The following is a 203,317-nucleotide window of genomic DNA, read 5'->3' on the forward strand; positions in this document are numbered from 1 at the left end:
CCAATGAGGACCCTCCCAACACATTTTGGCCCAGCAGCGGAATTATCCTCATGTCAAAGGTCAACCTTGGCTCCCCACCCTTTAGTACTGCTCCTCACCCCAGGCTGCTTGTCTCCAGCACCTGGCGTTGCAGACGGAACATGCCAGAACACCACCCCAACTGTCAGCAACCCCAGCTGCCATACCAAGGCTCACAACGCTTCTCATATCGGTTCTGACAACGTTGCTCGCTTGTTACTGTGGCCAAGTTGCTGTGGCACGTGATGTCAGTGATAGGTTGATTTTTCCTTGTTTGTTTCAGGTTTGAGTATGAGTGTGTGTGGTGTGGTGTGTGTGTGTGTGTGTGTGTGTGTGTGTGTGTGTGAGTGAGTGAGTGTGTGTGTGTGTGTCCTCATGCCGCTCACCTCCCAGTATCACAGCAGGAGGGGTATTCAGTTACAAACAGTCTTAGAGGGGGTCACACACACGCTCACACACAAAAACACACACTATCACACACACTGTTACCTAATTCTCTTGTGATGCCTTGTCGCGCTAATAATCAGTTGTAATCTACGTAGAATAGAGCATAGTAGAATTGAATCAATAATTAAATCTGGCTGAACTGATATGTGATTCAGAGTAGAGATATGATCTGATTAGAGCAGAGATCACGGGGGTTACGGCAGGGTCAGAGGGCAAAAGTTATCCATGTGACCCCCCCCCCCGTCCTGGGACAATGGAGGTGTTGAAATACATACCCTCAATCTGACCTGCATGCTGGAGCCCTTCCCTACACACACACACAAACACACACACTGCCCTGCCTCAGCCTCAGTCTGGCCTTAGGTCCCCACCTCATCTCCTCCCAAAAGGAAGTGGGTGGTTGAGGGACTTCCTCTTCGGGGAGGGGGAGGGAGGGGGACAGGAACAGGGTAGCTGGTCCTCTGGGGGAGGGAGGGGAGGGATGACGATGAGGGGTCCAGGCAGAGGAGACACAGACCTCTCATTCAGCTCCAGTTTTCCCTCTCCCTGCAGCCCCCTCCGTCCCTCTCTCTCTCTCTCTCTCTCTCTCTCTCTGTCTCTCTCTCTCTCCCCCTCTCTCTCCTCCCTCTCTCTCTCAGCTGCAACAACCCCTTGTTTACACTGGTGGTGGGGAGGGTAGAGAGAGAGAGAGGGGAACGAGAGGGGAGAGAGGGTGGGGGCTGTCGTTGGGGGCGGGGAGAGGGGGGGGGGGGCACACAATGCCGCCTTTGAAAGCGCCGTGGGACCCCGCGGACGGAGAGAGAGGAGGAAGTCTCCACAGGGGGCCAGGCCCAACACCCCTCAGCAAGACTTCACAGCCCCCCCTCCCCCCCCCCCCCCCCCCCCCCCCCCCTCCACACACACACCTTGGTTGGTCAGCTAGGGAGAGGGGGCACTGGATTCCCTCTCTGTGAACTAAAATGTACACACACAGTGCGTTTCATAAGGGTAGTCTGAGGTGAGTCCCTCTACACACTCACTCCAGGCAAGATCCATTTACGCGACTGATTCATTTACTGTAGGATTGATTCAGCGTAGGACTGATTCGGTTCAGCGGGTGACTGATCCATTTACTGTAGGACTGATTCAGTTAGGGACTGATTCGACTCACTGACCTGACAGGTGAGTGAGTGGAGGAGACCCTCTCCACAGGGCTCGACGACGGCATCCACCTGCAGCCACCAGCCCTGGGCCACGCTGGGATCGATGACAGGGAGAGAATCTGCTGCTCTCCATCCACCAGCTAAAACCCTGCTAGTTGCACAGAGAAGCACAGAGAATCCTGCTCCCTTAGGGACAAAACAGATGGAGGGGGGGTGGGGCAGGAAGATAAGGGGGGGGATGATGGGCAGCGTCGGAGAGACGGATAGGAGAGAGGAGGAAAAGAGAGATGGATGGGATGCGAGCGTGTTCCACACGTTGCTCCCTAAATGCGACTCCTTTCTTGTATCACTTGTACATACGCTTCGTAAATACAGACGTAGGGGTGTGGATCCAGGAAGACCTCACCGTTACCGTGACCGAACACATACTGTAAATCAGGGTTATTGGAGGACACTCCATTAGGTAACAGAAAGCCAGCAATCATTAACTCAAAGTCTTATCCATTCTATCCAGTGACTCCACTCTGCACCTGGTCGTTGCAGAGTGCTAGATCAGATCTTTCCAAGGGACGCCTGCTGAACACTGAGCCAATAGGAGGGGCGGGGAGGAGTGGTTATGTGCCATGGAGGTAGATGATAGGACTGTGGACTGTAGGGGACTGTGGACTGTAGGGGGAGGGGAGGGGGGGTGGCACCGTCCTTGGAAAGGATAGGTTGTAGAGTTCACCTGTGTGACCTTGTGTCTGCACGACTCTGGTTAGAGAGAGAGAGAGAGAGAGAGAGAGAGAGAGAGAGAGAGACATTGTTAGAGGTTTACACGCCTAAAGGTGAACTATTCAGGAGTTTTGGAGAGGAGCGTGGATCACTTGGACATTTGCGGTGTCTGTGCGTTTTGGCCCAAGCCGATCCCTAACATAAAACTGCTGTGTACTTGCTGTCAGTGCCTTTCCCCGTGTGTGTGTGTGTGCGTGCATGTGCTAACCCCATATCTCAGGCATATCAGGGCCTCCTTTGGAGCGTTGGGTAGGTGGGAGGATGAACTTGATGACCCCCCCTCTCCCCCCACCTCCCCAAGCCACACAGACACAGTCCCCCCTCATGTGGCCCCCAGCCAACAGCTCTCAAAGACCCCCATTCAGTACTGCCATGGCCCTGTGTGTGTGTGTGTGTGTGGGTGTGTGAACATGTATGTATGTGTGTGTTTGAGAGAGAGCTGAGAAGACAAGACAGAGAAAGAGAGGGGGGGGAGTTTGTGGAAATTAGAGTAATTAATTGTGTGTGTGTCTGTGTGTGTGTGTGTGTGTGTGTACGGCGCGTGCTGTAGTGAACAGTCACTATGTATTTGTGAGTGTTGTGGGGCAGAATATAGGTCTTGCGGAAAGAGAGATTGAGAGAGGGGGAGATAAAGAGAGATTGAAAGAGAGAGATTGAGAGAGAGAGAGAGAGAGAGAGAGAGAGAGAGAGAGAGAGAGAGAGAGGAGAGAGAGAGGGAGAGAGAGAGGGAGAGAGAGAGGGAGAGAGAGGGGAGAGGGAGAGGGAGAGGGAGAGGGAGAGGGAGAGGGAGAGGGAGAGAGAGAGAGAGAGAGAGAGAGAGAGAGAGGAGAGAGAGAGAGAGGGAGGGAGGGAGGGAGGGAGGGAGGGAGGGAGGGAGGGAGGGAGGGAGAGAGGGAGAGAGGGAGAGAGGAGAGAGGGAGAGAGGGAGAGAGGGGAGGGGGAGAGAGGGAGAGAGGGAGGGAGGGAGAGAGGGAGGGAGGGAGGGGGAGGGAGAGGGAGAGGGAGAGGGAGAGGGAGAGGGAGAGGGAGAGGGAGAGGGAGAGGGAGAGGGAGAGGAGGGAGAGGGAGAGGGGGAGGGGGAGGGGGAGGGGGATGGAGCTTTGAAAACCCGTGTCCCCAGTGAACTCGGTGAGAGGCAGTCACAGGGGGTCAGGCGAGTGTTGAGTGGAGAACTGGCTGTAAATCTCTTCTTCTGCACTAGCATACGAGGTCCTTGTGTGTTTGTATGCATATAAGAGTGTGTGTGTATGTGTGTGAGTGAGTGTGTATGTGTGTGTTTTTTATATTTGTGTGGGTGTGCGAGCACTCCCAACTTCTTTTCGTGTGCACATCTTCCGAGTGATGTGTGTGTGTGTGTGTGTGTGTGATGTGTGTGTACGTGTGTGTGTGTAAGTGTGTGTATGTACGTGTGTGTGTGTACGTGTGTGTGATGTGTGTGTAAGTGTGTGTGTACGTGTGTGATGTGTGTGTACGTGTGTGTGGTAGTTGTAACTAAAAGACCACCATGCAACATCATGTGTCCCACGGAAGAACAGAAAGCAAGTCAGGAAGACAGTAAAATAATAACCTCCCTCCGGGTGGTTTGGAGTTTGCAGTGTAGGTCATTAGAAAACGAGTTAGACTTTTATGAGAGAAGTACACCTCTTTCTGTCAGGAAGGGCCTGGTCAGGAGAGTGTTCCCACGGCGACCAGAAGACATTCTGCTGTCTGGACAGACTGAGACTGTGGAGGTGAAAGACTGTTGAAAAGAAGATTTCTGGTTCACTCCGAGGACGGTGTGTGTGTGTGTACTGTAGGTGTGTGTGTGTGTGTGTGTACTGTAGGTGTGTGTGTGTATCCAGGAGTGGTGCTAACCTGTGCAGCTGGGGCCAGTAGTGTTTAGTGTGTCCAGAGCCCCAGAGCTGTAGGGGTCAGGGGGTCAGTGTGTTTAGAGGACGTCAGAGGGCTAGGAGGGGGGCAGCTAGGCTGGGGGGGGGGGCAGGCAGTGGGGCGGTGGGGTCCGGAGGGTTGGAAGGTGCTGACTGGAGGAATGGGGGGGGGAGGGGGGGGGTGTGGGCGGGCTACGGAGGCCAGTGGCCACAGGGGATGGGGTTGGGGGGTAGGGGGGGCGTGGTGAGGGGGGGTCAGGGTGACCATCTGGATTGGATTGTAAACATTCCTCTGGTAGAGTGTGTGAGCAAAGGTCAGCTGTGGGAGAGGAGGAGGGGTGTGTGTGTGTGTGTGTGTTTGTCCGAGATAGTGTGTGTGCGCTTCGGTGTGTGTTTATTTTGCCGCAGTATTTGGGACCAAGACGATGGTGTGTTTGCCAGTTTTGTTGCTGGTTGAGTTAGTGGTGTGCATATGTACAAAGACAGTGGACTACTGGAATGTTCCTGTGACATCCCAGTGCAACATTCATGTGGTTTTGGGAAAAAGGAAACTGCAGGCTGAAGAACTCGCTACGCTCCCTGTCAGTTTCAGTTTTTCACTACATCTATCCTTTATGTATTCTTTCTCTCTCCTTCTTATGGTTAGATTTCATTATTTCTTTGTTCTCCTTGAGGTGTCAGGTTGGTTTAGGTGCAGGTCTATGGGCCTGTGTGAAGCCCTCTGTGATGTTGCTTGTATACAAACACATTTGATTTGATTATTTATAATAATCAGGTAAGGGAATGGACCAGCCCACTAAAGCGGACCATTGGCTGAAAGTCTAACTCCGCCCCTCTTCTGATTGGCCGGTGCAGGTGAGGTCCGTGGGCCGCAGCGATGCTGTCCCTGGACGAGCCGCTGGACCTCAAGCTCCCTCGGAGGGGGAGCGTGCGGGACAGGGGGGCGCGGACCCCGCCCCTCTCCCCGCTGCACGCCAAGCGAGCGCGGCAGCTGCGCATGGCGGAGGACGGCACCGCCGTCATCGTGCCCGCCTCCCCGGCCTCCCCACACACAGGTGGGTACGGTTGCTAGGAAACACACACACACACTGACAAACACATGCTGTGTGCATTTCTGGACCCCCCCCCAAAGGGTAGTTAAACAAGCCCATTTGCATCTTGATCATCTCCATAAATAATCCACAAGATGTTCTTCCCCATCCCCCTCTCGGCATCTGCATCCATGCCTCTCCATGACCCCCCTCACTCAATGTGCCGGTAACTGCCTGGAACTAACCTGTATGGACCAGCCTCCACTGATACACACACACACACACACAACAAAGACACACACATACACACACACATGATACCCTACCAGAGGCACCCTCCACAGGTGCAAGGTGTCTCTGGATATCAGATCCCACCGAGGTCAGAGGTCACCTGACCAGGTGTGTGTGTGTGTGTGTGTGCCTCCCCCTCCGACAGGTGTGGCGGTGGTCCCCCAGGAGAGAACAGAGACCCCCACTCCTCCCGCCGTCGACCTCAGCATGTCCCCCTCCTCCCGCCACGCCCCCAGCTCCCCTGAGATGACCAACGGCAACGGGGTCTCCCACATCTTCTCAGGGGTGAGTGGGTTCATACACACACACGCGCTCGCTAACTCGTTTAGCAGTCAGACAGTGGTTCTCAGTTTGCATTCTGGGTTCAGTTTGGTCTGTAAGCGCACACATGCCTCATAGCCTCCGAGCATCCCAGCTTCCTAGCATCTCTCCTTAACAGGCCTGTGACAGCCCTGTGAGGGCAGATTGGGAACATTAGGTGGGTTTGAAACACATTATAGGGACACATTAAGGACACAGGGCCTCTGTTCAGAATGCTGTTACTTTATGCAGAGAGGAATGGGGGCCGTGCAGGAGTGGGGGGGGGCATGCTATACTCTTATCAAACACCTCTTGTGTCCCACACAACAAGTGCCTCTCTCTGTCAAGCTTGTGTGTGTGTGTCGTGTGTAATCGGATTTACAGCGAGGTACAGCCACGCAGACCTCACGCCGCCTAATTCAATTCCCTCCCAATTGAATTGAGCCCCCCCTGGCTGTGACTATTCAGTCTGCAGGCCCTCCTCAGACGCCCAGACAGGCCCTCCACAGACGCCCAGACAGGCACCCCACAGACAGCCAAATCCCTCACACACACACGCACACACACACACTCACTCGCTCTCACACACATGTACACACCCACACACGTACACACACGCGTACACACACACTCACACACGTACACACACACTCGCAGTGACTCACAAAGCTGCTCACACACACACATTTTGATGAATACAACAGCACAGCTGACGACTGGGAATTGGTCTCATTTTATGAGATTGGTCACACACATTTCGGACATAGCTGGAGTGTGTTAGACAGCCACAGGATTGTGGTGCATTTGCAGTCACCACCCCTCCTGCCCCCCCCCCCCCCCCACACACTCCCTCCTTCTCAGAGGAGAACAGTGTCCTGAAGAGATCGGCGGTGATAGCAGCCTCTGTCCACCCTCCCTCTCCTCAAGAACTCTTAAGTGTCTCTCTGAGCACGGAAATAGCGCAGGGCTCCCTCTACGTCCGTGTGTGTGTGTGTGTGTGTGGCCACATCAATGTCTGCTGCGTTCCTAACTCATTGGTATCGTGCCTTCTCGCCTTTTCTTGTTAGCACTAATGGGCCACTGTGTGGAGCGTGTGTGTGTGTGTGTGGAGCGTGTGTGTGTGTGGAGCGTGTGTGTGTGTGGAGCGTGTGTGTGTGTGGAGCGTGTGTGTGTGTGTGTGTGTGTGTGTGTGGAGCGTGTGTGTGTGGAGCGTGTGTGTGTGTGGAGCGTGTGTGTGTGTGGAGCGTGTGTGTGGAGCGTGTGTGTGTGGAGCGTGTGTGTGTGGAGCGTGTGTGTGTGTGTGGAGCGTGTGTGTGTGTGTGTGGAGCGTGTGTGTGTGTGTGTGTGGAGGGTGTGTGTGGGTGTGTGTGTGTGTGGAGCGTGTGTGTGTGGAGCGTGTGTGTGTGTGTGTGTGGAGCGTGTGTGTGTGTGTGTGGAGCGTGTGTGTGTGTGTGTGTGTGTGTGTGGAGCGTGTGTGTGTGTGTGGAGCGTGTGTGTGTGTGTGTGTGTGTGTGGAGCGTGTGTGTGTGTGTGGAGCGTGTGTGTGTGTGTGTGGAGCGTGTGTGTGTGTGTGTGTGTGTGGAGCGTGTGTGTAATATATGCTACATGAGACTCCCTGTACTACAGAGGGCCAGCTGGGAACCTTAGAGAGTCCCGCCAGGGGGTCGGGAGAAGAGGTTTTGTGTCGCACAGCAGGTGCAGACAGCATAAAGACTGTGTACAAATATCAAGAGTCCTCCAGTCCAGTTGAGGAAAACCTCGTATTTAGACAATGATATCTTCATTGTTATCACACTGTATGAACAACCACCCCGCTAGCAGTCAAGATACAAGACGTGTTTGGTTGTGTTTGTGCTTTGCTGGATCCAACCTTCATCTCTCTGTCTTCGTCCGGCCTTTCCTCTTCCAGGAGTCTCACATCCGCTACGTTGAGGGCGGGGCCTCCTCGCAGGCCTTTCAGTTCTTCGTTCCGATTGGTGGCGGGGCGGGGCTCCACCTGCCGTCCTCCATGTTCATTGGCCAGCCCAGTGACAAGCGGGCCTCTCCCGATCTCTCAGCGGACGAACAGCTGGCCTGTCACTGGAAGAAGGTGAGAGACAGGAAGTGATGCGAAGCGAGAGGAAATGGGTCATTGCCTTGGTTTTCATCCATGTCTTGTCAAATGGACAACATAGATGCTAACCCTTTCCTTCACCCCACCCCCTCTCTCTCACACTCTCTCTGTAACTTTCTATCTCTCTCTCTCCCTCACTCTCTCTATGTCTCTCTCTCGCTCTCTGTAACTTTCTATCTCTGACTCTCTCTCTATCTCTCACTCTCTCTCTGTCTTTCCCTCCTTCCCTCTCTCTATCTCTCACTCTCTCTCTATGTCTCTCCCTCACTCTCTCTGTTTCTCTCTCTCCCAGTGCCATCTCCTCTTTGACTCGTTGCAGGACCTGGTGGACCACGTTAACGACTTCCACGTCAAGCCTGAAAAGGATTCTGGGTACTGTTGCCACTGGCAGGGCTGCGCTCGTAAGGGGAGGGGCTTCAACGCCAGGTGAGACCAGTCCAGGTACTTGGGATTATGTGTGTGTGCGCGTGAGGAATAGGGAGAGAAAGAGGTATTTCAATCTGTGTGTGTGTGTGTGTGTATGCATGAGATATTGCGAGAGAGAGGTAGTTAACTCTATGTGTGTGTGTGTCTGAGAGAAATGTAGCAAGAGAGAGAGAGGTAGCTAATGGTGTGTGTGTTCCCCCGTAGGTACAAGATGCTGATCCACATCCGCACACACACCAATGAGAAGCCCCACCGATGCCCCATCTGCAACAAGAGCTTCTCACGCCTGGAAAACCTCAAGATACACAACCGCTCACACACAGGTCAGCAGGGCGGTCTGCCTGTCTGTCTGTCTGTCTGTCTGTCCGTCTGCCTGTCTGCCTGTCTGCCTGTCCGTCCGTCCGTCTGCCTGTCTGCCTGTCTGTCTGTCCGTCCGTCCGTCCGTCCGTCCGTCCGTCCATACATCCATCCACCCATCCATCCATCCATCCATCCATCCATCAATCAATCTGTGCATTAATTCGCACACATATACATACACACATACATACATTCATACACACACACACATTATCTACAAGGGGTCAGATGGCTGAGCGGTTAGGGAGTCGGGCTATTAATCAGAAGGTTGCCGGTTCGATTCCGGCCGTGCGATTGACGTTGTGTCCTTGGGCAAGGCACTTCACCCTACTTGCCTTGGGGGGAATGTCCCTGTACTTACTGTAAGTCGCTCTGGATAAGAGCGTCTGCTAAATGACTAAATGTAAATGTACATACGTGAACACTGTAAATAATGGAGGTGTTTACACATATGCATTCACAAACACATTCGTTTGACATTTCACCTCCTTCTTCCCGTGTCTCTGCTCTCCAGGGGAGAAGCCCTACGTCTGTCCGTACGAGGGCTGCAGCAAGCGTTACTCCAACTCCAGCGACCGCTTCAAGCACACGCGCACGCACTACGTGGACAAGCCCTACTACTGCAAGATGTCTGGCTGCCTGAAGCGCTACACGGACCCCAGCTCCCTCCGCAAGCACATCAAGGCCCACGGCCACTTTGTGGCCCAGGAGCAGGGCTCCCCGGGCGGGGTGGGCTCCCTGCTCAAGGGGGGTCCCATGGGGGCTCTGCTCGGGGGCGGGAAGGAGTCAGAGCTGTCCTACGTGAGCGGGGCTCACATCATCATCCCGGGGGCGGCCGCCGCCCTCCTGGGGGGCCACGGGCTGCAGGGCCTGGGTGGGGGCTCCCTCGGGGGCTCCCTGTCCCCCCTCAGCCCCAGGCCCCTGGACCTCAGCACACTGGGCTGCCCCAGCTCTCCTCCGGCCGGCCTGGGAGGCTCCACCTCCGTCCTCTCCTTCGGCGGCTCCTCCCTGGGCCTGGCCAAGTCCTCCCTGCTCTCCCCTGCCTTCCCCTCTGCCGCCCTGGGCCTGCCCATGGTGCCCCTGCTGGGGTCCCAGAGCGAGCGGCACCGCCACCACCACCACCACCACCACGCCAAGGGGAAGGGGGGGCGAGGCGGGGGCGAGGACGAGCTGCCCCGGGGGATTTTGAACCTCTCTGCCACAGGGGCCCCCCATGACCCTCTGTCCTGGGTGGTCATCCCCCCTGGCACGGTGGTGCTGAAGCCAGCTGTGGTCAACTGACACACACACACACATTCCAGAGGAGCTCAGGGGTGGGGGGTGGGTCGCCAACGGGGGAGGGCAGGGGTCGAAGGTGAGGGGTCAGCCAGATCGATTATAAACAGGCCACGCATTTCTGAGAGGAGCTGAGGAAAAAAGGTAGAACATTGGAAAAGAAAAATTGACTAATCAGCCAATCAAACTAAAGTGGCTCGTATAATTTCGTAAGAAACACAAACTTAAGGCAAGCTCGAAGAAACCCTTTTATGTAGAACATTTGTGGACCAACAGCTCCTTTTAGAAATATATTCCGGTTGTTTATAAAATGCACCAATGACCCTCTCAGCCTATCTTCTACGTTTTTACCTTTATTTGACTTCCTCATTCCAACTGTCTATGTGGACAGTGTCCACAAGCTAAAACACCTCGAGGCTCTGAGCTCTTGCTAAAGCCCTTTTTCGCAATTGTGTATTTATAAAAGACGGTGTCTTCGTTCTAACACCGTGCTCTGTAGCCTAGCAGTGGGATAGACACACCAAGGAACTAGCTGACGACGCACCCACGGCTAGGCTAACACCAGCACGCGCTAACTTCCTCGCTACTTATGCTGTCAGCCTGTTTACTGACAGCGCGCTGTGAACGATTTTCGGACGAACTCGCTCCGTCGGAGCGAGTGAAGTCACTTGGCTTAGTCTGGCCGCACCTCGCCACTCGTGACAATAGGGCGGCGCTGTTGAGCAACTTATGCCGGGCAGTGTGCCATTCGGAACGACCTCCTCTTCATGGGGGACATTAGCAAACAGCACTGTTAGTGTACCTGGAACTTCACAACTGCTGCTAACCTCCCTGCTCCTCCAGCCAAACTAAGGCACTTTGATATTTTTGACAATCTATCCCACCCTGGGGAGGCAACTATGTACTAGACCAGTGTACTAGTTAGTGTTTTAGGCTTGTAGACCAAGGGGCTTCAGTTAAGGGCTCAGCGGTCTTAGGGACAACCGACAAAGGTGTTAAGTACACACCTAGCAATGACCAACTCTCACTTATTTTCTTATGTTGACCGTTATTAGCACGGGTGTGTCTGGCCCCCTGGTGGTAGCACGCGACACTACGTCATGTCTGCTTCTAACTAGCATAGCTCCGTGCAGGCCACCCCTCGCCTTATCCAACCCTGTGAGGCCGCCACCAGTCAACAAGGACCAACGTTACACTAGTTTCTTGACCATTCCACAAAAACAACAGTGACCAAAAGGTGGCGAGCTGTCCAGCCAACACTCTGAACTCTGAACGTTCTGGACAGCGTTCCTTGGCATAAACTCCACAGTAGTTCTGTCCTAGTTTCAACAGCTCTAGCTTTGTGCTAAAAATATCCAGCCTTGGGAGGGCAGGAGACTAGCGTACAGGGCAGGAGGGAGTTGGGCAGGGGGGGGCGGGGGTCAGAGTAACTCACTGTTGTAAAGCTAGTTAGATCAGGAAAGGTTTCAACACTTAACAAACTGCCTCACAGGCCTCGAAGCACAGGGGTCACCAAAACACTGACCTGGTGTAACTTCTGGAACATCCTCATCGTTTCGTTATTCCGTCAACAGGCACTTACCCGTACCCTCAAACGTCTTATTTTATGTTTCGCAAAAACAAGTAACTGCCAATATGAGGCTTTTTTGGGGGGGAAGTGCTTTCTCTCTTTTTTGTTTTGTTTTGTTGTTATTTTCTTACTCCCTTGTTTCTGTACGCAATTCCACTCAGGCCTGTAAGAGCCACCTATCCTGTGTGGGTCCTCACAGGCCTGCGTCTCCCAGACATGATGTGTGTAGAAGATGACTGGGCAGAGAAGAGGTGGAGCACCACAACACAAGGAACATTCCCTCAAGAGACTGACATCCCCACCTCTCTTACAACTCTGCTCTCCCCCGTCACACTTTGAGGGTCTGAACTTCTAACCTGTGACGGTATGTCCATTTCCCTCCCTCCCCCTTGAGAATAATCACAATTATTGCTGTTTGGTTAGTCCTACTTCATTCATGTTGTCATTGCTGTTTGTTGAGACGAGACATTTCCCAATGTTGAAGTTGCTTTTGTTTCCTTGTTGTCTGCGATGGCTGCTTTGTACTCAGCATTCTCCTGCCCAGCGCCACAGGGGAGGGGACAGGGGAGGGGACAGGGGAGGGGACAGGGGAGGGGACAGGGAGGGGACAGGGAGGGGACAGGGAGGAGACAGGGGAGGGGACAAGGGAGGGTATGGGGACATTTGCTCCTTGCTTATGGGGCGGAATGGGAACCGAAGGTACTCGTAATTTAAAACACAAACCGATGTCCCTCGATGACAATCACACAGCTATTAGACGAGGGTTATTAACGTCGCTCAGCCGCACCCATGCACATGGACCTGCGTAATAGCAGCCCTGCAGCACGACCGGGAGCATTCATCAGTGGTCGCATACGCAGACCGGCCGAACGGAAGCCCCGGCCATAAACAGATGAACCGCACACCAGTATTTACATCCTTGCGCGAATGCGTCGACCTCACTGTCGTGATTCAAAGATGGCGCACCGCCCGGAGAGAGAACGGGAGAGGGAGAGACAGGGAGGGGAAGAGAAAGACTCACACACACACACACAGTGAAAGGAGTGATTGATTGGCAAATGAATGAACAGGAGAGATAGAGGGGAGCGAGGGAGAGACAGAGGGAGAGGGCATTCCGCCAGGGGTAGAGGCGGACGCTCAGTATGGAGTGCCCCTCCATCTGCCCACCCTCCCACCAAACGGGCCTCCCGTCTCTGAAGTCAACGCCCGCTCCGTGCCCGCGATGGTGGCGGCGGACCGCATGCGTGCCAGCCCTCGGAAACTAGGCCACTGAACTCCTTCTGCCCCCTGGGTTTATTTGAGCTTAAATCCGAAAAAAAAAGGCTGAACTCCCTCACTCCCTCACCACAAAGCTTTTTTTTACCATAGCTGAGGAAACACACACAGACAGCAAACAAACACAAATATAATCCTCTCGGCCTAAAGAGGTTTGGGGATTTTGTAGGCGTGGGGTTCGAGTGATTTGTCGTGCCGTAACGTGCCGGCTGCAGACGGGTGTAGGGAGGATTTGGGGATGTGCCGCATAGTTGTGTTGCTGCCTCGTCGGGTCTTAATCAGTGCTCTTACACTCAGGACATACAAAGGCTCTCTCGGTCTCGTCACACACACAACTACCACACACACGTCCTCTGGCTCCCCTCGTGCACATACAGCATCGACACGCATTCTCTTTATCTCCCTCTCGCGCACACACACACACACAGACGTTATTCCTCTGGTCACTATGTGAGCTGTCCTTGGGCTGGCTCGAGAAGAGAATCCCTCCATGTGAGTGGACAATCGTGGCTCGTGACGTCATCCACAACAGGTGTTAAGCAGGCTAGGTTACCCCGGCAACAGTGAATAACCCACAGACATGGCTCTTTCCTTCCCAGCACCAAGCCCTCTCCCTCCCTCCCTTTCTCTCCTCCCTCCCTCCCCCTCTCCCTCCCTCCCTCCCTCCCACCATCCTCCTTCAATCTCTCCCCTCCCACGATCCTCCTTCACTTTCTCCACTCCCACCATCCTCTTTCACTCTCTCCCCTCCTCCCTGGTGAATCTTTCCAGTGCTTGTCGTGGGAGGGCAGAGCTGCTGGGTGGGTCTGGCCGGCCAGATGGAGAAAACTGACAATGACACGGATCTCTGCAGGGTCCACATCTTTTGATAAGAAATAAGCTGTTTGATCCATTAACCCTTTGGGCACGTTCTGTCACGCTCTGAGCTTCGGTCCCCCTGAGTGAAGGCACAGGAGTCTCCAGGATTGAAACGTGTAAAACCATCCCTCTTTCAGACAGCCCATGGAAAAAGAATAATTGTTTCGTTTTTTCCAATGTCTTCGTTTTTGACTGGTCAATTGCAAAGGTCCGTTTTCCCCCTTGTTGTTCCTAAGAACCACCCTAAAATTATCAACACGGTACATTTTTTGTAAAAGGGTTAAACAAGTAACATTGACTATGTTGGATGCTTGAGCAACACCTAGAGGTCATTATCTGTGTACGTTGCACACGTCAGCAATCAGCGGGCCATAAATTGAGTTAGCCAGCCAGGTGTGACCACTGGAAGAGACCACGTTTGATCATAGTGCCACAGCGCTGCGTAAAGGGTTAATACAAGACGTAAGGCTTCACGAGGCCTGTTCCAAGTTATGTTTTTGCACATTTGTGAGATATCTTAATGTCAGTATTTTTTTTTTCCAAGTGCCTTTTATTATAGGTGAAATATAGAAGATATACAGTATATGACAAAGGATTATATGAATTTATATATTTTTTTTCCTGGTGTGGCGTTCGAATGTCACACATGCCGAATTTTAGAGGTGTAAAAGTCTCCAATTGGTACAACATAGCTGTGTTCTCCTGTTTTAGAGGAATTTTATTACGATATTGATAATGATGTCAATGAAACACACACAAAAAAAGAAACAATGTTTAATAAAGTTGCATTTGATACAAATCCAAGAACTCATTTCTTTATAACTCATCCACAACGCAGGTCTTCGAATCTGCTCACCCAGGTGTGCATGTACATGTGCCTGCGCCTATCCTAATCCCATCTCTTCCGTATACAGCAGGATGTTCAGTCACTTATATTTAACTACACCAGGACAACCAGTTTTCTGAGACTGAAATCACATTCCAGAACATTCTTTGCCTCCAAAGTTCATTGTGTCAGATGTCATCTACTAACAACTAGCACCTTAGACCTTCAGGGGGGTATTCCAGAAAGCAGGTTATGCAACATAACCGGGTTAGTTAACCCACCAGCTGATTCACAATGTTGCAGCAACCTACTGGCAATGTTGCTACAACGCTGGGTGTCAGCTGAGGCGTTAACTTACCCGGGTATGTCACATGACCTGCTTTCTGTAATTCCCCCAGGACATCCCTTAAGAGAAAACATCATTGCTGAATATGCACTTCCTCATGGCATTCTCTCATACTGGCAGCACTTAGACTTATTAAGACAACCCCAAACCTTTAAAGCACAAACTACCAGTCCTGACCTTCTTTACGGTCTTCCATGACAATGACAACTTCACTCACAAACAGCTGCTTATGTTTTAAGCACAGTAAACACAAGAGGTCAGATTCAAGCATTTTGAAGTCTTAAATGTCATGTGATGTACCTGGCTGACACACTAGAATACCTGTATGATGTACCTGGATATGGCTGACACACTAGAATACCTGTCTTCGAAAGGGCCCTGCATCATCATACACAGAGGCATGTACACACACACAGTCATGTACGAACACAGTCATGGATAGATCAAACACTAGGGCTTTTATTGGGGTGTAATTTACAGTGGGTTGGGTGCGGGAGGGGGGGAGACAGACCCTAGTTCATGTTTCTGAACTCTGTTGTTTTTGCTGCTGTGGTTTTTCCTGGGACTGGATAGAAAGCTCCTCTTCTAAACGCTCCTTGGCTCGTACCACCTGGACGGACACACACACAGACAGTTAGTTACCTGACAGGGCTAGATACCTGACCATAGCGTTTCTTTAACACTAAGTGAAATTGCAACGTTAAGAACAGAGCGGTTTGATCCAGTCAATTACAAATCTGAAGATTGAACCTTCCTTCATTGGACAGACACTGATCGGATCATTGATCACAGCAACAAAAAAGATGCACCGATCCACTCGCATCCCATTGGTGGTGATCTCACGGAAGACCAGAACCAATTTAGAAAGAGACCTTACAGTCCAATACCACGCCATGTTCTCTTTATACCCACCTTTGATTGGATGTAAAAGGATCCACCTACTGCCTTGTCATTGACTTTGAAGAGGTGCTCATAGTTCTACAGAGGGAACAGAGAGGGGGTTAGTCCATCCACAGGTACTGTATATCCGCTACAGACTGACAGACTTCCACTGGAACGACAAGCCAGCAATACTCTAAGTCACATGAGATCAACTACTAATCTATCGGTGACTAGGTGGTGTGTGTGTGAGAGAGAGAGATATAAGGATATATAGAGAAAAGGATATAAGGAAGGGAGAGAGGGGGGCCAGAAAGGGAGTGAGAGAGAGAGAGAGAGGGAAAAGGAGGAGGAAATGGTGAGAGAGAAAAAGGGAAAGAGAGAGAGACAGGCAGAGACAGACAGAGAGAGACAGGGAAAAAGGAATAAGAGAAAGAGACAGAGAGACAAAGAGAGACAGACAGACAGACAGAAAGCAGGAACCTTCTGGATGTCCTCAGGTGTGAGTGTGGTGATGTTGAGGATCTGTTGGGCCTCCTGTAGGTTCATGCCTGTGATGCTGGAGGTAGCTGCTGACTGCTGTCCTGCCCGACCTCGAGCCTCCGCTGCGGCCTGACTGGCTGTGCACACACGCAGTAACGGTCACCGTTAGTAGGTCACAAGGGGCAGACAGTTATCGATGTAAAAAAAAAAAATCCTACAGGGGAAACCTTTTTTTTTTGTTATATCGTCAATACCTGCAAATTCTTGCCGTAAGGCACGCGCAAACGCCCGTCCAACCACCTGCGTGCCCATCAAAATGATCTGGGCAAGATATTTCGCCTGCGAGATAGGAGACAGTGAGGTATAAAACTACAATGATGGCACCAATGCTTTTGAGACATACATTAGACTAAGTCACAGAACACAGCGTTCCTCATGTCACCCGAGGGATATCATAATGTTGCTGAAGCTAATGAACATAGCTATAGCAATAGTACTATGCTACAATCCTCACAGAGGACGCAACTTAGCTTGATAGTTAGCAATATAGCCATCTAGCTATGAAGGAATGATGGAGACGTGTGGGGGTAGGGTAGCTAGCTATACCCGATAGGCAGACAGATGGTTGTCAGGGAGAGAAAATACAGTTTAATGGACAGTAGACCTTTTGTCCTCTTAGGTTATATGTAGAGCTAGCAGCCTGTCATTTGAAGGAGACATTGTGCATGGAAGTTACACAATCAAGTCAGGTCTCTCAACCCTTGTTAAAAGAGCAATCTAAAGAACAGCATGGTTTGGTTTGAATGACAATAACATCTTCAGCGATCTATATTATACTAAAAATGTAACAAGAAAAATACAAGAGCGCAAAATGATTGAACATCTTACCATTATTAGTCCGAATGTCCCCTCAAAGGTACAGGAGATATAGATTACAGCAATGTTCACATGTAGTCTGCCAAGGTCAAAGTTCAAGGCTCATTCGGCCAAAGACGTTCTACAATATTGACTCCACCTGGCAAAAACACTTCCCCCTAGCGGGTGGATGTATAAACTACAAATAAAAATGCCACCGCCCCGAAAAATGATCCATACACGTGACAAGTACACATCTTTTTCAGTCCAACACACACAGACGTATGGAGGATTAAAGGGGCCAAAACTAAATAAATAAATACTTGGATAAATAAATATATAACACAAAGCTTAAATAAATGACTAATTATATAATGTATAATACTGTATATAAGTATATAAGACTGTATATGTTTAGTGTTTTGCACCTCCCTGCCACAGTAAATTCCGTATTTGTATAACATACATGGCTAATAAACCTAATTCTGATTCTCTCTGGTTGAGTCTCTCTCTGTAGTCTCTCTGGTCGAGTCTCTCTGTAGTCTCTCTGGTTGAGTCTCTCTGTAGTCTCTCTGGTTGAGTCTCTCTGTAGTCTCTCTGGAGCCTTCAGGTGTCTCCTCTGTCTAGTTAAATAGTATCACAATATGGGAGGATACGAGATGATTAGCATAGCCTTCGCAAGCACAGAAAAAAGGACACTGCATGCTAGATAGCTTTTGTTTAGGTCTATAGATAGGGCTCCTAGAAATGGCCTTGACGTTCCTTACATTTTCCTTATTCAAAGTTGCATGGCATTATACACTTTGGTAATATTGTGACCTCTGACCAACACTAGTGTCACAGGCCTTTCCTAGTCACACCTTACAAATAACTAACTTATGGCGATGCAGGCATAAGAAAACAGCATAATGTCAGTTTATCAATGATACAAAAAAGATCATTAATAGATAGGCATATTTTTCTCCTGGACATGACCAAGGGTTATAGGCTCATGAGCTTAGGTAATATAGCAAGGTATAGATCAAACATTGTTTATTACAGTTTTTTACAATTGCTATTACAATTTGTTGACATACAGTGTGAAAGCATTGGTAAATTGGGCAGTAAAAATCGATTGTTTTGGTTTTGTTTGAGCTTGTGTGTAAAAGAAGTTCAAGCATTTTAAATTTGTGTTTACTCTGTATTTTGTGTCAAAGCAACAATAAATGTGTTAATTGTATAGCCAACACAGACGGAGGTTGTGCTAACTGTATAAAAGAGTTTAGGAAACTTGTTTAAAGTAGCCTATTGAAAAAATTGTCATAGCAATTGTAAAATACTCTAATTTTCAATTCTAATTAAATTATTCAATGAAATCATACTGTACCTTAACCAAATGTCTTTAAAAATGCATTGATTTGTTATGGCTCTCCTCCGAGTTTTGACTTCTCGTCTGTATGGAGGATTATAGGGGCCAAAACTAAATAAATAAATACTTGGATAAATAAATAATTATATAACACAAAGCTTAAATAAATGACTAATTATATAATGAAATGCGTAATTGACATACAAAATATATAAATTACAAATTAAATGAGACACTAAATATATAAATGTTACATGTATTTGTGTGTATTTATATATATATATATATATATATTTACGTTTTAATGTGTTCACATTTATTTATTTATACTTACATTTATTTATTTATCCTTACATTTATTTATTTATCCTTACATTTATTTATCCTTACATATCCACGGTGTAACTTGCTGCAGCAAAATAAATCCGTTGTCTACGTCACCAAGTCAGGGGGCGGGTTTAAGCCTCTGATTGGTGAATGAACAGTATTACACACCAGGCAGGCTCAACCAGTCGATCAAGCTCTCTTTGATCTAGAGGGATCCTCTATCGCCTCACTCTGCAGCTGCTAGGTGTGTGTGATACTGCAAAATGTGGTATTGATCCGATACCAAGGAGTAAATACAGGGCCATACGGCGCCCCTGCCAATACCAATATTGCTGATTTGCAATATTACTTTTTACTTAGAAAAGCAGCTTATCTACCTTCTTGTCGAGGGCGCAATGCCTCATAATTTATGAAGTGAATGCAACATCAATATGAAAATTTGAATTAAAATTTAAAAATAGAATTTTCATGATAATTTAATGATTTTTCCTTTAATTACTTGTTCGTGATTATGGTAATAATGAAACACAGGACAAAGAGTTTTGTCAAAAATACTGTTAGTGTGTGCCACTGAGTCGTGTTACTGCACCTACAGGCTAGTAACAACTCACAGCCTAGCAGGGGAGGGGCAAAGTGAGCTTGGGCGAAGTTAGACGGTGTTTGCACAAGTTACAACCACTATGATGTAAAGGGAATTGTGTACTGGATGTAGAGAACAGAAATTGAAACTTAAGTATCGATCTTATCACGCCAGTATCAATCAATAGGCTACTGATACCAACGTTGGTATCGATACTATCGGTCTTGAGATCGATTCGCCCACCCCCTATGCTGTACCATCTCGCCGAGGATCGTGAACACATTTTCATTGATGTCTGTGTCAGTCAGGGCCGATATCATTGCTAAAATTTCAGCGAATCTCTCAATATGATGTAAAAAAGTGAATTGGCAGTTGCCTCCATCTCTACAGCTACCGACAACATTTCGACCACTGTAGCACGCAATATTTTATTCATTGAATCCGCACTAGGTGCTGCCATCTTGAATGAGTCAAAAGTAGTCGATTCAAGTAGAACCACCAATCAGAGGCTTTAACCCGCCCCCTGACTTGGTGACGGCGGACGACGGATTTATTTTGCTGCAGCAAGTTACACCATGGATAAATGTAAGGATAAATAAATAAATGTAAGTATAAATAAATAAATGTGAACACATTAAAACGTAAATATATATATAAATACACACAAATACATGTAACATTTATATATTTAGTGTCTCATTTAATTTGTAATTTATATATTTTGTATGTCAATTAGGCATTTCATTATATAATTAGTCATTTATTTAAGCTTTGTGTTATATTATTATTTATACAAGTATTTATTTATTTAGTTTTGGCCCCTATAATCCTCCATACAGACGAGAAGTCAAAACTCGGAGGAGAGCCATAACAAATCAATGCATTTTTAAAGACATTTGGTTAAGGTACAGTATGATTTCATTGAATAATTTAATTAGAATAGAAAATTAGAGTATTTTACAATCACTATGACAAGTTTTTCAATAGGCTACTTTAAACAAGTTTCCTAAACTCTTGACACAGTTAGCACAACCTCCGTCTGTGTTGGCTATACAATTAACACAATCTATTAATTATCTTTTTTGTATCATTGATAAACTGACATTATGCTGTTTTCTTATGCCTGCATCGCCATAAGTTAGTTATTTGTAAGGTGTGACTAGGAAAGGCCTGTGACACTAGTGTTGGTCAGAGGTCACAATATTACCAAAGTGTATAATGCCATGCAACTTTGAATAAGGAAAATGTAAGGAACGTCAAGGCCATTTCTAGGAGCCCTATCTATAGACCTAAACAAAAGCTATCTAGCATGCAGTGTCCTTTTTTCTGTGCTTGCGAAGGCTATGCTAATCATCTCGTATCCTCCCATATTGTGATACTATTTAACTAGACAGAGGAGACACCTTAAGGCTCCAGAGAGACTACAGAGAGACTCAACCAGAGAGACTACAGAGACTCAACCAGAGAGACTACAGAGAGACTCAACCAGAGAGACTACAGAGAGACTCGACCAGAGAGACTACAGAGAGACTCGACCAGAGAGACTACAGAGAGAGACTCAACCAGAGAGAATCTGAATTCGGTTTATTAGCCATGTATGTTATACAAACATGGAATTTACTGTGGCAGGGAGGTGTAGCAGAGCCAACAGACAAACCACGTACCATCACACCTTTCCCCTACCCCCGACAAGGAGAAAGGGGGTTTCCCCCCTTGTCCTTATCTCCAGAGCAGGAGCTTCAAAGCTTCTGGCCCAGCATGGGGTCAGAAGGTAGACCAAAATGGCCTTACAGTATGGAGACAAAGGATTTGAAGGAAGAACTAACTTTTCTGGATTTACAAACATAGTCTCAAGGACTACATGGCTCAGGGACACTATTTCAATGACAGTAGTTGATGTGTTATAATGTATGCTTTCCCTTTAATGCTGAGTTGATATAATTTGATGTTTTAATGTAACTTCCCTTCCTGTTATGATAAATCAGTCAATCTTGATATCAAAATGATTCGAATCTACAAACTAAACCATTTATGAATGTTGTATTGTTATATTTTCAAGTATAAGCAATACATGGACATTTGAAATAGCTGAACTCTGAAAAGTTATCAACCACTTCACACCCATACGTCAATCTCAGGATGGACGCCCAGGTGGGAGTAACTGACCAATCAAAGAGTTCACCTCCAAAAGGATACCCCCTTTCGCAAGTATTATAAAACCTGGACTCACAAGCAATCCTGGCTTTTTCGCAAGGATTCACCGGAAGTGTTCGCGACACATCTGACCTATCCTTCTCAATCAGCAACTCACTGGACCACTAGGAACTTGAACGAAAGATTCCTTTGCTCTAACCGTTTGACAACGACGAACGGAACTTTGACTCTTCTTCTTCAAACTGACAACAGTAACTGCGATATTGCTACATTTCTTACTTGTGAACATTGGCATATTGTGATTGAATTTGTTACGTTTGATTTTAGTTTGCAAATGATCTAACCTAACTTTCGTTAGGATTAGTTAACATACTCTCCCATTGTTCTCCAGAAGCCTATCTCTCTCTCTCTTCCCCCTCCCCACGCGCTCTCAACCTACCATCTTGTACCAACCCTCATCATAGTTTAGGACCTACTGTATACAGTTCAACTCAACTCACTTTCAACTAACCTATAACTTCTCTGGTATTTGTTCATTATAATTACATTTCCTTAAATAAATCATTGTTTATAATACTCGCGTTATCCCTCACGTTATCTGATCTGCTCTACTTTCATAGAATTCACTACTTCAGATTATACTGATTATTACGAAGGCTATTATTTCAATATTATTCAATAAGGTTTCCTCTATCCCTTTAACAATAAGAGGTGGTGCCCCAAGAACTACATACTTTATCATAAATTAAGTATTGCTAATCTTAAACGAGCAAACCCCGCTACATATTGGAGCCCCGTACGAGGCTTTGAAACAGATTGAAATGAGCGATCTATAACTGAGATACATTCTCCGTCTGAAACCCACCCTCCCACCCTTTTGGTTAAATTAACGCTCCGTTGCATTTAACTATTCCCCCAGATAGCTACGGTTTTAAACACTGTTTGAATACTGTGCTGTGTACTCATTGAATTGGCTTTGTCGTGACAACTGGAGGATTGTATGGTAGCTATCTAGCTTCTGAAGCTACATTTGAGCGGAGGTACGCGCGTGCGCAGCGACACTGCGACGCGTCTCATTGGGTGTGCTCAAGCCTTCGGCGAGAGCACAACCTTTGTTCTCTCACATATATATTATTATATATGTGAGTGGAAAATCTGTGGTGTGTGATGGTATCCATAAAAATGCACAAATTAGACCCCTGGTTCCTAAATTAGTTCTAATTGGATTGGAAAAGTTATATTTTAGCAAAATTAAGTGAATAGACGGTAAACGCCAACCATCTGTGTTGTTTAAAAGAGAGAGAGAAAAAAAAAAGTTGAGAGTTTTCGCTTTGTTCCAGAGCGCGCTGATAGACATGGTTTATTTGAGTTGATTCATTGAGTACTAACAAAGAGTAATTGAGATGGCTGGTAAATATAGTTATATTCAAAGGTGTATACATGACATGCTTTGATAAAACTTTTGAGAAGTTAAAGAATAAGGTTTTGTTTTACGGGTTTATGTTAAATTGTGAATTTAAAGGTTTAAAAAGAAAAAGGGAGAGTTTATATTTTCTTTTGTCTTAAGGGCATTGTTTGATTGATGTGATTGCGAGTCGTAGCGTAATTCTAGCATGAATTACTTAAGAGCAGTTTTAAGTGTGCGAACATGGATTTAATGAAACAAGAGAACGTTTTGTGGATGTGAAGAGATGATTGGTTTAAACACTTTGATTTTCTGAAAAGGGAACTATGCATATGCTTTGAAGAGGTATATGGGCAAACGTTTTAAATCAAAATAGTAAAATCTAGAGGTTTTTAAGAGTTTTGATAAAGGTATTAGATGCAATGTGGTTATGAAATGAGAAGGAGAAAATAATTGCAATATACTTTTGTTTGGAGTTTGACTGTAATTTGATTTTAAGTTTTCTTTGAGAGTTTTATCAGGGCATGGTACAATGTTTTGGGATAAACGGTTAGGCTGTGATGAGGTTGTTTTATTTGCTCTTGGTTCATAAAGAGGGTTATTATAACTTGGTTTTGAAATAATTTGGGAAGACTCATTAAGTCTGATAAATTGTGGTTATGATGGTTTGTGCTAAGTAGCTTGTTCTGGACTGCAGCCAAAGCAAGTTATGAAGTTCTACCTATCTAACCTATATAGAAATATAGATGGGGTATAAGTTTGGCTAATGGTTACATTAAGAACATTTTATGGTCTATGTTTCATTTTGGAATCATACAGACTAAATTCTGGTTTAGGGTAGTGATGCTAGTTTTCTACATGTCTTGGAAAAAGAGAGATTTGATTTGGTGAATTTAAATACAGAATAAAAAATTAAAAGGGAATCTGAAATATAAAGGTATTCATTTGAACTGTTCCTAAAGGTTTTTTTGAAGAAAAGATAATAAGAGACTAAAAGTTGAGGTTATTCGTAATTTGGTTGTTTTCTAAAATAGTTTTTTTTATACAAATTGGTTCAAAAGTTGGTTGCTTCAGTGTAAGCTTGTTAATTCATAAAAGGGAAAAGAGTTAAAATATTTACTGATAGTAAAATACATCATTGGTGTTACATATGATTTTGGGAAAGGTATGGAAACAGGAAGTTTCTTATTTTCACTTATAGAACAACTTGCTGTGTGCAAATGTGGAATTCACTCTAACAATTATTCCACAGGGAAAATGCTAGTGCTGATACTAGCTGGAGCAGTTTCTAGATTGCCTGCATGCATTGATAAACTAACTAGAATATGTTTTTGATGTTGATATGTTTACAGGAAGTGATGAGATGATGTTGCTATGTCCGGATGAGCCTAACTTGACAAATTTGGGCTTACAGGAGTCTTTTGAGGAAAATTGTTGTGTGACCTTGATACAACATTTGTTACAGATTCTTTAAGGGAAGCGCAGACTTCTTAGAGAGGAAGAGGTGACGTTTAGGAATTTATGACTGACTGATGACTGACTGATCCAAACAGAGTGACTATGGGGGTTTTATGGTTTTATGTCTTTAGCTTCAGTAGTTTGGATTTGTGATAGGACTGTGAGGGTTTGATATGATATTGCTGAGTTGAAAGTATTGGACTGTATTTAACCCAGAGTGAGAATTTTGTTTGAGTGTATTTGATAAGAATTACAGAATACAGCGGACAGATGGAGAAAGGAATGGTGGAATGGAGATTCGAACTTGGACTAATCCACAAGAAAATGCATTTTGGAAAAAGGAAGGATATGAGAATAAAAATGGAGGTTGTATGGTCTGCATAAAACATTTATCTTGAGATTTTGCTCAGTTAACACATGGAAAGAATGCCTCTACAGTTTGTGTGATATCAAGAATTCATTATTTTAGCATACAAGAGGATTTGTAATGGATGCATAGTCATTTTGTTAGTTCTTCATATGTGGGACAAGTAATATGCGAAAAGGAGTTTAAACACGATAAGCTTCACAGTTAAGGTTAGAGAAACCATTTGAGTATTGATAGATGGATTTTGTAGAGTTCAATTTTTGGAGAAGTGATACTGTTTTAATGATTGTTGATGGTTGTTGGATGGGAAGAAGTTTTAGACTTCTCAGGGGTTCAGTGGTCAAGTTTTGTTAATTGGGTGTGCTCAAGCCTTCGGCGAGAGCACAACCTTTGTTCTCTCACATATATATTATTATTATTATTGTTTTTTTTTTTTTTTGCCCCCCTAAAACTCAGTAAATACTTGGCCTACATAGACAACGTAGGTGTCAAAAGTTTCGTCTTGGTAGCGATTGAGTTGCTTCTATTGGAATTTACGTTCCGTTGCATGGTTTAAGCTTAAATTAAGTTTTTGTGGCGAAAAGTGAAGCTAACGGTGGCTAATTTGCTAGCCACAGTCACTGACGTTACTAACGTCACTGCGTCACTAACGTCACGAAAACACGCGTGACTACCTTTTCCAGAACATTCGTTTAGCATCTGTTAACTTGGGGGATAGCTAGGCTAACTATAGCTTTACTGCAAGGCAGCTGCAGAAACGCCACAAGAAAAGAGGCCAGGGTGATAACTATTTACTCATTTTACTTTGTGATATGACACACAATTGTGATGTGTAATGTACAATATAAGCTGATATTATTAAGGAAGTACATCTACTTTCGGAAACAGTAGTCTACTATTTCACTGAAGTATTAGCATCATGACATTAGCCTGTGTTTCCCGGGCAACACATACTACAGTGGTCTATGATGTAGCGTTATCTGTTTTCAATCGTTAAAATAAACATTCCTCACATATACATTTTCGTTGTAGGATTTATTCTGACATTAGAAAACGATTTGTTGGTGAAATTACCATTACCTGTGGTTTCAAACCAGTGTAGCGCAATGCAACGCTGTAGCTTACGCGAGACACACTACAAAAACATCTAGCTACAGTACACAGCTGTTTAGGAAGTCAAACGGCGACAGAAAATGTTCGGCACTCCCCTTACTTAAATCAAAAGTCTATCTAACTACTAACCTGAACTTCATTGCCACAGCCTAAACGTTGTCAATCTGTTCATGAAAATAATTAATTTCAGCCTAAACCGTACAACGGAACGTTAAATCCAATTCAACCAACGCAATCGCTACCAAGACGAACACAGCAGTAGCCTAGTACTGTACTGTAGTAGTACAATTTACCGGGGCAGCTTCTCAACACAGGGCTATATCGCATTTTGCGTTGTTACTGACAATGATCGCTACCAGTGAGCTTTTTATGAATGAGCAATTTTCCACTAAATAAATGTCAAGCTTATTTACGTTTTGGGGGGCATATTTTCAGTTAGCAGATGGTACCGTTTGAATTGCGATTCCATCTTCTACTGCCGGGTAACGTCGTAGAATAATCTTCAAAGGGGTTGTTTATTCATGAATGAATGCAATATGAGTAGGCTAAATGCCTGAAAATATCATGAGAAGAGAAAAACTTAAAATGACGTTTAAATCATAGAGATTAGGTCAATTTTTACACCGGTCTGCAATAATGTCACGAAAACACGCGTGACTACCTTTGGCAGAACATTCGTTTGGCATCTGTTAACTTGGGGGATAGCTAGGCTAACTATAGCTTTACTGCAAGGCAGCTGCAGAAACGCCACAAACAAAGAGGCCAGGGTGATAAATATTTACTCATTTTACTTTGTGATATGACACACAATTGTGATGTGTAATGTACAATATAAGCTGATATTATTAAGGAAGTACATCTACTTTCGGAAACAGTAGTCTACTATTTCACTGACATATTAGCATCATGACATTAGCCTGTGTTGCCCGGGCAACACATACTACAGTGGTCTATGATGTATCTGTTTTCAATCGTTAAAATAAACATTCCTCACATATACATTTTCGTTGTAGGATTTATTCTGACATTAGTAAACGATTTGTTGGTGAAATTACCATTACCTGTGGTTTCAAACCAGTGTAGCTCACTGCAACGCTGTAGCCTACTGTACCCGAGACACTAGTGTGAGTAGCTAACAACAACTCCTCAGTTGTTTAAGTCAAACGGCAACAGAACATGTTCGGCACTCCCCTTACTCAAAAGTCTTTCAGTAGGGAAACTATCTGACTACTAACCTGAACTTCATTGCCACAGCCTAAACTTTGTCAATCTGTTCATGAAAATAATTAATTTCAGCCTAAACCGTACAACGGAACGTTTAATCGAATTCAACCAACGCAATCGCTATCAAGACGAACACAGCAGTAGTCTAGTACTGTACTGTAGTAGTAGAATTTACCGGGGCAGCTTCTCCACACAGGGCTATATCGCATTTTGAGTTGTTACTGACAATGATCGCTACCAGTGAGCTTTTTATGAATGAGCTATTTTCCACTAAATAAATGTCAAGCTTATTTACGTTTTGGGGGGCATATTTTCAGTTAGCAGATGGTACTGTTTGAATCGCGATTCTATCTTCTGCCGGTAAAGTCGTAGAATAATCTTCAAAGGGGGTTCTTTATTAATGAATGAATGCAATATGAGTAGGCTAAATGCCTGAAAATATCACGAGAAGGGACAACTTAAAAGGACGTTTAAGTCATAGAGATTAGGTCCATTTGTACACCGGTCTGCCAAATGTATTCGTTTTGATTCAGCCTGTCAGCTGCCTCTTGCAGGGGAAATGAGAAGACATCATATTTCATTCTACACTTCACTCGTATTTTGAGTTGTAAATGAGCAGCAAAATAAAGATGCTTTTAAATCTATGTAATCTTTATAAATAATAAGTAGGCCCGATGCATTTTTATATAAAATATACAGACCCCTGTGCAACCGACGCAAGCAAGCACACCCTACAATTTCCCCAGAAATTGTATCCTCTCTAGTTTAATTTTGTAAAATCTACAAGGCAGCGCTTCCAAGAGAAGGCATAAGAACCTTTTAACGAGTCATAACCACTACTTATATTGGTACCATACACGCTTCGAAAAGGTGTATTATAGTAGTGTTGGCCATTTGGGTTGAGTAAATCAACCAAGCAACTGATTAGTTGCCATTGTCTAGTTAGAGGAAGATAACAGACATTGATCAGTCCAAAAGGACTTTGATTTTGAAGGAGACTACGCAGTTCTCTACATTAAGCTATATGCTTCTACCTTGTTAAACAATTGGTAAATTGATTAACCTAGCTTTTCGGAAAAAGCTTCATATTGTTTAGCATAATTCAACATTAATGTAAACACTCAACTTTCTAGAATCAGTAAAGTAACAGTAAAATAATTATTGAGACAGGAGAAGCTGCTTATTTAAGGACTTTTATTGTCGCTTAACCGGAAATAGTTACCTTTCGTCAACAAAGACCTGTAATTTGATTTTCATTCCGCGCACTTAAAAGTGGAAGTTGTCAGAATATCGGCGCTGTTTACCATACTGAACTGTAATTCTATTTACCCCTCATCAATATCCAACTTTAACAACAATCGCTAAATAATAATTAAACGTAAAGTGTATTATTTTTAGTTTGCCCACTCTATCTGCGATCAGTCCAAAAGGACTTTTGTTTGGAAGTAGCCGAACAACGCAGCCTGTACTGCCACAATATTGTTAAACAATTCCTAAATTGATAAACTAGCTTTTCGAAAAGAAGTTTCACTGTTTTGCATTCAATTCGAGGTGAATGTAAAACCCTTGCCAATTTAAAGCTACATTGCAGCAACAATTTAGTTCATTATCTGTTTGGTTCTACAAGCTAAACCGGCTAACTTAATGTGCTATAGTATTTAAATACATTGTACTTTCTCAGTCCAGTTTAGACTAAAACAAATCAACAGCTACTCAATCTAAATTCTCTAATCATTTATAGATAATTTAACAAGATTACTGAAATTAAGATTTAATATAGGCCTAAAAGAATAAATAATGTATTTGAATCCTTGATCCTGGATGGTGACTTTAATATGGATTTTAATTTCTGAATATTAATCTCAGTTTTTGATTGTTAATCTTTGAATATTAACTTCTGATTTTTATTAATATTAATTTGGTAAACAACAACAAAAAAAAGGAAAAATATATTTTTACCAAAAAGAAAACCACTACAAAACTAAAGTGCCTATCAACATTATCACAATAGCATTGTGTTAATAACTTCCAGTAGCCGAACCAAACATGTCTCACCTCATGGAAGCTGAGAAACTGATTGTCCACCTATCCAAGAAAGAAAACCCTAGATATGTGGAAACGCTGACAGATCTAAATTTTGATATGATCACCAGGAAAACTCAAGAAGTGGTCATAGAAAATGTAGGCCAAATATTGAGCAAATCCCAAATTGTCAAATGCCTATCCAGCCTCGGTCTCAACTATGCTGCACTACTCAGGTTATCAATAACAAAAGTCAACACACAATGGACACAGGCTCTCCAGGATCGAGAGGATGCTCTCAAGGCGGCACAAAGAGAACAAGAGCACAGGAAACGATTGGAACAGGAAACCAGCGACCTGGCTGTTGAACTGGATAGAGCTAAAGCACAGCTAACGGAACAGGAAACACGGCTAATACAACAGGAAATAACCCTCAAAGATGCCCTTGAAGCGAAAGAAAGAGAACGGGAACGACTGGAACAGGAAGCCAGCGGCCTAGCGGAAGAACTGGAAAGAGCTAAGACACAGCTAACGCAACAAGAAAGTACCCTCAGGGATGCCCTCATGGCTAAGGAAAAGGAACAAGAATTACGGGAGACACTGCAACAGGAAGCCAGCGGCCTAGCTGAGGAACTGGAAGAACTGAAAGAAGAAATGCAGGGGGTTCAGAAAAGCAACAAGGACTCAGCATCACTACTGAAAAACACAGAGAAGGTATTGGATGAAACTAATGGAAAAATAGCAGACTACGACCACTTAAAAGAAGAATGCCCCGCTCTCCACACAAAAATCCAACTCCTGTACCAAGATCTCGCGCACGCCACAGCTGATCGGGAGATGATGAGGGACGAGTTACTTGAAGCAAGAACTGAACAACTATCTACCCTTCAAAAGCTGTACAAAGCGACCGCCACAATCCAGCCCATAGATGATCCAAACACTGACGGAAGAAGGAGACCAGAAAATGCGGAACAGCTGAGCAGGAAACGGGACCAGAAAATGGAACTACAATCCCAACCTGAACGACACGCTCCAAACAGATGGGATAACGATGATTAACCCTCACGTTCAGCCTATCCAGCCTATCCACAAAATGCATGGGAAATGCATGACCTGCCATCAGCAGTGTCACTAAATCTGCTATTGAAAATGAGCAGGAACATAGAAAAGTTTGATCCAGACAATCCCACTTAGAGCATTGTGATGTATCTGGAACAACTGAACTTTAATCTCGATCGCCTACCTAAAGCTACAGACGCAGACAAGCTGTACCTGTTGAAGAGCACCTCTTCCAGCTCAATCAGAGCCCTGCTTGACAGGCAACCTGCTGGAGAACGCCACAGCTATGACATGGCTTGCCGGACCCTCAAGGCTTGGCACTCAGAAAGTAAAAGCTCCTGCTGCTCTACCGCCCTGCACACAAAACAAAAGGCCAACGAAAACCCAAAGACATTCTATGAGAGGTTCCGGAAAACCTATTTTGCAACAGAAAACCAACCCGGAGGAGAAGAAACTCCCATGTTCAAGTCAGTGTTCATCAACAACCTCTCCCAATCCATAAAACCCTTCATGACGACCTTCGCGAACCAGGAAACCATGACGGCTCTGCAGCTGAGAGACATGGCATATAAATCATGGGCGAACAACAATCGATCTCAAGACTCAAATGTCCATGTGGTGGAATCAGACTCACACCTACAACTAGAAGGAAGAGAACTCCCGAGACCCTACGAACCCAGACCCGCCTACAAGCAACCCTCCTATAATGCACGAGACCACTCAACAAGACCCGAACAATATCAAAACAATTACAACAGACAACCCGACAACAACTATGGATACAAACAACACTCCTATCATGCAAGAAACCACTCAACAAGACCCACACCGTACCAAAACAAACACAACAACCCTGGACGACACCAGGACAACTATAACAAAACAAACAAACTCCAAGAGTATCAACAAAAAGAAAAACGTGAAGAGAACATAGAAATCATGAAGAAAAACATTAGTGACATACTAAGAAAATTGGATGAAGCAAACAAAAAGGATCCGTCAGACCCAGCATGACTAGAAGGCCCCAACACGGAAAACACACCTCAAATGCTCCCCATTGGATGGAAGAAAGGGAAGAGGACCCAAAAACACCACAAACCCACAAGAAGACAACCTCCAGAAACAACAACACACAAACAAGCCCCACAGTTACACACATTTCTGGGTGTGATTTCCAGAAAAGGAAGAGCTAACCGAAGCTATGTCCCAATCACACTTGAAGATGAAGTGCCCTGCGAAGGATTGCTGGACACGGGTGCAGAAATCTGCCTGATTGCACCCACCTTGGCCGCTCAGCTAAAAGAAATAGCCAGATCAAACAGAAGATGGATTAAAAGTGAAGATAGTGAATTCAACATCACAAGCTTCACCCAAAACAAAGCTCCAGTCACAGAGACACTGTACTTGAAGCTAACATTTGGGGAAATGTCCCTAATCCACCCCATCCATGTCTCACCGCTTGAGACCGAAAAACTGCTGATTGGACACGATCTACTCAACAGACTGGAACCCCTCATTGACTTCAAACGAAACAAGATGTGGACCCACGTCAAGAAGCCCTATCCACTGCCTCACCCTGAAGTCCAGAACACAGTCTTCACAGTGGAAGGGGGGGAACATCCCATGTCTGATCCACATCTCTCAGAAGAGGACCCGATCCATGGGTTAGATGGCCGTTCCAGACCGCCCCAGAGCTACGCCACTCACCCATCGAGACACAAGGTTCAAAGAGAATCAGCACAACGCCATGACCGTCGGCTGCCATCAGAAACCCACCTGCGACGAGAAGCATCACAAGTCCAAAAGAAGTCACATGATGCCAACTGGATGAGAGTGCAGAAAGTAGGAAAACCTACCATGGCCAACAAGCATCCCAGAAGAAGCACGCCAACTGTGACAAGGTGGCACAACCCCCGGAAGAAAACACAGCTACTCGCGGACAACAGGCCAGGCCTTATACCAGCAACCTGACCCTGTCAAACTGCTGATGAAACAGGTGCACAACAGGTGCCTTGACCAAAGTGTCTCAAAGTCACAAAAACAAACCCTCCTTTAAACCAAAATAATAGGCAAACACCGTCACAAGACGAATATGGCTCCACCAATCTACCAATATTTTTATTTCTTAAATCTGTTACCAGAAACCCAACATGATTTACTTTGAGGTACTGTCAAAAGGAATGCCTTAGAGCTACCGCCGCATAAGCCACCTTCCCTGGCCCCTGACAAATAAGACCATGACTCCAGGAAGTCAAGGCACCCACTTCCACTTCTATCTCTTTTCTTTCCTTTCATTCTAAGAAACTTAGTAATAAGACCCAAGTTAGCGCCCATTGATTCCTACATTGTTTAGTGTCCACTAATGCCAATGTTTACAGTTGAAATGCTGTCGTAGTGTCGTGTTTGTCTTTTCTCTGCTCTTCTTACGTGCCAACAGCCCAACGACGTCGAGTCATCGGACGTTGCCAGCAGGGGGATATGTAGCAGAGCCAACAGACAAACCACGTACCATCACACCTTTCCCCTACCCCCGACAAGGAGAAAGGGGGTTTTCCCCCTTTGTCCTTATCTCCAGAGCAGGAGCTTCAAAGCTTCTGGCCCAGCATGGGGTCAAAAGGTAGACCAAAATGGCCTTACAGTATGGAGACAAAGGATTTTAAGGAAGAACTAACTTTTCTGGATTTACAAACATATTCTCAAGGACTACATGGCTCAGGGACACTATTTCAATGACAGTAGTTGATGTGTTATAATGTATGCTTTCCCTTTAATGCTGTGTTGATATAATTTGATGTTTTAATGTAACTTCCTTTCCTGTTATGATAAATCAGTCAATCTTGATATCAAAATGATTCGAATCTACAAACTAAACCATTTATGAATGTTGTATTGTTATATTTTGAAGTATAAGCAATACATGGACATTTGAAATAGCTGAACTCTGAAAAGTTATCAACCACTTCACACCCATACGTCAATCTCAGGATGGACGCCCAGGTGGGAGTAACTGACCAATCAAAGAGTTCACCTCCAAAAGGATACCCCTCTTTCGCAAGGATTATAAAACCTCGACGCACAAGCAATCCTCGCTTTTTCGCAAGGATTCACCGGAAGTGTTCGCGACACATCTGACCTATCCTTCTCAATCAGCAACTCACTGGACCACTAGGAACTTGAACGAAAGATTCCTTTGCTCTAACCTTTGACAACGACAAACGGAACTTTGACTCTTCTTCTTCAAACTGACAACAGTAACTGCGATATTGCTACATTTCTTACTTGTGAACATTGGCATATTGTGATTTAATTTGTTACGTTTGATTCCAGAAGCCTATCTCTCTCTCTCTCTCTTCCCCCTCCCCACGCGCTCGCAACCTACCATCTTGTACCAACCCTCATCATAGTTTAGGACCTACTGTATACAGTTCAATTCAACTCACTTTCAACTAACCTATAACTTCTCTGGTATTTGTTCATTATAATTACATTTCCTTAAATAAATCATTGTTTATAATACTCGCGTTATCCCTCACGTTATCTGATCTGCTCTACTTTCATAGAATTCACTACTTAAGATTAGACTGATTATTACAAAGGCTATTATTTCAATATTATTCAATAAGGTTTCCTCTATCCCTTTAACAATAAGAGGTGGTGCCCCAAGAACTACATACTTTATTATAAATTAAGTATTGATAATCTTAAACGAGCAAACCCCGCTACACAGTTCACCGCAGAATTCACACTGGAGAGAAGCCCTACAGCTGTGACCTCTGTGGTAAAACCTTTAGACAGACTGGGGATTTGACAGCTCACCGCAGAATCCACACTGGAGAGAAGCCCTACAGCTGTGACCTCTGTGGTAAAACCTTTAGCCGTGCTAGCAGTTTCACAGATCACCGCAGAATCCACACTGGAGAGAAGCCCTACAGCTGTGACATCTGTGGTAAAACCTTTAGACAGACTGGGGATTTGACAGCTCACCGCAGAATCCACACTGGAGAGAAGCCCTACAGCTGTGACCTCTGTGGTAAAACCTTTAGCAAGCATAGCAGTTTCACAGTTCACCGCAGAATCCACACAGGAGAGAAGCCATACAACTGTGACCTCTGTGATAAAACCTTTAGACAGACTGGGAAATTGACAGCTCACCGCAGAATCCACACTGGAGAGAAGCCCTACAGCTGTGACCTCTGTGATAAAACCTTTCAACAGAATTGGGAATTGACAGCTCACCGTAGAATTCACACTGGAGAGAAGCCCTACAGCTGTGACCTCTGTGGTAAAACCTTTAGCAGGTATAGCAATTTCACAGTTCACCGCAGAATTCACACTGGAGAGAAGCCTACAGCTGTGACCTCTGTGGTAAAACCTTTAGACAGACTGGGGATTTGACAGCTCACCGCAGAATCCACACTGGAGAGAAGCCCTACAGCTGTGACCTCTGTGGTAAAACCTTTAGCCGTGCTAGCAGTTTCACAGATCACCGCAGAATCCACACTGGAGAGAAGCCCTACAGCTCTGACCTCTGTGGTAAAACCTTTAGCAAGCATAGCAGTTTCACAGTTCACTGCAGAATCCACACAGGAGAGAAGCCATACAACTGTGACCTCTGTGATAAAACCTTTAGACAGACTGGGAAATTGACAGCTCACCGCAGAATCCACACTGGAGAGAAGCCCTACAGCTGTGACCTCTGTGATAAAACCTTTAGCTAGACTGGCAGTCTCAGACATCACTGCAGGACCCACACAGAAGAGAAGATCTTTTTTATTATTGTTGTTTACTTTATTATAGTGTTTATAGTTTCATGATCATGTTTTTTTGATTATCTAATTAAAGTCTTCATTTTTGACATCATGCCTTCAGGGTCAAGTTCCTCTAGGGATACAATGTAATATTATTTTTTATTACGTTTTGCAACTGAAGTGTTGAGATACACAACTCATTAATAATTCTCTTTTTACATTACATTTACATTTATGCATTTAGCAGACGCTTTTATCCAAAGCAACTTCCAAAAGAGAGCTTTACAAAAGTGCATAGGTCACTGATCATAACAACGAGATAGCCCCAAACATTGTGGGTAGCCAAAACATGAAGCATACATTGTGAAAACTAAATAAATAAGTCCCAAAGGGAAGAACCATAAGAGCATGTAGTTGAACAAGTTACAATTAAACAATTTAACCACATGAATCTAAAAAAGTGCAAGGTTGTACCTTTGAAAAAAAGCAAGCAACAAAAATATATTACACAGCAAGTACAATAGTTTTAAGTCAGTTACAACTAACCAACAAGAGCAACAAGTCTCTCAATAAGAGTCATTGTGATCCTGGAGGAAACTAACATCAGGTCCAGCCAATCATTCCTAATTACCATTGTACTCCCGGAACAAGTGCGTCTTGAGCCTTTTCTTGAAGGTGGAGAGACAGTCAGTGTCAGAGGGCGGTTTCTTTGGAGTGGCCAGTCTTGAAGACCGATTGGTTGGGGTCGAGCAGGTTGTTCTAAGAGAGAAAGTTTGACAGTTGGTCAGATACAGCGCGTTCAATTGTTTTTGAAAAGAAGCGTAGCAGTGACACTGGTCTGTAGTTCTGGAGGATGGCTGGGTTAAGGGAGGGTTTTTTGAGTAGAGGGCTACCTCTGGCCTGTTTGAAGGCAGAGGGGAAAGTGCCGGAAGTAAGACAAGAGTTAAGGACATGGAGAAGAAAGGTTATGATGGAGGGTAGATGGTTTGAAAGAGAGGGGAGGGAACTGGATCAAGGGGACAGGAGGTGGGGCGATGAGAGAGAATGAGGTCAGAGATCTCTGCCTCGGACAGGGGAGAGAAAGAGATTAGACATTTAGTTGGGTCAGTCATGGAGGGTGAGTGGGTAGGAAAGGTGGGTTCAGGGAACAGACTGCTAATGTCAGCAACTTTTTTCTCAAAGAAGGAGGAGAAGTCGTCTGCTGTCAGGGTGGAGGGAGGGGGTGGGGGAGGTAGGTTAAGAAGGGTGGAGAAGGTAGAAAATTTTTTTGTGGGAGTTTGAAGCAGAGTTAATTTTGTTCAGGAAGTAGTGGGTTTTAGCATCAGTTATGCGGGCAGAGAAGGATTTGAGGAGGGAGTGATATTTATCAAGGTCCAGACCGTCTTAGGACTTGCGTCATCTCCTCTCAGCTGCCCGAAGGATGGACCGTTCTTCACGAATAACATCCGTGAGCCACGGACAGGAGGGAGAAGATCGTACAGGCCTGGTTGACAGGGGACAGAGAGTGTCGAGTGATGCAGTTAATGTGGTTAACAGGGTGTTGGTGGCATAGGAATTGGGGGGGGGGGGGGTGTGTCCCCCTCAATATTGGAAAATGCTGCATGTGTATCACCCAAAAAATAGCCTACATACCATAGGGACAAAAACTGTAAATTTGGAACTTTTATTTTGAAAGTGTGACAAGGAAGATGTCGGGTCAATATGTCCCCCCAATGTCAAAGTAAACCCTACGCCCTTGTAGAGAACCATGTGTCCCAGCTGTGAATGATTTTATGAGGCAAGACTTGCCCCCAACAAACGTACCCATAAAGTTTGTTCAGCGTCAATGCACCCCTTCAGCCCCGTTATGCTGGTGTCGTGAGTGCTCGAGCCAAAGACACTGGACATCAGGTAATAAGCAATCGGTGGGTTCTGCCGCCTCCTCATAAAAGGCTCACTGGCTCATATTTTGTGAGTCAGGTCCTGCCAGAAAAATTAGCTATCGAGGATCGGTATTGTTTTTGACCCTTTAACTCAAAAGTCAGATTTACATAACGGGCTGGCGGCTGGCGCACACCTGGAGCCTGGAGGATCACAATGTAGACTTTCAATATACATTGGTTTGTTAGTGTTGCCTATGAATATAATTCACAGCACAGAATAGATTCTTAATGAGTTGTCAGTGAGTAGGCCTACATGAGCATCTGTTGCATAATCACACATTAAGTCGCTGACTGATCACGATAGGCCTTCATTTACTACCGAGTGGTGCAGCACAGGCTACCACTGCTATCCCGTGGTAGACTGTGGTAATGCACGTAACCACACTGTACTCCAATATGACGAGTGGAATACATCGTTTTCACAAAGTGCAGTGATACATGTCCCGTCGCAGCAATTTAAAATGTTCTAGAAGAAGGGTTTTGTGTTGGCCTCAGAGGCATGTATACCAGAACATGACATCGAGACATGTTAGCATTCTTCATGCTGAATTTACATTCACACATAGAAGCCTGATTCACTTTCTGAAGGGTAAGACTTTACCTTCGTTCATCCAGCTTCATAAACAGAACCCAGTGACGTGGCTTTAGTTTCTTTATTGAGTACAAATCTGAGGATGGGCAGTATTTTTGTGAGTCAATGTTCGTAATAGTTGGTAAATGCGAAAGGAGGCCATCCTGTGTGTGTTGGGCGTCTGGTCTTTAAAGACAGGTCCTCTCTTACTGGATGATAAATGTAGGAACCTTAAGGTTCCTTTTATAAATATTATTTCGCAAACCTGGACTTTGTGTTCACAAAACATTTTCACCTTTTTTGGAACATTTCATATGAATCATCTTAGACCAACAGATCAGTGATCAGTAAATTTGCAGGATGAAAAAGATAAATTAAGATAATCAAATAAATGGAATATAAACGCAGACCGATATGTCTCTGTGGTTTTATTTCTCCTGTAAAACGAACATGTGTCTCTTTTTTACCATGTCTAATCATATACCTATAATTTTGAAGAAATCCAAATTACTATAAAGAGGAGTTGTATGCCAAATAAGTTCTGTCACAGTGTTTTGTGTTTCTCCAGTAAAAATGAACCTGAGAAACATACACCTCTCACCGAATGATCAACATTACATATGCAAAGTGGCCCATTATGACAGACAAAAGATGTCATTCATATGTGAAAGCCGCAGATCTCCTACTGGCCAATTATACTCAATCATGGGCGGAGACTAGACAGAGAAAACTCCTTAACACTTGTGTTATCTTCGGGTCATTCTGACCCATCAGTCATTGTGACCCACCGTCGTATTGCGAAAGATTTACAGCATACAAAGACAAAGTGAAGCATTTTCTTTTAACAGCTAGGCTGTCTCAGACCCCCCACATTGCAAAGGTTAAAAGAAAATTATTTTAATTTGTTTTTGTATTGGATAAAATTGGGTAAACACAACGATGGTTCGTTATGAACCTTTGGGTCATGTGACCCGAAGGCAGCACGAGGGTTAAGGCTCCAGAGAGAATACAGACACTCAACCAGAGAGGCTACAGAGAGAGACTCAACCAGAGAGACTCAACCAGAAACAGCAGTAACCAGACAGAGGATCAACCAGAGAGAGACAAGCTTCCAGAGACTAGATACAGGATCCAGAGAAACCAGACAGAAAACAAAGAGAGAGCTGAGTTATGGAGACACATCACTGTGACACATGTGGGAAGAGCCATTCCTCATCTAGTAACCTCAAGAAGCACATGATGATCCACACAGGAGAGAAGCCCTACAGCTGTGACCTTTATGGTAAAACCTTTAGACAAACTGGGGGATTGACTACTCACCGCAGAATCCACACTGGAGAGAAGCCCTACAGCTGTGACCTCTGTGGTAAAACCTTTAGCCGGGCTGACAATTTCAGATTTCATAGCAGGATCCACACTGGAGAGAAGCCCTACAGCTGTGACCTCTGTGGTCAAACCTTTAGCCAGGCTGGCAATCTCGGAGCTCATAGCAGGATCCACACTGGAGAGAAGCCCTACAGCTGTGACCTCTGTGGTAAAACCTTTAGCTGGGCTGACAATTTCAGATTTCATAGCAGGATCCACACTGGAGAGAAGCCCTACAGCTGTGACCTCTGTGGTACATTTACATTTACATTTAGTCATTTAGCAGACGCTCTTATCCAGAGCGACTTACAGTAAGTACAGGGACATTCCCCCGAGGCAAGTAGGGTGAAGTGCCTTGCCCAAGGACACAACGTCAGTTGGCATGACCGGGAACCGAACTGGCAACCTTCGGATTACTAGCCCGACTCCCTCACCGCTCAGCCACCTGACTCCCAGGTGGTAAAACCTTTAGACAAGTTGGGAAATTAACAGTTCACCGCAGAATCCACACAGGAGAAAAGCCCTACAGCTGTGACCTCTGTGGTAAAACCTTTAGCCATGCTAGCAGTTACACAGTTCACCGCCGAATCCACACTGGAGAGAAGCCCTACAGCTGTGACTTCTGTGATAAAACTTTTAGACAGGCTGGCCATTTCAGAGCTCACTGCAGGACCCACACAGAAGAGAATATCTAAGCAGCACACACATTTTTAATCTTTGCTTATTTTATTATAGTTTCATGATCATGTTTTTTTGATTATCTAAATGAAGTCTTATTTACATTTACATTTATTCATTTAGCAGACGCTTTTATCCAAAGCGACTTCCAAGAGAGAGCTTTACAAAGTGCATAGGCCACTGATCATAACAACAAGATAGCCAAAAAACATCGCGAGTAGCCAAAACATGAAGCACACATTGTGAACAACCAAAGTAAGTGCCAAAGGGAAGAACCATAAGAGCATGTAGTTAAACAAGTCACAACCAAACAACATGAACAGCTATAAGTGCAAGTGTACCTGTGGAAAAAAGCAAGCAACAGTAATAAAACAATATATCACAGCGAGAACCAAAAATTTAAATTAGTTACCACTAACCACAAGAGCAACAAGTCTCTAAGCAAGAGTCATTGTGATCCTTGAGGAAACTAACATCGGGTCAAGCGAACCGTTCCTAAGTACCGTTGTACTCCCGGAACAAGTGCGTCTTGAGCCTTTTCTTGAAGGTGGAGAGACAGTCAGTGTCTCTGATGGAGGTGGGGAGTTGATTCCACCACTGGGGGGCCAGACAGGAGAAGAGCTTGTGTTGGGACCGGGCGGTCTTGAGCGGTGGGACCACCAGGCGGTTGTCTGAAGAAGACCGTAGGTGGCGGGTGGGGGTGTAAGGCTGCAGGAGAGACTTGATGTAGACGGGTGCAGTCCCGTTCACTGCTCGGAAGGTCAATACCAGGGTCTTGAATCTGATACGGGCCATGATAGGTAGCCAGTGGAGAGACATGAGGAGCGGGGTAACATGGGAGCGTCTGGGTAGATTGTAGACCAGGCGGGCCGCCGCGTTCTGAATCCTCTGAAGAGGGCGGGTTGCACATGCTGGGAGATTTAGAGTCATTTTGACACCATACTTTCAGAGTCAAGTTCCTCTATGGATACAATGTTGTACAATGTAATATCATTTTTTGTTAAGTTGGGAAACTGAATTTTGAGATACACAACTCATTAATGATTTTCTCTTTTAGAGAGAATCATTGAGTGTCCCAGCTGTGAATGATTTTATGAGGCAAGACTTGCCCCCAACAAACGTACCCATGAAGTTCGTTCAGCGTCAATGCTCCCCTTCAGCCCCGTTATGCTGGTGTAGTGAGTGCCTGAGCCAAGGACACTGGACATCAGGTAATAAGCAATAGCAATAGATTCATCATAAAAGGAATACATATTTTGAATTGTAATTTTAATCTACGATGACATTGCAAGGTTCATTTATGTATAGGCAAAATACATTGAATGATGGAGAATAAAACATTGTGGTATTTGGTCAAATTGAAAATAAAGTAAAATCACCTGTGGCAGTTGTTTGTCGTTTGAATTCTGTAATTTTTGCCCTTGCCTGAGACTGCAAACAATACAGGTGTTGTACCGAAATCGGTGACCTATCGAAAACAGATTAGCAAAACTGTCAAGGAACAACAAAGAATTACAATTGGTTTAGCACATTTGTTCGTACTGAAATCACAAAACTCTTAACACACACTTAACACAAGTCTGTGAATTAAACTGTGGATACTTTTTTCATTGCTTTCACACAGAATGCCTTGAATGACTGCAATATTTGTGTTAAATCATTATAGTTACATTTCGTGAGACAGCGTAGTCCTGCCAGGAAAATTAGCTATCAATGAGCCATATTGTTGTTGACCCTTTACATCAAAAGTCAGAGTTACATAACGGTCTGGCGGCTGGCGCACACCTGCGAAGATCACAATGTAGTTTTACAACTTGGAGAGTCAGATGGCTGAGCGGTTAGGGAATCGGGCTAGTAATCTGAAGGTTGCCAGTTCAATTCCCGTGCCAAATGATGTTGTGTCCTTGGGCAAGGCACTTCACCCTACTTGCCTCGGGGGAATGTCCCTGTACTTACTGTAAGTCGCTCTGGATAAGAGCGTCTGCAAAATGACTAAATGTAATGTAAATGTACAACTTAAATTGGTGTGTGAGTGTTGCCTATGAATATAATTCACAGAATAGATTCTCAATGAGTTGTCAGTGAGTAGGCCTACATGAGCATCTGTTGCATAATCACACATTAAGTCGCGGACCCATCACGATAGGACTGATGAGTGGATCATCAGACCAAAAACAAAATAGTATGTGGCTGTCTTGATTTACTACCGAGTGGTGCAGCACAGGCTACCGCTGCCATCTAGTGGTAGACTGTGGTAATGCACGCAACCACACTGTACTCCGATATAACTAGTGGAATAAATCGTTTTCATAAAGTGCAGTGATACACGTCCCGTCCCAGCAATTTAAAATGTTCTAGAAGAGGGGTTTTGTGTTGGCCTCAGAGGCATGTATACCAGAACATGACATCGAGAAATGTTATCATTCTTCATGTTGAATTTACATTCACACAGAGAAGCCTGACTCACCTTCTGAAGGGTACTTGACTTTACCTTCGTTCATCCAGCTTCCTAAACAGAACACAGTGACATGGCTTTTGTTTTTTTTTATTGAGTAAAAATCTGAGGATGGGCTGTATTTTTGTGAGTCAATCTTCATAACTTGCAAAAAAGATTTGTGTCTGTAGAAAACGATTCGTGTACTTGCAAAAAAAAGCTGTGTCTCCGTAGAAGAAGGCAAGATTTGTGTACTTGCAAAAAAGATTTGTGTACTTGTAAAAAAAAGTTTTGTGTCTCCGTAGAAGAAAAAGATTTGTATACTTGTAAAAAAAGGTTTTGTGTCTCCGTAGAAGAACGCGGGAACACTGCTCCCAAAACCATCTAAGCCAATCAAATATAGCCATTTATGTGTCTAGTATCATCGGACATTTTCGTCTGTCTATCACAAAGAACGTCAGCGAATAAGAACAAAACTAGAATGCTGATGATTTCAATGGCGAGTCATTTGGTAAGTAGTTCAAAATATACATGGGCATGTATCTTTAATGCAACATTTAAAGATTATTCGGTTAGCACACTCTTAACAGTATAAATTAATGGATAAGAGTCGTAGTAAGTTGAATAGATTTTTTTATGTAAATATGTATTCGGATATTTAATTAGACGACCAGTCATTAAACCTAGCATTAGTTGGACAATGTGCAGCTAAATGGCAGGGAACTGCCGCGAAATCACTCAATATACTTAGTAGTTTTCATTCGAAATGAAAGCTGGCAGTAAATAATACACTCTAGAGTGAAAGATCCATATATTTTTTATTTATTCGCTTAACTTTCCCAGCCAACATTTGAGATCTATCCAGTGTGTCCAGCTCATGTTTAGTTTAGCACCAACATTAAAAAACATGTAAAGTTGTGAACGCTTAGTATGATGCTTACTGGCTTCAATTTAGCTGCACATTGTCCAACTAATGCTAGGTTTAATGACTGGTCGTCTAATTAAATATCCGTATACATATTTACATAAAAAAATATATTCAATTTACTACAGATTAACATTCAGTGACTTGGTAACAGCATCCTATCATGATAGCGCGACTTCTATGCGACTATCCGTGCTGCACATCCCTAATCAATACTCCTGTCCTAACCTTGGTTAAAAGATTACAGAAGCTAGGTTTAGCTGTAACAATATCCGGGGTAACATACAGGGGCGTCGTTAGACCCTTTTTTACTGAATCTGCTGTGCCCCAGTAAAATCTAAAGTTTGAGTGTTAACAATTTATTTTATTAGTTAGTGCATTCATTTAGATTGATAATCCTGGAAAAATAAACGCAGTATCCCAATCGACGCTTGTAAAATCAAAGCTGAATCAAAGTCAAAGTTTAACCGAAAACACAAACCGATGCCCACAGAATTCCATGTCAGTGCGCTCTTCTGAGCTTGCCAAATAGCCACTGCAGCACGCACACAGAAGTCCAGGTGTCGGACTCGGCAAACAAGTCAGAATTGAGGTAGGCTACTGTGACATTACGAAACTGAAATGATAGGCCTACCGATCATCTTATTTTGACTAAAACATAAAAACAATATAACATGAAGCTCAAAAAACAGTATTTGTGCTCAACACTCGCATTAACTATTGATGTCCCTCCCAAAGTTGATATCAAAATTGCGTTATTGAACTGTTGTATAGTGGGTTAAGCAAGGCGAGTTTCTATAACCTAGTAGTGTGCGCAGCAAGCCTGTAAGAAACAAAAGGGATATGAATAAGGGCCTGTGCACCAGTAGGGCTTTATGTCTTACAACACCCCTGGTAACATATACTATCACCAGTTAATACTATTTTCCACAGTAGAATCTGCATTTGGAAGCTTGGTCACTACCACTGCTAGTTTGTTTGTGTCACTAGTTATTTTGCCTGACTTACACTCTGCTTTATGAAAAAGTCTCCTTTCTTCTTCTTGGGTGGCATAGCTACAAAGCACAAAAAGGGGCAAACATGTACATGCAAAGGGAATATTTAAAGGTTTTACTCTGGCCTGTTATTGGGTAGACTATATATTGGCAGACAGCCCTGGTAAGTTACCGTTGTATTCGACACACCCGCTCACTTGTCTGCCAGTGCAAGCAAGAAAAGTAGCCTGTGCTTGCTTTGACACTCTCCCGTGCGTGTAGCGTGACAGCGTTTCTTGTCACACAATGTTTTATTCTCCATCATTCAATGTATTTTGCCTCTACATAAATGAACCTTGCAATGTCATCGTAGATTAAAATTAGAATTCGAAATATTTATTCCTTTTATGATGAATCTATTGTTATTGCTTATTACCTGATGTCCAGTGTCCTTGGCTCAGGCACTCACTACACCAGCATAACAGGGCTGAAGGGGAAAATTGACGCTGAATGAACTTCATGGGTACATTTGTTGGGGGCAAGACTTGCCTCATAAAATGTGCAACCCGCCCTCTTCAGAGGATTCAGAACGCAGCGGCCCGCCTGGTCTACCCAGACGCTCCCATGTTACCCCGCTCCTCATGTCTCTCCACTGGCTACCTATCATGGCCCGTATCAGATTCAAGACCCTGGTATTGACCTTCCGAGCAGTGAACGGGACTGCACCCGTCTACATCAAGTCTCTCCTGCAGCCTTACACCCCCACCCGCCACCTACGGTCTTCTTCAGACAACCGCCTGGTGGTCCCACCGCTCAAGACTGCCCGGTCCCAACACAAGCTCTTCTCCTGTCTGGCCCCCCAGTGGTGGAATCAACTCCCCACCTCCATCAGAGATACTGACTGTCTCTCCACCTTCAAGAAAAGGCTCAAGACGCACTTGTTCCGGGAGTACAACGGTACTTAGGAATGGTTCGCTTGACCCGATGTCAGTTTCCTCAAGGATCACAATGACTCTTGCTTAGAGACTTGTTGCTCTTGTGGTTAGTGGTAACTGTTTTAAATTTTTGTTCTCGCTGTGATATATAATTGTTATTACTGTTGCTTGCTTTTTTCCACAGGTACACTTGCACTTATAGCGGTTCATGTTGTTTAATTGTAACTTGTTTAACTACATGCTCCTATGGTTCTTCCCTTTGGCACTTACTTTGGTTGTTCACAATGTGTGCTTCATGTTTTGGGTACTCGCGATGTTTCTTGGAAGTCGCTTTGGATAAAAGCATCTGCTAAATGAATAAATGTAAATGTAAATAAAATCCTTCACATGGGACACTCAGTGATTCTCTCTAAAAAGAAAATCATTAATGAGTTGTGTATCTCAACACTTCAGTTGCCAAACTTAACAAAAAATGATATTACATTGTACAACATTGTATCCATAGAGGAACTTGACTCTGAAAGTATGGTGTCAAAATGACTCTAAATAAGACTTCATTTAGATAATCAAAAAAACATGATCATGAAACTATAATAAAGTAAACAAAAATTAAAAATGTGTGTGCTGCTTAGATATTCTCTTCTGTGTGGGTCCTGCAGTGAGCTCTGAAATGGCCAGCCTGTCTAAAAGTTTTATCACAGAAGTCACAGCTGTAGGGCTTCTCTCCAGTGTGGATCCTGCTGTGAACTGTGTAACTGCTAGCATGGCTAAAGGTTTTACTACAGAGGTCACAGCTGTAGGGCTTCTCTCCAGTGTGGATTCGGCGGTGAACTGTGTAACTGCTAGCATGGCTAAAGGTTTTACCGCAGAGGTCACAGCTGTAGGGCTTTTCTCCTGTGTGGATTCTGCGGTGAACTGTTAATTTTCCAACTTGTCTAAAGGTTTTACCACAGAGGTCACAGCTGTAGGGCTTCTCTCCAGTGTGGATCCTGCTATGAAATCTGAAATTGTCAGCCCGGCTAAAGGTTTTACCACAGAGGTCACAGCTGTAGGGCTTCTCTCCTGTGTGGATCCTGCTATGAGCCCTGAAAGTGTCAGTCTGGCTAAAGGTTTTACCACAAAGGTCACAGCTGTAGGGCTTCTCTCCAGTGTGGATCATCATGTGCTTCTTGAGGTTACTAGATGAGGAATGGCTCTTCCCACATGTGTCACAGTGATGTGTCTCCATAACTCAGCACTCTCTTTGTTTTCTGTCTGGTTTTTCTGGATCCTGTATCTAGTCTCTGGAAGTTTGTTTCTCTCTGGTTGATCCTCTGTCTGGTTACTGCTGTTTCTGGTTGAGTCTCTCTCTGGTTGAGTCTCTCTGGTTGAGTCTCTCTCTGTAGTCTCTCTGGAGCCTAAATGTGTCTCCCCTGTCTAGTCTTCGCCCATGATCAAGTATGATTGGCCAGTAGGACATCTGCAGCTTTCACATATAAATGAAATATTTTGTCTATCATAATGGGCCACTTTACATCATGTTGATCATTTGGTGAGAGGTGTTTGTTTCTCAGGTTTCTTTTTTACTGGAGAAACACAAAACACTTTGACAAAAACTGATTTGAAATACAACTCCTCTTTATAGTAATTTGGTTTTCTTAAAAATTATAGGCTATATGATTAAACATGGTAAAAAAGAGACACATGTTTGTTTGGTCTAAGTTCGTTTGGATTCAATGCATTCTGTGTGAAAGCAATGAAAAAAGTATCCACAGATTTTTGTTAAGTGTATGCTAAGAGTTTTGTGATTTCAGTAGAACAAATGTGCTAAACCCATTGTAACTTTTGTTGTTTCTTGCCACACTGTTTTGCTCATCTGTTCTATGGATCACTGATTTCGGTAAGAAAACACTTGTATTGTTTGCCGTCAGGCAAGGACAGAGATAGCAGAATTCAAGCGACAAACAACTGCCACAGGTGATTTAACTTTATTTTAAATTTGACCAAAGACCATAATGTTTCATTCTCCATCATTCAATGTATTTTGCCTATACATAAATGAAAGTCGCTATGTCATCGCAGATTAAAATTACCATTCAAAATATTTATTCCTTTTATGAGGAGGCGGCAGAACCCATCGATTGCTTATTACCTGATGTCCAGTGTCTTTGGCTCGAGCACTCACTACACCAGCATAACGGGGCTGAAGGGGTGCATTGACGCTGAACGAACTTGATGGGTACGTTTTTGGAGGGCAAGTCTTGCCTCATAAAATCATTCACAGCTGGGACACTCAATGATTCTCTCTAAAAGAGAAAATCATTAATGAGTTGTGTATCTCAACTCTTCAGTTGCCAAACTTAACAAAAAATGATATTACATTGTACAACATTGTATCCATAGAGGAACTTGACTCTGAAAGTATGGTGTCAAAATGACTCTAAATATGACTTTATTTAAATAATCAAAATAAACATGATCATGAAACTTTAATGAAGTAAACAAAAAATATGTGTGCTGCTTAGATATTCTCTTCTGTGTGGGTCCTGCAGTGAGCTCTGAAATGGCCAGTCTGGCTAAAGGTTTTACCACAGAGGTCACAGCTGTAGGGCTTCTCTCCAGTGTGGATCCTGGGGTGGTCAGTGTAACTGCTAGCACGGCTAAAGGTTTTACCACAGAGGTCACAGCTGTAGGGCTTTTCTCCTGTGTGGATTCTGCGGTGAACTGTTAATTTCCCAACTTGTCTAAAGGTTTTACCACAGAGGACACAGCTGTAGGGCTTCTCTCCAGTGTGGATCCTGCTATGAACTCTGAAATTGCCAGCCCGGCTAAAGGTTTTACCACAGAGGTCACAGCTGTAGGGCTTCTCTCCAGTGTGGATTCTGCGGTGAACTGTTAATTTCCCAACTTGTCTAAAGGTTTTACCACAGAGGACACAGCTGTAGGGCTTCTCTCCAGTGTGGATCCTGCTATGAACTCTGAGATTGCCAGCCTGGCTAAAGGTTTTAACACAGAGGTCCCAGCTGTAGGGCTTTGTTATGGCAGTTTTTGACATAGTTACAATATCTATGTTTCTTTAAGCGGTAAAAAGTTAGTTCCTTTGTTATAGACAGTCGAATGTAAGAAACTGAGGCTCTGTAGTGTGGTTTACTCTGTAGAATGAATGTAGCGGTTGGTTAAAGGTATTTATGGTGTTGTTTTATGATACCTAACTAAGAGCAAGAGGGTCTTAGTTGGGTGTGGAGGTTGGGGGATTCTTGAGTTCCCGTGGCCTAAAGGGAGAAGTGTAGATGAACTGATTAAGCTGCTCTGACCCTTCCTGTTGCATGGGTGGTGTTAATGAAATACTTGTTTGAAGATGTGTAATGGCAGAATTGTAGTGGCACTGTGTAGATTTGAATAGTCAAGAGATGGCGGTTTCAATAAATTTATTTTGCTTGTACAAATCAAGAATTAACAAAGTACTTTGTGATCAGTCATAACGAAGGAGGTGCTAGCCACAGGTCGTTCGCAAGAGTGATGAAGAACAACCCTTAAACCCCGCCTTATATAGATAAAATGGTTCTTCTGATGGTCAATCCATCAATGTAGCAAACTCTGTGATTGGTCAGCACTGCTCAGTGACAGTTTGACTCCATACCAAGTGTCCCACAGTTCTTTAATGTGGCATCTCTCCCCAAATCAGTAGATACTAAAGCCACAGAAGTTCACCAGTCAAATGGTCAACTGTCCTTTGAGTGGGCATCTTCAAACAAGTATTTAATTAACATCACCCATGCAACAGGAAGGGTCAGAGCAGCTTGATCAGTTCATCTATCTTAAACTGCTCCCTCAGATCACAATAACAATACAATTGAATCCACATTGTCTCCAGACCAGCTGTCTCATCCTCCCCAGGTGTCATAAACTGCAAATGGCATCTCTACCAAATGGAGTTGTTTCAACATTCATTGTATCAAGCTTCTTAACCAACTTTAGACTTCCATTAAAACACATTCCTCATATATAAAACACACACATTATAACTGTATTCCAAATTTCCACCACAATTCCACTCTTTTTTATTTTATTTTTTACAATACCATAAACCCAAACAGTTAATCAAGAAAAATAAAATTCAAACATTAACATAAGAAATGCCATTCCCAAGACAAAACCCAGTGTACCCCGTACACCACAAAGTCCAGGTTGTCGGAACGGATGCCATGGTCGTGCATCCGTAGTGACCATCTTCAGTTGGCTGTAGGCGAACTTCTGTCAGGCGGTGTAGTCTAGTCGAACCGATTGCAAACAACGAAATTTCCTTGGTACTACGCAGAACGCGTATCCTCTGTTTCCGTCTCCAGACAAGGTGCACGCTTACAATGGTTAGCGTGTATCCACGTTGCTCTTCCCTCCGATCTTAACCGCCGGATTAGTCGTCAGGAGAATCTGGTATGGCCCCGTCCACCTTGGGTTTTACCAGGCGTTTCAGGTCCTTCACCACGATCCAGTCATCTGGTATCAAATCATGCAGCGGTCCAGTCATAGGAATAGCCTCCTTCACCTGCCTGTGAATCTCACACAAAGTAGACTCCAAAAGGTTGCACAGTGATAAACAAGCACATTCTCACAGAGGTCAGTTAAAGGTAACTGACTTCTTGTCGTCTGACTTAGTCTTCAAAGTTCTGTTCTCTCATTCAACTGAAGTGATTAACACAATGCTGAATCCTATCAACACCAAAATAACTTCCATAAACAAGTGTGACCCATTATCATTACATATCCTCAAAGAAAAATCCCATTGAAGAATAATCTAAACTAGAGAGGGTACAATTTCTGGGGAAATTGTAGGGTGTGCTTGCTTGCGTCGGTTGCACAGGGGTCCGTTTTTGAATGACATTTTTACAACTGATTTCTGTATATTTTATATGAAAATGCATACTTATTATTTATAAAGATTAAATAGATTTAAAAGCATTTTTTTTTTGCTGCTCATTTACAACTGAAAATACGAGTGAAGTGTAGAATGAAATAGATGTCTTCTCATTTCCCCTGCAAGAGGCAACCTCATCGTTGAATCAAAACGAATACATTTGGCAGACCGGTGTAAAAATTGACCTAATCTCTATGACTTAAACGTCCTTTTAAGTTTTTCCCTTCTCGTAATATTTTCGGGAACGTAGCCTACTCATTGCATTCATTCATTAATAAAGAACCCCCTTTGAAGATTATTCTACAACGTTACCCGGCAGTAGAAGATGGAATCGCGATTCAAACAGTACCATCTGCTAACTGAAAATATGCCCCCCAAAACGTAAATAAGCTTGACATTTATTTAGTGGAAAATCGCTCATTCATAAAAAGCTCACTGGTAGCGATCATTGTCAGTAACAACGCAAAATGCGATATAGCCCCGTGTGGAGAAGCTGCCCCGGTAAATTGTACTACTACGGTACAGTACTAGACTACTGCTGTGTTCGTCTTGGTAGCGATTGCGTTGGTTGAATTGGATTTAACGTTCCGTTGTATGGTTTAGGCTGAAATTAATTATTTTCATAAACAGATTGACAACGTTTAGGCTGTGGCAATGAAGTTCAGGTTAGTAGTTAGATAGACTTTTGATTTAAGTAAGGAGAGTGCCGAACATGTTCTGTCGCTGTTTGACTTCCTAAACAGCTGTGTAGTGTAGATGTTTTTGTAGTGTGTCTCGCGTAAGCTACAGCGTTGCAGTGAGCTACACTGGTTTGAAACGACAGGTAATGGTAATTTCACCAACAAATCGTTTACTAATGTCAGAATAAATCCTACAACGAAAATGTATATGTGAGGAATGTTTATTTTAACGATTGAAAACAGATAACGCTACATCATAGACCACTGTAGTATGTGTTGCCCGGGCAACACAGGCTAATGTCATGATGCTAATACTTGAAATAGTAGACTACTGTTTCCGAAAGTAGATGTAGTTCCTTAATAATATCAGCTTATATTGTACATTACACATCACAATTGTGTGTCATATCACAAAGTAAAATGAGTAAATAGTTATCACCCTGGCCTCTTTTCTTGTGGCGTTTCTGCAGCTGCCTTGCAGTAAAGCTATAGTTAGCCTAGCTATCCCCCAAGTTAACAGATGCGAAACGAATGTTCTGCCAAAGGTAGTCACGCGTGTTTTCGTGACGTTAGTGACGTAGTGACGTTAGTAACGTCAGTGACTGTGGCTAGCAAATTAGCCACCGTTAGCTTCACTTTTCGCCACAAAAACTTAACTTCAGCCTAAACCATGCAACGGAACGTAAATTCCAATAGAAGCAACTCAATCGCTACCAAGACGAAACTTTTGACACCTACTTTGTCTATGTAGGCCAAATATTGACTGAGTTTTAGGGGGGCAAAAAGAATAATAATAATAATAATATATATGTGAGAGAACAAAGGTTGTGCCCTTGCCGAAGGCAAAGCACACCCAACTAGAGAGGGTACAATTTCTGGGGAAATTGTAGGGTGTGCTTGCTTGCGTCGGTTGCACAGGGGTCTGTATATTTTATATAAAAATGCATCGGGCCTACTTATTATTTATAAAGATTACATAGATTTAAAAGCATCTTTTTTTTGCTGCTCATTTACAACTCAAAATACGAGTGAAGTGTAGAATGAAATATGATGTCTTCTCATTTCCCCTGCAAGAGGCAGCTGACAGGCTGAATCAAAACGAATACATTTGGCAGACCGGTGTACAAATGGACCTAATCTCTATGACTTAAACGTCCTTTTAAGTTGTCCCTTCTCGTGATATTTTCAGGCATTTAGCCTACTCATATTGCATTCATTCATTAATAAAGAACCCCCTTTGAAGATTATTCTACGACTTTACCGGCTGAAGATAGAATCGCGATTCAAACAGTACCATCTGCTAACTGAAAATATGCCCCCAAAAACGTAAATAAGCTTGACATTTATTTAGTGGAAAATAGCTCATTCATAAAAAGCTCACTGGTAGCGATCATTGTCAGTAACAACTCAAAATGCGATATAGCCCTGTGTGGAGAAGCTGCCCCGGTAAATTCTACTACTACAGTACAGTACTAGACTACTGCTGTGTTCGTCTTGATAGCGATTGCGTTGGTTGAATTCGATTAAACGTTCCGTTGTACGGTTTAGGCTGAAATTAATTATTTTAATGAACAGATTGACAAAGTTTAGGCTGTGGCAATGAAGTTCAGGTTAGTAGTCAGATAGTTTCCCTACTGAAAGACTTTTGAGTAAGGGGAGTGCCGAACATGTTCTGTTGCCGTTTGACTTAAACAGCTGAGGAGTTGTTGTTAGCTACTCACACTAGTGTCTCGGGTACAGTAGGCTACAGCGTTGCAGTGAGCTACACTGGTTTGAAACCACAGGTAATGGTAATTTCACCAACAAATCGTTTACTAATGTCAGAATAAATCCTACAACGAAAATGTATATGTGAGGAATGTTTATTTTAACGATTGAAAACAGATACATCATAGACCACTGTAGTATGTGTTGCCCGGGCAACACAGGCTAATGTCATGATGCTAATATGTCAGTGAAATAGTAGACTACTGTTTCCGAAAGTAGATGTACTTCCTTAATAATATCAGCTTATATTGTACATTACACATCACAATTGTGTGTCATATCACAAAGTAAAATGAGTAAATATTTATCACCCTGGCCTCTTTGTTTGTGGCGTTTCTGCAGCTGCCTTGCAGTAAAGCTATAGTTAGCCTAGCTATCCCCCAAGTTAACAGATGCCAAACGAATGTTCTGCCAAAGGTAGTCACGCGTGTTTTCGTGACATTATTGCAGACCGGTGTAAAAATTGACCTAATCTCTATGATTTAAACGTCATTTTAAGTTTTTCTCTTCTCATGATATTTTCAGGCATTTAGCCTACTCATATTGCATTCATTCATGAATAAACAACCCCTTTGAAGATTATTCTACGACGTTACCCGGCAGTAGAAGATGGAATCGCAATTCAAACGGTACCATCTGCTAACTGAAAATATGCCCCCCAAAACGTAAATAAGCTTGACATTTATTTAGTGGAAAATAGCTCATTCATAAAAAGCTCACTGGTAGCGATCATTGTCAGTAACAACTCAAAATGCGATATAGCCCTGTGTGGAGAAGCTGCCCCGGTAAATTCTACTACTACAGTACAGTACTAGACTACTGCTGTGTTCGTCTTGATAGCGATTGCATTGGTTGAATTCGATTAAACGTTCCGTTGTACGGTTTAGGCTGAAATTAATTATTTTCATGAACAGATTGACAACGTTTAGGCTGTGGCAATGAAGTTCAGGTTAGTAGTTAGATAGACTTTTGATTTAAGTAAGGGGAGTGCCGAACATTTTCTGTCGCCGTTTGACTTCCTAAACAGCTGTGTACTGTAGCTAGATGTTTTTGTAGTGTGTCTCGCGTAAGCTACAGCGTTGCAGTGAGCTACACTGGTTTGAAACCACAGGTAATGGTAATTTCACCAACAAATTGTTTTCTAATGTCAGAATAAATCCTACAACGAAAATGTATATGTGAGGAATGTTTATTTTAACGATTGAAAACAGATAACGCTACATCATAGACCACTGTAGTATGTGTTGCCCGGGAAACACAGGCTAATGTCATGATGCTAATACTTCAGTGAAATAGTAGACTACTGTTTCCGAAAGTAGATGTACTTCCTTAATAATATCAGCTTATATTGTACATTACACATCACAATTGTGTGTCATATCACAAAGTAAAATGAGTAAATAGTTATCACCCTGGCCTCTTTTCTTGTGGCGTTTCTGCAGCTGCCTTGCAGTAAAGCTATAGTTAGCCTAGCTATCCCCCAAGTTAACAGATGCTAAACGAATGTTCTGGCAAAGGTAGTCACGCGTGTTTTCGTGACGTTAGTGACGCAGTGACGTTAGTAACGTCAGTGACTGTGGCTAGCAAATTAGCCACCGTTAGCTTCACTTTTCGCCACAAAAACTTAATTTAAGCTTAAACCATGCAACGGAACGTAAATTCCAATAGAAGCAACTCAATCGCTACCAAGACGAAACTTTTGACACCTACGTTGTCTATGTAGGCCAAGTATTTACTGAGTTTTAGGGGGGCAAAAAAAAAAAAAAACAATAATAATAATAATATATATGTGAGAGAACAAAGGTTGTGCTCTCGCCGAAGGCTTGAGCACACCCAATTAACAAAACTTGACCACTGAACCCCTGAGAAGTCTAAAACTTCTTCCCATCCAACAACCATCAACAATCATTAAAACAGTATCACTTCTCCAAAAATTGAACTCTACAAAATCCATCTATCAATACTCAAATGGTTTCTCTAACCTTAACTGTGAAGCTTATCGTGTTTAAACTCCTTTTCGCATATTACTTGTCCCACATATGAAGAACTAACAAAATGACTATGCATCCATTACAAATCCTCTTGTATGCTAAAATAATGAATTCTTGATATCACACAAACTGTAGAGGCATTCTTTCCATGTGTTAACTGAGCAAAATCTCAAGATAAATGTTTTATGCAGACCATACAACCTCCATTTTTATTCTCATATCCTTCCTTTTTCCAAAATGCATTTTCTTGTGGATTAGTCCAAGTTCGAATCTCCATTCCACCATTCCTTTCTCCATCTGTCCGCTGTATTCTGTAATTCTTATCAAATACACTCAAACAAAATTCTCACTCTGGGTTAAATACAGTCCAATACTTTCAACTCAGCAATATCATATCAAACCCTCACAGTCCTATCACAAATCCAAACTACTGAAGCTAAAGACATAAAACCATAAAACCCCCATAGTCACTCTGTTTGGATCAGTCAGTCATCAGTCAGTCATAAATTCCTAAACGTCACCTCTTCCTCTCTAAGAAGTCTGCGCTTCCCTTAAAGAATCTGTAACAAATGTTGTATCAAGGTCACACAACAATTTTCCTCAAAAGACTCCTGTAAGCCCAAATTTGTCAAGTTAGGCTCATCCGGACATAGCAACATCATCTCATCACTTCCTGTAAACATATCAACATCAAAAACATATTCTAGTTAGTTTATCAATGCATGCAGGCAATCTAGAAACTGCTCCAGCTAGTATCAGCACTAGCATTTTCCCTGTGGAATAATTGTTAGAGTGAATTCCACATTTGCACACAGCAAGTTGTTCTATAAGTGAAAATAAGAAACTTCCTGTTTCCATACCTTTCCCAAAATCATATGTAACACCAATGATGTATTTTACTATCAGTAAATATTTTAACTCTTTTCCCTTTTATGAATTAACAAGCTTACACTGAAGCAACCAACTTTTGAACCAATTTGTATAAAAAAAACTATTTTAGAAAACAACCAAATTACGAATAACCTCAACTTTTAGTCTCTTATTATCTTTTCTTCAAAAAAACCTTTAGGAACAGTTCAAATGAATACCTTTATATTTCAGATTCCCTTTTAATTTTTTATTCTGTATTTAAATTCACCAAATCAAATCTCTCTTTTTCCAAGACATGTAGAAAACTAGCATCACTACCCTAAACCAGAATTTAGTCTGTATGATTCCAAAATGAAACATAGACCATAAAATGTTCTTAATGTAACCATTAGCCAAACTTATACCCCATCTATATTTCTATATAGGTTAGATAGGTAGAACTTCATAACTTGCTTTGGCTGCAGTCCAGAACAAGCTACTTAGCACAAACCATCATAACCACAATTTATCAGACTTAATGAGTCTTCCCAAATTATTTCAAAACCAAGTTATAATAACCCTCTTTATGAACCAAGAGCAAATAAAACAACCTCATCACAGCCTAACCGTTTATCCCAAAACATTGTACCATGCCCTGATAAAACTCTCAAAGAAAACTTAAAATCAAATTACAGTCAAACTCCAAACAAAAGTATATTGCAATTATTTTCTCCTTCTCATTTCATAACCACATTGCATCTAATACCTTTATCAAAACTCTTAAAAACCTCTAGATTTTACTATTTTGATTTAAAACGTTTGCCCATATACCTCTTCAAAGCATATGCATAGTTCCCTTTTCAGAAAATCAAAGTGTTTAAACCAATCATCTCTTCACATCCACAAAACGTTCTCTTGTTTCATTAAATCCATGTTCGCACACTTAAAACTGCTCTTAAGTAATTCATGCTAGAATTACGCTACGACTCGCAATCACATCAATCAAACAATGCCCTTAAGACAAAAGAAAATATAAACTCTCCCTTTTTCTTTTTAAACCTTTAAATTCACAATTTAACATAAACCCGTAAAACAAAACCTTATTCTTTAACTTCTCAAAAGTTTTATCAAAGCATGTCATGTATACACCTTTGAATATAACTATATTTACCAGCCATCTCAATTACTCTTTGTTAGTACTCAATGAATCAACTCAAATAAACCATGTCTATCAGCGCGCTCTGGAACAAAGCGAAAACTCTCAACTTTTTTTTTTCTCTCTCTCTTTTAAACAACACAGATGGTTGGCGTTTACCGTCTATTCACTTAATTTTGCTAAAATATAACTTTTCCAATCCAATTAGAACTAATTTAGGAACCAGGGGTCTAATTTGTGCATTTTTATGGATACCATCACACACCACAGATTTTCCACTCGTAAATACAAGTTCTGGTCTGAAAGGCTTCTACCTCCCTGTTTGGCTAGGAATTAGAACAAATGTTAATCATACATTCGTAAACCACCAAACTTCGAATTCATCTAAACGGACACATCTTTCACCATTAATACTCACATAATTATGCAGAATTACACCCTCTGGGATCAGCTTTGTAAAACTCAACGTAACGGGACTCTTTTTTTTAGCCCCCACCTTTCCTCGGAATTTCTGAAACTCATTTAAAATGTCCTCAAACAAACAAAAACCTTGTTAGCAAATGTCTCAAAATACCCATCACCCAACATATTTCAAAAATAACCAAATTAATATGTAAAATTAGCTCCAAATTTATCTATTTCTCTAAATTTGCGTCTTAGTCAATTTCTCAATTTCCATCTGCGCATGCGTCATGCGGTTACTCATCCTGGATCTCAAATATCAAGCTGCAATTCCTTTACTAGCCTGTTACCCGCCTGTCGGTCTGTTAGTTTGTTAGCTAATGTCGTTGCCATAGTTGCAAATTCAACTTCCTGGACTCTCCTTTGTCTCAGGACAGAGCAAAATGCACTTCCTCCACGTTTTCACCATTAGCCATTAGCCAACAAAGTCACAGCCTGGATTTTCTTTACAATTACAACCTTTACAATTCTATCAACCATTAGTACTATTTTAATTTCAACATAAAAATTAGGCTCCGAAATCTACATATTTACCTAATATCACTCGCCAGAGAATGACAGTTTACCCATGTATTAGCATTCTGGTTGGACAAAGCTTCAACTTCAAGTCCATTTAAATAGGTAAATATGAATACCACCAAACCCAACACATTTCAACAAATCATCTCAGCAGCAATAAACACACATATGTAGCACCTTTGCCCATAACAACAATCGCAATTGAGTCTCTCGAACTAGTTCCCCTTGTATACACTTCAATCCCTCGGACTGGCTCAATCTTTCTAATCACTTCTTCATAACCCTTTACATATTTCTTTAAACAACAGTAACATCTGTGAACTCCCACAAAATACAAAATAAAAACCATAGAACATTTCCAGATAAATTCAATACATAAACAAAAATATTCCTTAAACAACATAACATTTCCGTTTGAACACATAACTTTCTATAAAAGTTTCAATAACCCCGGGATTGTAATTCTTAAAATGAATACCGCTTTTGTTACCAAAACTGGCCTTCTACCAATTATCCTACCCAAAAAACTAAATTTCCGGCACATTATTCACTATCGAATCAAGCTCATAATATAGAAAATCAGTCTGTACATAATTTCCAAATCAAGAGTATGGCAACTCACAATATTTTCTTACTATTAGTTTGACAAAGAAACAGAAACACACATCTTTTTTCCAACCAATATATTTCTCAATTCAACGTCAAATTCTCTCTAAAATTAGTGTTTTTTTTTTGTTTCGCACTCATGACGGGTGTGGGCCACTGCACGCAGAATGAGCTTCACTGAAAGAATCAACTTCCGCTAGGCTCAAGCGCATGCGCCTCTTTTCAAGTGGAGAATTCAGTCAAAGAATTAACATTAGCATTTTCAAAACAGAATGTCTCCGTCTTCAAAAACAAATGCCTTCTGGCGGTAATCAGACCGATGTAAAGTCTAACATCAAATATATAACGGTTAATACAAAGTTGTAAAACAATATAACAAGTCAATCGTCTCTCCTCTACCAACAGTGTCATAACCGATAAACATTGTACGTCACCAGTTCGGAACTCAGCTTCCGGTCACGAACCCCTCTGATTTGCGAGAGTTCGTCCCCCATTTCCAGAAAACTTTCAACAGTGATATCACATCTCCGGACATTCACGTACATTTTGCTCAAATTCCCACAATTAAAGCACGCATTTTGGATTGACCATACCTAGCAATTCGCGTTGGCCTACATGTTTTTCAACAGCATGTCAACACGCTCTGCATTAGCTTTGACCAACATAGCCCACAACATATGGGCCACCTCCAGCTGAACCTCGCCAAAACAGAACTTCTCATCATCCCGGCTAAACCCTCCATCTCCCACGATCTCTCAATCACCCTGGGATCTGCGACGGTGACCCCTTCATCCTCTGCCAGGAACCTTGGGGTTACCATGGACGACGAGCTCTCCCTCACGGCCCACATTGCTGCGGTCTCCCGGTCGTGTAGATTCACCCTCTACAACATCCGGAAGATCAGGAGATACCTGTCTGAGCACTCCACCCAGCTGCTAGTCCAAGCACTCGTCCTCTCCAAGTTGGACTATTGCAACTCTCTGCTCGCTGGTCTCCCAGCATGTGCAACCCGCCCTCTTCAGAGGATTCAGAACGCGGCGGCCCGCCTGGTCTACAATCTACCCAGACGCTCCCATGTTACCCCGCTCCTCATCTCTCTCCACTGGCTACCTATCATGGCCCGTATCAGATTCAAGACCCTGGTATTGACCTTCCGAGCAGTGAACGGGACTGCACCCGTCTACATCAAGTCTCTCCTGCAGCCTTACACCCCCACCCGCCACCTACGGTCTTCTTCAGACAACCGCCTGGTGGTCCCACCGCTCAAGACCGCCCGGTCCCAACACAAGCTCTTCTCCTGTCTGGCCCCCCAGTGGTGGAATCAACTCCCCACCTCCATCAGAGACACTGACTGTCTCTCCACCTTCAAGAAAAGGCTCAAGACGCACTTGTTCCGGGAGTACAACGGTACTTAGGAACGGTTCGCTTGACCCGATGTTAGTTTCCTCAAGGATCACAATGACTCTTGCTTAGAGACTTGTTGCTCTTGTGGTTAGTGGTAACTGATTTAAATTTTTGGTTCTCGCTGTGATATATTGTTTTATTACTGTTGCTTGCTTTTTCCCACAGGTACACTTGCACTTATAGCTGTTCATGTTGTTTGGTTGTGACTTGTTTAACTACATGCTCTTATGGTTCTTCCCTTTGGCACTTACTTTGGTTGTTCACAATGTGTGCTTCATGTTTTGGCTACTCGCGATGTTTTTTGGCTATCTTGTTGTTATGATCAGTGACCTATGCACTTTGTAAAGCTCTCTCTTGGAAGTCGCTTTGGATAAAAGCGTCTGCTAAATGAATAAATGTAAATGTAAATGTAAACATATAGGCAATTGCAAGTCAAAGCACAAGCCGCAATCTTTGCGGGAATCCAAAGCAAATCTATAAACAGATTCCAGGATCCTACTTTCTTGACTTTTCCTAGATATAGGAAAGATGGCAGATGTCAGAAGACATCTGACCTATCTCCGTCCAATCAGAAAAAGCTCTCCAATCAGGCTAAAATCTATTCTTTTCTCCACTTAAAAAAATTGTGTATCTATTTCTCTCCACAAACCTATTTCGCAATTCAATAAGGTCCTTAAAACAAAACGACCCCACACTCGAAAATCCACATTTATCAATCCATATTTGCATTTGCAAAAAACTATTGTTACCATACTTTTGTTTCATGTAATCGATGTTTGGACAGGTCAATTCTGCCTCCAGACCATTCATTTTTAGAATTACAATCCAACCAACAATAACCAACTACGGAAAATAAAGACACAATTACTACCCCTTTTCTTTTCTAAAAACAATTAAATTCCGACTTCACAACTTTCAATGAAAATATACCCCAACTGCACACAAATTACAAATATTCAAACCGAAAAATAATTAAAATTTTGATTTCTGTAATTTGTATATAGCTTGAATAGTAGACATTTACATTTAGCAGACACTCTTATCCAGAGCGACTTACAGTAAGTACAGGGACATTCCCCCCCGAGGCAAGTAGGGTGAAGTGCCTTGCCCAAGGACACAACGTCAGTTGGCATGACCAGGAATCGAACTGGCAACCTTCGGAATACTAGCCCGACTCCCTCACCGCTCAGCCATCTGACTCCATAACTTGCAATTAAAACAAAAAATGAACATGCGCGTTGCAAACTTAAAACCTCTACTTTGAAATTTCACAGGCCTATACTTCCTAACCTTTATTTATTTATTGAAACCGCCATCTCTTGGCTATTCAAATCTACACAGTGCCACTAGAATTTTTCCACAGCAGCTTCTCTCCAGCGTGGATCCTCATGTGCTTCTTGAGGTTACTGGATAAGGAAAGGCTCTTCCCACATGTGTCACAGTGATGTGTGTCCATAACTCGGCTCTCTCTTGTTTCTCTGTCTGGTCTTTCTGGATCCTGTACCTGGTCTCTGGAAGCTTGTTTCTCGCTCGTTACTGCTGTTTCTGGTTGAGTCTCTCTATGGTTGAGTCTCTCTCTGTAGTCTCTCTGGTTGAGTCTCTCTCTGTAGTCTCTCTGGTTGAGTCTCTGTAGTCTCTCTGGAGCCTTAAGTTGTTTCCTCTGTCTAGACTCCGCCCATATTCAAGTGTGATTGGCCAGTAGGAGATCTGCAGCTTTCACATATGAATTACATCTTTTGTCTGTCATAATGGGGCCTTTGCATACGTAATGTTGATCTTTTGGTGAGAGGTGTATGTTTCTCAGGTTTATTTTTACTGGAGAAACACAAAACACTGTGACAAAACTTCTTTGGCAAACAACTCTTCTTTATAGTAATTTGGTTTTCTTCAAAATTATAGGCTATATGATTAGCCTACACAATACGTACTATAATGTAATATGTTGTTCAGATAACTTTCCAATCAGATGCACTGACTAATTCTTTAATTCAGTTCAATAAAACGGAGAGTGCTTGAAAACCACAGTGTAAATGTCATGTATTCATGTAAGATACTGTATTTTGTTGTGGGCTTTTCATAGATGGCAAAGTCTCCAACCCCTGTGCTGCTCGTGAGTGGGAACCCCTTAAGTGCTGAAAGTGAAATTTGTCTACACAGGGGTGGAAAGGACATTGCAAAGGTAGAGGACATCTCAATGGGAGTTGGTGCCCTACTGGGGATCTTTTTCATCTTTGGAGTTAAATACGCAGAGAATGTAAAGAACACTCTAATTTGTATGTAGTGCATGGTTGGTATCAAGTGAAATGATAAAGTACCAATAGGGGTAATTAAAATGGCAAATGTCTGGCTCTAAATGTATAATGTAATATTCTGTATTCATTTAGATTTCTATTTATTTATTTTTGCTAATTAGAAATGATCAACCCGGAATCATTATTGTTGTGTACTTTTCAAAAGTCTGATATGTAAATAAAAAAGTTAAACTTTATATTAAATGATATTAAAACATTGTATCCTTCAAGAAAAGGCTCAAGACGCACTTGTTCCGGGAGTACAACGACACTTAGGAATGCTTGGCTGGACCTGATGTTAGTTTCTCTTTTGTTGGTTAGTTGTTACGGTTTCACATTATTGTACTCGCTGTGAAATATTTTACTGTTGATTGTTTTGTTTTTGTTTTTCTACAGGTACACTCTTGCACTCTTGTGGGGAGTTTCATGTTGTTCAATTGTAACTTGTTTGTCTTTTGTAAAGCTCTCTCTTGGAAGTCGCTTTGGACAAAAGTGTCTGCTACATTTACATTTACATTTACATTTATTCATTTAGCAGACGCTTTTATCCAAAGCGACTTCCAAGAGAGAGCTTTACAAAGTGCATAGGTCACTGATCATAACAACAAGATAGCCAAAAAACATCGCGAGTAGCCAAAACATGAAGCACACATTGTGAACAACCAAAGTAACTGCTAAATGCATAAATGTAAATGTATCCATAGAGGAACTTGACTCTGAAATATGGTGTCAAAATGAAGACTTTAATTAGATAATCAAAAAAAAACATGATCATGAAACTATGAACACTAATAAAGTAAAAAAAAAAGTGTAATTCTTGTCTGTCTTGCTTGTTCTAGTTCTTGATCTTCTGCTGTACTTTCTATGCGCACAATATGGTGTATTTAGCATGACGTACAGTGAATGAAATATGTTGTAATGTCCTCAGACAGGTCTTTCCGAAGCATAGGGGTGCTAATGCTAAAATCCTTAACAATCCTTCAGTATTGACACAATTATTGGTGTTCATCAGAACTACAAAGTATTGTTTTCCTTAAAGTACAGAGACAGTTTTAAAAACAACCTGCATGACCCTCAACAGGTCTTGTAAATAAAACAATAACAAACCAACCAATCTTACTCAACAAATGGGTGAAACACACAGACACTCTAAAGGGCTGCAGAGATAAACAGAGGTCAACCAGAAATTAATATTGAGCACCTTGATGGGTTTCTTAAGAAATTACAAATATGTGCTTCAAAAAGGTCTCAGCCAGTGTTTACCAAGATTCTACCCAGTCTGACACAGCTTCCCCTCCATTGTTACAGGGGTAGAGTATCTTCCCTGTGTCCTGTCATGTTGGACTGTAGATCTGGTGTTGCTGCATGTGCTGTCCCAGTAGGTGCAGACCAGTAGTTCTTCCAGCTGTGGGTCATTCCCTCAGGTGGTGACTGCTGGGACAACTTCATCCCCTTGTTTTTTTTAAATCATAGATGTGCTAGAAACTCTTCAATAGGTCATTTGTTTGACATAAATAGTCAGTGTGGGCTGCTTAAATCTTCTCTCCTATGTGGGTCCTGCGGTGAACTCTTAAGTTACAAGTCCGTCTAAAGGTTTTACCACAGAGGTCACAGCTGTAGGGCTTCTCTCCAGTGTGGATTATGCGGTGAGATGTTAATTCTCGAGTCTGTCTAAAGGTTTTATCACAGAGGTCACAGCTGTAGGGCTTCCCTCCAGTGTGGATCCTGCTATGAACTCTGAAATGGTCAGCCCGTCGAAAGGTTTTACCACAGAGGTCACAGCTGTAGGGCTTCTCTCCAGTGTGGGTCCTGCGGTGAACTGTTAATTCCCCCGTCTGTCTAAATGTTTTACCACAGAGGTCACAGCTGTAGGGCTTCTCTCCTTTTTGGAATCTGCGGTGAACTGTTAATTCCCCCGTCTGGCTAAAGGTTTTACCACAGAGGTCACAGCTGTAGGGCTTCTCTCCAGTGTGGATCCTGCTATGAGTTCTGAAATTGCAAACCTGGCTAAAGGTTTTACCACAGAGGTCACAGCTGTAGGGCTTCTCTCCAGTGTGGATCCTGCAGTGAGATGTCAAACCACTAGCCTGCCTAAAGGTTTTACCACAGAGGTCACAGCTGTAGGGCTTCTCTCCAGTGTGGATCCTGCAGTGAGATGTCAAACCACTAGCCTGCCTAAAGGTTTTATCACAGAGGTCACAGCTGTAAGGCTTCTCTCCAGTGTGGATTCTTTGGTGAACTGTCAACTCCCCAGTTAAACTGTTAAAAAAGGTTTTACCACAGAGGTCACAGCTGTAGGGCTTCTCTCTAGTGTGGATCCTCATGTGCTTCTTGAGGCTACTGGATGAGGAAAGGTCCTTCATTAAACTGTGAATCCAGGGGTCTCCCTTTTATTTATTTAAATTGTGTAGGCTACACTCACAAATACATGACATAAACAGAATATAGAAACGAAAAATGTCTCTGATCCACTGTTTATTGAGGCTGCAAGATTCTAACTTAAGGTAGACTGATTAACATTCACTGACTTTGTAACGTAGCATTCTATCATGATAGCGCAAATTCTATGCGACTATCCGTGCTGCACACCCCTAATCACTCCTGTCCTAACCTTGGTTAAAAGATTACAGAAGCTAAGTTTAGCTGTAACAATATCCTGGGTAACATACAGGGGCGTCGTTAGACCCTTTTTTACTGAATCTGCTGTGCCTCAGCTAGCAAACAAACCGATAGAGAAAACATTAGCTAGCACTATTCCATTTGGCGTCGTCAAAAGATGGAAACTTTGCTATCGTCAATTTAATCCAAGATCAACACGGATATTGTAGTTCTTCTAAATCCATTTGCCATGCTTAGCGATACTGAACAGAACTATACTATATTCTACCATTGTCATAATTATCTTAAATGGTCTTGTTGCAAAAGCTAAATCGTCTCTAGGGACTTTGAAGCATCTGTGTGCCAATCTGGAGTAAACTGGCTATAACAAAGATGATGGAAAATACCACACAAACGGAATTGGGGCTCGCTAGCTGCATATTCAGCTATTCTGGGAAGCCAGCCAAATATAAAACCAAAACATGAATTATATTAAAATGACAAAAGGTTGCAGTTTGCGTTGTGTAAAGGGTGAACTCATACAGCTGTCAATCCAGCTGTCAATGCAATCCGTTTCACCTTTCCTAACTGACTGTCTAGCTACCTGGTAGATCGAAGCCTATTCTAGAAGAATGGTAATAAATGATAAAAGCCCATCTCCTACTGTAAATAACCTGTACATTGTGTGTGCGGCCAGCATGGTAGAAAAATTGCAGAAAAAAGAAAGACGGACATCAGAGCATTTCAGGACACCAAAACTCAAAGAAAGAACCCTAGTGGCCTAATTTCAAAGACTAGTTGATAAAATGCTAAAATAAGTTTGTTGAGTCTCTTGTTTGGCATCATGACGGGTTCTCTTCTTTAGACTTGTAAAATAGGGACATAATTGGACAATGCCATGGATACCCCCACTCTCTACTTAAACTGGTAACTGAACCAAGGCAATGGTATTGTTGTTGTGATTAATTGTGTAGTATTGGGTACTGGTAGTTAGGAGGATGGCAAACATCTTATTTCTTTTCTAGGAGACAGACTGTGAGTCAGTGAGGGTGGTGAAAGGGAAAGAGCCAGGGAGAGACTTCAGATGATAGTGTCATAGCCATGGCAGGACCGGGGGTCAACCTTTTTGCCAGCAGCACCAGTATAGGAGACAGTGGCACAGCACTGTCTAGTCACCTCAGTGGTGGCACAGAACCATATCAGCCACACCCACAATTTATAGAACCGCAGACTCTTGCCAACAAAGTGTTGACATTTCAAGAGAAATGGTTTTGCGATTTCCCCCGACTTTATGATGGTTCAATTGAGATTATTTTAGATGAGACTGCACCATGCCCATTGTAATTACATAAACTGCACCCATACAGTGTACAGTACATACTGGCCTTTCTTGGTATTGCTGGTTGTAAATACTGCACACCTGCATTCATACTTGACTGATAAGAAACACTACTACACTACTAACACTACTACTACTACAGTATCCCAATCGACGCTTGTAAAATCCAAGCTGAATCAGTCAAAGTTTAACCGAAAACACAAACCGATGCCCACAGAATTCCATGTCAGTGCGCTCTTCTGAGCTTGCCAAATAGCCACTGCAGCAAGCACACAGAAGTCCAGGTGTCGAACAAGTCAGAATTGAGGTAAGCTAAGAAAACATTACAAAACTAAAGAAAGTTTCTAAATGATAGTCCTACCGATCATCTTATTTTGACTAAAACATAAAAACAATATAACATGAAGCTCAAAAAACAGTATTTGCGCTCAAATGAATGTGAAGAAAATGTGCACACTCGCATTAACTATTGATGTCCCTGCCAAAGCTGTTATCAAAATTGCGTTATTGAACTGTTGTATGGGTTAAGCAAGGCGAGTTTATATAGCCAAGTAGTGCATTGTGCTCAGCAAGCTTGGAAGAAAAAAAAGGGATATGAATTAGGGCCTGTGCCCCAGTAGGGCTTTATGTCTAACAACACCCCTGGTAACATATACTATCACCAGTTAATACTAGGGGTGGAACGGTACACTGAAGTCACGGTTCGGTTCATACCGCGGTTCAGACATCACGGTTCGGTACGAGTTTGGTACAACGGAGGGAAAAGCAAAACAAACCAGGTTCCTCTACGAGTGAATACGGCGCATTGAAGATGACATGTAAATTCCGATTGCGTCAGTAATTTATTTGGCCCTATTTGTATGTGTATCTAATGGCTGGTTAAGCACTGTAGGGAGTGGAAAATGTTTTGTCTCGTTCCAGTGATTGGCACACCTGGGTGATGGCGTTGGATATTTTTAGTCATTTAGCACACGCCAGATGCGTTATATGCGTTAGCATGTTAGATGTATTTCCAGTCACATACCCCACAACCAGTGACATGCGTGATGAGTAAGAGGCTAGGCACTTAAATGGGAAAATGTGTCCAAACTTTTGACCAGTAGCCTACTGTAGGCTACATGTTGAAGAATACAGGATCAAAGTGCGCAAGTGAGTTTTTCGCTTGTCGTCCGCAGTGAACGGACAGTAAAAGCACTGCTTATAAAAAAAAATTGTATTTGATTATGCGTAACTGCTACATTCACCATCGTAACGTCTAAACAACTGCAATAACACACATATTGTATATATAAATCACAAGAATAAACAGTAAAAATACAAGTTTATTAAATAAAATGATTTAATAAAAATGTTTACGTTTGAATTTTGGCAGGGTAGGCAGTACCTACCTTGCCTACCCAGACTACACGTCATTGCCAACAACTGCTGAACCACGCAGACACACAGTGCTCGTCTTATCCACCACTCTCTCGCCTCTACTACTGTAACTGAATGGGAAACCAAAGTTTTCCCAAACTTGCAATCTTAAAACGGCCGGCGGGTCCTCTATCTCTCGTGGGTCGCCACCATTCGCCATACTCATCCTTAGTGCTGCTAGCTAGCCTATCTCTGACTCATTGGCGGCGCCAATCAGAGCTTCAGAGCTACAGATTAGATGTCCCGAAAGAACACAAGTATCTAACAGTAGTTCCGCATTATATTAATTAATTTGCACGCAAGTTTTATTTATTTTTATACCGTGTATTCTCCGTGTAATTTCATGCACCGAACCGTGACGCCCGTACCGTACGGTACGAATACAGTGTACCGTTCCACCCCTAGTTAATACTATTTTCCACAGTAGAATCTGCATTTGGAAGCCTGATCCACTGCTAGTTTGTTACTTTTGCCTGACTTACACTCTGCTTTATGGAAAAGTCCCCTTTCTTCTACTTGGGTGGCATAGCTACAAAGCACAAAAAGGGGCAAACATGTACATGCTGAAGGGCAAAGGGAATATTTAAAGGTTTTACTTTGGCCTGTTATGGGGTAGGCTATGTATTGGCAGACAGCCCTGGTAAGTTACCGTTGTATTCGACACACCTGCTCACTTGTCTGCCAGTGCAAGCAAGCAAAGAAGCCTGTGCTTGCTTTAACACTCTCCCGTGCGTGTAGCGTGTCAGATAACCCTCCCCGCTTCGGGTTTTCAGCCAATGAAATGACAGCGTTTCTTGTCCTGGCTGTCGGAATCGCAAAGGAGTTCGCTAAAATATTGGTGGGGACAATTTTGTCACCTTAAAATATTGGTGGGTACTACCGAGCGTCCCCCCCTAAACCAACGCCCATGCGTGAGTGGGAACCCCTTCTGTGCTGAATGTGAAATTTGACTACATATGGATGGAAAGGACATTGCAAAGGTAGAGGACATCTCAGTGGGAGTTGGTGCCCAACTGGGGATCTATTTCATCTGTAGCATAGAGTCAAACCTTCAACACGGCCGTTTCTGATCAAGAACCTCTGATTGCATTATATGATGCCTCTTACAACTCCACTATCTTTCTGGATAAGCCTCAAAGGGCTGATACCAGACCTGGCGTCTCCTCTCCCCGGGGGAGGGAGAAGGACCAGCCAAATGGCCCACCTTTCTCAACCTCTCCCTACTCTTACATTTATCCTCCAGTAAGAGAGGGCCTCTCTCCAAAACCAGACGCCCAACACACACAGGCTGGGCTCTTTTTCCATTTACCAACTATTACAAACATCGACTCACAAAAATACTGCCCATCCTCAGATTTGTACTCAATAAAAATAAAAAAAACCATGTCACTGGGTTCTCTCTATGAAGCTGGATGAACGAAGGTAAAGTCATAGCTTTCAGAAGGTGAGTCAGGCTTCTCTGTGTGAGTGTAAAGTCAACATGAAGAATGATAACATGTCTCGCGGTCATGTTCTGGTATACATGCCTCTGAGGCCAACACAAAACCCCTCTTCTATAACATTTTAAATTGCTGTGACGGGACGTGTATCACTGCACTTTGTGAAAACGATTTATTCCACTGGTTATATGGGAGTAGTGTGGTTGGGTGCATTACCACAGTCTACCACTAGATGACAGCAGTAGCCTGTGCTGCACCACTCGGTAGTAAATCAAGACAGCCACAGGCTATTTTGTTTTTGGTGTTATACATTTACATTTAGTCATTTATCAGACGCTCTTATCCAGAGCGACTTACAGTAAGTACAGGGACATACCCCCCGAGGCAAGTAGGGTGAAGTGCCTTGCCCAAGGACACAACATCATTTGACACGGCCTGGAATCGAACCAGCGACCTTCTGATTACTAGCCCAATTCTCTAACCGCTCAGCCACCTGACTCCCTGATGCTCCACTCATCAGTCCTATCGTGATGGGTCCGCGACTTAATGTGTGATTATGCACCAGATGCCCATGTAGGCCTACTCACTGACAACTCATTGAGAATCTATTCTGTGCTGTGAATTATATTCATAGGCAACACTCACACACCAATTTACATTGTAAGTCTACATTGTGATCCTCGCAGGTGTGCGCCAGCCACCAGACCGTTATGTAAATCTGACTTTTGAGGTAAAGGGTCAACAACAATATGGCTCATCAATAGCTAATTTTCCTGGCAGGACTACGCTGTCTCACGAAATGTAACTATAATGATTTTAACAAAAATATTGCAGTCATTCAAGGCATTCTGTGTGAAAGCAATCAAAAAAGTATCCAGTTTAATTCACAGACTTGTGTTAAGTGTGTGCTAAGAGTTTTGTGATTTGAGTACTAACAAATGTGCTAAACCAATTGTAATTCTTTGTTGTTGCTTGCCAGTTTTCCTAATCTGTTTTCGATAGGTCACCGATTTCGTTACAACACCTGTATTGTTTGCAGTCTCAGGCAAGGGCAAAAAAGACAGAATTCAAACGACAAACAACTGCCACAGATGATTTTACTTAATTTTCAATTTGACCAAAGACCATAATGTTTTATTCTCCATCATTCGATATAGGGCTGAAGGGGTGCATTGTCACTGAACGAACTTCATGGGTAGGTTTGTTGGAGGCAAGTCTTGCCTCATAAAATCATTCACAGCTGGGACACTCAATGGTTCTCTCTAAAAGAGAAAATCATTAATGAGTTGTGTATCTCAACACTTCAGTTGCCAAACTTAACAAAAAATGATATTACATTGTACAACATTGTATCTATAGAGGGACTTGACTCTGAAAGTATGGTGTCAAAATGACTCTAAATAAGACTTTATTTAGATAATCAAAAAAACATGATCATGAAACTATAATAAAGTAAACAAAAATAAAAAATGTGTGTGCTGGTTACATATTCTCTTCTGTGTGGTTCCTGCAGTGAGCTCTGAAATGGCCAGCCTGTCTAAAAGTTTTATCACAGAAGTCACAGCTGTAGGGCTTCTCTCCTCTGTGGATCCTGCTATGAACTCTGAAATGGCCAGCCCGGCTAAAGGTTTTACCACAGAGGTCACAGCTGTAGGGCTTCTCTCCAGTGTGGATTCTGCGGTGAACTGTTAAATCCCCAGACTGAATAAAGGTTTTACCACAGAAGTCACAGCTGTAGGGCTTCTCTCCTGTGTGGATCCTGCTATGAACTCTGAAATGGTCAGCCCGGCTAAAGGTTTTACCACAGAGGTCACAGCTGTAGGGCTTCTCTCCAGTGTGGATTCTGCGGTGAACTGTTAAATCCCCAGTCTGACTAAAGGTTTTACCACAGAAGTCACAGCTGTAGGGCTTCTCTCCTGTGTGGATCCTGCTATGAACTCTGAAATGGTGAGCCCGGCTAAAGGTTTTACCACAGAGGTCACAGCTGTATGGCTTCTCTCCAGTGTGGGTTCTGCGGTGAGATGTTAAATCCCCAGCCTGTAAAAAGGTTTTACCACAGAAGTCACAGCTGTAGGGCTTCTCTCCAGTGTGGATCCTGCGGTGAACTGCATAACTGCTAGCACGGCTAAAGGTTTTAACACAGAGGTCACAGCTGTAGGGCTTCTCTCCAGTGTGGATCCTGCTATGATCTCTGAAAGTGTCAGTCCGGCTAAAGGTTTTATCACAGAAGTCACAGCTGTAGGGCTTCTCTCCAGTGTGGATCCTGCGGTGAACTGCATAACTGCTAGCACGGCTAAAGGTTTTAACACAGAGGTCACAGCTGTAGGGCTTCTCTCCAGTGTGGATCCTGCTATGATCTCTGAAAGTGTCAGTCCGGCTAAAGGTTTTATCACAGAAGTCACAGCTGTAGGGCTTCTCTCCAGTGTGGATCCTCATGTGCTGCTTGAGGCTACTGGATGAGGAAAGGCTCTTCCCACAAGTATCACAGTGATGTGTCTCCATAACTCAGCTCTCTCTTTGTTCTCTGTTTGGTTTCTCTGGATCCTATCTAGTCTCTGGAAGCTTGTTTCTCTTTTGTTGATTCTCTGTCTGGTTACTGCTGTTTCTAGTTGAGTCTCTCTCTGTAGTCTCTCTGGTTGAGTCTCTGTAGTCTCTCTGGAGCCTTAAGGAGTTTTCTCTGTCTAGTCTCCGCCCACGATCGAGTATGATTGGCCAGTAGGAGATCTGCAACTTTCACATATAAATGACATATTTTGTCTGTCATAATGGGCCACTTTGCATATGTAATGTTGATCATTCGGTGAGAGGTGTATGTTTCTCAGGTTTATTTTTTACTGGAGAAACACAAAACACTGTGACAAAACTTCTTTGGCATACAACTCCTTTTTATAGTAATTTGTTTTTCTTAAAATTATAGGCTATATGATTAGACACGTGTTCATTTTACAGGGCAAATAAAACCACAGAGACATATCTGTCTGTGTTTGTATTCTATTTATTCCATTATCTTCATTTATCTTTTTAATCCTGCATATTTAATTCAATTCAATTCAACTTTATTTTGCCATGTATACAGATACTAGGATTTGATTTGGTATTCTCCATGCACTCCTGCACGAGATCTCCATGGCCGCTACACAAGCGCCGCTACCGTTTACAAGTAACAAAGGGGTATAAATTTCAGCATAACATGCGGAGAGGGGAGGAGAGAAAAAAAGGCAACCCCTAGACTATGCTCCTAGAGGAGTACAGTGTGGGAACAGGAAAAAAAAAACTCAGCACATAAGCACATACATTTTACAACATTACAGAAACTCATGACTTGCAACGGGTAGGGGGGGTTGGGGGATGGAGGTAAGCCAGCGCAACAAGCAGCCATCTGGTCCTGCAGCCATGATAGGCGCTGGTCACAGACCCGCCTGTCACACTGGGGGAACGAAGCAGCCGAAGGCGTTGGATGGGGGTCGGTGGGCGTGATGGCATATCTGTAGTAGTTGAAAGTAGGCCTGGGTTGTCGCCTTCGCCTCGGCCACAATCAGTCAGATTCTCAGTTCGCAGATTGTATTGCCATGGAGACAGCCTTGCTCATGCCCCAGACAGAGACAACAATCCAAAGGTGTCTGTTTGAAGGGGGGAGGAGGAAGGACTGCAAGAGAGTCTCGCAGCAGCACTCTCCAGGGGAGTTGTTGTCCCAGCAACGGCCTTGGCCAAGGCCTGTGCAGGGTATCGGGCCGAAAGCAGATAAGATTGGGGTTGTTTGGGCGAGTAGCCGCATTACATTTTCACGTCTACTCATTTTCTTTGTCCAACAGGTCTCCGAGTCGGTCCAACTTCCTTTGCAGAGCCGCGAGCTTCTCCGTGTTGTTATCCAAAGTGCGGTTAAAAGCCACAGTCTGAGCTGCAACAGCTCTGGGCAGCGCATCAATCATGTCGGGCAGCCTTAGGGGGCTTTTGACAGCTGTTTACCGTTTCATAAGTTTTCCGTTAAGCAAGGGCAGCGCCCAATCCAATCAGCAGAAAGCCTGTAATCACGGTTCCGAATAGGAAATCATTGATCTGTTGGTCTAAGATGATTCATATGAAATGTTCCAATAAAGGAAAACATTTTTTTGTGAACACAAAGTCCAGGTTTGCGAAATAATATTTATATAAGGAACCATAAGCTTCTTACATTTATCCTCCAGTAAGAGAGGGCCTCTCTCCAAAACCAGACGCCCAACACACACAGGCTGGGCTCTTTTTGCATTTACCAACTATTACGAACATTGACTCACAAAAATACTGCCCATCCTCAGATTTGTACTCAATAAAAAATTAATAAACCATGTCATTGGGTTCTGTCTATGGATACCCTTCAGAAGGTGAGTCAGGCTTCTCTGTGTGAATGTAAATTCAACATGAAGAATGATAACATATTATGAGGCTCTGTGGAAGCTTGATAACGACCCATTCATTAGAATCAGGTGTGCCGGAGCAGGGAAACATCTAGAACATGCAGGACAGCGGACCCTGAGGACCAGGGTCCTGCAGCCCTGAAGGCCTGGGGAAGGGAGGGGAGGAGTGGGGAAAGAGGAGAGAGGGGAGGGGGAGAGAAGGGAAGGGATGGAGGAGAGAGGGGAGGGGGAGAGAAGGGAAGGGGAGAGAAGGGAAGGGATGGAGGAGGGAGGGGAGGGGGAGAGAAGGGAAGGGATGGAGGAGAGAGGGGAGGGGGAGAGAAGGGAAGGGGAGAGAAGGGAAGGGATGGAGGAGGGAGGGGAGGGGGAGAGAAGGGAAGGGATGGAGGAGAGAGGGGAGGGGGAGAGAAGGGAAGGGATGGAGGAGAGAGGGGAGGGGGAGAGAAGGGAAGGGATGGAGGAGAGAGGGGAGGGGGAGAGAAGGGAAGGGAAAGAGGAGAGAGGGGAGGGGGAGAGAAGGGAAGGGATGGAGGAGAGAGGGGAGGGGGAGAGAAGGGAAGGGATGGAGGAGGGAGGGGAGGAGTGGGGAAAGAGGAGAGAGGGGAGGGGGAGAGAAGGGAAGGGATGGAGGAGAGAGGGGAGGGGGAGAGAAGGGAAGGGATGGAGGAGGGAGGGGAGGGGGAGAGAAGGGAAGGGATGGAGGAGAGAGGGGAGGGGGAGAGAAGGGAAGGGATGGAGGAGAGAGGGGAGGGGGAGAGAAGGGAAGGGAAAGAGGAGAGAGGGGAGGGGGAGAGAAGGGAAGGGATGGAGGAGAGAGGGGAGGGGGAGAGAAGGGAAGGGATGGAGGAGAGAGGGGAGGGGGAGAGAAGGGAAGGGATGGAGGAGAGAGGGGAGGGGGAGAGAAGGGAAGGGATGGAGGAGAGAGGGGAGGGGGAGAGAAGGGAAGGGAAAGAGGAGAGAGGGGAGGGGGAGAGAAGGGAAGGGATGGAGGAGAGAGGGGAGGGGGAGAGAAGGGAAGGGATGGAGGAGGGAGGGGAGGAGTGGGGAAAGAGGAGAGAGGGGAGGGGGAGAGAAGGGAAGGGATGGAGGAGAGAGGGGAGGGGGGAGAGAAGGGAAGGGATGGAGGAGGGAGGGGAGGAGTGGGGAAAGAGGAGAGAGGGGAGGGGGAGAGAAGGGAAGGGATGGAGGAGAGAGGGGAGGGGGAGAGAAGGGAAGGGGAGAGAAGGGAAGGGATGGAGGAGGGAGGGGAGGGGGAGAGAAGGGAAGGGATGGAGGAGAGAGGGGAGGGGGAGAGAAGGGAAGGGGAGAGAAGGGAAGGGATGGAGGAGGGAGGGGAGGGGGAGAGAAGGGAAGGGATGGAGGAGAGAGGGGAGGGGGAGAGAAGGGAAGGGATGGAGGAGAGAGGGGAGGGGGAGAGAAGGGAAGGGATGGAGGAGAGAGGGGAGGGGGAGAGAAGGGAAGGGAAAGAGGAGAGAGGGGAGGGGGAGAGAAGGGAAGGGATGGAGGAGAGAGGGGAGGGGGAGAGAAGGGAAGGGATGGAGGAGGGAGGGGAGGAGTGGGGAAAGAGGAGAGAGGGGAGGGGGAGAGAAGGGAAGGGATGGAGGAGAGAGGGGAGGGGGAGAGAAGGGAAGGGATGGAGGAGGGAGGGGAGGGGGAGAGAAGGGAAGGGATGGAGGAGAGAGGGGAGGGGGAGAGAAGGGAAGGGATGGAGGAGAGAGGGGAGGGGGAGAGAAGGGAAGGGAAAGAGGAGAGAGGGGAGGGGGAGAGAAGGGAAGGGATGGAGGAGAGAGGGGAGGGGGAGAGAAGGGAAGGGATGGAGGAGAGAGGGGAGGGGGAGAGAAGGGAAGGGATGGAGGAGAGAGGGGAGGGGGAGAGAAGGGAAGGGATGGAGGAGAGAGGGGAGGGGGAGAGAAGGGAAGGGAAAGAGGAGAGAGGGGAGGGGGAGAGAAGGGAAGGGATGGAGGAGAGAGGGGAGGGGGAGAGAAGGGAAGGGATGGAGGAGGGAGGGGAGGAGTGGGGAAAGAGGAGAGAGGGGAGGGGGGAGTGAAGGGAAGGGATGGAGGAGAGAGGGGAGGGGGAGAGAAGGGAAGGGATGGAGGAGGGAGGGGAGGGGGAGAGAAGGGAAGGGATGGTGGAGAGAGGGGTGGGGGGAGTGAGGGGTGGGTGGGAGGAGGGTGGGGAGGGGGTGAGTGGGAAGGGTGGTGGAGGGAGGGAGGAGTGGGGGAAGAGGAGAGAGGGGTGGGGGGAGAGAAGGGAAGGGATGGAGGTGAGAGGGGTGGGGGAGAGAAGGGAGGGATGGAGGAGGGAGGGGTGGGGGGAGAGAAGGGAAGGGTGGAGGAGGGAGGGGAGGTGTGGGGAAGAGGAGAGAGGGGAGGGGGAGAGAGGGAAGGGATGGAGGAGTGAGGGGAGGGGGAGAGAAGGGAAGGGATGGAGGGAGGAGGGGGAGGGGGGGGGGAGAGAGGGAAGGGATGGAGGGGGGAGGGGAGGAGTGGGGAAAGAGGAGAGAGGGGAGGGGGAGAGAAGGGAAGGGATGGAGGAGAGAGGGGAGGGGGAGAGAAGGGAAGGGATGGAGGAGAGAGGGGAGGGGGAGAGAAGGGAAGGGATGGAGGAGGGAGGGGAGGAGTGGGGAAAGAGGAGAGAGGGGAGGGGGAGAGAAGGGAAGGGATGGAGGAGAGAGGGGAGGGGGAGAGAAGGGAAGGGATGGAGGAGGGAGGGGAGGGGGAGAGAAGGGAAGGGATGGAGGAGGGAGGGGAGGAGTGGGGAAAGAGGAGAGAGGGGAGGGGGAGAGAAGGGAAGGGATGGAGGAGGGAGGGGAGGGGGAGAGAAGGGAAGGGATGGAGGAGAGAGGGGAGGGGGAGAGAAGGGAAGGGATGGGGAGAGAGGGGAGGGGGAGAGAAGGGAAGGGATGGAGGAGGGAGGGGAGGGGGAGAGAAGGGAAGGGATGGAGGAGAGAGGGGAGGGGGAGAGAAGGGAAGGGATGGAGGAGGGAGGGGAGGAGTGGGGAAGAGGAGAGAGGGGAGGGGGAGAGAAGGGAAGGGATGGAGGAGAGAGGGGAGGGGGAGAGAAGGGAAGGGATGGAGGAGAGAGGGGAGGGGGAGAGAAGGGAAGGGATGGAGGAGGGAGGGGAGGAGTGGGGAAAGAGGAGAGAGGGGAGGGGGAGAGAAGGGAAGGGATGGAGGAGAGAGGGGAGGGGGAGAGAAGGGAAGGGATGGAGGAGAGAGGGGAGGGGGAGAGAAGGGAAGGGATGGAGGAGGAGGGAGGGAGGAGTGGGGAAAGAGGAGAGAGGGGAGGGGGAGAGAAGGGAAGGGATGGAGGAGAGAGGGGAGGGGGAGAGAAGGGAAGGGATGGAGGAGAGAGGGGAGGGGGAGAGAAGGGAAGGGATGGAGGAGGGAGGGGAGGAGTGGGGAAAGAGGAGAGAGGGGAGGGGGAGAGAAGGGAAGGGATGGAGGAGAGAGGGGAGGGGGAGAGAAGGGAAGGGATGGAGGAGGGAGGGGAGGGGGAGAGAAGGGAAGGGATGGAGGAGGGAGGGGAGGAGTGGGGAAGAGGAGAGAGGGGAGGGGGAGAGAAGGGAAGGGATGGAGGAGGGAGGGGAGGAGTGGGGAAAGAGGAGAGAGGGGAGGGGGAGAGAAGGGAAGGGATGGAGGAGGGAGGGGGGTACTTATCAATGATGGAAACTTCTTTTGTGAAACTTTTTTTCAAACCGTTTTTTTTTTTAACATTACATTGCATTTGAAATTACATTTCAAAATGTAATTGTTTTACACACGACACAAAACAGTTACAGGTTTTTTCAAAAGTTTTTTCACACAGTGAAAGGAGAGAGGAGAGAGAGGGTAAAGAGAGAGAGAGAGAGAGAGAGAGAGAGAGAGAGAGAGAGAGAGAGAGAGAGAGAGAGAGAGGAGAGAGAGAGAGAGAGAGAGAGGAGGAACAGAGAGGCCTAAAACTGATTTAGGCAGAGCACAATACAGTACAGTAGAGTCCTCATAAAAAAATGTATGTACGAAAAATCTTTTCAAACTTTCGAGAACAAAAAAATCTAAACTTTATTGTATTCTTTTTAAGTAAAAATACTCTAGAGTACAGTATAGTATGGCAGAGTCCTCATCAAGTACTCATTAATGATGCAAACCTTTTTAGTTCCTTTTTTTCTAAAATATTTTTTCAATCTGTAGAACCTTTTTTTTCACCTGTAGAAATGTTTGGGGAAACTTTCTTTTCCAACCTATAGAAATGTTTTGTTCACACACATTGAAAGGAGAGAAGAGGAGAGGGAAGAGGAGAACAGAGAATCCTAAAACAGTAGATTACAGCAGAGTACAAGAGTACAGCTCCATGGTAGCTTCATAGACTAGCTTACGTTTGTTGTGCGTGAAATGAAACAGACGTGTAACACCTGCTGTTGCTGTGCGACAGCGAGCGCAGGCTGCGCCGTGCCACGGCGGCAAACGGACGCACCGATACGTTCCCGGCAATCTGGAGGTCGCACAGGGTCAGCGGCGTCTCTGGGTACGACACGTCGTCCAGGACAGCCTCCGCCAGCGTCTGGTTGGTCAGGAAGGGCTCCCGCAGGCTGAGGGTGGCCGCGCCCAGGGGCCAGGGCCGGGACAGGGAACCCGGGTCGTAGTGGCGGAGGTGGTTGGCGTGCAGCTCCAGGAGGTCCAGCCGGCCCACCCCTGCCAGGTCGTGGCTCCGGAGCTCCTCCAGGGAGGGGCCCCCCAGGCGGAGGGTCCGTAGGGACAGCAGGCCCTGGAACAGGGGGCGGGGGGCCCAGGGACCTGGGCGGGGCAGGGGTGAGATCAATATAGGGCACACTCCCTCCTTCAAACTCTCTCTCTCACACACACACTCCTTCTCTCACACACACACTCCTTCCTCACATACACACTCCTTCCCTCACACACACACTCCTTACCTCACACACTCCTTCCCTCACATACACACTCCTTCCCTCACACACACACACACCTACCTGTAGGGGTTGTCCAGAAGATTGAGGTGAGTGAGAGACAGCAGCCCTGTGAACCAATCAGCGTTCAGGCTGGCCAGCTGATTGGCCGACAGGTCCAGACGCTCCAGTCTCCCTTGCGACCGGGAACGCCCTCCCCGCCACGCTCCAAAGGCGGTTGCCATGGAGACGCAGGGTGGTGAGGCGAGCGTAGGCGGCGAGGTCGGCGTTGGTCACCGCGGCGGTTGAGGGAGAGGTCGAGGGCGACGACGTGGAGAGGGACCTTGGGGATAAGGGTCAGGTTCCTGGAGGAGCAGTCACACACCTGACGCGCGTCACAGCCGCACGCCGTCCCCCCCTCAGACCTCACCCCCGGATCTGACCTCTGACCCCGGAGAGGAGGAGGAGGAAGAAGAGTGGCAAAGGCATGGCTGGAGAGAGAGAGAGGGAGGGGTTAGTCAAGCATGTTAGGGAGTCAGGTGGCTGAGGTTAGGGAATCGGGCTAGTAATCAGAAGGTTGCTAGTTCGATTCCCGGCTGTGTAGTCCTTGGGCAAGGAACTTCACCCTACTTGCCTTGGGGGAATGTCCCTGTACTTACTGTAAGTCGCTCTGGATAAGAGTGTCTGCTAAATGACTAAATGTAAATGTAATGTAAATGTTCTGTAAACTGCAGAAAAAGAGCGAGGGATGGAAGACTGTACCTTTTTGAAGTTCTTCTGTGTGGTTCTCCTTCTGTGTGTGAGAGAGAGTGTGTGAGAGAGAGTGTGTGAGAGAGAGTGTGTGAGCGTGTTTGCGTCTGGACTGACAGAGGTACAGAGGGAGGAAGTCCTACTCTCTTCGGAATGAGAGGACTGTCTCATCATGTGTGTGTGTGTGTGTTCTGCCTGTTCAGTGTAAAAACTTAAAAAGAGGATATGAGCATTTTGTTCTTCCCATGACAATGATCTCCCCTAAGGCCCAGGGTGAAACAAACACACACACACAGGTCTTCTGATACAAACACTTTCAAAATAACCTGCAAACACAGAGGAATTCTATATGGGTTTTTATTTCAGTGCAGTGAGTAAAACTAGGAGATTATTATATGAAACTGTCACAGAGTCCAACACAGAGAGAGAGAGACAGAGAGAGACAGTGAGAGACAAAGAGAGACAGATAAAGTAGAAGGTTATTCACATGATCTAAAAAGAGGAACCCTAAAATAACCGTAACAACATCTGTGTTAAATACATGTTCAAACTCCAGCCGTGTCTAAGGGAGGGTGTGTGAGGGTGACATTCTGAAGCTTCAGCACACACACGTACACACACGTACACGCACACATATACACGTATATACACACACACATGTATACACACACGTATACACACACACGTATACACACACGGTGTCCAGTGGTCTCTGCCACCAGCCTTGTCAGTAGAGAGTCACACACACATCCTGTCAGTGTTGGAAGCACAACACTGTAACATCCAATTAGCCATCAGTCTGGGGGTCACATGACCAAAACACTGTAACATCCAATCAGCCATCAGTCTGGGGCTCACATGACCACAACACTGCAACATCCAATCAGCCATCAATCAGTCATTATATCTTTTTCATCCTGCATATTTACTGATCATTGATCTGTTGGTCTAAGATGATTCATATGAAATGTTCCAATAAAGGTGAAAAATGTTTGTGAACACAAAGTCCAGGTTTGCGAAATACTATTTATATAAGGAACCTTAAGGTTCTTACATTTATCATCCAGTAAGAGAGGGCCTCTCTCCAAAACCAGACACCCAACACACACAGGCTGGGCTATTTTCGCATTTACCAAATATTAAGATTAACTCACAAAAATACTGCCCATCCTAAGATTTGTACTTCTACTTTTGTTCTAAAAATAAACATGTCACTTGGTTCTGTCTATGAAGCTGGATGAACGAAGGTAAAGTCATAGCCTTCAGAAGGCGTCAGGCTTCTCTGTGTGAATGTAAATTCAACATGAAGAATGATAACATGTCTCGATGTCATGTTCTGGTATACATGCCTCTGAGGCCAACACAAAAACCCTCTTCTAGAACATTTTAAATTGCTGCAACGGGACGTGTATCACTGCACTTTGTGAAAACGATGTATTCCACTCGTAACATGGGAGTGTGGTTGCGTGCATTACCACAGTCTACCACTAGATGGCAGCGGTAGCCTGTGCTGCACCACTCGGTAGTAAATCAAGGCAGCCACAGACCAGATCAGGGCTCTTCAATTAGTTTGGAGCTGGGGCCGGTTCTTGAAACTGAGGCAAAGTCAGGGGCCGGAGGATATGAGTAATCACGGTAACAAATAAAGAAATTACAACAACATACTGCAGGAGTTAATATATTATATTTTGTAAGTGCATATAACAACATATGCCCAAGAGGCCGCATAGGCCCAAGGATTCAAAAATCAAACCAGGTGAGCAATAACCAAGCCATATTAACAGACAATTGGAGAAAATGCAATTAACTAACAACAATGGAAGACTAAGGGCGGTGGGGGCCCCTGGGCTTGGGTCATTTTCGGGCCCTACCAACTATACATGACTTTAAATAGAACAAAATGATACATACACAAGCTACTATATGTATTTAGAGATCACGATTCTGAACAAACAACTAAACAAAATAACATTATTTATGTGAATTGCTGAAGTCTATTTAAAATGTTTAACTAATCTGAATTATTAAAAAAAAACTTGGTTTGAATGCATGATTCAACTACTCAAATACTTCACTTGTTTCATGGATGAATCAGCATTTTTGAACGAATCTCCTGAATTAACGATTCAATGACTAAATGTTCCCCAATGACAAAACATTTTAACACAAGTTATTAGGCGCGTTCGACATGGACTGACTTCATGCAGCACCGCAGCCGGCTGCCTTGAATCTGAGAATGCCATTGGCTGCTTCAAGTCAGCCGGGCTGCAGGCGGCTGCAGACGACGCCGGCGCTGCATGAAGTCGAACGCATCTAAAATACCATGGTCTGGGTGAATACTCGATTCTGATTGGCTGCAGCCAATCAGCCAAGTAGTTCCAGCTAAACTTTTCACCGTTCTAAATTATTGAGCTGGCTACGTTGTATGAGCAAAGAACATCTTTCCCTGGTATGAGCCTGTACAAAGTGTCTGAAATAAGTAACAATAACATCAGGGACGCAGTCACGCAGTCAAAACCTCCGTTTACAATTTTGAGAAACTTTACCAAGCTAACATGTAATTACAACAATGAGTGACTTCAATATTTCTTTTAACCTATTTGGAAAATGTTCCTTTTCTGAATTTACTGTGTCAGTCAGTGTCACGTAACCGCTCATCTCACATCCCATTCGATTCACCTCGCTAGTCAACCTAGCTCTACTTCAGACATGCTGCGGCCAACACATAAAAATCTTGATTTCATTTGGGGACAATGACATGGCTAGATTGCTGGCTAGTCTTTTTGTTAAACATACTGTCAAATTATAATTACTGTTTGGAGAATATGTCAACTTTGATGCGATCATCTCAGAATCAGAATGGGATTTATTCGCCATGAAAGTTTGCACAGACAAGGAATCTGCTTTGGCAGGAAGGTGCATACAATAAACATATAGGGACCAAAAATTTTAATATGTGGACTATCTATACTAAGGGTACATAAACTAGCAGTACTAAGTGGGATTAGAATATAATTAAATATACAATAAAATAAAATATAAGTTGCCGTAAATTACAATATAAAAATACAAATATTACAAAAAATACAAATGTACAAGATACAATTTTGTAATGCAGTGCAAAAAGCAGTGTGTTTTAAGCAAGAAGTCATTAGAGTCAGTGTGGTCCCTTGGCCTTGTTGAAGAGGCCAACAGCGGAAGGGAAGAAACTGTTTTTGTGGCGTGAGGTATTGGTCCGCAGCCTTCTGCCGGAGGGGAGTGACTGAAACAGGAAGTGTCCAGGGTGGGAGGAGTTGTCCACAATCTTCCTCGCTCGCCTCAGGGTCCTCGAGGTGTGCAGGTCCTCGAGGGTAGGCAGATTGCAGCAAATCACCTTCTCAGCAGTGCAGATGATACGCTGCAGTCTGCTCTTGTCCTTGGCAGTGGCAGCAGTGTACCAGACGGTGATGGAGGAGGTGAGGATGGACTCAATGATGGCTGAGTAGAAGTGCACCATCATTGTCTTTGGCAGGTTGACCTTCTTCAGCTGCCGAAGGAAGTACATTCTCTGTTGTGCTTTCTTGATGAGGGAGCTGATGTTCAGTTCCCACTTGAGGTCCTGGGAGAGGATAGTGCCCAGGAAGCGGAAGGACTCCACAGTGTTGACTGGGGAGTCACACAGGGTGATGGGGGTGAGTGGGGCTGTGTTCCTCCTGAAGTCCACAACCATCTCCACTGTCTTAAGAGCATTGAGCTCTAAGTTTTTCTGGCTGCACCAGGTCACCAGGTTGGCCGCTTCCCACCTATAATCAAACCCGTCTCCACCAGAGATGAGCCCAATAAGGGTGGTGTCGTCCGCAAACTTCAGGAGTTTGACGGACGGATGACTGGAGGTGCAACTGTTGGTGTACAGGGAGAAGAGCAGAGTAGAAAGGACGCAGCCCTGAGGTGATCCGGTGCTGATGGACCGGGAGTCAGAGACTTGTGTTCCCAGCTTAACGCACTGCTTCCTGTCAGACAGGAAGTCTGTGATCCACCTGCAGGTAGAATCAGGCACGTTCAGCTGGGAGAGCTTGTCCTGAAGCAGGGCGGGGATGATGGTATTGAAGGCAGTGCTGAAGTCCACAAACAGGATCCTGGCATAGGATGCTGGGGAGTCCAGGTGCTGTAGGGTGAAGTGGAGGGCCATGTTAACTGCATCGTCTACAGACCTGTTGGCTCTGTAGGCAAACTGCAGGGGGTCCAGTAGAGGGTCAGTGATGGATTTAAGGTGTGCCAGCACCAGGCGCTCGAAAGACTTCATTACCACAGAGGTCAGGGCGACGGGTCTGTAGTCATTATGTCCTGTTGGCCTTGGCTTTTTGGGCACAGGGATGATGGTGGAGGACTTGAGACAGGCTGGCACATGGCATGTCTCAAGGGAGGTGTTAAAGATGTAGGTAAACACCGGAAACAGCTGGTCAGCGCAGTGCTTGAAGGTAGCTGGAGAGACAGAGTCCGGCCCAGCTGCTTTGCGGGGATTCTGCCTCTTGAAAAGTCTGTTAACTTCACCCTCCTGAATGGAGAGAGTCGTCACTGTAGAGGGGGGGAGGTGGGAGGCCTCCTGGGTGGGAAGGGGTAGTTCAGGACTGTCCAATTGTCTTTCAAATCTGCAGTAGAACTCATTCAGGTCGTTGGCCAGGCTGGAGTCGTTAGTGGAGTGGGGGGCTCTGGGCTTGTAGTTGGTAATCTGCCTGAGCCCTCTCCAGACAGAAGCAGAGTCGTTTGCAGAGAATTGGTGTTTTAGTCTCTCTGAGTACAGTCCCTCACCGCCTTGCTAAACCTGTTCTTCGACTCCTTGAAACTGTCTTTGTCCCCACTCCTAAACGCGGCCTCTTTCTCTGACCTCAACCTTCTGAGTTTAGCTGTAAACCAGGGTTTGTCGTTGTTGTAGCTTACCCTGGTGCGTGTTGGTATACAGCAGTCCTCACAGAAGCTGATGTATGATGTCACAGCCTCTGTGAGCTCATCCAGACTATTGGTAGCAATCGTGAACATGTCCCAGTCAGTGCAGTCCAAGCACGCCCGCAGATCCTCCATAGCTTCACTGGTCCACTGTTTTGATGTCCTCACAGCAGGCTTACAGCGCTTTAGCTTCTGCCTGTATGCAGGAATCAGGTGGACCATGGCGTGGTCAGAGTGACCCAGTGCTGCTCGGGGGACCGCATGGTATGCTTTGCTGATTGTAGAGTAGCAGTGATCCAAGGTGTTTCCTTCTCTGGTAGGGCATTTGATGAATTGTCTATATTTTGGGAGTTCTTGAGTGAGATTGCGACTGAGATCATCCATTTGCTATTCAACCCGCTACACATGCTGCGGCCGTACTGTAGCCTAGTACTAGTATATGGCCAATACCTTGTTTGTTAAAACCTTGATATTGATTTGGGGACAATGACATGGCTTGTTAGCTAGCTAGTCTTCTTGTCAAACATATTGTCAAATTATATTTACGGTTTGTCAACCGTACACAATGTTCTTGTCTATGAATCTTGCTAGCGTAACTTAGCTTTCTGGCTAATAGCTCAGTCCTCCGCTGCACGTAAACGGGCAGGGCCCCCTGCAGGACGGGGCCCATGGGCTGGAGCCCAATCAAGCCCAATGGTAAGTCCGGCCCTGGTCACGAGTGTTTTTTTTGTTGTCATAGTCACAAACTGAATGAGGTTACCGGACCACACTCCGGGGGCCCGCGGGCCGCCTATTGAAGAGCCCTGGACTAGATGCTACACTCATCAGTCCTATCGTGATCAGTCCGTGACTTAATGTGTGATTATGCAACAGATGCTCATGTAGGCCTACTCACTGACAACTCATTGAGAATATTCTGTGCTGTGAATTATATTCATAGGCAACACTCACACACCAATTTACATTGCAAGTCTACATTGTGATCCTCGCAGGTGTGCGCCAGCCGCCAGATCGTTATGTAAATCTGACTTTTGAGGTAAAGGGTCAAAAACAATACAGATCCTCGATAGCGAATTTTTCTGGCAGGACTACGCTGGCTCTCAAAATGTTACTATAATGATTTAACCCAAAAAATTGCAGTCATTCAATGCATTCTGTGTGAAAGTAATGGAAAAAGTATCCACAGACTTGTGTTAAGTGTGTGCTAAGCAGTGGCGGTTCTACACTAATTTTACTGGGGGGGGGGGGGGGGGGGGGGGGGGGGGGGGGGGGGGGGGCAATGTTTAATCAGAGGAGCACATAAAAAAATTGAAACAAATTAAACGGAAACAAACTTTGCATATGTAATGTTGATCATTTGGTGAGAGGTGTGTGTTTCTCAGGTTTATATTTACTGGAGAAACACAACACTGTGACAAACTTATTTGGCATACAACTCTTCTTTATAGTAATATGATTTTCTTCAAAATTATAGGCTATATGATTAGCCTACACATTACGTACTATACTGTAATATAATTGATGTTCAGATAACTTTCCAATCAGATGCACTGACTAATTCTTTAATTCAGTTCAATAAAACGGAGAGTGCTTGAAAACCACAGTGTAAATGTCATGTATTCATGTAAGATACTGTATTTGTTGTGGGCTTTTCATAGATGGCAAAGTCTCCAACCCCAGTGCTGCTGGTGAGTGGGAACCCCTTAAGTGCTGAAAGTGAAATTTTTCTTCACATGGATGGAAAGGACATTGCAAAGGTAGAGGACATCTCAGTGGGAGTTGGTGCCCAACTGGGGATCTATTTCATCTTTGGAGTTAAATACGCTGAGAATGTAAAGAGCACTCTAATTTGTATGTAGTGCATGGTTGGTATGAAGTGAAATGATAAAGTACCAATAGGGGTAATTAAAATGGCAAATGTCTTCCTCTAAATGTATAATGTAATATTTTGTATTCATTGAGATTCATATTTATTTATTTTTGCTAATTAGAAGTGATCAACCTGGAATCATTATTTCATTATTGTATACTTTTCAAAAGACTGATATGTAAATAAAAAAGGTTAAAATTAACAAAATATTATATTAAAACATTGTATCCATAGAGGAACTTGACTCTGAAAGTATGGTGTCAAAATGAAGACTTTAATTAGATAATCAAAAAAACATGATAATGAAACTATAAACACTAATACAGTAAACAACAATAAAAAAAAGTATAATTCTTGCCCATCTTGCTTGTTCTGGTTATTGATCTTCTGCATGTGCTGTCCCAGTCAGTGGAGGCCAGTAGTTCTTCCAGCTGTTGGTCATACAGAAGTTCTCTCAAGTGGTGACTGATGGGACAACTTCACCCCCTTGGTTTTTATATCATAGAAGTGCATAGTGAATATCAGCAGGTGACTCTTCAATAGGTCATTTGTTCGACATAAATAGTCAGTGTGGGTTGCTTAAATCTTCTCTCCTGTGTGGATTCTGTCTAAAGGTTTTACCACAGAGGTCACAGCTGTAGGGCTTCTCTCCAGTGTGGATTCTGCGGTGAACTGTTAAATCCCCAGTCTGTCTAAAAGTTTTACCACAGAGGTCACAGCTGTAGGGCTTCTCTCTAGTGTGGATCCTGCTATGAGCTCTGAAATTGAGGCATTTTTGTGCATTCATTTAGATTGATAATCCTGGAAAAATAAACACAGTATCCCAATCGACGCTTGTAAAATCAAAGCTGAATTAAAGTCAAAGTTTAACCGAAAACACAAACCGATGCCCACAGAATTCCATGTCAGTGAGCTCTTCTGAGCTTGCCAAATAGCCACTGCAGCACACACACAGAAGTCCAGGTGTCGGACTCTGCAAACAAGTCAGAATTGAGGTAGGCTAAGAAAACATTACAAAACTAAAGAAAGTTTCTAAATGATAGGCCTACCAATCATCTTATTTTGACTAAAACATAACAACAATATAATAAGCAAGGCGAGTTTCTATAGCCTAGTAGTGCATTGTGCGCAGCAAGCTTTGAAGAAAAAAAAGGGATATGAATAAGGGCCTGTGCCCCAGTAGGGCTTCATGTGTAACAACACCCCTGGTAACATATACTATCACCAGTTAATACTATTTTCCATGGTAGAATCTGCATTTGGAAGCCTGGTCACTACCACTGCTAGTTTGTTTGTGTGACTAGTTATTTTGCTAGACTTACACTGCTTTATGAAAAAGTCCCCTTTCTTCTTCTTGGGTGGCATAACTACAAAGCACAAAAAGGGGCAAACATGTACATGCTGAAGGGCAAAAGGGAATATTTAAAGGTTTTACTCTGGCCTGGTATGGGGTAGGCTATGTTGGCAGACAGCCCTGGTCAGTTACCGTTGTATTCGATAGGTCATTTGTTTGACATAAATAGTCAGTGTGGACTGCTTAGGGCTTCTCTCCGGTGTGGGACATGCGTCTGAGATTGCTAGCGTTGCTAAAGGTTTTACCACAGAGGTCACAGCTGTAGGGCTTCTCTCCAGTGTGGATTCTGCGGTGAACTGTTAAATCCCCAGTCTGTCTAAAAGTTTTACTACAGAGGTCACAGCTGTAGGGCTTTTCTCCTGTGTGGAGTCAAACCTTCAACACGGCTATTTCTAATCAAGAACCTCTGATTGCATTATATGATGCCTCATACAACTCCACTATCTTTCTGGGTGAGCCTCAAAGGGCTGATACCAGACCTGGCGTCTCCTCTCCCCGGGGGAGGGAGAAGGACCAGCCAAATGGCCCACCTTTCTCAACCTCTCCCTACTCTTACATTTATCCTCCAGTAAGAGAGGGCCTCTCTCCAAAACCAGACGCCCAACACACACAGGCTGGGCTCTTTTTGCATTTACCAACTATTACATTTACATTTAGTCATTTTAGCAGACGCTCTTATCCAGAGCGACTTACAGTAAGTACAGGGACATACCCCCCGAGGCAAGTAGGGTGAAGTGCCTTGCCCAAAGACACAACGTCATTTGGCATGGCCGGGAATCGAACTGGCAACCTTCTGATTACTAGCCCGCTTACCTAACCGCTCAGCCACCTGACTCCCTGTGTCATTTCAAGAGAAATGGTTTCGTGATTTCCCCCGACTTTATGATGGTTCAATTGAGATTATTTTAGATGAGACTGCACCATGCCCATTGTAATTACATAACCTGCACCCATACAGTGTACAATACATACTGGCCTTTCTTGGTATTGCTGGTTGTAAATACTGCACACCTGCATTCATACTTGACTGGCCGCTCCCTGCGTCAGTAATTTCCTAAAATGACTAAATGTAAATGTAAGTTACAAATCGTTTTTACAGAGCTCGCTCTCCTGGCACTAATTTCACGCCATAAACATCGGCTATGTCAACGAAATGACGTTGTGTCCTTGGGCAAGGCACTTCATCCTACTTGCCTCGGGGGAATGTCCCTGTACTTACTGTAAGTCGCTCTGGATAAGAGCTTCTGCTAAATGACTAAATGTAAATGTATTAATAACTCAGTTTCAGACCCGGTTCATAACCCTGCCCGCTCCAGACTCGTCACTCCAGCATTCCCCCCCGGATTCTCCGCTACTGCAGCCCTGCCTTTTCTCCGACGTAGTTTAAATAAATCTTTAAGTTAATTCCTGGGTCTGAGTCTTGCATTTGGGTCTACCTGCCAGCCAGCCAGCGTGACACTGTATGTTACCCAGGATATTGTTACAGCTAAACCTAGCTTCTGTAAGCTTTTAACCAAGGTTAGGACAGGAGTATTGATTATGGGTATGCAGCACGGATAGTCGCATAGGAGTCGCGCTATCATGATAGAATGCTACGTTACCAAGTCCCTGAATGTTAATCAGTCTACCTTAAGTTAGAATCTTGCACAGTCTCAATAAACAGTGGATCAGAGACATTTTTTGTTTTTGTTGAGGCTATTGTCTAAACTAAGTGCAAAAAGAATCACTATCTTGTCAGTAAAAGTTCTCTTCTCAGCCTTGGGGTGGTGGGGGGGGTGTCCCTATCAAATCTGAGACCAGACCTACACCCTTGCACTCACCAGCAGCACAGGGGTAGGAGCCTTTTCCATCTATGAAAAGCCCACAACAAATACAGTATCTTCCATGAATACATGACATTTACACTGTGGTTTTCAAGCACTCTCCGTTTTATTGAACTGAATTAAAGCATCAGTCAGTGCATCTGATTGGAAAGTTATCTGAATATTAATTATATTACACTATAGTACGTATTGTGTAGGCTAATCATATAGCCTATAATTTTGAAGAAAACCACATTACTATAAAGAGGAGTTGTATGCCAAAGAAATTTTGTCACAGTGTTTTGTGTTTCTCCAGTAAAAAATAAACCTGAGAAGCATACACCTCTCACCAAATGATCAACATTACATTTAGTCATTTATTTAGCAGACGCTCTTATCCAGAGCGACATTACATATGCAAAGTGGACCATTATGGTAGACAAAATATGTCATTTATATGTGAAAGCTGCAGATCCCCTACTGGCCAATCATACTCGATCATGGGCGGAGACTAGACAGAGAAAACTCCTTAAGGCTCCAGAGAGACTACAGAGACTCAACCAGAGTGACTACAGAGAGAGACTCAACCAGAAACAGCAGTAACCAGACAGAGGATCAAGACAAGCTTCCAGAGACCAGATACAGGATCCAGAGAGACCAAACAGAGAACAAAGAGAAAGCTGAGTTATGGAGACACATCACTGTGACACATGTGGGAAGATCCTTTCCTCATCCAGTAATCTCAAGAAGCACATGAGGATCCACACTGGAGAGAAGCCCTACAGCTGTGACCTCTGTGGTAAAACCTTGGGCCTTTCAGAGTTCATAGCAGGATCCACACTGGAGAGAAGCCCTACAGCTGTGACCTTTGTGGTAAAACCTTAGTCAGGCTGGGCATTTCAGAGCTCATAGCAGGATCCACACTGGAGAGAAGCCGTACAGCTGTGACCTCTGTGGTAAGACCTTTAGCCAGGCTTGCAATTTCAGAACTCATAGCAGGATCCACACTGGAGAGAAGCCCTACAGCTGTGACCTTTGTGGTAAAACCTTTAGTCAGGCTGGGCATTTCAGAGCTCATAGCAGGATCCACACTGGAGAGAAGCCCTACAGCTGTGACCTCTGTGGTAAGACCTTTAGCCAGGCTTGCAATTTCAGAACTCATAGCAGGATCCACACTGGAGAGAAGCCCTACAGCTGTGACCTTTGTGGTAAAACCTTTAGACAGGCTGGAGATTTAACAGTTCACTGCAGGATCCACACCGGAGAGAAGCCTTATAGCTGTGACCTCTGTGGTAAAACCTTTAGACAGACTTGGGAATTAACAGTTCACCACAGAATCCACACTGGAGAGAAGCCCTACAGCTGTGACCTCTGTGGTAAAACCTTTAGACAGGCCGGCCATTTCAGAGCTCACTGCAGGACCCACACAGAAGAGAAGATCTAAGCAGCACACACTGACTGTTTATGTCCAACAAATGACATATTGAAGACTTTCTTGCCTATGCTTTGGAAAGACCTGTCTAAGGACTTTACATTATATTTCATTCACTGTACGTCACGCTAAATACACCAGATAGTGCACATAGAAAATACAACAGAAGATCAAGAACCAGAACAAACAAGAGAGGCAAGAATTACACCTTATTTTTTATCGTTGTTACTTTATTATAGTGTTCATAGTTTCATGATCATGTTTTCATTGATTATCTAATTAAAGTCTTAATTTTGATACCATACTTTCAGAGTCAAGTTCCTCTATGGATACATGTTGTACAATGTAATATCATTTTTTGTTAAGTTTGGCAACTGAAGTGTTGAGATACACAACTCATTAATGATTCTCTCTTTTAGAGTTCTGTCTTTTTAGAGAACCATAGGCGTAGGAACCGGGGGGACGTGTCTCTCTCAAAATTGGAAAATGCTTCATGTGTCCCACCCAAAAATTAGCCTAGATACCACAGGGACAAAAACTGTACATTTGGAACTTTTATTTTGAAAGCGCAACAAAGAAGATATCGGGTCAATATGTCCTCCAATGTCAAAGTCAATCCTACGCCCTTGTAGAGAACCATTGAGTGTCCCAGCTGTTAATGATTTTATGACGCAAGACTTGCCCTTAACAAACGTACCCATCAAGTTCGTTCAGCGTCAATGCACCCCTTCAGCCTTGTTATGCTGGTGTCGTGAGTGCTCGAGCCATAGACACTGGACATCAGGTAATAAGCGACCTCATAAAAGGAATAAATATTTCGAATGGTCATTTTAATCTGGGATGATAATCTGGTTCATTTATGTATAGGCAAAATACATTGAATGATGGAGAATAAAACACTGTGCTCTTTGGTCAAATTGAAAATAAAGTTAAATCACCTGCGGTGATTTACATAATGGTCTGGCGGCTGGCGCACAAATGCGAGGATCACAATTTAGATTTGCAATGTAAATTGGTGTGTGAGTGTTGCCTATGAATATAATTCACAGCATATAATAGATTCTCAATGAGTTGTCAGTGAGTAGGCCTAAATGAGCATCTGTTGCATAATCACACATTAAGTCACGGACTGATCACGATAGGACTGATGAGTGTAGCATCTAGTCTGTGGCTGCCTTGATTTACTACCGAGTGGTGCAGCACAGGCTACCGCTGCTATCTAGTGGTAGATTGTGGTAATGCACGCAACCACACTAACGAGTGGAATAAGTCCTTCTCACAAAGTGCAGTGATACACGTCCCGTTGCAGCAATTTAAAATGTTCTAGAAGAGGGGTTTTGTGTTGGCCTCAGAGGCATGTATACCAGAACATGACATCGAGACATGTTATCATTCTTCATGTTGAATTTACACTCACACAGAGAAGCCTAAACATAAAGAAGGCTAAACATGACAATAATTGCAGTATTAGTAGTGGTGTTTTGTTTCAGTGGGTCTAATATTTAAGTTGAGTGCTCAAAAGCTTCATGAATTTATTTTCTATTTTGTAATTTTCCGTTTTGAAATAAAACTTGAGACACACGCAATAGAGACAGAGTATATTATTATCATTGGATTTAAAATGTGCAATTCCAATCCAAAGTCATTTGATAGTTAATTTGCCTGTAATGCATATTGTGTAGGCTAATCATATATCCTATAATTTTGAAGAAAACCAAATTACTACTGTAAGAGCCAAATTAATTATTTCATGTGTTATAATAATTTAGTTTAAAAAGATTTAAAAAGGTAACTGAAGATAAATAAATTCATTATGATTTGAAAGAATGTTTAGGTTAAACTATATCATTTAGTATTGGATTTTCAATACTGTGTCTCTTTTTTACCATGTCTAATAATATAGTCTATCATTTTGAAGAAAACCAAATTACTTGTATGCCAAAGAAGTTTTGTCAAAGTGTTTTGTGTTTCTCCAGTAAAAATAAACCTGAGAAACATACACCTCTCACCGGAAGATCAACATTATATATGCAAAGTGGCCCATTATGACAGAAAATAGATGTCATTTATATGTGAAAGCTGCAGATCTCCTACTGGCCAATCATACTTGATCATGGGCGGAGACTAGACAGAAAAGACTCTTTAAGGCTCCAGAGAGACTACAGAGACTCAACCAGAGTGACTACAGAGAGAGACTCAACCAGAAACAGCAGTAACCAGACAGAGGATCAAGACAAGCTTCCAGAGACCAGATACGGGATCCAGAGAGACCAAACAGAGAACAAAGAGAAAGCTGAGTTATGGAGACACATCAATGTGACACATGTGGGAAGATCCTTTCCTCATCCAGTAATCTCAAGAAGCACATGAGGATCCACACTGGAGAGAAGCCCTACAGCTGTGACCTTTGTGGTAAAACCTTTAGTCAGGCTGGGCATTTCAGAGCTCATAGCAGGATCCACACTGGAGAGAAGCCCTACAGCTGTGACCTCTGTGGTAATACCTTTAGCCAGGCTTGCAATTTCAGAACTCATAGCAGGATCCACACTGGAGAGAAGCCCTACAGCTGTGACCTTTGTGGTAAAACCTTTAGCCGGACTGACACTTTCAGAGCTCATAGCAGGATCCACACTGGAGAGAAGCCCTACAGCTGTGACCTCTGTGGTAAAACCTTTAGTCAGGTTGGGCATTTCAGAGCTCATAGCAGGATCCACACTGGAGAGAAGCCCTACAGCTGTGACCTCTGTGGTAAAACCTTTAGGCATGCTAGTGGTTTGACAGCTCACTGCAGGATCCACACGGGAGAGAAGCCTTATAGCTGTGACCTCTGTGGTAAAACCTTTAGACAGACTTGGGAATTAACAGTTCACCACAGAATCCACACTGGAGAGAAGCCCTACAGCTGTGACCTCTGTGATAAAACCTTTAGCCAGGCTTGCAATTTCAGAGTCCACAGTAGGATCCACACTGGAGAGAAGCCCTACAGCTGTGACATCTGTGATAAAACCTTTAGACAGACTAGAGAATTAACATCTCACCGCATAATCCACATTGGAGAGAAGCCCTACAACTGTGACCTCTGTGGTAAAACCTTTAGCAACGCTAGCAATCTCAGACGTCACCGCATGTCCCACACCGAAGAGAAGCCCTAAGCAGCCCACACTGACTATTTATGTCAAACAAATGACCTATTGAAGAGTTTCTTGCACATCTATGATAGAAAAGCCTAGGGGGTGAAGTTTTCCCAAGAGTCACCATCCGAGAGAACTTCTTTATGACCCACAGCTGGAAGAACTACTGGCCTGCACCTACTAGGACAGCACATGCAGAAGATCAATAACCAGAACAAGCAAGACAGTCAAGAATCATACCGTATTTTGTATTGTTGTTTACTTTATTATAGTGTTCATAGTTTCATGCTCATGTTGTTATTGATTATCTAATTAAAGTCTTCATTTTGACACCATACTTTCAGAGTCAAGTTCCTCTATGGATACAATGTACAGGGTTAGTGTTAGGGTTAGCTGTGACCTCTGTGGTAAAGCCTTTATCCAGGCTCGTGGTTTCACAGCTCACTGCAGGATCCACACTGGAGAGAAGCCCTACAGCTGTGACCTCTGTGGTAAAACCTTTAGACAGGCCGGCCATTTCAGAGCTCACTGCAGGACCCACACAGAAGAGAAGATCTAAGCAGCACACACTGACTGTTTATTTCCAACAAATGACATATTGAAGACGTTCTTGCCTATGCTTTGGAAAGACCTGTCTAAGGACTTTACATTATATTTCATTCACTGTACGTCACGCTAAATACACCAGATAGTGCACATAGAAAATACAGCAGAAGATCAAGAACCAGAATAAACAAGAGAGGCAAGAATTACACCTTATTTTTTATCGTTGTTACTTTATTATAGTGTTCATAGTTTCATGACCATGTTTTCATTGATTATCTAATTAAAGTCTTAATTTTGATACCATACTTTCAGAGTCAAGTTCCTCTATGGATACATGTTGTACAATGTAATATCATTTTTTGTTAAGTTTGGCAACTGAAGTGTTGAGATACACAACTCATTAATGATTTTCTCTTTTAGAGAGAACCATTGTGTCCCAGCTGTGAATAATTTTATGAGGCAAGACTTGCCCCCAACAAACCTACCCATGAAGTTCGTTCAGACTCAATGCAGCCCTGTATTGAATGATGGAGAATAAAACATTATGGTCTTTGGTCAAATTGAAAATTAAGTAAAATCATCTGTGGCAGTTGTTTGTCATTTGAATTCTGTCATTTTTGCCCTTGCCTAAGACTGCAAACAATACAGGTGTTGTAACGAAATCGGTGACCTATCGAAAAAAAACTAGCAAAACTGGCAAGCAACAACAAAGAATTACAATTGGTTTAGCACATTTGTTCGTACTCAAATCACAAAACTCTTAGCACACACTTAACACAAGTCTGTGATTAAACTGGATACTTTTTTGATTGCTTTCACACAGAATGCCTTGAATGACTGCAATATTTTTTTTTAAATCATTATAGTTACATTTCGTGAGACAGCGTAGTTCTGCCAGGAAAATTAGCTATCGATGAGCCATATTGTTGTTGACCCTTTATCTCAAAAGTCAGATTTAAATAACGGTCTGGCGGCTGGCGCACACCTGCGAGGATCACAATGTAGACTTACAATGTAAATTGGTGTGTGAGTGTTGCCTATGAATATAATTCACAGCACAGAATAGAATCTCAATGAGTTGTCAGTGAGTCGCGGACCCATCACGACAGGACTGATGAGTGGAGCATCAGGGAGTCAGGTGGCTGAGCGGTTAGAGAATCGGGCTAGTAATAAGAAGGCCGCTGGTTCGATTCCAGGCCGTGTCAAATGACGTTGTGTCCTTGGGCAAGGCACTTCACCCTACTTGCCTCGGTGGGAATGTCCCTGTACTTACTGTAAGTAGCTCCGGATAAGAGCGTCTGATAAATTACCAAATGTAAATGCATAACAACAAAAACAAAATAGCCTGTGGCTGTCTTGATTTACTACCGAGTGGTGCAGCCCAGGCTACTGCTGTCATCTAGTGGTAGACTGTGGTAATGCACCCAACCACAATACTCCCATATAACCAGTGGAATAAATCGTTTTCACAAAGTGCAGTGATACACGTCCCGTCACAGCAATTTAAAATGTTCTAGAAGAGGGGTTTTGTGTTGGCCTCAGAGGCATGTATACCAGAACATGACATCGAGACATGTTATCATTCTTCATGTTGAATTTACACTCACACAGAGAAGCCTAAACATAAAGAAGGCTAAACATGACAATAATTGCAGTATTAGTAGTGGTGTTTTGTTTCAGTGGGTCTAATATTTAAGTTGAGTGCTCAAAAGCTTCATGAATTTATTTTCTATTTTGTAATTCTCCGTTTTGAAATAAAACTTGAGACACACGCAATAGAGACAGAGTATATTATTATCATTGGATTTAAAATGAGCAATTCCAATCCAAAGTCATTTGATAGTTAATTTTCCTGTAATGCATATTGTGTAGGCTAATCATATATCCTATAATTTTGAAGAAAACCAAATTACTACTGTAAGAGCCAAATTAATTATTTCATGTGTTATAATAATTTAGTTTAAAAAGATTTAAAAAGGTAACTGAAGATAAATAAATTCATTATGATTTGAAAGAATGTTTAGGTTAAACTATATCATTTAGTATTGGATTTTCAATACTGTGTCTCTTTTTTACCATGTCAATAATATAGTCTATCATTTTGAAGAAAACCAAATTACTTGTATGCCAAAGAAGTTTTGTCAAAGTGTTTTGTGTTTCTCCAGTAAAAATAAACCTGAGAAACATACACCTCTCACCGGAAGATCAACATTATATATGCAAAGTGGCCCATTATGACAGAAAATAGATGTCATTTATATGTGAAAGCTGCAGATCTCCTACTGGCCAATCATACTTGATCATGGGCGGAGACTAGACAGAAAAGACTCCTTAAGGCTCCAGAGAGACTCAACCATAGAGACTACAGAGACTCAACGAGAAACAGCAGTAACCAGACAGAGGATCAACCATAGAGAAACAAGCTTCCAGAGACTAGATACAGGATCCAGAGAGACCAGACAGAGAACAAAGAGAGAGCTGAGTTATGGAGACACATCACTGTGACACATGTGGGAAGAGCCTTTCTTCATCCAATAGCCTCAAGATACACATGAGGATCCACACTGGAGAGAAGCCCTACAGCTGTGACCTCTGTGGTAAAACCTTTAGGCAAGCTGAACATTTCAGATCTCACTGCAGGATCCACACTGGAGAGAAGCCCTACAGCTGTGACCTCTGTGGTAAAAGCTTTAGCCGGGCTGACACTTTCAGAGCTCATAGCAGGATCCACACTGGAGAGAAGCCCTACAGCTGTGACCTCTGTGGTAAAACCTTTAGACAAGTTGGGAAATTAACAGTTCACCGCATAATCCACACTGGAGAGAAGCCCTACAACTGTGACCTCTGTGGTAAAACCTTTAGACAGACTGGGGATTTAACAGTTCACCGCAGAATCCACACTGGAGAGAAGCCCTACAGCTGTGACCTCTGTGGTAAAACCTTTAGCCAGGCTAGCAATTTCACAGCTCACTGCAGGATCCACACTGGAGAGAAGCCCTACAGCTGTGACCTCTGTGGTAAAACCTTTAGCCATGCTAGCAATTACACAGCTCACCGCAGAATCCACACTGGAGAAAAGCCCTACAGCTGTGAACTCTGTGGTAAAACCTTTGGCAATGCTAGCAGTTTCACAGTTCACCGCAGGATCCACACAGGAAAGAAGCCCTACAGCTGTGACCTCTGTGGTAAAACCTTTAGACGGACTTGTAACTTAAAAGTTCACCGCAGGACCCACATAGGAGAGAAGATTTAAGCAGCCCACACTGACTATTTATGTCAAACAAATGACCTATTGAAGAGTTTCTAGCACATCTATGATAAAAAAATAAATAAGGGGGTGAAGTTGTCCCAGCAGTCACCACCTGAGGGAATGACCCACAGCCGGAATAACTACTGGCTTACACCTACTGGGACAGCACATGCAGCAACACCAGATCTACAGTCCAACATGACAGGACACAGAGAAGATACTCTACCCCTGTAACAATGGAGGGGAAGATGGAGGGTCAGACTGGGTAGAATCTTGGTAAACACACAACATTTCTGGTTGACCTCTGTTTATCTCTGCAGCCCTTCAGAGTGTCTGTGTGTTTCACCCATTTGTTGAGTACGATTGGTTGGTTTGTTATTGTAGACAGACAATAATTCCTTTTTTTGTTTTTGACAATATTAGTGTTTATAGTTTCATGATCATGTTTTTTTGATTATCTTATTAAAGTCTTCATTTTGACACCATATTTCAAAGTCAAGTTCCTCTATGGATACATTTATGCATTTAGCAGACACTTTTATCCAAAGCAACTTCCATGAGAGAGCTTTACAAAAGAGCATAGGTCACTCATCATATCAACGAGATAGCTCCAAACATTGCGAGCAGCCAAAACATGAAGCATACATTGTGGAAAACCAAATAAGTGCCAAAGGGAAGAACCATAAGAGCATGCAGTTAAACAAGTTACAATTGAACAACATGAAACTCCCCACAATACTGCAAGAGTGTAGCCTACCTGTAGAAAAACAAAAACAAAACAATCAAGGGGTAGGAGCCTTTGCCATCTATGAAAAGCCCACAACAAATAAGTATCTTACATGAATACATGACATTTACACTGTGGTTTTCAAGCACTCTCTGTTTTATTGAACTGAATTAAAGAATTAGTCAGTGCATCTGATTGGAAAGTTATCTGAACATCAATTATATTACACTATAGTACGTATTGTGTAGGCTAATCATATAGCCTATAATTTAGAAGAAAACCAAATTACTATAAAGAAGAGTTTTTTGCCAAAGAAGTTTTGTCACAGTGTTTTGTGTTTCTCCAGTAAAAAATAAACCTGAGAAACATACACCTCTCACCAAATGATCAACAGTACGTATGCAAAGTGGCCCATTATGACAGACAAAAGATTGAATTCATATGTGAAAGCTGCAGATCTCCTACTGGCCAATCACACTTGAATATGGGCGGAGTAGACAGAGGAAACAACTTAAGGCTCCAGGGAGACTACAGAGACTCAACCAGAGAGACTACAGAGAGAGACTCAGCCATAGAGACTACAGAGACTCAACCAGAGAGACTACAGAGAGAGACTCAACCATAGAGAGACTCATCCAGAAACAGCAGTAACGAGAGAGAAACAAGCTTCCAGAGACTAGGAACAGGATCCAGAAAGACCAAGAGAGAGCTGAGTTATGGACACACATCACTGTGACACATGTGGGAAGAGCCTCATCCAGTAACCTCAAGAAGCACATGAGGATCCACGCTGGAGAGAAGCCCTACAGCTGTGACCTCTGTGGTAAAACCTTTAGACAAGTTGGGAAATTAACAGTTCACCGCAGAATCCACACAGGAGAAAAGCCCTACAGCTGTGACCTCTGTGGTAAAACCTTTAGCCGTGCTAGCAGTTACACTGATCACCGCAGGATCCACACAGGAGAAAAGCCCTACAGCTGTGACCTCTGTGGTAAAACCTTTAGCCGTGCTAGCAGTTACACAGTTCACCGCAGAATCCACACTGGAGAGAAGCCCTACAGCTGTGACTTCTGTGATGAAACCTTTAGACAGACTGGCCATTTCAGAGCTCACTGCAGGACCCACACAGGAGAGAATATCTAAGCAGCACACACATTTTTTGTTTACTTCATTATAGTTTCATGATCATGTTTTTTTGATTATCTAAATAAAGTTGACTTTCAGAGTCAAGTTCCTCTATGGATACAATGTTGTACAATGTAATATCATTTTTGTTAAGTTTGGCAACTGAAGTGTTGAGATACACAACTCATTAATGATTTTCTCTTTTAGAGAGAATCACTGTGTCCCATGTGAATGATTTTATGAGGCAAGACTTGCCCCCAACAAACGTACCCATGAAGTTCGTTCAGCATCAATGCACCCTTTCAGCCCTGTTATGCTGGTGTAGTGAGTGCCTGAGTCAAGGACACTGGACATCAGGTAATAAGCAATAGCAATAGATTCATCATAAAAGGAATACATATTTAGAATTGTAATTTTAATCTACGATGACATTGCCAGGTTCATTTATGTAGAGGCAAAATACATTGAATGATGGAGAATAAAACATTGTGGTCAAATAGAACATAAAGTAAAATCATCTGTGGCAGTTGTTTGTCGTTTGAATACTGTAATATTTGCCCTTGTCTGAGACTGCAAACAATACAGGTGTTGTACCGAAATCGGTGAACTATCGAAAACTGGCAAGCAACAACAAAGAATTACAATTGGTTTAGCACATTTGTTTGTACTGAAATCACAAAACTTTCCATGAGCGTGGCTCTTCACAAAATCTATCCACCTTTCATATTCAATAGGGAACTTAAATGGCGTTGCAGCGCAGCTGGAGTTCTTGCATCCAGGGAAGATGCAGTTGCGGGTGGTGGGAGACATCCAGAAGCTAGCTAGCTAGCTGATGTAGGCTACAATAACAGTACAGCAGGAGGAGCCATTCAGTGATCTGACGTAGATAGGGCATTTTTTGGCTCCGCCTATTAAAACCTGATCTGAAAACGGAAGAGAAACTGTTCTTCGGTTTAACTCCACATTTCAGTGTGACAAAGCGTTAGCGCTTTGCACATGCTTTCAGGAACTCATTTCACACCTATACTCTTACTCTCTTCCTGGATGATAAATGTAAGAACCTTAAGGTTCCTTTTATAAATGGACTTTGTGTTCACAAAAAATTTTCACCTTTATTGAAACATTTCATATGAATCATCTTAGACCAACAGATCAATGATCAGTAAATATGCAGGATGAAAAAGATAAATGAAAATAATGGAATAAATGGAATACAAACACAGCCTGATATGTCTCTGTGGTTTTATTTGCCCTGTAAAACGAACATGTGTCTTTTTTTACCATGTCTAACCTAATATAGCCTATAATTTTGAAGAAACCCAAATTACTATAAAGAGGAGTTGTATTTCAATTCAGTTTTTGTCAAAGTGTTTTGTGTTTCTCCAGTAAAAAAGAAACCTGAGAAACAAACACCTCTCACCAAATGATCAACATTACGCAAAGTGGCCCATTATGACAGACAAAAGATTTCATTTATATGTGAAAGCTGCAGATCTCCTACTGGCCAATCATACTTGAATATGGGCGGAGACTAGACAGAGGAGACACCTTAAGGCTCCAGAGAGACTCAACCAGAGAGACTGCAGAGAGAGACTCAACCAGAGAGACTACAGAGAGAGCCTCAACCAGAGAGAGACTCAATCAGAAACAGCAGTAACCAGACAGAGAATCAACCAGAGAGAAACAAGCTTCCAGACACTACATGATCCAGAGAAACCAGACAGAGAACAAAGAGAGAGCTGAGTTATGGAGACACATCACTATGACACATGTGGGAAGAGCCTTTCCTCATCCAGTAACCTCAAGAAGCACATGAGGATCCACACTGGAGAGAAGCCCTACAGCTGTGACCTCTGTGGTAAAACCTTTAGCCGGGCTGGGGATTTAACAGTTCACAGCAGGATCCACACTGGAGAGAAGCCCTACAGCTGTGACCTTTGTGGTAAAACCTTTAGGCATGCTAGTGGTTTGACAGCTCACTGCAGGATCCACACAGGAGAGAAGCCCTACAGCTGTGACCTCTGTGGTAAAACCTTTAGCCAGGCTGACAATTTCAGATTTCATAGCAGGATCCACACTGGAGAGAAGCCCTACAGCTGTGACTTTTGTGGTAAAACCTTTAGACATGCTAGCAGTTACACAGTTCACCGCAGAATCCACACTGGAGAGAAGCCCTACAGCTGTGCCCTCTGTGATAAAACCTTTAGCCATGCTAGCAATTACACAGTTCACCGCAAAATCCACACTGGAGAGAAGCCCTACAGCTGTGACTTCTGTGGTAAAACCTTTAGACGGGCTGGGAATTTAACAGTTCACAGCAGGATCCACACTCGAGAGAAGCCCTACAGCTGTGACTTCTGTGATAAAACTTTTAGACAGGCTGGCCATTTCAGAGCTCACTATAGGACCCACACAGGAGAGAATATCTAAGCAGCACACACATTTTAAATTTTGGTTTACTTTATTATAGTTTCATGATCATGTTTTTTTTTGATTATCTAAATAAAGTCTTATTTAGAATCATTTTGACACCATACTTTCAGAGTCAAGTTCCTCTATGGATACAATGTTGTACAATGTAATATAATTTTTTGTTAAGTTTGACAACTGAAGGGTTGAGATACACAACTCATTAAGGATTTTCTCTTTTAGAGAGAATCATTGAGTGTCCCAGCTGTGAATGATTTTATGAGGCAAGACTTGCCCCCAACAAACGTACCCATGAAGTTCGTTCAGCGTCAATGCACCCCTTCAGCCCTGTTATGCTGGTGTAGTGAGTGCCTGAACCAAGGATACTGGACATCAGGTAATAAGCAATAGATGGGTTCTGCCGCCTTCTCATAAAATGAATAAATATTTCGAATGGTAATTTTAATCTGCAATGACATCGCAAGCTTCATTTATGTAGAGGCAAAATACATTGACTGATGGAGAATAAAACATTGTGGTCTTTGGTCAAATTGAAAATAAAGTTATATTAGGCCTACCTGTGGCAGTTGTCCCTTAAATTCTGCAATCTCTGCCCTGGCCTGAGAATGCAGACAATATAGGTGTTGTACAGAAATCGGTGACCTATCGAAAACAGATTAGCAAAACTGGCAAGCAACAACAAAGAATTACAATTGGTTTAGCACATTTGTTTGTACCACAATCACAAAACTCTTAGCACACACTTAACACAAGTCTGTGGACTAAACTGTGGATACTTCTTTCCTTGCTTTCACACAGAATGCATTGAATGACACTGCATTTTTTTTGTTAAAATCATTATAGCTCTAGTTACATTTTGTGATTTTTTTACAGTAGTCCTGCCAGCAAAATTAGCTATCGAGGATCTGTATTGTTTTTGACCCTTCACCTCAAAAGTCAGATTTACACAACGGTTTGGCGGCTGGCGCACACCTGCGAGGATCACAAAGTAGACTTACAATATAAATTGGTGTGTGAATTTTGTCTAGGAATATAATTCACAGCACAGAAGAGATTATCAATGAGTGGACCTCTGTACAGGTAATGCACGCAACGCAACCAGACCGTGTACTATGTCATGTGTGAAATAAATTGTTTATGAACTGAGTGACACTAAGTGCAGTGAGTATTGTTTGCAGAGGACGATGAGAAAGAAATCAAAGCTGAATGAATGAGGCCAGGACAAGAGCCCTCCAGGAGCCCTTCAGGCCAGGACAGGAGCCCTCCAGGAGCCCTGCAGGCCAGGACAGGAGCTCCCAGGAGCCCTGCAGGCCAGGACAGGAGTCCTCCAGGCCAGGACAGGAGCTCCCAGGAGCCCTGCAGGCCAGGACAAGAGCCCTCCAGGCCAGGACAGGAGCCCTCCAGGAGCCCTGCAGGCCAGGACAGGAGTCCTCCAGGCCAGGACAGGAGCCCTCCAGGAGCCCTGCAGGCCAGGACAAGAGCCCTCCAGGCCAGGACAGGAGCCCTCCAGGAGGCCGCAGAGCTGAGATCCTCTGGGCCTCGTCATCCCCCTGGTCGGAGTGAGAGAAGCCCCAGGAGGAGTCATCGTCAGGGTCCGGCCTCCTCTCCCGGCCCGTGTCAGCGGCGGTGCCGTCCGTGCCCTGAGTGGCCACTGCAGCCGTGGTGCTTGCTCTTGTGAGCGCACTCCCTCTCTCTCTCCTGCTCTTACTGCCGGGAACTCTCCCTCCGCTCGCCCCCGCAGTGGTGGTTGTGGTGGCCTCCGCCCCTCTCGTTGCTTTTCGTCATTTTGTTGACTACATTTTATTGACGTAAGGCTGTTTAGCCTGTGTTACGAACATTGTCTCGGGGGAAATGCCGTAACGCTAGACAAACACACAAGACAGAACACACATGCAAACAGGGCAAGGGACGTAACAGCCTGTGTTCTGCACCTCTCTTTCACCAACTGTCTTTGGAGGAGGGGAGCACTGAACTCCCAAGGTTTCTTCAATTTTTCTTCAATTTTTTTCTTCAATTTTCCTTGTCTTCCTTGAGGGTTTTGGTTGGTTGAAGGGCAGTTCTACGGGCGTATGTCAAGCCCTCTGTGACATTGCTTGTAAAAAGGGCTATACAAATAAATGTGATTTGAATTTGATGATCAGTCGTCCAATGCACACTGATCTTAATCCAATGTTGAAGACTCCGGACGCACTTCTCTGTATTTACATTTGCAAGTAAAGAGACTGGATGGTTCTGAAACAAAAGGGTTTATTGTCCTATTTGCCAGATGATAGCCCGATAACAGGGCAGTTTACACCCTTCTCTCCTACCTCACTGGAAGATGAAGACTGGAACAGAGATGTGTTAAACATAGGGCTGGGCGGTAGGCCTATGTCCTCAAATTTACGTCATTGCGGTATAAATCTGTAGCACGGATGGTACCGGTAGGCTATATATCACGATATATACGTTTTTCTTAAAAATTTTTGTCCATTTGTTTCAATAGACTGCAATCCGCACCGGCCATAATCTGCCACACTTGCATTCATCCCTCTGGGCCCACACTCCCCCTTCACACCTGGGTCCCCCTGAAATATAAGCATCACATGAAAGCATGAAGGAAACATTTGGCACAAAGCAAATAGGAACGTCATATTATATTCAGCTGGTTTCCTTTGATTTAGAAATCTTCTGGAAAAAATTATCTCCAATACTTTTGTTTATCTAGTGTATATCATTTTAAATTTATTTTGGGCACTGTCAGGACACAGTAGGATATGTGAATACAAACGGGGTATTTCTAGAATCACACAAGCACAATTCATCTTGGGAATTACATGTATTTATTTACCCATAAAACAGTCCACATATAATGTATTTAATAATACTGTTTGATTAGGAATATGTTTGTTAGTGAAAGGGTTATCCTATAAGGATTGAAGAATGCTGACAGAACTGTAATCAATGGTTCAGAGATGAGTGTCTTGGGGGGCATCAGTCTGTGTATATTTGTCAGTTAAATGAGAGCAGGACGTTTGCTGAACTTTTGGTACAACTCTAAGTTTGGGGAAAGGGAAGTGTGCTGTGAACCATGTAACATAAAATACACTCAGGATTCTGCTTTGTGAAGAGGAGGGTGTATTTATGTCAGTCATGTTGAGAGATCAGCTGAGTGAGTGCACCAAGTACAAACTACATTACAGTCACACTAGAATGCGCTAATCCAGCTGTTACTCTGCTGCTCTGAGGAAAAGCCCCAAGAAAGAGGATTAGGGTTAGATAACCCTTCACAGGCAATTGTGGTTATTATGTCCACCCGTAATCTCTAATAGTCTTTCACAAATTATGTGAATGTTTTCATTTTCCTCATCCACAGCCTAAAGTCAATTCAAACATCATCAGTCACCCAACATTATACTTGATTTCTCTTGTTGAGAAATAACATGCGTTCACCACAATAATTCCTACCTAAATAAATACTTTTGACATTTACAGTAAAATATAAAGCAATCCTGTCCTTTCAACAGTTCAAACATATTTACATACAACAGAAAATAATAATAAAACCTACATGAAAATATTTAAAGACTGCAATTTCAGTCTTACTCCATGTTATGTAGCATATTACGAAGTGTACTGAATTATGTGTGTATGTGATTACATATGTTGTGTATCATAGATCTGAAGACTCAGACATGTATGAAACAGTATGGGGAGTTTAATAAGGATGATATTTTTTTTTAAGATGGGTGAACAACTGAAAAAAGCTTAATTAATCGGTGAGATGACTGAAAGATAAATAACTTACTGACCATAGCCCTCTGGGTAACAGTTCTTACAATCTAAAATGAAAACAGAATGGCAACTAATACATAAATCTCTTCATAATTATGAATTGACGATACTGAGTTAAGTACTATACACACATTAAGATAGTAAAAGAAAAGAAAGCATTTGGTGGATACAACATGTTCATAGTAAAACTATAAAATATCTCCTGTAGATTTTCTGTAGATGCTCAAAAAGGAAACCCTTTTTATGCAGAGACAGCAACTGTTCAGCGTTAAAGTAACTTTAGATGATTGATTAATACATGTTGATAGTTAGTTGAGAATCTGCTGTATATAACATCTGCAGATGGAATATTATCAAATAATTGTGACATTGTACAAGAGTGTTTGTTTGTGTGTGTGTGTGCGTGAGTGGGTGGGTGCGTGTATTTGTGAGAGGAATATTCTTTTTCAATTTTTTCAATTGAAAATTAGCAATTTCCAATCCAAAGTCCTTTTATTAGAAAACCAAATTAGTTTGGTTGCATGCCAAATACGTTTATGTCACAGTGTTTTGTGTTTCTCCAGTAAAAATAAACCTGAGGAACATACACCTCTCACCAAATAATCAACATTACATATGCAAAGTGGTCCATTATGACAGACAAAAGATTTAATTCATATGTGAAAGCTGCAGATCTCCTACTGGCCAATCATACTTGATCATGGGCGGAGACTAGACAGAGAAGACTCCTTAAGGCTCCAGAGAGAGATTCAACCAGAAACAGCAGTAACCAGACAGATGATCAACCAGAGAGAAACAAGCTTCCAGAGACTAGATACAGGATTCAGAGAGACCAGACAGAGAACAAAGAGAGAGCTGAGTTATGGAGACACATCACTGTGACACATGTGGGAAGAGCCTTTCTTCATCCAATAGCCTCAAGCAGCACATGAGGATCCACACTGGAGAGAAGCCCTACAGCTGTGACCTCTGTGGTAAAACCTTTAGAAAGGCTGGGGAATTAACAGTTCACCGCAGAATCCACACTGGAGAGAAGCCCTACAGCTGTGACCATTGTGGAAAAACCTTTAGACAGGCTGGCAATTTAAGAGCTCATAGCTGGATCCACACTGGAGAGAAGCCCTACAGCTGTGACCTCTGTGGTAAAACCTTTAGCCGGGCTGACCATTTCAGAGTTCATAGCAGGATCCACACTGGAGAGAAGCCCTACAGCTGTGACCTCTGTGGTAAAACCTTTAGCCGGGCTGACAATTTCAGAGTTCATAGCAGGATCCACACTGGAGAGAAGCCCTACAGCTGTGACCTATGTGGTCAAACATTTAGCCGTGCTAACCATTACACTGATCACCGCAGGATCCACACAGGAGAAAAGCCCTACAGCTGTGACCTCTGTGTTAAAACCTTTAGCCGTGCTAGCAGTTATGCAGTTCACCGCAGGATCCACACTGGAGAGAAGCCCTACAGCTGTGACTTCTGTGGTAAAACCTTTAGTCAGACTGGGGATTTAACAATTCACCGCAGAATCCACACTGGAGAGAAGCCCTACAGCTGTGACCTCTGTGGTAAAACCTTTAGCCGGGCTGACCATTTCAGAGTTCATAGCAGGATCCACACAGGAGAGAAGCCCTACAGCTGTGACTTCTGTGGTAAAACCTTTAATCAGACTGGGGATTTAACAGTTCACCGCAGAATCCACACTGGAGAGAAGCCCTACAGCTGTGACCTCTGTGGTAAAACCTTTAGCCGGGCTGACCATTTCAGAGCTCACTGCAGGACCCACACAGAAGAGAATATATAACCAGCACACACATTTTGTTTTTTTGTTTACTTTATTATAGTTTCATGATCATGTTTTTTTGATTATCTAAATAAAGTCTTATTTAGAGTCATTTTGACACCATACTTTCAGAGTCAAGTGCCTCTATAGATACAATGTTGTACAATGTAATAACATTTTTTGTTTGGCAACTGAAGTGTTGAGATACACAACTCATTAATGATTTTCTCTTTTAGAGAGAACCATTGAGTGTCCCAGCTGTGAATGATTTTATGAGGCAAGACTTGCCCCCAACAAACCTACCCATGAAGTTCGTTCAGCGTCAATGCACCCCTTCAGCCCTGAAAATTAAGTAAAATCATCTGTGGCAGTTGTTTGTCGTTTGAATTCTGTCATTTTTGCCCTTGCCTAAGACTGCAAACAATACAGGTGTTGTAACGAAATCGGTGACCTATCGAAAAAAAACTAGCAAAACTGGCAAGCAACAACAAAGAATTACAATTGGTTTAGCACATTTGTTCCTACTGAAATCACAAAACTCTTAGCACACACTTAACACAAGTCTGTGAATTAAACTGTGGATACTTTTTTCATTGCTTTCACAAAGAATGCCTTGAATGACTGCAATATTTTTGTTAAAATCATTATAGTTACATTTCGTGAGACAGCGTAGTCCTGCCAGGAAAATTAGCTATTGATGAGCCATATTGTTGTTGACCCTTTACCTCAAAAGTCCGATTTACATAACGGTCTGGCGGCTGGCGCACACCTGCGAGGATCACAATGTAGACTTACAATGTAAATTGGTGTGTGAGTGTTGCCTATGAATATAATTCACAGCACAGATTAGATTCTCAATGAGTTGTCAGTGAGTAGGCCTACATGAGCATCTGGTGCATAATCACACATTAAGTCGCGGACCCATCACGATAGGACTGATGAGTGGAGCATCAGACCAAAAACAAAATAGCCTGTGGCTCTCTTGATTTACTACCGAGTGGTGCAGCACAGGCTACCGCTGCCATCTAGTGGTAGACTGTGGTAATGCACCCAACCACACCACTCCCATATAACCAGTGGAATAAATCGTTTTCATAAAGTGCAATGATACACGTCCCGTCGCAGCAATTTAAAATGTTCTAGAAGAGGGGTTTTGTGTTGGCTTCAGGGGCCAGTATACCAGAACATGACATCGAGACATGTTATCATTCTTCATGCTGAATTTACATTCACACATAGAAGCCTGATTCACTTTCTGAAGGGTATGACTTTACCTTCGTTCATCCAGCTTCATAAACAGAACCCAGTGACGTGGCTTTAGTGAGTAAAAATCTGAGGATGGGCAGTATTTTTGTGAGTCAATGTTCGTAATAGTTGGTAAATGCAAAAAGAGCCCAGCCTGTGTGTGTTGGGCGTCTGGTTTTGGAGAGGGGCCCTCTCTTACTGAATGATAAGTGTAAGAACCTTAAGGTTCCTGTACTGTCCTCCAGGTGTGTTTCTTAACATGTCGACAGCCAGCCTGACTCCTTTCATATAGACGCGAAGTCAGGATGTAGCTTCCAAGCTCCAGGTTTTTTAATGAAACAGAGTAAATGAGACCAAACAGAGAACAAAGAGAGAGCTGAGTTATGGAGACACATCACTGTGACACATGTGGGAAGAGCCTTTCGTCATCCAGTAACCTCAAGAAGCACATGAGGATCCACACTGAAGAGAAGCCCTACAGCTGTGACCTCTGTGGTCAAACCTTTAGGCATGCTAGTGGTTTGACAGCTCACTGCAGGATCCACACAGGAGAGAAGCCCTACAGCTGTGACCTCTGTGGTCAAACCTTTAGACATGCTAATGGTTTGACAGCTCACTGCAGGATCCACACAGGAGAGAAGCCCTACAGCTGTGACCTCTGTTGTAAAACCTTTAGACAAGTTGGGAAATTGACAGTTCACCGCAGAATCCACACTGTAGAGAAGCCCTACAGCTGTGACCTCTGTGGTAAAACCTTTGTACAGGCTGGGCATTTAACATCTCACCGCAGAACCCACACTGGAGAGAAGCCATACAGCTGTGACCTCTGTGGTAAAACCTTTCGACGGGCTGACAATTTCAGAGCTCATAGCAGGATCCACACATGAGAGAAGCCCTACAGCTGTGACCTCTGTGGTAAAACCTTTAGACAGACCTGGGAATTAACAGTTCACCGCAGAATCCACACTGGAGAGAAGCCCTACAGCTGTGACCTCTGTGGTAAAACCTTTAGACAAGTTGGGAAATTAACAGTTCACCGCAGAATCCACACAGGAGAAAAGCCCTACAGCTGTGACCTCTGTGGTAAAACCTTTAGCCGTGCTAGCAGTTACACAGTTCACCGCAGAATCCGACAGGCTTGGAATTTAACAGTTCACCGCAGGATCCACACTGGAGAGAAGCCCTACAGCTGTGACTTCTGTGATAAAACTTTTAGACAGGCTGGCCATTTCAGAGCTCACTGCAGGACCCACACAGAAGAGAATATCTAAGCAGCACACACATTTTTAATTTTTGTTTACTTCATTATAGTTTCATGATCATGTTTTTTGATTATCTAAATAAAGTCTTATTTAGAGTCATTTTGACATCATACTTTCAGAGTCAAGTTCCTCTATAGATACAATGTTGTACAATGTAATATCATTTTTTATTAAGTTTGGCAACTGAAGTGTTGAGATACCTCATTAATGATTTTCTCTTTTAGAGAGAATCATTGAGTGTCCCAGCTGTGAATGATTTTATGAGGCAAGACTTGCCCCCAACAAACGTACCCATGAAGTTTGTTCAGCGTCAATGCACCCCTTCAGCCTTGTTATGCTGGTGTAGTGAGTGCCTGAGCCAAGGACACTGGACATCAGGTAATAAGCAATAGCAATAGATTCATCATAAAATGAAAAAATATTTCGAATTGTAATTTTAATCTACAATGACATTGCGAGGTTCATTTATGTATAGGCAAAATACATTGAATGATGGAGCCCAATCAAGCCCAATGGTAAGTCCGGCCCTGGTCACGAGTGATTTTTTTTTTTTTTTTTGTCATAGTCACGAACTGAATTAGGTCCAGTCCAAAGCTGCTCGAGGGGCGGATTCGGCCCGCGGGCCGCCTATTGAAGATTAAATCAAGGCAGCCACAGACTAGATGCTACACTCATCAGTCCTATCGTGATCAGTCCGTGACTTAATGTGTGATTATGCAACAGATGCTCATTTAGGCCTACTCACTGACAACTCATTGAGAATCTATTCTGTGCTGTGAATTATATTCATAGGCAACACTCACACACCAATTTAAGTTGTAAGTCTACATTGTGATCCTCGCAGGTGTGCGCCAGCCGCCAGACCATTATGTAAATCTAAGTTTTGAGGTAAAGGGTCCAAAACAATATAGATCCTTGATAGCGAATTTTTTCTGGCAGGACTACGCTGGCTCACAAAATGTTACTATAATGATTTTAACAAAAACAATTAAAGTCAATCAATGCATTCTGTGCGAAAGCAATGAAAAAAAGTATCCACAGACTTGTGTTAAATGTGTGCTAGGAGTTTTGTGATTTCAGTACGGACAAATGTGCTAAACCCATTGTAATCTTTTGTTGTTGCTTGCCACACAGTTTTGCTAATCTGTTTTCGATAGGTCACCGATTTCGGTACAACACCTGTATTGCTTGCAGTCTCAGGCAAGGGCAGAGATTGCAGAATTCAAGCGACAAACAACTGCCACAGATGATTTAACTTTATTTTCAACTTGACCAAAGACCACAATGTTTTATTCTCCATCATTCAATATATTTTGCCTATACAGAAATGAACCAGATTATCGTTGCAGATTAAAATGATAATTCTAAATATTTATTCCTTTCATGAGGAGGCTGCAGAACCCATTTATGGCTTATTACCTGATGTCCAGTGTCTTTGGCTCGAGCACTCACGACACCAGCATAACAGGGCTGAAGGGGTACATTGACGCTGAACGAACTTGATGGGCACGTTTTGGCTTGCCTCATAAAATCATTCACAGGACACTCAATGATTCTCCCTAAAAGAGAAAATCAATAATGATTTGTGTATCTCAATACTTCAGTTACCAAACTAAACATAAAATTATATTACTGTTGTGTTTAATAAGGACGCTGGACGAGAGGTTTTAGCACGCAGCTCACTTTACTTTTGGACCAACAGAACTGACAATTTTCAAACTTCAACAGCTGCATACTACGCATGCGCCTAAGGGTTAACAAAAGAACACAGAGTAATTCGTCCTGACAGACATAACATTTTCCCCTCTCTGGGGGGTTCAAACATGACTGGTAAACATAAAGTCCTTTCAGGTAGTCAGGCCGTGCCCTCGTGCGCACTGGCCGTGGAGAAAACACAGCTGCAGGTGCGGAAAACAGTGGTGCAGCGGCTGGGGGCCGGGGCAGTGGCGATGGGGGCACTGGGTGTGACGACGAGGGGGTATCGTCAGGCTGTGCGGCTGAATGAGGTACAGAGTCCTCCTGTTCCACTCTGGGTGGCATTATGTCCCCGCTGCTCTGAGCTGACGTTGCAGGAGGTACCGGCACCTTCTGAAGGCAGCTGGCGTGCCAGCGGTGCCATCATGGGAGTCAGGTGGCTGAGCGGTTAGGGAGTCGGGCTAGTAATCTGAAGGTTACCGGTTCGATTCCTGGCTGTGCCAAATGACGTTGTGTCCTTGGGCAAGGCACTTCACCCTGCTTGCCTCAGGGGGAATGTCCCTGTACTTACTGTAAGTCGCTCTGGATAAGAGCGTCTGCTAAATGTCTAAATGTAAATGTAAATGTAAATCATCTAGGAGGTACGTGGCTGGTCCCAGTCGGCGGGCCACTTGCTGTGGAGTGGACAAAAATGACGCCATCTTGTTCTCCCTGTGCGGTCGGCGAGCTCTCACCAAGTCTGCCACAGTGATATCTGGTATCCTGATCCTCTTTTTCTTGTCAAACCACTTTTTCATCCGCTGCTGACGGCGAGTGACTGAGGCTTCGACTGGTGGGAGTGTGTTCTGGACTGTGGTGGGGCGGAGCCTGTTCTGGACTGCGGTGGGGCGGAGCCTGTCCAGTGGTAGATGTAACTCCCAACCCAGCATAAGTAAGGCTGGAGAAACCTCCGTGGTTGAATGCTGGGTAGCGCGATAGTGTAGCAGTGTTCGACGTATAGCCTGGTGTGCTGTGATGCCATTCTTCAGGGATTGATGGAAACGTTCCACCCCGCCGTTTGCCTGAGGGTGATACAGGGCTGTGTGGACATGTCGAATCCCCCTGTTCTCCAGGTATGAAGTAAACTCCACAGAAATAAACTGTGGACCATTGTCGGTGGTAATGGTCTGTGGGAGGCCCCAGCGGGAGAAGAGGGACTCCAGAAAGTCCACAATGACCTGGGAGGTGACGGAGCCGGTAGTGGTCAGCTCAGGCCATTTGGAGTGTAAATCGTACACTACGACCAAGAACCGCTGATAGTGGGGGGCCCCATGGATCTCGCCACATATGTCCAACTGCAGATGCTCCCATGGCTTTGAGGGCCAGGCCAGAGGTTGCAAGGGTGGTGGGGGTCGGCGGCCGGTTTTCCCACTCACAAGGCATGCCGGACATTCTTTAACGAGGGCCTCAATGTCTTTGTCTATGCCTGGCCACCACACCAGGTCACGGCATCTCTGTTTAAGCTTCACTATGCCCAGGTGGCCCTCATGTGCCATGGCCAGCACACGGGCGCGAAGGGCCCCTGGAATCACAGTGCAGAGCCCACACGCCACACACATGTCATTCCAACAAGAGAGCTCCTGCTTGACCCGGGAAAAGGCTAACAGCTCTTCTGATAATTCCCTTGGCCATCCCTGACGAATGTAGGTGCAGAGCTGGGAGATGACTGGATCCTGTTCTGAGGCTGCCTTCAGTTCCTGTAGAGTGATCGTGGACTGGAGCGGAGTGTGTATCGTGAATGATCTCGTTTTTGATGTGGTTGACGTCGTTGGGTGGGGCCTGGGCAGGAACTGACCGAGAGAGAAGGTCCGCAACGACATTATCCCGGCCTGGGGTGAACTGTAGAGTGTAGTTGTATTGGCGAAGGCGGTCATACCACCGATGCAGTCTCAGCGGCTGGTGACCGGTGCCAGTAGAGGAGAGCAGAGCTGTCAAGGCCTGGTGTTCTGTTCTCAGCATAAACTGGCGGCCATAAAGGTAGAGGTGCCATCTTTCGCAAGCCCACATGCAAGCGAGTGTTTCCCGCTCCCCAACTGAGTATCTTTGCTCGGTTTGGTTCAGAGCCCGGGAGGCGAATGCAACAGGTCTCTCCACGCCGTCCTGTACTTGTGATAGTACAGCCCCTATCGCCATAGCCGAGGCGTCACAGGTGACCAGGGTGTGACTGGATATGTCAAAGTGCGCCAGCACTGGAGGTGAGGTAAGTTGAGCTTTGAGAGTTTGCACTGCCTCGGTGCACTCTAGAGACCAGACCCACGGTTCATCCCTCCGAAGCAGCTGGCGCAGTGGGGCTGTTATGGCCGAATACTGAGGCATGAACTTCATGTAGTAGCCCGTCATGCCCAGGAATGAAGCAAGCTGGGCAGCCGAGGTTGGTTCGGGAACGGAGAGGATGGCCTCTACATTAAACTGAAGGGGAGAGATTCCCTCAGTGGAAAGCCGGAAGCCAACATAGTCAATGGCCGGCACAGCAAAAACACATTTGCTGACATTGAGGTTCAGATTGTGCTTGGCGAGGGCTTCAAACACACTTTGCAGGCGACTGTCATGGATAGCGATAGTAACACCATGTACCACCACATCATCAAGGTAGATCACAACACCTGGAACACCTGCCAGCACTGAGGTCATGACCTTTTAGAAGCAGGAGGGGGCGGAGCTAAGGCCAAACGGCATCCTTGTGTAGCGGAAAACACCAAGGTGTGAAACGAAGGCCGTCAGGTTTCTGCTTTCAGGGTGGAGGGGCACCTGGAGATAGCCCTCTCTGAGATCCAGTTTTGAAAAGACGGTGGAGCCGTGGAATTGTGCCGTGAGCTCCTCAGACGTGGGCATCTGTACGGGATGACTGCTTTGTTGACAGCGCGGAGGTCCACACAGACGCGCAGAGCCCTTGTTTTTTTTTTTTTACCACAACCAAGTTCTAAATCCATGGTGAAGCATCAACCGGCTCAATGATACCAGCATCCAGCAACCGCTGCAGCTCAATGGACACTCCATCCCTCAGGGCCAGTGGAATACGGCGCAGTGGCTGGACGACTGGAGTCACTGAGGAGTCGAGGAGGGAAAGTTAACCGGAGACATCTGACTTACGTACCTCACCAGACGCAGTACAAAAGCAAAATCAAAGTCAAAATAAATCTGATTCGTCTAAATGGGCAAATCATAATTAAATAAGGCAATATGGAACACCAACGTCGTTGGTTTATTTTCCAATGTGGGTGGGACCATATATATATATCTATGGGTGGGACAGCTTTTTAGAATCTATATAATAGTGGTTACCGCTGTTAAATATATTATTCTTGATACAAAATGTGTGGTGGGGGATATACATTTTTAATTTTTAAAACGTGATTTAAAACAGTTCATGTACAATTAAATGTACGCCCCTTTTTAACACTGGATAACAGACCGTGCACAGCCTGGACTCTTAACAGACCGCGTGTAAAGAGCATATATATATATATATCTATGGTAAAGAGCGCCATCTGCTGTTTGATGACGTTTACTGTATTATGACGTAATTCATCAAATAAACTATAAAAGGCCGTTCTGATCACTGCTCTCATTTCTTATTGAACATTTTCTTGGACAAGGATTTGGATCTCTGCGACGCTTTCACCTTGACAAATTCGTATTGGAACACAGCAATATTATAATGTAAGTAAACGTTCAGATTGTTTTGCACCTAGGAGATATCCGGGACTTTTTAAAGTTGTAAGGTTTCAGTTTAAAAGAGGATGTTCTCGGGTAGATATGAAGGTAGTTTATACATTAATCTGAAAAATGTATTGTAGGTTATTGGGTGTGCTCAAGCCTTCGGCGAGAGCACAACCTTTGTTCTCTCACATAAATATTTATTGGGTGTGCTCAAGCTCAAGCCTTCGTTTCGCATCTGTTAACCTGGGGGATAGCTAGGCTAACTATAGCTTTACTGCAAGGCAGCTGCAGAAACGCCACAAGCAAAGAGGCCAGGGTGATAACTATTTACTCATTTTACTTTGTGATATGACACACAATTGTCATGTGTAATGTACAGTATAAGCTGATATTATTAAGGAAGTACATCTACTTTCGGAAACAGTAGTCTACTATTTCACTGAAGTATTAGCATCATGACATTAGCCTGTGTTGCCCGGGCAACACATACTACAGTGGTCTATGATGTAGTGTTATCTGTTTTCAATCGTTAAAATAAACATTCCTCACATATACATTTTCGTTGTAGGATTTATTCTGACATTAGTAAACGATTTGTTGGTGAAATTACCATTACCTGTGGTTTCAAACCAGTGTAGCTCACTGCAACGCTGTAGCTTACGCGAGACACTACAAAAACATCTACACTACACAGCTGTTTAGGAAGTCAAACGGTGACAGAACATGTTCGGCACTCCCCATACTTAAATCAAAAGTCTATCTAACGACTAACCTGAACTTCATTGCCACAGCCTAAACGTTGTCAATCTGTTCATGAAAATAATTAATTTCAGTTTAAACCGTACAACGGAACGTTAAATCCAATTCAACCAACGCAATCGCTACCAAGACGAACACAGCAGTAGTCTAGTACTGTACTGTAGTAGTACAATTTACCGGGGCAGCTTCTCCACACAGGGCTATATCGCATTTTGCGTTGTTACTGACAATGATCGCTACCAGTGAGCTTTTTATGAATGTCAAGCTTATTTACGTTTTGGGGGGCATATTTTCAGTTAGCAGATGGGACTGTCTGAATCGCGATTCCATCTTCTACTGCCGGGTAACGTCGTAGAATAATCTTTAAAAAAAGGGGGTTCTTTATTAATGAATGAATGCAATGAGTAGGCTACATGCCTGAAAATATCACGAGAAGGGAAAAACTTAAAATGACGTTTAAGTCATAGAGATTAGGTCCATTTTTACACCGGTCTGCCAAATTTATTCGTTTTGATTCAACGATGAGGCTGCCTCTTGCAGGGGAAATGAGAAGACATCTATTTCATTCTACACTTCACTCGTATTTTCAGTTGTAAATGAGCAGCAAAAAAAATGCTTTTAAATCTATTTAATCTTTATAAATAATAAGTATGCATTTTCATATAAAATATACAGAAATCAGTTGTAAAAATGTCATTCAAAAACGGACCCCTGTGCAACCGACGCAAGCAAGCACACCCTACAATTTCCCCAGAAATTGTACCCTCTCTAGTTCTTTGTGTTCTTTGGAAAAGTAAATTGCGCTATCTTCAAATTGTGCTGTCTGCTGTTTGATGACGTTTGCTGTATTATGACATAATTCATCAAATAAACTATAAAAGGCCGTTCTGATCATTGTGCTCAGTTTTTCCTTGAACATTTTCTTGGACAAGGATTTGGATCTCTGCAACGCTTTCACCTTGACAAATTCGTATTGGAACACAGAAATATTTTTGTAAGTAAATGTTCTGATTGTTTTGCACCTTACAAGTTGTAACAACTTTTTCAGTAAGGTTTAAATTTCCAAGACAATGTTCTCATGTAGATATGTAGGTAGATATTAGATTATTATGAAAAAGTAATTATATTCTCTGTGTTCTTTGAAAAAGTCTGTCTTTTCAGTGGTCAGGTGTGAAAGCCTCTCTCTCAAATCGGACTGCAACAGCAAGTGTGACCTGAGGCAGTCTCTGAGGATAGACATTTAGAGACATGGAGAAAGATAAGAAAGACTCATCTCAGCCCGGGGTGAACGAGGGAAGAGAGGGGAGTCTGTCTGGAGACAAGGTGACCTTCATCAGGGTGTTGACCATGAGGCCTCCAAGTCTGGAGGACATGGACCCGGTCGAGCCCTCGGATCTGCCCCCTCCTTCAGTACCCACCACTGGGTCAAAAGACCAGCTGGAAGCCCAGGAGGTTGTGTCCACTTCCCAGGGCGTCAGTGGAGTGGAGAGAATGCCCCCCAGCACAGCCAGCAGCAGCACGTCTGCCAGCCAGAGGGCGATGAAGACAGCCTGCTCCTCAGCCCTGTCAAGCCACACCAAGCTTCCCCTCTCTGTGATCAGAGCGGTGTTGCAGCTGATCAACAACGACAGGCTGCCAGACCTGCTGCTTGACTTGGACGCCAGCCGAGATGTTCCAGGCGCCCAGACCTGTAGCACATCAGCTGCCGGGCTGCTAGCCCAGGAGATGCTGACCAAAGTGTCCGCCATGCTGCAGGCTGACGCAGAAAGCCAGGTGGCGCTCAGCAGACACAGTGGAACCCCCTCTCCGGATCTGCAGATGAAGGCCAAGGCCAATCTGAGCTCTGTGGCAGCTGAGGTGATCGTGTCGGTCATCAGCAACGTCCTAGCAGCCAGGGCCGCAATTCAAGAAGAAGCTCAAGGGCCTGTTACCTTTTCCTCTGTGAGCTACTTCCTCTCTGCTGTCTGTGCCGACGTGCAGACTCTACCGCTGCTGAGGAGGTCAGGGAGCAGCAGTCTGTCTTCTGGAAGGTCCCTCGGAGAGCTCCTGACCACCATGTCGAGGACCAACGTTGTCCAGGCTGTGGAGCAGAAGCTGGAGGAGCAGTTTGGGCCGTGTAGGAAGGAGTGCTCGTCCACATCACCATCCAGCCAATCAAGAACTGAGGATTTGGTCATGATCCCTTATCTGGGGAGCGGTCGCTCTGGACATTACCTGGCCAGTGACCTGGTTGATGGGATCATTGAATCTGTGAAAAGTGCTGTTGAGTTGCTGGACAGCCAGTCTTCATCATCCAGTGCAGGGAACAGCTCCTCCCTCACAGGATGGGACGCATTGGATGTTTCCTCTGTAGCCAAGAAGATGGTCTGCAAGGCAGCGGCCAAACTGACCCCCCTGGTGAGCTCTTCCAGGATGGGAGATGTGACGGCGGACAAGAGCGTCTCTTTGATGAACGAGACGTCTCTGGAAAGTTTGCCCCGTCTCTCATCAGGCTTCTGTTGATCCGGTCTGTAGACACAGTGACAGCAGCCTGCAGAGCCATAAGTAGTGAGTTCTGCTATCGGGAGAGCGTGAAGAACGAAGGCTTGACCAAACTCCAGCAGCTGGCCAACGAACAGATGTTGGCCTGTCTAAACAAGGGCGTAGAGGAAGTGGAAATCGACGAGCTCGTCGAAGGCATCTCAGCCATCCTGGATCATTCGCTGATCCTAAGGCGTCCGGAGATGTCCTTTTCCCACATCTACCGCTCCTTGTTTGTTGACTCCCTCCTACCAGGGAGTGGACACAGAACCACCGAGGTCCTGGAGACCTTGATTTTTTTACGTCCTCAGGGCCCACCCACAGCTTGGCAGAGCCTGGCTCATGACACGCGAGTGGGAACCATCATATCAGAGTACGCCACTAAAGGGAAAGATGTGTTCCAACAGGCCTTGAGGAGAACAACTCAGAAGCTCTCTTGCCAGCCAGCGACACCTCGTGGCTCACCTCATGCGGCCAATCCAGAGAGCTCAGAGCGTCCAACTCTGCTGGTCTTCTCTGAGAACTGTGAGAACCTGCTTGGTGCGATCCTAGACGATCTCCATGAGGTGGTTGAGCAGCACAAGGCCTCGGCAAAGACGAGATCTGGTGGCATGAAGTTCTGGGAGCAGGTCCACTCCTCCAGCCAGCAGCTTTATGAAAGCACACTGAGGACCCTGCAGAAAGCTGCAGACAAGCTGTCGGCTCTTGAAGATCGTGCATTTAAGATCATCCCTCCGAAGGCATCCATCTCTTGGACCAAGAGGACCCTTGGGGTGATTCTCAGTGCCATGAGAGCAGAAGTAGTAGCTTCAGAGTGCTCTACTGCTGAACTAAAGAGGAGTGAGGACGGCCTCCTGACCTGTGCCCTCTTGGACTCCATACTGGAGAATCTCAGCCAGTTATGTGAGGACGAAGAGGGTCCAACAGTCTCCAACGCCGCCGTAGGACTGGACTCCGCCGGATTGGACTCGCTCCAGATCAAGACCGCCTCAGAGAGTCTGCTCGCCAACGTCCGTCGGCTCCGCCGGCAGACAGCCACCACCGGCCTGCATCTTCAGAGCCCCGTGAGCTCCACCAGATGCACGTCAGAGCTGCCAAAAAGCCCCCCGATGCCCTCCAGACAGGAGCTCATCCACAGCTTTGCTGAGAGCTCGGTTAAGAGTCAGCTGCAGAAGAGCCTTGAGTTGAACCTTCCCTTGACCTCCAGCCTGGCCTGCCAGGACACCCTGGACCACACGGTCAGGATCCTGACGGAGAGAGTGATGGACACTCTGTGTGAGTCTGCTGCTGCAGCTCCGTGTCCTGGGGAAGATCTCGGTGAGCTCAGCCCTGCAGCAGTCATCATGGATGCTGGGACAGCGTCGACCTCTGCAGGAGAGACGAAAAAGCCTAAGAAGGGCTTGAAGTGGTGGAGCCTGCCAAAGAAAGCCAAGCTCTTCAAGAACAAGGTGGGTTATTTATGTAATAGAGCTTATAGAGCAGAGCTTATAGTCTATAGTATGAGTACAGAATGAATGACCATGGGTTGGTTATTCATGTAATGGAGCAAGTATAGAATGAAGAGGCAGTGTTGGGACTGAGTGGCTATTGTTGTTCTTAATCCTGATGCTTTGGAGGACTGAGAGGTGTTGTCATATAGTTTCCATAGATTCCAGCATGTTCTGTGTTTTCCCCTGCAGTTTTTGAAGAGAAAGACGGAGCCCACGAAGCCCTCAGCCCAGGAGGAGCTTCCCCCCAGCTCTCATGTCACACCTGGTGAGCGACCACCACTGCTTGTCATTCTAAATGAATCACAAAGTGATCCTGTAGATTTGGCTAATTACTCTGACAAAGCTTAACTTCAAATTCACCAATTTAAATGTTGTCTTGTCACAGGGGCTAAGTGTGGTTCGCCTGCCAATCTGGAGCTGTCGAAGGACCACAAGACCAACCAGGAGCCCCCTAGACGTCATCTACACGTACGAATGTTCCGTGCGCTTCGAAAGTCCATCGCCAAGACATTCAAGATGTCTGGGAGCCAGTAGGACGGCCTACTGATACGTTTAAGTAGAGTGAGAGTGAGAATGGGTGCTCCTCGGGGTCAAATTACTGGGACAAGACTGACTGAGTCCAGTCTTAGTCTCAAACCTGGAGGTCTGGTGTGTCTGTGCCTCAGTACAAACCTGGAAGTCTGGTGTGTCTGTGCCACAGTACAAACCTGGAGGTCTGGTGTGTCTGTGCCTCAGTACAAACCTGGAGGTCTGGTGTGTCTGTGCCACAGTACAAACCTGGAGGTCTGGTGTGTCTGTGCCTCAGTACAAACCTGGAGGTCTGGTGTGTCTGTGCCACAGTACAAACCTGGAGGTCTGGTGTGTCTGTGCCTCAGTACAAACCTGGAGGTCTGGTGTGTCTGTGCCTCAGTACAAACCTGGAGGTCTGGTTTGTCTGTGCCTCAGTACAAACCTGGAGGTCTGGTGTGTCTGTGCCTCAGTACAAACCTGGAGGTCTGGTGTGTCTGTGCCACAGTACAAACCTGGAGGTCTGGTGTGTCTGTGCCTCAGTACAAACCTGGAGGTCTGGTGTGTCTGTGCCACAGTACAAACCTGGAGGTCTGGTGTGTCTGTGCCTCAGTACAAACCTGGAGGTCTGGTGTGTCTGTGCCTCAGTACAAACCTGGAGGTCTGGTGTGTCTGTGCCACAGTACAAACCTGGAGGTCTGGTGTGTTTGTGCCTCAGAGACTGGGAGGCTGGCTCCAGCTCTGACCCCCACACCACATTCTCTGGCCTACCTGTTTTGGTGAGGTCCATCAGCAGAGCCACTACAGAGGAAAACAAAGAGTTGAACCTTTGATGAAAGCCTGTGTAGCGAGCCTGCATAACTAGCCTGTGTTGATGAAAGCCTGTGTAGCGAGCCTGCATAGCTAGCCTGGGTTGATGAAAGCCTGTGTAGCGAGCCTGCATAGCTAGCCAGGGTGGATGAAAGCCTGTGTAGCTGCCAAACCGGCAAAACTTTGTACCATCGGACTTGGTTGTGGGCAGGCACGTGCACAGACATTTTGGGGGTCAGGAAAAAATTGGGCTCCAGCAGAAGGGGCACTTTTCTCATCCAGGGCAAAAGGGCAGGTGCTTGAGCACCACTTGGGGTCTATCTGTGCATGTGCCTGCCTGGAGGATTTGGGGATAGAACTCTCTCTCTACCCTCTGAGCCACAGCCACCCGTCCCAGCAACCAAAGTGCTTTACATTATGCCTCTCATTCACCCATTCACATGCAACTTGGAGTCCAGTGTCTTGCTCAAGGACATTTGGACACATGGCCTGGAGGAGTTGGGAATCAAACTCTCTCTCTACCCTCTGAGCCACAGTCGCCCGTCCCGGCACCCACAGCACTTTACATTATGCCTCTCATTTACCCATTCATACACACCCACAGCGACAGAGCTGCCATGCAAGGCTAGCCTGTTCATCGGGAGCAGCTTGGGGTCCAGTGTCTTGCTCAAGGACACTTGGACACACGGCCTGGAGGATCTCCAGGAGGCTGATGTGGGATGTTTGTTCTGGTTTCTGCCTCTCGGTTCTTCTACCCTGCAGGTCTCCTGGCCCACTTTCTCCCGGACAACGTAAGGACCGTTGCCAAGGAGCCAGAAATGTACTTTCAGCAGTAAGGGTGAGGACTCTGAGTTTCTCACCTGGCTGGAACTCGCTGGGCTGAGTGGATATCAGGAGAAGACCATCACAGAGACTCACTACCGTCCGGGACATTCTACTGTATCTGATCCTTGTCAATAAACTAGTTATATAGCAGTTGACGTGTAACGGTCCTGTTTGTTTTCCTAACAAAGCTATAGCACAGGGAGGTGCGCGTTGACGAAAGGTTCTAAGATTCTGATGTACTTATGTGTGTGTTGTGTTGTGGTTGGACACAATGCTATAGCATTAACAGGTACATCAAAAGACAGATATGCACATTCACCATAAGGAGAGAGAGACACCAGGGTCATCAGCAGCATCTTTATTTCTTCATCATAACGAATCTTGTGATACAGTACACACGTACTCTGAGAGCACCTTTACCTGACCGAAGGTACTCTGAGTGTCTGTCCAAAGAACAACTCACAGAAACAAGAAATCTCCTTTCGATTCCAAACAACTAGATATTCAGTGAGCCTGTGTTTGGCTACGTATACATTTCCTCACTTGTCCTCACGTGCAGGGAGATCCTTTCATCAAGAATAGGCCTGTCATAGCATGGGCAAATGACTACACCGCATTTTTTTTCAACTGCTTACACACATATTCCTAACTTGTCACACAATTTCTGAAACCTGACACTCAAACACCAGAACCACACACCAAATCTGAAAAACCATACGCTAATTTACATTTAGTAGACGCTCTTATCCAGAGCGACTTATAGTAAGTACAGGGACATTCCCGCGAGGCAAGTAGGGAGAAGTGCCTTGCCCAAGGACACAACGTCATTTTGGCACGGCTGGGAATCAAACTGGCAAACCTTCAGATTACTAGCCCGATTCCCTAACCGCTCAGCCACCTGTGTGGATCCTGCTATGAGCTCTGAAATGTCCAGCATGACTAAAGGTTTGACCACAGAGGTCACAGCTGTAGGGCTTCTCTCCTGTGTGGATCCTGCTGTGAACTGTTAAATCCCCAGCCTGTCTAATGGTTTGACCAAAGAGGTCACAGCTGTCGGGCATCTCTCCATTGTGGATCCTGCAGTGAGATGTCAAACCATTAGCCCGGCTAAAGGTTTTACCACAGAGGTCAAAGCTGTAGGGCTTCTCTCCAGTGTGGATCCTGCAGTGAGATGTCAAACCACTAGCCTGCCTAAAGGTTTTACCACAGAGGTCACAGCTGTAGGGCTTCTCTCCGGTGTGGATCCTGCTATGAGCTCTGAAATGCCCAGCCTGACTAACTGTTTTACCACAGAGGTCACAGCGAACTTCATGGGTACGTTTGTTGGGGGCAAGTCTTACCTCGTAAAATCATTCACAGCTGGGACACTCAATGATTCTCTCTAAAAGAGAAAATCATTAATGAGTTTGTGTATCTCAACACTACAGTTGCAAAACTTAACAAAAAATTCTATTACATTATACAACATTGTATCCATAGAGGAACTTGACTCTGAAAGTATGGTATCAAAATGACTAAGTAAGACTTTATTTAGATAATCAAAAAACATGATCATGAAACTATAATAAAGTAAACAAAAAAATGTGGGTGCTGCTTAGATATTCTCTTCTGTGTGGGTCCTGCTATGAGCTCTGAAATTTTCAGCCGGCTAAAGGTTTTACCACAGAAGTCACAGCTGTAGGGCTTCTCTCCAGTGTGGATCCTGCTGTGAACTGTGAAACTGCTAGCCTGGCTAAAGGTTTTACCACAGAGGTCACAGCTGTAGGACTTCTCTCCAGTGTGGATCCTGCTGTGAACTGTTAAATCCCCAGCCTGTCTAAAGGTTTGACCAAAGAGGTCACAGCTGTAGGGCTTCTCTCCATTGTGGATCCTGCAGTGAGATGTCAAACCACTACCCCGGCTAAAGGTTTTACCACAAAGGTCACAGCTGTAGGGCTTCTCTCCTGTGTGGAACCTCATGTGCTTCTTGAGGCTACTGGATGAGGAAAGGCTCTTCCCACATGTATCACAGTGATGTGTCACCATAACTCAGCTCTCTCTTGCTTCTCTGTCTGGTCTTTCTGGATCCTGCATCTAGTCTAGGGAAGCTTGTTTCTCTCTGGTTACTGCTGTTTCTGGTTGAGTCTCTCTCTGGTTGAGACTCTGTAGTCTCTCTGGTCGAGTCTCTCTCTGCAGTCTCTCTGGTTGAGTCTCTCTGTATTCTCTCTGGAGCCTTAAGGTGTCTCCTCTGTCTAGTCTCCGCCCATATTCAAATATGATTGGCCAGTAGGGGATCTGCAGCTTTCACATATAAATGACATCTAATGTCTGTCATAATGGGCCATTTTGCATATGTAATGTTGATCATTTGGTGAGAGGTGTATGTTTCTCAGGTTTATTTTTACTGGAGAAACACAAAACACTGTGACAAAACTTATTTGGCATACAACTCCTCTCTATAGTAATTTGGTTTTCTTCAAAATGATAGACTATATGATTAGCCTACACAATACGTATTATAGTGTAATATCATTGATGTTCAGATGACCTTCCAATCGGGGGCACTGACTAATTCTTTAATTCAGTTCAATAAAAAGAGTGCTAGAAAACCACATTGTAAATGTCATGTATTCATGTAAGATACTGTATTTGTTTTGGGCTTTTCATAGATGGCAAATGCTCCTACCCCTGTGCTGCTTGTGAGTGCAAGGGCGTAGGTCTGATCTCAGATTTGGTGGGGACACCCGCCCACCACCCCAAGGCTGAGAAGTGAACTTTTAGTGACAAGATAGTGATTCTTTTTGCGTTTTGTTTAGACAACAGGCTCTTGTGTTTATAGTACTCTAAAGTTAAACTAGTTAAACCTAACAGCATCTTTACTGGGTTACTCCTATAAATAATAAAGTACATTTACATTTAGTAAACGCTCTTATCCAGAGCGACTTACAATAAGTACAGGGACATTCCCCCCGAGGCAAGTAGGGTGAAGTGCCTTGCCCAAGGACACAATGTCATTTTGCACAGCCGGGAATTAAACCGGTAACCTTCAGATTACTAGCCCGACTCCCTAACCACCATACAGCCACCTGACTCCCTAAAATAGTCCATGCTTGAATAAATATGATTATTGGTTGAGCAATCTAAAACAAAAAAGCAATGCTGATAACTCCAAATGAATTGACAATTTGACATAGGCTAATTAAAACCTCACCTGAAGACGTGATGCTGTTTCATTAGCCTGCTCTACATCTGTAGTGGTTTGATGCTGTCTTTCCTGCATACAAAATGGTTCATTCATTTTGTAGCGTATCCTATGGCTAGCAAGTTTAACCCTCCTAGCATATTGTATACAGTGTTATTTTGATATTATTAATCAAATAATGATTAATTATATCAACCCTTCCCGCTACGGGTTCAATCAAATGACAACGTTTCTTGTCCTGGTCGTTGGAATCGATCCAAATAGCAGCACAAAGTAATTCGCTAAAATATTGGTGGGGACAATTTTGTCACCTTAAAATATTGGTGGGTACTACCGAGCGTCCCCCCCTAAACCAACGCCCATGCGTGAGTGGGAACCCCTTCTGTGCTGAATGTGAAATTTGACTACATATGGATGGAAAGGACATTGCAAAGGTAGAGGACATCTCAGTGGGAGTTGATGCCCAACTGGGGATCTATTTCATCTGTAGCATAGAGTCAAACCTTCAACACAGCTATTTCTGATCAAGAACCTCTGATTGCATTATATGATGCCTCATACAACACCACTATCTTTCTGGAAAAAAAACAAAAGCCATGTCACTGTGTTCTGTTTAGGAAGCTGGATGAACGAAGGTAAAGTCAAGTCATACCCTTCAGAAGGTGAGTCAGGCTTCTCTGTGTGAATGTAAATTCAACATGAAGAATGATAACATGTCTCGATGTCATGTTCTGGTATACATGCCTCTGAGGCCAACACAAAACCCTTCTTCTAGAACATTTTAAATTGCTGCGACGGGACGTGTATCACTGCACTTCGTGAACGGTTTATTCCACTAGTTATATGGGAGTAGTGTGGTTGCGTGCATTACCACAGTGTACCATTAGATGGAAGCCGTAGCCTGTTCTGCACCACTCGGTAATAAATCAAGACAGCCACAGACTATTTTGTTTTTGGTCTGATGCTACACTCATCAGTCCTATCGTGATGGGTCCGCGACTTAATGTGTGATTATGCAACAGATGCTCATGTAGGCCTACTCACTGACAACTCATTGTGAATCTATTCTGTGCTGTGAATTATATTCATAGGCAACACTCACACACCAATTTAAGTTGTAAGTCTACATTGTGATCCTCGCAGGTGTGCGCCAGCCGCCAGACCGTTATGTAAATCTGACTTTTGAGGTAAAGGGTCAACAACAATGGCTCATCGATAGCTAATTTTCCTGGCAGGACTATGCTGTCTCACGAAATGTAACTATAATGATTTTAACAAAAATATTGCAGTCATTAAAGGCATTCTGTGTGAAAGCAATGAAAAAAGTATCCACAGTTTAATTCACAGACTAAGTGTGTGCTAAGACTTTTGTGATTTCAGTACAAACAAATGTGCTAAACCAATTGTAATTCTTTGTTGTTGTTTGCCAGTTTTGCTAATCTGTTTTCGATAGGTCACCGATTTCGGTACAACACCTGTATTGTTTGCAGTCTCAGACAAGGGCAAAAATTACAGAATTCAAACGACAAACAACTGCCACAGATGATTTTACTTTATTTTCAATTTGACCAAAGACCACAATGTTTTATTTTCCATTATTCAATGTATTTTGCCTATACATAAATGAACCTCGCAATGTCATCGTAGATTAAAATTAGAATTTGAAATATGTATTCCTTTTATGGTGAATCTATTGCTATTGCTTATTACCTGATGTGCAGTGTCCTTGGCTCAGGCACTCACTACACCAGCATAACAGGGCTGAAAGGGTGCATTGATGCTGAACGAACTTCATGGGTACGTTTGTTGGGGGCAAGTCTTGCCTCATAAAATCATAGGATTAGCTGTAACAATATCCTGGATAACATACAGGGGTGTCTTTAGACCCTTTTTTACTGAATCTGCTGTGCCCCAGTAAAATCTAAAGTTTGAGTGTTAACAATTTACTTTATTAGTTAGTGCATTCATTTAGATTGATAATCCTGGAAAAATAAACGCAGTATCCCAATCGACGCTTGTAAAATCAAAGCTGAATCAAAGTCAAAGTTTAACCGAAAACACAAACCGATGCCCACAGAATTCCATGTCAGTGCGCTCTTCTGAGCTTGCCAAATAGCCACTGCAGCACGCACACAGAAGTCCAGGTGTCGGACTCGGCAAACAAGTCAGAATTGAGGTAGGCTAAGAAAACATTACAAAACTAAAGAAAGTTTCTAAATGATTGACAGTATTTGCGCTCAAATGAATGTGAAAAAGGTGTGCACACTCGCATTAACTATTGATGTCCCTGCCGAAGCTTGCGTTATTTAACTGTTGTATAGTGGGTTAAGCAAGGCGAGTTTCTATAGCCTAGTAGTGCATTGTGCACAGCAAGCTTTGAAGAAAAAAAAGGGATATGAATAAGGGCCTGTGCCCCAGTAGGGCTTTATGTGTAACAACACCCCTGGTAACATATACTATCACCAGTTAATACTATTTTCCACGGTAGAATCTGCATTTGGAAGCCTGGTCACTACCACTGCTAGTTTGTTTGTGTGACTAGTTATTTTGCTAGACTTACACTGCTTTATAAAAAGTCCCCTTTCTTCTTCTTGGGTGGCATAACTACAAAGCACAAAAAGGGGCAAACATGTACATGCTGAAGGGCAAAGGGACTATTTAAAGGTTTTACTCTGGCCTGTTATGGGGTAGGCTATGTTGGCAGACAGCCCTGGTAAGTTACCGTTGTATTCGATAGGTCATTTGTTTGACATAAATAGTCAGTGTGGACTGCTTAGGGCTTCTCTCCGGTGTGGGACATGCAGTGACGTCTGAGATTGCTAGCGTTGCTAAAGGTTTTACCACAGAGGTCACAGCTGTAGGGCTTCTCTCCAGTGTGGATCCTGTGGTGAACTGTTAAACGGCTTGCCTGGCTAAAGGTTTTACCACAGAGGTCACAGCTGTAGGGCTTCTCTCCAGTGTGGATTCTGCGGTGAACTGTTAATTCCCCCGTCTGTATAAAGGTTTTACCACATAGGTCACAGCTGTAGGGCTTCTCTCCAGTGTGGATCCTGCTATGAAATCTGAAATTGTCAGCCCGGCTAAAGGTTTTACCACGGAGGTCACAGCTGTAGGGCTTCTCTACAGTGTGGATTCTGTGGTGAACTGTTAAATCCCCAGTCTGTCTAAAAGTTTTACCACAGAGGTCACAGCTGTAGGGCTTCTCTCCAGTGTGGAGTCTGCGGTGAACTGTTAAATCCCCAGTCTGTCTAAAAGTTTTACTACAGAGGTCACAGCTGTAGGGCTTTTCTCCTGTGTGGATTCTGCGGTGAACTGTTAATTTCCCAACTTGTCTAAAGGTTTTACCACAGAGGTCACAGCTGTAGGGCTTCTCTCCAGTGTGGATCCTGCTGTGATCAGTGTAATTGTTAGCACGGCTAAAGGTTTTACCACAGAGGTCACAGCTGTAGGGCTTCTCTCCAGTGTGGATTCTGCGGTGAACTGTTAAATCCCCAGTCTGTCTAAAGGTTTTACCACAGAGGTCACAGCTGTAGGGCTTCTCTCCTGTGTGGATCCTGCAGTGAGCTGTCAAAGCACTAGCATGCCTGAAGGTTTGACCACAGTGGTCACAGCTGTAGGGTTTCTCTCCAGTGTGGATCCTGCTATGAGTTCTGAAATGCCCAGCCTGACTAAAGGTTTTACCACAAAGGTCACAGCTGTAGGGCTTCTCTCCTGTGTGGAACCTCATGTGCTTCTTGAGGCTACTGGATGAGGAAAGGCTCTTCCCACATGTATCACAGTGATGTGTCACCACAACTCAGCTCTCTCTTGCTTCTCTGTCTGGTCTTTCTGGATCCTGCATCTAGTCTAGGGAAGCTTGTTTCTCTCTGGTTACTGCTGTTTCTGGTTGAGTCTGTCTCTGTAGTCTCTCTGGTCGAGTCTCTCTCTGCAGTCTCTCTGGTTGAGTCTCTCTGTATTCTCTCTGGAGCCTTAAGGTGTCTCCTCTGTCTAGTCTCCGCCCATATTCAAATATGATTGGCCAGTAGGGGATCTGCAGCTTTCACATATAAATGACATCTAATGTCTGTCATAATGGGCCATTTTGCATATGTAATGTTGATCATTTGGTGAGAGGTGTATGTTTCTCAGGTTTATTTTTACTGGAGAAACACAACACTGTGACAAAACTTATTGGGTGTGCTCAAGCCTTCGGCGAGAGCACAACCTTTGTTTTCTCACATATATATTTATTATTATTATTTATTTTTGCCCCCCTAAATCTTTGTCAATATTTGGCCTACATAGACAACCTAGGTGTCAAAAGTTTCGTCTTGGTAGCGATTGAGTTGCTTGTATTTTTATTTACGTTCCGTTGCATGGTTTAGGCTGAAGTTAAGTTTTTGTGGCGAAAAGTGAAGCTAACGGTGGCTAATTTGCTAGCCACAGTCACTGACGTTACTAACGTCACTACCGTCACGAAAACACGCGTGACTACCTGTAGCAGAACATTCGTTTCGCATCTGTTAACTTGGGGGATAGCTAGGCTAACTATAGCTTTACTGCAAGGCAGCTGCAGAAACGCCACAAGCAAAGAGGCCAGGGCGATAACTATTTACTCATTTTACTTTGTGATGTGAAACACAATTGTGAAATGTACAATATTAGCTGATATTATTAAGGAAGTAGGCCCACATCTACTTTCGGAAACGGTAGTCTACTATTTCACTGAAGCATTAGCATGACATTAGCCTCTGTTGCCCGGGCAACACATAGCTACTACAGTGGTCTATGATGCATCTGTTTTCAATCGTTAAAATAAACATTCCTCACAAATACATTTTCGTTGTAGGATTTATTATGACATTACATTACAAGTAAACGATTTGTTGGTGAAATTATCATTACCTGTGGTTTCAAACCAGTGTTGCTCACTGTAACGCTGTAGCCTACGCGAGACACACTACAAAAATATCTACACAGCTGTTTAGGAAGTCAAACGGCGACAGAACATGTTCGGCACTCCCCTTACTTAAATCAAAAGTCTTTCAATAGGTGAAACTATCTGACTACTAACCTGAACTTCATTGCCACAGCCTAAAATTTGTCTTGTAAAATCTGTTCATGAAAATAATTAATTTCAGCCTAAACCTTACAACGGAACGTTCAATCGAATTCAACCAACGCAATCGCTACCAAGACGAACACAGCAGTAGTCTAGTACTGTACCGTAGTAGAATTTACCGGGGCAGCTTCTCCACACAGGGCTATATCGCATTTTGCGTTGTTACTGACAATGATCGCTACCAGTGAGCTTTTTATGAATGAGTGATTTTCCACTAAATAAATGTCAAGCTTATTTACGTTTTGGGGGGCATAGAGAGGGTACCCTCTCTAGTTTGGCATACAACTCTTCTTTATAGCTAAGAAGTGAACTTTTACTGACAAGATAGTGATTATTTTTGCGTTTAGTTTAGACAATAGCCTCTTGCGTTTGACTCCAAATTAATTGACAATTTGACTTAGGCTAATTAGAACCTCACCTGATGCTGTTTCCTTAGCCTGCTCTACATCTGTAGTGGTTTGATGCTGTCTTTCCTGCATACAAAATGGTTCATTCAGCGTATCCTATGGCTAGCAAGTTTAACCCTCCTAGCATATTGTATACAGTAAGTAAGTAAGTAAGACTTTATTTATATAGCACTTTTCATACAAGAATTGCAGCTCAAAGTGCTTTACATAAAATCAACAAAAACAATAATACAAGTGTTGATCTAAAACGTTTAACAAACCAAATTAGCCGCACTCTATCTGCGGTCTCTCGAATCCATCTTAGATCCGAGCTGCCACTTGCAGTTTCTAATACACAAACATGACAAGGGGGTAGACAGGACGAGCATAACATGAGGAGAGAGGAGGAGAGAAAAAGGCAACACCCTGACTTGCAACGGGGAGTGGGGGGGGTAGACAAGCAGCATCTAGACCTGCAGCCATGGTAGGCGCTGGACACAGACCCGCCAGCCACCCTGGGGAAACAAGCAGGCGAAGGCGTTGGATGGGGGTGGGGGGGTGGTGATATCTGTAGTAGGTGAAAGTTAATGTGTGAGTAGGTCTGGGTTGGTGCCCTCGACCTAGGCCACAGTGTTATTTTGAGTGTTATTTTGATATTATTAATCAAATAATGATTCATTATATTTGAATAACCAACAGTGTTAAGTTATTCACATTGCCAACACGTTTTTCCAGCAAGTGTTTAGCAATGCAATGGCGGTCCTTCATTAAACTGTGAATCCAGTGGTCTCCCTTTTATTTATCTAAATTGTGTAGGCTACACTCACAAATACATTACATAAACAGAATATAGAAACGAAAAATGTCTCTGATCCACTGTTTATTGAGACTGCAAGATTCTAACTTACGGTAGACTGATTAACATTCAGTGACTTGGTAACGTAGCATTCTATCATGATAGCGCGACTTCTATGAGACTATCTGTGCTGCACAACCCTAATCAATACTCCTGTCCTAACTTTGGTTAAAAGATTACAGAAGCTAGGTTTAGCTGTAACAATATCCTGGGTAACATACAGGGGCGTCGTTAGACCCTTTTTTACTGAATCTGCTGTGCCCCAGTAAAATCTAAAGTTTGAGTTTTAACAATTTACTTTATTAGTTAGTGCATTCATTTAGATTGATAATCCTGGAAAAATAAACGCAGTATCCCAATCGACGCTTGTAAAATCAAAGCTGAATCAAAGTCAAAGTTTAACCGAAAACACAAACCGATGCACAAAGAATTCCATGTCAGTGAGCTCTTCTGAGCTTGCCAAATAGCCACTGCAGCACGCACACAGAAGTCCAGGTGTCGGACTCGACAAAAAAGTCAGAATTGAGGTAGGCTAAGAAAACATTACAAAACTAAAGAAAGTTTCTAAATGATAGGCCTACCAATCATCTTATTTTGACTAAAACATAACAACAATATAATAAGCAAGGCGAGTTTCTATACCCTAGTAGTGCATTGTGCGCAGCAAGCTTTGAAGATAAAAAAGGGGATATGAATAAGGGCCTGTGCCCCAGTAGGGCTTTATGTGTAACAACACCCCTGGTAACATATACTATCACCAGTTAATACTATTTTCCACAGTAGAATCTGCATTTGGAAGCCTGGTCACTACCACTGCTAGTTTGTTTGTGTGACTAAATTGTCAGCCCGACTAAAGGTTTTACCACAGAGGTCACAGCTGTAGGGCTTCTCTCCAGTGTGGATTCTGTGGTGAACTGTTAAATCCCCAGTCTGTCTAAAAGTTTTACTACAGAGGTCACAGCTGTAGGGCTTTTCTCCTGTGTGGAGTCAAACCTTCAACACGGCTATTTCTGATCAAGAACCCCTGATTGCATTATATGATGCCTCATACAACTCCACTATCTTTCTGGGTGAGCCTCAAAGGGCTGATACCAGACCTGGCGTCTCCTCTCCCCGGGGGAGGGAGAAGGACCAGCCAAATGGCCCACCTTTCTCAACCTCTCCCTACTCTTACATTTATCCTCCAGTAAGAGAGGGCCTCTCTCCAAAACCAGACACCCAACACACACAGGCTGGGCTCTTTTTGCATTTACCAACTATCACATTTACATTTAGTCATTTTAGCAGACGCTCCTATCCAGAGCGACTTACAGTAAGTACAGGGACATACCCCCCGAGGCAAGTAGGGTGAAGTGCCTTGCCCAAAGACACAACGTCATTTGGCATGGCCGGGAATCGAACTGGCAACCTTCTGATTACTAGCCCGCTTACCTAACCGCTCAGCCACCTGACTCCCTGTGTCATTTCAAGAGAAATGGTTTCGCGATTTCCCCCGACTTTATGATGGTTCAATTGAGATTATTTTAGATGAGACTGCACCATGCCCATTGTAATTACATAACCTGCACCCATACAGTGTACAGTACATACTGGCCTTTCTTGGTATTGCTGGTTGCCAGGTGGTATTGCTGGGAGCCAGGTGGCTGAGCGGTGAGGGAGTCGGACTAGTAATCCGAAGGTTGCCAGTTCGATTCCCGGTCATGCCAACTGACGTTGTGTCCTTGGGCAAGGCACTTCACCCTACTTGCCCCGGGGGAATGTCCCTGTACCTACTGTAAGTCGCTCTGGATAAGAGCGTCTGCTAAATGACTAAATGTAAATGTAATACCTTTAGCATCGCAAGCAATCTCAGACGTCACTGCATGTCCCACACCAGAGAGAAGCCCTAAGCAGTCCACACTGACTATTTATGTCAAACAAATGACCTATCGAATACAACGGTAACTTACCAGGGCTGTCTGCCAACATAGCCTACCCCATAACAGGCCAGAGTAAAACCTTCAAATATTCCCTTTGCCCTTCAGCATGTACATGTTTGCCCCTTTTTGTGCTTTGTAGCTATGCCACCCAAGAAGAAGAAAGGGGACTTTTTCATAAAGCAGTGTAAGTCTAGCAAAATAACTAGTCACACAAACAAACTAGCAGCGGTAGTGACCAGGCTTCCAAATGCAGATTCTACCGTGGAAAATAGTATTAACTGGTGATAGTATATGTTACCAGGGGTGTTGTTACACATAAAGCCCTACTGGGGCACAGGCCCTTATTCATATCACTTTTTCTTCTTCAAAGCTTGCTGCGCACAATGCACTACTAGGCTATAGAAACTCGCCTTGCTTAACCCACTATACAACAGTTCAATAACGCAAGCTTCGGCAGGGACATCAATAGTTAATGCGAGTGTGCACATTTTTTTCACATTCATTTGAGCGCAAATACTGTTTTTTGAGCTTCATGTTATATTGTTGTTATATTTTAGTCAAAATAAGATGATTGGTAGGCCTATCATTTAGAAACTTTCTTTAGTTTTGTAATGTTTTCTTAGCCTACCTCAATTCTGACTTGTTTGCCGAGTCCGACACCTGGACTTCTGTGTGCGTGCTGCAGTGGCTATTTGGCAAGCTCAGAAGAGCGCACTGACATGGAATTCTGTGGGCATCGGTTTGTGTTTTCAGCTAAGGACAGTAAATTACAAGTATAACGTATTACGTTTCACTGCATGAAGAATCACGCTAAGAACAAAGTGCTGTGTTTACAATCAACTGTGTATAGAACAACACTTAACAACAAAGGTGAATTATGTCTGTCACATTCACTACAATAGTTACATTTCGTGAGACAGCGTAGTCCTGCCAGGAAAATTAGCAATTGATGAACCATATTGTTGTTGACCCCCAACGGTCTGGCGGCTGGCGCACACCTGCGAGGATCACAATGTAGACTTGCAATGTAAATTTGTGTGTGAGTGTTGCCTATGAATATAAATCCAGCTTCATAGACAGAACCCAGTGACATGGTTTTTGTTTTTTTTATTGAGTAAAAATCTGAGGATGGGCAGTATTTTTGTGAGCCAGTCTTCATAATAGTCTTACTGGATGATAAATGTAAGAACCTTAAGGTTCCTTATATAAATTTCGCAAACCTGGATATCACAAAAAATGTTCACCTTTATTGGAACATGTAATATGAATCATCTTAGACCAAAAGATCAATGATCAGTAAATATGCAGGATGAAAAAGATAAATTAAGACTAGAGAGGGTACAATTTCTGGGGAAATTGTAGGGTGTGGTTGCTTGCGTCGGTTGCACAGGGGTCCGTTTTTGAATGACATTTTTACAACTGATATCTCTGTATATTTTATATAAAAATGCATACTTATTATTTATAAAGATTACATAGATTTAAAAGCATTTTTTTTTTGCTGCTCATTTACAACTGAAAATACGAGTGAAGTATAGAATGAAATAGATGTCTTCTCATTTCCCCTGCAAGAGGCAGCCTCAACGTTGAATCAAAACGAATACATTTGGCAGACCGGTGTAAAAATTGACCTAATCTCTATGACTTAAACGTCATTTTAAGTTTTTCCCTTCTCATGATATTTTCAGGCATTTAGCCTACTCATTGCATTCATTCATTCATTAATAAAGAACCCCCTTTGAAGATTATTCTACGACGTTACCCGGTAGTAGAAGATGGAATCGCGATTCAAACAGTACCATATGCTAACTGAAAATATGCCCCCCAAAACATAAATAAGCTTGACATTTATTTAGTGGAAAATCGCTCATTCATAAAAAGCTCACTGGTAGCGATCATTGTCAGTAACAACGCAAAATGCGATATAGCCCTGTGTGGAGAATCTGCCCAGGTAAATTGTACTACTACTGTACAGTACTAGACTACTGCTGTGTTCGTCTTGGTAGCGATTGCGTTGGTTGAATTGGATTTAACGTTCCGTTGTACGGTTTAAGCTGAAATTAATTATTTTCATGAACAGATTGACAACGTTTAGGCTGTGGCAATGAAGTTCAGGTTAGTAGTTAGATAGACTTTTGATTTAAGTAAGGGGAGTGCCGAACATGTTCTGTCGCCGTTTGACTTCCTAAACAGCTGTGTAGTGTAGATGTTTTTGTAGTGTGTCTCGCGTAAGCTACAGCGTTGCAGTGAGCTACACTGGTTTGAAACCACAGGTAATGGTAATTTCACCAACAAATCGTTTTCTAATGTCAGAATAAATCCTACAACGAAAATGTATATGTGAGGAATGTTTATTTTAACGATTGAAAACAGATAACGCTACATCATAGACCACTGTAGTATGTGTTGCCCGGGCAACACAGGCTAATGTCATGATGCTAATACTTCAGTGAAATAGTAGACTACTGTTTCCGAAAGTAGATACTTCCTTAATAATATCAGCTTATATTGTACATTACACATCACAATTGTGTGTCATATCACAAAGTAAAATGAGTAAATAGTTATCACCCTGGCCTCTTTTCTTGTGGCGTTTCTGTAGCTGCCTTGCAGTAAAGCTATAGTTAGCCTAGCTATCCCCCAAGTTAACAGATGCGAAACGAATGTTCTGCCAAAGGTAGTCACGCGTGTTTTCGTGACGTTAGTGACGCAGTGACGTTAGTAACGTCAGTGACTGTGGCTAGCAAATTAGCCACCGTTAGCTTCACTTTTCGCCACAAAAACTTAACTTAAGCCTAAACCATGCAACGGAACGTAAATTCCAATAGAAGCAACTCAATCGCTACCAAGACGAAACTTTTGACACCTACGTTGTCTATGTAGGCCAAATATTGACTGAGTTTTAGGGGGGCAAAAAGAAATAAAAAAAATAAAAATAACTAGAACAGGTTTTCAGCATTCTCACTGCTGTTTAGCAGTGAGAATGCTGAAAACCTGAATGGGGATAGCTGACCATGCTAAAAAAGCTGAAAATTGTGAAAATTTAGTAGAAAGTTATAAGCTGAAGCTTCAAAGCGCCCGAAAGGTATTTTTGAAAGGGGCAGGAGCTGGACGAAGGCATAAAACTACAGAAAAGAGAAGAACAATGCAAAAAGAGAAATAATTCAGAAGAATTTGAATATTTAGTAGAAAGTCGTTTGCTCAGGTTTCAAAAGGTCTGAAATGTATTTTAGAGATGACCTGGAGCTAACTGATTAAAATGCTGCAGCAAAAAAAGTTGAACTATTGTGGGTAGTAAATAAGATCATGCTACATCTAACCAGCGGATCATCTTGCAAGTGTGTCAAAGTGGTATTTTTACAGACTGTATTAACACCATAGGCGTGAATAATGCATGCATCGTGATTGTCGTCCATCTGTAGCCGAAGCTAAGCTAGAGAGAGGATGCAATGGAAAATTTCCTACATAAACTACATCTACTGCTTCAAATTGAAAACGGAGACCATCTTTTAATTAAAGACAAGTTCCTTAACCTCTGTTGTCAATATCGCCAATACAAAGTAAATACTGTTCAGTTACGAAGCATTTGTTTGTAGCTAGGTAACGAATATTATGTCTGGAAAAACGTAGCTAGCTGTGACCTGGTTTCGCCATATCATGACAGTCGTAGCGTCACTAGAATGGAGGCTAGATTATGTACACTTTAAACTCAATGTAGCTACATACCTTGTTTGGCCAATTTGGTCGATTGTGGAAAAAAAGTCAACCCGTTTTTAGTTATGGAGAGCCATCGCGCTAGCTTGATTATAAGAGAGAATAACAGAAATGTAGCTAGAATCCATACCTCAAACAAGTTAACCTAGACGCAAAACTGTACGTCCAATACAAAAAATAATGATATTTTCCGTGACCCAAGACTGCCGAAACCAGTAATATCCTTTATATGTCTGCGCGGTCAGAAATACAACTCTTGGCAGTTTCGAAAACGTGTACCCAACTCTGCTTTCATGTTGCGTGTCTGTTTGGTTGCCACGGTGATGGCGCAGCTGTGATAGCTAACGAGCTAGGCAGAGAGAAAAACGAACATTTACCTAGCATCCACACCTCAAACAAGTTGACCTAGACGCAAAACTATACGTCCAATCCAAAATATAAGGATATTTTCCGAGACCCAAGACTCTGCCGAAACCAGAGATGTCCTTTATATGTCTGTGCGGTCAGAAATACGACTCTATCGGCAGTTTCAAAATCTTGTTCCTTCTTGCGTTCTCTGACTGATTTTACTCACCTCTCCATTGAAGTTAGTGAGAGAATTTGAAAGGCTGCTCTCGCTTCAAGGCTCATAGCTGAACATCTGTAAATGTGAGCTCTTTAGTAGTTACATTGTCTGAAAGAGGACAATTTTTCCTACATTTTAAGGTATAACTTGTTTCTGTACGTTAAACTATATGAACGTTAGAGGAATTTGTTTGACAAATTAGTTGAATATCAGAAAAAGAGCAGCCAGCAGAGTGTGCCACTCTGCTTGCTGCTCATTCATAAAAAACAAGAAGGAGCAAACATTTTAATGTATTTCAAACTGTCATAATTCAAAATTGGCTGAATATTTGAAAAAGCTGAATCATTTGGGAATAGCTGAATGTCTTGTGAACATTTTAAAGGTTGAATGGGGTCTCTAGCTGAAAGTATGCTGAAGTAGTTACGTTTGAAAGAGGAGGAAGCTTTTTAATGATTTGAAAGGATTTACCATTACTTTTAATGGGAGAATAATTTGCACAAAAACCTTAATGTCTTAAAAGGTATAAAAGTGAGAAATACCAAAAGTCATAGCCAACATCTCCTGAAGGAGCTGAACGTTTTGATACATAAATTGTAGGAATCGGTGAAAGTATGCAGAACTAGTTAAAGGCCAAAAAACGGCGGAAGAACTGAGAAGTTGATATAATAATAATAATAATAAAGAGAAACAGGAAAACAATAGTGAGAATGCTTAACAGCATTCTCACAATAATAATAATTAGAAACGGCTGTTCCTGCGAAACAGCAGTGAGAATGCTGAAAACCTGAATGGGGATAGCTGACCATGCTAAAAAAGCTGAAAAGTGAAAATTTAGTAGGAAGTTATAAGCTGAAGCTTCAAAGCAACCGAAAGGTATTTTTGAAAGGGGCTGGAGCAGCATTCCAACAATGATTTGAAATGATTTACCATTACTTTTAAAGGGAGAAAATTTGCACAAAAACCTTAATATTTTTAAACGTATAAAAGTGATAAATGAGAAAATACCCGCAAGCTGAAAACTGAAATTAATTTAGAAAATGTGTGAGTCACACAAAAGAGGCAGTGTGGAATCTGAACTGCATCATCTAACAACGCTAACAGCTAAAATAGCCTACAATGCGGGAGAAGCTGAAAGCTGAACTGTTAAACAGAAGAAGTAGGCTAGCTAGTCAAACAAGAATATTATCGTTTTAACAGCTGAAATTATAGTTGGGATAGTAATAGCAGTAGCAGATGTAGCCTACCATTGAGTGTGTTTACTCGGCTTTCTTAGTAGGATTCAATGTGTTGATGGAATGAAACATACAGCAGTAGAGCCGATACAGGTAGACACGGCGACACTTTGTTGCAGAAGGATGATCAGAATCAGAATCAGAAAGGGATTTATTCGCCATGAAAGTTTGCACAGACAAGGAATTTGCTTTGGCAGGAAGGTGCATACAATAAACATATACCTAAAATTTAAATATGTGGACTAACTATACTAAGGGTACATAAACTAGCAGTACTAAGTGGGATAAATATAAGTTGCCGTAAATTACAATATAAAAATACAAAAATACAAATATTACAAAAAATACAAATGTACAAGATACCATGTTGTGGTGCAGTGCAAAAGCAGTGTGTTTTAAGCAATAAGTCATTTGAGTCAGTGTGGTCCCTTGGCCTTGTTGAAGAGGCCAACAGCGGAAGGGAAGAAACTGTTTTTGTGGCGTGAGGTATTGGTCCTGATAGACCGCAGCCTTCTGCCGGAGGGGAGTGACTGAAACAGGGAGTGTCCAGGGTGGGAGGAGTCGGCCACAATCTTCCTCGCTCGCCTCAGGGTCCTCGAGGTGTGCAGGTCCTCGAGGGTAGGCAGATTGCAGCCAATCACCTTCTCAGCAGTACGGATGATACGCTGCAGTCTGCTCTTGTCCTTGGCAGTGGCAGCAGCGTACCAGACGGTGATGGAGGAGGTGAGGATGGACTCAATGATGGCTGAGTAGAAGTGCACCATCATTGTCTTTGGCAGGTTGAACTTCTTCAGCTGCCGAAGGAAGTACATCCTCTGTTGTGCTTTCTTGATGAGGGAGCTGATGTTCAGTTCCCACTTGAGGTCCCTTTGATGGTGCAAGTTTTGGCCGTGGAACATACAACGATTAATAAAAAAGAATCATGTAGACGCGTTTATTGAGTAATCGCATAACTAATTACACATGTAAACAAAAAAATGATCATAGTTTCATGATCATGTTTTTTTGATTATCTAAATAAAGTCTGATTTAGAGTCATTTTGACACCATACTTTCAGAGTCAAGTTCCTCTATGGATACAATGTTGTACAATGTAATATCATTTTTTGTTAAGTGTGGCAACTGAAGTGTTGAGATACACAACTCATTAATGATTTTCTCTTTTAGAGAGAATCATTGTGTCCCAGCTGTGAATGATCTTATGAGGCAAGACTTGCCCCCAAAAAACGTACCCATGAAGTTCGTTCAGCGTCAATGCACCCCTTCAGCCCTGTTATGCTGGTGTAGTGAGTGCCTGAGCCAAGGACACTGCACATCAGGTAATAAGCAATAGCAATAGATTCATCATAAAAGGAATACATATTTCAAATTCTAATTTTAATCTACGATGACATTGCGAGGTTCATTTATGTATAGGCAAAATACATTGAATGATGGAGAATAAAACATTGTGGTCTTTGGTCAAATTGAAAATAAAGTAAAATCATCAGTGGCAATTGTTTTGTCGTTTGAATTCTGTAATATTTGCCCTTGCCTGAGACTGCAAACAATACATGTGTTGTACCGAAATCGGTGACCTATCGAAAACAGATTAGCAAAACTGTCAAGGAACAACGAAGAATTACAATTGGTTTAGCACATTTGTTCATACTGAAATCACAAACCTCTTAGCACTTAACACAAGTCTGTGAATTAAACTGTGGATACTTTTTTCATTGCTTTCACACAGAATGCCTTGAATGACTGCAATATTTTTGTTAAAATCATTATAGTTACATTTCGTGAGACAGCGTAGTCCTGCCAGGAAAATTTGCTATTGATGAGCCATATTGTTGTTGACCCTTTACCTCAGAAGTCAGATTTACATAACGGTCTGGCGGCTGGCGCACACCTGCGAGGATCACAATGTACACTTACAATGTAAATGGGTGTGTGAGTGTTGCCTATGAATATAATTCACAGCACAGAATAAGTTCTCAATGAGTTGTCAGTGAGTAGGCCTACACGAGCATCTGTTGCATAATCACACATTAAGTGCGGACCCATCACAATAGGTCTGATGAGTGGATCATCAGACCAAAAACAAAATAGTATGTGGCTGTCTTGATTTACTACCGAGTGGTGCAGCACAGGCTACCGCTGCCATCTAGTGGTAGACTGTGGTAATGCATGCAACCACACTCCCATGTTACGAGTGGAATACATCGTTTTCACAAAGTGCAGTGATACACGTCCCGTCGCAGCAATTTAACATGTTCCAGAAGAGGGGTTTTGTGTTGGCCTCAGAGGCATGTATACCAGAACATGACATCAAGACATGTTATCATTCTTCATGTTGAATTTACATTCACACAGAGAAGCCTGACGCCTTCTGAAGGGTATGACTTTACCTTCGTTCATCCAGCTTCATAGACAGAACCAACTGACATGTTTATTTTTAGTACAAAAGTAGAAGTACAAATCTTAGGATGGGCAGTATTTTTGTGAGTTAATCTTAATATTTGGTAAATGCGAAAATAGCCCAGCCTGTGTGTGTTGGGCGTCTGGTTTTGGAGAGAGGCCCTCTCTTACTGGATGATAAATGTAAGAACCTTAAGGTTCCTTATATAAATAGTATTTCGCAAACCTGGACTTTGTGTTCACAAAAATTTTTCACCTTTATTGGAACATTTCATATGAATCATCTTAGACCAACAGATCAATGATCAGTAAATATGCAGGATGAAAAAGATATAATGACTGATTGATGGCTGATTGGATGTTGCAGTGTTGTGGTCATGTGAGCCCCAGATTGATGGCTGATTGGATGTTACAGTGTTGTGGTCATGTGACCCCCAGACTGATGGCTAATTGGATGTTACAGTGTTGTGCTTCCAACACTGACAGGATGTGTGTGTGACTCTCTACTGACAAGGCTGGTGGCAGAGACCACTGGACACGTGTGTGTGTGTGTATACGTGTGTACGCGTGTGTGTGCTGAAGCTTCAGAATGTCACCCTCACACACCCTCCCTTAGACACGGCTGGAGTTTGAACATGTATTTAACACAGATGTTGTTATGGTTATTTTAGGGTTCCTCTTTTTAGATCATGTGAATAACCTTCTACTTTATCTGTCTCTCTTTGTCTCTCACTGTCTCTCTCTGTCTCTCTCTCTCTGTGTTGGTCTCTGTGACAGTTTCATATAATAATCTCCTAGTTTTACTCGCTGCACTGAAATAAAAACCCATATAGAATTCCTCTGTGTTTGCAGGTTATTTGAAAGTGTTTGTATCAGAAGACCTGTGTGTGTGTGTGTTTGTTTTCACCCTGGGCCTTAGGGGAGATCATTGTCATGGTAACCGCAGTGGAGTGTCTGTAACCGGGAAGAACAAAATGCTCATATCCTCTTTTTACGTTTTTACACTGAACAGGCAGAACACACACACACACATGATGAGACAGTCCTTCTCTCATTCCGAAGAGAGTAGGACTTCCTCCCTCTGTACCTCTGTCAGTCCAGACGCAAACACGCTCACACACTCTCTCTCTCTCACACACTCTCTCTCACACACAGAAGGAGAACCACACAGAAGAACTTCAAAAAGGTACAGTCTTCCATCCCTCGCTCTTTTTCTGCAGTTTACAGAACATTTACATTTAGTCATTTAGCAGACACTCTTATCCAGAGCGACTTACAGTAAGTACAGGGACATTCCCCCAAGGCAAGTAGGGTGAAGTGCCTTGCCCAAGGACTACACAGCCGGGAATCGAACTAGCAACCTTCTGATTACTAGCCCGATTCCCTAACCTCAGCCACCTGACTCCCTAACATGCTTGACTAACCCCTCCCTCTCTCTCTCTCTAGCCATGCCTTTGCCACTCTTCTTCCTCCTCCTCCTCTCCGGGGGTCAGAGGTCAGATCCGGGGGTGAGGTCTGAGGGGGGGACTGCGTGCGGCTGTGACGCGCGTCAGGTGTGTGACTGCTCCTCCAGGAACCTGACCCTCATCCCCAAGGTCCCTCTCCACGTCGTCGCCCTCGACCTCTCCCTCAACCGCATCGCCGCGGTGACCAACGCCGACCTCGCCGCCTACGCTCGCCTCACCACCCTTCGTCTCCATGGCAACCGCCTTTGGAGGGTGGCGGGGAGGGCGTTCCGGTCGCAAGGGAGACTGGAGCGTCTGGACCTGTCGGCCAATCAGCTGGCCAGCCTGAACGCTGATTGGTTCACAGGGCTGCTGTCTCTCACTCACCTCAATCTTCTGGACAACCCCTACAGGTAGGTGTGTGTGTGTGTGTGTGAGGGAAGGAGTGTGTATGTGAGGGAAGGAGTGTGTGTGTGAGGTAAGGAGTGTGTGTGTGAGGGAAGGAGTGTGTATGTGAGGGAAGGAGTGTGTGTGTGAGAGAAGGAGTGTGTGTGTGAGAGAGAGAGTTTGAAGGAGGGAGTGTGCCCTATATTGATCTCACCCCTGCCCCGCCCAGGTCCCTGGGCCCCCGTCCCCTGTTCCAGGGCCTGCTGTCCCTACGGACCCTCCGCCTGGGGGGCCCCTCCCTGGAGGAGCTCCGGAGCCACGACCTGGCAGGGGTGGGCCGGCTGGACCTCCTGGAGCTGCACGCCAACCACCTCCGCCACTACGACCCGGGTTCCCTGTCCCGGCCCTGGCCCCTGGGCGCGGCCACCCTCAGCCTGCGGGAGCCCTTCCTGACCAACCAGACGCTGGCGGAGGCTGTCCTGGATGACGTGTCGTACCCAGAGACGCCGCTGACCCTGTGCGACCTCCAGATGGCCGGAAACGTGTCGGTGCGTCCGTTTGCCGCCGTGGCACGGCGCCGCGTGCGCTCGCTGTCGCTAAGCAACACCTCGCTGTCGGATGAAACATTGGTCGACTTCCTGGAGGTGACGGACGGGACGCCGCTCAGCTTCCTGTCGCTGCAGGATGTGAGGTTGGTGGGGACGGGGCACCTGGAGCAAGCGCGGAAGACACAGCATGAGGGGTTTGACACGTTCTACCTGAGGAACGTGGAGATCGTCAACCTGTACCATTTCAGCTCCATGCAGGAGCTGGGGTTCCTGCTGCAGTACCCCCGACAGGTGTCTGTCATCAGGGCCAAGGTGAGGGGGGGGGGGAGGAGGGGGGAGGGGGATCTGAACATCCCAGATTCAGATCCATTCTTGTGCTCTGGCAGAGATGGGACTTCACAATTTATTTTTCTGAAAAGTATCTGTACATTCTACTTCTCACATTTTCAAGCCAGGCTTGAAGTTCAGTTCAAGTAAATATGAATAGTTCACGTTCATAGTTCACCATTTAAATTCTGAACTCGTTCATAGTTCAGTTCATTTCATAGTTTTAAGGTGGAAAGTGAGAATGAAAGACTTAACTTGTTTTTTAACCCTTAGATGCATGAGGTCTAAATATTTCCGACGCTCCCTGCATGAAGTCGAACACACCTGTTGTCTTGGAATACGTTGCTTGTTTGGTCTACATGTGTGTGAAATGAATCATGGGTAACGTAGTGCAAAGTCGAGTTAGTTGGTTTAGGGTAGGCTACATAGCGACGACATGGTGCAAGCATTCGATTTAGACATCATCTCTCCTCAGGAGAAGGAAAACATTCCGTAACGTTTTAGCTAGACCTCAGATAATATGAACATGTTCATCGTTCAATTCATTATTTGTCATTAAGTTGCGTTCAGTTCATCGTTCTCATAAAAATTAACGTGTTTAATGAACGCGTTCTTTTGAACTCGTTCATGCACAACTCTGCATTTCACGCACAACAAACGTAAGCTAGTCTATGAAGCTACCATGGAGCTGTACTCTTGTACTCTGCTGTAATCTACTCTGTTTTAGGCTTCTCTGTTCTCCTCTCCCCTCTCCTCTTCTCTCCTTTCAATGTGTGTGAACAAAAAATTCTATAGCTTGGAAAAGAAAGTTTCCCAAAACATGTCTACAGATGAAAAAAAAAAAAAAAAAAAGTTTCTACAAGTTGAAAGAATATTTTCGAAAAAAAGTTACACATTTTTTTTTCATCATTGATGAGTACTTGATGAGGACTCAGCCATACTATACTGTACTATACCGTATTGTTTCTTAAAAAGAATACAATAAAGTTTAGATTTATTTCTTCCGAAAGGTTGAAAAGATTTTCTCACAGTTTTTTTTTAAATCATTGATGAGGACTCTACTGTACTGTATTGTGCTCTGCCTAAATCAGTTTGAGGCCTCTCTGTTCTCCCCTCTCTCTCTCTCTCTCTCTCTCTCTCTCTCTCTCTCTCTCTCTCTCTCTCTCTTCTCTCCTTTCACTGTGTGAAAAAAACTTGTAACTGTTCTGTGTCGTGTGTAAAACAATTACATTTTGAAATTTAATTTCAAATGTAATGTCATGTTTTCGAAAAAAAGGTTTGAAAAAAAGTTTCACAAAAGAAGTTTCCATCATTGATAAGTACCCCCCTCCCTCCTCCATCCCTTCCCTTCTCTCCCCCTCCCCTCTCTCCTCTTTCCCCACTCCTCCCCTCCCTTCCCCAGGCCTTCGTCCTCCACTGCTTCACCTCCGTCCTCCTGACCAACCTCCAGTACCTGGACCTGAGTGAGAACCTCCTGACCGACCACACCCTGGCAGAGACGCTCTGCTACGGGGCTGGCATCCTCCGGAACCTCCGGGTCTTCAACGTCAGCTCCAACGCCATCAAGTCCCTCGCCCTGGCCGGCCGCCTGGTGGCACGCCTGGAGAGGCTCACTCACCTGGACATCAGCGGGAATGCCCTGGCCTCCATGCCCAGGGCCTGCTCCTGGCCGGCCTCCCTCAGGTTCCTCAACCTCTCCTGGGCCTCTCTGCGGACGGTCACCCCCTGCCTGCCCAGCACCCTGGAGGTAGGGGTGCACTGACGCCACCGGTACACACTAAGAAGTCTGTGTTACTGAGGACTGGGTTTTAACAGCCCCCTAAAGCAGATGGAGGTTCTATATCAGGGGTGTTCCCCCCTGGTCCTCAGGGTCCGCTGTTCTGCATGTTCTAGATGTTTCCCTGCTCCGGCACACCTGATTCTAATGAATGGGTCGTTATCAAGCTTCCACAGAGCCTCATAATATATGTTAAACATAATATTTACATAAGATCTCTTTAAAAAATCTATATATATTTATGTTTTTTTAATATTAAACTATTCCACAGAAATGGCTTCAACATATCATATTTAACCTCTGACATCTGTGTGTGGAGGTGTTGGACCTGAGCCACAACGACCTGACCAGCCTGGGTGTGGTGCTTCCCAGGCTGAGAGAGCTGCTCCTCTCTGGGAACAAGATGCTGGCTCTGCCCTCCCCCTGGAAGACCCCCAACCTGGAGCTGCTGGTCGTCACCACCAACGCCCTCAGCGACTTCTCCCCCGACGACCTACGACCTTTCGGGCGTCTGCGAGAGCTGCAGGCCGGCGGAAACAACTTCCTGTGCTCCTGCTCCTTCGTGGCGTTCATGGCGACGGCGTTGTCCGGGGCGACGGTGGAGGGGACGGGAGCGGGAGGTGTGGGGGTGCGTCTCACGGACGATCCGGACAGCTACGTCTGTGATTCTCCGCTGTGGGTGCGGGGCGAGAGGGTGGGCGGGGTGAGGTTCTCGGTGGTGGACTGTCACCGCCTGGCGTTCGTGGCGTCTCTGTGTGGCGTCTCCCTCCTCGCCGCTGGCCTCCTCGCTGCCCTTCTCCACCGGCTGCACGTCCTCTGGTACCTCCGGATGATGTGGGCGTGGCTATCTGCCAACCGCAGCGCCAGGCGCCGTCGCCAAGACCGCAGCCGTCTCCTCGGCAACGACGACCCCGTCAGCGACTCCTCGAGGTTCAGCTACGACGCCTTCGTCTCCTACAGCGAGCAGGACGCCGACTGGGTGGAGCACTTCCTGGTTCCGGAGCTTGAAGAGGACTCCAGCTCCCAGTATGCACCTCTGTCCCTCTGCCTCCACAAGAGGAACTTCCTGCCGGGCAAGTGGATCGTTGACAACATCCTCATCGCCATGGAGAACAGCCGGCGCACCATCTTTGTCCTGTCGGGGCACTTTGTGCGGTCGGACTGGTGCCGCTACGAGCTGGAGTTCTCACACCTGCGGATGTTCCAGGGCGACCAGGACGAGGCGGCCATCTTGGTTCTGCTGGAGCCGCTGGGGGAGAAGGACGTCCCCCGCAGGTTCTGCCGGCTCAGGAGGATGATGAGCTCCAGAACCTTCCTGCAGTGGCCCCGGGACGAGCAGGGGAGGGAGGAGTTCTGGAGCAGCCTGAGGGCTGCTGTGAGGGGGGATGACTGAACACACGTACACACACACACACACGTGTACACACACGAGCATGCAAGCATATTGACAGTTATTTTCTTTCTAATGTTTCTTTTTTATTCAACACGTTGAGCAGCATCATTTGCCGTAGCCATGACAACAACACATCTGTAAACAGTTTAAAATCACCTGGGGGCTATTGCACAAAAGTAGAATAAAGAAATCCAGGATAACTGAAAAAGCGCAGCTTGACTTAGTGTTATCCGCTCATCGCGGCTTATTCGGTTGCACGTTTGCCAAACCAGGATGAGAAGGTGCCGCTATGTCAATCCAGATGTACATAGTTGGGATAAGTGCACCTTCACGGCTTTCTTAAATAGACCATGGTATCGATCACAGATTTACTGATGCAGAAATGGAAAAGACGCGTGTGGCATATTTTTCACCCGCTGAGCAGCAACTAATTATGGAAATTGAAGCATAGTGAAGCATATAATATGCAAAAAAGGAAATACGGCTGCTGTTATTAAACAGAGAGAAAAGCCTGGCAGACAATCGCGGACCGACTGAATGCGTAAGGATTGAAAAATATCTACTTGGAAAGTTGTACACTCTGTTTTAATTGCTTTTAATATGCTTGTTTTATGTGTTGGTTGTATTGCTGTATCTGTGTTTATGTGCTAAATGTGCTGGTTTTACTGTAAAGTGTCTTTGAGTAGCCTACCATGTAAAGCACTATGTAAATAAAATGTATTATTATTTAGCCTACTTTGCCTTAAAAGTGAGCAGAGGGAATTAATTTTCCTCCGGAAATGTACCCTAAAAACTAGGCCTAATTTCAAACCCTTATTCACAATGCAAGAACATGTTTTACAACCATATGCACAAATCTCTAATTCGAAATATCTTTCTACAATTAATGTTCATACAGAACAAACATGACTGGACAAAAAAGATCCTGGCAACAAGTCAAGATAAAATATAAAAACATTTTGCAGGTTGGTAAGTGCCTTAACAGTTTGCAAATGTAGAAATTACTTACAAGATGCCGGCTCACATATTTGATCAAGGGGGGGGAGGGGGGGGCTTCACCCCAGCTGATGAATTGGCCCTTGTTTTAAACCAAGGCCTGTGATGGAAGGGATTCAGGGTGGGACAGCTACTGACTAAATGCAAAAACTGCCCTCTTCATACAAGGTACTTGTTTAGTTTTAGCGTCTCACAAATCACCCACAAAAGAATCAGTGAAAATAAACGTTCAGAACTGTTATTAAAAAACCTTGTCCCAAAATAGTTTATTAAGCCTGGAATTTTCAAAGACTGTGGAGCTAGCGTGGCTGATCACGTTTTAATTACAGTCGGACATGGCATGCACAGCAATGGCGTCTATAAAAGTATCATGTCACAAATTTTTCCAATTTGTACATGACATCTGTTTTTGGATACGTTTATTCGGTTTAACCTTTACTGTAGATGCGTGAGTTCAAAATATTTCCGACGCTTCCACCAGTTATTTTTACAAAACGGCAGCTAGGTAGCTTTAATTAGCTTCCGTTACCTAGCAACCTAGCATAATACTCGTAGCAATGCTACTACCTGCTAGTGTTACTTGTTAGCCTACTAATTGTAAATTTTGAAGCCATACTATAGCGTTTGTCATATAGTTTTTGTCTATCGGAAAATAGTCGGTTGGAATGTTCAGAATCACACGTGCGAAGCTACGATGTGGGGCCGTGCTTTCGAACGATCACATATGTGCAATGCTACTCCTTTAATATCAATATGCTAAAATGATGTACATAAACTACATTAGACTTTCATTTCTGTACAGATTATCCTACCACCGTCACACGGCCTAGCACTGTGTCCCTGGGAAATGATGGTAAAGTAATGAATGACCGTTTAAAACAGTGACAATAATTGTATGAGCCATGGCAACCCTAAAGGGAGTTAGATTAACTAACTAAAGTTCGGGAGGAAGATAGCGCACCAAGACTCCTCCTATACTCCAATCAAGCAAATCGCAAAAGCACGGAAGAATGCGCACCAGTTTCCCTCCCGGCTGGAGCGCCGGTCCCGCCCTCGGCGTTCTGGCCGCGTCCCCGAGGCCTCCGGCCGTTCTTCGTGCGGCGCTGCTCCGACCTCCTCGGCTTCCCCGGTTCCCGCGGCTTCTCCTGCTGGTCCCGTGCGTCGGCCCGACCGCCTCCCGCGGTCTCCGCCCCCCCGGCCTTCCTGCCGGGATCACTCCAGGCGTCCCTCCCGGTCTCGGTGGCTGCCTGCACCGGCCCCGGTTTCTCCTCCTCGCCCTCTCCTTAGCCTTCCCGGCCTCGCCTCTCGCGACTACGGGGGGCCCCGCTTCTCCTCCTCCGCCGGCTCTTCGCGCCGCTCCTCGTCCCTCGCCTCCCGGCGCTGCCCTCCGATTGGACCGTCGCCGGCCTGCAGCGCCTCCTCCGGGCTCGGGGGCTGCTTTTCAGCCGGTCCGATCCAAAGGCCAGGCTGTTCGCCCTCTGTTTCGGGGAGTCCGTGGGCCGGTGCGCCTCCCCGCTCCGCCCCTCTCTTGCTGCCGGGCGTGGGGTCGTGGCCGGCGCCTTCCTGCCCCCTGCCTTGCCCGCGTCCCTCTTTCCCCTGCCCCCCCTCCCCGCCTCCTCTGTCCCTGCTCCGGCTCCCGCCCTCGCCGACCTTCCTGGGCTGTTTGCGGCGTTCCTCGCCTCTATGGCGCCCCCCTGCCCCGTGCCTGCCCCTGCGTGCCCTCTGCAGATAGCTCCGCTCCGGCCACCCCCCCCGCCCTGGCTGCTGCCCTTCCTGCCGGTCCCCTGCCCGCCCCTCCCTTCACGCTGGCCACGGCGCCTCCCCCAGTCCGCCCCGCGGCCCCCTCTGCCTCCCGGCCTTCCCCCGTGTCTTCTGCCCTCCGGGCCGCCATCCTGCTGGGTAACTATGTGGACCTGGCTGACCTTCTCCTCCCCTCCAAGGTTTCCACCCCCCGTACCATTGACGGGACCTGCGGCGCCGTCTTGCTCCGTCACCCCGACCCCGCCCGGCGCCGGGAGCTCACACCTGCGGAGTTCGCCTACGCCTTCTCCCTGTACCGGAACGTTGTCTGCTCCTCCTTTCCCGGGCGCCGTGCGGAGCTGGACGACGACCTCACCTTGGTCCTGCAGCTCGCCCTGCGGTTCGGGGGCTCCGGCTTCTTCACCTACCACGTCCGGTTTGCCTCCGAGGCCGCAGGGCGGCTGCAGCAGTTTAATGAGTCCACCTACTGGGGCGTGCTGGACAGCCAAGCCTATTGCCGGGTCTTCGCCGCCCGGTCCGCCCTGCCCTGTTCCCTGTGCAGCGCCCCCTCTCATCCGTCGGATCAACAAAGGCCGATCAGACTCCATCACCGCCATGCCCTTCATCCGTCGCCTCACCTGGCTTTCAGTCACACATCAGTTCATAATCAAAGCCGCTCACATCCCCGGTCACCACAACACCATTGCCGACTCTCTCTCTCGTCTCTCCCTGCAGAAATTCAGGCGCTTGGCCCCAGAGGCGGACCCCCTTCCCACTCCGGTCCCTCCGTATTCCTATACGATCTTCCCGTAACGGCACCCCTCCACGACCTCCACCTCCATACCCAGGACGTCATCCTCCAAGGTCTGTCCCCCCGTACACTCTCCACCTACTGGACAGCCTGGAAAAGCTTCAGGTCCTTCCACACCATTCACCACCTCACATTCCCCTCATTCAACCTCCTTTCCATCACCAGCTTCATCTCATACGCTCACGCGCACCTCTCTATCCGCACTTCCACCATCCACACATACCTCAGCGGCATCAACTTCTTCTGCAAGTTGCTCTCCGGTTCCCCCTGCACAGCCATCTCCAACAGCCAGACCTCCGCTCTCCCTCTGCACGACTCCCCCTCACTGCCGACCTACTAGCCGCCTGCATCACCACACTGCGGTCTGGCTACTCCTCCCCTTCCACTGACTCCACCCTGGAGGCTATGTTCCTACTGGCTTTCTTCGGCTTTCTGAGGTGCTCCGAATTCACGTCCACCTCCTCCACTTTCGACCCTTCTGCTCACCCATGCGTCTCTGACATCACCCTACACACTCATTTTCTCTCTGAAACGCAGCAAGACCAATCAGAGTGGGTCCGCAGTTCCCATCTTCCTATTCCGCCTCAATTCTCCTCTCAGCCCCTTCGAGTCTCTACAGAAACTCATTCACTCCAAATCCGGCAGCCACGCCCTCCCATCCAGCCCACTATTCATCACGGAATTAGGACTCGTCGCCTCCCGGTTCTGGTTCCACCATCATCTCCGCCTCATCCTCACCAAATCAGGCATAGACCCCACACACTATTCCGCACATTCCTTCAGAATCGGCGCCGCTTCCTCTGCTTCCAGCCAGGGCGTCGCTGACCACACTATCCAGCTTCTGGGTCGCTGGTCCTCTCAGGCATACCGCCTATACGTCAGGACCAACCTCCCCGATCTCCACCACACTCAAGCTCTCATCAGCCTCGCAGCAGCCCGTAGGTGAGTGTTCCTTTGGGGATCCGGTTGAGCCGCTGCTCGGCCGTGACCCATAAGGACTCTCCGCCACACCCCGAGTCCATACCCGGAACCCAGGCCCGCCTCTGCTACCGGCCTCCATCAGCACCAGGCTAGGCCCTGCTACCAGCCTCCACCCACCGCCTCAGGCTCGGCTCTGCTACCAGCCTACACCAACCACTCAAGGCTCGGCTCTGCTACCAGCCTCAGGCTCGGCTCTGCTACCAGCCTGCGACACCCTGCATTAGGCTTGGCTCTGCTACCAGCCTCAGGCTTGGCTCTGCTACCAGCCTGTACCACAATGCATTAGGCTTGGCTTTGCTACCAGCCCAGCTTCAATAAAAGCTATCTATTCAATCGATGGTGTGATTACTGAACTCGTGAAAGGCTATGTTTTGAAACAAAAGCATGACTTAAAACTTTTGCATCACCAGATTCCATACCCTAGATGTCAACTCTGGTCTGGTGGAGGTGAACCCATTGGGGGCCCAGGAAAACAGAACTGACTCACCTTCTCAAGAGTATGACTTTAACATCGTTCATCCAGTGAAATGTTTTTTTTTTATTGAGTACAAATCTGAGGATGGGCAGTATTTTGTGAGCCAATCTTCATAATAGTTGGTAAATGCAAAAAGAGCCCAGCCTGTGTGTGTTGGGCGTCTGGTTTTGGAGAGAGGTCCTCTCTTACTGGATGGTAAATGTAAGAACCTTAAGGTTCCTTTTATAAACAGTATTTCGCAAACCTGGACTTTGTGTTCACAAAAAATGTTCACCCTTATTGGAACATTTCATATGAATCATCTTAGACCAACAGATCAATGATCAGTAAATATGCAGGATGAAAAAGATAAATGAAGATAATGGAATAAATGGAATACAAACACAGCCTGATATGTCTCTGTGGTTTTATTTGCCCGTGTCATGTGTCTTTTTTTACCATGTCTAATCATATAGCCTATAATTTTGAAGAAACCCAAATTACTATAAAGAGGAGTTGTATTTCAATTCAGTTTTTATCAAAGTGTTTTGTGTTTCTCCAGTAAAAAAGAAACCTGAGAAACAAACACCTCTCACCAAATGATCAACATTACGCAAAGTGGCCCATTATGACAGACAAAAGATTTCATTTATATGTGAAAGCTGCAGATCTCCTACTGGCCAATCATACTTGAATATGGGCGGAGACTAGACAGAGGAGACACCTTAAGGCTCCAGAGAGACTACAGAGAGAGACTCAACCAGAGAGACTACAGAGAGAGACTCAACCAGAGAGAGACTCAACCAGAAACAGCAGTAACCAGACAGAGAATCAACCAGAGAGAAACAAGCTTCCAGAGACTAGATACAGGATCCAGAGAAACCAGACAGAGAACAAAGAGAGAGCTGAGTTATGGAGACACATCACTGTGACACATGTGGGAAGAGCCTTTCCTCATCCAGTAACCTCAAGAAGCACATGAGGATCCACACTAGAGAGAAGCCCTACAGCTGTGACCTCTGTGGTAAAACCTTTAGACATGCTGGGGATTTAACAGTTCACAGCAGGATCCACACTGGAGAGAAGCCCTACAGCTGTGACCTCTGTGGTAAAACCTTTAGTCAGGCTGGGAATTTCAGAGCTCATAGCAGGATCCACACTGGAGAGAAGCCCTACAGCTGTGACCTCTGTGGTAAAACCTTTAGACAGGCTGGAGATTTAAAAGTTCACAGCAGGATCCACACTGGAGAGAAGCCCTACAGCTGTGAACTTTGTGGTAAAACCTTTAGACAGGCTGGGGATTTAACAACTCACTGCAGAATCCACACTGGAGAGAAGCCCTACAGCTGTGACCTCTGTGGTAAAACCTTTAGTCAGGCTGGGCATTCCAGAGCTCATAGCAGGATCCACACTGGAGAGAAGCCCTACAGCTGTGACCTCTGTGGTAAAACCTTTAGACAAACTGGGGAATTGACCATTCACCGGAGAATCCACACTGGAGAGAAGCCCTATAGCTGTGACCTCTGTGGTAAAACCTTTAGAAAGGCTGGGGATTTAACAACTCACTGCAGAATCCATACTGGAGAGAAGCCCTACAGCTGTGACCTTTGTGGTAAAACCTTTAATCAGGCTGGGCATTTCAGAGCTCATAGCAGGATCCACACTGGAGAGAAGCCCTACAGCTGTGACCTCTGTGGTAAAACCTTTAGACAAACTGGGGAATTGACCACTCACCGCAGAATACACACTGGAGAGAAGCCCTACAGCTGTGACCTCTGTGGTAAAACCTTTAGACATGCAAGCAATTTCACAACTCACCGCAAATTCCACACAGGAGAGAAGCCCTAACACTGTGACCTCTGTGATAAAACCTTTAAACAGACTGGGGAATTAACAGTTCATCGGAGAATCCACACTGGAGAGAAGCCCTACAGCTGTGACCTCTGTGGTAAAACCTTTAGACAGGCCGGCCATTTCAGAGCTCACTGCAGGACCCACACAAGAGAAGATCTAAGCAACACACACTGACTGTTTATGTCAAACAAATGACATATTGAAGTTTCTTGCATATCTATGATAGAAAAACCAAGGGGGTGAAGTTGTCCCAGCAGTCACCACCTGAGAGAACTTCTGTATGACCCACAGCTGGAAGAACTACTGGCCTGTACCTACTGGGACAGCACATGCAGTAACACCAGATCTACAGTCCAACATGACAGGACACAAGGAAGATTCTCTACCCCTGTAACAATGGAGGGGCAGCTGTGTCAGACTGGGTAGAATCTTGGTAAACACTGGCTGACACCTTTCAGTTTTGAAGCATACATTTGTAATTTCTTAAGAAACCCATCAAGGTGCTCAATATTAATTTCTGGTTGACCTCTGTTTATCTCTGCAGCCCTTCAGAGTGTCTGTGTGTTTCACCCATTTGTTGAGTACGATTGGTTGTTTTTGTTTTAACTACAAGACCTGTTGAGGGTCATGCAGGTTGTTATTGAAACTGTATCTGTAATTTAAGGAAAACAATACTTCGTAGTTCTGATGAACACCGATAATAGTGTCAATACTGAAGGATTGTTAAGGAGCCTTAAGCTTTGGAAAGACTGAGGGCATTACATTATATTTCATTCACTGTACGTCACACTAAATACAATAGATAGTGCACAACAAAAGTACAGCAGAAAATCAAGAACCAGAACAAGCAAGACAGGCAAGAAGTATACCTTATTTTTTTATTGTTGTTTACTATATTAGTGTTTATAGTTTCATGATCATGTTTTTTTTTATTATCTAATTAAAGTCTTCATTTTGACACCATACATTCAGAGTCAAGTTCCTCTATGGATACAATGTTTTAATATCATTTTTTGTTAAGTTTAACCTTTTTATTTACATATCAGACTTTTGAAAAGTATACAACAATAATGATTCCGGGTTGATCATTTCTAGTTAGCAAAAAAATAAATAATAGAAATCTCAATGAATACAAATTTTACATCATGCATTTAGAGCAAGACATTTGCAATTTTAATTACCCCTATTGGTACTTTATCATTTGACTTGATACAAACCACGCACTGCATACAAATTAGAGTGTTCTTTACATTCTCTGCGTAATTAACTCCAAAGATGAAATAGATCCCCAGTAGGGCACCAACTCCCATTGAGATGTCCTCTACCTTTCCAATGTCCTTTCCATCCATGTGAAGACAAATTTCACATTCAGCACTTAAGGGGTTCCCACTCACGAGCAGCATTGGGGTAGGAGCCTTTGCTATCTAAAGCCCACAACAAATACAGTATCTTACATGAATACATTACATTTACACTGGTTTTCAAGCAGTCTCCTTTTTATTGGACTGAATTACAGAATTAGTCAGTGCATCTGATTGGAAGGTTAGCTGAACATCAATTATATTACACTATAGTACGTATTGTGTAGGCTAATAATATAGCGCATAATTTTGAAGAAAACCAAATTACTATAAAGAGGAGTTGTATGCCAAATAAGTTTGTCAAAGTGTTTTGTGTTTCTCCAGTAAAAAAATAAACCTGACAAACATACACTTCTCACCAAATGATTACATATGCAAAATGGACCATTATGACAGACAATAGATGTCATTTATATGTGAAAGCTGCAGATCTCCTACTGGCCAATCATACTTGATCATGGGTGGAGACTTGACACAGAAGACTCCTTAAGGCTCCAGAGAGACTACAGACACTCAACCAGAGAGACTACAGAGACTCAACCAGAGAGACTACAGAGACTCAACCAGAGAGACTCAACCAGAGTCTCTGGTTGAGTCTCACCACAGCTCACCACAGAATCCACACAGGAGAGAAGCCCTACAGCTGTGACCTCTGTGGTAAAACCTCAAAATCTCAGACGTCACCGCATGTCCCACACTAAAGAGAAGCCCTAAGCAGCCCACACTGACTATTTATGTCAAACAAATGACCTATTGAAGACTTTCTTGCACATCTATGATATAAAAACCTAGGGGGTGAAGTTCTCCCAGCAGTCACCCCATGAGAGAACTTCTTTATGACCCACAGATGGAAGAACTACTGGCCTGCACCTACTGGGACAGCACATGCAGAAGATCAATAACCAGAACAAGCAAGACAGTCAAGAATTATACCTTATTTTGTATTGTTGTTTACCTTATTATAGTGTTCATAGTTTGATGATCGTGTTTTATTGATTATCTAATTAAAGTCTTCATTTTGACACCATACTTTCAGAGTCAAGTTCCTCTGTGGATACAATGTTGTACAATTTAATATAATTTTTTGTTAAGTTTGGCAACTGAAGTGTTGAGATACACAACTCATTAATGATTTTCACAGCTGTAGATTGGCACGCAAGAATGGCATCCTCCTGCCACGCCCAGGCAGATGCTGGCACTCTGATTGATCAACAAGGCAACATACACACACACACACTAGTCGTCCTACTAAATAAGTCTTAATCTTTGATACAAAATAAAACCATGTGGGAAACCCACCCTGAAATGGAATATCTAAAGAATACTAAGTGGCGGCATCACTTACCCACTCGTCATCGTCCACACCCTGGAAGGACTCCTGTGGAAGAGGGTCGTCCATGTTCCCCAGCTTCGCCACCATGGCACTCAGCAACTGGAACACACACACACAAAGCAGTAAAAAATCAAAAGGTCACCAAAATGCTTAAACCAATCATAAAGAACACACAGACTCAGGGTAGATCAACGTACCTCATCTTTCTTCTGCTCATCAGTCTTCTCCAGAGAGGGCAGGCACTTCCTCACTGGGGCCTCCTTGGGAGCCTCGCTCACTGACACACAGACACACAAAACAGCGTCATAAATCATGGGAAGGTTCACTAGCGGGGCAGCAAGGGTGGCTGTAAAACAGTATACATTATAGATACTGTTTATGAAGTATGTTGGTGATATCTTCCTTAAATTAGTGTTGTGTCTTCTCTGTGTGTGCCTAGCCTATCACCAAGAGCCATAGGGGCTCATGCTGAGGAGCAGGGTGGGGGGCTTGGCTAAACATGACAATAATTGCAGTATTAGTAGTGCTGTTTTGTTTCAATGGGTCTAATATTTAAGTTGAGTGCTCAAAAGCTTCATGAATTTATTTTCTACTTTGTAATTCTCCGTTTTGAAATAGAACTTGAGACACACGCAATAGACAGAGTATATTATTATCATTGGTTTTAAAACTTTGCAATTCCAATCCAAAGTCATTTTATAGTTAATTTGCATGCATATTGTGTAGGCTAATCATATAGCCTATCATTTTGAAGAAAACCAAATTAGTATAAAGAGTAGTTGTATGCCAAAGAAGTTTTGTCACAGTGTTTTGTGTTTCTCCAGTAAAAATAAACCTGAGAAACATACATACTTTACCCTTTTAAAGTTGGTAACGGGGTCCGGCAGGGCGGTATATTATCCCCAGCCCTGTTTAATATCTATATGGACGACCTTTCCAGGCAGCTGGGGGGATGCAGAACAGGTTGTATGATAGGTTATTCCCTGGTCAACCACTTTATGTATGCTGATGACCTAGCTTTACTATCCCCTAGTAGCAGCGGGTTTCAACAGCTGCTTAACATCTGCTCTAATTATGGGGTTGATTTTGATGTTCAATATAATGCCAAGAAGAGCGTGGTAATGGTCTGTAGAACTAAGGATGACATGGATATTAAGTTCCCTGCCTTTAGACTTTCTGGGCAAACTCTGGGGGGGTCCAATAGTACCAAATACTTAGGGCACATTATTACAGACACATTGGAGGATGATGCCGACATGTTCAGACAGAGGAGATTGCTCTAATGTCCAAGCTAACATGCTGGTTAGAAAATTCCACCACTGTACACTTGACGTTAAAATTAATTTGTTTAGAGCGTACTGCACCCCTCTCTATACAGCTCCACTCTGGGTGAATTACAAGAAAGAGAGCTTGCGTAAATTGAAAGTAGCCTATAATGACTGTCTTAGGATACTCCTGAAGGAACCCAGGAGTACTAGAGCCAGTGAGCTGTTCTGCAATGTGGGTCTAACCACCTTCGTGGCCTTGTTGAGGAATCTTACTTTTAAGTTTATGAGTCGGCTTGACCACTCTGCAAATTTTATAAGTGATCTGATGACAGACCCTGGCCGTAGCCCTGTCAAGTACACCTCTAAGATCTGGGAACCAGGCGCGCCCCCAGACATTTTTCATTGGGGTGGCCAGATGGGACAAGGGAAAATCTTGGGGTGGCACACCAAAATCAAAACACATTTCAGGAATTATATTTTGCTCTTGTACTTAATAGGCTAGATGTCGATGTGAGCATTAATAATAGCATATACTAATTAATTATAATTAATAATGTCCGACGTGGACTTTCTTTTCATTGTCTGCAAATTGACATACAGTTACTGATCGTAGCTAGCTTAGCTAACGCTATACAGTACCATCCCACAACGCCAGCTATCCAGATACTCTAACAGTCCCAAGTTCAACTTCAGTTACGGGCCGAAACCACTAACACAAGAGTGTATTTAGAAATGCGTCTGCCTCAAAAACGACAAAAAGCGCATATGGAATTTAACAGAGCTGTACTGACGTACCATAGCAAACAATGGGGTTTTAAGTGCAATGTTCTAAAAATACACTCTCGGTGTGATCGTTCCGAATTGCCTAAGTTGGTACAGGCTACTCTCTAGACCAGGGGTACTCAATTAGAAACCCAAGAGGTCCACTAACCAAATTTCCATTCAGTCCAGGGTCCGGAACAATTATGGTTTATTTTTCTGGCCCTTACCTCAGAGTCTTGGGGGTAATTTTGTTCAAAGTGCCCATGCTTTGTGTCATGGTCTTTGAGTCAAATTCTTAATGTTGCGGAGCGGTAGGGATGGACTGGGAGTAAAAATAAGTCACGCACATTCTGTTTGATGTGATGCTAGTTCGTGAGAACGCTAGGATACTTAATGCGAGCGCGCATAGCACGCAAGATAATTTTTTTTGCCTTTATTTGAGCACAAAATAGTTTTTTGAGCTTTATGTAAAATGAACATAGCCGTTTTTCAATTGGTAAAACCTTGTTTAGTGAAGGTGATGTCTTTTTGTCTCTTAATTTTTCAGCCCCACCCTTACGTTTCTTAGCCTGGTTTTCCATTGTTATTCTTCTCCCGGTGCTCCCGATGGCCAGTCCGCTACTGCGGGGCTGGGCTGTGCCGAGGTGGTGAATTTTCAAGTCATATCATTGGAAATTCTCGTGCTGTCAGGGGGTGCTACAGCACTCCTAGTTCCCACGGCCATGATAGTGACGTTTCACATTAGCTACCACTATTGACAAGGGCAACCGTCTCATTAAACACATCGGTTTTGTGCGCCCCACCGGCAGCACAACTGCATACTTGTCTAAAATTTGGTATTTTTAGAATCAACTTTTAGCTGGGTTTAGAGCACGCCATGTTTTTCGCTAAGGAAGAAACAGGTACTGTTAGCAAATCGATTAGCCTGCGTTGTTGCGAATGACACACACAACCTGACCCACAGAGGTTGCAACCAACTTTCAGTGAGTGAGTTGTCATGGTGATTACAGTTATTAAAGCTCCTGATTGGACCTTTTATTGGACAAGTAAGATAGAAACCACATTTAGTTGGAACAAAAAGATGTGCCGGTTAAAATGGAAACGTTCCGTCAAAATGAATTAATTCCATAATAATATATCGGTTATAGGTCCGGGTCCGGATAGGGAACCGCCTGGGTCCGGACCCGGACCGCGGTCCGCCAGTTAGTGACCCTGCTCTAGACTGAAGTAACCTTGTCTGAACGAGCTAGCAAGGTAAGACAGCCCTCCTAAAATACCGATTTATATAACTACTGTAGCTTACCAACGTGAGGTTGCCTACAGTAAATAGGTCATTTAAAATTCAAAAACAGTTTATTCAATATTTGTACTCACTTTTTCCTTGAACTTGGTCGACGATCGACAATAAACTCCTGCTTCTATATGTACCAACCTAGGCTGCACTCTATCCTGGCCCAGTGCAACCTCTTGTGGGGGGAGGGGTGACAGGCTCTGAGTGTGAAGATACGTGACAGGATCTGAGTGGGGAGATACTTGGATTTCTATGACGAAGTGTTTCAATCGTAGATTGTGGTTAAAATATGTTTAAAACGTTCTACGTTTTACGTTGATTTGTCCTACAGTGAAGTTGAAATACCATTTTCCATTAATGATTTTTTTTAAATTATTATTCTTGATGACGGACAATATGCGACTCAAGATGGGGGGGCCAGTGTGGGGCCAGCAATTTTGTCTGGGGGGCCATGGCTGATGGCGCCACTGCTGGGAACACTGGCATGAGTGCCTTTTTTAGCCCTTCTTTCCCTGCATTTTTCTATTTAATGAATTATTTGTATGTATTGTTTGTTTTTTGTGTTTTCTTTTTTCTTTTCTTTTCTTTTTTCTTTCTTATTTCTTTTTTTTTACCATGTGGGCATTGAGCCTGTAATAAAGTTTATATATACACCTCTCACCAAATGATCAACATTACATATGCAAAGTGGCCCATTATGACAGACAAAAGATGTCATTTATATGTGAAAGCAGCAGATCTCCTATTGGCCAATCATACTTGATCATGGGCGGAGACTAGACAGAGAAGACTACTTAAGGCTCCAGGGAGACTACAAAGAGACTCAACCAGAGAGACTACAGAGAGAGACTCAACCAGAGAGAGACTCAACCAGAGAGAGACTCAACTAGAAACAGCAGTAACCAGACAGAGGATCAACCAGATACAGGATCCAGAGAGACGAGACAGAGAACAAAGAGAGAGCTGAGTTATGGAGACACATCACTGTGACACATGTGGGAAGAGCCTTTCCTCATCCAGTAACCTCAAGAGGCACATGAGGATCCACACTGGAGAGAAGTCCTACTGCTGTGACCTCTGTGGTAAAACCTTTAGACATGCTGGGGATTTAAAAGTTCACCGCAGAATCCACACAGGAGAGAAGCCCTACAGCTGTGACCTATGTGGTAAAACCTTTAGGCAGGCTAGTGGTTTGACATCTCACTGCAGGATCCACAGTGGAGAGAAGCCCTATAGCTGTGACCTCTGTGGTAAAACCTTTAGCCATCCAAGCAGTTTCACAGCTCACTGCAGAATCCACACAGGTGTGAAGCCATACAGCTGTGACGTCTGTGGTAAAACCTTTAGCCAGGCTAGCAATTTCACAGTTCACCGCAGAATCCACACGGGAGAGAAGCCCTACAGCTGTGACCTCTGTGGTAAAACCTTTAGCCGTTCTAGCAATTTCACAGTTCACCGCAGAATCCATAATGGGGAGAAGCCCTACAGCTGTGACATCTGTGGTAAAACCTTTAGACATGCTGGGGATTTAACAGTTCACCGCAGAATCCACACAGGAGAGAAGCCCTACAGCTGTGCCCTCTGTGGTAAAACCTTTAGCCAGGCTGGCCATTTCAGAGCTCATAGCCGAATCCACACTGGAGAGAAGCCCTACAGCTGTGACCTCTGTGGTAAAACCTTTAGACAGACAAGCGAATTAACAGTTCACCGCAGAATCCACACAGGAGAGAAGCCCTACAGCTGTGACCTCTGTGGTAAAACCTTTGTACAGGCTGGGGATTTAACATCTCACCGCAGAACCCACACTGGAGAGAAGCCATACAGTTGTGACCTCTGTGGTAAAACCTTTCGACGGGCTGACAATTTCAGAGCTCATAGCAGGATCCACACTGGAGAGAAGCCCTACAGCTGTGACCTCTGTGGTAAAACCTTTAGACAGGCTGGGGATTTAACATCTCACCGCAGAATCCACACTGGAGAGAAGCCCTACAGTTGTGAGCTCTGTGGTAAAACCTTTAGCCAGGCTGGCAGTTTCACAGTTCACCGCAGAATCCACACTGGAGAGAAGCCCTACAGCTGTGACATCTGTGATAAAACCTTTAGCCAGGCTAACAGTTTCAGAGCTCACTGCAGGATCCACACTGGAGAGAAGATCTAGAAGCACACACTGACTATTTCAGACTAAGTTCCTTCATGGATACAATGTTGTACAATGTAACATCATTTTTTTTTTTTTTTGGCAACTGAAGTGTTGAGATACACAACTCATTAATGATTCTCTCTTTTAGAGTTCTCTCTCATTTTAGAGAACCATTGGCGTAGGAACTGGGGGGGACGTGTCCCCCTCAATACTGGAAAATGCAGCATGCGTCCCACACAAAAATTAGCCTAGATACCGCAGGGAAAAAAACTGTACATTTGGAACCTTTATTTTGAAAGCGCGACAAAGAAGATATTGGGTCAATATGTCCCCCTAATGTCAAAGTACATCCTACGCCCTTGTAGAGAACCATTGAGTGTCCCAGCTGTCTTGCCTCAAGCCCTACAGCTGTGACTTCTGTGATAAAACTTTTAGACAGGCTGGCCATTTCAGAGCTCACTGCAGGACCCACACAGAAGAGAATATCTAAGCAGCACACAGATTTTTTATTTTTGTTTACTTCATTATAGTTTCATGATCATGTTTTTTGATTATCTAAATAAAGTCTTATTTAGAGTCATTTTGACACCATACTTTCAGAGTCAAGTTCCTCTGTAGATACAATGTTGTACAAGGTAATATCATTTTTTGTTAAGTTTGGCAACTGAAGTGTGAGATACACAACCCAATGTTTGTAATAGTTGGTAAATGCAAAAAGAGCCCAGCCTGTGTGTATTGGGCGTCTGGTTTTGGAGAGAGGCCCTCTCTTACTGGAGGATAAATGCAAGAGTAGGGAGAGGTTGAGAAAGGTGGGCCATTTGGCTGGTTCTTCTCCCTCCACCGGGGAGAGGAGATGCCAGGTCTGGTATCAGCCCTTTGAGGCTTATCCAGAAAGATAGTGGCGTTGTATGAGGCATCATCATATTGATCGGAAATGGCCGTGTTGAAGGTTTGACTCTATGCTACAGATGAAATAGATCCCCAGTTGGGCACCAACTCCCACTGAGATGTCCTCTACCTTTGCAATGTCCTTTCCATCCATATGTAGTCAAATTTCACATTCAGCACAGAAGGGGTTCCCACTCACGCATGGGCGTTGCTTTAGGGGGAGACGCTCAGTACTAGTCCCCACCAATATTTTCAGGTGACAAAATGGTCCCCACCAATATTTTTGCTAACTCCTTTGCGATTCCGACGGCCAGGACAAGAAACGCTGTCATTTGATTGGCTGAAAACCCGAAGCGGGGAGGGTTATCTGACACGGGAGAGTGTCAAAGCAAGCACAGGCTACTTTGCTTGCTTGCACTGGCAGACAAGTGAGCGGGTGTGTCGAATACAACGGTAACTGACCAGGGCTGTCTGCCAATACATAGCCTACCCCATAACAGGCCAAAGTAAAACCTTTAAATATTCCCTTTGCCCTTCAGCATGTACATGTTTGCCCCTTTTTGTGCTTTGTAGCTATGCCACCCAAGTAGAAGAAAGGGGACTTTTTCATAAAGCAGAGTGTAAGTCAGGCAAAAATAACTAGTCACACAAACAAACTAGCAGTGGACCAGGCTTCCAAATGCAGATTCTACTGTGGAAAATAGTATTAACTAGGGGTGGAACGGTACACTGTATTCGTACCGAACCGTACGGTACGGGCGTCACGGTTCGGTGCATGAAATTACACGGAGAATACACGGTATAAAAATAAATAAAACTTGCGTGCAAATTAATTAATGTAATGCGGAACTACTGTTAGATACTTGTGTTCTTTTGGGACATCTAATCTGTAGCTCTGATTGGCGCCGCCGTGAGTCAGAGATTGGCTAGCTAGCAGCACTAAGGAAGTGTATGGCGAATGGTGGCGACCCACGAGAGATAGAGGACCCGCCGGCCGTTTTAAGATGGCAAGTTTGGGAAAACTTTGGTTTCCCATTCAGTTACAGTAGTAGAGGCGAGAGAGTGGTGGATAAGACGAGCACTGTGTGTCTGCATGGTTCAGCAGTTGTTGGCAATGACGTGTAGTCTGGGTAGGCAAGGTAGGCACTGCCTACCCTGCCAAAATTCAAACTTAAACATTTTTATTAAATCATTTTATTTAATAAACTTGTATTTTTACTGTTTATTCTTGTGATTTATATATACAATATGTGTGTTATTGCAGTTGTTTAGACGTTACGATGACGAATGTAGCAGTTACGCATAATCAAATATATATATTTTTTTTTTATAAGCAGTGCTTTTACTGTCCGTTCACTGCGGACGACAAGCGAAAAACTCACTTGCGCACTTCGATCCTGTATTCTTCAACATGTAGCCTACAGTAGGCTACTGGTCAAAAGTTTGGACACATTTTCCCATTTAAGTGCCTAGCCTCTTACTGACATCACCGCATGTCACTGGTTGTGGGGTATGTGACTGGAAATACATCTAACATGCTAACGCATATAACGCATCTGGCGTGTGCTAAATGACTAAAAATATCCGACGCCATCACCCAGGTGTGCCAATCATTGGAATGAGACAAAACATTTTTCAATGTTCTGCTCCCGAGCGGGTTTATTTTATGTAAACACGATTAGATTGAGGCTTTACAAGCAGAGGTGATACAGGAAGTCTGTTACAGACATGTCTTGTCCGTTTTTACTACAGGAACCTGTTGCAGAAGGTGCAAGAATAATTAGCAGAATTTAACATGAAACCGAATTAATTGCTCATTGCGTGATAGGCTCCTTACGGTGCGTGTCCACTGCAGCGACGCGAATCGCTTGCCATCGCTCGCCTTCCCACAGTTCACCACGCTCGGGGGCGTTTCAAACAGATTAATATAAAATGTAGTTCTCTAAAGTCACTGTTGTAGTTGTCATGGTCAAGTGTACAGACTTGGGTTTACATACTCGCAACATCGATGAAAATACAACTTGTATACAAAATACAAAACTGTTTAATAGACATAAACGTTGACATGTGTAAAAAACGTTTTATTATATTACTCAAAGTCTGCTAATCTGTCGATACGATAGGGAGTTCCAGCCGGGCTAGCTAGCTACTGTAGTTACCTCAGCACAGCGCGATATTATACAGACCGCCCGGTCCCAACACAAGCTCTTCTCCTGTCTGGCCCCCCAGTGGTGGAATCAACTCCCCACCTCCATCAGAGATACTGACTGTCTCTCCACCTTCAAGAAAAGGCTCAAGACGCACTTGTTCCGGGAGTACAACGGTACTTAGGAATGGTTCGCTTGACCCGATGTCAGTTTCCTCAAGGATCACAATGACTCTTGCTTAGAGACTTGTTGCTCTTGTGGTTAGTGGTAATTGTTTTAAATTTTTGTTCTCGCTGTGATATATAGTTTTTATTACTCTTGCTTGCTTTTTTCCACAGGTACACTTGCACTTATAGCGGTTCATGTTGTTTAATTGTAACTTGTTTAACTACATGCTCTTATGGTTCTTCCCTTTGGCACTTACTTTGGTTGTTCACAATGTGTGCTTCATGTTTTGGCTACTCGCGATGTTTTTTGGCTATCTTGTTGTTATGATCAGTGACCTATGCACTTTGTAAAGCTCTCTCTTGGAAGTCGCTTTGGATAAAAGCGTCTGCTAAATGAATAAATGTAAATGATAGAATGATTCTATCATGATAGAATGCAACGTTACCAAGTCACTGAATGTTAATCAGTCTATCTAAGTTAGAATCTTTCAGTCTCAAACAGTGGATCAGAGAAATTTTTTGTTTCTATATTCTGTCTGGGCATGCATGCAACCACACTCCCATGTTACGAGTGGAATACATCGTTTTCACAAAGTGCAGTGATACACGTCCCGTCGCAGCAATTTAACATGTTCCAGAAGAGGGGTTTTGTGTTGGCCTCAGAGGCATGTATACCAGAACATGACATCAAGACATGTTATCATTCTTCATGTTGAATTTATATTCACACAGAGAAGCCTGACGCCTTCTGAAGGGTATGACTTTACCTTCGTTCATCCAGCTTCATAGACAGAACCAAGTGACATGTTTATTTTTAGTACAAAAGTAGAAGTACAAATCTTAGGATGGGCAGTATTTTTGTGAGTTAATCTTAATATTTGGTAAATGCGAAAATAGCCCAGCCTGTGTGTGTTGGGCGTCTGGTTTTGGAGAGAGGCCCTCTCTTACTGGATGATAAATGTAAGAACCTTAAGGTTCCTTATATAAATAGTATTTCGCAAACCTGGACTTTGTGTTCACAAAAAATGTTCACCTTTATTGGAACATTTCATATGAATCATCTTAGACCAACAGATCAATGATCAGTAAATATGCAGGATGAAAAAGATATAATGACTGATTGATGGCTGATTGGATGTTGCAGTGTTGTGGTCATGTGAGCCCCAGACTGATGGCTGATTGGATGTTACAGTGTTGTGGTCATGTGACCCCCAGACTGATGGCTAATTGGATGTTACAGTGTTGTGCTTCCAACACTGACAGGATGTGTGTGTGACTCTCTACTGACAAGGCTGGTGGCAGAGACCACTGGACACCGTGTGTGTATACGTGTGTGTGTGTATACGTGTGTACGCGTGTGTGTGCTGAAGCTTCAGAATGTCACCCTCACACACCCTCCCTTAGACACAGCTGGAGTTTGAACATGTATTTAACACAGATGTTGTTATGGTTATTTTAGGGTTCCTCTTTTTAGATCATGTGAATAACCTTCTACTTTATCTGTCTCTCTTTGTCTCTCTCTGTCTCTCTCTCTCTGTGTTGGTCTCTGTGACAGTTTCATATAATAATCTCCTAGTTTTACTCGCTGCACTGAAATAAAAACCCATATAGAATTCCTCTGTGTTTGCAGGTTATTTGAAAGTGTTTGTATCAGAAGACCTGTGTGTGTGTGTGTGTGTTTGTTTTCACCCTGGGCCTTAGGGGAGATCATTGTCATGGTAACCGCAGTGGAGTGTCTGTAACCGGGAAGAACAAAATGCTCATATCCTCTTTTTACGTTTTTACACTGAACAGGCAGAACACACACACACACATGATGAGACAGTCCTTCTCTCATTCCGAAGAGAGTAGGACTTCCTCCCTCTGTACCTCTGTCAGTCCAGACGCAAACACGCTCACACACTCTCTCTCTCACACACTCTCTCTCTCACACACAGAAGGAGAACCACACAGAAGAACTTCAAAAAGGTACAGTCTTCCATCCCTCGCTCTTTTTCTGCAGTTTACAGAACATTTACATTTAGTCATTTAGCAGACACTCTTATCCAGAGCGACTTACAGTAAGTACAGGGACATTCCCCCAAGGCAAGTAGGGTGAAGTGCCTTGCCCAAGGACTACACAGCCGGGAATCGAACTAGCAACCTTCTGATTACTAGCCCGATTCCCTAACCTCAGCCACCTGACTCCCTAACATGCTTGACTAACCCCTCCCTCTCTCTCTCTCTAGCCATGCCTTTGCCACTCTTCTTCCTCCTCCTCCTCTCCGGGGGTCAGAGGTCAGATCCGGGGGTGAGGTCTGAGGGGGGGACGGCGTGCGGCTGTGACGCGCGTCAGGTGTGTGACTGCTCCTCCAGGAACCTGACCCTCATCCCCAAGGTCCCTCTCCACGTCGTCGCCCTCGACCTCTCCCTCAACCGCATCGCCGCGGTGACCAACGCCGACCTCGCCGCCTACGCTCGCCTCACCACCCTTCGTCTCCATGGCAACCGCCTTTGGAGCGTGGCGGGGAGGGCGTTCCGGTCGCAAGGGAGACTGGAGCGTCTGGACCTGTCGGCCAATCAGCTGGCCAGCCTGAACGCTGATTGGTTCACAGGGCTGCTGTCTCTCACTCACCTCAATCTTCTGGACAACCCCTACAGGTAGGTGTGTGTGTGTGTGAGGGAAGGAGTGTGTATGTGAGGGAAGGAGTGTGTGTGTGAGGTAAGGAGTGTGTGTGTGAGGGAAGGAGTGTGTATGTGAGGGAAGGAGTGTGTGTGTGAGAGAAGGAGTGTGTGTGTGAGAGAGAGAGTTTGAAGGAGGGAGTGTGCCCTATATTGATCTCACCCCTGCCCCGCCCAGGTCCCTGGGCCCCCGTCCCCTGTTCTAGGGCCTGCTGTCCCTACGGACCCTCCGCCTGGGGGGCCCCTCCCTGGAGGAGCTCCGGAGCCACGACCTGGCAGGGGTGGGCCGGCTGGACCTCCTGGAGCTGCACGCCAACCACCTCCGCCACTACGACCCGGGTTCCCTGTCCCGGCCCTGGCCCCTGGGCGCGGCCACCCTCAGCCTGCGGGAGCCCTTCCTGACCAACCAGACGCTGGCGGAGGCTGTCCTGGATGACGTGTCGTACCCAGAGACGCCGCTGACCCTGTGCGACCTCCAGATGGCCGGAAACGTGTCGGTGCGTCCGTTTGCCGCCGTGGCACGGCGCCGCGTGCGCTCGCTGTCGCTAAGCAACACCTCGCTGTCGGATGAAACATTGGTCGACTTCCTGGAGGTGACGGACGGGACGCCGCTCAGCTTCCTGTCGCTGCAGGATGTGAGGTTGGTGGGGACGGGGCACCTGGAGCAAGCGCGGAAGACACAGCATGAGGGGTTTGACACGTTCTACCTGAGGAACGTGGAGATCGTCAACCTGTACCATTTCAGCTCCATGCAGGAGCTGGGGTTCCTGCTGCAGTACCCCCGACAGGTGTCTGTCATCAGGGCCAAGGTGAGGGGGGGGGGGGAGGAGGGGGGAGGGGGATCTGAACATCCCAGATTCAGATCCATTCTTGTGCTCTGGCAGAGATGGGACTTCACAATTTATTTTTCTGAAAAGTATCTGTACATTCTACTTCTCACATTTTCAAGCCAGGCTTGAAGTTCAGTTCAAGTAAATATGAATAGTTCACGTTCATAGTTCACCATTTAAATTCTGAACTCGTTCATAGTTCAGTTCATTTCATAGTTTTAAGGTGGAAAGTGAGAATGAAAGACTTAACTTGTTTTTTAACCCTTAGATGCATGAGGTCTAAATATTTCCGACGCTCCCTGCATGAAGTCGAACACACCTGTTGTCTTGGAATACGTTGCTTGTTTGGTCTACATGTGTGTGAAATGAATCATGGGTAACGTAGTGCAAAGTCGAGTTAGTTGGTTTAGGGTAGGCTACATAGCGAAAATTTTACAGGCACTGAGCAACGACATGGTGCAAGCATTCGATTTAGACATCATCTCTCCTCAGGAGAAGGAAAACATTCCGTAACGTTTTAGCTAGACCTCAGATAATATGAACATGTTCATCGTTCAATTCATTATTTGTCATTAAGTTGCGTTCAGTTCATCGTTCTCATAAAAATTAACGTGTTTAATGAACGCGTTCTTTTGAACTCGTTCATGCACAACTCTGCATTTCACGCACAACAAACGTAAGCTAGTCTATGAAGCTACCATGGAGCTGTACTCTTGTACTCTGCTGTAATCTACTCTGTTTTAGGATTCTCTGTTCTCCTCTCCCCTCTCCTCTTCTCTCCTTTCAATGTGTGTGAACAAAACATTCTATAGCTTGGAAAAGAAAGTTTCCCAAAACATGTCTACAGATAAAAAAAAAAAAAAAAAAAGTTTCTACAAGTTGAAAGAATATTTTCGAAAAAAAAGTTACACATTTTTTTTTCATCATTGATGAGTACTTGATGAGGACTCAGCCATACTATACTGTACTATACCGTATTGTTTCTTAAAAAGAATACAATAAAGTTTAGATTTATTTCTTCCGAAAGGTTGAAAAGATTTTCTCACAGTTTTTTTTTAAATCATTGATGAGGACTCTACTGTACTGTATTGTGCTCTGCCTAAATCAGTTTGAGGCCTCTCTGTTCTCTCTCTCTCTCTCTCTCTCTCTCTCTCTCTCTCTCTCTCTCTCTCTCTCTCTCTCTCTCTCTCTCTCTCCTCTCCTTTCACTGTGTGAAAAAAACTTGTAACTGTTCTGTGTCGTGTGTAAAACAATTACATTTTGAAATTTAATTTCAAATGTAATGTCATGTTTTCGAAAAAAAGGTTTGAAAAAAAGTTTCACAAAAGAAGTTTCCATCATTGATAAGTACCCCCCTCCCTCCTCCATCCCTTCCCTTCTCTCCCCCTCCCCTCTCTCCTCTTTCCCCACTCCTCCCCTCCCTTCCCCAGGCCTTCGTCCTCCACTGCTTCACCTCCGTCCTCCTGACCAACCTCCAGTACCTGGACCTGAGTGAGAACCTCCTGACCGACCACACCCTGGCAGAGACGCTCTGCTACGGGGCTGGCATCCTCCGGAACCTCCGGGTCCTCAACGTCAGCTCCAACGCCATCAAGTCCCTCGCCCTGGCCGGCCGCCTGGTGGCACGCCTGGAGAGGCTCACTCACCTGGACATCAGCGGGAATGCCCTGGCCTCCATGCCCAGGGCCTGCTCCTGGCCGGCCTCCCTCAGGTTCCTCAACCTCTCCTGGGCCTCTCTGCGGACGGTCACCCCCTGCCTGCCCAGCACCCTGGAGGTAGGGGTGCACTGACGCCACCGGTACACACTAAGAAGTCTGTGTTACTGAGGACTGGGTTTTAACAGCCCCCTAAAGCAGATGGAGGTTCTAGATCAGGGGTGTTCCCCCCTGGTCCTCAGGGTCCGCTGTTCTGCATGTTCTAGATGTTTCCCTGCTCCGGCACACCTGATTCTAATGAATGGGTCGTTATCAAGCTTCCACAGAGCCTCATAATATATGTTAAACATAATATTTACATAAGATCTCTTTAAAAAATATATATATATTTGTGTTTTTTTAATATTAAACTATTCCACAGAAATGGCTTCAACATATCATATTTAACCTCTGACATCTGTGTGTGGAGGTGTTGGACCTGAGCCACAACGACCTGACCAGCCTGGGTGTGGTGCTTCCCAGGCTGAGAGAGCTGCTCCTCTCTGGGAACAAGATGCTGGCTCTGCCCTCCCCCTGGAAGACCCCCAACCTGGAGCTGCTGGTCGTCACCACCAACGCCCTCAGCGACTTCTCCCCCGACGACCTACGACCTTTCGGGCGTCTGCGAGAGCTGCAGGCCGGCGGAAACAACTTCCTGTGCTCCTGCTCCTTCGTGGCGTTCATGGCGACGGCGTTGTCCGGGGCGACGGTGGAGGGGACGGGAGCGGGAGGTGTGGGGGTGCGTCTCACGGACGATCCGGACAGCTACGTCTGTGATTCTCCGCTGTGGGTGCGGGGCGAGAGGGTGGGCGGGGTGAGGTTCTCGGTGGTGGACTGTCACCGCCTGGCGTTCGTGGCGTCTCTGTGTGGCGTCTCCCTCCTCGCCGCTGGCCTCCTCGCTGCCCTTCTCCACCGGCTGCACGTCCTCTGGTACCTCCGGATGATGTGGGCGTGGCTATCTGCCAACCGCAGCGCCAGGCGCCGTCGCCAAGACCGCAGCCGTCTCCTCGGCAACGACGACCCCGTCAGCGACTCCTCGAGGTTCAGCTACGACGCCTTCGTCTCCTACAGCGAGCAGGACGCCGACTGGGTGGAGCACTTCCTGGTTCCGGAGCTTGAAGAGGACTCCAGCTCCCAGGATGCACCTCTGTCCCTCTGCCTCCACAAGAGGGACTTCCTGCCGGGCAAGTGGATCGTTGACAACATCCTCATCGCCATGGAGAACAGCCGGCGCACCATCTTTGTCCTGTCGGGGCACTTTGTGCGGTCGGACTGGTGCCGCTACGAGCTGGAGTTCTCACACCTGCGGATGTTCCAGGGCGACCAGGACGAGGCGGCCATCTTGGTTCTGCTGGAGCCGCTGGGGGAGAAGGACGTCCCCCGCAGGTTCTGCCGGCTCAGGAGGATGATGAGCTCCAGAACCTTCCTGCAGTGGCCCCGGGACGAGCAGGGGAGGGAGGAGTTCTGGAGCAGCCTGAGGGCTGCTGTGAGGGGGGATGACTGAACACACGTACACACACACACACACGTGTACACACACGAGCATGCAAGCATATTGACAGTTATTTTCTTTCTAATGTTTCTTTTTTATTCAACACGTTGAGCAGCATCATTTGCCGTAGCCATGACAACAACACATCTGTAAACAGCTTAAAATCACCTGGGGGCTATTGCACAAAAGTAGAATAAAGAAATCCAGGATAACTGAAAAAGCGCAGCTTGACTTAGTGTTATCCGCTCATCGCGGCTTATTCGGTTGCACGTTTGCCAAACCAGGATGAGAAGGTGCCGCTATGTCAATCCAGATATACATAGTTGGGATAAGTGCACCTTCACGGCTTTCTTAAATAGACCATGGTATCGATCACAGATTTACTGATGCAGAAATGGAAAAGACGCGTGTGGCATATTTTTCACCCGCTGAACAGCAACTAATTATGGAAATTGAAGCATAGTGAAGCATATAATATGCAAAAAAGGAAATACGGCTGCTGTTATTAAACAGAGAGAAAAGCCTGGCAGACAATCGCGGACCGACTGAATGCGTAAGGATTGAAAAATATCTACTTGGAAAGTTGTACACTCTGTTTTAATTGCTTTTAATATGCTTGTTTTATGTGTTGGTTGTATTGCTGTATCTGTGTTTATGTGCTAAATGTGCTGGTTTTACTGTAAAGTGTCTTTGAGTAGCCTACCATGTAAAGCACTATGTAAATAAAATGTATGATTATTTAGCCTACTTTGCCTTAAAAGTGAGCAGTGGGAATTAATTTTCCTCCGGAAATGTACCCTAAAAACTAGGCCTAATTTCAAACCCTTATTCACAATGCAAGAACATGTTTTACAACCATATGCACAAATCTCTAATCTCTAATTCGAAATATCTTTCTACAATTAATGTTCATACAGAACAAACATGACTGCACAAAAAAGATGCTGGCAACAAGTCAAGATAAAATATAAAAACATTTTGCAGGTTGGTAAGTGCCTTAACAGTTTGCAAATGTAGAAATTACTTACAAGATGCCGGCTCACATATTTGATCTGGGGGGGGGGGGGGGGGGGGGCTTCACCCCAGCTGATGAATTGGCCCTTGTTTTAAACCAAGGAAGGCCTGTGATGGAAGGGATTCAGGGTGGGACAGCTACTGACTACCTGCAAAAACTGCCCTCTTCATACAAGGTACTTGCAGGCCTTGTGTGTCCAGTGACACAGTTACTCTCCTGCCACCAGACGAAGATCCAGTGAGTATTATTCTTTAAAAGCACATGGCTTGGCACATACTGTCAATAAAACGTCTATTGAATATGGCAGGGGGAATGAACTTATGCAGTATGGGAAGGGGCTTCTGCAGCTGTTGATGAGGAGACTGTGTCACTGGACTCCAGAAGGCCTGAGTTATCATGTAAATCATATGGAAATGCATATTTAGCCCATAATGGATGAGAAGTCATTTCAGTTCAGTTTATTCTTTGCTCCAGAAGGGCAATTTGTATGCAGCAAGAAGGCATCACATGAGAATATACAACACAAACCCCACAACAATATACACAATAAAAGTCAGTTATATAGCACTCATAATATATATTTGTAACAGGATCCAGACGCAGTAGGCTACAGCCTGACAGCCAGCCTGGCAACATTGTAAGTATGGGCTAAAGGAAATCTAAATCATGCACAATTCCTGCTGTGCTAATCAATGGGTGGTTTACGGAATTCACAAACTGTCAGATGCCATCACTCCGGCCCTGCTCCCATCCATCCTCCCTGACGCGTATCGTCCCAGCTATCGGTAGCCGATCTGGGAAAACTTTTTGAAAAAGACGGGCTATGGACCCAACCAACTCTATTTGGGAGGGGAGAACTCCCTCACATGGTACAACCCATGCAGAGGCTGAGGTGTCAGAATGCGGAACGTGTGTAGCCTACTTTAAGAGAAGATAGACTAACGTGACAAATGTAAAAAAATAAAAAATCCTCGACTGGCCCAAAAGTGAAGCGGCCCACTGGGAACTCTCCCGATTCTCCCGATTACCCACCCCGGCCCTGGTTGGAGATATAGAAGGGGGCGCAAAAAAAAACGCCTCCCTCTGAGTGGCGCCCTAGGCGATCGCCTATACTGCCAAACCGGTTATGCTGGTGTCGTGAGTGCTCGAGCCAAGGACACTTGACATCAGGTAATAAGCGATAGATAGGTTCTGCCACCTCCTCATAAGTGTAGCCGAGGTTTTTATATATATTAGGGCTTCTAATGTCGGAACCGTCTTGGTTTGCACGTCTCACTTTAATCAACTCCACAGAGAGAGAGAGACTGTCAGAACCAAACTCCCCTTTTCACAATAAAAGCACACAACAAAATACCGTATAAACAAAGTCGTACCTTGGTCGTACCTTGGTCGTACCTTGGTCGTACCTTGGTCGTACCTTGGTCGTACCTTGGTCGTACCTTGGTCGTACCTTGGTCGTACCTTGGTCGTACCTTGGTCGTACCTTGGTCGGCTGGTTACGTTATTTTTATACCCGTGGACAACGTTGCCGCGACGTCGTACCTTGGTCGGCTGGTTACCTTATTTTTAGACCCGTGGACAACGTTGCCGCTACTTCGTACCTTGGTCGGTTGGATACTGTTATTTTTGGTCCCATGGACAACGTTGCCGTGACGTTGTACCTTGGTCGGCTGGATACATTAACTTTGGTACCATGGGTTAAGTTGCGGTTAACTCGCTCTTTGGTCGCAGGACAACGGATCTCGAGTGCAATATAGTGGTTTATCCAGAGATGGCGAGATCACACTGGACTGCTCTCAGTTCTGACACTTTTGCAATGTAGCCATAGTCTACATGAATTTCAATCAAACACAATATTAAATGTTGCACCCAGCACGTATAAATGTAGACAATACATGTAATTCATGTGCAGCTCAACCCCAGCATGTCTTTTCTCATCAATTTTCTCATATGCAGAAACATAGCTTTAATAAATAAAAGACTGAATTTGGAATATAATTTAGTCTTTCATTCTTTACTATAAACATGTACAAAAGCAATCAATGTGTGATGTGTAACATGATTAAGCAAACATTCTTTGTATAGCACACCAAAGCTGTATGACACACAATGCAAATTTGTGCTCCAATAATTTTTGTAATACAAAATTGTTAAATGTGACCAAAAGGTAAGCGACTCTTAAGAGTTTCATTTCCAAAGACAAGTCATCACAGAATATTACAATTCTTCCTTAGCAAACCTGCCCCTCAGTCTGCCCTGAGCAACAACTTTGCGCATGCCCATTTCAAGGCATCGCTGAAACTGGGGTTTCAGAAGAGATTTTGCAGGGGTTCAACACCGTCTTGTACGCATTGGATTTCAACTGGAAATTATCTACTTCATTTACATTACATTTACATTTAGTCATTTAGCAGACGCTCTTATCCAGAGCGACTTACAGTAAGTACAGGGACATTCCCCCCGAAGCAAGTGGGGTGAAGTGCCTTGCCCAAGGACACAACGTCATTTGGCACGGCCGGGAATCGAACTGGCAACCTTCAGATTACTAGCCCGACTCCCTCACCGCTCAGCCATCTGACTCTAACTCACTTCAAAGGTGAGTTTCTTTACAGAAATAGTTTTAAATATATAAACATATTTTCAGAAATTGGATGGGGCATGCTAATACGTATATGTTTGAAATTTAGGCTATTTAGCCTGTTTATGTGTGGCCCGGTAATAGTCAGACCGGACACAGGAATGTAAAGATTGTTTTTATTTATTTGTGGGTTTGATTCCCTGACTGCACTTATTAAGAACAGTATTAATCTTTAAGCTTTGAGGAGCTTTCAGAACAAAAATACTTATTTCCTCACTTAGCTACATGTATACAATAGGTGAAAAATAGGCAACGCACTTGTTCCGGGAGTACAACGGTACTTAGGAATGGTTCGCTTGACCCGATGTTAGTTTCCTCAAGGATTACAATGACTCTTGCTTAGAGACTTGTTGCTCTAGTGGTTAGTGGTAACTGTTTTAAATTTTTGTTCTCGCTGTAATATATTGTTTTTATTACTGTTGCTTGCTTTTTTTTTCCACAGGTACACTTGCACTTATAGCGGTTCATGTTGTTTAATTGTAACTTGTTTAACTACATGCTCTTATGGTTCTTCCCTTTGGCACTTACTTTGGTTGTTCACAATGTGTGCTTCATGTTTTGGCTACTCGCAATGTTTTTTGGCTATCTTGTTGTTATGATCAGTGACCTATGCACTTTGTAAAGCTCTCTCTTGGAAGTCCCTTTGGATAAAAGCGTCTGCTAAATGAATAAATGTAATGTAAATGTAAGTATAAGCAACAGTAGTGGCTCTTCTGAATAATGAAAGAAAATAAACAAAAATACAATGGTTGAGCCACACATTAGTACATTGGTTAATTAAAACATTTGACAATTAACCATGTTCATGACATTTCAAATACAAACTCACTTTCTCTCTGGTGTACAGCCTGTGCGCTAAATCACACACGGAAATTAGACATACAACCAGCAATATCTCCCCTCTGGATTAGGCAAGAACATGAAAATAAACACAATTTATTAGTATACACGGCTTATGCAATATTGAACAATTATATGTTCTAGTGTACTGTGTTTAATTGCTTATGCTATCCCGCTGTTCAATACGTTCCACCTTGTGGTAAGTATTCCTTCAGCTCACACGCAGTCACCATCCAGACTAAATCTACATGAATTTATAATCATCGACAACAAATATTGGCCCGTTACATTTGCAGTCTTCTCATCCACCAACATCGATAGCCCATTAAGGTAAAATAAAAGTTTTTAATCCTTATTTCTAACTTTGTCGGCAAGAATACACACCTGTATCGGAAGCTAGCTCTGAAGTCTTCTACCCGCGCTAACTTTGTGACATAAAACGCGATTTCACCACCCTCGCGAGCTAACCGTGAACTGCTCTTAAGGTGACAGTGTAACCCCAACCAAGAAGCCGCTATCCAAGCAAATAAAACAAACAATGGTATTTAACAACTCAAAAACAATCCCTACCACTTGCTCACCTGGCTACATATGTGCTATCAGATTCACATTGTTTACGTTAGGATTTCGCTGGCTACAGTACAGTAGAGGTTAAACCCTCCAGAAAGTTATGTTGAAATACTGAAAATGCGTAGGCCTACATGTTATCAAAGTTTAGCGTCTCACAAATCACCCACAAAAGAATCAGTGAAAATAAACGTTCAGAACTGTTATTAAAAAACCTTTTCCCAAAATAGTTTATTTAGACTGGAATTTTCAAAGACTGTGGAGCTAGCGTGGCTGATCACGTTTTAATTACAGTCGGAAATGGCATGCACAGCAATGGCGTCTATAAAAGTATCATGTCACTAATTTTTCCAATTTGTACATGACATCTGTTTTTGGATACGTTTATTCGGTTTAACCTTTACTGTAGATGCGTGAGTTCTAAATATTTCCGACGCTTCCACCAGTTATTTTTACAAAACGGCAGCTAGGTAGCTTTAATTAGCTTCCGTTACCTAGCAACCTAGCATAATACTCGTAGCAATGCTACTACCTGCTAGTGTTACTTGTTAGCCTACTAATTGTACATTTTGAAGCCATACTATAGCGTTTGTCATATAGTTTTTGTCTATCGGAAAATAGTCGGTTGGAATGTTCAGAATCACACATGTGCGACGCTACGATGTGGGGCCGTGCTTTCGAACGATCACATATGTGCAATGCTACTCCTTTAATATCAATATGCTAAAATGATGTACATAAACTACATTAGACTTTCATTTCTGTACAGATTATCCTACCACCGTCACACGGCCTAGCACTGTGTCCCTGGGAAATGATGGTAAAGTAATGAATGACCGTTTAAAACAGTGACAATAATTGTATGAGCCATGGCAACCCTAAAGGGAGTTAGATTAACTAACTAAAGTTTGGGAGGAAGATAGCGCACCAAGACTCCTCCTATACTCCAATCAAGCAAATCGCAAAAGCACGGAAGAATGCGCACCAACTCCAATCAACTTCACACGCATCAGCCTAGCGAAAACACGGAAGAATGCGACCAAACTCCCGGTATCAATTACGAGGCTTGTATAAAGTGTCTTCCGTTGCTCTGATCCTTGTGCTAGCATGTTTTTGTCTTTTGACTTTTCGTGCACCCCGCTGCTGTTCTGCCTGCCGACTGCCGACTCTGCCACCTGCTTCGTTGACGCCGCCTCTGCTGCTCCCGCTCCGCTGCGGTCCGGCTCGCCCGTTCTCCCGGCTCCGGCTGTTCGCCTCCCGCCCTCATGGACGTCCTGGACCTCCACCCGTCCGACGAGGAGTTTCCCTCCCGGCTGGAGCGCCGGTCCCGCCCTCGGCGTTCTGGCCGCGTCCCCGAGGCCTCCGGCCGCTCTTCGTGCGGCGCTGCTCCGACCTCCTCGGCTTCCCCGGTTCCCGCGGCTTCTCCTGCTGGTCCCGTGCGTCGGCCCGACCGCCTCCCGCGGTCTCCGCCCCCCCGGCCTTCCTGCCGGGATCACTCCAGGCGTCCCTCCCGGTCTCGGTGGCTGCCTGCACAGGCCCCGGTTTCTCCTCCTCGCCCTCTCCTCAGCCTTCCCGGCCTCGCCTCTCGCGACCACGGGGGGCCCCGCTTCTCCTCCTCCGCCGGCTCTTCGCGCCGCTCCTCGTCCCTCGCCCCGGGCCTCCCGGCGCTGCCCTCCGATTGGACCGTCGCCGGCCTGCAGCGCCTCCTCCGGGCTCGGGGGCTGCTTTTCAGCCGGTCCGATCCAAAGGCCAGGCTGTTCGCCCTCTGTTTCGGGGAGTCCGTGGGCCGGCGCGCCTCCCCGCTCCGCCCCTCTCTTGCTGCCGGGCGTGGGGTCGTGGCCGGCGCCTTCCTGCCCCCTGCCTTGCCCGCGTCCCTCTTTCCCCTGCCCCCCCTCCCCGCCTCCTCTGTCCCTGCTCCGGCTCCCGCCCTCGCCGACCTTCCTGGGCTGTTTGCGGCGTTCCTCGCCTCTATGGGAGTCAGTTGGCTGAGCGGTGAGGGAGTCGGGCTAGTAATCCGAAGGTTGCCAGTTCGATTCCCGGTCATGCCAACTGACGTTGTGTCCTTGGGCAAGGCACTTCACCCTACTTGCCTTGGGGGAATGTCCCTGTACTTACTGTAAGTCGCTCTGGATAAGAGCGTCTGCTAAATGACTAAATGTAAATGTAAATGTATGGCGCCCCCTTGCCCCGTGCCTGCCCCTGCGTGCCCCGTCCTGGCCGTGCCTGCTCCGGGCCCTGCTCCCCTGACTAGGTGTTCTGTTCTTTCCTCTGCAGATGGCTCCGCTCCGGCCACCCCCCCCCCCTGGCTGCTGCCCTTCCTGCCGGTCCCCTGCCCGCCCCTCCCTTCACGCTGGCCACGGCGCCTCCCCCAGTCCGCCCCGCGGCCCCCTCTGCCTCCTGGCCTTCCCCCGTGTCTTCTGCCCTCCGGGCCGCCATCCTGCTGGGTAACTATGTGGACCTGGCTGACCTTCTCCTCCCCTCCAAGGTTTCCGCCCCCCCCGCCCGTCGCCGGGAGCTCACACCTGCGGAGTTCGCCTACGCCTTCTCCCTGTACCGGAACGTCGTCTGCTCCTCCTTTCCCGGGCGCCGTGCGGAGCTGGACGACGACCTCACCTTGGTCCTGCAGCTCGCCCTGCGGTTCGGGGGCTCCGGCTTCTACACCTACCACGTCCGGTTTGCCTCCGAGGCCGCAGGGCGGCTGCAGCAGTTTAATGAGTCCACCTACTGGGGCGTGCTGGACAGCGAAGCCTACTGCCGGGTCTTCGCGGCCCGGTCCGCCCTGCCCTGTTCCCTGTGCAGCGCCTCCTCTCATCCGTCGCTGGAGTGCACGGTTGCGGCCCGCCCGGCGCCTGCCCCCGGCCCCCCGTCCGGCCTGCCTTCTCCTCCTCCTCCCGCCCCTCCCCACCCCCTCATCCCGCAGCCCCTCATGTCTGGCCCTGCGAACACTGACCGCCGGGGCCGCCCCATCCTGATGCAGAAGGGGCGCATGTTCTGCAATAATTAACGCCGGGTCTTGCTCCTTGTCGTCCTGCCGGAGCCTCCACGTCTGCTCCTTCTGCGGTGGGGCCCACGTCTGCTCCTTCTGCGGTGGGGCCCACTCCCGCTCCTCCTGCTCCCTTGACCCCCCCGGCCGGCCGGCCCCCTGACTGTCTGCCCATTTCTCCACCCCCATCGTCGTCCCTGCCCTGGCTGCGGCCCTCCTCCGCCACCCCGACCCCGCCGCTGTGCAGTTCCTCCTGGACGGCTTGGTCCTAGGCTTCTCCCCCGGCCTGGTGTCCTTGCCCGCTTGCTCTTTTGCCTGCCCAAACCTCCGCTCGGCGCTCGAGGCCCCCGCCGTGGTCTCTGCCCTGTTGGCCAAGGAGGTGTCTCAGGGCTTCATGATTGGCCCGTTCGCCTCTCCCCCGTTCCCTGTCTACCGGGTGAGCCCCATCGGCGTCGCCACCCGGAAGTACTCGGGCAAGCAGAGGCTCGTGATTGACCTCTCTGCTCCCCGTCGCGGCCCCGGACTACTCCCTGGCTTACACCACCATCGACCACGCCATCTCCCTCATCCGCCTGGCCGGCCGCGGAGCCTGGCTGGCGAAGGCCGACATCACGACCGCCTTCAAGGTCCTTCCCATCCACCCAGACTACTGGGCTTTCTTTGGGGTCTGCTGGGAGGATTCCTACTACTTTGCCGTCCGACTGGCATTCGGCTGCAAAAGCAGCCCACGCTTCGACTGCCTCTCCGAAGCACTCTGCTGGATCCTCCTCAATGAGTCCAAGGTTCCCTTCTTAGTCCATCTCCTGGACGACTTCCTCACCATCGGACCCCTTCATCCCCACCGGCGCAAGGCCTCCACGCTCTCACCACGGTGTTCTCACAACTGGGTGTCCCCCTCTCCCTGGAAAAGACAGAAGGGTCAGCTACAACACTGGAGTTCCTCGGTATCACACTGGACACCAAGCGCCAACTCCTCTCCCTTCTCGGCCATCTGAACTACGCCCTCCGCATCATCCCCCAAGGCCGCTCCTTCATTTCCCACCTCCTCCTCCTGGCTTCATCCGTACAGTCGCTCCACCACACCATCACACTGGACGCTTCCTGTCTCATGGAGTTGGAGCTCTGGCATCATCTCCTTTCCCACTGGAACGGCATCACTTTCTTTTATAACGATCTCATATCCAACCCCAACGACGTGCAGCTCTTCACCGACGCCGCCCCCTCTTCTGTTTTCGGCTGCTATTATAACGGCCGCTGGTTCTCCTCCCCATGGCCTTCCAAGTTCCCTTCTTGCCCTTCTCCCTCACCGGCCCCCTCATCTGCACTTCACGAGGTCTACCTCATCATCGCCGCCCTCCTCTGGGGCCATGAATGGTCACGCCAATCCATCCTCATCCACTCCGACAACACTGCCGTCGTCTCCTGGATCAACAAAGGCCGATCAGACTCCATCACCGCCATGCCCTTCATCCGTCGCCTCACCTGGCTTTCAGTCACACATCAGTTCATAATCAGAGCCGCTCACATCCCCGGTCACCACAACACCATTGCCGACTCTCTCTCTCGTCTCTCCCTGCAGAAATTCAGGCGCTTGGCCCCAGAGGCGGACCCCCTTCCCACTCCGGTCCCTCCGTATTCCTATACGATCTTCCCGTAACGGCACCCCTCCACGACCTCCACCTCCATACCCAGGACGTCATCCTCCAAGGTCTGTCCCCCCGTACACTCTCCACCTACTGGACAGCCTGGAAAAGCTTCAGGTCCTTCCACACCATTCACCACCTCACATTCCCCTCATTCAACCTCCTTTCCATCACCAGCTTCATCTCATACGCTCACTCGCACCTCTCTATCCGCACTTCCACCATCCACACATACCTCAGCGGCATCAACTTCTTCTGCAAGTTGTTCTCCGGTTCCCCCTGCACAGCCATCTCCAACAGCCAGACCTCCCTTCTCATGAAGGGTCTGAAGCGCCTGGAACCCCGCTCTCCCTCTGCACGACTCCCCCTCACTGCCGACCTACTAGCCGCCTGCATCACCACACTGCGGTCTGGCTACTCCTCCCCTTCCACTGACTCCATCCTGGAGGCTATGTTTCTTCGGCTTTCTGAGGTGCTCCGAATTCACGTCCACCTCCTCCACTTTCGACCCTTCTGCTCACCCATGCGTCTCTGACATCACCCTACACTCCCCCGACACACTCATTTTCTCTCTGAAACGCAGCAAGACCAATCAGAGTGGGCCCGCAGTTCCCATCTACCATCCCACCCAGCTACCAGCCCAGCTTCAATAAAAGCTATCTATTCAATCGATGGTGTGATTACTGAACTCGTGAAAGGCTGTTTTGAAACAAAAGCATGACTTAAAACTTTTGCATCACCAGATTCCATACCCTAGATGTCAACTCTGGTCTGGTGGAGGTGAACCCATTGGGGGCCCAGGAAAACAGAACTGACTCACCTTCTCAAGAGTATGACTTTAACATCGTTCATCCAGTGAAATGTTTTTTTTTTATTGAGTACAAATCTGAGGATGGGCAGTATTTTTGTGAACCAATCTTCATAATAGTTGGTAAATGCAAAAAGAGCCCATCCTGTGTGTGTTGGGTGTCTGGTTTTGGAGAGAGGCCCTCTCTTACTGGATGATAAATGTAAGAACCTTAAGGTTCCTTTTATAAACAGTATTTCGCAAACCTGGACTTTGTGTTCACAAAAAATGTTCACCTTTATTGGAACATTTCATATGAATCATCTTAGACCAACAGATCAATGATCAGTAAATATGCAGGATGAAAAAGATAAATGAAGATAATGGAATACAAACACAGCCTGATATGTCTCTGTGGTTTTATTTGCCCTGTAAAACGAACATGTGTCTTTTTTTCCATGTCTAATCATATAGCCTATAATTTTGAAGAAACCCAAATTACTATAAAGAGGAGTTGTATTTCAATTCAGTTTTTGTCAAAGTGTTTTGTGTTTCTCCAGTAAAAAAGAAACCTGAGAAACAAACACCTCTCACCAAATGATCAACATTATGCAAAGTGGCCCATTATGACAGACAAAAGATTTCATTTATATGTGAAAGCTGCAGATCTCCTACTGGCCAATCATACTTGAATATGGGCGGAGACTAGACAGAGGAGACACCTTAAGGCTCCAGAGAGACTACAGAGAGAGACTCAACCAGAGAGACTACAGAGAGAGACTCAACCAGAAACAGCAGTAACCAGACAGAGAATCAACCAGAGAGAAACAAGCTTCCAGAGACTAGATACAGGATCCTGAGAAACCAGACAGAGAACAAAGAGAGAGCTGAGTTATGGAGACACATCACTGTGACACATGTGGGAAGAGCCTTTCCTCATCCAGTAACCTCAAGAAGCACATGAGGATCCACACTAGAGAGAAGCCCTACAGCTGTGACCTTTGTGGTAAAACCTTTAGCCGGGCTGACACTTTCAGAGCTCATAGCAGGATCCACACCGGAGAGAAGCCCTACAGCTGTGACCTCTGTGGTAAAACCTTTAGTCAGGCTGGGAATTTCAGAGCTCATAGCAGGATCCACACTGGAGAGAAGCCCTACAGCTGTGACCTCTGTGGTAAAACCTTTAGACAGGCTGGAGATTTAACAGTTCACAGCAGGATCCACACTGGAGAGAAGCCCTACAGCTGTGAACTTTGTGGTAAAACCTTTAGACAGGCTGGGGATTTAACAACTCACTGCAGAATCCACACTGGAGAGAAGCCCTACAGCTGTGACCTCTGTGGTAAAACCTTTAGTCAGGCTGGGCATTCCAGAGCTCATAGCAGGATCCACACTGGAGAGAAGCCCTACAGCTGTGACCTCTGTGGTAAAACCTTTAGACAAACTGGGGAATTGACCACTCACCGCAGAATCCACACTGGAGAGAAGCCCTATAGCTGTGACCTCTGTGGTAAAACCTTTAGAAAGGCTGGGGATTTAACAACTCACCGCAGAATCCATACTGGAGAGAAGCCCTACAGCTGTGACCTTTGTGGTAAAACCTTTAATCAGGCTGGGCATTTCAGAGCTCATAGCAGGATCCACACTGGAGAGAAGCCCTACAGCTGTGACCTCTGTGGTAAAACCTTTAGACAAACTGGGGAATTGACAACTCACCGCAGAATACACACTGGAGAGAAGCCCTACAGCTGTGACCTCTGTGGTAAAACCTTTAGTCAGGCTGGGAATTTCAGAGCTCATAGCAGGATCCACACTGGAGAGAAGCCCTACAGCTGTGACCTCTGTGGTAAAACCTTTAGACAGGCTGGAGATTTAACAGTTCACAGCAGGATCCACACTGGAGAGAAGCCCTACAGCTGTGAACTTTGTGGTAAAACCTTTAGACAGGCTGGGGATTTAACAACTCACTGCAGAATCCACACTGGAGAGAAGCCTTACAGCTGTGACCTCTGTGGTAAAACCTTTAGTCAGGCTGGGCATTCCAGAGCTCATAGCAGGATCCACACTGGAGAGAAGCCCTACAGCTGTGACCTCTGTGGTAAAACCTTTAGACAAACTGGGGAATTGACCACTCACCGCAGAATCCACACTGGAGAGAAGCCCTATAGCTGTGACCTCTGTGGTAAAACCTTTAGAAAGGCTGGGGATTTAACAACTCACCGCAGAATCCATACTGGAGAGAAGCCCTACAGCTGTGACCTCTGTGGTAAAACCTTTAGCCATGCAAGCAATTTCACAACTCACCGCAAATTCCACACAGGAGAGAAGCCCTAACGCTGTGACCTCTGTGGTAAAACCTTTATCCAGGCTCGTGGTTTCACAGCTCACTGCAGGATCCACACTGGAGAGAAGCCCTACAGCTGTGACCTCTGTGGTAAAACCTTTAGACAGGCCGGCCATTTCAGAGCTCACTGCAGGACCCACACAGAAGAGAAGATCTAAGCAACACACACTGACTGTTTATGTCAAACAAATAACATATTGAAGTTTCTTGCATATCTATGATAGAAAAACCAATGGGGTGAAGTTGTCCCAGCAGTCACCACCTGAGAGAACTTCTGTATGACCCACAGCTGGAAGAACTACTGGCCTGTACCTACTGGGACAGCACATGCAGTAACACCAGATCTACAGTCCAACATGACAGGACACAGGGAAGATTCTCTACCCCTGTAACAATGGAGGGGCAGCTGTGTCAGACTGGGTAGAATCTTGGTAAACACTGGCTGACACCTTTCAGTTTTGAAGCATACATTTGAAATTTCTTAAGAAACCCATCAAGGTGCTCAATATTAATTTCTGGTTGACCTCTGTTTATCTCAATAGCCCTTCAGAGTGTCTGTGTGTTTCACCCATTTGTTGAGTACGATTGGTTGTTTTTGTTTTAACTACAAGACCTGTTGAGGGTCATGCAGGTTGTTATTGAAACTGTATCTGTAATTTAAGGAAAACAATACTTCGTAGTTCTGATGAACACCGATAATAGTGTCAATACTGAAGGATTGTTAAGGATTTGACCATTAGTACCCTTAAGCTTTGGAAAGACTTGTCTGAGGGCATTACATTATATTTCATTCACTGTACGTCACACTAAATACACCAGATAGTGCACAAAAAAAGTACAGCAGAAAATCAAGAACCAGAACAAGCAAGACAGGCAAAAATGAAACCTTATTTTTTTATTGTTGTTTACTATATTAGTGTTTATAGTTTCATGATCATGTTTTTTTGATTATCTAATTAAAGTCTTCATTTTGACACCATACATTCAGAGTCAAGTTCCTCTATGGATACAATGTTTTAATATCATTTTTTGTTAAGTTTAACCTTTTTATTTACATATCAGACTTTTGAAAAGTATACAACAATAATGATTCCGGGTTGATCATTTCTAGTTAGCAAAAATAAATAAATAGAAATCTCAATGAATACAAATTTTACATCATGCATTTAGAGCAAGACATTTGCCATTTTAATTACCCTTATTGGTACTTTATCATTTGACTTGATACAAACCACGCACTGCATACAAATGAGTGTTCTTTACATTCTCTGCCTAATTAACTCCAAAGATGAAATAGATCCCCAGTAGGGCACCAACTCCCATTGAGATGTCCTCTACCTTTCCAATGTCCTTTCCATCCATGTGAAGACAAATTTCACATTCAGCACTTAAGGGGTTCCCACTCACGAGCAGCATTGGGGTAGGAGCCTTTGCTATCTAAAGCCCACAACAAATACAGTATCTTACATGAATACATGACATTTACACTGTGGTTTTCAAGCAGTCTCCTTTTTATTGGACTGAATTACAGAATTAGTCAGTGCATCTGATTGGAAAGTTAGCTGAACATCAATTATATTACACTATAGTACGTATTGTGTAGGCTAATAATATAGCGCATAATTTTGAAGAAAACCAAATTACTATACATTTACATTTAGTCAAGTAGGGTGAAGTGCCTTGCCCAAGGACACAACGTCAGTTGGCACACCGGGAATCGAACTGGCAACCTTCGGATTACTAGTCCGACTCCCTCACCGCTCAGCCATCTGACTCACTATAAAGAGGAGTTGTATGCCAAATAAGTTTGTCAAAGTGTTTTGTGTTTCTCCAGTAAAAAAATAAACCTGACAAACATACACTTCTCACCAAATGATTACATATGCAAAGTGGCCCATTTTGACAGACAATAGATGTCATTTATATGTGAAAGCTGCAGATCTCCTACTGGCCAATCATACTTGATCATGGCAGAACCCCCGCAAAGCAGCTGGGCCGGACTCTGTCTCTCCAGCCACCCTCAAGCACTGCGCTGACCAGCTGTCTCCGGTGTTTACCCACATCTTTAACACCTCCCTTGAGACATGCCATGTGCCAGCCTGTCTCAAGTCCTCCACCATCATCCCTGTGCCCAAAAAGCCAAGGCCAACAGGACATAATGACTACAGACCCGTCGCCCTGACCTCTGTGGTAATGAAGTCTTTCGAGCGCCTGGTGCTGGCACACCTTAAATCCATCACTGACCCTCTACTGGACCCCCTGCAGTTTGCCTACAGAGCCAACAGGTCTGTGGACGATGCAGTTAACATGGCCCTCCACTTCACCCTACAGCACCTGGACTCCCCAGCATCCTATGCCAGGATCCTGTTTGTGGACTTCAGCTCTGCCTTCAACACCATCATCCCCGCCCTGCTTCAGGACAAGCTCTCCCAGCTGAACGTGCCTGATTCCACCTGCAGGTGGATCACAGACTTCCTGTCTGACAGGAAGCAGTGCGTTAAGCTGGGAACACAAGTCTCTGACTCCCGGTCCATCAGCACCGGATCACCTCAGGGCTGCGTCCTTTCTCCTCTGCTCTTCTCCCTGTACACCAACAGTTGCACCTCCAGTCATCCGTCCGTCAAACTCCTGAAGTTTGCGGACGACACCACCCTTATTGGGCTCATCTCTGGTGGAGACGAGTCTGATTATAGGTGGGAAGCGGCCAACCTGGTGACCTGGTGCAGCCAGAACAACTTAGAGCTCAATGCTCTTAAGACAGTGGAGATGGTTGTGGACTTCAGGAGGAACACAGCCCCACTCACCCCCATCACCCTGTGTGACTCCCCAGTCAACACTGTGGAGTCCTTCCGCTTCCTGGGCACTATCCTCTCCCAGGACCTCAAGTGGGAACTGAACATCAGCTCCCTCATCAAGAAAGCACAACAGAGGATGTACTTCCTTCGGCAGCTGAAGAAGTTCAACCTGCCAAAGACAATGATGGTGCACTTCTACTCAGCCATCATTGAGTCCATCCTCACCTCCTCCATCACCGTCTGGTACGCTGCTGCCACTGCCAAGGACAAGAGCAGACTGCAGCGTATCATCCGTACTGCTGAGAAGGTGATTGGCTGCAATCTGCCTACCCTCGAGGACCTGCACACCTCGAGGACCCTGAGGCGAGCGAGGAAGATTGTGGCCGACTCCTCCCACCCTGGACACTCCCTGTTTCAGTCACTCCCCTCCGGCAGAAGGCTGCGGTCCATCAGGACCAATACCTCACGCCACAAAAACAGTTTCTTCCCTTCCGCTGTTGGCCTCTTCAACAAGGCCAAGGGACCACACTGACTCAAATGACTTATTGCTTAAAACACACTGCTTTTGCACTGCACCACAACATGGTATCTTGTACATTTGTATTTTTTGTAATATTTGTATTTTTGTATTTTTATATTGTAATTTACGGCAACTTATATTTATCCCACTTAGTACTGCTAGTTTATGTACCCTTAGTATAGTTAGTCCACATATTTAAATTTTAGGTATATGTTTATTGTATGCACCTCCTGCCAAAGCAAATTCCTTGTCTGTGCAAACTTTCATGGCGAATAAATCCCTTTCTGATTCTGATGGGTGGAGACTTGACACAGAAGACTCCTTAAGGCTCCAGAGAGACTACAGACACTCAACCAGAGAGACTACAGAGACTCAACCAGAGAGAGACTCAACCAGAAACAGCAGTAACCAGACAGAGAATCAACCAGAGATAAACAAGCTTCCAGAGACTAGATACAGGATCCAGAGAGACCAGACAGAGAACAAAGAGAGAGCTGAGTTATGGAGACACATCACTGTGACACATGTGGGAAGAGCCTTTCTTTATCCAGAAGCCTCAGGAAGCACATGAGGATCCACACTGGAGAGAAGCCTTCACAAGCATTCACAGCTGTGACCTCCGGGTAAAACCTTTAGCCATGCTAGCAGTTACAGAGATCACCGCAGGATCCACACAGGAGAGAAGCCCTACAGCTGTGACCTGTGTGGTAAAAACTTTAGACAGACTTGGGAATGTAAAGCTCACCACAGAATCCACACAGGAGAGAATCCCTACAGCTGTGACCTCTGTGGTAAAACCTCAAAATCTCAGACGTCACCGCATGTCCCACACTAAAGAGAAGCCCTAAGCAGCCCACACTGACTATTTATGTCAAACAAATGACCTATTGAAGACTTTCTTGCACATCTATGATATAAAAACCTAGGGGGTGAAGTTCTCCCAGCAGTCACCCCCTGAGAGAACTTCTTTATGACCCACAGATGGAAGAACTACTGGCCTGCACCTACTGGGACAGCACATGCAGAAGATCAATAACCAGAACAAGCAAGACAGTCAAGAATTATACCTTATTTTGTATTGTTGTTTACCTTATTATAGTGTTCATAGTTTCATGCTCATGTTGTTATTGATTATATAATTAAAGTCTTCATTTTGACACCATACTTTCAGAGTCAAGTTCCTCTGTGGATACAATGTTGTACAATTTAATATCATTTTTTGTTAAGTTTGGCAACTGAAGTGTTGAGATACACAACTCATTAATGATTTTCACAGCTGTAGGTTGGCACGCAAGAATGGCATCCTCCTGCCACGCCCAGGCAGATGCTGGCACTCTGATTGATCCACAAGGCAACATACACACACACACTAGTCGTCCTACTAAATAAATCTTAATCTTTGATACAAAATAAAACCATGTGGGAAACCCACCCTGAAATGGAATATCTAAAGAATACTAAGTGGCGGCATCACTTACCCACTCGTCATCGTCCACACCCTGGAAGGACTCCTGTGGAAGAGGGTCGTCCATGTTCCCCAGCTTCGCCACCATGGCGCTCAGCAACTGGAACACACACACACAAAGCAGTAAAAAATCAAAAGGTCACCAAAATGCTTAAACCAATCATAAAGAACACACAGACTCAGGGTAGATGAACGCACCTCATCTTTCTTCTGCTCATCAGTCTTCTCCAGAGAGGGCAGGCACTTCCTCACTGGGGCCTCCTTGGGAGCCTCGCTCACTGACACACAGACACACAAAACAGCGTCATAAAACATGGGAAGGTTCACTAACGGGGCTGCATGGGTGGCTGTAAAACAGTATACATTATAGATACTGTTTATGAAGTATGTTGGTGATATCTTCCTTAAATTAGTGTTGTGTCTTTTCTGTGTGTGCCCAGCCTATCACCAAGAGCCATAGGGGCTCATGCTGAGGAGCTTGGATGGGGGGGTTGGCTAAACGTGATAATAATTGCAGTATTAGTAGTGCTGTTTCGTTTCAATGGGTCTAATATTTAAGTTGAGTGCTCAAAAGCTTCATGAATTTATTTTCTATTTAGTAATTCTCCGTTTTGAAATAGAACTTGAGACACACGCAATAGAGTATATTATTATCATTGGATTTAAAACTTTGCAATTCCAATCCAAAGTCATTTTATAGTTAATTTGCATGCGTATTGTGTAGGCTAATCATATAGCCTATCATTTTGAAGAAAACCAAATTAGTATAAAGAGTAGTTGTATGCCAAAGAAGTTTTGTCACAGTGTTTTGTGTTTCTCCAGTAAAAATAAACCTGAGAAACATACATACTTTACCCTTTTAAAGTTGGTAACGGGGTCCGGCAGGGCGGTATATTATCCCCAGCCCTGTTTAATATCTATATGGACGACCTTTCCAGGCAGCTGGGGGGATGCAGAACAGGTTGTATGATAGGTGATTCCCTGGTCAACCACTTTATGTATGCTGATGACCTAGCTTTACTATCCCCTAGTAGCAGCGGGTTTCAACAGCTGCTTAACATCTGCTCTAATTATGGGGTTGATTTTGATGTTCAATATAATGCCAAGAAGAGCGTGGTAATGGTCTGTAGAACTAAGGATGACATGGATATTAAGTTCCCTGCCTTTAGACTTTCTGGGCAAACTCTGGGGGGGTCCAATAGTACCAAATACTTAGGGCACATTATTACAGACACATTGAAGATGATGCCGACATGTTCAGACAGAGGAGATTGCTCTAATGTCCAAGCTAACATGCTGGTTAGAAAATTCCACCACTGTACACTTGACGTTAAAATTAATTTGTTTAGAGCCTACTGCACCCCTCTCTATACAGCTCCACTCTGGGTGAATTACAAGAAAGAGAGCTTGCGTAAATTGAAAGTAGCCTATAATTACTGTCTTAGGATACTCCTGAAGAAACCCAGGAGTACTAGAGCCAGTGAGCTGTTCTACAATGTGGGTCTAACCACCTTCGTGGCCTTGTTGAGGAATCTTACTTTTAAGTTTATGAGTCGGCTTGACCACTCTGCAAATTTTATAAGTGATCTGATGACAGACCCTGGCCGTAGCCCTGTCAAGTACACCTCTAAGATCTGGGAACACTGGCATGAGTGAAGAGACAGAGAAGACTCCTTAAGGCTCCAGGGAGACTACAAAGAGACTCAACCAGAGAGAGACTCAACTAGAAACAGCAGTAACCAGACAGAGGATCAACCAGAGAGAGACAATCTCCCAGAGACCAGATACAGGATCCAGTGAGACCAAACAGAGAACAAAGAGAGAGCTGGGTTATGGAGACACATCACTGTGACACATGTGGGAAGAGCCTTTCGTCATCCAGTAACCTCAAGAAGCACATGAGGATCCACACTGGAGAGAAGCCCTACAGCTGTGACCTCTGTGGTAAAACTTTTAGACAGACTGGGGATTTAACAGTTCACCACAGAATCCACACTGGAGAGAAGCCCTATAGCTGTGACCTCTGTGGTAAAACCTTTAGCCGGGCTGACCATTTCAGAGCTCACTGCAGGACCCACACAGAAGAGAATATATAACCAGCACAAACATTTTTTATTTTTGTTTACTTCACTAGATACAATGTTGTACAATGTAATATCATTTTTTGTTAAGTTTGGCAACTGAAGTGTTGAGATACACAACTCATTAATGATTTTCTCTTTTAGAGAGAACCATTGAGTGTCCCAGCTGTGAATGATTTTATGAGGCAAGACTTGCCCCCAACAAACCTACCCATGAAGTTCGTTCAGCGTCAATGCACCCCTTCAGCCCTGTATTGAATGATGGAGAATAAAACATTATGGTCTTTGGTCAAATTGAAAATTCAGTAAAATCGTCTGTGGCAGTTGTTTGTCGTTTGAATTCTGTCATTTTTGCCCTTGCCTGAGACTGCAAACAATACAGGTGTTGTAACGAAATCGGTGACCTATCGAAAACAGATTAGCAAAACTGGCAAGCAACAACAAAGAATTACAATTGGTTTAGCACATTTGTTCGTACTCAAATCACAAAACTCTTAGCACACACTTAACACAAGTCTGTGATTAAACTGGATACTTTTTGATTGCTTTCACACAGAATGACTTGAATGACTGCAATATTTGTGTTAAATCATTATAGTTACATTTCGTGAGACAGCGTAGTTCTGCCAGGAAAATTAGCTATCGATGAGCCATATTGTTGTTGACCCTTTACCTCAAAAGTCAGATTTACATAACGGTCTGGCGGCTGGCGCACACCTGCAAGGATCACAATGTAGACTTACAATGTAAATGGGTGTGTGAGTGTTGCCTATGAGTATAATTCACAGCACAGAATAGAATCTCAATGAGTTGTCAGTGAGTAGGCCTACATGAGCATCTGGTGCATAATCACACATTAAGTCGCGGACCCATCAGGATAGGACTGATGAGTGGAGCATCAGGGAGTCAGGTGGCTGAGCGGTTAGAGAATCGGGCTAGTAATCAGAAGGCCGCTGGTTCGATTCCCGGCCGTGTCATATGACGTTGTGTCCTTGGGCAAGGCACTTCAACATACTTGCCTCGGGGGGAATGTCCCTGTACTTACTGTAAGTCGCTCTGGATAAGAGCGTCTGATAAATTACTAAATGTAAATGCATAACACCAAAAACAAAATAGCCTGTGGCTGTCTTGATTTACTACCGAGTGGTGCAGCTCAGGCTACTGCTCTCATCTAGTGTTAGACTGTGGTAATGCACCCAACCACACTACTCCCATATAACCAGTGGAATAAATCGTTTTCACAAAGTGCAGTGATACACGTCCCGTCACAGCAATTTAAAATGTTCTAGAAGAGGGGTTTTGTGTTGGCCTCAGAGGCATGTATACCAGAACATGACATCGAGACATGTTATCATTCTTCATGTTGAATTTACACTCACACAGAGAAGCCTGACTCACCTTCTGAAAGCTATGACTTTACCTTCGTTCATCCAGCTTCATAGAGAGAACCCAATGACATGGTTTTTGTTTTTTTTATTGAGTAAAAATCTGAGGATGGGCAGTATTTTTGTGAGTCAATGTTTGTAATAGTTGGTAAATGCAAAAAGAGCCCAGCCTGTGTGTGTTGGGCGTCTGGTTTTGGAGAGAGGCCCTCTCTTACTGGAGGATAAATGTAAGAGTAGGGAGAGGTTGAGAAAGGTGGGCCATTTGGCTGGTCCTTCTCCCTCCCCCGGGGAGAGGAGACGCCAGGTCTGGTATCAGCCCTTTGAGGCTTATCCAGAAAGATAGTGGAGTTGTATGAGGCATCATATAATGCAATCAGAGGTTCTTGATCAGAAATAGCTGTGTTGAAGGTTTGACTCTATGCTACAGATGAAATAGATCCCCAGTTGGGCACCAACTCCCACTGAGATGTCCTCTACCTTTGCAATGTCCTTTCCATCCATATGTAGTCAAATGTCACATTCAGCACAGAAGGGGTTCCCACTCACGCATGGGCGTTGCTTTAGGGGGGGACGCTCGGTAGTACCCACCAATATTTTAAGGTGACAAAATTGTCCCCACCAATATTTTAGCGAACTACTTTGTGCTGCTATTTGGATCGATTCCAACGACCAGGACAAGAAACGTTGTCATTTGATTGAACCCGAAGCGGGGAGGGTTGATATAATTAATCATTACTTGATTAATAATATCAAAATAACACTGTATACAATATGCTAGGAGGGTTAAACTTGCTAGCCATAGGATATGCTACAAAATGAATGAACCATTTTGTATGCAGGAAAGACAGCTTCAAACCACTACAGATGTAGAGGAGGCTAATGAAACAGCATCAGGTCTTCAGGTGAGGTTCTAATTAGCCTATGTCAAATTGTCAATTCATTTGGAGTTATCAGCATTGCTTTTTTGTTTTAGATTGCTCAACCAATAATCATATTTATTCAAGCATGGACTATTTTAGGGAGTCAGGTGGCTGTATGGTGGTTAGGGAGTCGGGCTAGTAATCTGAAGGTTACCGGTTTAATTCCCGGCTGTGCAAAATGATGTTGTGTCCTTGGGCAAGGCACTTCACCCTACTTGCCTCGGGAAGAATGTCCTTGTACTTACTGTAATTCGCTCTGGATAAGAGCGTCTACTAAATGTAAATGTATTTGATTATTTATAGGAGTAACCCAGTAAAGATGCTGTTAGGTTTAACTAGTTTAACTTTAGAGTACTATAAACACAAGAGCCTGTTGTCTAAACAAAACGCAAAAAGAATCACTATCTTACATTTAGTCATTTAGCAGACTTGCCCAAGGACACAACGTCAGTTGGCAACCGGGAATCGAACTGGCAACCTTCGGATTACTAGCCCGATTCCCTCACCGCTCAGCCACCTGACTCCCGTCTTCTAGTCACTAAAAGTTCACTTCTCAGCCTTGGGGTGGTGGGCGGGTGTCCCCACCAAATCTGAGACCAAACCTACGCCCTTGCACTCACGAGCAGCACAGGGGTCTTTGCCATTTATGAAAAGCCCACAACAAATACAGTATCTTACATGAATACATGACATTTAAACTGTGGTGTTCTAGCACTCTCTGTTTTATTGAACTGAATTAAAGAATTAGTCAGTGCCCCCGATTGGAAGGTTATCTGAACATCAATGATATTACACTATAATACGTATTGTGTAGGCTAATCATATAGTCTATCATTTTGAAGAAAACCAAATTACTATACAGAGGAGTTGTATGCCAAATACGTTTTGTCACAGTGTTTTGTGTTTCACCAAAAAAATGAACCTGAGAAACACACACCTCTCACCAAATGATCCAACATTACATATGCAAAGTGGCCCATTATGACAGACAAAAGATGTAATTTATATGTGAAAGCTGCAGATCTCCTACTGGCCAATCATACTTGATCATGGGCGGAGACAGGACAGGGGAGACACCTTAAGGCTCCACAAAGACTACAGACAGAGACTCAACCAGATAGACTACAGAGACTCAACCAGAGAGACTACAGAGAGACATAACCAGACACAGCAGTAACCAGATAGAAACAAGCTTCCAGAGACTAGATGCGGGATCCAGAAAGACCATACAGAGAAGCAAGAGAGAGCTGAATAATGGTGACACATCACTGTGATACATGTGGGAAGAGCCTTTCCTCATCCATTAGCCTCAAGAAGCACATGAGGATCCACACAGGAGAGAAGCCCTACAGCTGTGACCTCTGTGGTAAAACCTTTAGCCAGGCTAGCAGTTTCAGAGTTCACAGCAGGATCCACACTGGAGAGAGGCCCTACAGCTGTGACCTTTGTGGTAAAACCTTTAGCCGGGCTGACACTTTCAGAGCTCATAGCAGGATCCACACCGGAGAGAAGCCCTACAGCTGTGATCTCTGTGGTAAAACCTTTAGCCATGGAAGCAGTTTCACAGCTCACTGCAGGATCCACACTGGAGAGAAGCCCTACAGCTGTGACCTCTGTGGTAAAACCTTTAGGCATGCTAGTGGTTTGACAGCTCACTGCAGGATCCACACGGGAGAGAAGCCTTATAGCTGTGACCTCTGTGGTAAAACCTTTAGACAGACTTGGGAATTAACAGTTCACCACAGAATCCACACTGGAGAGAAGCCCTACAGCTGTGACCTCTGTGATAAAACATTTAGACAGGCTGGCCATTTCAGAGCTCATAGCAGGATCCACACTGGAGAGAAGCCCTACAGCTGTGACCTATGTGGTCAAACATTTAGCCGTGCTAACCATTACACTGATCACCGCAGGATCCACACAGGAGAAAAGCCCTACAGCTGTGACCTCTGTGTTAAAACCTTTAGCCGTGCTAGCAGTTATGCAGTTCACCGCAGGATCCACACTGGAGAGAAGCCCTACAGCTGTGACTTCTGTGGTAAAACCTTTAGTCAGACTGGGGATTTAACAGTTCACCACAGAATCCACACTGGAGAGAAGCCCTACAGCTGTGACCTCTGTGGTAAAACCTTTAGCCGGGCTGACCATTTCAGAGCTCACTGCAGGACCCACACAGAAGAGAATATATAACCAGCACACACATTTTTTATTTTTGTTTACTTTATTATAGTTTCATGATCATGTTTTTTTGATTATCTAAATAAAGTCTTATTTAGAGTCATTTTGACACCATACTTTCAGAGTCAAGTGCCTCTATAGATACAATGTTGTACAATGTAATATCATTTTTTGTTAAGTTTGGCAACTGAAGTGTTGAGATACACAACTCATTAATGATTTTCTCTTTTAGAGAGAACCATTGAGTGTCCCAGCTGTGATGATTTTATGAGGCAAGACTTGCCCCCAACAAACCTACCCATGAAGTTCGTTCAGCGTCAATGCACCCCTTCAGCCCTGTATTGAATGATGGAGAATAAAACATTATGGTCTTTGGTCAAATTGAAAATTAAGTAAAATCATCTGTGGCAGTTGTTTGTCGTTTGAATTCTGTCATTTTTGCCCTTGCCTCAGACTGCAAACAATACAGGTGTTGTAACGAAATCGGTGACCTATCGAAAACAGATTAGCAAAACTGGCAAGCAACAGCAAAGAATTACAATTGGTTTAGCACATTTGTTCGTACTCAAATCACAAAACTCTTAGCACACACTTAACACAAGTCTGTGATTAAACTGGATACTTTTTTGATTGCTTTCACACAGAATGCCTTGAATGACTGCAATATTTGTGTTAAAATCATTATAGTTACATTTCATGAGACAGCGTAGTTCTGCCAGGAAAATTAGCTATCGATGAGCCATATTGTTGTTGACCCTTTACCTCAAAAGTCAGATTTACATAACGGTCTGGCGGCTGGCGCACACCTGCAAGGATCACAATGTAGACTTACAATGTAAATGGGTGTGTGAGTGTTGCCTATGAGTATAATTCACAGCACAGAATAGAATCTCAATGAGTTGTCAGTGAGTAGGCCTACATGAGCATCTGGTGCATAATCACACATTAAGTCGCGGACCCATCAGGATAGGACTGATGAGTGGAGCATCAGGGAGTCAGGTGGCTGAGCGGTTAGAGAATCGGGCTAGTAATCAGAAGGCCGCTGGTTCGATTCCCGGCCGTGTCATATGACGTTGTGTCCTTGGGCAAGGCACTTCAACATACTTGCCTCGGGGGGAATGTCCCTGTACTTACTGTAAGTCGCTCTGGATAAGAGCGTCTGATAAATTACTAAATGTAAATGCATAACACCAAAAACAAAATAGCCTGTGGCTGTCTTGATTTACTACCGAGTGGTGCAGCTCAGGCTACTGCTCTCATCTAGTGTTAGACTGTGGTAATGCACACTACTCCCATATAACCAGTGGAATAAATCGTTTTCACAAAGTGCAGTGATACACGTCCCGTCACAGCAATTTAAAATGTTCTAGAAGAGGGGTTTTGTGTTGGCCTCAGAGGCATGTATACCAGAACATGACATCGAGACATGTTATCATTCTTCATGTTGAATTTACACTCACACAGAGAAGCCTGACTCACCTTCTGAAAGCTATGACTTTACCTTCGTTCATCCAGCTTCATAGAGAGAACCCAATGACATGGTTTTTGTTTTTTTTATTGAGTAAAAATCTGAGGATGGGCAGTATTTTTGTGAGTCAATGTTTGTAATAGTTGGTAAATGCAAAAAGAGCCCAGCCTGTGTGTGTTGGGCGTCTGGTTTTGGAGAGAGGCCCTCTCTTACTGGAGGATAAATGTAAGAGTAGGGAGAGGTTGAGAAAGGTGGGCCATTTGGCTGGTCCTTCTCCCTCCCCCGGGGAGAGGAGACGCCAGGTCTGGTATCAGCCCTTTGAGGCTTATCCAGAAAGATAGTGGAGTTGTATGAGGCATCATATAATGCAATCAGAGGTTCTTGATCAGAAATAGCTGTGTTGAAGGTTTGACTCTATGCTACAGATGAAATAGATCCCCAGTTGGGCACCAACTCCCACTGAGATGTCCTCTACCTTTGCAATGTCCTTTCCATCCATATGTAGTCAAATGTCACATTCAGCACAGAAGGGGTTCCCACTCACGCATGGGCGTTGCTTTAGGGGGGGACGCTCGGTAGTACCCACCAATATTTTAAGGTGACAAAATTGTCCCCACCAATATTTTAGCGAACTACTTTGTGCTGCTATTTGGATCGATTCCAACGACCAGGACAAGAAACGTTGTCATTTGATTGAACCCGAAGCGGGGAGGGTTGATATAATTAATCATTACTTGATTAATAATATCAAAATAACACTGTATACAATATGCTAGGAGGGTTAAACTTGCTAGCCATAGGATATGCTACAAAATGAATGAACCATTTTGTAAGCAGGAAAGACAGCTTCAAACCACTACAGATGTAGAGGAGGCTAATGAAACAGCATCAGGTCTTCAGGTGAGGTTCTAATTAGAACCTATGTCAAATTGTCAATTCATTTGGAGTTATCAGCATTGCTTTTTTGTTTTAGATTGCTCAACCAATAATCATATTTATTCAAGCATGGACTATTTTAGGGAGTCAGGTGGCTGTATGGTGGTTAGGGAGTCGGGCTAGTAATCTGAAGGTTACCGGTTTAATTCCCGGCTGTGCAAAATGATGTTGTGTCCTTGGGCAAGGCACTTCACCCTACTTGCCTCGGGAAGAATGTCCTTGTACTTACTGTAAGTCGCTCTGGATAAGAGCGTCTACTAAATGTAAATGTATTTGATTATTTATAGGAGTAACCCAGTAAAGATGCTGTTAGGTTTAACTAGTTTAACTTTAGAGTACTATAAACACAAGAGCCTGTTGTCTAAACAAAACGCAAAAAGAATCACTATCTTACATTTAGTCATTTAGCAGACTTGCCCAAGGACACAACGTCAGTTGGCAACCGGGAATCGAACTGGCAACCTTCGGATTACTAGCCCGATTCCCTCACCGCTCAGCCACCTGACTCCCGTCTTCTAGTCACTAAAAGTTCACTTCTCAGCCTTGGGGTGGTGGGCGGGTGTCCCCACCAAATCTGAGACCAAACCTACGCCCTTGCACTCACGAGCAGCACAGGGGTCTTTGCCATTTATGAAAAGCCCACAACAAATACAGTATCTTGCATTCATCCCTCTGGCCCACACTCCCCCTTCACACCTGGGTCCCCCTGAAATATAAGCATCACATGAAAGCATGAAGGAAACATTTGGCACAAAGCAAATAGGAACGTCATATTATATTCAGCTGGTTTCCTTTGATTTAGAAATCTTCTGGAAAAAATTATCTCCAATACTTTTGTTTATCTAGTGTATATCATTTTCAATGTATTTTGGGCACTGTCAGGACACAGTAGGATATGTGAATACAAACGGGGTATTTCTAGAATCACACAAGCACAATTCATCTTGGGAATTACATGTATTTATTTACCCATAAAACAGTCCACATATAATGTATTTCATAATACTGTTTGATTAGGAATATGTTTGTTAGTGAAAGGGTTATCCTATAAGGATTGAAGAATGCTGACAGAACTGTGATCAATGGTTCAGAGATGAGTGTCTTGGGGGGCTTCAGTCTGTGTATATTTGTCAGTTAAAATGAGAGCAGGACGTTAGCTGAACTTTTGGTACAACTCTAAGTTTGGGGAAAGGGAAGTGTGCTGTGAAGCATGTAACATAAAATACACTCAGGATTCTGCTTTGTGAAGGTTGTATTTATGTCAGTCATGTTGAGAGATCAGCTGAGTGAGTGCACACAAGTACAAACTACATTCCAGTGACACTAGAATGCGCTAGTCCAGCTGTTACTCTGCTGCTCTGAGGAAAAGCCCCAAGAAAGAGGATTAGGGTTAGATAACCCTTCACAGGCAATTGTGGTTATTATGTCCACCCGTAATCTCTAATAGTCTTTCACAAATTACGTGATTGTTTTCATTTTCCTCATTCACAGCCTAAAGTCAATTCAAACATCATCAGTCACCTAACATTATACTTGATTTCTCTTGTCGAGAAATAACATGCGTTCACCACAATAATTCCTACCTAAATAAATACTTTTGACATTTACAGTAAAATATAAAGCAATCCTGTCCTTTCAACAGTTCAAACATATTTACATACAACAGAAAATAATGCTAAAACCTACATGAAAATATTTAAAGACTGCAATTTCAGTCTTACTCCATGTTATGTAGCATATTACGAAGTGTACTGAATTATGTGTGTGTGTGATTACATATGTTGTGTATCATAGATCTGAAGACTCAGACATGTATGAAACAGTATGGGGAGTTTAATAAGGATGATTTTTTTTTTAAAGATGGGTGAACAACTGAAAAAAGCTTAATTAATCGGTGAGATGACTGAAAGCTAAATAACTTACTGACCATAGCCCTCTGGGTAACAGTTCTTACAATCTAAAATGAAAACAGAATGGCAACTAATACATAAATCTCTTCATAATTATGAATTGACGATACTGAGTTAAGTACTATACACACATTAAGATAGTAAAAGAAAAGAAAGCATTTGGTGGATACAACATGTTCATAGTAAAACTATAAAATATCTCCTGTAGATTTTATGTAGATGCTCAAAAAGGAAACCCTTTTTATGCAGAGACAGCAACTGTTCAGCGTTAAAGTAACTTTAGATGACTGATTAATACATGTTGATAGTTAGTTGAGAATCTGCTGTATATAACATCTGCAGATGGAATATTATCAAATAATTGTGACATTGTACAAGAGTGTTTGTTTGTGTGTGTGCGTGAGTGGGTGGGTGCGTGTATTTGTGAGAGGAATATTCTTTTTCAAATTTTTTAAATAGAAAATTAGCAATTTCCAATCCAAAGTCCTTTTATTAGAAAACCAAATTAGTTTGGTTGCATGCCAAATACGTTTTTGTCAGTGTTTTGTGTTTCTCCAGTAAAAATAAACCTGAGGAACGAACACCTCTCACCAAATGATCAACATTACATATGCAAAGTGGCCCATTATGACATACAAAAGATTTCATTTATATGTCAAAGTTGCAGATCTCTTACTGGCCAATCGTACTTGATCATGGGCGGAGACTAGACAGAGAAGACTCCTTAAGGCTCCAGAGAGACTACAGAGAGAGACTCAACCAGAAACAGCAGTAACCAGACAGATGATCAACCAGAGAGAAACAAGCTTCCAGAGACTAGATACAGGATCCAGAGAGACGAGACAGAGAACAAAGAGAGAGCTGAGTTATGGAGACACATCACTGTGACACATGTGGGAAGAGCCTTTCTTCATCCAGTAGCCTCAAGCAGCACATGAGGATCCACACTGGAGAGAAGCCCTACAGCTGTGACCTCTGTGGTAAAACCTTTAGACAGGCTGGGGAATTAACAGTTCACCGCAGAATCCACACTGGAGAGAAGCCCTACAGCTGTGACCATTGTGGAAAAACCTTTAAACAGGATGGCAATTTAAGAGCTCATAGCAGGATCCACACTGGAGAGAAGCCCTACAGCTGTGACCATTGTGGAAAAACCTTTAGACAGGCTTGCAATTTAAGAGCTCATAGCTGGATCCACACTGGAGAGAAGCCCTACAGCTGTGACCTCTGTGGTAAAACCTTTAGACAGGCTGGGGAATTAACAGTTCACCGCAGAATCCACACTGGAGAGAAGCCCTACAGCTGTGACCATTGTGGAAAAACCTTTAAACAGGCTGGCAATTTAAGAGCTCATAGCAGGATCCACACTGGAGAGAAGCCCTACAGCTGTGACCTTTGTGGTAAAACCTTTAGCCGGGCTGACACTTTCAGAGCTCATAGCAGGATCCACACTGGAGAGAAGCCCTACAGCTGTGACCTATGTGGTCAAACATTTAGCCGTGCTAACCATTACACTTATCACCGCAGGATCCACACAGGAGAAAAGCCCTACAGCTGTGACCTCTGTGTTAAAACCTTTAGCCGTGCTAGCAGTTATGCAGTTCACCGCAGGATCCACACAGGAGAAAAGCCCTACAGCTGTGACCTCTGTGTTAAAACCTTTAGCCGTGCTAGCAGTTATGCAGTTCACCGCAGGATCCACACTGGAGAGAAGCCCTACAGCTGTGACCTCTGTGGTAAAACCTTTAGCCGGGCTGACCATTTCAGAGCTCACTGCCGGACCCACACAGAAGAGAATATATAACCAGCACACACATTTTTTATTTTTGTTTACTTTATTATAGTTTCATGATCATGTTTTTTTGATTATCTAAAGAAAGTCTTATTTAGAGTCATTTTGACACCATACTTTCAGAGTCAAGTGCCTCTATAGATACAATGTTGTACAATGTAATATCATTTTTTGTTAAGTTTGGCAACTGAAGTGTTGAGATACACAACTCATTAATGATTTTCTCTTTTAGAGAGAACCATTGAGTGTCCCAGCTGTGAATGATTTTATGAGGCAAGACTTGCCCCCAACAAACCTACCCATGAAGTTCGTTCAGCGTCAATGCACCCCTTCAGCCCTGTATTGAATGATGGAGAATAAAACATTATGGTCTTTGGTCAAATTGAAAATTCAGTAAAATCGTCTGTGGCAGTTGTTTGTCGTTTGAATTCTGTCATTTTTGCCATTGCCTGAGACTGCAAACAATACAGGTGTTGTAACGAAATCGGTGACCTATCGAAAACAGATTAGCAAAACTGGCAAGCAACAACAAAGAATTACAATTGGTTTAGCACATTTGTTCGTACTCAAATCACAAAACTCTTAGCACACACTTAACACAAGTCTGTGATTAAACTGGATACTTTTTTGATTGCTTTCACACAGAATGACTTGAATGACTGCAATATTTGTGTTAAATCATTGTAGTTACATTTCGTGAGACAGCGTAGTTCTGCCAGGAAAATTAGCTATGGATGAGCCATATTGTTGTTGACCCTTTACCTCAAAAGTCAGATTTACATAACGGTCTGGCGGCTGGCGCACACCTGCGAGGATCACAATGTAGACTTGCAATGTAAATTGGTGTGTGAGTGTTGCCTAGGAATATAATTCACAGCACAGAATAGATTCTCAATGAGTTTTCAGTGAGTAGGCCTACATGAGCATCTGTTGCATAATCATACATTAAGTCGCGGACCCATCACGATAGGACTGATGAGTGGAGCATCAGACCAAAAACAAAATAGTCTGTGGCTGTCTTGATTTACTACCGAGTGGTGCAGCACAGGCTACCGCTGCCATCTAGTGGTAGACTGTGGTAATGCATGCAACCACACTCCCATGTTAAGAGTGGAATACATCGTTTTCACAAAGTGCAGTGATACACGTCCCGTCGCAGCAATTTAACATGTTCCAGAAGAGGGGTTTTGTGTTGGCCTCAGAGGCATTTATACCAGAACATGACATCAAGACATGTTATCATTCTTCATGTTGAATTTACATTCACACAGAGAAGCCTGACGCCTTCTGAAGGGTATGACTTTACCTTCGTTCATCCAGCTTCATAGACAGAACCAAGTGACATGTTTACATTTTAGTCATTTAGCAGACGCTCGTATCCCGTATTACATGTTTATTTTTAGTACAAAAGTAGAAGTACAAATCTTAGGATGGGCAGTATTTTTGTGAGTTAATCTTAATATTTGGTAAATGCGAAAATAGCCCAGCCTGTGTGTGTTGGGCGTCTGGTTTTGGAGAGAGGCCCTCTCTTACTGGATGATAAATGTAAGAACCTTAAGGTTCCTTATATAAATAGTATTTCGCAAACCTGGACTTTGTGTTCACAAAAAATGTTCACCTTTATTGGAACATTTCATATGAATCATCTTAGACCAACAGATCAATGATCAGTAAATATGCAGGATGAAAAAGATATAATGACTGATTGATGGCTGATTGGATGTTGCAGTGTTGTGGTCATGTGAGCCCCAGACTGATGGCTGATTGGATGTTACAGTGTTGTGGTCATGTGACCCCCAGACTGATGGCT

General features: G+C 44.7%; 10 protein-coding genes and 2 pseudogenes across 10 annotated transcripts in view; 8 read left to right on the forward strand and 4 right to left on the reverse strand.

Annotated features, from left to right (window-relative positions):
* glis2b (GLIS family zinc finger 2b) overlaps window positions 1–10,051 on the forward strand; it is a 17,552-nt gene extending 7,501 nt beyond the window's left edge. The window contains exons 2-7 of the mRNA XM_067233381.1: window positions 5,105–5,304; window positions 5,717–5,856; window positions 7,781–7,960; window positions 8,277–8,410; window positions 8,615–8,733; window positions 9,285–10,051. Of these exons, the coding sequence (XP_067089482.1) occupies window positions 5,127–5,304; window positions 5,717–5,856; window positions 7,781–7,960; window positions 8,277–8,410; window positions 8,615–8,733; window positions 9,285–10,051 (1,518 nt within the window). The 5' untranslated portion in view covers window positions 5,105–5,126. The remainder of the gene's footprint in view (window positions 1–5,104; window positions 5,305–5,716; window positions 5,857–7,780; window positions 7,961–8,276; window positions 8,411–8,614; window positions 8,734–9,284) is intronic.
* Window positions 10,052–14,506: 4,455 nt separating this feature from the next.
* Window positions 14,507–17,246, reverse strand: pam16 (presequence translocase associated motor 16). Its single transcript, XM_067233723.1, has 5 exons — window positions 17,171–17,246; window positions 16,537–16,621; window positions 16,283–16,419; window positions 15,833–15,898; window positions 14,507–15,530 (listed from the first exon to the last, which is right to left on the reverse strand). The coding sequence occupies exons 1-5, from the start codon at window positions 17,171–17,173 to the stop codon at window positions 15,438–15,440; spliced, it is 384 nt and encodes a 127-aa protein (XP_067089824.1). The 5' UTR covers window positions 17,174–17,246; the 3' UTR covers window positions 14,507–15,437.
* A 14,373-nt stretch (window positions 17,247–31,619) lies between these two features.
* On the forward strand, window positions 31,620–161,379 carry LOC136938472 (zinc finger protein 208-like). The gene is made up of 16 exons (XM_067231700.1): window positions 31,620–32,095; window positions 33,986–34,492; window positions 35,859–35,864; window positions 38,656–39,050; window positions 39,257–39,459; window positions 88,883–88,956; window positions 89,039–89,543; window positions 91,928–92,718; window positions 93,089–93,221; window positions 95,790–96,461; window positions 97,993–98,290; window positions 100,115–100,772; window positions 101,997–102,335; window positions 104,435–104,462; window positions 105,419–106,297; window positions 160,405–161,379. Exons 1-16 carry the CDS (start codon window positions 31,620–31,622, stop codon window positions 161,377–161,379), a joined length of 6,939 nt encoding a protein of 2,312 aa, XP_067087801.1.
* LOC136937775 (zinc finger protein 271-like) lies at window positions 49,140–85,766 on the reverse strand. The gene is made up of 3 exons (XM_067230897.1): window positions 85,585–85,766; window positions 69,644–70,615; window positions 49,140–49,275 (listed from the first exon to the last, which is right to left on the reverse strand). Exons 1-3 carry the CDS (start codon window positions 85,764–85,766, stop codon window positions 49,140–49,142), a joined length of 1,290 nt encoding a protein of 429 aa, XP_067086998.1.
* Window positions 71,946–77,681, reverse strand: LOC136937785 (toll-like receptor 2). Its single transcript, XM_067230908.1, has 4 exons — window positions 77,521–77,681; window positions 77,416–77,438; window positions 76,936–77,326; window positions 71,946–72,096 (listed from the first exon to the last, which is right to left on the reverse strand). The coding sequence occupies exons 1-4, from the start codon at window positions 77,679–77,681 to the stop codon at window positions 71,946–71,948; spliced, it is 726 nt and encodes a 241-aa protein (XP_067087009.1).
* LOC136937795 (zinc finger protein 678-like) lies at window positions 107,956–108,843 on the forward strand (annotated as a pseudogene).
* LOC136940962 (zinc finger protein 678-like) lies at window positions 127,094–128,101 on the reverse strand. Its single transcript, XM_067233308.1, has one exon. The coding sequence runs from the start codon at window positions 128,045–128,047 to the stop codon at window positions 127,094–127,096; it is 954 nt and encodes a 317-aa protein (XP_067089409.1). The 5' UTR covers window positions 128,048–128,101.
* On the forward strand, window positions 141,942–147,095 carry LOC136940952 (toll-like receptor 2). The gene is made up of 4 exons (XM_067233296.1): window positions 141,942–142,351; window positions 142,555–143,185; window positions 144,603–144,947; window positions 145,297–147,095. Exons 1-4 carry the CDS (start codon window positions 141,942–141,944, stop codon window positions 146,368–146,370), a joined length of 2,460 nt encoding a protein of 819 aa, XP_067089397.1. The 3' UTR covers window positions 146,371–147,095.
* On the forward strand, window positions 152,286–153,380 carry LOC136937806 (zinc finger protein 678-like; annotated as a pseudogene).
* A 5,414-nt stretch (window positions 161,380–166,793) lies between the features above and the next one.
* Window positions 166,794–171,641, forward strand: LOC136940954 (toll-like receptor 2). The gene is given in 4 exon segments (XM_067233298.1): window positions 166,794–167,203; window positions 167,403–168,033; window positions 169,485–169,829; window positions 170,179–171,641. Coding segments are annotated over 4 exon segments (2,460 nt in total). The 3' UTR covers window positions 171,253–171,641.
* An 11,032-nt stretch (window positions 171,642–182,673) lies between these two features.
* On the forward strand, window positions 182,674–184,047 carry LOC136938485 (zinc finger protein 271-like). The gene has a single exon (XM_067231701.1). It carries the CDS (start codon window positions 182,674–182,676, stop codon window positions 184,045–184,047), a length of 1,374 nt encoding a protein of 457 aa, XP_067087802.1.
* A 10,430-nt stretch (window positions 184,048–194,477) lies between these two features.
* Window positions 194,478–201,459, forward strand: LOC136938501 (zinc finger protein 658B-like; the record flags this gene model as incomplete). The annotated part of the gene is made up of 2 exons (XM_067231702.1): window positions 194,478–195,356; window positions 200,659–201,459. Coding segments are annotated over exons 1-2 (1,680 nt in total), but the record flags the coding sequence as incomplete, so codon positions are not given.
* Between the last annotated feature and the right edge of the window lie 1,858 nt (window positions 201,460–203,317).

The sequence above is a fragment of the Osmerus mordax genome, chromosome 3, assembly GCF_038355195.1.
Source record: "Osmerus mordax isolate fOsmMor3 chromosome 3, fOsmMor3.pri, whole genome shotgun sequence".
Lineage (NCBI taxonomy): Eukaryota > Metazoa > Chordata > Actinopteri > Osmeriformes > Osmeridae > Osmerus > Osmerus mordax.

Excerpts from the sequence above, each read along its gene's own strand:
- LOC136938472 (XM_067231700.1), top strand. The coding sequence starts at position 31,620 with ATGTCCCTAATCCACCCCATCCATGTCTCACCGCTTGAGACCGAAAAA. Across the intron at positions 39,460-88,882 it reads GACAGGCTGGCCATTTCAGA|AAGCACATGAGGATCCACAC; the intron begins GCTCACTGCAGG and ends AGTAATCTCAAG. Across the intron at positions 100,773-101,996 it reads ACCCACACAGGAGAGAATAT|GACAAGAGCCCTCCAGGAGC; the intron begins CTAAGCAGCACA and ends GAATGAGGCCAG.
- LOC136940952 (XM_067233296.1), top strand. The coding sequence starts at position 141,942 with ATGCCTTTGCCACTCTTCTTCCTCCTCCTCCTCTCCGGGGGTCAGAGG. Across the intron at positions 142,352-142,554 it reads CTTCTGGACAACCCCTACAG|GTCCCTGGGCCCCCGTCCCC; the intron begins GTAGGTGTGTGT and ends TGCCCCGCCCAG. Across the intron at positions 143,186-144,602 it reads TGTCTGTCATCAGGGCCAAG|GCCTTCGTCCTCCACTGCTT; the intron begins GTGAGGGGGGGG and ends TCCCTTCCCCAG.
- pam16 (XM_067233723.1), bottom strand. Across the intron at positions 16,420-16,536 it reads CTTACGGCAAGAATTTGCAG|CCAGTCAGGCCGCAGCGGAG; the intron begins GTATTGACGATA and ends GTGTGTGCACAG. Across the intron at positions 15,531-15,832 it reads CCTTTTACATCCAATCAAAG|GTGGTACGAGCCAAGGAGCG; the intron begins GTGGGTATAAAG and ends GTGTCCGTCCAG.
- LOC136937785 (XM_067230908.1), bottom strand. The coding sequence starts at position 77,681 with ATGGCAACCGCCTTTGGAGCGTGGCGGGGAGGGCGTTCCCGGTCGCAA. Across the intron at positions 77,327-77,415 it reads TGTGTATGTGAGGAAGGAGT|GTCCCTGGGCCCCCCGCCCC; the intron begins GTGTGTGTGAGA and ends TGCCCCGCCCAG. Across the intron at positions 72,097-76,935 it reads AGCAACAGCAGGTGTTACAC|GCTGCCCGACATGATTGATG; the intron begins GTCTGTTTCATT and ends AAGCCCCCTAAG.
- LOC136938485 (XM_067231701.1), top strand. The coding sequence starts at position 182,674 with ATGAGGATCCACACTAGAGAGAAGCCCTACAGCTGTGACCTTTGTGGT.
- LOC136940962 (XM_067233308.1), bottom strand. The coding sequence starts at position 128,047 with ATGAGGTTCCACACAGGAGAGAAGCCCTACAGCTGTGACCTTTGTGGT.
- LOC136937775 (XM_067230897.1), bottom strand. The coding sequence starts at position 85,766 with ATGAATGCACAAAAATGCCTCAATTTCAGAGCTCATAGCAGGATCCAC. Across the intron at positions 70,616-85,584 it reads TGTGGTAAAACCTTTAGACA|ATCCAGTAGCCTCAAGCAGC; the intron begins GAATCCACACAG and ends GAGCCTTTCCTC. Across the intron at positions 49,276-69,643 it reads AACCACACAGAAGAGAATAT|GCAGGTGAAGGAGGCTATTC; the intron begins GTAACCAGCACA and ends TGAGATTCACAG.